At 44.2% G+C, this 288,358-nt stretch overlaps 3 protein-coding genes and 1 pseudogene across 10 annotated transcripts; 1 reads left to right on the forward strand and 3 right to left on the reverse strand.

The window, feature by feature from the left end:
- Nucleotides 1–33,315: 33,315 nt before the first annotated feature.
- LOC137371113 (transmembrane protein 164-like) lies at nucleotides 33,316–81,012 on the reverse strand. The gene is made up of 7 exons (XM_068033066.1): nucleotides 80,688–81,012; nucleotides 79,734–80,404; nucleotides 59,994–60,043; nucleotides 54,286–54,352; nucleotides 52,255–52,333; nucleotides 50,719–50,819; nucleotides 33,316–41,797 (listed from the first exon to the last, which is right to left on the reverse strand). The coding sequence occupies exons 2-7, from the start codon at nucleotides 80,094–80,096 to the stop codon at nucleotides 41,594–41,596; spliced, it is 864 nt and encodes a 287-aa protein (XP_067889167.1). The 5' UTR covers nucleotides 80,097–80,404; nucleotides 80,688–81,012; the 3' UTR covers nucleotides 33,316–41,593.
- A 9,383-nt stretch (nucleotides 81,013–90,395) lies between these two features.
- Nucleotides 90,396–120,768, reverse strand: aamdc (adipogenesis associated, Mth938 domain containing). Of its 5 annotated transcripts, XM_068033073.1 has the most exons (6): nucleotides 120,450–120,768; nucleotides 115,997–116,094; nucleotides 114,603–114,638; nucleotides 110,220–110,385; nucleotides 102,519–102,614; nucleotides 90,396–91,695 (listed from the first exon to the last, which is right to left on the reverse strand). In XM_068033073.1, the coding sequence occupies exons 4-6, from the start codon at nucleotides 110,349–110,351 to the stop codon at nucleotides 91,555–91,557; spliced, it is 369 nt and encodes a 122-aa protein (XP_067889174.1). In that variant the 5' UTR covers nucleotides 110,352–110,385; nucleotides 114,603–114,638; nucleotides 115,997–116,094; nucleotides 120,450–120,768; the 3' UTR covers nucleotides 90,396–91,554. The 5 variants fall into 5 exon arrangements, with proteins under 5 accessions (XP_067889174.1, XP_067889175.1, XP_067889173.1 ...); XM_068033074.1 differs by lacking the exon at nucleotides 114,603–114,638; XM_068033072.1 differs by lacking the exons at nucleotides 114,603–114,638; nucleotides 115,997–116,094 and having other exon boundaries at nucleotides 120,483–120,768.
- Nucleotides 120,566–232,911, forward strand: rsf1a (remodeling and spacing factor 1a). Of its 4 annotated transcripts, none has more exons than XM_068033067.1 (16): nucleotides 120,566–120,749; nucleotides 157,845–157,936; nucleotides 167,247–167,339; nucleotides 178,521–178,726; nucleotides 184,430–184,584; nucleotides 190,233–191,560; nucleotides 193,900–194,088; nucleotides 194,964–195,068; nucleotides 196,154–196,233; nucleotides 197,303–197,357; nucleotides 198,585–198,670; nucleotides 207,902–207,969; nucleotides 209,369–209,576; nucleotides 212,198–212,388; nucleotides 219,041–219,226; nucleotides 222,089–232,911. In XM_068033067.1, exons 1-16 carry the CDS (start codon nucleotides 120,620–120,622, stop codon nucleotides 222,574–222,576), a joined length of 3,660 nt encoding a protein of 1,219 aa, XP_067889168.1. In that variant the 5' UTR covers nucleotides 120,566–120,619; the 3' UTR covers nucleotides 222,577–232,911. The 4 variants fall into 4 exon arrangements, with proteins under 4 accessions (XP_067889168.1, XP_067889169.1, XP_067889171.1 ...); XM_068033068.1 differs by having other exon boundaries at nucleotides 212,201–212,388; XM_068033069.1 differs by lacking the exon at nucleotides 120,566–120,749 and adding an exon at nucleotides 130,585–130,682.
- A 6,299-nt stretch (nucleotides 232,912–239,210) lies between these two features.
- LOC137370910 (BTB/POZ domain-containing protein KCTD14-like) lies at nucleotides 239,211–239,903 on the reverse strand (annotated as a pseudogene).
- Between the last annotated feature and the right edge of the window lie 48,455 nt (nucleotides 239,904–288,358).

Consider the following 288,358-nt stretch of genomic DNA (forward strand, 5'->3'; position numbering starts at 1 on the left):
CACTTTTACATCTCACCATCATCAGTGCAGTCGGGTGTGCCACTTTTACATCTCACCTTCATCAGTACAGTCGGGTGCGCCACTTTTACATCTCATCTTCATCAGTGCAGTCGGGTGTGCCACTTTTACATCACATCTTCATCAGTGCAGTCGGGTGTGCCACTTTTACATCTCACCTTCATCAGTGCAGTCGGGTGTGCCACATTTACACCTCACCATCAGTGCAGTCGGGTGTGCTACTTTTACATCTCATCTTCATCACTGCAGTCGGGTGTGCCACTTTTACATCTCACCATCAGTGCAGTCGGGTGTGCTACTTTTACATCTCATCTTCATCACTGCAGTCGGGTGTGCCACTTTTACATCTCACCTTCATCAGGGGAATCGGGTGTGCCAGTTTTACATCTCATCTTCATCAGTGCAGTCGGGTGTGCCAATTTTACATCTCACCATCAGTTCAGTCGGGTGTGCCACTTTTACATCTCATCTTCATCAGTGCAGTCGGGTGTGCCACCTTTACATCTCATCTTCATCAGTGCAGTCGGGTGTGCCACTTTTACATCTCACAATCAGTGCAGTCGGGTGTGCCACTTTGCATCTCATCTTCATCAGTGCAGTCGGGTGTGCCACTTTTACATCTCATCTTCATCAGTGCAGTCGGGTGTGCCACTTTTACATCTCACCATCAGTGCAGTCGGGTGTGCCACTTTTACATCTCATCTTCATCAGTGCAGTCGGGTGTGACACTTTTACATCTCATCTTCATCAGTGCAGTAGGGTGTGCCACTTTTACATCTCACCATCAGTGCAGTCGGGTGTGCCACTTTTACATCTCATCTTCATCAGTGCAGTCGGGTGTGACACTTTTACATCTCATCTTCATCAGTGCAGTCGGGTGTGCCACTTTACATCTCATCTTCATCAGTGCAGTCGGGTGTGCCACTTTTACATCTCATCTTCATCAGTGCAGTCGGGTGTGCCACTTTTACATCTCATCTTCATCAGTGCAGTCGGGTGTGCCACTTTTACATCTCATCTTCATCAGTGCAGTCGGGTGTGCCACTTTTACATCTCATCTTCATCAGTGCAGTCGGGTGTGCCACTTTTACATCTCACTATCAGTGCAGTCCGGTGTGCCACTTTTACATCTCACCATCAGTGCAGTCGGGTGTGCCACTTTTACATCTCATCTTCATCAGTGCAGTCGGGTGTGCCACTTTTACATCTCATCTTCATCAGTGCAGTCGGGTGTGCCACTTTTACATCTCACCATCAGTGCAGTCGGGTGTGCCACTTTACATCTCACCATCAGTGCAGTCGGGTGTGCCACTTTTACATCTCACCATCAGTGCAGTCGGGTGTGCCACTTTACATCTCACCATCAGTGCAGTCGGGTGTGCCACGTTTACATCTCACCTTCATCGGTGCAGTCGGGTGTGCCGCTTTTACATCTCACCATCAGTGCAGTCGGGAGTGCCACTTTTACATCTCACCATCAGTGCAGTCGGGTGTGCCACTTTTACATCTCACCTTCATCAGTGCAGTCGGGTGTGCCGCTTTTACATCTCACCATCAGTGCAGTCGGGTGTGCCACTTTTACATCTCACCATCAGTGCAGTCGGGTGTGCCACTTTTACATCTCACCTTCATCAGTGCAGTCGGGTGTGCCGCTTTTACATCTCACCATCACTGCATTCGGGTGTGCCACTTTTACATCTCATCTTCATCAGTGCAGTCGGGTGTGCCACTTTTACATCTCACCATCAGTGCAGTCGGGTGTGCCACTTTTACATCTCATCTTCATCAGTGCAGTCGGGTGTGCCACTTTTATATCTCATCTTCATCAGTGCAGTCGGGTGTGCCACTTTTATATCTCATCTTCATCAGTGCAGTCGGGTGTGCCACTTTTACATCTCACCATCAGTGCAGTCGGGTGTGCCACCTTTACATCTCACCTTCATCAGTGCAGTCGGGTATGCCACTTTTAAATCTCACCATCAGTGCAGTCGGGTGTGCCACTTTTACATCTCACCAGTGCAGTCGGGTGTGCCACTTTTACATCTCATCTTCATCTGTGCAGTCGGCTGTGCCACCTTTACATCTCACCTTCGTCAGTGCAGTCGGGTATGCCACTTTTACATCTCACCATCAGTGCAGTCGGGTGTGCCACTTTTACATCTCACCAGTGCAGTCGGGTGTGCCACTTTTACATCTCATCTTCACCAGTGCAGTCGGGTGTGCCACCTTTACATCTCACCAGCAGTGCAGTCTGGTGTGCCACTTTTACATCTCACCATCAGTGCAGTCGGGTGTGCCACTTTTATATCTCATCTTCATCAGTGCAGTCGGGTGTGCCACTTTTACATCTCATCTTCATCAGTGCAGTCGGGTGTGCCACTTTTACATCTTACCATCAGTGCAGTCGGGTGTGCCACTTTTATATCTCATCTTCATCACTGCAGTCGGGTGTGCCACTTTTACATCTCACCTTCATCAGTGCAGTCGGGTGTGCCACATTGACACGTCACCATCAGTGCAGTCGGGTGTGCCACTTTTACGTCTCACCATCAGTGCAGTCGGGTGTGCCACTTTTACATTTCACTATCGGTGCAGTCGGGTGTGCCACTTTTACATCTCACCATCAGTGCAGTCGGGTGTGCCACTTTTACATCTCACTATCAGTGCAGTCGGGCGTGCCACTTTTACATCTCACCATCAGTGCATTCGGGTGTGCCACTTTTACATCTCACTATCAGTGCAGTCGGGCGTGCCACTTTTACATCTCACCATCAGTGCAGTCGGGTGTGCCACTTTTACATCTCATCTTCATCAGTGCAGTCGGGTGTGCCACTTTTATATCTCATCTTCATCAGTGCAGTCGGGTGTGCCACTTTTACACCTCACCATCAGTGCAGTCGGGTGTGCCACTTTTACATCTTACCATCAGTGCAGTCGTGTGTGCCACTTTTATATCTCATCTTCATCAGTGCAGTCGGGTGTGCCACTTTTACATCTCACCATCAGTGCAGTCGGGTGTGCCACTTTTATATCTCATCTTCATCAGTGCAGTCGGGTGTGCCACTTTTACATCTCACCTTCATCAGTGCAGTCGGGTGTGCCACATTTACACCTCACCATCAGTGCAGTCGGGTGTGCCACTTTTACATCTCACCATCAGTGCAGTCGGGTGTGCCACTTTTACATTTCTCTATCGGTGCAGTCGGGTGTGCCACTTTTACATCTCACCATCAGTGCAGTCGGGTGTGCCACTTTTACACCTTACCATCAGTGCAGTCGGGTGTGCCACTTTTATATCTCATCTTCATCAGTGCAGTCGGGTGTGCCACATTTACACCTCACCATCAGTGCAGTCGGGTGTGCCACTTTTACATCTCACCATCAGTGCAGTCGGGTGTGCCACTTTTACATTTCTCTATCGGTGCAGCTGGGTGTGCCACTTTTACATCTCACCATCAGTGCAGTCGGCTGTGCCACGTTTACATCTCATCTTCATCAGTGCAGTCGGGTGTGCCACTTTTACATCTCACCTTCATCAGTGCAGTCGGGTGTGCCACTTTTACACCTTACCATCAGTGCAGTCGGGTGTGCCACTTTTATATCTCATCTTCATCAGTGCAGTCGGGTGTGCCACTTTTACATCTCACCTTCATCAGTGCAGTCGGGTGTGCCACTTTTACACCTTACCATCAGTGCAGTCGGGTGTGCCACTTTTATATCTCATCTTCATCAGTGCAGTCGGGTGTGCCACATTTACACCTCACCATCAGTGCAGTCGGGTGTGCCACTTTTACATCTCACCATCAGTGCAGTCGGGTGTGCCACTTTTACATTTCACTATCGGTGCAGTCGGGTGTGCCACTTTTACATCTCACTATCAGTGCAGTCGGGCGTGCCACTTTTACATCTCACCATCAGTGCAGTCGGCTGTGCCACTTTTACATCTCATCTTCAACAGTACAGTCGGGTGTGCCATTTTACATCTCACCTTCATCAGTGCAGTCGGGTGTGCCAATTTTATTTCTAACCATCAGTGCAGTCGGGTGTGCCACTTTTACATCTCGTCTTCATCACAGCAGTCGGGTGTGCCACTTTTACATATCACCATCAGTGCAGTCGGGTGTGCCACTTTTACATCTCGTCTTCATCACAGCAGTCGGGTGTGCCACTTTTACATATCACCATCAGTGCAGTCGGGAGTGCCACTTTTACATCTCATCTTCATCAGTGCAGTCGGGTGTGCCACTTTTACATCTCACCTTCATCAGGGCAGTCGGGTGTGCCACTTTTACATCTCACCCTCATCAGGGCAGTCGGGTGTGCCACTTTTACATCTCACCATCAGTGCAGTCGGGAGTGCCACTTTTACATCTCGTCTTCATCACAGCAGTCGGGTGTGCCACTTTTACATCTCACCATCAGTGCAGTCGGGTGTGCCACTTTTACATCTCACCTTCATCAGGGCAGTCGGGTGTGCCACTTTTACATCTCACCTTCATCAGGGCAGTCGGGTGTGCCACTTTTACATCTCATCTTCATCAGTGCAGTCGGGCGTGCCACTTTTACATCTCACCATCAGTGCAGTTGGGTGTGCCACCTTTACATCTCACCTTCATCAGGGCAGTCGGGTGTGCCACTTTTACATCTCACCTTCATCAGGGCAGTCGGGTGTGCCACTTTTACATCTCATCTTCATCAGTGCAGTCGGGTGTGCCACTTTTACATCTCACCATCAGTGCAGTTGGGTGTGCCACCTTTACATCTCATCTTCATCAGTGCAGTCGGGTGTGCCACTTTTAAATCTCAACATCAGTGCAGTCGGGTGTGCCACTTTTACATCTCACCTTCATCAGGGCAGTCGGGTGTGCCACTTTTCAATCTCATCTTCATCAGTGCAGTCGGGTGTGCCACTTTTAAATCTCAACATCAGTGCAGTCGGGTGTGCCACTTTTACATCTCACCTTCATCAGGGCTGTCGGGTGTGCCACTTTTATATCTCACCTTCATCAGGGCAGTCGGGTGTGCCACTTTTACATCTCACCTTCATCAGGGCAGTCGGGTGTGCCACTTTTCAATCTCATCTTCATCAGTGCAGTCGGGTGTGCCACTTTTAAATCTCAACATCAGTGCAGTCGGGTGTGCCACTTTTACATCTCACCTTCATCAGGGCAGTCGGGTGTGCCACTTTTAAATCTCAACATCAGTGCAGTCGGGTGTGCCACTTTTACATCTCACCTTCATCAGTGCAGTCGGGTGTGCCACTTTTACATCTCACCTTCATCAGGGCAGTCGGGTGTGCCACTTTTCAATCTCATCTTCATCAGTGCAGTCAGGTGTGCCACTTTTAAATCTCAACATCAGTGCAGTCGGGTGAGCCACTTTTACATCTCACCATCAGTTCAGTCGGGTGAGCCACTTTTACATCTCATCTTCATCAGTGCAGTCGGGTGTGCCACTTTTACATCTCACCATCAGTTCAGTCGGGTGAGCCACTTTTACATCTCATCTTCATCAGTGCAGTCGGGTGTGCCACTTTTACATCTTACCATCGGTGCAGTCGGGTGTGCCACTTTTACATCTTACCATCGGTGCAGTCGGGTGTGCCACTTTTACAGCTCATCATCATCAGTGCAGTCGGGTGTGCCACTTTTACATCTCACCTTCATCAGTGCAGTCGGGTGTGCCACTTTTACATCTCATCATCAGTGCAGTAGGGTGTGCCACTTTTACATCTCACCATCAGTGCAGTAGGGTGTGCCACTTTTACATCTCACCATCAGTGCAGTTGGGTGTGCCACTTTTACATCTCACCATCAGTGCAGTCGGGTGTGCCACTTTTACATCTCACCTTCATCAGTGCAGTCGGGTGTGCCACTTTTACATCTCATCATCAGTGCAGTAGGGTGTGCCACTTTTACATCTCACCATCAGTGCAGTCGGGTGTGCCACTTTTACATCTCACCTTTATCAGTGCAGTCGGTTGTGCCACTTTTACATCTCACCATCAGTGCAGTCGGGTGTGCCACTTTTACATCTCAGCATCAGTGCAGTCGGGTGTGCCACTTTTACATCTCACCATCAGTGCAGTCGGTTGTGCCACTTTTACATCTCAGCATCAGTGCAGTCGGGTGTGCCACTTTTACATCTCACCATCAGTGCAGTCGGGTGTGCCACTTTTACAGCTCATCATCATCAGTGCAGTCGAGTGTGCCACTTTTACATCTCACCATCAGTGCAGTCGGGTGTGCCACTTTTACATCTTACCATCGGTGCAGTCGGGTGTGCCACTTTTACATCTCACCATCAGTGCAGTCGGGTGTGCCACTTTTACATCTCACCTTCATCAGTGCAGTCGGGTGTGCCACTTTTACATCTCACCATCAGTGCAGTCGGGTGTGCCACTTTTACATCTCACCATCATCAGTGCAGTCGGGTGTGCCACTTTTACATCTCACCTTCATCAGTGCAGTCGGGTGTGCCACTTTTACATCTCACCATCAGTGCAGTCGGGTGTGCCACTTTTACATCTCACCTTCATCAGTGCAGTCGGGTGTGCCACTTTTACATCTCCACATCAGTGCAGTCGGGTGTGCCACTTTTACATCTCACCTTCATCAGTACAGTCGGGTGCGCCACTTTTACATCTCATCTTCATCAGTGCAGTCGGGTGTGCCACTTTTACATCACATCTTCATCAGTGCAGTCGGGTGTGCCACTTTTACATCTCACCTTCATCAGTGCAGTCGGGTGTGCCACTTTTACATCTCACCATCAGTGCAATCGGGTGTGCCACTTTTACATCTCACCATCATCAGTGCAGTCGGGTGTGCCACTTTTACATCTCATCTTCATCAGTGCAGTCGGGTGTGCCACTTTTACATCACATCTTCATCAGTGCAGTCGGGTGTGCCACTTTTACATCTCACCATCATCAGTGCAGTCGGGTGTGCCACTTTTACATCTCACCTTCATCAGTGCAGTCGGGTGTGCCACTTTTACATCTCACCATCAGTGCAGTCGGGTGTGCCACTTTTACATCTCACCATCATCAGTGCAGTCGGGTGTGCCACTTTTACATCTCACCATCAGTGCAGTCGGGTGTGCCACTTTTACATCTCATCTTCATCAGTGCAGTCGGGTGTGCCACTTTTACATCTCAGCATCAGTGCAGTCGAGTGTGCCACTTTTACATCTCATCTTCATCAGTGCAGTCGGGTGTGCCACTTTTACATCTCACCATCAGTGCAGTCGGGTGTGCCACTTTTACATCTCATCTTCATCTGTGCAGTCGGGTGTGCCACTTTTACATCTTACCATCGGTGCAGTCGGGTGTGCCACTTTTACAGCTCATCATCATCAGTGCAGTCGGGTGTGCCACTTTTACATCTCACCATCAGTGCAGTCGGGTGTGCCACTTTTACATCTCACCTTCATCAGTGCAGTCGGGTGTGCCACTTTTACATCTCACCATCAGTGCAGTCGGGTGTGCCACTTTTACATCTCACCATCATCAGTGCAGTCGGGTGTGCCACTTTTACATCTCACCTTCATCAGTACAGTCGGGTGCGCCACTTTTACATCTCATCTTCATCAGTGCAGTCGGGTGTGCCACTTTTACATCACATCTTCATCAGTGCAGTCGGGTGTGCCACTTTTACATCTCACCTTCATCAGTGCAGTCGGGTGTGCCACTTTTGCATCTCACCATCAGTGCAGTCGGGTGTGCCACTTTTACATCTCACCATCATCAGTGCAGTCGGGTGTGCCACTTTTACATCTCATCTTCATCAGTGCAGTCGGGTGTGCCACTTTTACATCACATCTTCATCAGTGCAGTCGGGTGTGCCACTTTTACATCTCACCATCATCAGTGCAGTCGGGTGTGCCACTTTTACATCTCACCTTCATCAGTGCAGTCGGGTGTGCCACTTTTACATCTCACCATCAGTGCAGTCGGGTGTGCCACTTTTACATCTCACCATCATCAGTGCAGTCGGGTGTGCCACTTTTACATCTCACCTTCATCAGTGCAGTCGGGTGTGCCACTTTTACATCTCACCATCAGTGCAGTCGGGTGTGCCACTTTTACATCTCACCTTCATCAGTGCAGTCGGGTGTGCCACTTTTACATCTCACCTTCATCAGTGCAGTAGGGTGTGCCACTTTTACATCTCACCATCAGTGCAGTCGGGTGTGCCACTTTTACATCTCACCATCAGTGCAGTCGGGTGTGCCACTTTTACATCTCACCATCAGTGCAGTCGGGTGTGCCACTTTTACATCTCACCTTCATCAGTGCAGTCGGGTGTGCCACTTTTACATCTCACCTTCATCAGTGCATTCGCGTGTGCCACTTTTACATCTCACCTTCATCAGTGCAGTAGGGTGTGCCACATTTACATTTCTTCTGTGCAGTTGGGTGTGCCACTTTTTCATCTCACCATCAGTGCAGTCGGGTGTGCCACTTTTACATCTCACCATCAGTGCAGTCGGGTGTGCCACTTTTACATCTCACCTTCATCACTGCAGTCGGGTGTGCCACTTTTACATCTCATTAAACAAAATAAATTGGAAACAGTTTTCAGAGAAACTTTGTTTTTATACTCTTAGAGCCCAAAATTCCTGGAGATGGGTGGGTGGGCACAAACAGGGCTGATGGACCTCCTTAATTTGGGGTGGAGCCTAGTGTCACTGGATCTCTGCCCCTTTTTTCAGAGTGATATTGATACTGCTGTGTCAGCCAGTGAGTTGGAGAAAGGACGGAGCAAACAGGCTCCAAATTCATGTACGAAACTTCAGCAAAGTCTTCTGATAAAAGCAGGATTATTTCTCCCAACAAAATGCAGTGTGGAGGATAGCTACGTAATACAAATTACGTGCATAAAATCAATCTCAGCCACTTGCAGCAGTGCGGTCTCCTGGCGGGGGAATTACCCAATGACTTCCATTCATTGAATCATACAGCGTGAAGACGGCCATTCAACCTATTGAGCCTGTGCTGAATCTTTGGTAAAGGTATCCAATTAATACCATAGCCATTTCATAGGAGTGTGTCTTCTCTGTACCCGAGCCATCACTTTGCAGATCTCCATTGTTCAATTACTGTCTTGCCTACCAGTTTTTGGTTCCAGTCCACTGGGCTCAGATACCTTTTCAACTCACTCAAGTTAGGTCTCTTCCAGTTAATTATTTTTGCCAATGATTGTACTTTATCCTTTTCTATAACTATACTAATCTGATGACGTTCATTGTGGTGTGTCCATATCCAAATGTTTTCTAATGTTGCAAAATCCTTTGCACTTTACACATCCATGCTGCCAGTAGGTGGTGGTCATCACCAGAGAAGGTGGGATGGCTTCACCTGTCAGAAGACTTGTCACTTCTGCCTTGCTTTATCTGTCTTTTGGAGCTGAGACGTTCAACTGAGGCCCCGTCTGCTCTCTTGGGTGACCATAAATGCTCCCACAGCTACTATTTTGAAGAGCAGGGGAGTCACAAGAAAACAAGTAACAAGAGCAGGAGTAGACCGTATGGCCCATCGAGCCTGCTCCACCATTCAATACAATCATGGATGATCTTGGGCTTCAATTCCACTTTCCTGCCCACTACCCATAACCCTTGATTTCCTGCGAGACCAAAAATCTAGCTATCCCAGCCTTAAATGTATTCAACGATGGAGCATCTCCAGTCCTCTGGGATAGAGAATTCCAAAGATTCACAACCCTTTGCGTGTAGTAATTTCTCCTCATCTCAGTTCTGAATGATCGGCCCCTTATTCTGAGACTCTGCCCCCATGTTCTAGATTCCTCGACCAGCAGAAACAATCTCTCAGCTTCTACCCTATCAATCCCTTTCAGAATCTTGTATGTCTCACTTAGATCGCCTCTCATTCTTCTAAACTCCTCCCTGGTGTCCTGCCCAACATTTATTCCTCAGGCAACATCATTAAACAGATAATCTGGTCGTTATCACATTCCAGTTTTTGGGATCTTGCTCTGCTCAAATTGGCTGCCCCGTTTTCTGAAAAAACAAGCCAACTTTCACAACCTCGGGATATCCTAAAACACTTCGCAGCCAATGAAGTGCTTTTGAAGTGTAGTCACTGTTGCAGGAAACTCGGCAGCCAATTTGCACACAGCAAGCTCCCACAAACAGCAGTGTGATCATCTGTTTTTAGTGGTTGATTGAAGGACAACCGGGGAGAAACCTCCACCACCACACCCCCCCCCCCCCCCACCCAGTTCTTCAAAATAATGTCTTGGTATCTCTTATGCCCACCTGAAAGAGCAGACGGGGCCTCGGTTTACTTCTCTTCCGAGACGCGGCACCTCTGACAGTGTTGCACTCACTCAGCACTGCATTGGAGTGTCAGCCTAGATTTTTGTGCTCAAGTCTTTAGAGTGGGACTTGAATCCACATCGTCAAACACAGCGGTAACCGTACTACAACTGCCCAGGCTGATGTTGCTACATTATCACAAGGTTTGGCATCAATGATGACAGTAAAGCAACTAATATAGTTGACAGAAACTGAATCCAGAGTCTGTGTAATTAAGCTGCCTTCGCACAATTACAATCACTCGGCAATTGAACCAATCCGCAAATTCAATCCATTTTCATCAATCATTTCAAAAAAGATGATTCAGCTAGAAAATAACTGAAGCATGGATGGCAAATGACTCTGTAATAGTGTAATTTTAGGCTGACATGCTAAGGTGCTATCTGAATGAAGGTATGTCTATGTTGGTCAAGTTGCTATTGCCAGTCTAGTCAACCTCAGCAGCAGTGTACTTGCTAAGCTGCGTGCGTGCATGGCCAATCAGTAATCTGGACGGTCATGCCCTGGCTGTTCGCAAAGTTGATTCTTGTAAGATACCGTGCGTGCGCTGCCCTGCAAAATGTTTAAAGATACGGCACATCGAAATTGGAAAAAAGGAAATTTGAAAAGAATGCTGATCAGCACCACAACCAAACCTCATCCTGTTATCTATCAACATCTGCATATCCACATTAGCAAGTTGGGATCACTTGATTGCCTTCGATAGGAATTCTGGTCCATTACTATACAATACATGAATACACAATAAACGGGAGGATATTGAGAGGGGTAGAAGAAGTGTGAGACCTTGGAGTGCATGTCCACAGATCCCTGAAGGAGGCAGAACAGTTGGATAAAGTGGTGAATGCGGCATGTTTAGTTTAGTTTAGTTTAGAGCTACAGCACTGAAACAGGCCCTTCGGCCCACCGAGTCTGTGCCGACCATCAACCACCCATTTACACTAATCCTACACTAATCCCATATTCCTACCACATACCCACCTGTCCCTATATTTCCCTACCACCTACCTATACTAGGGGCAATTTATAATGGCCAATTTACCTACCAACCTGCAAGTCTTTTGGCTTGTGGGAGGAAACCGGAGCACCCGGAGAAAACCCACGCAGACACAGGGAGAACTTGCAAACTCCACACAGGCAGTACCCAGAATTGAACTCGGGTCGCTGGAGCTGTGAGGCTGTGGTGCTAACCACTGCGCCACTGTGCCGCCAGATGGCAGAAAAGTGGCAAATGGAATTCAAGGAGAAGTGTGAGGTGATGCACTTGGGGAGGTCAAACAGGGCAAAGGAATACACGATTAATGGGAAAATACTGAGAAGTGTAGAGGAAGTAAGGGACCTTGGAGTGAATGCCCACAGATCCCTGAAGGTAGCAGGACAGGTCGATAAGGTGATTAAGAAGGCATATAGAATTCTTTCCTTTATTAGACGAGGTATAGAATACAAGAGCAGGGAGGTTATGCTGGAACTGTATAACTCATTGATTAGGACACAACTTGAGTACCGTGTGCAGTTCTGGTTACCTCATTACAGAAAAGATATAATTGCACTAGAGAGGGTGCAGAGGAGATTTACGAGGATGTTGCCAGGACTGGAAAATGCAGCTATGAGGAAAGACTGGATAGGCTGGGGTTGTTCTCCTTGGAACAGAGAAGGCTGAGGGCAGATCTGATTGAAATGTACAAAATTTTGAGGGGCCTGGATAGGGTGGAGGTGAAGAGTCTATTCACCATTGAGGTCAGTGACGAGTGAGCATAGATTTAACGTAATTGGTAGAAAAATTAGAGGGGAGATAAGGGAAAACCTTTTCACCGAGAGGGTGGTGATGGCCTGGAACTCACTGCCTGAAAGGGTAGTTGTGGCAGAAACCCTCAACTCATTCAAAAGGAGTCTGGATATGCACCTCAAGTGTCGTAATCTGCAGGGCTACGGACCAAATACTGGAAGGTGGAATTAGAATAGGTGGATCGTTTTTGGTTGGCACAGACACGATGGGCCAAGTGGCCACTTTCTGTGCCTTAAACTTTCAATGATTCTATGATTCTAAGAAGGCAAAGCCTTTGCATGGCTCAGCAAAGCACTGAGAGAGGGTTCAGGATCGACCTGCCCACTACTAACTCTCCTGGAAAAAACATCACCTCAACAGGAACAAAACCCTAGACTGTCATGGTAATGGGCAAACTGAAGAAAAGCTTCCCCAAAGAACCACACGGCTACTGGATGCCAAAAAAAGGGAAGTTAAAGCAGCACTGGCACCCAAAAAAGACAACTTTAATAAGCTTTAAGACTGATGAATGAATGGAAATGAATGAGCGAAATATGGAATGCTTTCCTTTATTGGCCAAGGTATAGAACACAAAAGCAGGGATGTAATGCTGGAACTGTGTAAGATGCTGATTAAGCCACAGCTGGAGTATTGCGTACAGTTCTGGTCACCACATTACAAAAGGGACATAATAGCTCTGGAGAGAGTACAGAGGAGATTTACGAGAATGTTGCCAGGGCTTGAAAGTTGCAGCTATGAGAAAAGATTGGATCGGCTAGGGTTGTTTTCCTTATAACAGAGGCGGCTGAGGGGTGACTTAATTGAGGTGTATAAAATTATGAGGGGCCTAGATGGAATAGACAGGGAGGACCTGTTTCCCCTAGCGGAGAGGTCAATTACCGGGGGCACAGATTTAAGGTGATTGGTAAAAGAATTAGATGGGACATGAGGAAAAACCATTCCACCCAGCGGGTGATGGGTGTCTGGAATTCACTGCCAGGAACGATGGCGGAGGCAGAAACCCTCAATTCTTTTAAAAGGTAGCTGGAGCTGCACCTGAAGTGCTGTAACCGGCAAGGCTATGGACAAGGTGCTGGAAGGTGGGATTAGATTAGGCGGCTAGTTTTTTCAGCCAGCGCAGACATGATGGGCTGAATGGCCTCCTTCTGTGCCGTAACCTTTCTCCGGTTCTCTTACTGCTGACTCTCCTGCCCTTCAATGAACCTAACGCTTTGTAAGGACTGGAGGGAGGAGTGGGTGGAATGAAAGCACAAACCTATCCACATATCCTGTTGCGTGTCCTCCTCTTCACCCCCATCCATCCCCAGCCTAGTGATGCCCGCTCAATACCGCTTAGGAATTGACATTGAGACCTGCTGGCTGTGGCTCAGTACTACACCATCAAGAAGGCTGAATAACTCTCCCCTTCTATAGGAACCAGTGGATAATTAATTCACAGAGCAACTCCTCCAGGCTCCGCTATCAAACAACCACCTAAAACTTTTCTGTTTAGTATGAATTTTTTTTTTGCTTATAAGTTGTGGAATGTAAGCCTTCGGCACCCAGTATTAACAGAGCCATTCGAAGGGTAGCGATCCCTCTGTTTTGCTGGAACAATGGAGTGAAATCAGCCTTTGACGGTACCTGAAAATGAGTGACAGCTATTCGGAAGCCAACTGAAAGGAGAATAGAGTGGGCGTACAACAGGCTTGTGATCAGTCATCACATGTGGGGAAGCATGTGGCCATCCACTATAAGCCTAAGAAAGATTGATCAGGGCATTTCTACATGATGAGAAGCTAGGAGCTGTGAAGGAGCCGAGAGATTAGGGGTCCATGTACAGTATTCACCAACAGCTAGTGGAAAGGTACAAAAATAATTGATAAGGGCAGTGGAATGATGGCCTTTATCTCAAGGGGGTGGAAACTATGTTACAGTTGTATAAAACTGGTTAGACCCCCATCTGGAGCATTGCTTCAGTTCTGCGCACTGCCCCTCAGGAAGGAAGTATTGGCCTTGGAGAGGGTGAAGTACAGATTCATCAGAATGACAGTGGGGCAATAGGGTTAAATTGTGAGGACAGGCTGTATTCCCTTGTAATTATGGTTAATGTAATGTGATGTAATTGAGGTGTTTACAATGATTGGATAATGTAATAGAGTCATGGAGAGATACAGCACTGAAACAGGCCCTTAGGCCCACTGAGTCTGTGCCGACCATCAACCACCCATTTATACTAACCCTACATTAATCCCATATTCCCTACCACATCCCAACCTTCTCTCAATTCTCCTGCCGCCTACCTACACTAGGGGCAATTTACAATGACCAATTTACCTATCAACCTGCAAGTCTTTGGCTGTGGGAGGAAACCGGAGCACCCGGCGGAAACCCACACGGTCGCAGAACTTGCAAACTCCGCACAGGCAGTACTCAGAACTGAACCCGGGTTGCTGGCGCTGTGAGACTGCAGAGCTAACCACTGCGCCGCCCCCGAGGGGAAATAATTCCTCCGATGGGCAATTCCCAAAGAAGGGGATGTAACCTTAAAATTCGAGCCAGGCCATTCATGGGTGATGTCAGGAAGCTCTTATTCACACAAAGGGTAGTGGAAATCTGGAACTCTCTTCCCTTAAAAAACTGTTAGGGTTGGAAGTCAGTAGAAAATTTCAAAACTTGTTGGTGAAGGATTTTAGATTTTTCAGTACTAGTTTAAAAAAAACTAAATGATTGACTGGAAATCTGGATCAATTATCTGCTAAAGGTGCTGAGTTTAGCTAAAAGTTTGTATTAAACTCACTGAGGGCAGCATGCTGGGAAGGTTGACCGAATAACAGAGTCGTATTCAGTCTCTCTGAAAGGCTATGGATAAATAGGCCTTAAGTGACTGTGAGAAACGGTTATAAACACCAGGTGCTGCTGTTTTGGTAGCAACAGTCTGTGCAGATGTGGGAAAATGACAGCAGAAACATGTTTTCATATGTGAGAAATTTTGCTTTATCGTTTCCTTAAAATTCTGATCCATCTTTCCAAATTTCTGCATGGCCTCGACCCTCCCTATCTCTGTAATCTCCTCCAGCCCTACAACCTACCGAGATATCTGCGTTTCTCCAATTCTGGCCTCTTGATTTTAATTGCTGCACCATTGGTGACCGTGCCTCAACTGCCTGGGCCTTTGGCTCCGGAATTCCCTCCCTAAACCTCTCCGCCTCGCTTTCCTCCTTTAAGACGCTCCTTAAAACTTAGATCTTTGACCAAGTTTTTGGCTACCATTTGTGCTTGATCATTGCTCCTGCGAAGTGCCTTCGGACAATTTTACTACGTTAAAGGTGTTATATAAATGTGAGTTACTGTTGAGAATGATATAGGAGCGGTTATTCTAAAGTGAAAGATGAAAGGGAAACCGCCGAGACAGAGCAGAAGAACATCTCACAGGCTGTTGATGGGGAATTAACCTTCCCAATCTCTCAAAGCAGAAAAATTGGCCTTTCTGATTGTTGAGTTGCAACACTGACCTAAGAGTTATATGACTCTCGATCTGAAAAACTTCTTGTATTTTAATGCTAATTATACCAATTGTTAAGAAAGTTTAAAGCCATGGCTGATCTTACCTCTACCCTAAAGAGTTCAAAAACTCTACACTAAGAACCAGTTCAGGCCACGGGGGACATCGTTTCAAAATAAGGGGCCTCCCTTTTAAGATGATGAGGAGGAATTTCTTCTCTCAGAGGGCCGTTAATCTTTGGAATTCTCTTCCCCAGAGAGCAGTGGAGGCTGGGTCATTGAATATATTCAAGGCTGAGATAGACAGATTTTTGATCTACAACTGATTGGGATAAATCTTGGAATGAAAGTCGCCCCTGAATATTTGGGGCCATTTCGGAGGTAGGAATGGGCAGCTCCAGACCAATGAAACTCAGAGCCATCTGTCACTGCTCTGGGGGTCTGTATCAGCCCCTTGAGTCTGCTCTGCCATTCAATCAGATCGTAGCTGATCTGAAGTTAAACTCCATTTATTTGTCTTTGCTCCATACCTCTAGATACCCTTACCCAATAAATCTCAATTGATCTCCGTATTGAAAATTTCATTTGATCCTGCAGCACAGGATGGGGCGGCACAGTGGCGCAGTGGTTAGCACCACAGCCTCACAGCTCCAGGGACCCGGGTTCAATTCCGGGTACTGCCTGTGCGGAGTTTGCAAATTCTCCCTGTGTCTGCGTGGGTTTCCTCCGGGTGCTCCGGTTTCCTCCCACATGCCAAAGACTTGCAGGTTGATAGGTTAATTGGCCATTATAAATTGCCCCTAGTATAGGTAGGTGGTAGGGAAATATATAGGGACAGGTGGGGATGTGATAGGAATATGGGATTAGTGTAGGATTAGTATAAATGGGTGGTTGATGTTCGGCACAGACTCGGTGGGCTGAAGGGCCTGTTTCAGTGCTGTATCTCTAAACAAAACATCCACAGCCTGTTTGGAGGTGCGAGCTCCAGTTTTCTATAATCCTTTGAAATAAAGAGGAAGAAAGACAGTCTTGCATTTATATAGCGCCTTACACAACCTTAAGAAGTCCCATAGTGCTTCACAGCTAATGAATTACTTTTGTAGACGCTAATGTATGAAAATCACAACCGATTTGCACACAGTGAGCTTCTATGAACTGAAAAGTGATCATTACCCAATAGCCTTTTCCAGGTGTTAGTTGAAGGATAAATATTGGCTCAGGACACTGAAGTGAACTCTTATGCTCATCTTTGAAATAATAGCTGTGGGATCTTTTATGTACACCTGAGAGGGCAGATGAGGTCTCACCTTAACATCTTATCCAACAGATTGTATCTAGACAGTGCAGCACTCCCTCAGTGCTGGGACTGGGAGTGTCAGCCTTGAACTGGGCTCAAGTTTCTGGAGTGGGACTGTTTTTTTATTTGTTTGTGGGATGTGGGCGTTGCTGGCCAGGCCAGCATTTATTGCCCATCCCTAATTACCATTGAGAAGGTGATAGTGAGCTGCCTTCTTGAACCGCTGCTGTCCTTGGGGTGTAGGTACACCCACAGTGCTGTTAGGAAGAAAGTTCCAGGATTCTGATCCAGCGACAGTGAAGGAACGGTGATATAGTTCCAAGTCAGGATGTTGTGTGACTTTGAGGGGAATTTGCAGGTGGTGGTGTCCCCATGTATTTGCTGTCCTTGTCCTTCTATGTGGTAGAGGTCGCGGGTTTGGAAGGTGCTGTCAAAAGAGCCTTAGTGAGCTGCTGCAGTGCATCTTATCGATGGTACACACGGCTGCCACTGTGCGTTGGTGGTGGAGGGAATGAATGTTTGTGAATGGGCTGCCAGCCAAGCAGGCTGCTTTGGCCTGGATGGTGTAGAGCTTCTTGAGTGTTGTTGGAGCTGCACCCATCCAGGAAAGTGAAGAGTATTCCATCACACTCCTGACTTGTGCCTTGTAGATGGTGGACAGGCATTGGGGAGTCAGGAGGTGAGTTACTTGCCACAGAATTCCCAACCTCTGACCTGCGTTTTAGCCACAGCACTCATGTGGCTGGTTCAGTTCAGTTTCTGGTCAATGGTAACCCCCAGGATGTTGATAGTGGTAATGGCTGAATGGGGAGATGGTTAGATTCTCTCTTGTTGGAGATGGTCATTGACTGGCACTTGTGTGGCGCGAATGTTACTTGCCACTTATCAGCCCAAGCCTGGATATTGTTCAAGTCTTGCTGCATTTCTACACAGGCTGTTTCAGTATCTGAGGAGTCACGAATGGTGCTGAACATTGTGCAATCATCAGCGAACTTATGTTTGAAGGAAGGTCATTGATGAAGCTGCTGAAGGTGGTTGGGCCAAGGACACTACCCTGAGGAACTCCTGCAGTGATGTCTTGGAGCTGAGATGATTGACCTCCAACAACCACAACCATCTTCTTTTGCACTAGGTATGACTCCAAACAGGGGAGAGTTTTCCCCGATTCCCATTGACTTCAGTTTTGTTGGGCTCCTTGATGCTGTACTTGGTCAACTGCTGCTATGATGTCAAGGGCAGTGACTCTCACCTCACATCTTGAGTTCAGCTCTTTTGTCCATGTTTGGACCATGGCTGTAATGAGGTCAGGAGCTGAGTAGCCCTGGCGGAACCCAAACTGAGTGTCAGTGAGTAGGTTATTGCGAAGCAAGTGCCGCTTGATAGCACTGTCGACAACACCTTCCATCACCTTATTGATGATTGAGAGTGGACTGATGGGGCGATAATTAGCCAGGTTGGACTTGTCCTGCTTTTTGTGTACAGGACATACCTGGGCAATTTTCCACATTGCCAGGTAGATGTCAGTGTTGTAGCTGTACTGGAACAGCTAGGCTAGGGGCGCGGCAAGTTGTGGAGCTCAGATATTCAGCACTATTTCCGGAATGTTGTCAGGGCCCATAGCCCTTGCAGTATACAGTGCCTTCAGTCATTTCTTGATATCACGTGGAATGCATCGAAAAATTGGCTGAAGACTGGTATCTGTGATGCTGGGGAATTCAGGAGGAGGCTAAGCTGGATCATCAACTCGGTACTTCTGGCCGAATATTGTTTCAAATGCCTTATCTTTCACACTGATGTGCTGGGCTCCCCCATCATTGAGGATGGGGATATTTGTGGAGCTCCCTCCTCCAGTTAGTTGTTTAATTGTCCACCATCATTCTCGACTGGATGTGGCTGGACTGCAGAGCTTCAATCTGATCTGTTGGTTATGGGTTAACTTACCTCTGTCTATCGCATGCTGCTTACGCAGTTTGGCACGCAGATAGTCCTGTGTTGTAGCTTCACCAGGTTGACACCTCATTCTGAGGTATACCTGGTGCTGCTCCTAGCATGCCCTCCTGCACTCTTCATTGAACCAGGGTTGGCCTGGTGGTAATGGTAGAGTGGGGGATATGCCGGGCCATGAGGTTACAGATTGTGGTTGAGTACAATTCTGCTGCTGCTGATGGCCCACAGCACCTCATGGATGCCCAGTTTTGCATTGCTAGCTCTATTCGAAATCTATCCCATTTAGCATGGTGGTAGTGCCACACAATACGATGGACGGTACCCTCAATGTGAAGGCGGGACTTTGTCTCCACAAGGACTGTGCGGTGGTCACTCCTACCAATACTGTCATGGACAGATGCCTCTGCGGCAGGCAGATTGGTGAGAATGAGGTCAAGTATATTTTTCCTTCTTGTTGGTTCCTTCACCACTTGCCGCAGACCCAGTCCAGCAGATATGTCCTTTATAACTCGGTCAGTAGTGGTGCTACCGAGGCACTCTTGGTGATGGACATTGAAGTCCCGAACCCAGAGTACATTCTGCGCCCTTGTCACCCTCAGTGCTTCCTCCAAGTGCAATTCAGCATGGAGGAGTACTGATTCATCAGCTGAGGGAGGGTGGCAGGTGGTAATCAGCAGGAGGTTTCCTTGCCCATGTTTGGCCTGATGCCAAAAGACTTCATGGGGTCTGGAGTCAATATTGAGGACTCCCAAGGCAACTCCCTCCCTACTGTATACCATTGTCCTGCCAGTGGGACAGGAATTACCCAGGGATGGTGATGGCAGCGTCTAGGACATTGTCGGTAAGGTATGATTCTGTGAGTATGACTTATGTCAGGCTGTGGGGACAGCTCTCCCAACTTTGGCACAAGCCCCCAAATGTTAGTAAGGAAGAGGTCAGTCTGGCATCTGACCAGAGTTTTATATACAATATGGCAAAGCCAGTGCCCATTATGTGTAGGGAGCCACACAGACCTGAAGGTGCTGAGCTCCCATTCTGCGTTAACTTAACTGATCTGAACTATGGCTAGAAAAACAATTTGCATTTTATACTGCGTTATAACATAATAAACTGTCCCAAGTTGCATCACAGTACAGTCATCGACCAAAAATTGACACAGAGCCAAAGATGGAGACATTGGTCAAAAAGGTAGGGTTTAAGGAGGAAATTGCAGAGTTTAGGGTCTAGACAGCTGAAGGTACGGCCGCTAGCAGTGGGACAATGGAAGCGGGGGATGCACAAGAGGCCAGATTTGGAGAAAGGCCGAGATCGCAGAGGGTTTTCAGACCTGGAGGAGCTTTTCAGAGATAAGGAGGAGGCGAGGTCATGGAGAGATTTGAACACGAGGTTAAGAAGCTTAAAATTGAGGCATTGCCAGCTCGGGAGCCAATGTAGGTCAACAGGCACAGAGGGTGAGGGCTGAATGGGGTCTTGATGTGAGTTAGAATGCGGACTGCAGGAGTTATACAGTACCTTGGGCTGTTGGGAAAAGGAGTCAGGGTTGTCACTCCCTCTTGCTGCCTGCCGATATTTGGTGGTCATTGAATTGAGGTTTGTATATAGCTAATTTAATGAGAAAAGTAAACAACTTCACTCTTATGGCTGATTATCAGGATTGGACTGTTGACACTGGGATTGTGTTGGCAATGAAAGAGTTTTATAGGTCTGAGCCAACGGTCATTAATCAGTTCCTATCACCTGTGTTTGCACAAGGCTTGGATATTGCTGTCAGAAAGCAACTCTTAAAGCAATGCTGAAGAATGCACAATAGACTGGTAGATAAAAGCACTGCTTCATGTGTCACTGAGCCATTTAAAGCCAGGAAACCTCTGAAATGGTACAATTTTAAAGGGGGTGCAAGAAGTGAGAGACTTGGGGGTGTTTGTGCACAAATCTTTGAAGGTGGCAGGACAGGTTAACAAAGCTGTTCATAAAGCATATGGGATTGTGGACTTTATAAATAGAGGCAAAGAGTACAAATGCCAGGAAGTAATAATTGAGAGCTCAGTGGCACAGAAACTTAAATTTATTGCACTCATTAAGACATAATTTGCAATCAGAGAAATTGCACTGTTGGATCTGGAGCTTGCTCCCTTGTTGAGTCTCTTCACCTGAGGCCAGTTTGAACCTGCATGAATAGAAGGCAGTGTCGTCTTTTATTACTTATTCAGTGGATGTGAGCATTTCTGGCTAGGCCAGCATTTATTGCCCATCTCTAATTGCCATTCAGAAGGTGGTGGTGGTGAGCTGCCTTTTTGAACCGCTGCAGTCCATGTGGGGTAGGTGTACCCACAGTGCTGTTAGGAAGGGAGTTCCAGGATTTTGACCCAGTGACAGTGAAGGAACGGCGATATAGTTCCAAGTCAGGATGGTGTGTGACTTGGAGGGGAACTTGCAGGTGGTGGTGTTCCCATGCATCTGCTGCCCTTGTCCTGCTATGTGGTAGAGGTCGCAGGTTTGGAAGGTGCTGTCGAAGGAGCCTTGATGAGTTGCTACAGTGCATCTTGTAGGTGGTGCACACTGCTGCCACAGAGCGTCGGTGGCGGAGGGAGTGAATTTTTAAGGTACTGGACAGTGTGCCGCTTTGTGGACTGGATGGTGTTGAGCTTCTTGAGTGTTGTTGGACCTGCACTCATCCAGGCAAGTGTAGAGTATTCCATCACACTCCTGCCTTCTCACACAGGAACACATCTCCAACAGCAAACATTGCTCCAGGTGATAAGCCTCCACTTGTATCTTGTTCAGCAGCGACCCAAGTGTCGAATGAGCATTTTGAGATTGTGCCCCCTTGTTCTGGACTACCCACCCCCCCACCCCCCCCCCATCAAAATAGTTTCTCTCTATCCTATAATATCTTTGAATCATCTTAAACAGCTCAATAGGTCACCCACTTAATTTTCTATGCTCAAGGGGGATACAAGACGAAGCTTTTTGAACCCTTAACAATAATTAAACTCCTTTAACCCCCAGTATCTTTCATCCTGGTGAATCTACACTACACCCCTTCCAAGGCCAACATTTAATTCCTGAGATGTGGTACCCAGACTGAGCACACTGCTCTAGATGGGAGTCTAACCAGAGCTCTGCACAGCTGTAACGCAACTTCCAGCCCCCTTGAGATAAAGGTCAACATTCCATGAGCCTTTTTAACTATTATACGAGCTGCTTTGCAATATTTGACCAAGTGTGTGGGTTGACATATGGTAGCATGTCTTCCTTTTCCCGTTTTTCTATACAAAAGAATTTAATTCACATTTGTGGGGTGACAACGGAGAATTCTTTAGCTTTTTTATTCATTTCAGTTTGATTTGTTCTTGGAGGAAATGGGACAGTGGCTGAATTCAAAGATTTCAAGGAGTGACATCAGGTGTTTAGACCCTAAATTCTTGAATTAGAAAGACACAGCACCATTTTTAGCTTGATTAAAAAGTTTTTTTTTTGGAGAGTAAATCCCCAGTCCAGTGATTCTGGTACGTTGCATTTAAGCATCAGTTTGAGACAGTAAAAGCAACCATGAGTGAACAACTATATTAAGGGACTCTTGTAGTCACAAAAAACAGAAGCTACTAGGAATAGATTCACCTATTGTGTGATCATGTGATCACAGTTAGGAATATTAGATGAAAATTCTTGGAGTGCGATTACGCGAGTGTAATATTGGTAATGTACAGTCTTGCCATTATGCCCAGACTTCCAATCTACCCTCTGATAGACAAAGCAGGACTACAATATTGGAAAATTCCATTCCACCCCTCCACCATTGTCTGTTGGGAATGGGTCAATCCTCATGTTTGGAAGCATGGGAAAAATCAGATTTGAAAATCAAAGTTTCCATTAAAAGGGAGTCAGAGGTTGTTTGTGTAGAATGATAATTTTATTCTAGCACATCCATACATTTTCATTATGATATAATTCGTTACAAAAAGCAAACAGAATACTCAACACTAACAATTTTTTTAAAAAATCAACATTACTTTTTTTTGATAATTCCCCTGACCCCATTTACTTTAAATGAGTTAAGGCCTCTTAGGATAGGAGGGGAATTATGGAGGAGCACATTAAGTGCTTGTACTGTTGTGGACCAACATTTCCCATCCTCATTCAGAGTGAACCTGTTCCCCCAAAGTTGCTGTTTGCTCTGCTGTTTAATTATTAGCTCCTGTACCATGTCAGCGTTCAGTGTGTCTCAGTGGTAGGGTCAGAAATTCATGTGTTCAAACCACAGGACTTGAGAAAAGAATCTGGACTACAGCGTACACTGAAAATCTGAAATATCAACAGAAAACCCTGGAAAAACTCAGCAGGTCAGACAAGGTTATCACTTTACCTTGGTTAGAGCACACTTGCACTATTGTGTACAGTTCTGGTCACCATATTATAAAAAAGGTTATCGAGGCACTGGAGAGTGTGCAATAAAGATTTACAAGGATGATACCAGAAATGTGAGGTTATAAGTATCAGGAAAGGATGAAGAGGCTGGGTCTTTTTTCTCTTGAAAAGAGAAGGCTGAAGGGTGACCTAATAGAAATCAGAAAAGAAAACATTTGCAGGGCTACGAGGAAAAGGTGAGGGAGTGGGACTAGGCGCGTTGTTCTTGCAGAGAGCTGACACAGACATGACTGGCTGAATGGCCTCCTTCTGTACTATAACTATTCTATGAAATTGTGAAAGGTGTTGGTAGGGTTGACAGAATGTTTCCACTTGTGGGGAAGAGCAAAACTAGGGGCCATCAATATAAGATAGTCAACCAAGAAATCCAATTGGGAATTCAGAAGAAACTTCTTTATCCAGAGAGTGGTGAGAATGTGGAACTTACTAGCACAGGGATTGAATGAGGCGAATAGTGTAGATGCATTTAAGGGGTATCTAGGTAAGTACATGAGGGTGAAGGTTCGAGTGGGGCATAAAAGTCCCCATGGACAGGTTGGGCCGAGTGGCCCGTTTCCGTACTGTATATTCTATGTAAGTTTCTACCAGATTCTGAAATTTCAACCAAACACAAATGTTTCCTGAGGACATTCAAAAGCAAATAGCATCACTGAGAATGTTTAAGTTCCAAAATCACAGGAGCTTTTAGTTAACAATGAGCACATTTATTCTCAATTGAAACGGATGCCTCAAACAAACAAGGGAAATAAGTTTTTTCCTGTCGTTAGAGTCAAAGAATGATACAGGCACAGAAGCCATCCAGCCCATTTTGTTTGTTAGAATTGTGATTTTTTTTTTTTTTTTTTAACAATAATGATAGTATGTGATACAGTAGCATAGAGGTTACGTTACTGGCCAAGAGGCCTAATCATCCAGAAACAATAGTTCAAATCCCACCATGCCAGCTGGGGAATTTAGAGTCAATTAAAGGAAATCTGGAATAAAGAGCTACTGACAGTAATGGTGGCCATGTAACTACCAGATTGTTGTAAAAACTCATCTGATATTGGGGGAGGGAATCTGCCTATATGTGGCTCCAGATCCCACAGTAATGTGGTTGACTCTTAGCTGACATAGCGTAATGTGATGCAGCAGTGACTTCACCTTTAAGAGATCAGGCAATTGATGTCATTAGACATGTATAAAAGGAGGAGACACCATTTTGAGAGGCACACAGCTTTACAGAGAGCAGACACACACCAGCAAGGAAAAGACCTGTACCTGAAATCATGCAATGTAGATAAGAAAGGCAATAAATAGTGTGTTGAATTGAATATGAGGCCTATGCCTATCTTTAAATACTGAAGAGAATGCAGCACAACCCTACAATTTCTGGCGACGAGGAGAAAAAAAAAAGGGGAGGCATGGTTAATGAACGCAAGGAAAAAAAGTAGAGAGAAAATGTGGACTGGAAGGGGAAAAAAAGTTTTGCAGGTACACAGAAATAAGGAAAATAAATGTGATGCAGCTATACATTAATTATTAAAAGGGATGCAAACCTGAACACACTAGCCATTTCAAGGTGAAAAAGGGGGTTACGAGAAGGAAAACCACACAGACAACCTAGGGATATATAGAAGACTTGCATCGAGGATTCCAAATTTAAGCAAAAACAAATCACCATGCGTGTGCAACAACAGCCAGTCTTTCCAGCCTTTACAGAGGAGATGGCTCGCAACATTCAAACTTAATGGTGGCACTCTATTAATATAGCCCGAAGAAAGAGAGCGTTATTCCTACACTAGGCTGGACCAAATGTCAACAGTATCTTCGATACGCTCGCAGACACCAGAACTGATGATGATTATGATGCAACAAAGAATGCTCTACAAGATATTTTCAATCCAGGCCAAATCATCACTACGAAACTTAGGTCTTCAGGCAAGAAAAGCAAGATAATTGCGAAACCCTTGACCACTATGTGACGAGACTCAGAAATCTGAGCTAGAACTGCAACTTCACAGACATGGACAAAGAAATTATCTCACAGATCATTCAGACCTGCCAATCACCAAGACTAAGAAGGCAAGCTCTTAAAGAGGGCGAATCGTTAAACTTGCAAAGGTTACTCGATATTGGCAGAACGCTGGAAACCAGCGAAAGACAAGCTGAAGTCTTAGAAGGAAAGCAGGCAAATAACATTAAGATGAGATTCCCTTGAGGCCAGGTCAGGATCGTCTGAATTGGTGAATGCCACAAGAGGAAGGATTCACCACAGAAACACGCAAAACATAAGAACACAGAGGAAACCCAGAGAAAGGTCTGAGGCACGTCAAGGAAGACCAAAACAGGGATTACAATCACCTCACATTTGAACAATATGCAATCATTGCAATAGCGCATATCCTCACTACAAAACTTGTCCTGTGAGAGGAAAGAAGTGTAAAGCCCACAGAAAAATGTGACATTTCGCAAGATTATGCCAATTGAAACCTGCACAAGACATTAATGGAGTTAAATGCCAGAAGGAAGATTACATCTTCACAGCACAAGAGAAGATCTTTGTTTCTCACAACCACAAGTACTGACGCCTGCCCACGTGTGATCTGTTCATAGGCAATTCGACAATCTCTGATGGAATTGTCTCAGGAGCAACAGTCAACGTAATAGATGTCCCGACATTCGACAAGTTACAGCGAAAACAAACTGCAACTGAACAAGCCGGCATCCAAAATCTTCTCCTTCGAATCAAATTCTCCTGTAGGTCCAGATGTCAGACTGCGTTCCATGTTGTAGACTCAAGCAAAGGAAATCTGCTAAGTTTCGAAATTGCCAGTGAATTGAAGCTGATCATGATCAACAGCATCAGCGTCAGAACTCCTTGACGAAAGAAGACAACCTGAGGAAATTTCCACAATTATTTGAAGGCATCGGCAAAGTGAAAAACAAGAAAATCAAGCTCCATATAAATGAGTCAGTCCAACCCAAACAACAGAAACATAGGAGCATTCCATACCAGAAAAGATTGAAAGAATTGGACAGACTGGAAAAGTTGGACATCGTTGAAAAGACAGAAGGCCCAACACCATGGATCAGCCCAATCGTTGTCGTCCCCAAACCCATAGGACAAATAAAATTAGCACGGATATGAGCCAGGCCAAAGCAATAAAATGAGAAAGGCACCCAGTGAGATAATTGAAGATGTGAATGGGTCAATAATCTTCAATACCTTAGACTGACCACTGGATATCACCAATTTGAGTTAGACAAGTCCAGCTGATACACAACTAACTTTAGTGCCCATGTTGGATTAAGAAGTTAAAGCATTTAATGTCCGGGGTAAGCGCAGCCTCTGAAATTTTTTTTAAAATCGGCAGTAACAGAACTATTTACAGGCCCGAATGGAGAACAAGAATATCTCAGATGACATTATTGTCTTCGGGAGAACACAAGCAAAACATGACAAGCACTTACAAGCAGCGTTGGATCGACTCCAAGTGCACAACTTGCGATTAAATAAAGATAAATGTACTTTTTCAGCTACGGAAGTGAAGATCTACAGAGACATATTTAATGAAAAATGTCAGTCTCATCTCCAGATTCTAAAAAGGTGAAGGCAATCTTGAAAGCAGATCCTTCCACGAATGCAAAACAAGTCAAATCTCTCCTAGGATTAGCATCATACATCATGAGATTTATCCCAGAGCAAGTCTCCATCACAGCCCCACTTCAACAGCTCACTCGACAAGATGTCAATCGGAAGCGGGGTGAGACAGACTGCAGGTATTTCATAACTTAAAGAAAGCTCTGGCAAACACATAAACAATGCCTTAATTCAATCTCAGAAGACACACCGAGTTGATAATAGATTCTAGTCCAGTTGGTTTTGGAGCTATGCTCTGCCAAGACAGCAAACCAATATTGTATGCCAGCAGATCATTGACTGACAGACTTAGAAAGAGGAATGCTCACAGTTGTATGGGGAGAAGAACATTTCCTATACCTATACAGAGCAAGGTTTAATGGCGTGACAGATCACAAACCATTGCTGGGCGTTTTTACAAAACAGAAACCAACCAGTGTCTGCAAGGATCGAGAGACAGAGATCGAGACTGATGCTGTGGTGGCGCAGTGGTTAGCACCACAGCCTCACAGCTCCAGCGACCCGGGTTCAATTCTGGGTACTGCCTGCGTGGAGTTTGCAAGTTCTCCCTGTGTCTGCGTGGGTTTTCTCCGGGTGCTCCGGTTTCCTCCCACATGCCAAAGATTTGCAGGTTGATAGGTAAATTGGCCATTATAAATTGCTCCTAGTATAGGTAGGTGGTAGGGAAATATAGGGACAGGTGGGGATGTGGTAGGAATATGGTATTAGTGTAGGATTAGTATAAATGGGTGGTTGATGGTCGGCACAGACTCGGTGGGCCGAAGGGCCTGTTTCAGTGCTGTATCTCTAAATCAAAAAAAAAAATCAAATCTAAATCAAACTGTCAACTAATATACAAACCAGGCAAAGACGAAGAGAACTCTGCTGATTTTTTAAAAAGTCAAAATCCAATCAAAGAAAATCCTTCTGAGCCTGAACTAGACATTGACTACCTAAATTACATATGCAGTCACGCTGTGCCTCAGGCCATGATGATACAGAGAAGAAACAGGAAAAGATGAAACGCTACAACTTCTCATGAAAGCCTTACAAACATAGAAGCATGACGATTGATATACTTTTACATCAGGGTGTTTCCAATCATGCAAAGACGAGTTCACAGTACTTGGTGTGTCATACTTGTCCTCCCGACATCTTTAAAGAGAAAAGCAGTTGAGATTGCATATGCAACGCATCAATGACAAAAAGCCTCTACAAGAGAAGACTTGGTTCCCTAGAATTGACAACATGGTAGAAGAAGCAGTAAGAGAATGCACCATTTCAAGCAGCCACGGATGAAGGTACAGAGAAGCCCAAACCACTTAGGGTAACACCCTTGCCCGAGAGACCCTGGAAGGAAGTGACAGCTGATTTTTCTTTTAGGACCTTTTCCCTCTGATGAATAGATTTTAGTCATAATAGATGACTACAGCAGTTATCCAAAGGTAGAAATAGTGACATCGACATTTGCAAGAGCAACTCTACCTAAATTTGATGCCATCTTCGCAAGACCAGAGGTACCTGATACATTAAGAACGGGCAACTGAAATGGCTACTGATTTAGGATTCACCCACCAAAGAATCACACCCTTGTGGTCGAGAGCGAATGCAGAGGTAGAACATTTTAATCGCACCCTAGTGAAAACAGCTCACACTGAAAAGATGGAAACAGCAACTCTCTCGATTTCTAAGAGCCTACAGGGCAACCCCTCATTTCGACCACAAATATATCACCAAGCTTCGCTCTAAACAGAAGACAGACAAGTGCAAACTGCCACAATTCACACCTATGCGACCGTACATACAGACCGGAAAGCTTGAGGGACAGAGAAAAGAGTCAAAAACAGAGGATAAAGACACATGCAGACCGACTGATGCATGCAAAAGATACAGAGATAAAAGCAGGAGACAAAGTCCTGGTTCAGCAAGCAGAAACATGGAAAATTAGCTCACCATTTGACCCAAGAGTGCTTACGTTAATTCTGAGAGAAGGAAATGCAAAGAGAGGTATCTACGTTGTGAAGAGAAATGTAACTTTCTTCAAGTCAATGCTAAACCATTCCAGAAGAAAGTGACAGACAACTTTGATGAGTTCATGCCTCCAACAACTCAAGCAGCAGCTCAGCCAAATCAAGTACAGCAGAGATCAATACTGCAACATCCACAGAGAAGATTATCGAGACCTCATCGATTACCTACCCCATTTATACATCGATGATGAATGGAGCCAGGCGGGAAGAAAGTCTGGTATTGAGGGTGAATTGCCTGAAACCTCTCCCCTCTAAGTTTCAAATGTCAGTTCAACTGAGTTTTGTTCAATGTAATTTTGCAATTGCAAATCTTTTAAAGGGTAGGGTAATGTAATGTGGTGCACTGGTGACTTCACCTTTTAAGAAATCAGGCCACTGATGTCATCAGACATGTATAAAATGGAGACACACCCAACCCATGGCTTTGCAGAGAGCAGACACACACCACCAGGAAAAGACCTCTACCTGAAATCATGCCATGAAGTAAGACAATAAATATTGTTTGCATTGAATGCGAATATAAAGCCAGCGTCTATCTTTAATGAAGACTTAAGAGAATGCAGCACAACACTACACCTAGAAAGCCACTGAGTTGTGTTCAAGAAGGTGGCTCACCAACACCTTCTGAAGGACAATTAGTGATGGACAATAAATGCTGGCCTTGCCAGTGACAGCCCATCCCATGAATGAATTTAGAAAAAACAAATGTGATAAGTGATATCATTGCTGCAAGCCTTTTGAACACTTTAGAAAAAGAATGCCATTTGTACAAACTGCATTTCATCCTATGCTGCTCATCATGCGTCTGTTAACTGATTTGTCTTTTGCAAAATTATAAGCTGAAACTACTGAACAATAAAATAATTCAGGTGGGTTGCCAGTTTCCTGTACTTCAAAACTCAGCTTAAAAAAAGGCATGATCACTTGGAGCTTTGTAGAACGTCATACTCAAAGTGTACAAGATGTTCCCTTTGTTAAAAAGGAGGGAATTACTCAGTTCATTTTTCAACTTAGTAGAAAATGAGTGCACAAAAACCTGTGCATCATGTGCCAAGAAGTTAGAACATAGAACATAGAACATACAGCACAGAACAGGCCCTTCGGCCCACAATGTTGTGCCGATCCTTTGTCCTCTGTCAAGGACAATTTAATCTATACCCCATCATTCTCCTTTATCCATATACCTATCCAAAAGCCTTTTGAAAGTCCCTAAAGTTTCTGACTCAACAACTTCCCCGGGCAAGGCATTCCATGCCTCGACCACTCTCTGGGTAAAGAACCTTCCCCTGACATCCCCCTTATATCTCCCACCCTTCACCTTAAATTTATGACCCCTTGTAACGCTTTGCTCCACCCGGGGAAAAAGTTTCTGACTGTCTACCCTATCTATTCCCCTGATCATCTTATAAACCTCTATCATGTCACCCCTCATCCTTCTCCTTTCTAATGAGAAGAGGCCTAGAATGTTCAGCCTTTCCTCGTAAGACTTATTCTCCATTCCAGGCAACATCCTGGTAAATCTCCTCTGCACCCTCTCCAAGGCTTCCACATCCTTCCTAAAATGAGGCGACCAGAACTGCACACAGTACTCCAAATGAGGCCTTACCAAGGTCCTGTACAGCTGCATCATCACCTCACGGCTCTTAAATTCAATCCCTCTGCTAATGAACGCTAACACCCCATATGCCTTCTTCACAGCCCTATCCACTTGAGTTGCAACTTTCAATGATCTATGCACATAGACCCCAAGGTCTCTCTGCTCCTCCACATGCCCAAGAACCCTACCGTTAACCCAGTATTTTGCATTCATGTTTGTCCTTCCAAAATGGACGACCTCACACTTTTCAGGGTTAAACTCCATCTGCCACTTTTCAGCCCAGCACTGCAACCTATCCAAGTCCCTTTGCAGACGACAATAGCCCTCCTCGGTATCCACAACTCCACCAACCTTTGTATCATCTGCAAATTTACTGACCCACCCTTCGACTTCCTCATCCAAGTCGTTAATAAAAATCACAAACAGGAGAGGACCCAGAACTGATCCCTGTGGCACGCCACTGGTAACTGGGCTCCAGGCTGAGTATTTACCATCTAAGACCACTCTCTGCCTTCTATCAGTTAGCCAATTCTTAATCCAACTGGCCACATTCCCCACTATCCCATGCCTCCTGACTTTCTCCATAAGTCTACCATGGGGGACCTTATCAAATGCCTTACTAAAATCCATGTACACCACATCCACTGGTTTACCCTCATCCACTTGCTTGGTCACCTGCTCAAAGAATTCAATCAGGCTTGTGAGGCAAGACCTACCCCTCACAAAACCGTGCTGACTGTCCCGAATCAAGCAGTGTCTTTCCAGATGCTCAGAAATCCTATCCCTCAGCACCTTTTCCATCAACTTGCCTACCACCGAAGTAAGACTAACTGGCCTGTAATTCCCAGGGTTGTTCCTATTCCCTTTCTTGAACAGGGGCACAACATTTGCCACCCTCCAATCACCTGGTACCACCCCCGTCAGCAGAGAAGATGAAAAGATCATTGCCAGCGGCTCTGCAATTTCATCCCTTGCTTCCCATAACATCCTTGGATATACCCCGTCAGGCCCGGGAGACTTGTCTATCTTCAAGTTATTCAAAAACCCCAACACATCTTCCCTCCTAACGAGCACTTCCTCGAGCTTACCAGTCTGCTTCCCACCGTCCTCTTCAGTAATACACCCCTTCTCATTCGTAAATACCGAAGAGAAGTACTCATTCAAAACCTCACTTATCTCTTCCGGCTCAACACACAGTCTCCCGCTATTGTCCTTGACCGGACCTACGGTCCCCTTAGTCATCCTCATATTTCTGACATACGCGTAAAAGGCCTTGGGGTTTTCTTTTATCCTACCCGCCAAGCATTTTTCATGCCCTCTCTTAGCTCTCCTAATCCCTTTCTTCAGATCCTTCCTGGCCATCTTGTATCCCTCCAGAGCTATGCCTGTGCCCTTTTTCCTCAACTTTATATACGCATCCTTCTTCTTCCTAACAAGACTCTCAACCTCTCTTGTCAACCACGGTTCCCTCACATGACCATCCCTTCCCTGTCTGACAGGGACCTGCTTATCAATGGCCCCTACTATCTGCTCCTTGAAAAAGTTCCACATTTCGACCGTGCCCTTCCCTGCCAGCATATGCTCCCAACTTATGCTCCTCAGTTCCTGCCTGACAGCATCATATCTACCCTTCCCCCAATTGTAAACCTTGCCCTGTTGCACATACCTATCCCTCTCCATTACCACAGTGAATGCTACAGAATTGTGATCACTATCTCCAAAGTGCTCGCCCACCAACAGCTCTATCACTTGCCCTGGTTCATTACCTAGTACCAAATCCAATATTGCCTCCCCTCTGGTCGGGCAGTCTACATACTGAGTCAGAAAAGCTTCCTGGACATACTGCACAAACACTACCCCATCCAAACTATTCGATCTAAAGAGTTGCCAATCAATATTTGGGAAGTTGAAATCCCCCATAATTACTACCCTGTGACTTCTGCTCCTTTCCAAAATCTGTTTCCCAATCTGCTCTTCCACCTCCCTGCTGCTATTGGGGGGCCTATAGAAAACTCCCATCAAGGTGACTGCTCCTTTCCTGTTCCTGACCTCAACCCACAGTGCCTCAGTCGGCAGATCCTCCTCGAAAATTCTTTCAGCAGTTGTTACACTATTTCTAACTAACAATGCCACCCCCCCACCTCTTTTACCACCATTCCTAATCTTATGAAAACATCTATAACCAGGTACCTCCAAAAACCATTCCTCCCCCTCACCTATCCACGTTTCAGTGATGGCCACAACATCGTAGTCCCAAGTGCCCATCCACGCCTTCAATTCACTCACCTTATTCCTGATGCTTCTTGCGTTGAAGTATACGCACTTTAACCCTTCTCCGTGCCCATCTGTCCTCTGTGACAGTGCTACCTTCCCCAATACCTCACTACACTCTTTGTTTTTCTGAGTGGACCCACTGGTCCCTGGATTACAAGTCCGGTTCCCATCCCCCTCCCAAACTAGTTTAAACCCTCCCGAACAGTACTAGCAAACCTCCCTCCCAGGATATTGGTGCCCCTCTGGTTCAGATGCAGCCCGTCCTGTTTGAACAGGTCCCATCTTCCCCAGAATGCAGTCCAATTATCCAAGAACTGGAAGCCCTCCCTCCTACACCATTCCTGCAGCCACGTGTTCAGCTGTGCTCTCTCCCTATTCCTAGCCTCACTATCACGTGGCGCCGGCAACAAACCAGAGATAACAACTCTGTCCGTCCGAGCTTTCAGCTTCCAGCCTAACTCCCTAAACTCACTTCTAACATCTGTGCCACCCTTCCTTCCTACGTCGTTGGTGCCAATGTGCACCACGACCTCTGGCTGCTCCCCCTCCCCTTTAAGGATCCTGAAGACGCGATCACAAACATCACGGACCCTGGCACCAGGGAGGCAACAAACCATCCGTGCGTCTCGCCTGCGCCCACAGAACCGCCTGTCCGTACTCCTCACCATCGAGTCCCCGATGACTAGTGCTCTCCCATTCTCTCTCCTTCCCTTCTGAGCCACAGTGCAGGACCCCGTGCCAGAGGCCCGGTCACTGCAGCCTGCCCCCGATAGGCCGTCCCCCCCAACAGTATCTAAAACTGTATACTTGTTGATGAGGGGAACGACCACAGGAGATCCCTGCACTGACCTCTTCCCACCTCTAACTGTTACCCAGCTGCCTTTGATTTGTGGAGTAACGACCTCCGTGTAGCTTCTATCTATCAACCCCTCAGCTTCCCGAATGATCCTCAGTTCATCCAGCTCCAGCTCCAATTCCCTAACACGGTCTGATAGGAGCTGGAGACGGATGCACTTCCAGCAGGTGAAGTCGGCAGGGTCACCGGAGGTTTCCCCCACCTCGAACATTCTGCAGGAGGAGCAATACACTACACTGGCTGCCATTTCTTTTATTCAATTACCCCTTAGTTAAGTACAACTCTAGATATTAACAAAAACAGTAAATAGCTTACCTGCTCAGTCCTTTTTGGTTAGAGGAGGAGGGTAAAAAGGGTCTTATTATTAGGTTAGAGGAGGAGGATGGGTGGGAGACACTACATGTGTAGGGGCTCGGGTTTACTCAGCTCCGCACCTTTAAGGAAAATACCTACCCAGGAGTCCTAGCTGCCGACCAGCTTCCGGTTCCTCCGGCGCCAAAGACAAGGAAAACAGTAAGTAAAACAGTAAGTACTTACTTTTAAAACACAGCTCCTGATGCCTTCACTCACCCACCGAAGAGTCGCTACCTTCTCCTGCTGCTCCGCCGGGAAATGAGGCCGAGTCCACGGAGCTCCGCACCTTTAAGGAAAATACCTACCCAGGAGTCCTCGCTGCCGACCAGCTTCCGGTTCCTCCGGCGCCAAAGACAAGGAAAACAGTAAGTAAAACAGTAAGTACTTACTTTTAAAACACAGCTCCTGATGCCTTCACTCACCCACCGAAGAGTCGCTACCTTCTCCTGCTGCTCCGCCGGGAAATGAGGCCGAGTCCACGGAGCTCCGCACCTTTAAGGAAAATACCTACCCAGGAGTCCTCGCTGCCGACCAGCTTCCGGTTCCTCCGGCGCCAAAGACAAGGAAAACAGTAAGTAAAACAGTAAGTACTTACTTTTAAAACACAGCTCCTGATGCCTTCACTCACCCACCGAAGAGTCGCTACCTTCTCCTGCTGCTCCGCCGGGAAATGAGGCCGAGTCCACGGAGCTCCGCACCTTTAAGGAAAATACCTACCCAGGAGTCCTCGCTGCCGACCAGCTTCCGGTTCCTCCGGCGCCAAAGACAAGGAAAACAGTAAGTAAAACAGTAAGTACTTACTTTTAAAACACAGCTCCTGATGCCTTCACTCACCCACCGAAGAGTCGCTACCTTCTCCTGCTGCTCCGCCGGGAAATGAGGCCGAGTCCACGGAGCTCCGCACCTTTAAGGAAAATACCTACCCAGGAGTCCTCGCTGCCGACCAGCTTCCGGTTCCTCCGGCGCCAAAGACAAGGAAAACAGTAAGTAAAACAGTAAGTACTTACTTTTAAAACACAGCTCCTGATGCCTTCACTCACCCACCGAAGAGTCGCTACCTTCTCCTGCTGCTCCGCCGGGAAATGAGCTGTGCTTTCTACCTGTGGTAGAGCGAGTCCTGCAATGCTGGCCTCAAAGAAATATTTTGTTTCGGAGTGGGGTGGGGGGTGGGGGTCGTCACAAGAGAGTTTATGCAGTCATACAGGAAGCATTATTAAGAACACAAGAAATAGAAGCAGACCCCTTGAGCCTACTCTGCCATTCAACATCGTGGCTGATCTACTACCTCAACTCCACCTTCCTGCACTATCCCCATATCCCTTAATACACAAAAATCTATCGATCTGTCTTGAATATACTCAACAACGGCTCTCTGGGGTAGATAATTCCAAAGATTCACAACTCTAAAGAAATTTCTCCTCATCTCAGTCCTAAATAGCCGATCCTGAGTCTGTGATCCCAATTTCTCAACTCCCAGCCAGTGGGAAACAGCCTGCCAGATTCTACCCTAACAAGCCCCTTAAGAATTTTATACGTTTCAATATGATCATTCCTCTTTCTTCTGAAGTCTAGTGAATATAGGCCTAGTCTACTCAATTCAATGAGGATGTTTAGGAGTCTCATCCCTGTTATATTTACTTCCTGCATAACCGGATGAGAATATTGCATGAAGCATTCACAGGGCTAAGAATGCAGCAATGCCACTGGCACAGAACTACAGCCATGGAATGTTTGTTCTAAATTGCAGAGGAGGAAATTGGACAAGTTGTTTGGGCAATCAGCTCAGTCTATATTAGGCAATGCCTCTCGAGTGAAGAGAACATTTAATAAGGAAGTGAGATAACATTGTCAAGATGCATTGCATAACTTTATAATTGATATTCGTTTCCAGACATCTTTTCAAACCTCTCACTGGATGGTGCAATGAAATGGTCTGACATTGAGAAGCTGGCTGAAGGCTTTAGTGTTCAGATTAACTTTGACAAGCTATATGACTTCTGCATTTACAGCACACGGAGATATAATTCCAAAGGAGAAAAATAATTGGTCAAAAGTGATGGAAGCAGTTTTCCAATGAGCATCACAGCATGAAAGCAGCCAAAATTTATTTTACTCTCTCAATTCTAGTCTCAAATGCAGACAGCCAAAGGCTTTTCAGTTTAATGATTCAGCTTTTCAGAAAAGTGAAGAACCAGTTAAATGAAAATCTTGTGAAAGCAGAGTTCCAGGTGCAGCTGAACTGGAGTATATCTTTTATTTATTTAGAGATACAGCACTGAAACAGGCCCTTCGGCCCACCGACTCTGTGCCGACCATCAACCACCCATTTTTATACTAATCCTACATTAATCCCATTACCCTCTCACATCCCCACCTTCCCCCTACCACCTACCTATACTAGGGGTAATTTATAATGGCCAATTTACATATCAACCTGCAGGTCTTTGGCTGTGGGAGGAAACCGGTGCACCCGGTGAAAACCCACGCGGTCACAGGGAGAACTTGCAAACTCTGCACAGGCAGTACCCAGAATCTCACAAACATGCCAAACATATCTCCTGAATTGCTAAAAGCAGCAAGAAGTCAACTTAAGTATAAGTTTAAGAAACAAACTGTGAGAAAAAGCACTGAACTATTGGGGAATAAGGTGGGTGCAGTAACATTTGAAAACTTCAGCAATCGTGTCATGTGATCTCCAATTAGAACTGGCAATGTTAGGCCAAAAGGCTGCAAGGTGACTCTTCGAAAGATGAGGTACTGTTCCTCAAGCTTGCATTGAGCTTCACTGGAACAGCATAGGAGAGAGTTGGGAGTGGTGGTGGAATAACCCGGACTGACACTTCATTGCTGTACTGGGGGAAGTGCTGCTTTATCCAAGATGCTGTCTTTCAGATGAAACACTGTATTGAAGTCCTGATGCTTGTTCAGATGGGTGGGAGGATCCCACGACACTAATTAAGAGAGCTTTCCTAGATTACATTCATCCCTTAATCTAATCAGTGATGTTCAGTTTGTGGGAGCTTGCTGTGTGCAAATTGGCTGTTGTATTTCCTACATTTCAACAGTGACTACATTTCAAAAGTACTTAATTGGCTGTAAAGTGCTTTGGGAAATCCTGAGGTTGTGAAAGGCAATATGGGAGGTCAGAAAACTAATTGCAAGTCTGACACCTCAATTTTAAAATTCTCATCCTTGTGTTCAAATCCATCCACAACCTCCCTCCCTCATCTCTGTAACCTCCTCCAGGACTACATCCTTTCCAAGATCGCTATACTCCTCCAATTCTGGTCTCTCACACATCCCCGATTTCTACTGCTTCAGCATTGGAGACCAGGCCTTCAGTTGCTGAGCTCCTAAACCCTGAAATTCCTTCGCAAAACTTCTCTCTCTCCTGCTTTATGACTTTCCTTAAACCTGCCACTTTGACCAAGTTTTTGGTGACCTGCCATTATATCTGTAAGTGGCTTAATGTCAAATTTTATTTGATTAGGGTCCTATGAAGCTTTGTGGTGATGTTAACTACATTAAAGAAGCTGCATAAATAAAACATGTTGCTTTAATGGTGAGTGTTTCTCGAAGTTCAAATGGACACACTGCACTCTGAAATACAAGTGACAACACTGTGATGGAGTAGGAGCAGGAAGACTTTTGGAAGTTATGCATCAGCAGGTTCTCTTTGACTCAATTTTTTTTATTCCTATATCCTATATTTTAAAAAAAATTCACAGCTCACTACTGCACCTGCCTTTCAACATAGCAATTGAGCTTGTGAATTTTCCAAAAATTCACATTCCAAAGCAAACATTTTGAAAACCAAATGTCAGTCCCTTAGCAACAAACACAAAGGAACAAACAGGAGCGAAACTGCTTTGAAGATATGATACAGAAAGGAAGATCATACAAGCCCATTTCATTCTGTCCCCCCCCCCCCCCCCCCATTCTCATGGGAGGGTCACAAATCAATGGCCAAGTGGGTGAGGCAGCAGAGGTCAGCTGGTACCAATGGCCCAACGTGAGTTAGCATCTTCTGGCAGATGAGGTGGAGAGGGGAAAACATTGGGATAGATTAAACGAAATAGAAGATTTCAGACTCTCACTTTCTGAGGAATCACTTGTGAGCAGCAAAGATAGTGAGATCCCAGCAGATTAACACATAAAAGGGGTATAAATCCATCCAGAACAAGGGGGCACAACCTTAAAATTAGACCTAGGCCATCTGGGGTGATTCAGGAAGCATTTCTTCACAAAAAAGGTAGTGGAAACCTGAAGAACTCTCCCACAAAAGATGTTGAGACTAATTGAAAATTTCCAAACTGTGACTGATAGATTTTTGTCAGACAAGGATATTGAAGGATCTAGAAAACGGCGGGTAATAATTGTGACAGAAACCACACGTGCCATATGGAACACTATTTGAACTCGTACTGGACATTGAACATAACTTGTTTAAAAAGATCGCAGAGCAGTGGCTGAAAACATGGCTGTACATTTGCATTCTGAGAGACAGTTGCCTAGAGAGACAATGGAAGTGCTCCATGATTCAATTAGGGTTTTGTCAATAGTGATGATCAAAAGACATTAAGAGTCATTGTCTGTGTAAGAGCCAGCATTCCACCTCCACCCACGTCCCCATCCCCACTGAGTGTGTCTAGTAAGCTTTGAAGAATCAAAAATCCTCACAGGCGATGCTGTTTCAAACAAAGAGCTAGTCACATGACCAACCTGGTCAACCTGGGAATTGATTGAATTGTGCATCACAGAAATGTTTTGGGACAGACTGCAATGTGGAGACCAAAGTGAAGCAAAGTCTGTCTCTCTCTCATGCAAAGTTCCAGGGACCCACGGAAGTAACTTAAACCTCAAGACAGAAGACCCCTGCAGACTTCAGGTACCAGTGAAACAAGTTTGAAAGTGTGCACTGGGCCCCAACGAGAACGGCAAGATTTAATTTCAAAGACTTCACAGCAAAACCAAAAATCAGTAACTGAATTCCATCTACTACTTCAAACCTTCCCCCTTTAATTCTTTGTCCTCCTCTGTATCTATGTGTGTGTTTATCACGTATGCATGCTAACATGGTTGCGTCAGGTATTTTTAGTAATTTTAACTGAGGTAGAGTGTTAAGGTTAATAAACTTACACCTTTCTTGTTTAAACCTGAGAAAGCCTGTCTGAATGATTCCTTTACAATTACAATTCGAGAGCAGTGAGCAAGGACTCATTGAGGTGAAGCTAAACATACTGTGTTTTAAAGGTTAAACCCTGTTACAACCAAACCAAGAAAGGGGCAAGAGGGCAGCCTGAGACCCCTTCCTCACCTGGTCGTAACCCAGTTAGAATACAGATCAGCCATTTGAATGGCAGCACAGGTTTGAGGGGCTGAATGTGCTTTGTCTTGGGTGGTAATCAGGTGGAGTGTAAAGCAGACAGCCGATTCACTGCCACCCTAAACTAATTCATACCCAAAGGGTCAACGAGCCTTAGAGTGGGACAAGGCCAAAGATTGGCGAATTCGACTCCATGGCGGTGAGAGGGGCTGAAGAGAAAGGGGAAGAATAGGCCGTCCCTGTTCCATTCACATGTCCACTATACTGTTAGGGCAAGGGGGGATATGCAAGAGGGAGAGACAACAAATGAAGGAGATTCAAGCTTTTCAATCCATATTTTCCTGTAGGAAGGATTGTTACATACTGATGGTGGGATGTCTATCTGGAATAAAATGCCAGAGGAAGAGAAAAACATAAAAGGATTAGAAATAAACTAGGGATACAGATTCACAAATTGTTAAAACAACACAAGTTAACAAGGCCATAAAAATATAAACCAAGCACTACAAATTATTACATGGAACTAACAGCACAGAAACAGACCATTCAACCCAACTGGTCCATGCTGGTGTTCATGCTCCACATGAGCTTCCTCCTACCCCTCTTCATCTCACCCTGTCAACATATCCTTCTGTTCATTTCTCCCTCATGTGTTTAATCAGAGGTTCATTTCTAGAGGAATAGAACTGAAAAGCAATGAAGTTCTGTTAAACCTGAATGGAACTTTGTTTAGACCACACTTGGAAAGCTGCAAAAGTCTACAAATTGGAAAATATGAAAAGTCTGCTAAAGTTTTGCAAAAATACCCTAATGAAATTACACAGAACATACAACACAAATAGGCCATTTGACCCAACTGGTCTATTCTGGTGTTTATACTCGGTGCAAGTCTCCTCCCATTGGATCTCCCTCATCTCATCCTTTCAGTATATCTTTCTATTCCCTTAAGAAATAGTTTGCTAATTATGTACCAAAGAAATGGGTCTAGAACTTATTTTGTTTCTTTACTTGTCCCGTTACCATCCCCTTTGGCTCTGCACCATCATCCCTTTTGTCATTTAATCTCTCTTGCCTTGCACCCTATCACAGACCTCCACTTTCGTTCTTTCCTCCCATCCCCCTTTCCTTGCCTCTGTACTTGCTTAAAACCGGTTAGACCTATAACCTTTTCTAGTCCTGATGATAGGTCATTAACCTGAAACATTGACTCTCCACAGATGCTGCCTAAGCTGTTGAGTATGTCCAGCATTTTCTGATTTTATTAAAGCTCTCTCTAGTCTGTCTTTAAATCCGAATATCAGAACAGCCCCTATTACATGGTGCATTTCTCACACCAGCCATTCTGTGCGATTTCCAAATTAACATCAAATTTGGGACTTAAGCCCACAAGGAACCCTAATTGAAACCGGCCAATCACTATCCATGGAGACCTACACAGGGAGGAGAAACAGAAGACTTGCATCCAGTCAATCTGATGTCTGATCTAGATTGTGGCCTAATGATCATAATTCAGTTCAGATTGTACTGTCTGATTCAGTAATTCACTAAATCTCTTCCCGTGATAATATCTTAACTCCCTGGATAAACAAGACCAAGCCCAGAAAACCAAATGTAAAAAAAAAAGAAAGATATTCTTCGATCCACTTTTAGGAATGAAAAAGTTATTCAAGGCCTGGCCTTCTCTCCAAGCTCTGTCCGAACTTGTCCCTCTCTGAAAGCGAACAATCTGACACTTCAAGATTTTCAGTTACCCTTCTGTACATACAAGCACATCATTAAAACAAAAGTAGCTGTATATCCCCGAGACCATTTCAGTTCCACTGAATACAATGCTGATCGAGAGACGGTCACGTTGCTAAAGTTAGGTTTTCACTTCTGCATGAAACTTGGGATTCACAACCAGCACTGGTACTCCACCCTTGTATCCCTGTCATTCAAGTGTTTCTCAGTCCAAATGCTGAAAGGGCAGAATCTACAATCCAATTTTGCACATTGGATGTTTATTTTGGCCGATGGATGGAGGTCATGGCGTAAAAACTGCAGGCGCCCAACACGATGTTCTACCAAAGTCCAGGGTGACTGCACCGAATTCTCTTCCCGCATCTGCAGGAAGCCCTTTCCTTCATATTTATTGTTGTCCCACGGCAACCAATGATTCTTCCTTTTTCTCCGTGGCTTCATTCCTCTAATCTCCGCAAATCTGTACCAGCGAGCTAACTTTTCCTGTGGAGTACCACTCAGTCCAGTTTCTGTAAAGGTTGTGTAACCTTGGAGAGTTGATGGGTCAGCAGGGGTAGGGCGTAAGAGATGAGAATGATCAGCTTCCCATGTATCAGCAGCAACGCGGTTTGGTGAATAGATGCCCACATTCGATAGAAGGGTCCATGGAAGGGGTCGGAGACAGCAGGGCAGAGCATGCAATTCAAATTTACGGTGGTGAGCTGTAGAAATACATTTAAAAATAAGGTTCCTCGATTAGTGTGGTGATGCATTTTGGAAGAGGAATGTGGAGAGGCAAAATAAACTAGAGTCATCAAGTCATTTACGACACAGAAGGCGGCTATTCCCTAGTCAGTCCATATCGGCTTTCCATGGAGCAAGCGTGTCAGTCCCATACCCCTGTTCAATCCCCGTTCCCCTGTAAGTTTATTTCCGTCAAATGGCCATCCAATTTCCTTTTGAAATCATTGATCATCTGGGTCTGTATTCTCTAGAGTTTCGAAGAATGAGAGGTGATCTCACTGAAACTTACAAAATACTTAAAGGGATAGGCAGGGTAGATGCAGCTAAGGTGTTTCCTCTGGTTCGGGAGTCTAGAACCAGGGGACACAATTTCAAAATAAGGGGGAAGCCACTTAGGACAGAGATGAGGAGAAATTTCTTTACTCAGAGGGTTATGAATCTTTGGAATTCTCCTCCCCAGAGGGCTATGGAAGTTCAGTCATTGAGTATGTTTAAAGCAGAAATTGACAGATTTCTAAATACCAATAACATAAAGGGATAGGAGGATAGAGTGGGAAGGCATTGAAGCGGATGATCAGCCATGATCTTATTGAATGGCGGGGCAGGCTTGATGGGCTGAATGGCCTACTCCTGCTCCTATCTCCGCTTCCACCATCTTTGTGGCAGCGAGTTCCAGATTACCACCTGTTGCTTAAAAAATAGTTCTTCCTCACATTTCCCCCTGAATCTCTTGACCAAAACCTTCAATCTGTGTCCCCTAGTCCTTGTACCATCAGTTAATGGGAACAGTTCCTTGTCTAACTTACCTATGCCTGTCAGAATCTTGTACACTTCTATTAAATCTCCCCTCAATCTCCTTTGCTCCAGGGAGAAACAACCCCAGCTTTTCCAAACTAACCTTGTAACTAAAATCCTACATCCCTGGAACCATTCTGGTAAATCTCCTCTGCACCCTCTCAAGGACCCTCACATCCTTCCTAAAGTGTGATGACTGGAACTGGATGCAATACTGGAACTGGTTGGGGCCTAATGAGAGCTTTATAAAGGTTCAGCATAATTTCCCTGCTTTTGTACTCAATGCCTCTATTTATGAAGCTCAAAGCGCCAGATGCTTTACTAACCACTTTCAATATGTCCTACCACCTTCAAAGATTGATGCACATACACCCCCATGTCCCTCTGTTCCTTCACACTTTTTATAACTGCGTTATTATAAATATATATTGCCTCTCGCTATTCCTTCTATCAAAATGCATCACCTCACACTTGTCAGTATTAAATTTCATCTGCCACCTGTCTGCCCATTAGCCTATTAATGTCCTGTTTTAAACGGGTGCAGCAACAGAGACCTGGGGTTATATGTACACAACCTTTGAATCTTGGCAGGACGAGTTGAGAAGGCTGCTAAAAATAGCATGTGGTATCCTTTATAAATAGAGAAATAGAGTACAAAAAGCTAGGAAGTTTTGCTAAAACTTTATTAATCACTGGTTAGGCCTCAGCTTTAGAATTGTGCCCAATTCTGGGCTCCACACTACATACAGGAAGGATATCGAGGCTTTGGAGAGGGTGCAGAGAAGATTTACTAGGATGGGACCAGGGATGAAGAAGTTCAGTTAATGTGGAGACTGGAGAAGCTGGGATTGTTCTCCTTAGATCAGAGAAGGTTGAGAGGGAATATGAAGATGTTCAAAATGATAAATGGTTTTGACAGTAAATAAGAAGAAATCGTTTCTGCTGGCAGGAGAGTTGGTAACTTAAGGAGACAGAGTTAAGAGAATTGAGAAATAGACAGAGGGGATTGAGGTGATTTTTTTAAAAAACACTGAGTTATGATGTTGTGGAATTGGGTTATAACTTGAAAAGCAGGAAGTTGCAGGGCTATGGGGAAAGGCCAGGGGAAATGGAACTGATTGGATAGCTCTTTCAAAAAGCTGTCAGAGGTTTGATCAGTTCAATGGGCTCCTCTGTGCTGAACGATTCTAGTTGGTATCTCCCAAACATTTTGTATTCAGTACTTTAAAAAAAAAGTATGATGTCTTAGAAAGAAGAAATGTGAGCCAAGTCCTTCTCTTTGCATTACAGCAACCCACCTACTCATTTTGATTCCGTCTCTCCAGAAACAAATTAACTGTCGGCCATTTATACTGGCTGCTTCAGTAATCCTCTCCTGAGAGCTACTCCTTTAACCTTTGGCTGAAATGGTTCCATACATGGACTCAATGGGCCAAATGGCCTCCTTCCTGTTGTGATGATCTATGACAAATTCCCTTCTTAGTGATCTATGAAGCCGAGCAGGGTCCTGGACCCGACCTGTAAAGGAGGCAGCTGTGGCCCACTGGGTAGAACTCCCTGCCTCTCAGTCAGTGGTAGGTTCAAGTCCTAGCACAAAAATCTAGACCAACTTCCCCAGCGCAGTAGCATTGAAGGAGTGCTGCACTGTCGGAGGTGCCTTCTTTCATGTGAGACGTTAAACTGAGGCTCTGTCTACCCTCTCCACTGGGCACAAAAGGTCCCAAGGCACTGTTTCGAAGAGGAGTAGGGGAGTTCTCCCTGGTGCCCTGTATAATATTTACCCCTCAACCAGCATCACTAAAACCGAATATCTGGTCATCTCATATTTCTGTTTGTGGGAGCTTGCTGTGTGCAAATTGGCTGCCGTGTTTCCTACATTACAGTGACTACACTTCAAAAAGTACTTCATTGACTGTAAGTGCTTTGGGTCATCCTTAGGTTGTGAAAGGTTCTACAGAAGCTTGACACCATCCAGGACAAAGCAGCCCACTTGATTAGCCATCACCATCCACCACCTTCAACATTCACTCCCTCCACCATTGATGCACAGTGGCAGCAGTCTGTACCATCTACAAGATGCACTGCAGCAACTCACCAAGGCTCCTTCGACAGCACCTTCCAAACCCGCGACCTCTACCGCCTAGAAGAACAAGGGCAGCAGATGCATGGGAACACCACCACCAGCAAGTTCCCCTCCAATAGGCACACCATCCTGACTTGCAACTGTATCGCCTCGCCGTTCCTTCACGGTCACTGGGTCAAAATCCTGGAACTCCCTTCCTAACAACACTGTGGGTGTACCTACCTCACATGGACTGCAGCGGATCAAGAAGGCAGCTCACCACCACCTTCTCATGGGCAATTAGGGATGGGCAATAAATGCTGGCCTAGCCAGCGACGCCCACATTCCTATAAACTAATGAAACAGAAATGCAAGTCTTCTTTTTAATTTTCTGATGAGTTACAAAGGAAGATGTTTGGTTGTATAGCACCATATCATCTCTCTCAGAAACATCGGAGTTACTCTGAAGCATAGTGAATTGCTATGTCACAGAATGTAGCAACCAGTCTGTACACATCATATCCCAACAACAGCAGTAAAAAAAACTGCATTAATATAGTGCCTTTCATGACCACAGGACTGATCAAAGTGCTTTACAGCCAATGAAATTTTTTTTTTGAAATGTAGGGAACGTGGCAGCCAATTTACACACAGCAAGATCCTACAAAGAGCAATGTGATATGACCAGATATTCTGTTTTTGTGATGTTGATTGAAGGATATACATTGGGCAGGACACTAGGGATAACTCCCTTGATTTTCTCTGAAATAGGGCCATAGGATCTTTCACATTTGCCCGAGAGAGCCGATAGGGCCATGGTTTAACGTCTCATCCAAAAGATGGTATCTCCAACAGTGCAGCACTCCCTCAGTCTGGCATTGGAGCATCAGTCTTAATTTTCAGATTCAAGTCCTGGAGTGGGACTTGAACTCCAAACCTTGTGATTCAGATGCAAGAGTTCAACCCACTGAGCCCCAGCTGACAGTAAGATGCATGACCCGCCAGCTGAGGGAGGAATGTTGGCCAGGACACTGAGAAAACTCCCTAAGCAGTGCCAGGGGATCTTTAACATCTAACTGATGAGGTGAACGGGAGCTTGGTTTAAAATCTCATCAGAACAATAGCATCGTATTAGTACAGCACTCCCTCAGTCCTGCACTGGAGTGTCAGCCTAGATTGTACTCTGATGTGATTGAACCCATGACCTTTGGACCCAAACTGGAGCAAGCTGCCCCTGAATCCAGTCATCCTCAGGACTGCAGGAGAGCTATTACTATTAGATAGAACAGGAGGTGGCCATTCAGCCCCTCAAGCCTGTTCTGCCATTCAATTAAAATATGGCAGATCAGTATCTTAGCTCCATTTACCCACCATAGCCATCAGTATCCTTACCTAACAAAAATTAATCAATCTCAGTTCTTAAATTTAATTAACCCCACCCACAGTCTCAAGAGTTTTGGGGGAAGAGAGTTCCAGATTTCCACTACCTTTTGTGTGAAGAATTGCATCCTGACATCACCCCTGAACCTAGCTCTAATTTTAAGGTTGTGCCTCCTTGTTTCCCACTAGAGGAAATAGTTTCTATCCATCAACTCCTTTAATCATTTTAAACACTTGAATTGGATCACTCCATCATCTTCTCAGCTAAAGGGAACAAAAGCCTAGAGTATGCAACCTGCCCTCAATTTAACCCACTTAGTCCCAGTATAATTCTGGTGAATCTGCATCGCATCCCCTCCATGGTCAATATATCCTTCCTGATGTGGGTTTGGGTTTACCGTTTTCAGTCTGGGATGGCCGGCGGTAGGACAGTGTGGGAGGGGCAGGTGGAAATTAGACTCCTGAAACCTGACCCGTTAACCTATTCTTTCTTGGATGTTGATTGACATTCGGTGCATTGCTGGAACTTGCCATATCTAATCCCGATTGTCACCCTGTGATCCCTGCTGCAATCTAATCTTTCTGGTTCCGCAGGGGCCTATATCACAGTTTCTCATGTAATTATTCTTCTATTTTAAGAAACTTGTACTGAATTATATTCTGACTAACGAGTGATATTTTTAAACCTAGCAATTAACAAATCTCCACTGTTGAGGCACAGACTAACTACTAATCTTCTGCTGTTTGAAGAAAGGCAGATTTACTTTTGGTTTTAAATGTGTCTCTCCATATACACTGGAGCTTCAGCCTAGAAAAATGTAAAATCCAGGGTGTTAAACCATCAATGTTCTAACCCAGGGTGCTACTGTGAACGAAACCAAAGCACAATGGCCGAGAAATTCGATGGCAGTGTGCCTGGTTTGCAGGTGCAAAATGTGTGCCAAAGCATCCAATAGAGAGTCATTATGGCACTGGAGAAGGCCATTTGACCCAGAGTGTCTTGGGAGATTTGCTAGTGTTGTTGGGCAGGGTTTAAACTAAATTGTCGGGGATTGGGAACCTACGAGGGAGCTCAGATTGGAGGGAAGCAAAACTGCTAACAGGAATTAGAAAAGTAACGTGAAATTGGAAGGCAGACGAGACGGAGGCAAACATCAAATAGGATCGGAATGAGGAATAATGTTAAGACAAAGTTAAGGGCACTCTATCTGAATGCATGCAGCATTCGCAACAAGGTAGATGATTTGAAAGCACAAGTACAGCTATATGGGTATGATTTAATTACCACTATGGAGCCATGGTTACAGGTTGACTAGGAACACAGGAGTAGGCCATTCAGCATATCGAGCCTGCACTGCTATTCAATACAATTATGGCTGATCATCCACTTCAATGCCTTACAGGAACATAAGAATATTCAGGGACATTCGTCATTTAGGAGGATAGGCAGAGGGGAAAAGAAGGTGGGTAGCACTGTTAATAAGGGACAAGATCAGTACATTAGTGAGAAGGGATCTTAGATCGAAGGAGCAAGATTGCACAATCAGTTTGGGTGGAGCTAAAAAAAAAACAGCAAGAGGCAGCAAACATTGGTGGGAGTTGTTTCTAGACCACCAAACTGTAGTGGTAATGTTGGGCACGGTATAAATCAGGAAATTAGAGCTGCATGTAGCATGGGCAATACCGTCGTATTTAGATATAGATTGAGTAAAACTTAATTAGGTAATTGGGTAAACCTAATTAGCACTACTGCTCTGGAGGATGAATTTCTGGATTGTGTTTCAGGAGCACTATGTTTAAGAACCAACTAGGGATCGAGCTATTTTAGATTCAGTATTATGTAATGAGAAAGGGCTAATCAATAACCTTGCCGTAAAGGAACCATGAGGAAATAGTGACCACAATATGTGGTAGAATTCTACATCAAGTTTGAAAGAAATATCGTTCATTCTGAAACTAGGGTCTTAAATCTGAACAAAGGACACTATGAAGGTTTGTGGGGCAAGTTGGCCATGCTGGATTGGGAAAATACGTTAAAAGATTTGACAGTAGACAGGCTAGTATTTAAAGAAGTATTGCACATTTAACAACAAATATACATTCCTATAAGACACAAAAAAACCCAATAGGAAAGATGAACCAACTGTGGCTAACAACAGAAGTTAAAGATTGCATTAGGTCAAAGGAAGTAGCTTATAAGGCTGGCAGAAAAAGTGGTAAGCCCGAGCACTGGAAGCAATCTGGAGTCCAACAAAGGAGGACCAAGAAACTGATAAAGAAATGGGAAGGAGATTATGAATATAAGTTAGCTAGAAACATAAAGGTGGACTGTAAAAGGTTCTTTAGGTATGTGAAAAGTTAACAATTAGCAAGGACAAATGTGGGTCCATTGCAGGCGGAGACAGGAGAGTTTGTGGTGGAGAATGAGGAACTGCCAGAGACACCAAACAATTACTTTGTGTCTGTCTTCACAGAAGACAGAAAATCTCCCAGAAATACTCTGGAACCAAAGGAGTTGTAAAAATGAGGAACTGAAAGTAATTAGTATCAATAAAGAGGCAGTACTTGATAAATTAATTGGATTAAAAGTTGATAAATCCCTTGAACCAGATGAGCTACATCCCAGAGTATTGAAGGTTGTGGCTATACAGATAGTGGATGCATTGGTGGTTATCTTTCAAAATTCCATTGATTTTGGAAGGGTTCCTGCAGACTGAAAAGTAGCAAATGTAACCCCACTATTTAAGGAGGGAATGAGAGAGAAAACTGAGAACTACAGACCTGTTAGTTTAGTAGGGAAAATGTTAAAGTCTATTATAAAGGATGAGATAACTGGACACTTGGAAAATAATGATATGACTGGGCAGAGTCAACATGGATTTATGAAAGGGAAATCATGTTTGACAAACCTGTTGGAAGTTTTTTTTTGAGGATGTTACTTGTAGCATAAATAAAGGAGAACCAGTGGATGTGGTGTATTTGGATTTTCAGAAGGCTTTTGATAAAGACCCACACAGGTGGTTAGTAAATAAAATTGGAGCACATGGGATTGGGGGTAATATACAGCAATGGGTTGAGAATTGGTTAACAGGCAGAAAGCAGAGAATAGGAATAAACGGATCATTCTCAGGATGGCAGGCTGTTACTAGTGCAGTACAGCAAGAATCAGTGCCTGGGCCGCAAATGTTCACAATCTGTATAAATGATTCGGATATGGGGACCAATTGTAATATTTCCAAATTTGCTGATGACACCAAACTAGGTGGGAATGTAAGTTGTGAGGAGATGCAAGGAGGCTTCAAGGGGATTTGGACAGGCTAGGTGAATGGACAAGAACATGGCATCTGGAATATAATGTGAATGTGTTAAGTGATCCACTTTGGTTGACAAAAAACAAAGGCAGAGTATTTCATAAATGGTGAGAGGTTGGGAAGTGCTGATATCCAAAGAGACCTGGGTGTCCTTGTTCAGAGTCACTAAAAGCAATTAAGGTGGCAAATGGCCTTCATTGCAAAGGGATCTGAGTACAGGAGTGAAGAAGTCTTGCTGCAATTGTATAAAGCCTTGGTGAGACCGCACATGCAGTATTGTATACAATTTTGGTCTAAGGAAGCATAAAATTGCTATAGAGGGAGTGCAATGGAGGTTTACCAGATTAATCCCTGAGATGGCAGGATTGTCTTATGAGGAGAGATTGGAGAAACTGAGCATGTATTCTCTAGAGTTTCGAAGAATGAGGGGTGATGTCACAAACTTACAAAATTCTTACAGGGCATGACAGGGTAGATGTGGATAAGATGTTTCATCTGGCTAGTGAGTCGAGAACCAGGGTGCACAGTCTTATAATAAGGGGGAGGCCACTTAAGACTGAGATGAAAAGGAATTTCTTTGCACAGAGGGTGGTGAATCTGTGGAATTCTCTACCCCAGAGGGCTGTGGAAGCTCAATCAATCATTGAGCATGTTCAAGACAGAAATCGATAAATATCTGGACACTAATGACTTCAAGGGATATTGGGATAATGGGGGAAAAAAATGGCAGAGTTGGATGATCAGCTATGATCAGTTTGAATGGCAGAGCAGGCTCGATGGGCTGAATGACCTACTCCTGCTCCTATTTCCTATGATCCTAGGAGTTGATGCCAGCTCTCTGTAGGGCAGTCCAATCAGTCCCATTCACCCACTCTATCCCTGTAGCCCTGCAAGTTTATTTCCCTCAAGTGCCTATCTAAATTCCTTTTGAAACCATTGATTGTCTCTGCTTCCAACTCCCTCATATACAGCGAGTTGTAGGTCATTACCACTCACCGCATAAAGAAGTTCTTCCTCATGTTTCCCCCTGCGTCTCTCACCCATAGCCCCCCCCCAGTCAATCCCCTCTTGTTCAACTGCCACTGCGCCCCCTCCCCGCCCTTTACTCACCCCTTACCTACCATCCCCACAGCCTTCCTCTCCTTATGGCCCCCACCCCACCCATCTTGCTCGCCTCCCTCCCAGTCCCACCCTCTTGATCACCACCCTGCCCTTTCTCCCTTTTGTGTCACTCCCCCTCCTTGCAAGACTTACCTGAGGGCCATCACGCAATGCAAACCAATTTAGAGGACAATATATCTAAATTTGTCTCAAAGAAAATGTCTTATCGTAAATGAATACGTGTACTCACCAGTCCAAGGGCCTGAAGAACGGTGTAGTGATAGAGAAATAATACACCTATCGCCAGCAATGGCCACCAGAAGTTTCTCAAAGGCTCTGCTCTGTATATACCTGGAAGATGGACAGAAAGACATTTGTTTGATCTCATCCTTATGTTCAAATTTCTCCGTGGCCTCATCCACTCCCTAACTCTATAACCTCCTCCAAGTCTACAACCAAAGATCTCTACACTCCTCCAATTCTGGCCTCTTGCACATCCCCTACTTCCTACGCCTCACCATTGGCGGCTGTGCCTTCAGCCATCTAAGCCCCCAATCTGCCGAATTTCCTCCATAAAGCTCTCCACCTCTCCTCCTTAAACCTACCTCTTTGACCAAGCTTTGGGTAACATGTCCTAATATTGACTCCGTCAGTTTGATCAGATTACACCCCTGTGAAGCATCTTGAGATATTTTACTACACAAAAGGCGTTATGTTGTTGATCAATTTTTATTTTAAATGTTCTCTTCCATCCTTTTAGATGGAAATTCCAATGCGACACGTACTAGAATTCAGTTTGCGCTTGGGGCATGCGGGAGGTTTTCTCCAGATCCAATTGATCAACTGATTTATACAGGCTTGGGAAATTTTATGTGCCAGTGGTGTTTGATATCAGGATGGTTGGATTAAAATGGAACAGTTGAGAAGTACACCTGCATGTACTGGCATAAACAGGAGGAGGTCATGAGTTCAAGTCCCACTCCTGAGACTTGAGCCCATAATCTAGGCTGACACTCCAATGCAATACTGAGAGATTGCTGCACGGCGGAGGTGCATTTTCCGGACGAGACATTAAGCATTTTCCCTCTCAAGGGGATGGAGAAGATTCCACAGCACTATTTTGGAGATGAACAGGAGAGTTCGTCCCAGTATCTTGGCCAATATTTATCCTGTAACCAACATCACAAAAACAGATTATCTGGTCATCATCACATTGCTGTTTGAGAGAGCTTGCTGTGTAAAAACTGGTTACTGGTTTCCTACATTACAACAGCTACTAACTTCAAAAGAAAACTTAATTGTCTGTAAAGTCCTTTGGGATGCCCTGAGGTTGTGAAGAGATTAAGAAGGGATTTAATAGAGATGTTCAAAATGACGAGGGGTCTGGAGAGAGTAGATAGGGAGAAACTGTTCCCATTGGCTGAAGAATCCAGAACCAGAGGACACCAATAAAAGATGAATGGGAAAAGAAGCAACAGCGACACGAGGAAAAACTTTTTTATGCAGCAAGTGGTTGGGATCTGGAATGCACTGCCTGAGAGTGTGGTGGAGGAAGATCAATCGTGGCTTTCAAAAGAGAATTGGACAAATATCTGACGAGACAAAACTTTCAGGGCTAAGGGGTAAAGGTGGGGGAGTGGGATGAGGCGAATTACCCTTGCAGACAGCTGACATGGGCACGGCTGGCTGAATGGCCTCCTTTTGTGCTGTAACCATTCTCTGATTCTAGTCTTTCTCCTTAAATGCATCAGTAGGCTACCTAAAATAACTGGTCTGTTATACTTACCCCCTTTGTTGAGCAGGTACAGGGGAACGATATACATTAGGATATGCTGAATGTAATACACCTCAGTTTCAAATGGAAGCTGCAAGCAAACAAGGGCAACACAAGTAAGAGAAACATCACAAAATGGAGAGTGATGCATTTTAAAAATCTTAGAGATGATGTAGAGGAGAATTATTAGAATGGTACCAAAAAATGAGGGCTATCCGTTATGCAGAGAAACTGGAGAAGCTGGGGTTGTTGTCCTTTGAGCAAAGGTGGTCCAAAGGGTGATTTAATAAAAGTGTTCAAAATCACAAAAAAGGGTTTTTATAGCATAAAAAGGAGAAACTGTTTCCAGCAGTAGGTGGGCTAGTCATGAGGATGCAGATTTAAAAGATAATTAGCAAAAAGAGAGGGGAGATGAGAGAAATTATTTTGACACAGGGAGTTGATGATGATCTGGAATGCGCTGCCTGAAAGGATGGCAGAAGGAAATTCAATAGTAACTTGCAAAAAGGAAAATGGATATACAATTGAAGGGGAAAAAATTGCCGAGCTACAAGGAAAGAGCAGGGGAGTGGGACTAATTGGATAGCTCTTTCAAAGAGCTGGCACAGAGGCACAGACACGATGGACCAAAAGGCCTCCTTCAGTGGTGTATCATTATATGATTCAAAGTTCTGAGATATTAATAATAAAAAAGCTTTATGTTAGCTTGGCTTGATTGGTAACACTCTGGCTGCTGTGTCAAGAGTCTATGAGATCAAGCCCCCATACCAGGGTTTAGCTCATACTTTAGTCTGACAGAAGAGTAGCAGCTCCAAGAATAGAGGCTGCATTGTTGGGGATGCCATCTTACGCACCACATATTAAACATGGGGCCTGTCTGCCTGTTCACGTGATCTAGTTGCCACTGTTTGAAGGGAAGAGACTTCCCTTGGTCTCCTGAACAACATTCTTCCTATAACAAACATTGAGAAAAGGAATCTCACATATTAACTGGTCATTCAATTTATTGCCATTTTTGGCATCTTGTTCTGCACAACCTGGTTGCCACATTTCCCAAAATAGCAACACTTGCTTGTATCTCATTTTGAGATAGGAGTTATGACGCCATACAAGTCTTTGTGTTCGTGACAGTAGTGCCTCTGGAGTCACCGAGACTCCCCCCCCCACCCCACCCCCACCTTCTCCCCCCAGCAGTTCAACTCAAGGTTTCCAAGGGGCCTGCTAATGCAGAGTGCTGATGGATGCTCTCTTCTCCCCCGGTACAAGCCAATACATGGGTTTGTGGGGGAAAGGAAGGGCCTGATTGAGCAACTCTCTCTATGTGATCTTTCTCATGGAGTTATTTCACTATGGCTGAAGTTTTCTAGATCTGAACGTTATCATAGGATCGAAAGGGCCCTGTTGGCAGGGCAGTGAGAGGTGAGAGTTAAAGAGGACATTACTCCCCAAACCCACAAATTCATTTGGTGCTCATTCTGTCTCCTACTCCAGATCCTAGCATCATCCTTGGATACTTCCTGCCAACTCTTGCTTCCTGGGGAGTTTCAGATCATTAGCTGCCACTATCAGCATTGTAGCAATAGCCAATAAATTTTACTCCTCATCATTATCTGGAGTCTAAGCGGGGTTGTATCCTTAGCAAATGCCTGGTTGTCTGCCCCACCTTGAACATTTTTTTGTTTTAAAAACACACTTTTATATAGAGTTATGGGGCTATGCCTCATCCTACTCCCTCCGCCTAACTCCACAGTTCCGCCCATCTCCCCCCTCAATATGACATCCCTGCTAGAACCTAGCCATTTCCTAGGAATTTATTTCTCTCGTGGGGTAAGCTACATGCAGAGGTGCAACTTGCACCAGCAACTTGCCCTGTAGATGAGAACCAATTTCGAGACGGTCTCAGGACCTCTCTGACTTGGGGCTTGGGCCGTTGTCCAGTACACAAACAGCCTGGGCCCACAAACATGGCTCCCGACTTATTTCTACTCAGCAGAGACACGGTTAAGGCCAGATATGAGGACACAAGACCAAACAAACACTCACCAGCCTGGTGTTGACTACAGGGAAGAGCAGTGCCAGAAAGGGTCCGTTCAACATGTGCACATGCAACCTGAGGAATGAAACACCATGCAGAGTCTTACAAACGTAAACACAAGGTATTGCAGTGACTTAAATATAATTACAAAGACTTTCTGCTCCGTAGATAAGTCCCCAGGGCCTGATGGAATCTACCCTAGAATACTGAGGGAGACAAGGGAAGAAATTGCTGGGGACTTGACAGAAATCTTTGCATCCTCATTGGCTACAGGTGAGGTCCCAGAGGACTGGAGAATAGCCAATGTTGTTCCTTTGTTTAAGAAGGGTGGGAAGGATAATCCAGGAAATTATAGGCCGGTGAGCCTTACATCAGTGGTAGGGAAACTATTAGAGAGGATTCTTCGGGACAAGATTTACTCCCATTTGGAAACAAACAAGCTTATTAGCGAGAGACAGCATGGTTTTGTGAAGGGGAGGTCATGTCTTACTAATTTGATTGAGTTTTTTGAGGAAGTGACGAAGATGATTGATGAGGGAGGGGCGGTGGATGTTGTCTATATGGACTTTAGTAAAGCCTTTGACATGGTCTCGCATGGCAGACTGGTGCAAAAGGTGAAGTCACACGGGATCAGAGGTGAGCTGGCAAGATGGATACAGAACTGGCTCCGTCACAGAAGACAGAGGGCAACAGTGGATGGGTGTTTTTCTGAATGGAGGGATGTGACTAGTGGTGTTCCGCAGGGATCAGTGCTGGGACCTTTGCTCTTTGCAGTATATATAAATGATTTGGAGGAAAATGTAGTTGGTCTGATTAGTAAGTTTGCGAATGACACAAAGGTTGGTGGAGTTGCGGATAATGAAGAGGATTGTCAGAGGATACAGCAGGATATAGATCGGTTGGAGACTTGGGTGGAGAAATGGCAGATGGAGTTTAATCCATCTAGGACAAATGTGAGGTAATGCATTTTGGAAGGTCTAATGCAGGTGGGAGGTATACAGTAAATGGCAGAACCCTTAGGAGTATTGACAGGCAGAGAGATCTGGGCGTACAGGTCCACAGGTCACTGAAAGTAGCAACGCAGGTGGATAAGGTAGTCAAGAAGGCATACGGCATGCTTGCCTTCATCGGTCGGGGCATAGAGTATAAAAAGTGACAAGTCATGTTGCAGCTGTACAGAACCTTAGTTAGGCCACACTTAGAATATTGCGTGCAATTCTGGTCGCCACACTACCAGAAGGACGTGGAGGCTTTGGAGAGGGTACAGAGGAGGTTTACCAGGATGTTGCCTGGTCTGGAGGGCATTATCTATGAGGAGAGGTTGGAAAAACTCGGATTGTTTTCACTGGAACGAGGGAGGTGGAGGGGCGACATGATAGAGGTTTACAAAGTTATGAGCGACATGGACAGAGTGGATAGTCAGAAGCTTTTTCCCAGGGTGGAAGAGTCAGTTACTAGGGGACATAGGTTTAAGGTGCGAGGGGCAAAGTTTAGAGGGGATGTGCGAGGCAAGTTTTGTTTTTTACACAGAGGGTGGTGAGTGCCTGGAACTTGCTGCCAGGGGAGGTGGTGGAAGCAGATACGATAGTGACGTTTAAGAGACATCTTGACAAATATATGAATAGGAAGGGAATAGAGGGATATGGGCCCCGGAAGTGCAGAAGGTGTTAGTTTAGGCAGGCAGCAAGATCGGCGCAGGCTTGGAGGGCCGAATGGCCTGTTCCTGTGCTGTACTGTACTTTGTTCAAGTCTGTACCTCCATTAATTCTAAACTTCCTGTCAATATTTGGTCATGTAAGTATTTTGGATTGACTTTAGTTTAAGCTTTGTGTTTTAATAGTGAATCCATAGACATTGGAAAATGTGTATTAAAGTGTATGATAGGGTGAAATGAAGAGGCTAATGGAGCAAAAACACTGGTAAAGACCAGTTGGACTGAATGGCTGTGCTGTAAATACTCTGGAAAACCACCTTCCTTCAAGAGCACCTTTAAGCAGTGGAACGGAATCTACCAGCCAATATTCTGTTTTATTGTTTACCTCATTTTACACAACAGGGATGAATCAACATCCGGACAGCTGCCAGCAAGGGTGGAGGACTTGTGCAGGAAACAGCCGGAGATGGTAGAGCTGGTGGGTTGACTCATTTGGTAGTACTCACATATCCAGTCAAAAAATTGAGGGTCATGAACTTGAGTACATAATCTAGACAGACACCATCTCCAGTTATCCCCATGGCACACTGACACACAACTGAGGACCTCCCCCCCCCTCCCCCAGTCCACACTGGCACAAACCTGGGGAACCCCCCTACCCCAGTCCAAACTGACGCACGCCTGGGGACCCCCCTACCCCAGTCCACACTGACACACACCTGGGGACCCCCCCACCCCAGTACTCACTGACACACACCTGGGGAACCACCCCCCACCCGCCCACGTACACAGACACACACCTGGGGAATCCCACCCCAGTACACACACCTGGGGACCACCCCACCCCAGTACTCACTGAGGCACCTGGGGAACCCCCACCCCAGTACACACACATCTGGGGAACCCCCACCCCAGTACACACGGACACACACCTGGGGCTTGCAGTTTCCATCCCCGTTGCACCCCCCCCCCCCCCACCCCTTCACATCTGTACTTTGAGGACTGACATCGACAGTTTTTATTAGGTCACGGTATCAAGGGATACGGATCAAAGGCCGGTAAATGAAGTTGACTAACTGGCAGAACAGACTTCAATGGATTAGTGGCCTACTCCTGTTCCTATGTAATTAATTTGGGGTTTACTGATACCAATTGCTGAACTGAAATCGTGCATACTCGCACCATCCTGATAAACAGCAGAATGTACTTTTAAAGGTTCATCCCACACAAAACTCCTGGGAGATTGCGTCGGCAGGAACACACTGTCTGGAGACTTGCAGGGCTATTACTGCTCCTGGATTCTTTGGCACAAACAACTACTTTCTGATTCATTATATTGGTTGCCTTTGGTCACACAGTCCAGCTCAAAGGTTACTGTGCCGTAGAATTTGAACATGTGCAAAAATGCTTCTCCAAGGCTCAAATAAGGGAAACAGATAGAAAATAAAATGTCTTAAAACTGGCATGGTATAAACCTACCAGCAATGGCACAATCACACAGAGAATCTTGAATGCAATCAGTACAAGTACATCTCTCCAGCTGCAGAGTAGAGTGGTTATGTTACCGGACGAGTAAAACAAATGCCTGGACTAATGATCCAAATCCCAACACAGCAGCAGGGGAATTTAAATTCAATTACATAAATCTGGAATAAAAAGCTAGTATCAGTAATGGTGACCATGAAACTACTGGATTGTTGTATAGACCTACAGGTTCACTAACGTCCTTTAGGGAAGGAAATCTGCCATCTTCATCTGGTCTTGCCTAAATGTCACTCTGAACTCATGGCAACGTGGTTGACTCTTAATTGCCCTCTGAAATAACCTAGCAAGCCACTCAGTTGTATTCAAGAAGATGGCTCAGCACCACCTTCTCAGGAGCAACTGGGGATGGGCAATAAAGGCTGGCCTTGCCAGTGACACCTACATCCCACGAATGAATAAAAAAAAAATTCCAGAAACTACACTTTAGGAAGTACGTTAAGGCCTTAGAAGGGGTGCAAAGTAACTTTCAAAAGGGAATGGAAATATACACTTAAAAGGGAAATATTAGCAGGACTCTGGGGAAAGAGCAGGGGAGCAGGTCTTATTGCATAGCTCTTTCAAAGAGAAGGCAAACAAAATAGATTGAATGGCCTTCTTCTGTGCTGCACCATTCTATAACTCACCTCTTGTAAATAGTGCCACAGGATATTTTGCGTCCACCCAAGAGGGCAGATGGGGCCACGGTTTCATTACAATATAGTCACCTATAGCAGGAGCCTCTCCTGGTGCTGAGACCATGAAGCAGCAAGGTACATTTATAAAGGCTCTCCAGGATTTGAACTTGCTGGAACATTGCCTGGTGAAGCTAAATATTTCCCCCCTTAAGACTTCTTCAAAACATTGGCCCGTGTGCCACAAGTATTTGTTTAGCTTTTCCACATGGAAGGTCTTACAGACTGAAGAGTGAAGGAACATAGGAAGGGGAGGCCATTCAGCTCCTCCAGCCTGATACACCATTCAATTAGATCCTGGCTGATCTGTGACTAATCTCCATATACTCACTTTTGCCCCACATCCCTTAATAGGTTTGGTTGACAAAAATCCATCAATCTCAGATTTAAAATTGACCATCGATCAAGCATCACTTGCCATTTGTGGAAGACAGTTCCAAACTTCCACCACCCTTTGTGTGTAGAAGTGTTTCCTAATTTCACTCCTGAAAGGTCTGGCTCTAATTTTTAGACTATGCCCCCTAGTCCTAGATTCCCCAAAGGGCAAAAATAGCTCCTCTATATCTACCCTATGTTCCCCTTAATATCTTGAAAACTTGAATCAAATCATCCTTCTAAATTCCAGGGAATACAACGCTAGTTTATGTAAGGGAAGACTTCAAGCACATTGCCATCCTATACTGGGGAAATTCTGTACAATAGGTTTTTTTTAAACATAAAGAATATCACGCAGTGCTTCTGCAGCCTGCTCATTATCAAACTACGACAAAATCCATATTAGGTAGAGGAAGAGAGAACTTGCATTTATATGGCGCCTCTCATGACCTGAGGATATCCTAAAGAGCTTTATGGCCATTGAAGTATTTTTGAACTGTCGTCACTGTTGTAATGTAGGAAATGACACACAGCACCTCAATATGGATCTATTGGGCTTGAAGGGGGTGCAGAGCAGATTCACCTGAATGATACTGTGGCTAAAAGGGTTAAGTTATAAGGACAGGTCATATAGGCTAGGCTTGTATTCCCTGAATGTAGAAGATTAAGGGGTGCTCTAATTGATGATTACAGGAGTTGATTTATTTATTTAGAGATACAGCACTGAAACAGGCCCTTCGGCCCACAGAGTCTGTGCCAACCAAGAACCACCCATTTATACTAACCCTACAGTAATCCCATATTCCCTACCACCTACCTACACTAGGGGCAATTTACAATGGCCAATTTACCTATCACCTGCAAGTCTTTGGACGTGGGAGGAAACAGGAGCACCCGGCGAAAACCCACGCGGTCACAGGGAGAACTTGCAAACTCCGCACAGGTAGTACCCAGAATTGAACTCGGGTCCCTGGAGCTGTGAGGCTGCGGTGCTAACCACTGCGCCGCCCTCTCTATCTACACTCTTTCCTCTAATGGTGGGAGTCCAGCACAAGGAGGCAGAACCTTAAAATTAGAGCTAGGCATTCAGGAGTGGCAGCAGGAAGCACTTCTTCACACAAAGGGTAGTGGAAATCTGGAACTTCCTCCCCAAAAAGCTGCTGCGACTGGGGGGGGGGTCAACTGAAAATTTCAAAACTAAGATTGTAGATTTTTGTTAGGCAAGGTTATTAAGAGATTATGGAACCAAAGTGGGTAGATGGAGTTGAGGTGCAGATCAGCCAGCCATGATGTATTGAATGGTGAACAGGCTCGAACGGCTGAATGGCCTCCTTCTGTTCCTAGTGGGGTTGGGGAGAGGGTGAAAATAAGTAAAGCAAATCATTCCTTTTAAGGGGCTGATTACATTGGAAGATTTCTATCCTGCTCTTGCACAATAAGAACTCAAAAGTCTAAGTAAAGTAATGCTCACCTGAAAAGAATCAAGACAACAGGGCAAGGAGGGCAGGCAAGCAGGAATATCTGTAATAAAAGCACACATTGCTGGTGAGCCAAGTTATATTCCTCCATTATAAACTAAACACCAAGATATAAAGAAGAGCCACGCCCCAGACTCTGGTTTTATGGCAGCAAAGGAGATTTACTAGAATGGTACCAGGGTTGAGGAACTTCAGCTTTGTGGAAAGATTGGAAAAACTGAGATTGCTCTCCTTAGAGTAGAGAAGGTTAAAGGGAGATTTAATAGAGGTGTTCAAATTTATGAACAGTTTTGATAGATTAATTAAAGAGAAGCTGTTTCCACTGACAGAAGGGTCAGTAAGCAGAGATCTGAGATTTAAGGAATTTGACAAGAGAACCAAGGGAGAAAGATGAGGTGAATTTTTAACATGGTGAGTTACGATTTGGAATGTGTCACGCACACTGGAAGTGCGATGATACAACATTCACGGACTAACCCTGACGAGTTATGAAAAAACAGACTCTTTTAAAAAAAAAAAGATCCTTTATTTATTTTTTTTTTTATAAAGTGAACAATGGTCCAAAATGGCCACCAAAGAAAAATGGGGATCAAGCTTTCATGCATTCAAACCGTCTGACAAAAGGACAAATCTTCAAAGCTAAAAGGTGTTAATGAAACCCATCTTACACTGACCCAAAAATATTTCAGAATTGATTGGCTTCTTCTAAAACAAAGGTGTGAAGTTGCCATGACCTGGGCCATTGTGCGATTGCCATGGGGAAGAGACCAGAATATCTCCTAATAGGATGTGAGAAGTGACAGTTTTAACTTAAAAATAAAAGACAGCCAGAGAGAGAGGGCGAGACTGACACAGGTGAAGCAACTTGACACAACTGACATTCCAGTATGCCTAAAACCACATGCCCTGCTGAAAAATCCAACATCACATTATACAGCAGAGAGAGCTGGAATGACCCATCTTCACCAGAACCCTCAAGAGAAATCTACAATCATCTAAGGCCTGCAACTATATAGAATTTGAGTCTCAAGAGAACGCAACGGGTTGAATTTGCCCCCCACTAAAACCCACCTACTTCTTCCCCCTTCTCCCGTTTCTTCTTGTATGTGTGGGCGCGAGTGAATGCATGAGTGAATGAAGTTGCGACAATTTCGGAATAAGGCGTATGGATATTAAACAATTGATTTTGTTTTTTTTAAAAACCTACAAGAAAAACTGTCGCTGTCTATTTGAAAAAGAAAACCTGAGGGGGCTAAACTCTAAATACAAATATACTTGCTGCGGTCAGGTGAAAAATTAAACAGTGGGAACCACCCACGTCACATCATGTGGTCGTAACAAACGCTATGCCTGAAAGAGTAGTGGAAGCAGATTCAGTAGTAGCTTTCAAAGAGAATTGGATAAATGCTTAAAAGGGAGAAATTTGCGGGGCTACGTGGAAAGAACAGGGGAGTGGGCTTAATTGTACAGCTGGCACACAGTCATGAAGGGCTAAATGACCCCTTCTGTGCTTTAACATTCTATGATCCTCCTTCATCTGATCACAGCTTTGTTCTTGTAACTCAACAATCCGTGTTGATATATTGGCCCACATTTTGCAGTAGCAATAACAGTGAGTAAATCAATCAGACATCTGCATATGTGCAGTTAAACACAGAAATTCGAAATTGCTGTTCAGTTGTCCTGCCCCTCCACAAGCTTCACGAGAATGGTACTGTGCTGAGACACTTGACATTGAAACACGTGAAAGACATGGAGTTACAGTACTTATCCACTCATTACGGCAGAAAAAGTTAGGGCTTGTTTATTCAAGTGCAAGTGAACTTTTAACGTGTGGCAAATCTCAATTACTGCTAACCCTTTAAGGCACTGAATATTTAATTCTACAAGTGTGGATGGCCATTCCTTAATTTAATTATTATTGCCGATTTTTATAAATTTAAAAATTAAACATACTTTCACCGTTTTTGTCTCATCTCTTGCAATCCCATTTTTCTTTCCCTCTATTTCACTTTTTGTACACGATTTTCAATGAATTAAATAATTCTAATTTATACTTCCTGGTTTTTAACTGCACATCTCAGTGAGGATTCTTCAATCTGATCAGTCGAAGAGCTTCGCTATTGCTTGCTCTGTTCACACAGGTTCCAGATCCCCTGTAAAGGACACCACACTGGATCTAAATGACAGCAAGTTGCTGCTCAAAAGCCAAAGAACAGAAAGTGCCGTTTGTTCACCGCTGACAACCAAATCCAACCAGTGCCATTAATGTAAAAAAGTGGCCCGCGATGCATTGAGTGTAATTAAGGTGCTACGACTTTTTTTAAAATTATTTGTTCCTAGGATGAGGGCATTGCTGGCTAGGCCAGCATTTATCGTTCATCTCGAATTGCCCTCGAGGTGGTGGTGAGCTGCCTTGAACCGCTGCAGTCCATGTGGTGTAGGTACACCCATAGTGCTGTTAGGAAGGGAGTTCCAAGATTTTAACCCAGCGACAGTGAAGGAACAGCTATATAGTTCCAAGTCAGCAGGGGAACTTGCAGGTGGTTGTGTTCCCATGCTGCTAGATTTGATAAGAGATACAGCACTGAAACAGGCCCTTCGGCCCACCGAGTCTGTGCCGAACATCAACCACCCATTTATACTAATCCTACACTAATCCCATATTCCTACCAAACATCCCCACCTGTCCCTATATTTCCCTACCACCTACCTATACTAGTGACAATTTATAATGGCCAATTTACCTATCAACCTGCAAGTCTTTTGGCTTGTGGGAGGAAACCGGAGTACCCGGAGGAAACCCACGTAGACACAGGGAGAACTTGCAAACTCCACACAGGCAGTACCCGGAATCGAACCTGGGTCCCTGGAGCTGTGAGGCTGCGGTGCTAACCATTGCGCCGCTGTTGCCCTTGTCCTTCTAGGTGGTAGAGGTCGTGAATTTGGAACGTGCTGTCTAAGGAGCCTTGGTGCATTGCTGCAGTGCAGCTTGTAGATGGTACACACTGCTGCCACTGTGCATCGGTGGTGGAGGGAGTGCCAATCAAGCAGGTTGCTTTGTCCTGGATGGTGTCGAGCTTCTTGTGTTGTTGGAGCTGCACCCATCCAGGCAAGTGGAGAGTATTCCATCACACTTATGACTTATGCCTTGTAGATAGATAGTGGACAGGCTTTGGGGAGTCAAGTGCTGAGTTACTTGCCACTGGATTCCTAGCCTCTGACCTGCTCTTATAGCCACAGTATTTATATGGCTACTCCAGTTCAGTTTCTGGTCAACACCCCAGGGTGTTGTTAGTGGGGGATTCAGCAATCGTAATGATACTGAATGTTAAGGGGAGATAGTTAGATTCTCTCTTGTTGGAGATGGTCATTGCCTGGCCTCAATATTTTCCAGGTCTTGCTGCATTTTGACATGGACTGCTTCAGTATCTGAGTCGTCGCTAATGGCGCTGAACATTGCGCAATCAGCAGCAAACATCCCCAACTTCTGACTTTATGATGCAGGGAAGATCATTGATAAAGCAGCTGAAGATGGTTGGGCCTAGGGCACTACCGTGAAGAATTTCTGCAGTGATGTGCTGGGACTGAGATGTTTGACCTCCAACAACCACCTTCTTTTGCGCTAGGTATGACTCCAACCAGCAGAATTTTCCCTGATTCCCATTGACTCCAGTTTTGCTAGTGCTCCTTGATGCCATACTCGGTCAAATGCTGCCTTGATATCAAGGGCAGTCACTCTCACTAATCTACAGCCAACAAAAAATATTAACTGGTCATCTCAGTTACTGCTTGTGAAGCCTTGCTATGTGCATAATGGCTGCTGAATTTGGCTAGACAGTCACAGTGATGAAATGTCAGTAATTAATCGTACGTAAAGTGCTTTATGTCAGCTGTGTCTCAGTGGTAGCATTTCTATGCCCCGCCCACCCCCAAGTCAAAAAATGTGAGTCCAAGTCCTCCTCCAGAAACTTGAGCACAGAATCCAGGCTGGCACTCAGCGCAGCACTGAGGGAGTGCTGCACCATCAGTGGTGCCGTCTTTATGGTGAGGTGTTAAACTGAGGTCCCGTCTGCCCACTCAGGTAACATAAAAGAGCCCAAGACACTGCTTTGAAGAGTGGGAGTGTTTTCTCCCTGGCATCCTAGGTCAATATTCACCCATCAACCTGAACAGATTATCTGGTCATTATCACATTGCTGTTTATGGGTTCTTGGCAAATTGGCTGCCATGTTTCCTACAACATTGATTGCACTTCAAAAATACTTCTTTGGCTGCAAAATGCATGGGACGTCCTGAGGTTGAGAGAGGTGCAACAGAAATGCCAGTCTTTATTTTATATCTTTTGGAACTCTTGAACGACATGCTAAGGTGCTAAATTCCTTTCTTTACTACACTTCTTTTTTGGCCTCCTTATCTCGAAAGACAATGGATAAGCGCCTGGAGGTGGTCAGTGGTTTGTGAGGCAGCGCCTGGAGTGGCTATAAAGGCCAATTCTAGAGTGACAGGCTCTTCCACAGGCGCTGCAGAGAAATTTGTTTGTTGGGGCTGTTACACAGTTGGCTCTCCCCTTGCGCCTCTGTCTTTTCTCCTGCCAACTACTAAGTCTCTTCGACTCGCCACACTTTAGCCCCGTCTTTATGGCTGCCCGCCAGCTTTGGCGAACGCTGGCAACTGACTCCCACGACTTGTGATCAATGTCACAGGACTTCATGTCGCGTTTGCAGACGTCTTTAAAGCGGAGACATGGACGGCCGGTAGGTCTGATACCAATGGCGAGCTCGCTGTACAATGTGTCTTTGGGGATCCTGCCATCTTCCATGCGGCTCACAAGGCCAAACCATCTCAAGCGCCGCTGACTCAGTAGTGTGTATAAGCTGGGGATGTTGGCCGCCTCGAGGACTTCGGTGTTGGAGATACGGTCCTGCCATCTGATGCCAAGTATTCTCCGGAGGCAGCGAAGATGGAAGGAATTGAGACGTCGCTCTTGGCTGACATACGTTGTCCAGGCCTCGCTGCCATAGAGCAAGGTACTGAGGACACAGGCTTGATACACTCGGACTTTTGTGTTCCGTGTCAGTGTGCCATTTTCCCACACTCTCTTGGCCAGTCTGGACATAGCAGTGGAAGCCTTTCCCATGCGCTTGTTGATTTCTGCATCTACAGACAGGTTACTGGTGATAGTTGAGCCTAGGTAGGTGAACTCTTGAACCACTTCCAGAGCGTGGTCGCCAATATTGATGGATGGAGCATTTCTGACGTCCTGCCCCATGATGTTAGTTTTCTTGAGGCTGATGGTTAGGCCAAATTCATTGCAGGCAGCCGCAAACCTGTCGATGAGACTCTGCAGACACTCTTCAGTGTGAGATGTTAAAGCAGCATCGTCAGCAAAGAGGAGTTCCCTGATGAGGACTTTCTGTACTTTGGACTTCACTCTTAGACGGGCAAGGTTGAACAACCTGCCCCCTGATCTTGTGTGGAGGAAAATTCCTTCTTCAGAAGACTTGAACGCATGTGAGAGCAGCAGGGAGAAGAAAATCCCAAAAAGTGTGGGTGCGAGAACACAGCCCTGTTTCACGCCACTTAGGATCGGAAAGGGCTCTGATGAGGAGCCACCATGTTGAATTGTGCCTTTCATATTGTCATGGAATGAGGTGATGATACTTAGTAGCTTTGGTGGGCATCCGATCTTTTCTAGTAGTCTGAAGAGACCACGTCTGCTGACGAGGTCAAAGGCTTTGGTGAGATCAATGAAAGCAATGTAGAGGGGCATCTGTTGTTCACGGCATTTCTCCTGTATCTGACGAAGGGAGAACAGCATGTCAACGGTCGATCTCTCTGCACGAAAGCCACATTGTGCCTCAGGGTAGATGCGTTCGGCCAGCTTCTGGAGCCTGTTTAGAGCGACTCGAGCAAAGACTTTCCCCACTATGCTGAGCAGGGAGATTCCACGGTAGTTGTTGCAATCACCGCGGTCACCTTTGTTTTTATAGAGGGTGATGATATTGGCATCGCGCATGTCCTGGGGTACTGCTCCCTCGTCCCAGCACAGGCAAAGCAGTTCATGTAGTGCTGAGAGTATAGCAGGCTTGGCACTCTTGATTATTTCAGGGGTAATGCTGTCCTTCCCAGGGGCTTTTCCGCTGGCTAGAGAATCAATGGCATCACTGAGTTCCGATTTGGTTGGCTTAATGTCCAGCTCATCCATGACTGGTAGAGGCTGGGCTACATTGAGGGCAGTCTCAGTGACAACATTCTCCCTGGAAGCCAATGTCTCAAAAATAGGGGAAAGGAAGCCTTCATGGTTATGAAGGATTGTTCACAACCTTAAAAAGGTTGTTATCTTAACTACAGCACAATGCACCATTCGTGATTGTGCAGTGAAGAATGCTAGACACAGACCAAAGACTATTTTCAGTAACACTGCTTTGACTGTGCAGTGGTTATCTTGCATGAACTGATAACTCTCTCGAGCTGAGTCACTGCTCTATGCACAGCGATGACAAATTGCCAGCACGGATGCTGTGCATTACGTTGGCAGGTTATCACATTACTCAGTACTCAAGCCTTTATTTTACAAAAGCTGATCACTGCTTCCTCTGTGTCGATTAAAGCTTTTGTTTCGTGAAAGCAAATTCAGTTTGAAGGGAATGCTTTCCCATATTTTATCAGGTTACAGTGAAGCTTTCAGACGCCAAGATAACAGTCAAGGGTGTGAGAACAGCAAAAAGTCAGGCTCGAGAGCATGGTTCACTTTGTGAACTCAACCTCAACAAATTACTAATCGAAAGCGCTCCCATCTAAAGACACTTAGTTTACAAACAATTGACTTCAGTTCTGGTCTCTGTGGTCCTAAGGTGGAGGATCAGACTGCAAACAGGAGGCACCAGCTTTTAGAAAATGTATCTTACAGCTCTAAAACTTGCATTTAGATAGCACATTTAATGTAGTAAAATATCGCAAGGTGCTTCTCAGGATTAATTATCAAACAAAATTTGCCAGAAGATGTTAGGACAGTTGGTCAAAGAAATGGGTTTTAAGGAGTGTCTTAAAAGAAAGGGAGAGGTAGAAAGGCAGAGTGCTTAGGGCCCAGGCAGCTGAAGGCATGGCCGCCAATGGTGGAGCAATTAAAACTGGGGATGCATACAAGGCCCAGAGGTCCTGGAGGATTGGTGGAGGTTCGAGATAGGACGAGCCATGGAGGGATTTGAAAATAAGGGTGAGAATTGTAAAATCGATGTGTTGCTGGACTGGAAACCAATGCATGTCAGCGAGCACAGGGGTGGTGAAGGGTGAACAGTGACTTAGTGCAAGTTAAATTACGGGCGAAGTATTGGATGAGTTGATGTTTACGGAGGATGCATATTGGGAGGCCAACCGGGAGAACATTCGAACAGTTGAGTCTGGAGTAGAATAGGCGATATTTTTAAGTCTGTGGTTTATGAACATTTACACAAGCCAACAAAGGAAATCCCCATATGTCAGCTGCTCTCCTATGATATTGAAGCACCTTTACAAAAATTATTTTATTTGACTTAGGATCATTGTGAAGACAACTATCTTGGAAACCAAATCAGCAAAAAGGCCTACATATTACTACGGATAGGTCAACCCCTCCCCTGCTGTTCCCAAACTCCTAATACTCTCTTAAGGAGCTGGGGTAGTCCACCCAAGCAGTCATTCTGTTTAGCCAGAGAGCAGAGTCAAACATGGGCTGCATCACACAGATCTTCCTTCTTTGCTCAATTTTTGCAGAGGGACATGACCCAGAAGGCAGCAGTGCAGGAATCTCTCACTTGGCTATTCTCCTCCCGTGGTGTTGAGGCCAGCAGCAGCTCCCCTCCTCCTCATACGAGCCAAACCAACACAGATCAGAGGATGAACTTGCCAGGGACTTCTCTGGATGTGCCTTTAATTGTAGGTGCCTTAATTCAAATGTTGGCAGCTGCTGTTAGTTTATCATGATAAAGAGAGGTTGGGGGGGTGGGGGCAAGGGAAGAGGAGAAAAAAATGACAGCTAATGAAGTACTTCTGAAGTGTCGCCCTGGTTGTGATGCAGAAAGCACTGTCCCCGACGTGATGAAAGAGGTTTTTGGGTTTTGGAAAACAGGGATTGAGGTGGAGGGAACCACAGAGAATTCCAGCAACCGTGTTCCTACCTTGTGATGAATGACTACCGATGATGGGACTGGAGAAAGTGAAGGGCAAGATGATGTCCAATGCTAGATGAGCAGAGGGGCCTTGCAGGGATGCAAGGGAACAAGGGACAATCACAAGGTTGGATGTGGCAAGGCCACAGTGGGATTTGTTCAAAAAAAAAAGATCCAGAATTTTGAATTTGGTGTCGTGAGACGCACGTCTTTCAATAATGGGACATAAAAATTTAACCAGACATATAAACAGAGCAGAGAGCAGTGCCTCAGGAGCCCAAGTCACCTGGACCTCATAGATCAGATATCTAGGGTTTATAGTCACATACGGTTCGTGAGACACAGTTTAGACAGTTCTGTCATGAGCTACAAACCACAACTTACATTAACAGTGCAACACTAGAATAAAGAGCAAGATTATCTTCAGCTTATGCGAATTCATCTTACTCTCTCTACAAGTCCCACTCCAGGCTTGAGCACAAAAATCAAGGCTGATACTTCAGCACAGTACCAAGGGAGTGCTACACTGTTGGAGATGCCGGCTTTTGGATGAGAACACTAAACTGAGGCCTCATCTGCCCTCTCAGGTAGATGTAAAAAAAATCTCATGGCACTATTTTGAAGAGCAGGGGGGTTCTCTCCAGTGTCCTGGCCAATATTTATCCCTCAATCATCATCACAAAAACAGATTATCTGGCCATTATCGCATTACTGTTCGTGGGAGGTTTGCTGCGCGCAATTTGGTTGCTGCGCTTTCTATATTATAATAGTGACTACATTTCAAAGAATACTTCCTTGGCTATAAAGAACTTTGAAACATCCAGTGGTTGTGAAAGGCCCTACAGAAATGCAAGTCTTTCGTTCCCACTCGTCTAATTCTTCCAGCCTATCTTTAACTGTATTTTGAACGGCCATTAAATAATCCAAGTTTTATGGTCGTACATGATTAAAATACACTGGTTACTTATTGCCAACTTTCCATTGCTTTTCAAGAGTCAATTTCAAAGTCTTTTTTATATGGACTTTGGGAAAAGTACAGCGCTATTGTTAATGAGATCAGAATTGCAACATCCTACTGCACTTGGGTGAAAATGGATTGCCTTTTGTTAACCATTCAGGGCAGATTCCTATTATACACAATGTCCAATATTAGATCAGCTCAGTTGACATTGCTTGCACCTCACAGTCAGAGGGTTAGAAACCGAAAATTTACAGCACATGAGGAGCGTTTTGCCAGTGCTAGCTGCAACAGTGATCCAGCCGAATCCCACCTTCCAGCTCTTGGCCCTCTAGGTTACAGCTGCTCAAGTGCATATTCAAGTACTTTTTAAATGTTACGAGGGTTTCTGCCTCGACCATCCTTTCAGGCAGTGAGTTCACCCACTGGATGAAAAAACAACTTTTCAATTACTCTCGAATCCTTCCACCAATTATTTTAAACCTATGCAACCTGTTTATTGACCCAAGAGACATAGGACCTTCCAATCTACTCAATCTCAGCTCCCTCAATCTTATACACTTCAATTAAATCGCCCCTCAGCCTCCTGTGTTTCAAAGTAAACAACCCCAGCCTCTCCAATCTTTCCTCGCAGCTAAAATTATCAGCAACATCCTCATAAATCTTGAGAGTCGTGGATTCAATTCTCACTCCAAAGAGTTGAATGCAAAATCCAGGCTGGCACTCATTCTGAAATACTGAGGGAGTGCTGCACTGTCAAGAGGTTCATTCATGGGACGTGGGCGTCACTGGCAAGGCCAGAATTCATCACCCTTGAGAAGATGGTGGTGAGCCACCATCCTGAACTGCTGCAGAATCAGAAATTTACAATATGAAAGGAAGCTATTCGGCCCATCATATCTGTACTGGCCAACAAGTAGTCATCCAACCTAAACCCACTTTCCAGCTCTTGCTCTGTAGCCTTGTAGGTTATGGCACGTCATGTGTATATTCAAGTACTTTTTAAGTCCATCTGGTATTCCGATTGAAGAGAGCAGGACAGAAATTCTGAAGACAATAGTGATACCATAGTGATACTGCAAGCCACTTGCCCAATACAGTTAAAGTAACCGAGTGCTGTAGAATCCATCCATCTACTGTGCAGGAAATCCCCTGATGAACTGGCCTGACAGAAAAGATCAGCAAAATGAAAAAGTAAATGTACAGCGATGCCTTAATCTGGACTTTGCAGCCATTTGCAACCATTTTTTGTTGTGTGCTGTGGACACTGGCCATCGGTCAGCTGACCTCATTGACGCTGGCAGCCTTAGTAAATCCGGTAAGACTGCCTATGGTGCATCGCAGTCTGTGTGAAACCTGCATGTCAGGAGCTGGCAGCGTGTGCAAGCAGATTATAATAAGCTCCTTATATTTTTGACACAATCGCAGGCCATGTAATCACACCAGGCACCAGAAGGCACAATAAGAGCAGACGGTGCCAGACTTTATTACTAATTTAAAGTACAGAAACAGACCATTCAGCCCAATTGATCCATATCAGTCTTTATGACGAACCACCTCCCACCTGAAAAGCATATCCTTCTATTCCTTTCTCCCAGATGTACTCATCCAGACTCCCCTTAAAAGCATCTATGCTATTCACCACAACTAGTCATTGTAGTATGGAGTTCCACATTCTCACCATTCTCTGGGTAACGAATTCTCCTGAATTCTCTATTTGATTTATTAGTGACAATCATAGTTAAGGCCCCTAGTTTTGGACCATCTCCCCAAGTGCAAACACTCCCAGTGTCTACTCCATCAAACTCTTCATAGTTTTAAAGGCCTCTATCAGGTCACCCCTTAGCCTTCGCTTTTCCAGAGTAAGGAGCCGTAGCCTGTTCAATCTTTGTAGTGGAGTTCTTGGCCGGCATTTATCCCTCAATTATCACTATAACAGATTATATCTAATCACTATCACATTCCCATGTGGGAGTTTGCTGTGTGCAAATTGGCTGCTGTGTTTCCGACAACACTGACTACATCTCAAAATTACTGCTTTGAAATGTCCTGAGGTCGAGAAAGGCGCTATATAAATGCAAGTCTTTTAAAAGGTCGAACAGATTTGTGGTTTCCATGTAAACATAAAATTGTTCAAATTACTTGAATACCTCAGTGCAAAAATTCAGCAGCTGGGTCAAAATGGAGGATCACAGAGTCAAACAGTATATAACATCCCCGACTTAATTCAGAAAAATAAATTTCCAGCCATCGGAATGCAGACACGGCCAGCAACAGTCGATGCTGTGTGAAGACACAATGGTTCTCACACTGGGGTCCGCAGAAACTTTCTAGGCATCCTGCAAAATAATGCGAAAGTGTTTACCAAGTAGTATCGGCCTTATGGGTGAACGTCCACCCAAGTCACCATGGTTGGGGGCGGTGGTTCTGTCATCAAAAGTAAGCACATGAGCATGGCTGGATGGGTGGAGGTAATTGCTGCAAGCCAGGAGACGGGAGTGGAATGTAGCGTAGCAAATATTACACCAAGGATAGACAGTGTTTGGGATAGAAATGCAATACTGTACTAATTTGCCTCCTGGCTTGCCATAATCATGTGACCTCTACCATGAGGCACTCTGACTGGAGGCAGCCAGTTTCAATAAAGACAGAGTCCGCACCAGACTGGTGTCCTGTGAGCTCATAACATGGCGTCAGAGTGGAGCTAAGGTGAGTGTTGAAGAGCTGTTTAGAAGCACAGTTATGGAACAAAGTCCACAGGAATGGTCAGAACTGCTAAAAGCCACAGAAAACAAAGAAATAACCGAAAGCACAGGGTAAAACTGCAAATTTTCCTCTGCCTGTGCTGGTCAAAATGAAAGGCTGTATGAAACTAAACTGGCAGTTTTTCCACTCGCAATGGCAAAATTATGAAATTACAACAAATTTAATTAACAAACCAGAGCGGCTGCGATTAGCTATACTTTTATCATTGTTGGGGAGAGACTGTTACAAAGTGTATTCCACCCTAAATCGCTCTGAACAAAACAAAAGACAGTAGAAATTTTGAAAGCCTAGAAGGCACGCTTTGAACCCCAAGCGAACGTAACCTATGAACGGTATGTGTTCAATATTGGGGCCCAAATTGAAAAAAAAAAAAGAGTCCATTGGTCAATATGTGACTGCATTACTACAGCTCGCAGAAACCTGTGAATTTGCACAACTAAAAGATGATCTAATTAAAGACAGGATTGTATTTGGCATAAGAGATCCTGCAGTCAACGCACATCTACTGAGAGGGGAGAAACTGACTCTCAGGAAAGTGATCGGCGTGTGCAGAAGAAGCGCTGAGGTTGTAAATCAGCAGCTAGAGTATATTCATGACAGAACAGACCAGGCCTTGCATTATGCTGATGGACATTCCAGGCCAAAAAGGCAGAAAGATCACAAAGGGCAGGATGAAAATACTGCAGAGGACATCATGCACTGGAAAAAAAGGCATGTCCAGCGTGGGGAAAGCAGTGTTCTCACTGCAAGAAGCTGAATCATTTTGCACGCGTGTTTGGCTAGAAGGAAGCACAACAAGCAGGTACAAATAGCCACTGAAGAGATATCAGCCGAAGATTCTGACGAATCACTATACAGGTTGATTGGTGACAGTTTGTGACTGTTGGAATGATGACTGCAGAAGGAGATCTAGTCAACAAAGTGCCAGATAGATAGACACTGGTGCGTCAGGCAACATAACGACCTTCACAGACCTGCGCAAAGTGGCTCAATATGGCGATCCAAAAATGAAGCCCTTGAAAGTAAGGTTGAGGCTATAGGATGGCACCATACTAGTGTCAAGAGGACAAGGTACTCAGAGCCCACTGCAATGTCAAGAAGATCTAGAGTTCCAAATCATAGACGGCAAACAAAAGCCACTCATCTCAGCCGAACCAAGTCGAAAGCTTTGTCTGGTAAACCTCAACGTGTAAAAAGAGAAAAACCAGGAAATGGCCTACAGGAGCAGGCACTGGCGCTGCAGCGAGAATGCCTTTGCCAGTTGCAAGGTGACGCGAGTCATACAGGCGGTGAGGAAGGGAAAGACCTGGCAGTCGGCTGCTCAGGCGCCCAAGGTGGAGGCTGTGAGGAAGGAGCGCTCAGATTCCGCACAGCGGGCAGACAAAATCAAGGTGAAATGGCAGAAAGTCAAATTTCATTTTGACAAAACTGCCGGACCATTGCCAGAATTGAGCATTGGACAGCCAGTCAGGGTACAAACCTTCAAAGCGCTCAACAAGAGTCAGCCCAAGTGATAACTTGGGACCTGAATAGAGCAGTTGTATGTCGATCATATGCAGTAGAAGCGAAGGACCAGGGATACTGTCACATCCGCAGGCTCACACGCATAACTGGAGAAGCTGTTCCTTCATGGCAGGTGGCAAAGCAGGAAGACGGGAACTCACCAACTGCACAGACCACAAAACAACCATCAGCTCCAGCGGTCCACAGCACGCCAAAAATGGAAATGGAACAGCAGTTACTGCAGCAAGTGACAAGGGAACGACACTCACCGGAGAAGGAAAATCACCCAGATGAACAACCAACAACAGTGTGCACCGTGAAGAAACCTGCACAATTTAAGACTGTGTGTGCAATGCACGTGCAAAGACCGACAAGAATTACGAACTACGAATACATGAGAACAGTTGTGTGCATAGTGGGTAACTTGGGCAACTCACAGTGTCAATGATAATGCATGCAAACTTTTTTTTGTATAAAAAGGGGGATGTTTGGGATAGAAATGTAATACTGTACCAACGTGCCTCCTGGCTAGCTGTAATCATGTGACCTCTACCATGAGGCACTCTGACTGGGGGCAGCCATTACAAGCAGTTCCAATAAAGACAGAGTCCACACCAGACTGGTGTCCGTGAGCTTGTAACAAATGGACTCTGCAGCAAGCACACCCACCTCACTAATATCTGTAAGTAAATACCTGTTTTCTTAAAAGCATTATTAAAACACTCTTTACACACTGCCCTTTCAGATTATGATTATATAGTATAATTTAGATGAGGGATTTGTGTCTATTTGCAAAGAGGTCCTTCAACCAAAAATGTTTGGGAACCACTGCATTAACACACCCAGGAACAGTTCTTCCAGCACAAGGTACCACAAATCTCTCCAGTCTACCATGCAGAGCACTAATTAGAGCAGATTATCCACCACAGGGAGCAGATTTTATTGTTGGTTATAAAAATCTCTGCCCAGGGGACTGACTGAAAAATGAATTGCCCAACTCGGTTTTCACCTTTGAAACCTGATTTTGAACTCATCCAAAAAGTTTTCCAAAGCTGATCTCAAGATGTGGGCATCACTGGCAATTATTGTTTAACACTCAGTGGTTGGTGGTAATTGCTAATTGTATATTAATTGTGTTTAAATGTATGCAGGTGGAGGGGATTAAATGGGGGTTTCATTTGAGCAAATATAAAGAGACACATTGAAGGTGTAGTGTGATTGAACTTAGGAGGTGTATGCTTGTAATGGTTCACTCTATAACTAAATGTTAGACTCAGTAAAGATTGCCTCCAGTACCATCCTTCTCCAACTGACTTTCCAGAATAGAACAGCGGTCTTGAACCACTGTAGTTGCGGTTCGATACAACAGAGTGACTTGCTTGGCCACTTCAAAGAGCCGTTAAGAGTCAACCATGTTAGTGAAGGACTGGAGGTCACAGACTGGCAGGTTTCCTTCCTTAAGGGACCAGTTGAGTTCTTATGACAATCGGACAGCTTTATGATCACTTTTCATGAAACCAGCTTTTTATTTACAGAATTTAACAAAAAAAACTGAATTAAAATTCTCAGACTGCCAAGGTAGGATTTGACTCTCATTCTCTGGATTACCAGTCCAGTATAAATTTACAAATAAAAACAAGAAATGCTGGAAATACTCAGCAGGTCTTGCAGCATCTGTGGAAAGAGAAGCAGAGTTAACATTTCAGGTCAGTGACCCTTCCTCGGAACTGGCAAATATTAGAAATGTCAAAGATTATAAGCAAGTGAGGCGGGAGTGGGGCAAGAGATAACAAAGGAGGTGGTGTAGATTGGACAAGGCCACATAGCTGACCAGAAGGTCATGGAGCAAAGGCAAACAATATGTTAATGGTGTGTTGAAAGACAAAGCATTAGTACAGATAGGGTGTTAACGGACTAAAGATTGAACAGCAGCAAGTACAAACATGAAAAAACAAAATAAATTTACAAAGCTTTCCTGAAAGACCAAAGACAAAAGCGAGGACAGCAGGGACACTAGAAAGAGTAGAGAAGATGAAAAGGTACATTAAGAAGTGGTGGTGAGGTTGGATTTGAAAAGTTTAGGATGAAGGGGAAGACTTTGCTTCCACAATTTGGAGGTCCTGGGGAGGAATGGGTTAGTGTAGGGAGATTAACTGTCTTGATTTAAACATAATAGATTTTACATTGCATTTAGGGTTTTGCTAATCATTGAATCATACAGCACAGAAGAAGGCCATTCACCCCATCAAGGCTATGCTGGGTCCTTCAAAAAGCAATCCAGGTAGTCCCACTCCCTGCTCTTTGCCCATTTCCCTGCAATGTTTTCTCCTTCCCTTCTGAAGGTTACTACTGAATCTGTATCCCTATCATGCAGTGCATTCAAAATCCTAACCATTCACAGCATAAAAAAGTTTTCCTTCATGCCTGCTCTGGTTGTTTTGCCAATGCTGCTAAACATGGAAAATTTACTGCCCAGAGAAGGACAATCGGATCATCCTGCCTTTGCCAGCCACAAAAAAAAACAACCAGCCTAATCCCACCTTCCAACTCTTGGTCCGTAGCCATAGAACCACAGAAATGTTATGGCACGGAAAGAGGCCATTCAGCCTGTCTGCACCAGCTGAAAAAACCATCTGTTCGATCTAATCCCACCTTCCAGCACCTGGTCCGTAGCCTTTCAAGTTACAGCACTTCAAGTGCATGTCCAGGTACCTTTTAAATGAGTTGAGGGTTTCTGCCTCCACCTCTGATCTGGGCAGTGAATTCCAGACACCCACCACCCTCTGGATGAAAAAGTTTTTCCTCGTGTCCCCGCTAATCCTTCTACCAATCACCCTTAAATCTGTGCCCCTTGGTAATTGACCGCTCCGCCAGGGGAAACAGGTCCGTCCTGCCTACTCTATCTGGACCCCTCATGATTTTCTACAGCTCAATTAAGTTACCCCTCAGCCTCCTCTGTTCTAAGGAAAACAACCCTAGCCTATACAATCTTTCCTTATAGCTGCAACTTTCAAGCCCTGGCAACATTCCCTGTAAGTTATGGCACCTGAACTGAATTTAAATGAGATGAGGGTTTCTGCCTCAACTACCCTTTCAGGCAGTGAGTTCCAGAACCCCAACCTCTGGGTGAAAAAGTTACTTCAACTCCCCTCTAATCCCTTTCAATCTATTCCCCTGGTTGTTGACCCCTCTGCAAAAAAAATTATTTCAGAAACAGTAAAACATGAAAGACGGAAACGATGTTCTGTGCAACATATACTGAAGATAATTCTACAAAGATATATCTAATATAAACACTTCCAGAGGATTCAAATTTAAAGTGACTTACAAAAGAGCCAGAGAGATGAAGAGTTTTTTTTGTAATGTGATGATGATATGGAATGCTCTGCCTGAAAGGAGGGTGGAAGCAGATTCAATAGTAATTTTTGAAAGGAAATTGGATAAATACTTGGAGAAAGATTTGCAGGCTATGTGGGAAAGTGTGAAGGGAGTGAGACTAATTGGAGAATTCCCTCAAAGAACCAGCAAAAGGCACGATGGGCCGAATGGGAGGTGTAAACATAAAATAAATTGGTCTCCTGGGCTAGAGAGAGAAAATAATAATCAGATGGAATTTCCATTCCTGATTAGTTCCCTTTACAACAGGGGTAACAATTAGCCAAAGAAGGCAAGTTTAAAAATCACACCGTGGCAGTTTCAGAATTTCATTTTAATTTTTTTTTTAAATCTGAAAATTTAAAAAACGTTACCAATAAAAAGCTGTTAGATTGTTGTACAAACAAACTGGTTCACAGATGTCCCTGCTGTCCTCACCCAGTCTGGGCCTACATGCGACTCCAGTCTCTCACTAATGGGGCTGACTCCTAAATGACTTCCGAAGTTGTCCAACAAGCCAATCGGTCAGGGCAACTGGGGGCTGGCAATGCCCGCATCCCAAGAATTGATTAAAAAGACTAGATATAGATTTTTACACCTGTGCTTTGCATAAAGAATCACTCTGTAGTCAGCAAGTTTAGTATCAGCTATGTTAATAATCACCTCCCATCCCAGGAATAGCTAATAATACTAGATGCATGGCAATAGTTAATGGTACCCAGTTTTAAATGTGAAACATTTACTGGTCATTTAGCTCAAGCTCACCTCAATCTGTACAATAATTGTGATTTGTTTTAAATTGCTTTTAGAATCCCTCAAGGGCAATTAATTCTGGCCTTGCCCTCGATACTCACATCCCACTAATGTATAAATCAAAAGCAAATTGGAATGTGCAAAACAATCCCATCAATAGCTGAACTATTAACCACAGCACTGCCAATCATGAAGCTCTTTACAATTATTAAGCTAAAGTATAATTTCAATCCCATTATACTGGATTTTTCCAGTAATACATAATCAAAATTAGATTCAGCCATACAATGTCCAATGGCCCTGTTCAAACTCCATATTCCACTCGCAGAGAGAAAGACGTCTTCTCTTGCTGTCCCCAAGACAGGAATATCGGAACAGGAGCAGGTCACCTTAAGATTGTTCGGCCATTCAATAGAATCGTGGCTGATCTGTGACCTAACTCCATATACTACCCTTTACCCCATATCCCTTCATACATTTGGATAACAAAAATCCATTAATCTCAAATTTAAAATCAACAATTGTTCTAGCATCAATCGCCATTTCCTGAAGAGTTCTCCAAACTTCTACCATTTTTTAAGTGAAGAAGTGTTTCTTAATTTCACTTGGGGTATGGTTCAACAGGTGCAATTTATCTCCATTACCTCGACCCAAGTACAATGATAGAGAGTGACCATGGGGGTGTCATCAGAGCCAGGCCTGAGGGAGGGAGAGAGGGAGGGGCAAACTCAATTATTTAGCACGATGCAGGACCCCAGTACATCCTAAAGCACTAAAATAAAATCAAAATACTGCAGATGCTGGAAATCCGAAATAAAAACAAGAAATGCTGGCAGCATCTGCGGAGAGAGAAGCAGAGTTAACGTTTCAGGTCAGTGACCTGAAGGGTTCTGATGAAGGGTCACTGACCTGAAACGTTAACTCTGCTTCTCTCTCCACAGATGCTGCCAGACCGGCTGAGTATTTCCAGCACTTCTTGTTTTCACATCCTAAAGCACAGTGTTGTAATGTAGGATGTGTGGAAGCCAAACAGCACAGAGCTAGCACCCACCAAAAGCAGTGAGATAACTGATTATCTGATTTTTCTGATGTTGGTTGACAGTTGTGGCCAGGGCACCACAACTGGTTATTTTCTCCTCCTAGTCTGGGAGGTGTTGAAGCTAATCGTAGCACCCTTGGCGCAGACATGATGGGCCAAGTGGCCTCTTTCTGTGCCATAAACGTTCTATGATTCTATTCTATGATTATGATGCTGTTCATTAAGCTTATGTAATGACAAAGGGCTGAATTCTGAGGGGGAAAAAATTCCCGATTGAAACTTAGCCCATTCAGATTTGACAAGAGTTGACTGACAGGAAGCATACCTAGACAGAGAAACCTTTATTTTAATGGAGTACATTGCCAGTCCCCACTCAGGCTACAGTTGGCAGAGGCACCACACAATAAATCTGTGCATTTGCCAAACCTACCAGGTGGTAAGAATTGACAAGAGAAACATGGGTGTTTCACAGGAAGATAAGATTTTTTATTCTTTCATGGGATGTGGGCATCACTGGCAAGGCCAGCATTTGTTGCCCATCACCAATTGCCCTCGGGAAATGCTTGAAAGTAAAAGCATGAAGATAAAAACTGAGAGTTTGGAACTTAGCATGAAGACAAAATGGCAGAACAAGCTGGATGGGCCAAATGGCCTGCTCCTATTCTGAAAACACCTTAGAATAGTATACAGTGCCTTCAACATAGGAACTTTATTTCAAATGCAACCGTCACAGTAGGACAAGGGACCGCACGCTTAAATCAGAGAAAAGGAAAATGTCAGACTGGCACCAGGAAATTCTACACACAAAGTGATCAATGGTAGACTTTTGAGTGGGATAGAGAAGATAAAAACCCTGGACTTCTTCCAAGAATGGCTGGTGGCTATGATGGAGAGGGGTTGATAGATAAACAGGATGGCCGGACTTGCTCTTCTCAATGCAACTATTTTGTAACTCTCAACAATTGTGCAGAATAACATAGACTTAACACAGAGACAAGCCATTTGGCCCAACTGGTCTACTCCAAGTGTTTATGCTCCTCAGGAGTCATCTCCCACTACTTCACTTAACCCCACCATATCCTAATCCTTTCTTCTTTCTTGGGTCACCAAACCTTCCCTCAAAACGTTCCTCTGAAATACTACTTCCAAAGTAGATGATAGCTGTGGGGGGGAAAAACAAACAACATACCTGCAAGGCAGTAACAACATGGCAAGGATTCAGTAAATAGATCAGAGTTTTGGTCGCACACTTGAACCCAATCTCCAAGCCAAAGGTCAAGCACAGGGCAGCCTGAAGGAGGTTCTTCCCCAGGGTCTCCTCACACTCCTGTGGCGATGCTCCAAGTGTCCAGTTCCCCGGAAAGCCACCTCTGATTTTCCCGTAGGCCACCACAATTTGCAGCAAGGAAAGGGCGATCATGAGGATAGTCTCCAAGACCCGCTGCCTGACAGAGAGGAAAGCAGCACATTCCTGCCCACCGTTACCGCTGATGTTAGGGTCCACCCCACCGTACACAGTGTCCAATATATTGTCCAGGTCCAATGTGGCCATCCTGGGAACACCACAAACTGGGGCAGACAGAGAAAGCTTCACACTGACCAGGAATCTTCAACCCTCCACAATCCACAGCAGAACAAAAGGAAACCTGGCCCTTTTAAGTAAGCTAGGTTAGATCTCCCCTTATAAAGGTTCTTCACGATATCCTTTCCAGAGCTGACAGGGCTCACGGACTGGGTTTAATTATAAAAGGAAATCTTCTCCTTGCACAGCTCCTGGTCCTTTTGAAGCGTTTTGATTTTCAAAATTACTTGAAAAGTTGCAAAGTCAAACCAACCTCTCCTTCAGAAACAATGAGCTGCCTGCAGAAACGTGAAACAGGAAGACAGACATGTTACATTTTTAAAGAGATTTAAATAAAGATTTTCCTAAAAGAAAAGCAGAATTTAAATAAAGAATTGAAATGAAGGATTTTTTAAAAACAGGGGTTTTTTTTTTTAAAAAGGATTTTTTTTTTAAATCAAGATTTAAATAAAAGATTTTTAAAGTCAACAAATGACCCTGTTGGTTAGAATCCTGTGGAAATGATTTCGACTCGAACTTTAAGGTTCAAGTTGTTTTAAAAAGCTCTTAAATCCTTCTTACTTCTCATTAAATCCTTTCTCCAATGTTTAAAGCAAAATAAAAGCGTTGATGTTCTTTCTGTCGATGAAAATTCCGCTCTCCACACCGTTTATCTTTGGATTGTTGGAGGTTTCCACACAGCCAGGGGCAGCAGCTGGGGAGAGTTACTGGGATCGGCCTGTGCTCGGCCTGGGGCTTCCTCTACCCTGACCCCTGGAGAAGATCCTCGCAGCCGTTCCCATGGCGGTTTCCTCAGGGCCGCTCCAGCACCGAGCGCTTCTTGTTGCTCCGCCGGCAGCTGCTGATCCCGCCTGCTCGCAGCAAAGGACAACACCCGACTCACCTGGAGCCACACAGCCAATCACCGGGAGCCCGCCAATCACCTGGAGCCCAGAGCCCGCCAATCACCTGGTGCCCAGAGCCAGCCAATCACAGGGAGCCCAGAGCCCGCCAATCACCTGGTGCCCAGAGCCCGCCAATCACAGGGAGCGCAGAGCCCACCAATCACCTGGAGCCCAGAGCCCGCCAATCACCTGGTGCCCAGAGCCCGCCAATCACAGGGAGCGCAGAGCCAATCACCTGGTGCCCAGAGCCCACCAATCACCTGGTGCCCAGAGCCAGCCAATCACAGGGAGTGCAGAGCCAATCACCTGGAGCCCAGAGCCCGCCAATCACCTGGAGCCCAGAGCCACACAGCCAGCCAATCACCTGGAGCCACACAGCCAGCCAATCACCTGGAGCCACACAGCCAGCCAATCACCTGGCACCCAGAGCCCGCCAATCAGCTGGAGCCCAGAACCGGCCAATCACCTGGAGCCCAGAACCGGCCAATCACCTGGAGCCCAGAGCCCGCCAATTATCTGTCCAGAGCCAATCACCCGGTGCCGAGCCCGCCAATCACCTGGAGCCCAGAGCCCGCCAATTATCTGTCCAGATCCAATCACCCGGTGCCAAGAGCCCGCCAATCACCTGGTGCCCAGAGCAGAGAGCCCGCCAATCAGCTGGAGCCGAGAGCCCGCCAATTATCTGCCCAGAGCCAATCACCTGGCGCCCAGAGCCCGCCAATCTCCTGGAGCCCAGAGCCTGCCAATCTCCTGGAGCCCAGATCGCGCCAATCACCTGGCGCCCAGAGCCAGCCAATCACCTGGCGCCCAGAACCAGCCAATCACCTGGTGCCCAGAACCAGCCAATCACTTGGAGCCCAGAGCCCGCCAATCAGGGTAGGGTAGGCGGTGGTGTAGTGGTATTATCACTGGACTAGTAACCCAGAGACCCAGGGTATTACTCTGGGGACATGGGTTTGAATCCCACCACAGCAGAAGGTGGAATTTGAATTTAATTAATAAATCTGGAATTAAAAGCTAGTCTAATGATAGCCATGAAACCACTGTCGATTGTTGTAAAAACATCAAGGCAACATTTGACCGAGTATGGCATCAAGGAGCCCTAGCAAAACTGAGGTCAATGGGAATCAGGGGGAAAACCCTCCGCTGGCTGGAGTCATACCTAGCACAAATGAAGATGGTTGTGGTTGTTGGAGGTCAATCATCTGAACTCCAGGACATCACTGCAGGAGTTCCTCAGGGTAATGTCCTACGCCCAACCATCTTCAGCTGCTTCATCAATGACCTTCCTTCAATCATAAGGTCAGAAGTGGGGATGTTCGCTGATGATTGCACAATGTTCAGCACCATTCACAACTCCTCAGATACTGAAGCAGTCCATGTAGAAATGCAGCAAGACCTGGACAATATCCAGGCATGGGCTGATAAGTGGCAAGTAACATTCGCACCACAAAAGTGCCAGGCAATGACCATCTCCAACAAGAGAGAATCTAATCACCTCCCCTTGACATTCAATGGCATTACCATCGCTGAATCCTCCACGATTAGCATCCTTGGGGTTACCATTGACCAGAAACTGAACTGGAGTAGCCATATAAATACTGTGGCTACAAGAGCAGGTCAGAGGCTAGGAATCCTGAGGCGAGTAACTCACCTCCTGACTCCCCAAAGCCTGTCCACCATCTACAAGGCACAAGTCAGGAGTGTGATGGAATACTCTCCATTTGCCTGGATGGGTGCAGCTCCAACAACGCTCAAGAAGCTCGACACCATCCAGGACAAATCAGCCCGCTTGATTGGCACCCCATCCATAAACATTCACTCCCTCCACCACCGACGCACAGTGGCAGCAGTGTGTACCATCTACAAGATGCACTGCAGCAATGCACCAAGGCTCCTTAGACAGCACCTTCCAAACACGCGACCTCTACCAACTAGAAGGACAAGGGCGGCACAGTGGCGCAGTGGTTAGCACCGCAGCCTCACAGCTCCAGCAATCCCGGGTTCGATTCTGGGTACTGCCTGTGTGGAGTTTGCAAGTTCTCCCTGTGTCTGCGTGGGTTTCCGTCGGGTGCTCCGGTTTCCTCCCACCTCCAAAGACTTGCAGGTTGATAGGTAAATTGGCCATTGTAAATTGCCCCTGGTGTAGGTAGGTGGTAGAAGAATGGTGGGGATGTGGCAGAGAATATGGGGTTAATGTAGGATTAGTATAAATGGGTGGTTGTTGGTCGGCACAGACTCGGTGGGCCGAAGGGCCTGTTTCAGTGCTGTATCTCTAAATAAAAAAAAATAAAAAATACATGGGAACACCACCACCTGCAACTTCCCCTCCAAGGCACACACCATCCTGACTTAGAACTATATCGCCGTTCCTTCACTGTCGCTGGGTCAAAATCCTGGAACTCCCTTCCTAACAGCACTGTGGATATACCTACCCCAAACGGACTGCAGCGGTTCAAGAAGGTAGCTCACCACCATCTTCTCAAGGGCAATTAGGGATGGGCAATAAATGCTGGCCTAGCCAGTGACGCCCACATCCCATGAATGAATTTTTAAAAATCACCTGGAGCCCAAAGCCCGCCAATCACCTGGAGCCCAGTGCCAACTACTCACCTGTCTGAAGCCGTGACGTCACAATGCTCCCTTATGCCAAGTGAGCTGTAGCCTTTCACCTATCAAACACTCTCTGGCTTTTTCCTGCTTCAACAGATTGGCCCCCACCCCAAGTTCCCCTCATAAGATTAAAGATAAAAATAGAAAGCGCTGGAAATACTCAGCAGGTTTGGCAGCATTTGTGGAGAGAGAAACAGAGATAATGTTTCAGGTCTGTGACACTTCTTCAGAACTGGCAAAGGTTAGAAATGTAAAAGGGTTTCCCAAGTGAAAGGGCAGGGGGTAAGAAGAACAAAAGGGAAGGTGTGTGATCGGGCAGAGGGCAGGAGAGATTCAATGACAGAGATGTCAAGGAATAAAAGGCAAAGGGAGTGCTAATAGCTGTACTAAAAGACAAAGCATGAGTCAGAGAGTGTTAATAGCAGAATAGTGAACAGCCCTGTCTGTAAGCAAAAACTTGAAAAATAAGTTTAAGACTGGCAGATGTTTAAGAAAGCAATCAAAATGGCAATCATAGTAGAAGTTGCTGAACTCAATGTTGAGTCCAGAGGGCTGTAGAGTGCCTAATTGGAAGATGAGGTGCTGTTCCTTGAGATTTACTGTAACACTGCAGCAGGCAGAGGAATTAAATGGTGAGCAACCGGAAGTTCGGGGTCATGTTTGCAGACTGAGCGGAGGTGTTCCACAAAGTGGTCACCTAATCTGCATTTGGTCTCCCCAGTGTAGAGGAGACTGTATTGTAAGCAGCGAATACAGTTTACTAAACTGAAAGGAGTACAAGTAAATGGCTGCTTCACCTGAAAGGAGTGTTTGGGACTTTGGATGGTAAGGAGAAAGGAGGTAAAATCCTATGACTGCACAGGAAGGCGGCGTGGGAAGGGGACGAGGTATTGGGGTGATAGAGGATTGGCACAAAGGGAACAGTACTTCAGAATGCTGACGGGGAGGGGAGGGGAAGATGTGTTTGGAGGTGGCGGAAATGGCGGAGAATGATCCTTTGAGTTTGGAGGCTGGTGGGGTGAAAAGTGAAGACAAGGGGAACCCTGTCGCGGTTTTGGGAGGGAGGGGAAGGGGTGAGGGCCCTGCCAATCACAGTGGGGAGAATCCTTGGTTGAGGAAAAAGACATGTCAGAGGCGCTGTTGTGGAAGGTTACATCATCAGAACAAATGCGACGGAAACGGAGAAACTGGGAGAATGGAATGAGATCTTATGGGAGGCAGGGTGTGAGCAAGTGTAGTCGAGGCAGCTGTGGGAGTCGGTGGGTATATAATGAATATTAGTAGACAGCCTATCCCCAGAAATGGAGACAGAGAAGTCGAGGAAGGAAAGGGAAGGGAAGTGTCTGAGATGGACCATATGAAGGTGAAAGGTGGAAATTGGAAGCAAAGTTGATGACTTTTTCAGTTTGGTGCGAGAGCAGGAAACAGCAGGAAAAAGAGTTCAGGGAGGGGGACTGAGGAAGACTGGAACAAGGAACGTTTGACATATCCCACAAACACAGGTATAACAAGGACCCATGTGGGTACCCATAGCAACACCTTTTATTTGGAGGAAGTGAGTGGAGTTGAAGGAGATGTTGTTCAATGTGGGAACAAGTTCAGCCAGGCGGAGGAGGGTGGTGGTGGATGGGGACTGGTTGGGCCTCTGCTCAAGGAAGAAACGGAGAGCCCTCAAACCATCCTGGTGGGGGATGGAGGTGTAGAGAGACTGGGAGTCCAAAGCAAAGAGGAGGTTAGGGCCAGGAAACTGTTGCAATGACGTAGGGCATCAGAAGAATGACCTACTCCTGCTCCTATTTCCTATGTTCTGAAGTGTCACAGATGTCGGTGGGAAGGACTGGACAAGGGGAGAAAAAAAAAGTCAAGATAGGAAGAAATTAGTTCAGTGGGGCATTTGTTGCCCATCCCTAAATGCCCTTGAGAAACGGGTGGTGAGCCACCTTCTTGAACCACTGCTGCCCGTGCACTGGAGGTAAACCTACCCTGTTATTAGGGAGGGGTTTTCAGGATTTTGATCCAGCGATGCTGAAGGAACAACTGTATATTTCCAACAGACATGCTACCTCACCTCGTAATCCCACATGGTTTGACTCTCAATACCCTCAAAGCAACTATGGTTGGGCAATAAATTCTCTTTTGTTATCTCCGTCCCAACAACAAATATAAAAAAAATGGAATAAGTGTCTCAAAGCTAGGGCGGAAAGGAACAGAAGCTGAATGATTCAGGAAATTTAAGATAACTGACAAGATTTTGAAGACAGCAGTGGTTTTACGGAAGCTTTTGTAGTCGGGGAAGCAAAGGCAGCTGAAGGTTGAAATTTAAAATCCCCATCTTCATCTACAAATCTATTCAAGACTTCACCCCCACTTTGTAACCTCCTCCATCCACTCCCATAACCTTTGGCCCCGTGATTTTGATCTTCTATGCATTCCTGGGTGGACATGAGAGCACCCATAAAGGCAGAGGTAGAGTACAGCACAACAGATTTGAAGACAAAGATGAAGATTTAAAATTTGATAATCTGGGAGATTAGGGGTGCTGGACCAATGGGAACAGTACAAGTTTGATTCTATGAAGGGTGAATGTGGACTGATCGCAGTCAATCTCTATGACTAGTCAATAACTCCCATTATTGTTGTTTAAAAATTGCTTAAAAACAGGTACATCTAGGAACATAGGAGCAGGAGTCGGCCACTCAGCCTATCGAGCCTGCTCCGCCATTCAATACGATCATGGCTGATCATCCACTTCAATGCCTTTTTCCCCACACTATCCCCATATCCCTTTGTCATTGGTATTCAGAAATCTCTTAACCTTTTACAGTCTGACAAAAGGTTATAGGCCTGAAATGGCCTGGATAGTGACATGGATGGGTTTTGTAGGCAGGTGGGGCAGAGTTTTGGGTGAGAAATCCATTTTTTGTCTTTGGCAGGTCGCCCGCCTGGATATCGGATTAACAGGCTTGGAGTTCAATAGGGCGGAAAGGAATCCGGAGCATCCCGCGAGGGTCCAATTCCCGACCCCGGTTGGGAATCTGATTACTGTACCTGAGGGTCCTTGTATCGGACAGAGTCTGATAGGAGGCCAGTGAAGAGCTTAGGAAGCCGGGTGGGGGTGCGGGGAGCACTCCTGCCTCTCCTTGCCCATGACCAGTGCTGTTAAAGCTCTTACTTTTTCTCTGAGTCCATGGTTACATCTGGCAATCCAACAATTCTCACATTTAGCTACTACAATCTCCCACAATAGCCAAATGAACGGGTCGGGAATGACAAGACGAGGGGTGAGTCCTTGATTAAATCTAGCAAGCCATCAGACTCCCACAACAGCTAGACTGAAAAGAAAACAAACAAGATAAGGCAAGGTATAAAACAATACAAGATGTTCCCCCTGTTGAAGCAGGACCCCAAAGCCATGGGTCAAATGGGGGAGGGGTGGGGTCAGAGGTCCGCACTGTGTGGGCAACAGTCACTCGGCTGTGATTTTCCTCAAATTGGCCAATTATTGGCAAAAGGGTGGGTTGGCCGTCCAGGCAGGCTCTCGAAGCTGGAGGGCCAATAGGAGGCCCTGCAGCTTAAGACCTGCTACCTGACCCGAACCCGACAGGACCCGACGACATGTGGCGGGTCCAGATCGGGTCGGGTCACACCTCGGGTCGGGCCATTTCGAACACGCTCTTATCACCATTCAGGTAAGTGACCTTAATGTTAACTTACTTTTTGGACTTTAAAGGTGGTTTTGCAACAGTTATTTTAAGCTTGTGCAGGTAAGGCACAAAGTGAAAAACGGAAGGTAGGTTAACTGATGGCCAGGTCGGGCCGGGTCGGGTGCGGGAAAAAATGGAAGGACTCGGGCCAGGTCGGGCGGGGTTCTGTCGGGCTCGGGTCGGGTCTCATTTGCAGACCCCAGCAGGCCTTTAGTACGATGCTGTTTATGTTGAATAATATTGTGTCGACAGCACAGAAACAGGCCATTCCGTCCTAATGGTCTATGCAGCATTTATGGTCCTCATCCCCCGACATTTAACCCTATTAGCATGTCCTTCTATTCCTTTCTCCCACATTTACTTATGTGCCTTTTCTTTAAATGCTATTTGCCTCAACCACTCCATCTGGTAGCAAAATTCCACATTCTCACCATTCTCTGGGTAAAGAGGTTTCTCCTGAATTCCCTATTGGATTTATTAATGGTTTTATGAACCCTAGTTTTGGACTCCTTCACAAGTGGAAACATGTCGGGTCTAAAATTATTTTCTGTTGTAGTTGAGCGATCGGCACTTCTGACTTGCACCCAGAAAGTCTGTACTCTGTGCCATCCGCTTACCGATCAATGACATTACAGCACAGCTTTTACATCCGCCTGAGAGAGCAGAGGGGCATCAGCTTAACAACTCATCTGAAAGATAGCACCGACCAACAGTGCTGCACTCCCTCGCTACTGCACTGCAGTGTCAGCCTAGATTATGCGCTCATGTCTCCGGAGTAGGACTTGAACCCAAAACATTCTGACTGAGAGAACAGTCAACACTGCTGTGAGCAAACTCCGGGGGCAAAAATCTTAAAACGAAAAAAAAAATTGTGTTTTATTTCCCCCATTTTCTTTGAACACTTTCAGCTATTATTGACAAGGGGTGGGAGTGGGTGCGGGGGATAAAGGCTCTTTCACTAACGAGTCAAGGTTAATCCAATAGGAGTAACAAAGAGCATGTTCCCTTTCCAATTTGCTGCAGAATGACAAGAGCGCCTGAAGGATGGACCAATGGTGGGAAGTCATGTGATGAAACCTCCAGAAAAATGCTCAGAGTTGACAACCCTACTGTCACGTGACTACAAGTTTTGAAAAACAAAACAAGGAGGCTAAGTGAACACCTTGTGCTTTTTTTTTAAAAAGTCACGTGATAACTCGTAAGTACATTTGCACTTTCTCTCAATAACTTTCTCATAGCATGTTTTCTCACTGGCGTGGCAAGCAAACATCAATTCCCACGTTCCACCATTAATACAGGCTCAAAGCTTTGCATGCACCAGCTCTGATACCATGTTTAAAGTAGCAAATTAGTATTTCTAACTGTTCAAAGGTAAAACTAAACCTCATTAGACACAGTCATTACATGCAGAACAAAAAGGGCCTTTGACCTTGGGATGAACCTGCGGATTGAGAAAGGAAAGGTTATTCTGAAGAGGTAAGGGCTAATTACTAGGAATATTTTATACCATTTCCTTGGGATGTCCCAAAGCATTTTCGTTTAGAAGTGTAGTCACTCTATTGCAGGAAACATGGAAACCAATTTGTGCACAGAAAGCTCCCAGAAACAGCTATGCCATAAGTGTCCAGTTAATCTGTTATTTAGTGATGTTGGTTGAAGGATGTGTTGGCTTGGATATCAAGTGAACTCCCCTGCGCTTCTTTAAGGAATGCCGTGGGATCTTTTACATCCGCCGGGGCATCGGTTTTACATCTCATCGGAAAGACGGCACCTCTGAAAGTGCAGCACTCTCAGTAGTGCACTGGGAACACCAGCCTGGATTGAGCACTCAGAAATGTTGCTACTGGAGGTAATACTGTCACTAAGTACTTAACTCTACCCTACTTCCTTGTAATTCAGAAATTTCTCTTCCTCCTCCTGCAATATTATCTCTCTCCTCAAACCATGGACATGTGTTAGGATGCAGTTCTATCAGTGCCTGGCTTCCTCTAATATCTCACCAAGATAAAAGCCTGGTCTGTGAATTTCCTGATGATGATCAATCAAGAGGGCAACACTATATAGCCCAGTTCTAACATTATTATTGGTTATCCCTCGCAGGCGAGGATAATTGTCTTTTGTGAGTCCGAAGATGGCTGAAGAGCGGATTCGGAATCTACAGACTTTATGGCACGTAGGGCATTTGTTATCGTGTGGGATGTCTGGTCATGTATTAATAGTTTGGGTCATGGCTTGTTCTTTCTGCCGCGCTCGGTTTTCTTAATTTTGTCGTCGTTGGGTCACAAAATGCTGGGATCCTTCCCACGGACTCTGCCTCCATCTGGTTCGGTCCAGGGCGATGGTCTCCTAGGAGTTGATGTCAAGGTTGCATTTCTTCAGGTTGGCTTTCAGCACATCCTTGAAGTGCTTTTTCTGTCCTCCTCTGGTGCGTTTGCCCTGACTGAGCTGGGAGAAGACGACCTGCTTTGGGAGCCTGGTATCTGACATCTGAACTATATGACCAAACCCAACAAAGCTGATGGAGGATAATCATAGCCTCTGGCAAACAAGTGCTGAACGGTAGAACAGGCAGAGGAAGATGTGCTATCTGAGATATCTCAACGGCTGTTCTGGCGGACAAAAGCTGCAGCTGAACGAAACCCCTCAATCGTCTTGGTTTCCTTACCATTGGATCAAGGTGTCTTTCTGTCAAGATACGTGTGCAAGCTGGTGTGCAACGGTTTCTCCTGCTAAAAGATGTCACGCATAGGCGTCTTCCATTCTGAGTACATCCTCCAAGCCCTATCCTTACCTATTACAAGAATGACTTCCAGCAGGCGAGCACTGGATTGCAATCAGGCGAGGGGACCCGAACCAATTTCCTCCCTCATCATTAGCCCGGGGCTCCTGAAGCCAGGCGCAGTGCCCTGCGCTGCTGTCCCAAACAGCCAACTCCGGATAGAGCAGGGATTGAACCTGTGACTTTCGTGGCCTTTACAGTTGATTGCCTCCCCAGAAACTGTACTTGTCCTGTCCATCATCGGAGATCAAAGAAAACATTTTGCAAATCTTAATTTCTAGAACGTGCATTTATATAGCACCTCGAGACATCCCAAAGCACTTTACAATCAATGTCGACAATGTACGAAACATGGCAGCCAATTTACACCCAGCAAGATGCTGCAAAAAGCAACGTAATAATGGCCAGATAATTGGACAAGCAGGGGCGATGTAAACGAGGCAGAGTCGCTTTTTCAACCTGCTATCCCACACACCTGATAGAGTTCTACTGAAGTCAGTGGAACCAAATATTAGGCGGGGCGAATAACATGCAGGCAATGCGATACCACCTGTTCTGTGTCTCCCCTTCATGTCTAATTTCATCAATTGTTTCAGGTGTTGGCTGAGGGACAAACATTGGCCAGAAAGCGTAAGCTCCTACTTATTCCTGCCCAGCCGATTTAAAGATGGTCTGACTCAGCAGGCTGTAATTGCATGTTCGTGACCGCCTGCTGCCTGTTTGTATTTCACAGGCACACGGTGCAGCAGTCTTGGCTGATCGACAGCAAGGCAGGGCCGGCTAAATAACGGGTACAAGTTTTAGGAAATCAACAAAAATAAAACCAACTTGAGCAATTATTATTACAAAGATGAAAAGAAAATGGTACCATTTAAAATGGCACAGTGTGGGGTCAGGACATTGAGAATACACGCTCAGTGCAGCTGCAGAATAGACCCACTCAAGCATCGTCAAAACAAGCGTCCTGTCAATGGAAAATCAGCCCCATCACCCCCTACTCACAATGGGAAACCCGGTCTGCAAGCACACGCTTGAAATGGGATCTCTGTACTCAAGATTCCCTCATGTATACTCAATATGGGAAACCTAGTGTCTTACGAATGATCAAACTGGGGGACGAGGTCGCCCTATGCTCACTTTTAGCAGAAATGTATATTCTAAATACAGTAATTGAACAAAGGCACTCGTTATTGCTTTGAATGACCAAAATACCAGTGGCCGACGCTGAAACTGGGCAGTCCAGTTTGAAACAGGAAGTGCAATCGCCTAGAACACAGAATGCATCTTTTAAAATCTTTCCTCCTCCTCCTCCTGTTTAAGTAACTCAAGCTGCACACCACAAAGAAAATAATAGCAATGAGGCCAGGTTTCACTTTGCGAAAACAAAGGAAGCCACAGTGAGATTAAAGTGTTGTCATGGCATCTCTCGCTGTTTTTGGTTTGTTGTTTTAACAAGTGGAGTGGAAGAGTCCGCCTACTCGTGCACCACGACTGGCCAACAAGTTGTACTCTCGCACAGCCGCCTCTGTCTGAAGGACCTTCGGCTCAACCCCTTTGCTCTTAAGATACTCCAGCGTTCTGGAGGGAACCTGAAAAGCAGAAAAAAAAACAAGTGTGAGCGAGAGAATGTCAAGAATGAGAAACACCCCCTTGGCCACTGAACTTTGACCCTCTAGTATTGGTCAGCTCCCATCCTAACATGTGCACGGGAGCGTCTCCAATGACTGGGCCTTCAGTAATGTGTCTTTTTAGATAAAATGTTTCCTCCCGTACCTGTTCTGAACTTCAAAGTGAGAGGGGAAAAGTTTAGGGGGGATATGCGTGGAAAGTTCTTTACGCAGAGGGTGGTGGGTGCCTGGAACGCGTTGCCAGCGGAGGTGGTAGACGCGGGCACGATAGCGTCTTTTAAGATGTATCTAGACAGATACATGAATGGGCAGGAAGCAAAGAGATACAGACCCTTAGAAAATAGGCGACAGGTTTAGATAGAGGATCTGGATCGGCGCAGGCTTGGAGGGCCAAAGGGCCTGTTCCTGTGCTGTAATTTTCTTTGTTCTTTGTTCATTTTTAACTGGTTACCTTTATGGCTGCTAGCTCCATCATCCTACATTACTCTCAATATCAACAACAACTTAACATTTATATAGCGTCCTTAAAGTAGTAAAACGTCCCAAGGTGTTCACGGGAGTGTTATCAGACTAAACTTTACACCAAACTACATGAGGAGATATTAGGACAGATGGGTCAACGATACAGGTTTTAGGAGCGTCTTAAAAAGGAGAGAACATAAGAAATAGGAGCTGGTGTCGGCCATTTGGCCCCTCGAGCCTGCTCCGCCATTCTACAAAAATCGGGGCTGATCTTCTACCTCAACTCCATCTTCCCGCACTCTCCCCGTATCCCTTAATTCCCAAATATCTATCGACCTCTGTCTTGAACATACTCAACGATTGAGTATTGTGTGTCTCTGGGGTACAGAATTCCAAGGATTCATCTCAGTCCTAGATGGGCGACCCCTTATCCTGAGACTGTGACCCTGTGTTCTAGATTCCCCAGCCAAGTGAAACATTTTCTCAGCATCTACACTGTTAAGCCCCTGAAGAATTTTATATGTTTCATTTAGATCACCTCTCATTCTTCCAAACTCCAGGGAACGTCAACTCTGCTTCTCTCTCCACAGATACTGCAAGATCTGATGAGTATTTGCAGCACCTTCTGCTTTTATTTCAGATTTCCAGCATCCGCAGTATTTTGTTCCAGGGAATATGGGCCTAGTCTATTCAAACTCTGCTCATAGCAGAATCCGCTCATCCCAGGAACCAGTCTAGTGAATGTTCATTGCATTCCCTCTATCGCAAGTATGTCCTTCCTTGGGCGAGGAGACCAAATCTCCAAGTGTGGCCTCACCAATGACCTGTACAAATGTAGTGAGACTTTGAGAGAAAAAGGTGAGACAGGTGGAGAGGTTTAGGGAGGGAAGTCCAGAGCTTAGGGCCCAGGCAGCTGAAGGCACGGCCACCAATGGTGGAGCGATTAAAATGGGATCTCAAGAGGTCCGAATTTGAAGAGCGCAGAGATTTCAGAGGATTGTAGGAGGTGACAGAGATAGGATGGGGTGAAGCCATGGAGGGAATCGGACCATGAGGATAACTGGACTGGGAGCCAATGTAGGTCAGCGAGTACAGGCGTGATGGGCAAATGGGCAAGTTGTAAGCAATAGCTTTCCTCATCTAACATGTTTGTGTTCCTTTGTCCTTCAGAGAATTTGAATTTCAGACAAGTTGTTCCGATGCATTGTTTCTTGTATGAGCTCACCACAACACTGGCTCATGGATTGGTTCGGTAGAGGAAATTCAGTCAAACTTGTTTTGTCCTTGCAAAGTTTATCTGCACCTCTCCCTAAAGTATCATTCCAGGCTGGCATCTACCTGACGTTAGATTACACCAGTGGCCATTTCTTGTGAGCAAGTCCAGACACTTGGTGCTGATCAGCTATTTGGCTACAAAGGCATCACAGTCCAATCATGCCCTCATTCAAGGTGCATAAAACACACATGCACTTTCATTAAGGAGTTACTGGATGGACAGCTATCAGCAGAGGGAACCCTGCCTAATCTCCCCCGTCCTGTGCCTGGGGGTACTCAAGACCACTGAAGGCATCAGGAATCCATTCAATGGCCTTCCTGTGACAGAACCATGTCAGCTGTGGCTCAGTGGGTGGCAATCTCACCTCTGATTCAGAAGGTTGTGGGTTCAAACCCTGGTCCAGGGACTTGAGCACAGAATCACATTTGACACCTCGCAGTGCAGTACTGAGGGGAGTGCTGCACTGTTGGAGGTGCCAGCTTTTGGATGAGACATTAAACTAAGACCCCATCTGCCTTCATTGGCACTTTTTTTGACGAAAAGCAGGGGGGAGTTCTCTCCGGTGTCCTGGGCCAATCTTTATCCCCCAACCAACATCACTAAAACAAATAAAAGCAAAATACTGCGGATGCTGGAAATCTGAAATAAAAACAAGAAATGCTGGAATCACTCAGCAGGTCTGGCAGCATCAGATGCTGCCAGACCTGCTGAGTGATTCCAGCATTTCTTGTTACCACTAAAACAAATGATCATTATCACAATGGCTGTTAGTGGGAGCTTGCTGTGCACAAAATGTCTTCCATGTTTCCTGCATTACAACAGTGTCTACACTCCAAAAAGCACTTCATTGGCTGGAGAACTGTTGAGACGTCATGAAAGGTGCTATATAAATGCAAGTTCTTTTGTTCTTTCTTGCCCTGGCCTGTGTGCCTCACATACTCAATGAACATTGCACTTACCAGCTGAAGCTCCTAAGGTTGCTTCAGGGCACCCATATCTCAGTCTGACATTAGCACAATACACTGAAGGACCTACACTGTTTGCATATTACCCAGCTAGATTGCTTGCTATTGATGTAACACAGAAACAGATCCAGATAATCTGCCGATGAGATCCAATTATGAAGCTCGAATTTTTACTATTAACTCTGGATAAATGTCAATTCAGTCTCCATATTGTCTGTGCCATGTATTAAAGAGGACCAGCATCACTGTCAGTATCTCTTTTATAAATTGTACAGTAATGATCATCTGTCTACTTAATTTAAAGGGCCTGCAGGTCAAGTACTGGCTCAGTGCAGCAGCAAGCTGTGCAGATCGGCAAGTCCCAGGTTTGATTGCCTGGCTTGGCTGATCTCTTGGAGGGAGAGAAAAAAAATTAACTGCCCCCTCCGACAGCACAACACTCTAATAAAACTGATAAGCATGCCAGGCTCTGCACTCGAGTCTTGTGTTGGGGAGAGATTTGCTCTCACAGGTCATTGCAGGGGGAAAAAAACCTCAGGCTTTAAAAAAAAAAGGAAAACATCAACACATGAAAAAGGATTCCTTATGTCAGGTGGCTGCCACAGTTTCTATATAGGAGTGATCCAGAATCAGTTCTCTAGGTCCACAAAGAAAAACTGTGATAAATTAACCATCAGTAATGGGAACAGAGTGTCGGTCTTTCTCTAAAGATTTGCTGCGGCCTTTAAGGAGAAATGAATAGACATCATTTTTGGAGAACACAACTTCAGTCCTTTGGAACAGAGTGACACATTTCCAAAGAATTCTCTTCATATCTCGTCACACACTCCCTGGTCCTGTCTTTTTCCTTTGAAAATTTTTTTCTTATGCTGTTTAATAGGAACGAAATATTCATGCTTGGCAATGGAGCTTTCCCATTTACAGCACTCAGTGTCAACATCAAGGCTCAGCCAGACAGAGGGAAGCTGTTTAGTTGGAGAATCACAACTCTTTGGATGTCCAACAGCCAGATATGGCGGAGCGCTCGGGAGAGACAGGTCTTGAAGAGGTAGAGTTGGACATGGAAGCTGAAGCCAGTGTTTGTGTGGGTTAAGGGGTAGCATGTAGATGTATTAGAGGGAGAGACCAACGATAGTTCCTTGGGGAACACTAGAGGTAGGGCTGTGGGGACAGGAAGAAAAGTAACTGCTGAAAATGCTATGGCTATGACCCGACAGGTTAGAGTAGAACTAAACCAGGGCAGTCCCATTGAGCTGGAGAGGGTTTCGAGGCGTTGGTGGAAGATGGTGTCAAAGGCTGCAGAGAGGCTGAGGACGATGCAGAGGGGCAGTGCAGCATTGTCTCATTCACAGAGGACACAACTGATTAGGTTGCTCCAATGCTGTGGCAGGGGCAAAAACCTGATCAGAGAGATGCAAGCATGGAGTTTATTTAGAGATACAGTACTGAAACAGGCCCTTCGGCCCACAGAGTCTGTGCTGACCAACAAGCACCCATTTATACTAACCCTGCAGTAATGCCATAATCCCTACCACCTAGCTACACTGGGGGCAATTTACAACGGCCAATTTACCTATCAACCTGCAAGTCTTTGGCAGTGGGAGGAAACCGGAGCACCCGGCGAAAACCCACGCAGTCACAGGGAGAACTTGCAAACTCCGCGCAGGCAGTACCCAGAATCGAACCCGGGTCCCTGGAGTTGTGAGGCGGCGGTGCTAACCACTGCGCCACCCAACATGACATAAAAGGACTTGAGAGGAAAGGTGGCTCGAAGGTGAGGTGGTAGCTGGCAAGGACAGAGGGGTTGAGTTTGAGTTTTTATTTGGAAAGGTGGGTGTGATGATGGCAACTTTGAAAGTGTGGGACAGTATGGAGGAGAGGGAATTATTTACAACGTCAACTAGGATGAAGGCCAGGAAAAGAAAGACTTGCACTTATATAGCACCTTTCACAAACTCAGGCGGCCCCAAAGCACTTCACGGCCCATGAAGTTATTTTGAAGTGTGGTCACTGTTGTAATGTAGGATCTGCACACAGCAAGTTCCCACAAACTGCGAATGAGACAAATGACCAGATTTTTAAAGTGATGTTAGTTGAGGGATAAATATTGGCCAGGACACCGGGGAGAACCCCCCCGCCCCCCCCCCACCACCACCACCCCCCTCCCCGCTCTTCTTCGAATTCTTTTTCTTTCTTTCTTTCTTTCTTTCTTCTTTTGGGCCTCCTTATCTCGAGAGACAATGGATACGCGCCTGGAGGTGGTCAGTGGTTTGTGAAGCAGCGCCTGGAGTGGCTATAAAGGCCAATTCTGGAGTGACAGGCTCTTCCACAGGTGCTGCAGAGAAATTTGTTTGTTGGGGCTGTTGCACAGTTGGCTCTCCCCTTGCGCCTCTGTCTTTTTTCCTGCCAACTACTAAGTCTCTTCGACTCGCCACAATTTAGCCCTGTCTTTATGGCTGCCCGCCAGCTCTGGCGAATGCTGGCAACTGACTCCCACGACTTGTGATCAATGTCACACGATTTCATGTCGCGTTTGCAGACGTCTTTATAACGGAGACATGGACGGCCGGTGGGTCTGATACCAGTGGCGAGCTCGCTGTACAATGTGTCTTTGGGGATCCTGCCATCTTCCATGCGGCTCACATGGCCAAGCCATCTCAAGCGCCGCTGACTCAGTAGTGTGTATAAGCTGGGGGTGTTGGCCGCTTCAAGGACTTCTGTGTTGGAGATATAGTCCTGCCACCTGATGCCAAGTATTCTCCGAAGGCAGCGAAGATGGAATGAATTGAGACGTCGCTCTTGGCTGGCATACGTTGTCCAGGCCTCGCTGCCGTAGAGCAAGGTACTGAGGACACAGGCCTGATACACTCGGACTTTTGTGTTCCGTGTCAGTGCGCCATTTTCCCACACTCTCTTGGCCAGTCTGGACATAGCAGTGGAAGCCTTACCCATGCGCTTGTTGATTTCTGCATCTAGAGACAGGTTACTGGTGATAGTTGAGCCTAGGTAGGTGAACTTCGAATAGTGCTAAGGGATGTTAGATTCTGTTACAAAGCTTAGTGAAATCAGGAAAACCACTGTTCATGTGGCTCATTATTTACTCTGCATGAATGATTGGGTTAATGAGCAACAAATGATCACATTAATATTCAGATTCTGTGTCGACATTTTACTGACATCAGGTGGCTAATGCTGCCACCCGGTGGTTGGCTCTCACAACTGCAATTGCCATCATTGATGAGTCGCCATTTTTTTGGCTCCCACTTGATTGGGCAGCACACCACGGAAACACAGAATGCCAGAGAGCCGGGACTTGTTGGATGTTGAAACTGAAGTTGTAGACTAGGATGGCTCAGCTCGCTTGCTTTCAACTGATGTCTTACTGCAACCTTTTAATTACAAAACTTCTAATTTTATTAAACAATATGACTTTGACGCTTTAGCATTCCATACGGTACTCACAGCGTCCCAGAATTAAGGAGGGAAGTGACCTGTTTCAGCACCTCTGATATTTTCATCTGCAATCAGTGCAAAAGTGTGCCTCGACTACTCCTTTCTGAGATGCTTCCCTCCAAATCACAGTGGAGATTAGAATCCATTGGGAGTATCCTAATGGCTCGACTAATTGCAGGGTACGGAACTAAATCATACAGACCAGATGAAGGAAATATTAGTGCAAGTGTTTTTTGCTTTACATGTGGATGGGTTCAAGATGCAATGTTAAATATGTATACATGTAGATGGCAGCTGTGGCTCAGTGCGTAGCACTCTCGCCTGAGTCAAAAGGTCGTGGGTTGAAGTCCCACTCCAGAGCACGTAATCCAGGCTGACACTCCCAATGCAGTACTGAGGGAGTGCTGGGCTGTCTGAGGTGCCATCATTCGGATGAGATATTAAATCAAGGCCCCGTCTGCCCTCTCAGGTGGATGTAGAAGATCTGAAGGCACTATTTTGAAGACAAGCAGTGGGCTAATTTGCAGGGTTATGGGGAAAAAGCTGAGATGTGGGACTAAATTAGATAGCTCCTTCAAAAAGCCGGCAGCGGTTAAATGGCCCCCTTCTCCAGCACAGACACGATGGGTTGAAGGGCCGCATTGTTTATTAGTCCATGATATTATATCACTTTGTTGAATCCTCACTGAATAAATGCACCCTGCGATGACATATAAATGCAAGCTCCTTCAGCCGTTCTTTGAGAAGTTTGATGTTGCCTTCCAATCTCACCTGGGCAGCGATGAAGGCGAGATAACTGGATTCAGCATTTCAGATTTGTTGGGAGCAGGAGCAGGGGACTGATAGAGAATTTGGGTCAGGGTTCTTGCTGCCGAGGTTTATATCCCCTGATGGGAGTGCACGTCAGTGAATGACGGCTGATGACAGAATCAAGCTTGCAGTTCTTGGTTCCCACAACAGAACAGCTAGTGCATGCCTCCTTTATTGGAGAATTGTCACTTGGAAAGCTGCCAGCACTCCAGCACTAGTCACTGCCGTGAGGGTAAGGGAATCAAATCAAACATAAAAGTTGAAAGAAGAAAACAGCGGTCTAAATATTTATATAATTAAAACTTTTCCATCTAGAAAGGCAGACTTTGCATTTACATAGCACTTTATTATGTCCTCAGGACATCTCAAAGCACCTCAAAGCCCATTAATTATTCTTAATGACAGACAAATAGTGATATAGAGAGACAGAGTTAAAATACAAATTCACTACCTATTTCTTTTGCACTTTCAGAGTCGCAGCATGAACTTTATCTGAGACATCTGACAGGGGAAATATAACTATATACTAGCGGTTGTTTATTTCTGTGTTATAGCACGTTTTTTCAGAAAACTGTGCTGTGTGAAGGGAACATATTGATTTATCTGTCTGTGTGGAATAAGGAACACACTGCACACTGACTTACCCCCAGAAAAATCAATCAGAAAACATTGATTTTACTGTGAGAATATCTCACTCTTTTCAATCTTTTAAAGATGTTCCCCCGCCAGCACTCCCTGCATTGCAACCAAGAGCAGTGATGCGGGTGATGTTCTGGTATTACGAAGTGTATTCCAAGGAAGGAAACCAATTGGGAGTTGAGATCGACGGGGCTGTGAATTAGCAACAAGGGGACAGAAATGCAGCATTGGTAATGCAAATGTATGGGGTGAGCGAGAGGTTAGAAGTAATTTATATTTTTCACATGAAGGATTATATGGAATGTTCCACCACAACAATGGAGGGAGCCTTTGGCTCAGTGGTAGTGTGCCCACCTCGGAACCAGCAGATAGAAGGTTTGAACCCTGCTCCAGACAGCCCTGCTGAGTGGAGACCAGAACAACGTCAAGTGGGATTCACATGCCCAGTACTGGATGTGAACATCCCCATCCCATTGTATGAGTTGCAGAAGCCCATAAAACACTCCCTTCATATAGAACGAACCACCAACTGATATAAAGATGGTTACAGTGTTGACGGAACCTCACGTCACAGCCTGTCAGACTGTTAATCAGCCTATGAATCTTTCCACTGCACACTGCCCTCCAAGGGAAGAGCACAACACGATGAAAAAAAAACAATGACCACACTATGCTGTCAGACTGTTAATCAGCTGTGAATCCTTCCACCAATTGCCTTGAAAAATAGTGCCAAGGTGCTAAAACTAAAACTGCAACATTTAACAGTGAATTTGATAAACTCTTAAGAAGAAAAGTATTAGGGATGAGCATAGAGCACAAATGTAGAGTTTGATAACAGTCAAAGTGGCTGAAAGGTCTCCCTCTGTGCTGAAACCTCTATGATTCTCTGTTAATAACCCACTCAAGTTAGCAACAAACACCAGGCTATCTACATTGTGTGTGTCTACAGGGGAGGGAGTGGGACTTGCCAAAATTGCAGAGAGCTAGCATGGACTGAAGGGCCTCCTTCTGTGCTGTAACTGTTCTATTATTCTATTCTATGCTTCCTATGTTTCGCACTCTGTAGAGTTACAAGACGATTAAACTACAATGGGTGTGGATTAATGAGATACTTAATGAAATCAGGTGGTTCCATGGAGGGTATAACAATTGGCTGGAGGAATCTGGGATTAATTAGAACACTTAAGTTATATTTTTTCTGCTCTTGGTGCCCTTAATTATCTTTTGAAGACACTTCATGTGCAGAGTCACAATCCTGTACATCAGGAAGAGGAGAATCAGTGGCAACTACTCTTGCACTTGCTCAGCCCAATGGTCCTGACGCCTTGGTGCCATTGGGTAATGGAAGGTCTCACAGCGCAGATGTAGTAAGCAGTGCGATGTGGGTAGGCAGAAGAAAGGCTTGCATTTATATAGCGCATCTCACAACCTCAGAACATCCCAAAGTGCTGTACAGCCAGTGAAATACGTTTGAAGTCACTGCTGTAATGTAGGAAACATTACCAAAGCCTGTCCACCATCGACAAGGCACAAGTCAGGAGTGTGATGGAATACTCTCCACTTGCCTGGATGGGTGCAGCTCCAACAACACTCAAGAAACTCGACACCATCCAGGACAAAGCAGCCAGTTTGATTGGCACCCCATCCACCACCTTCAACATTCGTTCCTCCACCACTGACGCACAGTGGCAGCAGTGTGTACCATCTACAAGATGCACAGCAGCAACTCACCAAGGCTCCTTTGACAGCACCTTCCAAATCCGTGTTTTTGTATCTCGGCATGTTCCTTCACTGTCACTGGGTCGAAATCCTCGAACTCCCTTCCTAACAGCAATGTAGGTGTACCTACACCACAAGGACTATAGTGGTTCAAGAAGGCAGCTCACCACCACCTTCTCAAGAGCAATTAAGGATGGGCAATAAGTGCTGGCCTAGTCAGCGAATCCCATATCCCATGAATGAATAAAACAAAATGTGGCAGCCAATTTGTGTACAGCAAGATCCCACAAACAGCAATGAGCTAATGGCCAGATCATCTGTTTTACTGATGTTTGTTGAGGGATAAATGTTAGTCAAAAAAACAGGGAGAACTCCCCTGCTCTCTCTGGAATAGTGGCCGTGGGATCTGTTGTGTCACCCGAGAGGGCACACACGGCCTGGCTTATCCAAAAGACAGCACCTCCAACAGTGCAGCACTCCCTCAGTACTGCACTGGCGGCAGAACATAACTCATGAGGTAAAAATTGTTGGGGATGGGGTGGATAGGGAAAAGGAGCAAACAAATCTCTCACCACTGGCTGCACCTATATTGCTGTGAACATTTCTTGTCAGCTGTGGCTCAGTGAGTAGTGCTCGCCCCTCTGAGTCACAAGGTTCCAGGTTCAAGTCCCACTGCAGGACTCCAGAATGACAATCTCGGCTAACACTCCAGTGCAGTACTGAGAGAGTGCTGTACTGTTGGAGGTGCCGTCTTTCAGGTGAGATGTTGAACCAAGGTGTGGTCTTTGATCTCAGGTGGATGTAAAAGATCCCTTGGCACTCTTTCAAAGAGCAGGGAGATACTCCTGGAGGCCCGGCCAATGTTTATCTCTCAATCAACATCACAAAAAAAATCATCACATTGCTGTTTGTGGGAGCTTGCTGTGTGCAAATTGGCTGCTGCATTTCCTACATTACAACAGTGACTACACTTCAAACGTAATTTATTGGTTGGAAAATGCTTTGAGATGCCTGGAGTTTGTGAAAAGCGCTGTGTATAAATGCAAAAGTTTCTTTTTTTTTCATGCATTTCTTTACGTGAATGATTTGTCACTTCCCTTCCCCCACCTTCAAAACATCCTCACACATGGCTGAAAATAAACAATTGGTCAGCATGTGCTCCTCCCCTCAGACATCTACCCAACGATACCTTGTGTACACAATTTGGCAGCACCCCTCCCCCCATCAATTCAGACATCCTGGACCTTGAGTCACCTGCTCCAGTCTCAGAAATCCAGGACATCCTTATTTGCTAAGCCAAATTAAGCAATTCAACACTTTTTCTGCCGCAGAAATCCTGAGCCTCACCATATGTTGCACCATCCAGCCCCCTTTTCAAACAAAAAATGCTCAACTTCAACTCATTTTAACAAAAGCGGGAACAATCGGATCTTTGAGCCGCAGTCAAAAGTCAGACTAACCTGCAAAGCCTCGCTCATTCCACGACCAATAACCAGTGTCTGAATTCCTTTGTTAATGATTTCCTCCAGGTCAGCTGCTTGTACTCCAGGGTAATGCTAAAAGGGAAGAGAGTACAACTGTCAGGATAGACCTGGAACTTTTTGTTTAAAGCTTCCCATGCCAGCTCAGTGGGTAGCACTCTCTCAGCTCCAAGTCAGAAAGCTATGGGTTCAAGTCCCACTCCAGAGACTTAAGCACAAAAGTCTAGGCTGATACTTTCGCATCAGCGTAGAAATGAGGGAGTGCCGCACTGTTGGAGATGCTGTCCTTCGGATGAGACGTTAAGCCACTGTCTGCTCTTTGAGGAGGATGTAAAACAGCCCATGGCCCTATTTCGGAAAAGAGAAGGGGATTTCTCTCTTACATATTTATCTGCTCAAGCATCACTAAAAATAGAAGATCTACTCACACATTTGTGGGATCTTGCTGTGCACAAATTGGCTGCCCCATTTCCTACATTACAACAGTGACTACATTTCAAAAAGTACTTCATTGGTGTAAAGCACTGTTAAATTGGTAATAAATAAATAAATGCAAGTTTTTCTTTCTTTAAAACCTTGTATACAAACACAATCTTTCGCGATTTCAGGACCTCCCAAAGCGTTTTGTGACCGATGACAATGGGTCGGTCAAAAGTCATGCGTGACAACTGGGGGCCAGATTTGGGGTGGTAGGGGCCAGGGGAGCAGTGGCAGGCCCCAAGGAGGCGGCGAGAACGGAATCCACACACGTGCATGGCTGGGTGCGTTGCGAGGCTGGAAAATGCCTGAGGAAATGGCTGCAAAAAATTGACAAAGTGGATGTCGGGCGAGGGCAGTAATGGTGCATGAGAGACGGTGGCTGGGCAGCTGGCCAGTGGGGAGGACAGGCAGGCAGCAACTGCATGGGATAGTCAACCCTGAAGGCATCACAGCTCAGCCCACATCCCTGCAATTAACTGAAGTCCACAAGCATGCATTGTCAGCAGGATTCCCAGCAGGAACACTTGGCTGATTTCTTCCAATTCTATCCTGAAGACAAATAACAATTAAGTCAATTCCAGTGCCCCCAATGATTCAGCAGAAACTGGGAACTGAACCTGGGACGTCCCTGGACTCTCTGATGTGGATCTTGATTTGGTGCGATAATGTAAAATGTATGATAGCAAATCAGTCGCCTGCTTCATATCCCTCCTCATTTTTATTGCCATTGACTCAATCTACCCATACGGTTTAGTAGCTCGCAGTAACATTTACCCACATAGCTATCAGGGGAGCTCTCCTTGTATATTTTTCCTGCGGTAGAGGAGTTGCATCTTGCAGAGAGCTGGCACACGCATGACGGGCTGAATTCCATAGTTCTATGATTATTATGCTCAAGTAATGAAAAGTTCCCTAGTTAGAGCTCACGGGATTGGGATTAATACATTAACAGGATTGAGGACTGATTAACAGGCAGAAAAACAGACGGCAGGAATAAATGGGCCATTTTTGGGTTGGCAGGCTTTAACTGGTGGGACACTGTAAAAGATCAGCTCTTGGGCCTCAGCTATTTACAATCTTTATCAAATGACTTAGATGAGGGGATTGAGTGTAATGTTTGCTGACAATACAAAGTTAGGTGGGAAAGTAAGCTGTGAGGAGGGCACAAAAAGGCTGCAAAAGGATTTAATCAGGTTGGGGAAGAACATGGCAGATGGAATATAATGTGGAGGAATGTGAAGTTATCTACTTTGGTAGGAAAAATAGAAAAGTACAAATTTTTTTAAGATGGTGAAAAACTGGGATATGTTAGCAACCTTCATGCACACCCGAAGTCTCGCCCCCTCCGCACAGTGCCCCCGCGGTGGCTGTGGTGGGGAAGAGACGGTCGCCCACCTCCTGCTGGAATGTGTCTTTGCAAAGCAGGTGTGGAAAGAGATGCAGTGGTTTTTGTCGAGGTTCATCCCAAGCAGCTCTGTAACACAGGAGTCTGTGCTCTACGGGCTGTTCCCAGGGACGCACACCGAGACAAACATCAACTGCTGCTGGAGGACTGTCAATTCGGTGAAAGACGCCCTTTGGTCTGCCCGAAACTTGCTGGTCTTCCAGCGCAAAGAGTTGTCCACCACCGAATGTTGCAGACTGGCACATTCCAAGGTCCAGGACTACGTGCTGAGGGACGCACTAAAGCTTGGGGCAGCCGCAGCAAAGGCTCAATGGGGAAAGACCACAGTGTAAGGTCCCCCCACCAAGCTGAACTGAGAGGCTGGATCCATGGGAAACCCCTCGAACTGTATCGAGAAAATTTTCAATTGCTGTAAATGTAAAACTGTAATTGGCATGACAATTGTGAAATGGAAGGGTTGTGAAGAATCTCATGATAGTATAGAAGGAAACTGATCTCCCTTGCAATGTTTGTATTTTTTGGTGCTGTTTGAAACTGTTTGACAATGTAATTTTTACAGATTTTTATGAATAAAGTATATTTTGGAAATAAAAAAAAATGTTAGCAACCAGAAGGACCTGAGTATCCTAGTATATGAATCACAGAAAGTTAACATGCAGGTACAGCTAGCAATTAGGAAATAAAATAGTATGTTAGCCTTTATTACAAAGGGATTGGAGTATAGGAGCATAGAAGTCTTACTGCAATTGTATAGGGCCTTGGTGAGACCACACCTAACAGAAACATAACATTCTTAAAGGGCTTGACAGGTTGAAGCTGGGATGATGTTTCCCCTGGCTGGGGAATCTAGAACTGGGGGAGTCACAGTCTCAGCATAAGGAGTCGTCCATTTAGGACCGAGATGAGGAGAAATTTCTTCACTTAAAGGGCTGTGAATCTTCGGAATTCTCTGTGAAAGCCTTTGATAAGGTATTGCATTGTAGACTCATGATTAAGCTCAGCATAAGTAGAGTCAGAGGACATGTAGCAGAATGGATATTAAGCTGAATACAAAACTGGAAACAGAATAAGGGTTAAAGGTAGTTACTCAGATTGGCAGATGGCGGGAAGTGTTCCACAAGAATCAATGCTGGGATCACGTTTTTCACTATTTACATTAACAATTTGGATTCTGGAATGGAAAGTACAATTTCCAAATTTGCAGATTGGGAGGTGTGGTTAATGCAGAAGACGACGGACAAAATGCAGAAAGACATTGATAAACTTGCAGAATAAGCATGTACATTTTGGTAGGAAGAATAAGGAGGCTACATGCTCCTTGGAAAATAAGTGTCTAAATGTGGTAGAGGAACAGAGGGATCCAGGGATATCACAGATCACTAAAAGTAGCAACACATATTAATAAGGCTACAAAAAAAAGCAAGCAAATCACTTGGGGTTATTTTTAGAGGGATCAAATTGAAAAGCAGAAAAGTAACATTAAACTTGTATAGCACCTTTGTTAGGCCACACTTGGAGTACTGGGAACAGTTCTGGTCTCCATATTATAAAAATTATACAGAGTCATTGGAGAAGGTACAAATAAGATTTACTAGAATGATAACAGAATTGAAAGGTTATACCGATCAGCAAAGATTAAACAGGCTGGGGCTCTTTTCTCCAGAAAAGAGAAGACTTACGGTTGTCCTCATGGAGGTCTTCATGAAAGGGTTTGATAGGATAGACATAGAGAAGATATTTCCATTTGTGGTCAAAACCAGAACTAGGGGTCATAAATATAAGATAGCCAATAATACCTCCAAATGGCGAATCCAACGGATACTTCTTAACCCAGAGAGTGGTGAGAACATATGAACATACGAATTACGAGCAGGAGTAGGCCACTCGGCCCCTCGAGCCTGCTCCGCCATTCAATACGTTCATGGCTGAACTGATTACTCCACATTCCCACCTACCCCCGATAACCTTTCACCCCCTTGCTTATCAAGAATCTACTTCTACCTTAAAAATATTGAAAGACTGCTTCCATTGCCTTTTGAGGAAGAGAATTCCAAAGACTCACGACCCTCTGAGAAAAAGATTTATCCTCACCTCTGTCTTAAATGGGCGACCCCTTAGTTTTAAACAGTGACCCCTAGTTCTCAATTCTCCCACAAGGGGAAACATCTTTTCCACATCCACCCTGTCAAGACCCCTCAGGATCTTATCTGTTTCAATGAAGTCACCTCTTGCTCTTCTAAATTCCAGCTGATGCAAGCCTAGTCTGTCCAATCTTTCCTCGTAAGACAGCCTGCCCATTCCAGGTATTAGACTAGTAAACCTTCTCTGAACTGCCTCCAACACATTTACATCCTTCCTTAAATAAAGTGGCCAATGCTGTACACAGTACTCCAGAGAATGTGGAACTCGCTGCCACAAGGAGTAGTTGAGGCAAATAGCATAGGAGAAACTAGATAAGCACACGAGGGAGAAAGAAATAGAAGGAAATCTTGATAGAGTGAGATGAAGAGGAGTGGGAGGAGGCTTGTGTGGAGCCTAAATACTGGCATGGATTTGTTGGGCAGAATGGCCTGTTTCTGTGCTTTAAATAATTTGTAAAATAGTAATTTGTAACAGCTGTGGATGGTCAGTTGAGTACATTCAACTCAGAGATAGACAGATTTTTGGATACTAAGGGAATCAAGGAATATGGGAATTGTGTGGGGAGGTGTAGTCCCAATGGATCCATGATCTTATTGGATGGCAGAGCAGTCTTGATGGGCTGAATGGCCTACTCCTGCTTCTATTTCTTACATTCTTATGAAAAATGGGTTACTCCGCCCAGTTAATATGCCTTTACCCGCAATATTGAAAGAACATCCCATGGTGAAACACTTCCACTTCTCAGGTTGGCAGAACCTGCCTTGGTTCCATAACCATTAGCCAACAAAAATCTATCACAGTTTTTCCAATTGAAAATTTTAAAACTGAGATTGATATATTCTTGTTACACAAGGGCATTAAAGGTTACGGAACCAAGGCTGGTAAATGGAGTTTGAGATTCAGATCAGCCATGATATAAAATGAATGGTGGAGAAGAGGCTTGAGGGGCTGAAAGGTCTCCTCCTGTTCCTTATGGCCTCTGAATGATGTGTCTTTTTGAACAATAATTTGACTCAAATTAGCATTAATTTTGTGCAAAGTAACAGCAGATTAGTGAATCGGGAATTTTTTTCACTAATTAGACACTAGTGAGTATAAATTTAAAATGGTCACCAAAAGCATGAAGAGAGGGGTTAGGAGAAATTCTTTCAGTGCACAGAAGTTCTTAGAACATGAAAGGCCCATTCTGGATACGGCAGCAGAACCAAAAGCATAAAAAAATCCATTAAAGCAGGAAGCAGATAAATATTTGGGAAAAAACGGAAGTTTAAAAAGGGTATGGAGAGGAGATGAAGAGTAAGTGCATTGCTCTGCATGAGAGCCAGCACAGGAGCAATGGGCTGATGTCCTCCTCCATCTCGGCTGAAACAAAAATCTTCTAAGGACAGGAAAAGGATGTTCGTTTCATCATAATCGCCCCCATTTTCATACATCAACCAGCCTGCTCACTATATTCCCAATCACTTCTCCGCCGAATACCAAATTTAGTTAGAGTCATAGAGTTATACAGCACAGAAACAGGCCCTTCGGCCCAACGCTTCTGCGCCGACCATCAAGTACCATCCAATCTAATCCCATTTTCCCGCACTTGGCCCGTAGCCTTGTATGCTAGGGCATTTTAAGTGCTCATCTAAATACCTCTTAAATGTTGTGAGGGTTCCTGCCTCTACCACCCCTTCAGGCAGTGTGTTCCAGATTCCAACCACCCTCTGGGTGAAAAAATGTTTCCTCAACTCCCCTCTAAACCTCCTGCCCCTTAACTTAGTTGACTCCCGAACCCTATATACTGGACTTGCCTAGTAACTACTCCAAACTCTATTACCTCAATATAAAATCAATTGATCTGAGCGCCCTCATTTCTCCCAATTTTATAAAAATTAAAAATTTTTTAACAACCTGTATTTGTGTAGCCTGTGCAATGTCGTAAAACTGTCCCAAGGTGCTCCACAGGATTGTTATCAAGTGGTAAATGACACTGAGCCACATAAGGAGATATTAGTACAGTTGAGTCAGTTGCCAGCATTCGCCAGAGCTGGCGGGCAGCCATAAAGACAGGGCTAAATTGTGGCGAGTCGAAGAGACTTAGTAGTTGGCAGGAAAAAAGACAGAGGCGCAAGGGGAGAGCCAACTGTGCAACAGCCCCGACAAACAAATTTCTCTGCAGCACCTGTGGAAGAGCCTGTCACTCCAGAATTGGCCTTTATAGCCACTCCAGGCGCTGCTTCACAAACCACTGACCACCTCCAGGCGCGTATCCATTGTCTCTCGAGATAAGGAGGCCCAAAAGAAAAAAAGAAAAAAAAAGAAAGAAGTACAGGTGAGCAAAAGCTAACAAAGAGATAAGTTTTAAGGAGCATTGTAAAGGAGCAGAGAGAAGCAGAGATAGTTAGAGTGGAAATTCTGAAGCTTAGGGCCTCAGCAGCTGAAACCACGGCCACCAATGGTGGAGCGAAGGAAGTTGGGGGATGTGCAAGAGGCTGGAATTAACAATTATGAACTGATATTGCGACCCATTGCCACAGGGATCAATTTGCTTGTAGATCAATCAGTGATGTAGATCTACATCCATCAGATTATGCTGCCTAAACTCATTTCACTTCAGGACACCAACTTGTAGTCAACAGAGACAGGTTGGGGTTCTGGAGATTAGGCTGAGGGACTCACATTGGTTTCTGGTCCAGCAATGCCTCAATTTTAAAATTCTTATCCTTGTTTTCAAAACAGTCCATAGCCTCTTGCCTTCCCCATCTCTGAAATCGCCTCCTGCCCTACAAATCTCCGAGATCTCGGTGCTCCTCCAATTCTGGCCTCTTGCACGTCCCGATTTTCATCGCTCTCCCACTGGCAGCCGTGGCTTCAGCTGCCTGGGCCCTAAGCTCCGGAATTACCTCCTTAAACCTCTAGCCTTCCCTTTTCTCCTTTAATACGGTCCTAAAAATCTGCCACTTTGCCCAAGCTTTTAGCCATCTTCCCCAATATCTCCTTATGTGGCTCAGTGCCAAATTCTGATTGCTAATTGCTCCTCTGAACCACCTTGGGACATATTATGTTAAAGATGCTATATAAATGTAAGTTTATATTGGCTGGTGTTTGGGGATTGGGTGCAACAGTGTGTTATTATGATATATGCAGAAGTGTTACATCCAGATCTATAAATAAATATAAAATAGAAGCAGAAAATGCTGGAAATACTCAGCGGGTCTGGCAGCGCCTATGGAGAGAGAAACAGAGTTAGCGTTTCATGTCAATGGCCTTTCATCAGAACTAAGTATAAGATAGTCACTAATAAATCCAATCGAGAATTCAGGAGAAACTTCTTTACCTGGAGAGTGGTTAGAATGTGGATCTCACTACCACAGGTAGTGGTTGAGATGAATAGCACAGATGCATTTAAGGGGAAACTAGATAAACACGCAAGACGGAAAGGAATAGAGAGATATGGTGGTGGGTTAGCTGAAGATGAGTTGGTGGAGACCTGTGTGGAGTATGCATGGATCTGTAACACTGAATGGCCTGTTTCTGTACCACTTATATAATTTCATCTCACTTTTCTATGTTGGATTCAAACTCTTGGATGAAATGGTTGAAAAAGAAATGCATTGACCCACTGTGCCCCTTCACTGCCTCATTCAGTGCACATGGTTCTGACTCACATCAGTCCCCGTTTCTCTCCAGTCCCAGGTGCGACTTCCTCCTGGCCACACCTTGCAGTCCTTATAAGCAGTGGCACAGTCTTGGACCTTCATGCGACCCCAAGAGATTGAAGCTATTTGTGGAGATGACATAGTGGCAAAGGGGCAATCAGTGCCGCCTAGAAACCTGGAAAGGATCAACCACCAGATTTTAAAAAAGGTACACAGTGAAAAAACACAAAAGTGCAATTTCATTACACAAAGCAATGTACACGAACAGTTCATATACTCTGCAGTGCTGAAGTAATTCTACTGTGATGCATAGGAACAGGAGTAGTCCATTTAGCCCCTCAAGCCTGTTTTGCCATTCAATGAGGTCATAGCGGATATCTGACCCAACTTCACATACCCGCCTTTGTCCTATATCCCTTCATACCATTGATTAACAAAAACCTATCATAGTTTTAAAATTAACAATTGACCTAGCATCAATTGCTGCTTGCAGAAGCAAGTTCCAAACTTCCACCAGTTTGCGTGAAGAAGTATTTTCTAATTTGATTCCAGAACGATCTGGCTCCATTTTATTGGCTATGTTCTCTCATTCTAGACCTTCCCAACCAGCATAAATAGTTGCTCTTCATTTATGCTAACAATTCCCTTCAACATCTTGAACATTTCGACACAACACTTTTATCAGTAAGTTTATACACTGGCCTTTATTTGACTTGCTTCCTCACCTGGAAAACAAAGAAAGGCTTGCATTTGTATCGTACCTTTCACGACCACTGGATGTCTCAAAGTGCTTCACAGCCAATGAAGTACTTTTGATGTGTATTCACTGTTATAATGTAGGAAACACGCAGCCAATTTGCACATAGCAAGCTCCCACAAACAGCAATGTGAACAATGATCAGATAAACTGTTTAGAAATGACTGAGGGATAAATATTGGTCAGAAAACCAGGGAAACTCTCCGGCTCTTCTTTGAAATAGCACCATAGGATCTTTTACGTCCACCTGAGAGGGAAAACAGTTTTACATCTCATCCGAAAGAAGGCACCTCCAATAGTGCAGCACTCCCTCAGTACTGCACTGGAGCGTCAGTCTCGATTTTTGTGCTCAAGTTCTAGAGTGGGATATGACTTTCTGACTCAGTTGGCTACCAACTGAGCCACGGCTGACACACTGAAGGCACTTACACTTACATGTCCCAGACAACCCTCCCTCTCTTCACCCAAGTAACCATTCTTGGTTAATGAGCCCATATAACATGATAGTGAAAGACATCAAAGCCAAGCCCAATACTCTCCTCACCTAATGTGCACATGCACAAGGGCTTGCTGCAATTGTATAGGTCAGCCACCTTTTTTACCTGCGGAGCTTTTTAAAAAAAAAAAATTGCTGAAAATAAAAACTATTAGGGGCTACAAGATGAAATGTTGACATTTCTAAACCAAATACTTGTCAAATTGCCAAGTGTCTCTGGTAGAATGCATCATTTGCATTTATAATAAATAATTATAATAAAATACATGCATTGAATTTATGTACCAATACAGAAAAAAAATTGCAATTAAATAGACCCAACTCTGAATTATTGCTTTTTTGACATTTTAAATTTAATTTGGTCAGTAAAATCAGCTTTAAAACAAACCATAACTTTAGATGTACAGGATTATAGCAACTTTTTCAGCTATTGATTCTTGTGATAAAAAAGAAATTCTAATCATACAGTCACATTAATTTATCATCTCAGCTATATTAGAAACAATAACGATTGCAGCCTTAAACCTGTTCCTCGAACCAAAGGCATTATCTATAACTATGATGTAGCTATACCACTCAAACAGGTTTACTTAGAGTACAATGATGTTTTTAATTAAAATAATCATTTGAAACTGCAAAGTGCAGCATAATTATTAGCTTTTTATTCCCACAATAAAATTGCAACTCTCATTTTTCTTAATTTTTTTTTAAGGCTTTTTTCATGTTCATGTGATCGAACTGGAAAAGGATGGGAGCCACAAATGAGATGTTAAAGCATGCAGCTGTGGAGCTGCAGGTTACAGACCCCTGCCATAAGGGCTCTGATTAGACCACACTTGGAATACGGTGTAGTTTTGGTCTCCATACCCAATAAAGGATATACTTCGAGAGGGTGCAACCTAGGTTCGTAAATTGATTCCTAGGATTAGAGAGCTGTCCTATAAGCAGAGATTGAGTAGAATGGGCCTATATTCTGTGGAGATTAGCAGAATGAGAGGTGATCTCACTGAAACATGTAAGATTCTGAGAGGGCTTGACAGGGTAAATGTTGACAGGGTGTTTCCCCTGGCTGGAGAGTGTAGGGCACAAACTGAGGATAAGGAAACAGCCATTTATGTCTGAGATGAGAAGTTTCTTCACTCAAAGGGATGTGAACCTTTGGAATTCCCTGACTTTTTCCTCCATCTAAAATCATCAGGTTTTTAAAACCCAAACTTGGCAACATCTCATCTACAATTTAACTTGGCTTCTCCGTTATTCTTCTCAGTGTCTTGTACGAGGGACATTGTCTCCCTACCTTGGTGTCTCAATTTAAAAGTAAAAATCAAGTTATATTTTCATGTCATAATTCGTCAATACATTAACAAAGCTCACTGTCACCATTTTTGAACTTCAGGCAATGGAAAACTAGAAAGCAGTGGTGTTTCCCAGTAATCCATTTGAGATTAAATTCTAGCAAACTTTCTATAACTCCAGGGCAATCTTGTAAAGGGATCGTCATACACCAGCTGAATGCAGTGTCCTGACCATCAATACATTGGATAAGGGTGGGGATCGTCACATTGGCTTCATGGTGTAATTCTTTTTAATTTTTAACCATACTCTTTCTTACACTATCTAGAACATTGTCACTCTACCCCTCCCCCCTCATTTTAAAAAAATTCTTGAGCTCTTGGCTCTATGTGCCCCATTTAGAGGGGTTGAATATTTCCAACACCGGTCCTAGTAGCATAGACTCCTGGACCTCCCAAGCTCCATATAAGATGTCGTAGACAGTCTCTGTGACTTGATTGAAATCAAGACTCTTTATACAGATTCCTCTTTAATGCATCCCAGCCCAGAGCCTCAGAAGTGTGGTACCCCTATCATTATCTTCACTCTTCCTACAAATTGACAGTTTACAAGACCCAAGATAGGCTTCAGCTGCTCACTACTTTTTGGTTTACCTCCTCGTCTCTCCTGATATGGTAACAGCCTTGCCAACAACTACTGAAGAAGCCTTTTCCATTACAACAGCAAGGCAGAGTTGAGTTTTTTTATTAATGAAAAGGGAGGTGTGATCATAATGAAAATTACATTTCATTCAGCAAATGTGCACTGCTTAGCCTACAGTCTCATGCTCTACAATGCCATTCAAATACTTTCACGCCATTGTCTTGCGATCCTGCTTCCTACATTATAATGCTCCTTTGAATAACATATGACCAGCATTCACCTTCATTTAGTTAAATCAATCCCAATATTAAGCTAAAATAAAAACAGAAAATGCTGGAAATACTCAGGAGGTCTGGCAGCATCTGTGGAGAGAGAAACAGAGTGAACATTTCAGGTCGATGACCTTTCATCAGAACTGGGAAAAGATAGAAATGTAATATGTTTTAAACAAGTGAAACGGGTGGAGGGTGGGAAAAAGAACAAAAGGGAAGTTCTGCAACAGGGTGGAAGACAGGAGAGATTAAATGACAAAATAGTTGATGGTGCAAGGCCAAGGGGAGTGGTAATGGGACAAGTAAAGCAACAAAAAAAAAGTATCTAGAGGAGAAGTGAATGGCAGAATGATGAACAGCTGCCGTCTAAAAGCAAAAGCAAGAGAAAAACGAGAGTGAAACCAAACCCTGCAAAGATAAAGCACTGAGGGAGTGCTGCACTGTTGGAGTTGCCATATTTTGGATGACATGCTAAACTAAGGGCCTGTCTATCCTCTCAGGTGGATAGAAAAGATCCCACACCACTATTCGAAGAGGAGCAGGGGAATTCTCCCTGTTGTCCTGGGCAACATTTATCCCTCAACCAATCACTATCACAAGAACAGACTATTTGGTCATTTATCACATTGCTGTTTGTGGAATCTTGCTGACTGCAATGGGCTGCCACGATTCCTACATTACAAGTGACTATGCTTCAAAAGTATTTTATTGGCTGCAACCCTATTTGGAATGTCCTGAGGTTATGAAAGGTGCTATATAAATGCAAGTTCTTTCTTTCTTTCACTGGAGTTTGTTGAAATGATGTCCAGTGGCGACAGTTCCAAGGAATGACAATGTAGTGTCAAACTACAAACGGTCCTTCCAACATCTTAAACGAGTTTTATGTATTTTCAGATATAAAAGCAGCTAAAATTTAGCAGAGATTTATTTACCTGTTCAGAATCTGAGTTGTCTGCTTTTCTCAAATCCTGCAGCACACAAAGAAGAGTTTTGTATTTTGTAAATTGGTAGACACAGTCCTCATTTCTAAACGCCAGTTCTGGAATGATCTTTCTATTTGAAGATCATGAAACCTAACTCGGTTGTGGCTGGGTTTCAGCTATGTCTGCCAGTTGGCTATAACTGGAATACAATTCACTGTTAAAGAGACACTTCGCTATTTTCAAAATCACTTATTTATCTTATAAACTTCTTAATTCCATTGCATCAGAATTGAATTTAAATGAGTCGTGAAGTCTTGAGCGGAGAGGGGAAGATATTTTCTCCCCTTCATCCAGCCCCCATCTCTTCCCCATTTATTTGAAAGTTGTTTGCATATCTACAGAAACCTAAACCCCTCCAGTGCCTCTTCCAAGTTGCTCTCTTGTGACGGTGAAGCTCAGTCGAGTCCAATGCCATGCTCACTCAATATTCACATCAGTGCAAATTTTTAGCTGAAGTCAATGCAATCAGGAGGATGGTAATGTCAGCTGTGGCTCAGTGGGTATCATTCTTGCCTCAGAGTCAGAAGATTGTGTATTTGAGTCCAACTCCAGAGACTTGATCACAGAATCCAGGCTGACTCCAGCACCAATACTGAAGGAGTGCTGTACTGTTGGAAATATCGTCTTTCAGATGGGCTGTTAAATCCAGGTCCCACCTTCCTTCTCCGGTAAGAGATTGCAGGGCACTATTTCGAAGAAGAATGGGGGGAGGGGGTTCTCCCTGGTGTCCTGGAATATTTAATCCGTCAACCAACATCACTAAAAAGATTATCTGGTCATTATGACATTGCTGTCTGTGGGAGCTGGCTGTGTGCAAATTGGCTGCCTCATTTTCTACATTATAACAGGGATGACACTTTGAAACTATTTCATTGTCTGTAAAGTGCTTTGGCAGATCTTGAAGTCATGAAAAGAGGTACAGAAATGAAAGTTTCTTTTTATTTTACAGGGTGAGTTTTTTCCACCTTCCCTAGTACAGTTCTGCTGCGTCCAACTATAACAGCCTAAACAGACAACTGACTGACCTAGCTCAGAAATGCACTATGAAAATTACATGCTAATCTACACACTACTAGAAATGGCGAGTGGCCACAGCAGTGTGCAGGTACTGCAATGTTAAAAGACCCAATTAACATAGGCCCAACTAATGTTACGTGACAGGCCCAATAAAATCACTCTCAACTTCCTATCTCTCTTCGTTCCCATCCCCCACCCCCCACCATTGCATTTGATAGATTTTGCATTCAGTAGTCCAATCGAGGTCCCAGATTTATCTGTGTCTCCCTTACGGCATGTAGCATAGCGAAACATGAAGCTCGGTATCAGCTGATAACATAGCTAACCTTGAAACAATGTGGAGGAGGGTGGAGAAAACCGGCTGAGTTAGGTCTATGTTACTATAACTGATTCAAGTATTTTTTTTTTTTTTAATTCTTGTATTCTGAGGAGAAAAGAGAATATTAAACTATCACAAGTCAGTTTATTTAGCGTAGATCCTAATACAATGCCTAATCTATACTAAGATAGCCAATCTTAGCTGTGGTGACAACAGCAACATTCACAATTGGCCTTAATACCCCAGTGCAAGGGAACAGTAAATAGACCAGAACTCCCATTCTTGTCAGCTGTGGCTCAGTGGATAGCACTCCCGCCTTAAGTCAGAAGGTGATGGGTTCAAGATCCACTCAAGACTGGAGCACAAAATCTAGTTTAATACTCCAGCACAGTACTGAAGGAGTGCTACACTGGCCCTGTCAGGCCTCTCAGAAGAAATATTTCAGAGAAGACCAGGGAGTTCTTCATGTTGACATGTATCATATCTATCCCTCAACCAACATCACCAAAACAGGTAATCTGGCCATCATCAAATTGCTGTTTGCAGATTGGCTGCTGTATTTGCTACATTATAACAGTGACTAAACTTCAAAAGTACTTCATTGGCTGCAAAGCACTTTGGGATGTCCTGAGGTTATGAAAGATGCTGTATAAATGCAAGGCTTTCTTCTTCTAAACAAATCAAATACTTTAATTCATGCCGCAATATGTTTCTCTCCCTTTTATTCATATCTGGGTAACTATTTAGTTTCAGTTCTGACAAAAACTTACTTCTCTTCCCATCCCTCACTATCACGTGGATTCTCCCACAACCTATTCTTGAATCCCACCTCTTCTTGGTCTACATTCAATTGCTTGGCGACATCATCCAAAGACATGGGGTCAGTTTCAACGTTCGTGCTAATGTCAACCAGCTTTACCTCTCCACCACTCTCAAGTCCCTAGTTTCCTCAATATCCAACCCAGTCTTGGATTGAGCCACAATTTCCTCCAGTAGACAGTGGGAAGACTGTTCTTCCCCACCATAAACCCTGCTCCTTTGCCCAATTCCATCATACGAACATACGAATTAGGAGCAGAAGTAGGCCGTTCGGCCCCTCTAACCTGCTCTGCCATTCAATAAGATCATGGCTGATCTGTTTGTGTCTCGAATTCCACACTCCCATCTACCCCCGATAACCCTTGATTCCCTTGCCTAACAAGAATCTATCTACCTCTAACTTAAAAATATTCAACGACCCCGCCTCCACCACCTTCGAGGCAGAGAGTTCCAGTGCCTCGCCCTCCCCATCTCTGTAACCCCCTCCAACCCCACAACCCTTCCCAGGACAGGTACAGCACAGGGTTAGATACAGAGTAAAGCTCCCTCACACTGTCCCCATCAAACACTCCCCAGGACAGGTACTGTACGGGGTTAGATACAGAGTAAAGCTCCCTCACACTGTCCCCATCAAACACTCCCAGGGCAGGTACTGTACGGGGTTAGATACAGAGTAAAGCTCCCTCACACTGTCCCCATCAAACACTCCCAGGACAGGGACAGCACGGGGTTAGATACAGAGTAAAGCTCCCACAACCCTTCAAGAGCTTTGTGCTCCTCCAATTCTGGCCTCTTATACATCCCTGATTTTAATTACTCCACCACTGGGGGCTATGCTTTCAGCTATCTACGGCCTATACTTGAATTTCCACCCTAAATCTAACTGCCTCCCTTTTTTTCCCCATTCTTTCATGGGATATGGGTGTCGCTGGCTAGGCCAGCATTTATTACCCATCCCTAATTGCCCTTGAGAAGGTGGTGGTGAGCTGCCTTCTTGAACCGCCGCAGTCCTTGTGCAGTAGGTACACCCACAGTGCTGTTAGGAAGGGAGTTCCAGAATTTTGACCCAGCAACAGTGAAGGAACGGCAATATAGTTCCCAGTCAGGGTGGTGTGTGGCTTGAAGGGAAACTTGCACACACTTAAAATCATTCTTAACAGCCACCTTTAACAAAGCTTTTCAGTTGCCTCATCTAATTTCTCTTTTGACTCAACATCTACTTTTGACTGACTCTGCTTTTACGAAACACCTTGGGAACCATGTTTCTATATTAAAAATGCTATAGAAATACAAGTCATCATGTCTTAGGATTTTTTGACCATTTTTCTACAGTAAGTGTATTTACAGAAGTACAAAAGACCAAGACGCCGTGTGATGAAAATGCTAATGATTTAGTTTTTAAAGTTGTTTTCCCAAAGACCGCAAACAGAATCAAATTAATTAATCTGTCCCAGTGTCCACCTCTCCACCCAATCACATTCCTTTCCTTTTGATCTCCCCACACCGCCCCCCACAATCCCAGCCACCTTCGTGCCATAGCACTTGCTTAAAACCTGTTACATTGCTAACTGTTTCTAGTTCTGATAAAAGGTCATCAGTTTGAAGCTTTAACTCAGGTTCTCTCACTACAGATGATGCCTGATCTGCTGAATATTTCCAGAATTTTCTGTTTTTATTTCAGATTTCCAGCATATGCAATATTTTGATTTTGTATTGATAAACCTGCGCACTAGGTCAAATGGCAAGCTCTACAATCTGTGAAGGTTGAAAGTGAAGACAAAAACATAATGCGTCCTGATCAGAGAACTCCTCTACGCTAGTCGCTAACACGGAAACTGAGCTACAAAGACTCATGGATTGTTTCTCCCATGCCTGTAACCTGTTCTGTGGTTCCTTGACTATAAGCGTCAAGAAAACCGTGGTCATGGGACAAGGTGTTGCATCTCCGCCCCTCATCACACTAAATAACACCCCATTGGAAGTGGTTACCAAATTCTGCAACCTTGGGTTCACGGTGACAGACAACCCGTCCCTTGATGCCAAGCTCGACACATGCACAGGGAAAGCAGCTACCACCTTTGGCCGACTTGCAAAACGCACATGGGATAACATAAAGAAATGATGCTTTGATTTGAATTAATTATGGCTGAACGCAACTGTTGTTCTGTACGTTTAGTTGTGGTCCATGAAATAAAACTGCTTAATGATGCATATCTGGTCTCCTCTCAATAAATGATTTCTCAGCCTGCCTTCAAATGTTAATGAAAAAGCAGGCAAGGCCATGCATGAATGGCACAATATCCAGTTCATGTGTCAAATGGAAAATGTACTGTTACATACCCTGGGCTAACCACCATAGAAATTGATACTGGACAACTAGTCATTACAGTGTATGCAAGAAAAGGGTTTTGCTTACATGGGCAGATGAACCTGATCCACTGCAGCCCAACATTTCTAACAAGTGGCAATGATTGTAAAAGTTACCCAGGGAGGGCTGTAGTGGGAAATATTGTTCCTTTCACAACACACAACCTCTAGTGATACCATCTGTCTGGAAACATTCCAAATCAGACGTGGCTTAGTGGCTAACACTCTTGCCTTCAAGTCAAAAGGTTGTGGGTTCCACTCCAAGGCTTGTGCACAAAAATCAAAGCTGACACTCCAGTGCAGTATTGAGGGAGCACTGCACTGTTGTGGGTGCCATCTTTCAGATGAGATGTTAAACCGAGGCCATGTCTGCGGACATAGAAGATCCCACAATGCTATTTCAAATTTGCTTAACTTTTAACAGGAAGTCTCAAGTGTATGCACAGTATGATATGTGTTTGATATGTGTTTCATTTGAAATATCTTTAAAAACTAGTTTATAATTAGTTTGTTGGTGATGAAATGGTCAAAAACAAGAGATTAGGCTAGTTTTGATTCTATAATCCATGCATGGTTACCACGCATAATAGACATGGATGGATGTTGGGGAAACAGCAAAGGAGTTGGCTCTGGTGCCCAGTCCAAGATTTACCCCTCAGCCAACATCACAACAGATGATCTGGTCATTATCCCATTGCTGCTTGTGGGAGCTTGAAGTGTGCAAATTGGCTGTGCATTTCCTACATTACAACAGTGACTAGACTTCAAAAGTTCGTTGGGGTGTCCTGTGGTCATGAAAGGTGCTATATAAATGCAAGTCTTTCTTTTTCAAATGTATGTAGACCACACACTATTTTTAGATCACTCTCTTGTAAATGGGGAGACATGAAATTATTCAGTGTTTTCAATAAATTATCTCCAAGCAGCAAAAAATAATCAAAGCACAAAACTCAAGTTCTAACCCAACCCCACCCCATGGCCTACAGCTCAAACAGGTAGGCCTCATCCTTGTCAAATCTGTTCACTTGCTAATTACACTCATCCTTTTATCCAGTTTGCTAAAATAAAATATAATACACAAAATAAAAGTAAAGTACTGCAGATGCTGGAAATTTGATATAATATTATACTGTTGGTTTCTTTAAGTTTCATTCTCCCACCCCAAAAGAAAGAAAATAAACATTTAAGTAACTTTTTTGGCTAACTTTAACCATTATTACGCCCTCAACTGTTGCTAACCAACGGTTGCCTAGGCAACGGCCGCTCTTGCTCACTCAGATCGATTCCTTTGCTTCTGCCTGGCTTACAGCGTGATGCAGGACGGGATACTGGCAGATTCTTCCTGCCCGCCTCACCGCTCCATTCCCCCATTTGTTTACTTCGAGTGAGGGGAGCGTTGCACGTTGGGATAGCGGAGGAGCTGGCCGAGTCCTCCGACACTAAGATGGCGGCGGTCGCCTCTAAGCCCAATTTCGCCGTTGTCTGTTCTTTCCTGGAGCGCTATGGCGCCTCGCTGGAACTGCCCGATTTTACCTTCCCCGAGCTGGAAGAAGCGCTGGAAAACAAAAAATCCGGTAAGGAAAAAAAATCCTATGGAAAAATATCGTATCGGATGGTTACTGTGAGGTAAAATGTTGTTAATAAAGCACAGTCGGAATTCTCCAGCATCCCCCATGTCTATTATGCGTGGTAACCATGCATGGATATAGAATCAAAACTAGCCTAATCTATCGTTTTTGACCATTTCATCGCCAACAAAATAATTATAAACTACTTTTTAAAGATATTTCAAATGAAACGAAAATCAACAATCAATCACCAAATATCAAACACCTTTTAATACCGCGCATGCGCATGCATCACTTGAGACTTCCTGTTAAAAGTAACGAGAGAAAAAAAATTCTCAGCTTTAGTTTCTCCACCGTTTCGAAGCCTTATTCTTGCTCACCTTGTTTTTAATTCCTCTTCCCTCCCCCCCCCCCCATTTCTGTTTTCTAGATTTTTTTCTTTTCCAGCATTTATTCCTTGTTTCTTTTATTGTTTACCCTTATTTGAAAAATGCATTTCCACATTGGTGATTTTGTTTTTCTTGTGTAAGCTGGTATAACTTTTTAAAATACACAAGCATCCCAGTTGTGGCCTAACCAATAATTTATACAGTTACTCTTATATTCTATACCTTGGCTAATAAAGGAAAGGATTCCTTTTGCCACCTTATCGACCGGTCCTGCTACCTTCAGGGATCTGTGGACGCTCACTCCAATGTCGCTCACTTCCTCTACACTTCTCAGTATTTTCCCATTAATCGTGTATTCCTTTGCCTTGTTTGACCTCCTCAAATGCATCACCTCACACTTCTCCAGGTTGAATTCCATTTGCCATTTTTCTGCCCATCTGACCAGACCATCAATATCTTCCTGCAGCATTTAGCTATCCTCCTCGCTATTTATCACATGGCCAATCTTTGTGTCGTCTGCAAACTTATTGATCATGCCCCCCTACATTTACGCCCAAATCGTTAATATATACCACAAAAAGCATGGGACCCAGTACTGAGCCCTGCGGAATCTTGCTGGAAACAGCCCTCCAGTTGCAAAAACATCCATCAACAATTATCCTTTGTTTCCTGCCACAGAGCCAATTTTGTATCCACCTTGCTGTATTTGCATGGATCCCATGGGATTTTATTTTTTTAACCAGTCTGCCATGTGGGAGCTTGTCAAAAGCCTTGCGAAATCCATATAGACCACATCAACTGCACTACCCTCATCTATCTTCCTTGTTACTACTTCAAAAAATTCGATCAACTTGGTCAGACAAGATCTTCCCTTAACAAATTCATGCTGACTATCCTTGATTAATGTGTGCCTTTCTAATTGACAGTTTATCTTGTCTCTCAGAATAGATTCCAATAACTTGTCCACTACTGAGGTTAGACTGACTGCCCTGTAATTATTCGGTCTATCCTTCGCTCCCTTTTTTAAACAACGTTAGCTGTCTTCCGGCACCGCACCTGCATCCAGTGAGGACTGGAAATGATGGTCAGACCTTACGCTATTTCCTCTCTCGATTCTTTTAACAGCCTGGGGTATATTTCATCTGGCCCTGGTGATTTATCAACTTTCAAGGATGCTAATCCCATTAATACATCCTCTCTCCCTATGTTGATCACATCCAATACTTCACACCCCTCTTCCTTAACTACAATATCTGCATCGTCCCCCTCTTTTGTGAAGACAGATGCAAAGTATTCATTCAGAACAATTCCAACATCTTCTGCCCCTACACATAGGTTACCTTTTTGGTCTTTTATGGGCCCTCCTTAGTTATCCTTTTACTTTCAATGTATTGATAAAACATCTTTGGGTTCACCTTGATGTTGCTTGCCAATATTCTTTCATGCCCTCTCTTTGCTTTCGTAATTTTCTTTTTGATTTCACCCTGTAAGTATGCAACTGGTAAGCAAAATACTTACTCCTACTTTCTGTTTTGAGAAGTGCTATTCATAATAGACAAGATCTTCTGGTTTAATCATAGCAGCATTGAAATATCCACAGCTTTACTGCAGTTGCCAAAAACAGAAAATGCTGGAAATAGTCAGCAGGTCAGGCAAGATCTGTGGAGAGAGAAACTGAGTTAACGTTGTGGTGGATGACTTTTCGTCAGAGTAATTCAGTCTGTATCTGTAAAGAGAAGATAGATTCTGATTCTGTTTTCTGGTTGCAGATGCTGACTGACTTGCTGGGTATTTGCAGCATTTCTGTTACTATTAACAAGTGATGCACACGTGGTATTAGGTATTTGAAATTTGGCAATTGGTTGGTTTTCCTTTCATTTAAAAATACTGTTCTAACAATTGTTTTTTTTATTCGTTCATGGGATGAAGGCGTTGCTGGCTAAACCTGCATTTATTGCCCATCCCTAATTGCCCTTGAGAAGGTGGTGGTGAGCTGCCTTCTTGAACGGCTGCAGTCCTTGGGGTGTAAGCACACCCACAGTGCTGTTAGGAAGGAAGTTCCAGGATTCTGACCCAGTGACAGTGAAGTAACGGCGATATAGTTCCAAGTCAGGATGGTGTGCGACTTGGAGGTGAAATTGCAGCTGGTGATGTTCCCACGTGTCTGCTACCTTTGTTCTATGTGGGTAGAGTTTGTGGTTTTGGAAGGTGCTGTCGAAGGAGCCTTGGTGAGTTGTTGCAGTGCATCTTGTATTTGGTACACATTGCTGCCATTGTGCATCGGTGGAGAGAGTGAATGTTTGTGGATGGTGTGCCAGTCAAGCAGGCTTTGTCCTGGATGGTGTCAAGCTTTTTGAGTATTGCTGGAGCTGCACCCATCCATGCAAGTGGAGAATATTCCATCACACCTAATTTGTGCCTTGTAGATGGTTGTCAGGCATTGGGGAGACAGGAGGAGAGTTACTTGCCGCTGAGTTCCCAGCCTCTGACCTGCTTTTGTAGCTACAGCATTTATGTGGCTGGTCCAGTTCAGTTTCTGGTCAATGGTGACCCCCAGGATGTTGATAGTGGGGGATTCAGCAGTGGTAATGCCATTGAATGTCAAGGGGAGACGGTTATATTCTCTCTCGTTTGCGTTGGTCATTGTCTGGCACTTGTGTAGCATGAATGTTACTTGCCACTTAGCAGCCCAAGCCTGGATATTGTCCAAGTCTTGTTGCATATGGACATGGGCTGCTTCAGTATCTGAGGAGTCGTGAATGGTGCTGAACATTGTTCAGTAGTCAGCGAACATCCCCACTTCTGACCTTATGATGGAGGGAAGGTCATTGATGAAGCAGCTAATGATGGTTGGACCCAGGACACTACCCTGAGGAACTCTTGCAGTGATGTCCTGGGGCTGAGATGATTGCCCTTAAACAACCACAACCATCTTCCTTTATGCTAGGTACAATCGAACCAGCGGAGAGTTTTCTCCCGATTCCCATCCAGTTTTGCCAGGGCTCTTTGATGTCATACTCGGTCAAATGCTGCCTTGATGTTAAGGGAGGTAGAGGAGCAGATATGTAGACAGATTTTGGAAAGATATAAGGGTAACAGGGTTGTGGTGGTGGGTGATTTTAACTTACCCTATATTGACTGGGACTCACTTAGTGCTAGGGGCTTGGATGGGGCAGAATTTGTGAGGAGCATCCAGGAGGGCTTCTTGAAACAGTATGTAGATAGTCCAACTGGGGATGGGGCCATTCTGGACCTGGTATTGGGGAATGAGCCCGGCCAGGTAGTCGAAGTTTCAGTGGGGGATCATTTCGGGAACAGTGACCATAATTCCATAAGTTTTAAGGTACTTGTGGATAAGGATAAGAGTAGTCCTCGGGTGAAGGTACTAAATTGGGGGAAGGCTAATTATAACAATATTAGGCAGGAACTGAAGAATTTAGATTGGGGGCGGCTGTTTGAGGGTAAATCAACATCTGACATGTGGGAGTCTTTCAAACGTCAGTTGATTAGAATCCAGGACCAGCATGTTCCTGGGAGGAAGAAGGACAAGTTTGGCAAGTTTCGGGAAGCTTGGATAACGCGGGATATTGTGAGCCTAGTCAAAAAGGAAAAGGAAGCATTTGTAAGGGCTGGAAGGCTAGGAACAGACGAAGCACTTGAGGAATATAAAGACCGTAGGAAGGAACTTAAGCAAGGAGTTAGGAGGGCTAAAAGGGGTCATGAAAAGTCATTGGCAAACAGGATTAAGGAAAATCCCAAGGCTTTTTATACGTATATAAAGAGCAAGAGGGTAACCAGGGAAAGGGTTGGCCCACTCAAGGACAGAGATGGGAATCTATGTGTGGAGCCAGAGGAAATAGGCGAGGTGCTAAATGAGTACTTTGCATCAGTATTCACCGAAGAGAAGGACTTGGTGGATGATGAGCCGAGGGAAGGTAGTGCAGATAGTCTCAGTCATCTCATTATCAAAAAGGAGGAGGTGTTGGGTGTCTTGCAAAACATTGGTAGATAAGTCCCCAGGGCCTGATGGGATCTACCCTAGAATACTGAGGGAGGCAAGGGAAGAAATTGCTGGGGCCTTGACAGAAATCTTTGCATCCTCATTGGCCACAGGTGAGGTCCCAGAGCCTTACGTCAGTGGTAGGGAAACTATTAGAGAGGATTCTTCGGGACAGGATTTACTCCCATTTGGAAACAAACAAAGCGAGAGACAGCATGGTTTTGTGAAGGGGAGGTCGTGTCTTACTAATTTGATTGAGTTTTTTGAGGAAGTGACGAAGATGATTGATGAAGGAAGGGCAGTGGATGTTATCTATATGGACATCAGTTAAGCCTTTGACAAGGTCCCTCATTACAGACTGGTACAAAAGGTGAAGTCAGACGGGATCAGAGGTGAGCTGGCAAGATGGATACAGAACTGGCTCAGTCATAGAAGACAGAGGGTATCAGTGGAAGGGTGTTTTTCTGAATGGAGGGATGTGACGAGTGGTGTTCCGCAAGGATCAGTGCTGGGACCTTTGCTGTTTGTAGTATATATAAATGATTTGGAGGAAAATGTAGCTGGTCTGATTAGTAAGTTTGTGGACGACACAAAGGTTGGTGGAGTTGCGGACAGTGATGAGGATTGTCAGGATACAGCAGGATATAGATCGGTTGGAGACTTGGGCGGAGAAATGGCAGCTGGAGTTTAATCCGGACAAATGTGAGGTAATGCATTTTGGAAGCTCTAATGCAGGTGGGAGGTATACAGTAAATGGCAGAACCCTTCGGAGTATTGACAGGCAGAGAGATCTGGGCGTACAGGTCCACAGGTCACAAAGCAGCAACGCAGGTGGATAAGTTAGTCAAAAAGGCATACGGTATGCTTGCCTTCATCGGTCGGGGCATAGAGTATAAAAATTGGCAAGTCATGTTGCAGCTGTACAGAACCTTAGTTAGGCCACACTTAGAATATTGCCTGCAATTCTGGTCGCCACACTACCAGAAGGACGTGGAGGCTTTGGAGAGGGTACAGAAGAGGTTTACCAGGATGTTGCCTGGTCTGGAGGGCATTAGTTATGAGGAGAGGTTGGAAAAACTCGGATTGTTTCCACTGGAACGACGGAGGTGGAGGGGCGACATGATAGAGGTTTACAAAGTTATGAGCGGCATGGACAGAGTGGATAGTCAGAAGCTTTTTCCCAGGGTGGAAGAGTCAGTTACTAGGGGACATAGGTTTAAGGTGCGAGGGGCAAAGTTTAGAGGGGATGTGCGAGGCAAGTTCTTTACACAGAGGGTGGTGAGTGCCTGGAACTTGCTGCCGGGGGAGGTGGTGGAAGCAGGTACCATAGAGACGTTTAAGAGGCATCTTGACAAATACATGAATAGGAAGGGAATAGAGGGATATGCGCCCCGGAAGTGCAGAAGGTTTTAGTTTAGGCAGGCATCAAGATCGACGCAGGCTTGGAGGGCCGAATGGCCTGTTCCTGTGCTGTACTGTTCTTTGTTCTTCTTGTTCTTGTCCCTCTCACCTCACCTCTGGAATTCAGCTCTTTTGTCCATGGCTGCAATGAGGTCAGGAGTTGAGTGGTCTTGATGGTACCCAAACTGAGTGTTAGTGAGCAGATTATTGCTAAGCAAGTGCCGCTTGATAGCAATTGTTGACGGCCCCTTCCATCACTCTGACGTTTGGGAGTAGATTGATCGGGTAGTAATTGACTGGGTTGGATTTGTCCTGCTTTTTGTGTACAGGACATACCAGGGCAACTTTCCACATTGCCCGGTAGATGCCAGTGTTGTAGCTGTACTGGAACAGCTTAGTAGGGGCACGCGGTTAGTTCTGGAGCACAAGTCTTCAGTACTATTGCCGGAATGGTCTCACGGCCCATAGCCTTTGCAGTATCCAGTGCCTTCAGTCGTTTCTTTATATCACGTAGTTTGAATCGGATTGAGTGAAGACTGGCATCTGTGATGCTGGGGACCTCGGGAGGAGGCTGAGATGTATCATCAACTCGGCATTTATGGCTGAAAATGGATACAAATGCCTCAGCCTTACCTTTTGCACTGATGTGCTGGGCTCTTCCATCATTGAGGATGGGGATATTTGTGGAGCCTCCTCCTCCTGTCATTTGTTTAATTGTCCACCAGCATTCGCAACTGGATGGATATTGCAGGACTGCAGAGCTTGCATCTGATCCCGTGGATGTGGGATCACTTAGCCCTGTCTATTGCAAGCTGCTTCCGCTGTTTGGCATGCAAGTAGTCCTATGTTGTGGCTTCACTAGGTTAACACCTCAGTTTTAGGTCTGCCTGGTGCTGCTCCTGACATGCCCTCCTACACGCTTTATGGAAGCAGTGTGTTGGTCCCCCGGCTTGATGGATGCCCAGTTTTGAGTTGTAAGATCTGTTCGAAATCTATCCCATTTAGCACGGTAGTTTTTTTTATTCATTCAGGGGATGTGGGCGTCGTTGGCTATGCCAGCATTTATTGCCCATCTCTAATTTCCTTGGGAAGGTAGTGCCTCACAACACAATGGTGGGTACCCACAATGTGAAGATGGGTCGTTGTCTGGGACAATGTCACTCCTACCAGTACTGTCATGGACAGATGCATTTGTGACCGGCAGATTGGTGAGGATGAGGTCATGTAGGTTTTTCCCTCTTGTTGGTTCCCTCACCACCTGGCGGGGGTGGTAGATGGTAGTCAGCAGGAGGTTTCCTTGCCCATGTCTGACCTGATGCCATGAGACTTCATGGGGTCTGGAGTCAATGTTGAGGACTCCCAGGGCAACTCCTTCCTGACTGTATACCACTGTGCTGCCACCTCTGGTGGGTCTGTCCTACTGGTGGGACAGGACATGCCCAGGGATGGTGATGGTGGTGTCTGGGATATTGTCTGCAAGGTATGATTCCGTGAGTATGACTGTCAGTCTGTTGCTTGGCTAGCCTGTAGGACAGCTGTCCCAATTTTGGTACAAGCCCCCAGATGTTGGTAAGGAGGACTTTGCATGGTTGACAGGGCTGGGTTTGCCATTGTCGTTTCTGGTGCCTAGGTCGACACCGGGTGGTCCGTCTGGTTTTATTCCTTTACTTAGACTTTATAGTGTTTTGATACAACTGAATGGCTTACTAGGCCATTTCAGAGGGCAGTTAAGAATCAACCACATTGCTGTGGGTCTGGAGGACACGTAGGCCAGACCGAGTAAGATGGCAGATTTTCTTCCTTAAAAGGCATTAGTGAACCAGATGGGTTTCTACAACAATTGGCAATGGTTTCATGGTCATCACTGGACTAGCTTTTAAGTCCAGATTTATCAATTGAATTCAAATTCCACCAGCTGGCTTGGTGGGATTCGAGCCCATGTCCCCAGAGCATAAGCCTGGGGCACTGGGTTACTAGTCTTGTGACATTACCACTACACCACCGCCTCCCCTGTCATCGACCTGAAATGTTAACTTTGTTTCTCCCTCTGGAGATGCTGCCTGACCTGCTGAGTATTTCCAGCATTTTCTGATTATATTTCAGAATTCTAGTATCTGCAGTATTTTGCTTTTGTGACAATTGTAACCTGTGACTGTTTCATCCACTTTTAGGGTGATGATGACTCTGCTTCTGTATGTTAGCAGTTCCACTTGAATCTTTTGTGGAATGTGTTAAGTAACTTGTGCTTGGAGTGGGAGATGCTTGTGTTTATTATGATTATTGCACAGTGAATATTTTACATTGAGCTCCATGGTGTGATATTGAGTCAAACAGGTTAGTGAATCTAAGTTTGGCTCCTGGTCTTTATTGTTAGCTGATCTTGGCTTCTGCACTAGGCTAGGAAGGTGGTGGGGGGAGAAATAGCCAGTGTTCCTGCTCTTCTTTTGAAGCCCAACTGTCTGCTGGAAAGCATGCTTGAGGGCTGTGCAATGATGCAATGAAATAGCTTGTCGTGCTCTACACAGATAAATAGCTTGTCAATGGCTTAGCTCACATAGAAAGATGGCAGCGTGGATGAGATACTAGAAATTTCTGAAATTTGTAGCATTTTATTTCATGAACACAAGTCTGAGACATACAGATGTAAGATTGGTAGATGGAAATATATTAAAAGTGGGAAAGCACGTTGATCGTGAGGCACAGATGAACAGAGTGGTTAAGGATTTTAGTTATGTCTCATGAAAAGCTATCTTGTAGTTGCAAAAAACCATCAGATTCTATGGGATGATGGGATTCATAACAGAGGGTTAGAATATGAAAGCAGGGAAGTACTGCTGCAATTTTGCAGAGCACTTATCAAACCTCACTTAAAATGAAAGCAGAAAATGCTGGAAATACCCAGCGTGTCAGTCAGTATCTGTTACCTGAAAAGGCAGGTTATGATGTTTCTGGTGTACTTTTCATCAGAAACATCACAATCTGTCTCTCCTCTTCATGGGTGCAAGCTGATTTTTGGAGCATTTTTGTTGACTAGCAGTTTTCCTTTTTTTTTCGATTCTTGTATTGTGTTCAGTTTTGACAGCCCACTGTAGGAATTGTCTTTGAAGAAAGCTAGAAACAATTTCACCAGGATGACCCCGGGCATAAAGGGACTAAATAATAAAAAACTGGGTAAACAGGTGTCACTCCCTACAGGTAAGATTGAGGGTTGGTTTGTTTGTTTTAAACATTTCAATGAAGGGAATTGATCAGGTAAATAAGGAGCTATTTCCCACTAGTAGGGGGAAATCAGGAACAAGGAGACATAATTATGGAATTCAAGATTAATCAGTTAAAAGCAATTGCAGAAAAATATTTTTCATTTCAAGGATTCTGAGAAAGTGAAATGAAGTGACTCAGGACCTTTGATTTTTAAATCTATCAACAGGTTTAAGAGGGCTTGGGAATCAAGGGGAGTAAGGGATGTGGAGAAAGAACAGAAAATGGGAATTAAAAGCAGTTTCCATCGCTTTCAAAAATGCCAAAGTGATTTTGTGTCTCAACAAGAGTCTGCCTCAAATAACAGCATAGTAAAATATCCTAAGGTGCTTAAAGAAAGAATGAAGAAATGTTTGTTATTTGGAACCAACACATGGCACAATTTTATTGTGTGTTTGTGCAGCCTACTTATAAGAGAACTGCTTCATCTGCAACCTCTCATTCCTGCTGCATTGTTTCTGAAGCTCTAAAATGTTATTGTAGACTGTTTCTTCTATAGTTGCATCAAAGATAGTTGCAACCAGACAGATTTAATTATGCAAAAAAGGTGATCAAGTCAATCTTATACTATAACACAAGGCTTCGTGGGAATGACAAATGCTGGAGTTGTACTGCTTTTAGCTTCATTCTGATCTGAGCATAGGTTGTCTAAAGGGGATTTATGCTAATACATTTTTTAAAACATTGAATTTATTTGTGCTCATCAATGGGGATGGCTTATACTTTTTTAAAAACCTAAAATTTGCAATTATTGCATGTTTTTTAACACAACCTTTCTCATCCTGCTCCAGATAAGTTGAAGTACTGATCAACCATGATCTAATACAATGATGGAACAGGCTTGAGGGGCTGAATGGTCTATAACTATTTGTTTGTGCAAAGGAAATGATGGTGAGCTTTGTTTGCATCTCTCCCCATCTTCTATGCAGTTTTTGCCACTTCTGTGTGTCTTGAGTCATGCTGGTGTAAGGTTCTGAGGGTACCTCTAATTTGCAATTGATTCTCTGGGGTGGAGAAGGGCAGATGTCACAGCTCAATCATCTCCCCATGTGACACCCACATAGATGCACCTTCCGGAGCTGAATAGTAAGAAGTAGGAAGAACTTTCATTTATCCTTTCTTTTAGGTATTGTCATTAATTGTAAAGGCCTTAATGTTGCTGCAATTGAGATCAACTTACACAGGACAGTCTGGGGAACAGTTCTGATCTGCATCGTTCAGTTACACCCAGCTTTACCAACTGAGCATTTGGGAAGCTCTGATGTTGAGCTTTGCCATATATGTCATGGTCCTTTGTAAGAATGAATGTGAAGTTTTGGTCTGCTCATGTCATACTTTATCGCTGTGCAGTTAGATTGCAACTGTGCTGAAAATTAATGATAATGATTTGAAAGAATATCGGGATTGTAGGCGCAATCTGAAACGAGGAATTAAGAGGGCTAAAAGGGGTCATGAAATATCTTTAGCAAACAGGGTTAAGGAAAATCCCAAAGCCTTTTATTCATATATAAGGAGCAAGAGGATAATTAGAGAAAGGATTGGCCCACTCAAGGACAAAGGAGGAAAGTTATGCATGGAGTCAGAGAAAATGGGTGAGATTCTAAACGAGTACTTTGCATCGGTATTCACCGAGGAGAGGGACATGACGGATGTTGAGGTTAGGGACAGATGTTTGATTACTCCAGGTCAAGTCGGCATAAGGAGGGAGGAAGTGTTGGGTATTCTAAAAGGCATTAAGGTGGACAAGTCCCCAGGTCCGGATGGGATCTATCCCAGGTTACTGTGGGAAGCGAGAGAGGAAATAGCTGGGGCCTTAACGGATATCTTTGCAACATCCTTAAACATGGGTGAGGTCCCGGAGGACTGAAGAATTGCTAATGTTGTCCCCTTGTTTAAGAAGGGTAGCAGGGAAAATCCAGGTAATTATAGACCGGTGAGCCTGACGACAGTGGTAGGGAAGCTGCTGGAGAAGATACTGAGGGATAGGATCTATTCCCATCTGGAAGAAAATGGGCTTATCAGTGATAGGCAACATGGTTTTGTGCAGGGAAGGTCATGTCTTACCAACTTAATAGAATTCTTTGAGGAAGTGACAAAGTTGATTGATGAGGGAAGGGCTGTAGATGTCATATACATGGACTTCAGTAAGGCGTTTGATAAGGTTCCCCATGGCAGGCTGATGGAGAAAGTGAAGGCGCATGGGGTCCAAGGTGTACTAGCTAGATGGATAAAGAACTGGCTGGGCAACAGGAGACAGAGAGTAGCAGTGGAAGGGAGTTTCTCAAAATGGAGACGTGTGACCAGTGGTCCACAGGGATCCGTGCTGGGCCCACTGTTGTTTGTGATATACATTAATGATTTGGAGGAAAGTATAGGTGGTCTGATTAGCAAGTTTGCAGACGACACTAAGATTGGTGGAGTAGCAGATACTGAAGGGGACTGTCAGAGAATACAGCAGAATATAGATAGACTGGAGAGTTGGGCAGAGAAATGGCAGATGGAGTTCAATCAGGGCAAATGCGAGGTGGTGCATTTTGGAAGATCCAATTCAAGAGTGAACTATACAGTAAATGGAAAAGTCCTGGGGAAAATTTATGTACAGAGAGATTTGGGTGTTCAGGTCCATTGTTCCCTGAAGGTGGCAACGCAGGTCAATAGAGTGGTCAAGAAGGCATACGGCATGCTTTCCTTCATCGGACGGGGTATTGAGTACAAGAGTTGGCAGGTCATGTTACAGTTGTATAGGACTTTGGTTCGGCCACATTTGGAATACTGCGTGCAGTTCTGGTCGCCACATTACCAAAAGGATGTGGATGCTTTGGAGAGAGTGCAGAGGAGGTTCACCAGGATGTTGCCTGGTATGGAGGGCGCTAGCTATGAAGAGAGGTTGAGTAGATTAGGATTATTTTCATTAGAAAGACGGAGGTTGAGGGGGGACCTGATTGAGGTGTACAAAATCATGAGAGTTTTAGACAGGGTGGATAGCAAGGAGCTTTTTCCCAGAGTGGGGGATTCAATTACAAGGGGACACGAGTTCAAAGTGAGAGGGGAAAAGTTTAGGGGGGATATGCGTGGAAATTTCTTTACGCAGAGGGTGGTGGGTGCATGGAACGCATTACCAGCGGAGGTGGTAGACGCGGGCACGATAGCTTCTTTTAAGATGTATCTAGACAGATACATGAATGGGCAAGAAGTAAAGAGATACAGACCCTTAGAAAATAGGCGACAGGTTTAGATAGAGGATTTGGATCGGCGTAGGCTTGGAGGGCCGAAGGGCCTGTTCCTGTGCTGTAATTTTCTTTGTTCTTTGTTCTAAAACCCTTTAGGGATTGAATATTTTAAATTAGCTGTTTGGTCATAGAATTCAAATATTTTGCTGCTATTTACCTTGAGCGGTACCATATATAAAGTCTGATGTGGTCAATGAACTCAGTGAAATATTTGGGACTCAATCTAAAATTCATTTGTCATTTGTACCCATTTGATTGGGAATTTTTTGCCAATTGTTTGGGAATCCAAGATGCTTTGACGACAGTAGCTTGGATTTACATAGCACCTTTTTAACACAGTAAAATGTCCCAAGACACTTCACAGTGTGTTATCAAGCATAATTTGATACTGGGACAGTAGCCAAAGGTTTGGTCAAAGAGGTAAGTTTTAAGGAGCATCTTGGAGGAAGAGCCAGAATGTGAAAAGGTTTAGGAAGGGAATTCCAGTACTTGGGGCCTCGCCAGCTGAAGGCACTGCCACAATGGGGATGAGAAGGAAATTGAGGATGCACAAAGCCAGAATTGGAGGAATGTAGAGTTCTCTGGGGAGGTGTAGGGCCGGAGAATGTCAGAGATAGGGAACGGCTAAGCCATGGAGGGTTTTAAACACAAGCTTGAGAATTTTAAAATCGAGGCTTTGCTGGACTGGGAGATAACTTAGGTCAGCTGAAGAAGTAGCATAGTGGGTGTGGTGCCACTAAATCGATATGATGCACTTTAAAGTGGAAGTTTGAGCTTTTTCAGTAACTGTATTGATGCTGAAGCCAAGATTGCTGAGGCGATGGGGGTGAAAAGGGAGGTAAAACTACTTTATAAAAGAAATTGTCTACATGATGAGATTTATTTCTTTTTACTGAGGACTCATATGCCGGTACAAATATTCACTGCTCCTTTTCCCAGTAACATGTTCTCATTAAAATGAATGGAATAGCATGTCCCAGTGAATTCCTATCACAATAACCCTGTAATGCCTAAATAAACACCCTAAATAATCCATTGCTGCGTGTTAGGGCAATGGGCACAAAAATCAGAGAAGATGCAGTGCAATGTAGTGAAAGTTGATCAAAAGATGAGTGCTTTGTCATTTTTTTACGAAAGCTGTGTGATTGTATACAGGCTGTACTAATATATACTGATTTAGTTCTTAGCTGAGCTCTACTTAAATATGAAAGAGTTTAACTTACTGCAGGAATTCCTATGCCTCTGTAGCTCGGGTGAGCAGGAGCTCTGGTATTGATTAAAGTATTACAGGTATCTTGTAGGGGGTACTTCACTCATTTTGGTATTTTCTATATCACTGAAATAAATCAAATGCCAAGGAACCTTATTGCAGTGACTTGTGAATTTGATTTGATCTAAAATGAGCTTAGTTGCATGCTTGTGTTGATTTTATTCATTCCTATTTGACATTTACAAAATACAAGATAGCAGACTCCCACCATCCAAAATTAAACCAGTGTTTGGAGATATTTATCTTCTCTTTACTGCTCTTACGATGGCAGCAAATGGTTACCATTTCATTGGCCTATTAAAATTCCATGTTATCTTGAGCCAAGTCAAACGTTGGACCGAAGATCTGATGAATTGCCTGATCGTGTGTAGTACAGAGTGAGTGGGGATCTAGAAACGTTGCAAGTGCTCCATAGTTTTTAGTGAGTGTTTAAATTTCAAACAAAGCTCCCCCACCCCCACCCCCCTTTCTCTCTTGGAGACAGTGATTAATGTTGTCATTCTGCTGGAGCATAACTTTGAGCTATGTCATTCTTGGGTCCTTGTTTATATAAGGATGCTGTTTGAAGATGTGAGAAATTCCTTCAGGTCAAATTTCACCTAAAGAGGAGTCGCCTGTGGCCTTTCAAGACTATCTTTTGCAAACAATGTGTCAACTGACCACAAAAGTGTGCATTTCTGTTGTCTGCTGAATTCAGTAATCTAGCACTGAAGACTTTGAGACCTGCCTTCATTGGAAATATAAATTGTTCTTTTGTTTACATTGTACGGTACTTATAATATTTGTATTATACTTCTATCCGTCTGAAAGTTTTATCTTTTTGGGATCCATAAGGAGGCGCACTGTATTGTCAAAGTGCAGAGTTCAAAGCTGAGAAATGATGCTCACTGTCTTGGCTAGCATACGAAGAATGAGATACTGGAAAAAGTGATGGCAAATGTAGAACAAAATTTCAGCATGAGGCAAAAAGTTTAATCCTCCCTGAGAGTGGGGATGGAGGTTAGAATAGGAGTTGTTAAAGTGTGTAATGCTTTGCCACAGGGAGTAGTTGAAGCGCAGACTGTTGCTGCTTCTATGGTAAGAGTGGACAAGTGTTTAAAGCAGAGGACCATACTTGGAGTACTATGTACAGTTCTGGTTACTGGTTATAAAAAAGATATAGAAGCGCTGGAGATGATGCAAAAAAGACTTACACGATGATATTAGAACTGCAAGGTTCTATCCATCAGGAAAGGATGAAAAGGGAAGGCTGAAGTGTGACCTAATACTCTTATTTAAGATTATGAAAAGTGTTGATCAAGCAGGTACAGAGTATAAGAAAGTCACCAAGAAATCCAATAGGAAATTCAGAAGAAACAACTTTAACCGAAGAGTGGTGAGAATGTGGAACTCGCTACTGCAAGAACTGATTGAGGTGAATAGTATAGATGCATTTAAGGGGTGGCGAGAAGAAGGGAATAAAGGGTTAGATGAGGTAGAATGGGAGGAGGCTCAAGTGGAGCATAAACACCATGTGGCTGGTTTCTGTGCTGCATATTTTGTGTAAGATACAGGGATTGGAGAATGGCTAGACAGATCAGTTTTGGCTTACTGTATTAAAATGCCAAGAAAGACATGATAGGCCAAATGGCCACCTCCTGTGCAGCAATCCTTTTAGGATTATGTGGTTTCTAAGGTATTTATTTCTGTAATTTCCAGAATATTGTATCAGTGAAAATTATCCTTGGGAGTTATTGCTGCTTAGCAGTATATATTGGTGAGTATGTTTCTAGTTAGCACCATTTTCTTGTTTCTGTAATCTACTGTATGAGTGCAAAAAATTGTTATGGGGACCAAATAGGTGAGTTTAAAAAAAAAAAAATGTCCATGCTCTAGAATTGTAGAAATTACAGTGCACAATGAGGCCACTTAAGTGCTCACTCTTCAACTGTAACAATCCATTCTAATTTCTCGCGATGGACGGACTGGCGCCCTTCTGTGTTATGACACTGACTCCTTTTCTTTGCTCGTGTATTCTTTATGTGCTTCCTTTTTCAAGTAGTTAGCTACTTCCCTTTTCACTGATGTCATGGTCTCTGTCTCAGTAGCTACTTGTTGTAATAACCATCTGTGAGAAATTGCAAGTCTCAGCTTGGCTCAGTGGGTAGCTCTTGCCTCTAAGTCAGAAAGGGCCACGGCCCCATTTCAGGACTGAGTGCACAATCGAGGTAGACACTGTAGTTCAGTACTGTAATGAACTTTATCAGAAGGCTGAGACCTTACAATTTCACTCGAAATGAGCTCTGGATTTCAATTGTGCTACTCTTAGCAATTCTCAAATGGAGGTCATTCATTTTCACTTCGGCTGGGAGAAAGTGGAGTGAAATTGCGGGACTGGGAGTTTGATTTAACAGCATGCTATCAGTTGCTGTATAGAAGCTGGGATAACCTTCCTCCTATTTACATTTTCTTGCCAAAAAAATAGCAAGGATGAAAAAGAGGGAACGCCACTGAACCTCACCTTGATTAATGAGCCACATGTGGGCAGGTCATGAATGAAAGCCCAGAGGCACTTGAAGCAGCAAATCTGCCAAGTGCCACAGGTGAAAGGGAAATAAACTGTGCGATGTCACTGAATTATACTGCTTCAGCTGAACGTGGTAACCTTGTTTTGCTGTGTGTGCTGATGGTGCCAGTTAGTATAGATGTTGGTTGTTTTGTTCGCTGTCGAATCTTGCTGCACAATAAGTCGTATGGGAAGATTAGTAATTTTATCACTGTGACTGCAAGTTTATAGAGAAAATCTTGATTTCCAGTAAATTACATATCTGGTCTATATTTTAGGTTGCTAAGTGCAACACAGTATCATGATTCAAAGCTGAATTTCTTATGCTGTCAGAATGTGTGCTTATTAATTTTAATGCTGCTGTCCTGTGTACTGTCTGTCACTCTAGAATTGGCCTTGATAGCCACTCCAGGCGCTGCTCCACAAACCACTGACCACCTCTTGGTGCTTACTCATTGTCTCTCGAGACGAGGAGGCCAAAGAAGAAGAAGAAGTCTGTGTGAAGCTTTTTAATCATAGATTCATAGAATGCTTTTAGCACAGAAGGAGGCCATTCGGCTTGTGGCCGTGCCGGCTGTCCGCCAGAACGACTCGACTCATCCCACTCCCTCGCCTTTGCCCTGTAGCCCTGCAGAATTTTTTCTCTTCAGATAAATATCCAATTCCCTTTTGAAAGCCACAATTGAAACTGCTTACACCATACTCAGGTAGTGCATTCCAGATCTAACCAGTTTTTATCCTGATCGCTGTCTAGTGAATTCACTTCCGTCACTGTGCACATAGGATCAGGATGCTTAGGAAGTGTTTCATAGTTGAATAATTTGGGCACTTGACCTTGTAAGCTTGCATGTGATGAATGGCCACTGGAAAGTTATTGGCACATGTGGAACATTAGCCTGATGACTCATCATTTTTGGGGGCTGTGAGGTTGGAAAAATCAGTCTTAAAAGACTTTTAGGTTCTGAGTGAGAAGAACATAGATTCAAACCTCAATCCAGGATCTGAACGTGTGATTTTGTCTGACATCTCAGCACCGGAATTGCTGCATAGTTGGAAGGATTGCGATTTTGGATGAGACATTAAAGGGCGGCGCAGTGGTTAGCACCGCAGCCTCACAGCTCCAGCGACCCGGGTTCAATTCTGGGTACTGCCTGTGTGGAGTTTGCAAGTTCTCCCTGTGTCTGCGTGGGTTTCCTCCGGGTGCTCCAGTTTCCTTCCACATGCCAAAGACTTGCAGGTTGATAGGTAAATTGGCCATTAGCAATTGCCCCTAGTATAGGTAGGTGGTAGGGAAATATAGGGACAGGTGGGGATGTGGTAGGAATATGGAATTAGTGTATTATTAGTATAAAATGGGTGGTTGATGGTCGGCACAGACTCGGTGGGCTGAAGGGCCTGTTTCAGTGCTGTATCTCTAAACTAAACCAAACTAGGTTCCTGCTCAGGTACATGTGAAAGATTCCACGTCACTACTTAAGGAAAAGCAAGGAAGTCTTGACCAACATTTCTCCTTCAACCAGCATCACCAAAAGATTAAAATTAGTTAATTTCTCATCAGTGGATGTCTGGGCATGCAAAAAAAAAAGCAAAATGTAAAAAAAAAAATAATGTTTAAGTAGAATGTTTGCAAATTATAAATAAGGAAAAATATAGACAGCTACAGAAGGCAAATCACTTCACAGTCTATACATTAACCCTTCTAACGGATGGAAGAATCTGAGAACCAAATCTGGATGGTCGAAACCTCCAGCTCAAGTGGACACAGCCTGGTCATTTTGAGGATGGGTGGTGCAGCACACCAACTCTTAAGTTGAGAAATCGAGGTGAAGGACTTGGTAGTGCAAAATACTAGCATGATTGACGAGAAGACAATAGCCTGGATTTTTGCAGTGGTAATGACAGCGAAATTGTCAGCGTTTGCTGTCATTACTCCTCTGAAACTGAGGGCAACTTCTGGAGTCTGCGTGTTTGCATTTAACCTTGGAAATCCAGAAATTGCTAACGGTGATTCTGCACTTCTCCAACAGTGTTGAAGCCCCTGCAGACTGGAAGTTGCTGATGAGCACTTCCACTTTTACGCAATTAGGAAAGTATCGCATAGGCCTTGTTCCATGTTAATTACCACACATCGAAAAACTGGCTGCACACAACAATGACATTTTAAAGGAAACATTGGTACTAAACTCATAATTACTGCTGAACAACCTCTCTGGCCTGAAAGAATTTTATATTTATGGAATGTCAAATTTCTCCATTATGGCCACATTTTAAAATTTTCAAATTTTTTTTTGATATTTTAGCTTCTATGTTAATCCCATGTGTATGTCTCCATTTGTTTTGTTTTCTTTAAAATATTAAAAAGTGAAGGATAATCAGCGCTTTTAACATTCTGCTATGTGAGAATATTTCACTCTGGCTGCCTACTCTGCTTGGTGGCATCACTGTAGCTGGACACCTCAATATCCCCTTGACTTGGTGCCACATTCAAATTAACATTGCAGAAGGTGAAATTCATGCTTCTGAGAATGCTAGATCATTGCTGACCTCGAAGAAAGAAGCCTACAGTGAGCACTGTCGCTTCACCTCTGGCCACAAAATCCAGGCCACTGTAAGTCAGGAATTGGCCACTGGGTGAGACTGGTAGTTGAGTTTCAAAGGCCTGCTGATTGTCGGAGGGAGGTAAAGGGTTCTATTGCTTTGAAACCCTGAGAAAGATCAGCTTAGTGTATAAGAAAAACCTAACAAAACCCAGAAGGAGGATTAGAGAAATACGGTCAGTGTTGCTGTTTTATTTTACCATATACATTTATACAGAATTTAGTTATGTTAGAGAATTTTTTTAATCATCCAATATTTTTTACGCTTAACTGCAGTGTAATACAATCCAAAATCCACACGGCTCTGTAGTTGATTGTATAGTTGATTTGTCGAAACATTAGGTAACGCAGGAGGTGACTGTAAATAGTTTGGTCTGTAAATCAGATGAAAGTGTGATCTGAGCATAAAACGATTTCTAGGAATTTACAATAATTATTTGCTTATTAAATTTTTTTTAAAGAGAGCATTCTGGAAATCTTAAAGTGGTTTATATCCAAATACTTCTGAAGTGTAGTCACTGTTGTAAATGTAGAAAATTTTTAGTATACTGAAAATGTTTTATGTAAACCCCATTTAGGATGGCTTAGTGATATTGAAAATATTTGCATTTGATATTGGTGCTGTCTAAACTATACAAAGTTGTACAGTTGAAGCAGATAGCTATTGTTTTATTTCGGATTTCCAGCATCCACAATATTTTGCTTTTATATCTTTGTTTTTCTTTCTCTTCCCCCCCCCCCCCCCCCACCCCTCCCCTGCCCCCAAAGAATGTGTAATTCTTAAAAATTAATGTGCTAGGAGTTCTTTCAAGCATGCCATCATCTTCTGTGCAAGGACTGTTAGATTTGTTCAAGTGCTAATTTTACCGGTGTCAATTAGCACCGATGTTAGCCTATAAGTTGGAGGTATGGCAGGACTTGCAGCAAACGGAGTCTACTTACTCAGAATCTGCTTAAACAGAACAACAAATAGTGTAGAGTCCCTATTTAAAAAGAGTCTGTATGAAATGCAGCCAATAGAACTCACATCAGGGTGAGTTCTCCAGCAAATGCAGTGAGTGGAGGACAGTTATACAATACAAATGATGTGCGTAAAATCAATTCCAGTCACTTACAGCAGTCTCCAGGCCTGATTGATGGGGAATTACCCAATCATTTCCATTCTGGCCAGGAATAGTAGTGGCACTCTATATAGCCATAATTTTATTTTTTATCGAAGAAAAATATTCAGCATCTTGATAGCAAAAAAAATTGAGACATAAGCTAATTTTCTTCCCACCTTTCCTGAAGGTATTAACTGCTGCTGATGCCAATCGCCCTCCGGTATTTCACACAAGCATCTGGCACAGATGCAATGGGCTGAATGGCCTCCTTCTGTGCCATAAATTTCCTATGCTTTATGTTTCTTTATGTGAGTGCAAGTACTGAGCGCAAACTTGCTATTAAATCTGTTTACTATCACAGCCAAAACTGATCCAGTCCTTGCCTGACTTCAGTAGTTTTTTTGTAGTACTCAGAGTGATGATAATGCGGCATTTGCTACCATGTGGAGTGTTTAAGGGGAAGGAATAAAAGGATATGTCGATGGGTGAGATGAAGTATGGTGGGAGGACGCTCATAGGGAGCTTAAATGTTGGCATAGATCTGTTGGGCTAATAGCCTATTTTTCTGCTGTTAAATTCTTGGTAGAGAGTGTTGGCAAGTAATCAGCAGTGGGGACCTTAGTTGATGAGCCCCTCTTACTTCAGTGCATTGTGCCCAATTGTATGACCTCGTCAACCTGGCTGAGATCTTCTAACTTAGTACTGACTTGGGCTGAAGCCTATGTCTTTCTTGATTTGTGTGGCGCAGTGACACTCTGTCTGCCAAGTAAGTCATTGTGGGAACCTAAAATTATGAAACCGAACCTTAACCTGTACTATCGGTATACTAAGTTGTAGAGGCCAGGAAGGTCCCAGCTTTGCTTCCTGTCTGGTTACAGCCGGGCAACAGTAAGGTTGCGCCAATGCACCTCAAACTCTTGGGTTAAAGAATGGAAAACTCAGTCAGAATTATTTTTCCTTTTATCACGATTCAATGTTTGTTGCTAGAAATGGCTGTGTGCAGATGTCTGATGAGCACAGCAATAGACCCTTGGAAAGTCAGTTTCGTTCCCCAGTGGAACCATACCTAGTATGGTATACCATACCTCATGCAATCGGCATCACTAACCTCCAGGCACAATTTTCAGCATCAGATTTAGTGTGAAAACCCCAGAGAATCGACCGTGAGGAATTTCACATTAATAAGGTCAGAATCAGGAGAGGTTCTCTTACCAGAAAAAAATCTGGTAATTTATGGTAGAAATCAGACTTTTGAGGATACAGTGGGTAGCAATATTCTGTGAATTGTTTAGACCTAGATTGTAACGGCTAGACTCCCTCCTACCCAGAAATGTTCCTTTTACACGTGGTGCAGGGTCTTTAATTTAAAACTTTATAATGCTGGAACTCTGATGCTAGCAACTTGGGATTTTTCACGTGGTGAATTTGTAACCCACCCCCACAACACAGCTGGAATCAGAGTGGTTCTTTGCAGGCAGTCAGTGGAAAATGAGTAGCTGTAAGTAGGTTGGTTACAGAGGTCTGTACATTGGCAAACTGCCTGACCTTTTGACTGGGGCGTGATATGGGGGGAGGGGAAGGGAGTGAAAAGAAAATCACAAGGAACTAACTAAACCAGTAGAGCAATGCTCCATAGTATGTTGGGTGAGTCCAGTCTTGTCAATCTCCAGTCTATTCCCTGTTCTTCAAAATTGCCAACGTTAGAATTCACTGGACATTTCTCCCCCAATTTCCACTTGCTTAGAACAATCGTAGGCTGTTAAGCCCCTCGAGCCTGTTCCACCATTCAGTCAGATCATGGCTGATCTGTATCTCAATTCCTCCTACTGTCTACCAGTGAACAAAGAACATTTATCTCTGTAGCTCTGTTTTTATAAAGCCAGATTAAAACATATTAGTTGCATATTTGTTGTTGGATTTTGTACAGGAAAAGTATTAACTCTACAGTTGTATTTTGTATTACTGTGTGCATTGCTACTATGTTGTAAAGTAGTTGAATGTGGTAAATTTACAGCAGTGTTTGGGAAGTGGGGGGAATAAGGGAGAAGTAGTACAATTTAGATACTGATCTCAATTAGGGCTATGGTAGTATTACTGTTTTTGGCCTCAGTGCCTTGAGCCAGGGAGTGAAGAAATCTGTTGATTATTATTTCCAGCTTATGCTGGAAAGTATTCCTAGATAAAAGGTGAAACCTGCATCAGGCTTGACTTTAATTCTTTCCATAATCAAATAAACTGTCAACACTTTGTGGAAAAAGGTACCAGAGAGTTTCTGATGCTGGTCTGCCTGCATCCAGCAAAGATCAGACCTTTCAGGAGAGGAGGCAGAAAGTTTTAAATGTTGATCATGAAGTCTGTGCATGTGACACAGCCCCTCCTCATCTCACTACTACCACTTGTGAAGGAGACCTCTATACACTTATTTCTATGTCAGCAGGTTGTGGGTTGAATCCCCTCTTACAGACATCCCCTCGTACATAATCTAGGCTGACAGTTGATTGCAGTACTGAGGGAGTGTTCTATATTCAGGGGTACTGTGTTATTGGGTTAGACTATGAACCTGTTCGGATAAAAGATCCATGGCATTATTGGGAGAGGAATGAAGAGTTTTCCTGCTGCGTTGGCCAACATTTTTGCCTTCCTCAAATACCAATAACAAACTTATTGCTTGTAAATCTTGGGAATGTCCTGAGAACATAAAGCACTATATGAATGAAGGTTGGTTCTTATCAAGATTCTGAAATGGAAATTTAGAGGAATGTAAAGTGTTGAGGGATTCCACAAACGTTAAACATTTATTTAAAGATATTTTCCTCAATGTCATTTCCCATTGCTTCCTTTCTTGAAGGTGTTGGCTTCTTGCTCGAGTCAGTCTGAAAGTGGAGTTCCTGTTCAGCTTTTTTTTTAAACCTAATCAATAAGAGGACTGAAAATTACCCCAGCTGTCCAATTAGTTTGACTCCCTGCCCCCCTCCATGGCCTTGCAAATTTTTCCTTTCAAATATATTTCCAAATCCCTTTTGAATGCACCCCATATGGCACTGTATGGGCTACTGGGGTTGCCTTGATCCTTTCAAAGGGCTGCTTTCACTGCTTTGAAATCTCAGAGGGCAATTGCATCGATGTGCCTGTGGTGCCCAAGGTACTACTCTGTGATCACTTAGTTTGGAGTTTATGGCTGCCCGCTATAAAGAACGCTTTTCCCCCAATGTGGCTTTTAAACAAAATTGTAAAACGTTTATTACTGTTGCAAAGTCTTTATTACATCGCATATTTTCGTGATGAAATGCTTTTATTAACAGGTCGTAGGTGCTTTCTTTTAGAACAGCTGGTTAACTTGGTCCGTTTATGACATTGCGAGTTTCCTCTGGATGTTTCTTTTCTAACTCATTAAAAATCGAATTGATCGACTCACGCGAGTTCAAATGAACAAACCTGCTGAGTCTTTTTGTTGTTGGCATCTGCTTAATTTTGAAAAATCTGTCGATTTCAGGTTGGGTTTGGTGCTGTTTGGGAGCCTGCCTCTCAGATCAGCAGTTAGATGGTTTTTCTGTTGGCCCCCGTTTTATGTTCGATGTATGTATGATTGATGTTTTTAATGTGGGGTTAATTGCTTTCTCAGGCTGTCTCATTTGGAGGGAGAGATGTGTGCTTTGGCGCAAGTACAGTTCTTCGGCGCTGTGTGCATTTTCTTTACAGCGGACTGAGGGAAAGTGGCTCTTTTTAAAAACTGATTGTGGTGCAAACTTCAGAATTCTCTTTTACTACACTGTTAATATAGACAGCCCTTTCAAACAGCCTGTCCTCTCCATTTTGTGTTGGCATTTAAGAAAAAAATCTCCTTTCGTTCTGCACTTTGGTAGACTCAGAATTATCAGTCGTGGACTTAAGCAACTTTTCGCAGCTTTTATTTGTCCCCGTTAATCTGAATCTAATCCGGATACGTCGATACGAATTTGCTAAATGGTTTCGGCTGAATAACTTGGTATTCTCTGTAATCTTTTAAAAATCATAGGAGCAGCGAGATGTATGGTGTGACCGCCTTTCACATCCTGTGCTTCTACGTATCAATTTTAAATCTGGCGCAAAGGTATCTAAACTATTGCAGATGCTGCAAATCTGAAATAAATATTATATATGGTATCTAAACTATTTCTGTTTTGCTTATTTAATTTTTTGTCCGCGTTTAATTCCGGCAATAATGCAAAAGGCAGTGTTTATTTTGCTCAATTTAAGGCGTCAGCTTGGCTTGGTGCCAAGAAAGGCTTCATTCATTATTTAAATTACATTATGCGCGAAGCATATTGTTACTACAATGTTTACAATTGAAGCCACGTGGGCGACGCGACTTAACAGCCCGCCAGTGAATTTCAGGGACATGTAATCGATGGGTGTTTTCGAGGATGTTTAGGCAAATGATTTAGAAAGCAGATGGTTGATAAACAAATTATTGTACTAATAGTTTAAGAATAAATGTTGAGATTGTGGCTCAACTGCGACGTTAACAGATCTAATAGCTAAAGGAAATGCAAGAAGGATCAGTGCAAGTGATACATTGCAATAGATATAGAAATCTTTGAGGTAGGACTGCTGCTGTTAGTGCAAATACTGTGGGCATCCAGTTTTGAAAACCAACTTAATACGGGGAATTTTTGACAGTCTTTAACCGAAGATTTTTTTTTGCTGCAATTTCCAATCAAAAAACAAAAATTGCAAGAGTTGGGGGAAGGAAGAGAGAATATTTATTGCATCTGTAAACCCTGTTCACAAACCTTCAAAGAACAAAGATAATTACAGCACAGGAACAGGCCCTTCGGCCCTCCAAGCCTGCGCCGATCCAGATCCTCTCTCTAAACATGTCGCCTATTTTCTTAGGTTCTGTATCTCTTTTCTTCCTGCCCATTCATGTATCTGTCTAGATACATCTTAAAAGACTCCATCGTGCCCGCGTCTACCACCTCCGCTGGCAACGCGTTCCAGGTGCCCACCACCCTCTGCGTAAAGAACTTTCCACGCATATCCCCCCTAAACATTTCCCCTTTCACTTTGAACTCGTGTCCTCTTGTAATTGAAACCCCTACTCTGGGAAAAAGCCTCTTGCTGTCCACCCTGTCTATACCTCTCATGATTTTGTACACCTCTATCAGGTCCCCCCTCAACCTCCGTCTTTCTAATGAAAATAATCCTAATCTACTCAACCTCTCTTCATAGCTAGCGCCCTCCATACCAGGCAACATCCTGGTGAACCTCCTCTGCACCCTCTCCAAAGCATCCACATCCTTTTGATAATGTGGCGACCAGAACTGTACGCAGTATTCCAAATGTGGCCGAACCAAAGTCCTATACAACTGTAACATGACCTGCCAACTCTTGTACTCAATGCCCCGTCCGATGAAGGAAAGCATGCCGTATGCCTTCTTGACCACTCTATTTACCTGCGTTGCCACCTTCAGGGAACAGTGGACCTGAACACCCAAATCTCTCTGGACATCAATTTTCCCCAGGACTTTTCCATTTACTGTATAGTTCACTCTTGAATTGGATCTTCCAAAATGCATCACCTCGCATTTGCCCTGATTGAACTCCATCTGCCATTTCTCTGCCCAACTCTCTAATATATCTATATTCTGCTGTATTCTCTGACAGTCCCCTTCACTATCTGCTACTCCACCAATCTTAGTGTCGTCTGCAAACTTGCTAATCAGTCCACCTATACTTTCCTCCAAATCATTAATGTATATCACAAACAACAGTGGTCCCAGCACGGATCCCTGTGGAACACCACTGGTCACACGTCTCCATTTTGAGAAACTCCCTTCTACTGCTACTCTCTGTCTCCTGTTGCCCAGCCAGTTCTTTATCCATCTAGCTAGTACACCTTGGACCCCAAGCGCCTTCACTTTCTCCATCAGCCTGCCATGGGGAACCTTATCAAACGCCTTACTGAAGTCCATGTATATGACATCGACAGCCCTTCCCTCATCAATCAACTTTGTCACTTAGAACATAGAACATAGAAAAATACAGCACAGAACAGGCCCTTCGGCCCACGATGTTGTGCCGATCCTTTGTCCTCTGTCAAGGACAATTTAATCTATACCCCATCATTCTCCTTTATCCATATACCTATCTAAAAGCCGTTTGAAAGTCCCTAAAGTTTCTGACTCAACAACTTCCCCAGGCAAGGCATTCCATGCCCCGACCACTCTCTGGGTAAAGAACCTTCCCCTGACATCCCCCTTATATCTCCCACCCTTCACTTTAAATTTATGACCCCTTGTAACGCTTTGCTCCACCCGGGGAAAAAGTTTCTGACTGTCTACCCTATCTATTCCCCTGATCATCTTATAAACCTCTATCATGTCACCCCTCATCCTTCTCCGTTCTAATGAGAAGAGGCCTAGAATGTTCAGCCTTTCCTCGTAAGACTTATTCTCCATTCCAGGCAACATCCTGGTAAATCTCCTCTGCACCCTCTCCAAGGCTTCCACATCCTTCCTAAAATGAGGCGACCAGAACTGCACACAGTACTCCAAATGAGGCCTTACCAAGGTCCTGTACAGCTGCATCATCACCTCACGGCTCTTAAATTCAATCCCTCTGCTAATGAACGCTAACACCCCATATGCCTTCTTCACAGCCCTATCCACTTGAGTTGCAACTTTCAACGATCTATGCACATAGACCCCAAGGTCTCTCTGCTCCTCCACATGCCCAAGAACCCTACCGTTAACCCAGTATTTTGCATTCGTGTTTGTCCTTCCAAAATGGACGACCTCACACTTTTCAGGGTTAAACTCCATCTGCCACTTTTCAGCCCAGCACTGCAACCTATCCAAGTCCCTTTGCAGACGACAGTAGCCCTCCTCGGTATCCACAACTCCACCAACCTTTGTATCATCTGCAAATTTACTGACCCACCCTTCGACTTCCTCATCCAAGTCGTTAATAAAAATCACAAACAGGAGAGGACCCAGAACTGATCCCTGTGGCACGCCACTGGTAACTGGGCTCCAGGCTGAGTATTTACCATCTAAGACCACTCTCTGCCTTCTATCAGTTAGCCAATTCTTAATCCAACTGGCCACATTCCCCACTATCCCATGCCTCCTGACTTTCTCCATAAGTCTACCATGGGGGACCTTATCAAATGCCTTACTAAAATCCATGTACACCACATCCACTGGTTTACCCTCATCCACTTGCTTGGTCACCTGCTCAAAGAATTCAATCAGGCTTGTGAGGCAAGACCTACCCCTCACAAAACCGTGCTGACTGTCCCGAATCAAGCAGTGTCTTTCCAGATGCTCAGAAATCCTATCCCTCAGCACCTTTTCCATCAACTTGCCTACCACCGAAGTAAGACTAACTGGCCTGTAATTCCCAGGGTTGTTCCTATTCCCTTTCTTGAACAGGGGCACAACATTTGCCACCCTCCAATCACCTGGTACCACCCCCGTCAACAGAGAAGATGAAAAGATCATTGCCAGCGGCTCTGCAATTTCATCCCTTGCTTCCCATAACATCCTTGGATATACCCCGTCAGGCCCGGGAGACTTGTCTATCTTCAAGTTATTCAAAAACCCCAACACATCTTCCCTCCTAACGAGCACTTCCTCGAGCTTACCAGTCTGTTTCACACCGTCCTCTTCAGTAATACACCCCTTCTCATTCGTAAATACCGAAGAGAAGTACTCATTCAAAACCTCACTTATCTCTTCCGGCTCAACACACAGTCTCCCGCTATTGTCCTTGACCGGACCTATGGTCCCCCTAGTCATCCTCATATTTCTGACATACGCGTAAAAGGCCTTGGGGTTTTCTTTTATCCTACCCGCCAAGCATTTTTCATGCCCTCTCTTAGCTCTCCTAATCCCTTTCTTCAGATCCTTCCTGGCCATCTTGTATCCCTCCAGAGCTATGCCTGTGCCCTTTTTCCTCAACCTTATATACGCATCCTTCTTCTTCCTAACAAGACTCTCAACCTCTCTTGTCAACCACGGTTCCCTCACATGACCATCCCTTCCCTGTCTGACAGGGACATGCTTATCAATGGCCCCTACTATCTGCTCCTTGAAAAAGTTCCACATTTCGACCGTGCCCTTCCCTGCCAGCATATGCTCCCAACTTATGCTCCTCAGTTCCTGCCTGACAGCATCATATCTACCCTTCCCCCAATTGTAAACCTTGCCCTGTTGCACATACCTATCCCTCTCCATTACCACAGTGAATGCTACAGAATTGTGATCACTATCTCCAAAGTGCTCGCCCACCAACAGCTCTATCACTTGCCCTGGTTCATTACCTAGTACCAAATCCAATATTGCCTCCCCTCTGGTCGGGCAGTCTACATACTGAGTCAGAAAAGCTTCCTGGACATACTGCACAAACACTACCCCATCCAAACTATTCGATCTAAAGAGTTGCCAATCAATATTTGGGAAGTTGATGATGACCCGTTGGTGATGCTTTCTGTCCACTGTTGTTGCAAATTGCTGTGTCAGTATTTCCCATGCATTTTGTGTAGTTGCAGGCTCTGGCCATTAAGTGGCTCAGTGGAGTGATTTTGTTAAAGTTTCCAAACTGCCATCATTTTGTACATTTAAAAAAATTTCAACTGGCCATAAGTAACTCACAAGTATCTTATTGAAATGTTTTATGAGCTTCAGTAGAGCACATATCCTATGTAAACATTTCAAAATAGGTGAACAGAAAGTGCCGGAAATACTCAGCAGATCTGGCAGCATTTGTGGAGAGAGAGTTAATGTTTCAGGTCTGTGACCCTTCATCAGAACTTGCAAAAGTTAGAAATGTAACTGTCTTTGAGCTAATGAGAGGTGGAGGGGGGAAGTAGAACAAGAAGGAAGGACTGTGATAGGACAGGGGTGGGAGGGGGGGGGAAGAGATTAAATGACACATATCATGGAACAGAATGCAATGGAGTGCTAAATAGTTGTAATGAAAGACAAAGCGTGAGTCCAGAGAGAGTGCTAATGGCAGAATAATGAGCATGTCTGTACAAAATCAAAAACATGAAAAATAAGTTAAAGTCTAGCACATGGTTAAAAATAAATCAAATTAAAAAATAAATATATAAAAATAATAAATGAACAAAAAATAATGGGCTTATGGTCTGAAATTATTGAACTCAATATTGAGTCCAGAAGGTGCAGAGTGCCTAAAGTTAGAAATACAACAGTCTTTGAGCAAGTGAGGGGGGTGGGGGGAAGTAGAACAAGGAAGGACAGACACTCATGTTTTGTCTTTCACTACAACTATTAATTCCGAGTCTATCAGGCCTGTGTCCTCAGTACCTTGCTCTATGGCAGCGAGGCCTGGACAACGTATGTCAGCCAAGAGCGACGTCTCAATTCATTCCATCTTCGCTGCCTCCGGAGAATACTTGGCATCAGGTGGCAGGACCGTATCTCCAACACAGAAGTCCTCGAGGCAGCCAACATCCCCAGCTTATACACACTACTGAGTCAGCGCCGCTTGAGATGGCTTGGCCATGTGAGCCGCATGGAAGATGGCAGGATCCCCAAAGACACATTGTACAGCGAGCTCGCCACTGGTATCAGACCCACCGGCCGTCCATGTCTCCACTTTAAAGACGTCTGCAAATGCGACATGAAATCCTGTGACATTGATCACAAGTCATGGGAGTCAGTTGCCAGCGTTCGCCAGAGCTGGCGGGCAGCCATAAAGACAGGGCTAAAGTGTGGCGAGTTGAAGAGACTTAGTAGTTGGCAGGAAAAAAGACAGAGGCGCAAGGGGAGAGCCAACTGTGTAACAGCCCCGACAAACGAATTTCTCTGCAGCACCTGTGGAAGAGTCTGTCACTCTAGAATGGACCTTTATAGCCGCTCCAGGCGCTGCTTCACAAACCACTGACCACCTCCAGGTGCGTATCCATTGTCTCTCGAGATAAGGAGGCCAAAGAAAGAAAAATAAATAACAACTATTTAGTACTCCAGTTGTGCTCTGTTCCATGATATCTGTCATTTGATCTCTCTTTTCCCCCCTCCCCCCGTCCTATCACAACCTTCTGGACTCAATATTGAACTCAATAATTTCAGATCTTGAGCCCATTTTTAAAAAAAATTTTAATCTATTTTTAAATTTTATTTTTTTTAACCATGTGCTAGTCTTTAACTTATTTTTCATGTTTTTACTTTTGTACAGACCTGTTCATTATTCTGCCATTAGCACTCTCTGCACTCATGCTGTGACTTTCGCTACAACTATTTAGCACTCCATTTGTGTTCTGTTCCATGATATCTGTCATTTAACTGCTCTCTTCCCCACACCCCCCAGTCCTATCACAGTCCGTCCTTCCTTGTTGTACTTCCTTCCCCCCCACCCCTCACCCCTCACTTGCTCAAAGACTGTTGCATTTCTAACTTTTGCCAATTCTGATGAAGGGTCGCAGACCTGAAACATTAACTCTGTTTCTTTGTCCACAGATGCTGCCAGACCTGCTGAGTATTTCCGGCACTTTCTGTTCTCATGTCAGAGTTCCAGCATCCGTAGTATTTTTTGTCATTTCAAAATAGGTGTTCCTTTGTTAAAATGAAGCGACAGTACAGTTAATGTTGAACAGTGAAAGCAGCGTGCTATATTACACAGTATTTACAGACACAGGCCATTCGCCCCAATACGTCCATGTGAGTGTTTATGCTCCGCGTGAGCCTCCTCCCTACCCTTTTCATTTAACCCCATCAGCATAACTTCTATTCCTTTCTCCCTCACATGCGTATCCCTCTTCTCCTTCAATGCATCTATGCTATTTGCCTCAACTCCTTGTAGTAGTGAGTTCTACATTCTCATCACTATCTGGCTAAAGAAGCTTCTCCTTTAAATTCCCAATAGACAGAGGTAATCAATGCCAGAACCAATGGATCAGGTCAAAAATCTGCAACTCTGCCACATCCAGCTGTGAGCAGTGGTGGGCAGTTAAACAGCTAATGGGAGGAGGAGCGTTAACTCTGCTTCTCTTTCCACAGATGCTGCCAGACCTGCTGAGTGGTTCCAGCATTTCTTGTTTTTATTTCAGATTTCCAGCATCCGCAGTATTTTGCTTTTATTTTAATAGGAGGAGGAGGCTCCATTAGCAGCGTCATCCCCAATGATGGCAGAGTCCAACCACATGAGTGCAAAAGACATGGTTTGAAGTGTTTGCAGTTATATTCAGCCAGATCCTTGGCCTTTTCCTCAGAACTCCAACTGAATGCCAGTCACGTGATATCAAAAAAAGGTTGAGGGCACTGGACACAGCAAAGGCTACAAGTCCTGATAACATTCCGGCTGTAGTGCTGAAGACTCATGTTCCAGAACAAGTTGCAGCTTTACCTAAGCTGTTCTAGTGCAGCTATAACTGGCATCTACCTCACATTGTGAATAATTGCCCAGTTATCTCCTATCCAAAAAGGACATCCAAGCTGGCCAATTACCACACTATCAGCTGACTCCCAATCATAAACAAAGTGATGGCAGGTGTTGTCAGCAGTGCTATCAGCTGGACTTATTCAGTAATAACTTGCTCAGTCTGGGTTCCACCAGAACCACTTTGGATCCAGTCGTCATTATGGCCTTGGTCCCAACATGGACCTGAGCTGAATTCCAGAGGTGAGGTGGGAGTGTCTGTCTTTCATCTGGACGCCATTTAACTAAGTGTAGCAACAAGGAGCCCTAAAAAATTGGAAGTCAATGAGGAAAGGAGGGAAAACTCAAACTCTTTAGGGGTAAACTCATATCTGGCACAAAGGATATTGCTGGAGGCCGACCTTAGTCGGAGAAGTTTGTTGCTAGAATTCCTCAGGGATGTGCCATCAGCCCAAATATTTTCAGCTGCTTCATAAATGAGCATCTCTCCATTTATAAGGTTAGAAGTGCGGCTGTTCACTGTTGATTGCAGTGTTCAGCTCAATTGACAATTCCTCATAACTAAGTAGTTTTGCCTGCATGTAGCAACATCCAGGAGTTGGCTGATGAGTTGCAGGTAACATTTCGTAGAATCAGATAGCCGCCTTCTATACTATTTGACCCACTGTGCTGTGACTGATCAATTGGAAAGTGGCTTTTGGTATTTTATTGACTGAGAAGAATCAGTGAAGTTGTTGAGAAATTTGGTCAGAAATACAGAAGTAATCTGCTTTTGCAACTGTAGCAATACTGTGATTGTATTATGTAGCCTCTGGACCTCTTGTCAGCATTTCTAACCTTATCTATATTAAGATACTGTACAACTGCAGTATAGAAGCACCAGGTTTATCAAAAGTGCTGAGGTCTGTGAAAATTAAACCCCTGATGCAAGAAATTAAACCCCTGATCTGTATATTTTCTGGCATTTCTGAAATGGGTTCCTGTGGACTACAACTCATCTGTTGTTGAAACCCTCATCCCTGGCTTTTTTCTTTATTCCTAGCTGTGACTATCTCAAAACACACCTGGCTGGCCTCCCACATTCTACCCTCCGTAAACTTGAGGTCATCCAGAACTCTGCTGCCCAAGTCCTTATTCACACCCATCACCTCTCTGCTCGCTGATTTGCATTGACTCCTGGTTAAGCAATGCTTTGATTTTTAAAAAAATTAATGTTTTCAAATCCTTTCATGTCCTCGCTCCTCCCTATTAGCCCCACAAGACTCATATTTGTACTACTGCAATTCTGGCCTCTTTTGCATGGCCATTTTTACCATTCCACCATGGCTGTGCTTTCAGCTGTCTAGGCCCTACACTCTGTAATTCCCTTCCTAAAACACTCCATCTCCTTTTAAGATGCTTCTTGGAACCTACCTCTTTAGCCAAGCTTTTGGCCATTTGCCCTAATATCCTCTTGTGTGATTTGGTGTCAGATTTTGCTTTAGAAATGCATTGGGATGTTTCATGATAAAGCCAACAAGTCATTGTTGTCTCTGTATACAATCCTAGATTATAAAATGATATTGGTTCATTTCATCTGGACCTGTAAAATTAAGTTCTGCAAGTTTTGTTGAGCACTGCTTCTGACTTTAAGACTATTGTGAGTTTTAAGCAATACAGTGAGTGTCCCAATAGTCTTTAAAAGAGCAAACTATAAATACATAGCAAGGTATAAGTTCAAGTGATAGAAAACAGCCAAAGAATTTTTGCATGGCATTTTTGTTCTATCATTTCCTTGGAGTAATTGTGCATTATGAGGGTCTGTTTCTTATTAAGTCAGTGAAATACTTGTAACCGAGATGGAATGGGTGGGCAGTCTGCTCCCAGGCTTTGACCAATATAGTTGTAAATCAAAGGCTGTGACATCTGAGGATCTGTGAAGCCAGTTGAATATGATGGCAATGCTTACTTGTCTGGTCAAGTTTAATCTTGATATTTGCCTGACTGAAAAAACTGTCTGACAAGTGAACCTTTAATTGTTAGCCTCCAGCCGCTCTGTCTTTCTTGTTTCTCCTTTTTCATATCACGTACCCTTTAAATATGTACCATTGTAGCTTGTATTGTTTCCCTTACTAAAATATATCAGTTCACACTTTGTGTTGAATTTCGTCTGCCATGCATCCGGCTGTTCTACCAGCCTATTTATACCCATAATATATTTAAAATCTTGTTCCTGCGCATTTCCTGTCTATACTATTTAACTCCCTTTTTTGTCAACCTTTATAAGAGTGGACCGCAAGAATTTAGAATAGTGGGTTTTGCTTTTGTAAACTTGTCGGATAGTAATTATGCAATTTTGGTACCAGGTGGTGAAATACAGTCTTTGAACCGTTGAGATTAAATATATTAAAAACTTCCATCCACCATCTTGTATTTCAGCCTGCAGCTAAGCATCCTTCCAGGCAGTTCCTTTTTTATAGTTTATTTAGGCTTTCAAGTAGTTTTTTTGGTTTGGTCACGGTCTTGTTTTTTTTCTCTCTTCGGGAAAATTGTGTTTGTCTCACTTCTGTAAAAGATCAGTGCACCTTTAAGAACTCTCCGCAGGTTCGGTGAGCCAAAGTGCATGCAGGTTGCCACGCAACAGCCAGAGAGAGAGAGAGGACAGAGATTCAATGTTGCAGTTTGACTTTTGAAAACTGGCTGTCAAAAACTGGTTTGAGCAGAGATATACTGTTCCAGCAGTTGAAGGGAGGAGAGCTCTCTGAGATAGTTTAAACTGAAAGGAAAAGAGCTGTATTATTACTCTTTCGAAGATTCTACAAAGACAAGCCGAATTAATTCCCTAAGAAGAATAAGAAAAGCTATTTTTTCTTAACAAAGGATCAGTATTGCAGTGTTTATCACTGAAGGGACAGTTTATGCTACAACTACCGAACTGAACTGCTCAATTCCTATCTTTGGAAGGAACCTTTTTTTTATTGGACCTTGGAAGACTGCAAGTGAACTTTGACCGTGTTGTATTAGAAGACCATTCGTCAGGAATGTAACTTACGACGACTTGTTTATTTGTTTTATTTCTGAGAATAAGCTACTTATGAAGTATACATTCTTTTAAAACTCGAACCACTGTTTAATTTTAGTATATGTATGCAAATGCGGGAGTTAGATTTTTAAATAAGAATTTATAAGATCTTTAGATATTGGTTCATCTTAGTGTTTAAGATTGTAGTTTTTTAATCAATAGTTAATTTGTTGATATCTAAAGATTTGGTTTGGTTTGCTTCATTCGGGGGTTACTAGATTGTTCAATTTGGCTGTTTTTCTTTTTCCAATTTGGAAAGCTTAAAGAAATATGATGCAACCTGTGGAGTGAAGGGACTGAATTGACAGTGCGTGGCTCCCACTACGATCAGAATCATATATTTTGGTTGGGGGCTTTATCCTGAGTGATCGTAACAATATGTACATTTTTGAAACTTTCAATTCAAACAAAACTGTCTTCACTTTGAATTTCTCTGTTTTGCTGGCCTCATGCCACTTGGCTGTCTTTTCCTCAAGGCCTTCAGGTTAAGGTTTTGTTTAATCCTTTGTTGCTAGATGTGTAATTTTTCAGTCCTCGTGCTGCCCTCCTCTTTCTCCCCTCGGCTCTTCTTTAGTTTCCCAGTATAATTGTTTTTTAGATGTTAATTTCTCAGCACTCTGCTTCTGATGGGATCTGGTCATCACTTGTCTCTAGGATCTGATTCCTGCTCCCAACCCCACGTTTTGGCCTAACCGCAGGAACCCGAGTCATTTTTGACGAGGAAGAGATATACAGATGACAAAAGACCTCAGTGCAAAAGAGAGGGCCACACATTTGGAGGTGAAGGGATAGAGAGGGGAGGTTGTGGGAACAGATCTTGGTCTGAAGTCACCTCCAACCCTGGTTCTAGCTCGCACCTCTCCAAAAACAAACTCCTGTTACAATTCGACCTCAAGTCCTGAACAAAGTACAGTACAGCACAGGAACAGGCCATTCGGCCCTCCAAGCCTGCGCCGATCTTGATGCCTGTCTAAACTAAAATCTTTTGCACATCCGGGGACCGTATCCCTCTATTCCCATCCTAGTCATGTATTTGTCAAGATGCCTCTTAAACGTCGCTATCGTACCTGCTTCCACCACCTCCCCCGGCAGCAAGTTCCAGGCACTCGCCACCCTCTGTGTAAAGAACTTGCCTCGCACATTCCCTCTAAACTTTGCCCCTCACACCTTAAACCTATGCCCCCTAGTAACTGACTCTTCCACCCTGGGAAAAAGCTTCTGACTATCCACTCTGTCCATGCCACTCATAACTTTGTAAACCTCTATCATGTCGCCCCTCCACTTCCGTCGTTCCAGTGAAAACAATCCGAGTTTATGCAACCTCTCCTCATAGCTAATGCCCTCCAGACCAGGCAACATCCTGGTAAACCTCTTCTGTACCCTCTCCAAAGCCTCCACGTCCTTCTGGTAATGTGGCGACCAGAATATTCTAAGTGTGGCCTAACTAAGGTTCTGTACAGCTGCAGCATGACTTGTCAATTTTTATACTCTATGCCCCGACCGATGAAGGCAAGCATGCAGTATGCCTTCTTGACTACCTTATCCACCTGCGTTGCCACTTTCAGTGACCTGTGGACCTGTATGCCCAGATCTCACTGCCTGTCAATACTCCTAAGGGTTCTGCCATTTACTGTATACTTTCCACCTGTATTAGATCTTCCAAAATACATTACCTTACATTTGTCCAGATTAAACTCCATCTGCCATTTCTCCGCCCAAGTCTCCAACTGATCTATATCCTGCTGTATCCTCTGACAATTCTCACCACTATCCGCAGCTCCACCAACCTTTGTGTCCTGCTCGCTCCGTTTACAGCTTCCTGGACAAACCTACAAACTATAACTGTTCCACACATGAATTTATGAAAGGTATGCTCTGCTCCTCAAGGAATTTATTCATTGGCTGGTGAGCGCAGAGCCATTGATTGATTAATTTTCTGCTCCCTGCTGCTAGATTTATTTATTTGTTGCTTCCAGCTACTCTTGTCAACTTAATTTACTGATTTCCACTTCTGCTACCTGCTGCTCTTTTGAATTTATTCATTCAGTGGTGATTGCTGCTCTCTTAAAAGTATTAATTGACTGGTGCCTCGTTAGTTATGCATCAATGGTCACTGGTAAGTCTACATTGTCGTGAGCTATTCACATTATCTGGTTTGTATTGGTTTACCTTGACTTTTCCTGCTGTGATTATATGGTGTCAAACAAAACCTATAATGCATTTTTTTTACTGCTCCAGCTTATTTCATTTATTTTGTCCCATTATAGTGTCAGCTTCTGTTATCTGTTTAGGGATGTATTGTCATCACATTGTTTTGGAACTGTTCCAGACTATACAGCTGTTGAGTCTCTGTGTGCAACAGCATGGGAGATTTGACTGGTGATCTGTTGAAGATCTATTGAAAATCTTGTGTCTGCACTTGCTGTTTTTTTCACTAAAAATTCCTTTGTCAGCATTTATGCTTAGAGGTAGTTTCAATTGAGCTGTAATTACAGTCCTGTCAGTGGAGATCCTGCAGTGCCACCATTGGCAGGAGGATGTAATTAACAGTGTGACAAGTATTCTCGCAAATTTCCATATAAATATGGTTATGGGAGCTTATAGTGGAAATATGAAGGTATGATTTCGAAATGGCCACTGTATTCCATCTGCCCACTGCAGTCCAATTATCCCCAGCCATCTAAATCCTTCTTTGCAAGAAGCTTAAACTAGTTTTGACTCTCCGTGTGCAGAACCACAGGAAACTGGTAGGATGTCAGGCTTGATTTCTGCGGGACACCACTATTCTTTTTGTAAAAATTGTAATAAAATTTCTTTCATGCAAAGTAAATCCTTAATCCAGCACCTTCTTATTTCCTACAGTTCCCCAGCCATTGGTGGACCTTCACTTGAAGCTGATGAGGAAGATTGGGAAGTCTGTGAGCTTTGATCGATGGGAAAAGTACCTTCTCAGGGTAAACTACATTGTTCCTGCTATAATATTGAAACACTGTAATGTCATTCGCAGTTTGTCATACAAGAGCATACTTAACTAATATTACCCAGCTCATTTGAGATGGTATCGTAGATGAGAGCAGTTTTTAAAAAAAATAAAAGCTGTGTGTGCGCACAAAATGCAGTATGAGATGACCCCGCTCACCTGTCAATGCAAGATTTCATTCCATAATGCAGCTGCTGAAAACCAGACTTTTACTGAGCTGTTTGTAATCCCTACAATCAGTGGGCGACCACTTCAGAACAGGCGTGGGGCCATCCTATTAACAATAATCATACTGCTTTTCCTGAAAGCTACCTTTTGGGTTATCGAGTTAAAATTGCTACTGAGTGGTCACTGGGTCAAAATCCTGGAGCATCCTATCGAACAGTATTGCTGGAGCATCTTCACCACGTGATTGCAGCAGTTCAAGAAGGTAGCTCACCACTACTTTCTTGGTCAACTAGTAATGGGAAATAAATATCCCAAGTATTAATTTAAAATAAAATTCTAGGACCTGGTAGCTTATTGTCAAATCAGAATCATGTCTTTGTTAAAACTCAGTACAAGGTCCAGCATGAATATCAGGATAGTGGCTTTCCACTAACCTCTCAACATATAGTTCAAGTATCAGCTATTTTAAGGCTTATATGCTCTAAAGACATTTTTAAAAAATAAACTTCCTCCCTGAACCATGGGCATGCTCTTGACAGACATGTGCTGCTCCCATGGTTATACCATTGCTGCTAGAATGTGCACAGGTAATTTGTCTTTTCCTCGGAATTTCCCACAAATTCCAAACATTGAGTCCTCCCATCATGCATGAAAGTTCAAAACTTGCTGCATGTACAGCCACTGACATAAATCCCCATTTCCACTCCTTCTGTGGTTTAGTATGTTCGCATCAAGATTGGCCACTTTAAGTCCTAGAGTTAACTATAATGGAAAGTAAAACCACATAATTCAAAACATATTACCATAGAATCATAGGAGTGAACATAACGAATGAGGTCAATATGCTGGTACTAATAACTTAGCTGGGCCTGTTCAGTGTAATCCCTTTCTCCATATAAATTCACCATTTCATGTGCTTAACCAGTTCCCATTTATATGATATAGTACGTGTGCAAATAGCGATTTGTGGTAAAGCATTCCATGCTGTAATACCCTTATGTGAAAACATTTTAACTTTCCTTTTGATTCTGCTAGTGACAATGCTCAGTCTATTCTTGCTTCCTTCCGTCCTTGTGTACTACCGATGGACTGAATTGCCTCCTCCTATGCTGTTATGACTCTGACTCCTGATTTCCATTTGTGATAAACCAGTAACAATTTTTTTGCATTTATCTTTTATATTCATTTATATGGAGAAAGGGGCGGCACAGTGGCGCAGTGGTTAGCACTGCAGCCTCACAGCTCCAGGGACCCGGGTTCGATTCTGGGTACTGCCTGTGTGGAGTTTGCAAGTTCTCCCTGTGTCTGCGTGGGTTTTCTCCGGGTGCTCCGGTTTCCTCCCACAAGCCAAAAGACTTGCAGGTTGGTAGGTAAATTGGCCATTATAAATTGTCACTAGTATAGGTAGGTGGTGGGGAAATATAGGGACAGGTGGGGATGTTTGGTAGGAATATGGGATTAGTGTAGGATTAGTATAAATGGGTGGCTGATGGTCGGCACAGACTCGGTGGGCCGAAGGGCCTGTTTCAGTGCTGTATCTCTAATCTAATCTAATCTAATCTTGTCAAAATATTTCATAATTTTGAAAACTTTGATTTAGATGCTTGAACAGAAGGAATGGGACATCGTCAGCAAGCCTGTGGAACTGCAGCCTAGCATGAGCCAAATGTTAGAGAGAAGGGAGGAGAAAAGTGTAAAGTAAACTTATGTGCCCTGCAAGCAGGCAGCTACAGAACACTTCTTAAAATATCCCCTCCTCTCCTCAATAGTGCAGAGGTGTAGCAGCCCTAATCACTCTTCCAAATGGCCATTATTCTTGAGAGCCTAGAAAGCGAATGTCGGTCAAATCTGATGATCAGCCATGGTCTAATTGAATGGCAGAGAGAGTCGAGGGGCTGAATGACCTCCTCCTGTTCTAATTATGTCCTTGACCGATCCCCACACATTTTCCAGCAGAATTCACTGGAGTGTAATTGGGGGACAAGAACTCCAACTAATTTTTTCTCCCCCCCTCCTCTACTATCCAATCCATTATAACACCTTGCTGTGACCCTGGCTGAAAACCTGGCACCAATGAGAGATGAACAATATGAGTATCTGGTTCCTATGTTAAGTTACAGGACTTTTTATAATGCATTCATGGGATGTGGGCATTGCTGGAAAGGTTGACATTTATTCCCCATTCCTAATTGCCCTTGAGAAAGTGGTGATGTGCCATCTTCTTGAACTACTGCAGTCCATGATGCAGGTGCTGTTATAAGAGGGAGTTCCAAGATTTTGCCCCAGCGACGATGAAGGAACAGTGATTATGTATTGTAACTTGGAGGCGAACTTGCAGGTTGTGGTGTTTCCATGTGTCTGCTGCCTTTGTTCATCTCGGTGGTAGAGGTTGCGATTTTGGGAGGTGCTGCAAATAAGTCTTGGCGCGTTGCTGCAGTGCATCTTGTAGGCGGTACACACTGCAGCCACGGTTCACCGGTGGTAGAGTGAGTAAAGGTTTAAGGTCAGGTACTGACTTAGTGCAATAATATAAAAGCAAAATACTGCGGATGCTGGAAATCTGAAATAAAAACAAGGAATGCTGGAAATAGCAGGTCTGGCAGCATCTGTGGAGAGAGAAGCAGAGTTAACGTTTCAGGTCAGTGACTCTTCTTCAAAACTAGCAAATACTAGAAATGTAAAAGGTTATAAGCAAGTAAAGCGGGGGTGGGGCAAGAGATAACAAAGGAGAAGGTGTAAATAGGACAAGGTCACAGAATAGCTGACCAGAAGGTTGTGGAGCAAAGGCAAACAATATGTTAATGGTGTGTTGAAAGACAAAGCATTGGTACAGATAGGGTGTTAACGGACTGAAAATTGAACAGTCGCAAGTACAAACGTGAAAAAAACAGTGGATAAGCAAACTGAACAAACTAAGATAACACAGAAAAAAATTTTTTTTAAAGGAAAGTGAAAAAAATAACAAAAAATAAAAGTAAAATGCGGGGCCCGTCATGCTCTGAAATTATTGAACTCAATATTCAGTCCAGCAGGCTGTAGTGTGCCTAATCGGTAAATGAGATGCTGTTTCTCGAGGTTGCGTTGATGTTCACTGGAACACTGCAGCAATCCCAGAACAGAGATGTGAGCATGAGAGCAGGGGGGAGTGCTGAAATGGTGAGCAACTGGAAACTCGGGGTCCTGCTTGCGGACTGAGCGGAGGTGTTCCGCCATGCGGTCACCCAGTCTGCATTTGGTCTCCCCAATATAGAGGAAACCACATTGTATGCAGCGAATACAGTATACTGCATTGAAAGAAGTACAAGTAAATCGCTGCCTCACCTGAAAGGAGTGTTTGGGGCCTGGGATAGTGAGGAGAGAGTAGGTAAATGGGCAAGTATTACACCTCCTGCGATTGCAGGGGAAGGTGCCATGGGAAGGGGACGAAGTGGTGCGGATAGTGGAGGAGTGGGCCAGGGTGTCACGGAGGGAACGATCCCTTCGAAATGCTGACAGGGGAAGGGAGGGGAAGATGCGGTTAGTAGTGGCATCGCACTTGAGGTGGCAGAAATGGCGGAGGCTCATCCTTTGGATATGGAGGATGATGGAGTGGAAATTGAGAAGCCAGAGGAACCCTGTTGCAGTTCTGGGAGAGAGGGGAAGGGGTGAGGATGGAGGTGTGGGAAATGGTCCGGGCACTGTTGAAGGCCCTGTCAACCACAGTGGGGGGGAATCCTCGGTTGAGGAAAAAGGAAGACATCTCAGAAGCGCTGTCATGGAAGGTAGTATCGTCAGAGCAGATGCGGCGAAGACGGAGAAACTGGGAGAATGGAATGGAGTCCTTACAGAAGGCAGGGTGTGAAGAAGTGTAGTTGAGGTAGCTGTGGGAGTCAGTGGGCTTATAATGAATATTAGTAGACGGCCTATCACCAGAGATGGAGACAGAGAAGTCGAGGAAGAGAAGGGAAGTGTCGGAGATGGACCATGTAAAGGTGAGAGAAGGGTGGAAATTAGAAGCAAAGTTGATAAAGTTTTCCAGTTCGGGGCAGGAGCAGGAAACAGTACCGATGCAGTCATCAATGTACCGGAAAAAGAGTTGGGGGAGGGGGCCTGAGTAGGACTGGAACAAGGAATGTTCGACATATCCCACAAAAAGATAGGCATAACTAGGACCCATGCGGGTACCCATTGCAACACCTTTTACTTGAAGGAAGTGAGTGGAGTTGGAGGAGAAGTTGTTCAATGTGAGAACAAGTTCAGTCAGGCGGAGGAGGGTGGTGCTGGATGGGGACTGGTTGGGCCTCTGTTCAAGGAAGAAGCGGAGAGCCCTCAAACCGTCCTGGTGGGGGATGGAAGTGCAGAGAGATTGGACGTCCATAGTGAAGAGGAGGCGGTTGGGACCAAGAAACTGGAAATTGTCAAAATGACGTAGGGCGTCAGAGAGTCACGGATGTAGGTGGGAAGAGACTGGACCAGTGGAGAAAAGATAGTCAAGCTACTGATTTAGTGCGTTGCTTTGTTTTGGATAACGTCGAGCTTCTTGAGTGTTGTTGGAGTTGCACTCATCCAGGCAGGTGGAGAGTATTCCAACGCACTCCTGACTTGTACCTTGCAGATGGTGGACAGGCTTTAGGGAGTTGGGAGGTGAGTCACTCACTGCAGAATACCCAGTCTCTATCTGCTGTTGTCGTCGTCTTCTTGGCATTTCTTCATGGGCTAAGATTTTGGGAAGATTGTCCTCATCAGTTGTAGGCCCACTGGTGGCTAGTCAGTCCTATCCACAGATTCTTCCACAGTGAGTACAAGTGAAGGTGTCGTCACTGCTGGGGGCAATTGTATCTATCCTTCTCCTTTTCTCTTTCATGCTGGTTCTTCGCTCAGTCTCAAAGGTGTCTGTAGCCCTCCTGATGTAGCACCTCCAGGCATCACTATCTATGGCCTGCGCTTCCCACTGGCGATGGTTGATGTGGCACTCAGGGAGGGACTTCTTCAGGGAGTCCATGAAACATTTGCATGGGGCCCTCTGTTCCTTTTACCAGTGGTCAGCTCTCCATACAACACGATCTTGGGCAGGCGACTGTTGTCCATCTGGGCAGCGTGACCCACCCAGCGCAGTTGACTTTGCAGGAGGATGGCCTTGATGCTGTTGATGTTGGCTGTTTCCAGTTTATAGAAAACTGAAGTCCTGCATCAGCCTGCACCCCAAGAAGAATATAGACCACCAGGCATTGTCATCGAAGGAACTGAGCTGAGTGCCGTAAAGCAATTTACTTATTTGGGGAGCGTCATCTCGTTTGATGCCACCATAGACAAGGAAGTGGACAATAGGCTCTCGAAAGCAAACAGGACATTCGGCAGACTCTACAAACGAGTGTGAGCAACCACAGCTTTAGAGCACAGACCAAACTCTCAAAGTGTACAAAGCCGTAGTCCTCACCATCCTTCTGTATGCTGCCAAGTCATGGGTCCTATACCACCGTCGTGTACGTCTTCTAGAGCGGTTCCATCAGCGATGCCTCCGCAGCATCCTCAAGATCTGCTGGCAGGACCGCATCACAAACATTGAAGTCCTGCTCTTGCAGCCACAGTACTAATGTGGCTGGTCCAGTTATGTTTCTGGTCAAGAAATGTGCAGTACATTTACCTACTAGGCCACTGGCTAAGCACGTTCGTGTGAAATTAAAGATAATTACTGTGATTGTATGCTGAGCGGGCACAGATGTATTCATTGTATATCTGTTTAGTAATTGCTGACATGCGTTATGGTGGATTGTCTAAACTTGTGTCTCTGTCTGCTGTGAGGCCACTGCCAATGTCTCTTTTTGCATGTCACTAGGATACTAGTCCAGACAGGTCTTCACAGTCCAATTTCCCTCCACTTATGGGGAGATGCTGCAGACTGTACCCTGTAACTTCCTTCCTGGTGCGACTCAAGGAACTAAGCAAAGCGGATGGCTCATGATGCATGTGCATTGGTGCTCTGTCTGCAGTGCCACGACTCATTCTGGTTTTCTTTTGTGAATCGGTCCTTGACATCCCTGAATATATTAAAATAAATCACCCCCTACCCAAATTTGTCCCCTGCTCTGTCAAAGGAATTGCCTCATGTTACTATACTAGCCCATCAACTCTGGGTACTGTCAAGTAACGAAGTCGATGGGCGATCCTTCGTACACAAGCCAGTTAGAGTGTTAAACTGTTTCCCCTGGGTGGTGAGTCCAGAACTGGGATCATAGTCTCAGATTAAGGGGTTGGTCATTAGGACTGAAATAAGGTGAAATTACTTCACCCTTCACTTGTGAATCTTTGGAATTTTCTACCCCCTCAGAGGGCTTTGGATGTTGATTACAATCAAGACTGAGCTTGATAGATTTTTGGGCACGAGGGAAATCAACTGATATGGGGATAGGGAGAGAAAGTTGATGTCGGAGTTTAGGCATGATATTGAATGGCAGAGCAGGATTGAGGGGCCATGTGGGCTACTCCTATTTCTTGTGTTCTAACTGCTCAACTGTAGTGTGCATCATACCAATGCTCAGTCATGGGAACATAGGAGCAGGAGTAGGCCATTAAGCCCATTGACCGTGCCCCACCATTCAATATGATCATGGCTGATCATTCACTTCAATTACTTTTTCCCACACTACTCTCATATAGCCCCTTATGTCATTTGTATTTAGAAATCTGTCAATCTCTGCTTTAAACATTCTCAATGACTGAGCTTCCACAGCCCTCTGGGGTAGAGAATTCCAAAGATTCACAACCCTCTGAGTAAAGAAATTTCTCCTCATCTCTGTCCCAAGAGGCTTCCCTCATTTTGAAATTGTGCCCTGGTTCTAGACTCCGCAACCAGGGGAAACATCTTAGCTGCATCTACCCTGTCTATCCCTTTTAAGTATTTTGCAGGTTTCAATGAGATCACCTCTCATTCTTCGAAACTCTAGAGAGTACAGGCCCAGTTTCCCCAATCTCTCTTCATAGGACAGTCCCGCCATCCCAGGAACAAGTCTGGTGAACCTTCATTGCACTCCCTCTATGGTGGTAATATCCTTCCTAAGGTAAGGGGGGGGCAAAACTGCACCCAGTACTCCAAGTACGGCCTAACTAAGGTTCGATGCAGTTGAAGCAAGACTTCACTGCTCCTGTACTCAAATCCTCTTGTGATAAAAGCTAACAAACCATTAGCCTTCCTAATTGCTTGCTGCACCTGCATGTTGGCTTTCAGTGACTTATTGACAAGGACACCCAGGTCCCTTTGTACATCTACACTTTCTAATCTTTTACCATTTAAGAAATACTCTGTACATATGTTCATCCTACCGAAGTGAACAACCTCACATTTTTCCACATTATATTCCATCTGCCACGTTCTTGCCCATTCACTAAGTCTGTCCAAATCCCCATGAAGGCACTTTTCATCTTCCTCACAATGCACATTTCCACCTAGATTTGTGTCATCCGCGAACTTGGAAATGCTACATTTGGTCCCCACATCCAAATCGTTGATATATATTGTGAACAGCTGGGTCCCAAGCACTGATCCCTGTGGTACCCCACTAGTCACAGCCTGCCAACGTTTATTCCTACTCTCTGCCTGTTAACCAATCCTTAATTCATGCCAGTATATTACCTCCTATCCCATGTGCTTTAATTTTGCTAACCAACCTCCTGTGGGGGACTTTATCAAAAGCCTTCTGAAAATCCAAGTACACCACATCCACCTACTCCCCTTTATCAATTCTGTTAGTAACATCCTCAAAAAACTCCCAACAGGTTCGTCAGACATGATTTCCCATTCATAAATCCATGTTGACTAAGCCCAATCAGGTCATTATTATCCAAGTGTCTTTTCTTTCTTAGAGATACAGCACTGAAACAGGCCCTTCGGCCCACCGAGTCTGTGCCGACCATCAACCCATTTATACTAATCCTACATTAATCCCATATTCCTACCACATCCCCACCTTCCCTCAATTCCCCTACCATCTACCTATACTAGGGGCAATTTATAATGGCCAATTTACCTATCAACCTGCAAGTCTTTGGCTGTGGGAGGAAACCGGAGCACCCGGCGAAAACCCACGCGGTCACAGGAAGAACTTGCAAACTCCGCACAGGCAGTACCCAGAATCGGGTCGCTGGAGCTGTGAGGCTGCGGTGCTAACCACTGCGCCACTGTGCCGTCCATTTATCACATCCTTTAGAATAGATTGTGGCATTTTCCCAACAACTGATGTAAAGCTAACCGGTCTGTAATTCCCTGTTTTCTCTCTCCCTCCCTTCTGAAATAGTGGGACAACATCTGCGACCTTCCAATCTATAGAATTTTGGAAGATGACCAATGCATGCACTATCTCCATAGCTACCCCTTTCAACATTCTGGAATGTGGAATATCAAGTCCTTGGGACTTATCAACCTTCAGCCCCATTAATTTCTCCATACAACCTTCTTACTAATACTAATTTGCCCCCCTAATCTCTTGGATCTCTAATTCTGGGAGATTTCTTGTATCTTCCTCAGTGAAGACAGACACAAAGTAATCATTTAGCTTCTGTGCCATTTCTCTATTCCCCACTATAAATTCTCCTGACTGCCTGTAATAGGCCCACATTTGTCTTAGTGTAACATTTCCTTTTTTACCTACCTGTAGAAGCTTTTATGGTCCGTTTCTATAATTTCTGCGAGCTTGCATTCATGTTTTATTCTCCCTTTCTTTATTAGTTTCTTCGTCCTCCTTTGCTGAATTCTAAAATCCTCCCAATCCTCAGGTTTACTACTATTTCTGGCAACTTTATAGTCTTCCCCAATATGCATATTTAAGCATTAGGTCAGTGGCACACAATTGGGATCTGACCCAGCCTGGTTATCTCAGATGTGACTTATTTGGCGGAGATAGCTCTGATGCCTCCTACTGTCTCCCTGCATGATGGCGCAGGTTGAAATTTGATTTCATTACCTGTTTTGTATGGCTTGGTTGCAACTTTTCTTTACCAAAAAGTCATCGTGGGGAAGCTTTTAAAGTCAAACTTTTAATTGCTCTGTGTTGATGTTTTTTTTTTCTATTCTATTTTCAAAAATTTTTAAACTTCTGATTAATATGTAAACAGCACATTGTAAAATGATTTTTTTTAAATAGATTTGCCTGGAGTACAACAATACTTGGGCCTGGGAGATGGAAAAAATTGGATACACTGAGATGGACGCCGAATGCAAACTTGGCCTCTTAAAGGTAATTTCTTAACATAGAGTCGCAGAGTCACTTACAGCATAGAAGGAGGCCATTTGGCCCATCGAGTCCATGCTGCCTCTCCATGGAGCAATTCAATCCCATTCCCTTGCTTGATTCCCGTAACCCTGCAAGTTTATTTCTTTCAAGTGCTCATCCAATTTCCTTTTGAAATCATTGATTGTCTCCGCTTCCACTACCCTTGTGGGTAGCAAGATCCAGGTCATTACTACCTGTTGCATAAAAAAGTTCCTCCTCACTTTCCCCCTGCATCTTTAGCCCAAAACCTTCAATCAAGTGTCCCCTAGTCCTTATATCAGTTAATGGTAACAGTTTTTTCTTATCTAACTTATCTAAACCTGTCATAGAGAGAAACCCACCAAGTCCGTGCCGACCATCAATAATCTTGTACACCTCTATCAAATCTCCCATCTGTCACCTTTGCTCCAAGGAGAACAACGCCAGCTTTTCCAACCTTGTAACTAAAATTCCCCATCCCTGGAACCATTCTGGTAAATCTCCTCTGCACTCTTTCGAGCAACTTCACATCCTTCCTAAAGTGTGTGACTAGAACTGGACGCAGTACTTTAGTTGGAGACTAACCAGACCTGTATAAATTTTCAGCATAACTTCCCTGCTTTGGCAATCACACTCTCATTATGTCTCGCCACCTTCAAAGATCTAGTGCACACGCACCCCCAGGTCCCTCTATCCTGCACATGCTATAACTGTGCCATTAAGGCTATATTGCACCATTCTATTCCTTCTGCCAAAATGCATCACCTCACACTTGTCAGTATTAAATTCTATCTGCCTCTTGTCTGCCCATTCTGCTAGCCTATCTATGTCCTTTTGCAGGCAGTTCGTATCATCCTCACTGTTTGTCACTCCTCCAAGGTTAGTATCATCAGCAAATTTTGAAATTCTTCTTTGTATTCCAAGATCCAAGTCGTTATATATAGCAAAAGAGCATTGATCCTAGGACTGACCCTTGAGGAACGCCACTGTCCACCATCCTCCGATCTGAAAAACAACCATTTACCACAACTTGCTGTTTTCTGTCCTTAAGCCAATTTTTATCCTTTTGGACACTGACCCTCCTAATCCCTGAGCCTCAGTTTTGTTAAGTAGCCTTTAATGTGGTACTTTATCAAACGCTTTCTTAAAACAATATCCGCCGTATTCTCTTCGTTAACCTTCTCTGTTACTTCATCAAAAAATTCGATTAGTTTAGTCAAGCATGATCTGCCTTCCACAAATCCTTACTGCCTATCCTTAATCAACTTGAACCTCTCCAAGTGCCTGTTGATTTTTTTCCCCCCATTATTATTGTTTCTAAAACCTGACCCACCACTGAAACTAACTGACCTATAGTTGCTAGGACTGTCCTTGCACCCTTTCTTCAAAAAGGGTGTGACCGTTGCCACTCTCCAATCCTCTGGCACCTCCCCCATATAAGAACATAACATAAGAAATAGGAGCAGGAGTAGGCCATTCGGCCCCTCAAGCCTGCTCCACTATTCAATAAGATCATGGCTGATCTGCCCCAGACCTCAACTCCTCTTTCGTGCCACCTCCTTATAGCCCTCAACTCCCCAACATTTCAAAAATCTATCTACCTCCTGTTCAAATACTTTCAGTGATCTAAACTCCACAACACTCTGGGGTAGAGAATTCCAGGCATTCACTACCCTCTGAGAGAAGAAATTCCTTCGCATCTCTGTTTTAAATGAGTGTCCCCTTATTCTGTAACTATGTCCCCTAGTTCGAGATTCCCCACTAGTGGAAACATCTTCTCAACATTTACTCTGTCAAGCCCCCTCAGAATCTTGTATGTTTCAATAAGATCACCCCTCATTCTTCTAAACTCCAATGAATAAAGGCCTAACCTGTTTAGCCATTCTTGATAAGTCAACCCCTTCATCCCAGGAATCAGCCTAGTGAATCTCTTTTGAACTGCCTCCAATGCCAGTATATCCTTTCTAAAATACAGGGACCAGAACTGTACACAGTGCTCCAGGTGCGGCCTCACCAACACCCTGTACAGTTGTAACAAGACTTCCCTATTTTTAAACTCCAACTCCTTAGCAATAATGGCCATAATTCCATTTGCCTTCTTAATTACTTGCTGCACCTGCATGCTAACGTTTTGTGTTTTATGCACAAGAACACCCAGATCCCTCTGTGCTGCACTTTTTGAAGTCTCTCCCCATTTAAATAATAGTCTGCCTTTTGATTCTTCCTACCAAAGTGCGTGACCTCACACTTTCCTACATTAAACTCCATCTGACAAGTTTTTGCCCACTCACTCAACCTACTTATATCCCCTTGCAGATTCCATGCGCCCTCATCACAACATGCCCTCTCACCTATTTTTGTATTGTCAGCAAATTTGGATATATTACACTCTGCCCCTTCAAGTCATTAATTTAGATAGTAAATAATTGAGGCCCTAGGACCGATCCTTGTGGCACTCCAACCTGAAAAAGACCCATTAATCCGATTCTCTGTTTTCTGTGAGTTAACCAATCTTCAATCCATGCTAATACATTACCCCCAATGCCGTGAGCTCCTATCTTGTGCAATAATCTTTTATGTGGCACCTTATTGAATGCCTTCTGGAAATCCAAATACACTACATCTATCGGTTCCCCTTTATCAACTCTGCTTGTTATATCCTCACAAAACTCTAGCAAATTTGTCAAATGATTTCCCTTTTACAAAACCATGTTGATTCTGTTTGATTACATTAAGTTTTTCTAAATGTCCTGCTATTTCTTCCTTAATAATGGACTATAGCATTTTCCCAGTGACCAATGTTAGGATGACTGGCCTACAGTTTCCTGCTTTTTGTCTCCCTCCATTCTGGAACAGGGGCGTCACATTAGCGGTTTTCCAATCCGCTGGGACCCTCCCGGAATCCAGTGCATTCTGGAATATTTCGACCAATGCCTCCACTATCTCTGCAGCCACTTCCTTTAAAACCCTTGGATGTAGGCCATCAGGTCCTGGCGACTTGTCTGCCTTTAGTTCCATTAGTTTGACGAATACTTTGTCCCTCGTGATAGAGACTGTAACAAGTTCTTTCCTCCCATTAGCTCCTTTCTTATCTGATGTCTGTGGGATGTTTATAGTGTCCTCCACTGTGAAGACCGATGCAAAATATTGGTTTAAATTATCTCCCATATAGGGAAGATTGGCAGATTATGCAAGCCCTTCTGCAATCTGGGATGCAAGGTGTCTGGACCAGCTGACCTATCTACCTTGAGCATAGCCGGCCTTTCCAGTACCTGCTCCCTCTCAATTTTTACCCTATCCATTGCCTGTAGTCTCTCCTCTTCTACTGATAATTGTCAGAGTCCTCTTGCTTAGTAAACACTGATGCAAAGTACTCATTAAGTATTTGAGCCTTGCTCCGTACCTTTAAGCATATATTACCCTCTTTGTCCCTAAAAGGCCCCACTACTCGCTTCCTATTTACATGCCAGTAGATGATTTTGGGTTCTCTTTTATGTTGACTGCCATTCTATTCTCATATTTTCTCTCTGCCAGTCTTATTTTTCTCTTCACCTTCCCTCTCAGTTTATTGTATTTGGCCTGGTTCTCACTTAAAGAATTCACCTGACATGCATCATACACCTTTTTTTTGTTTCATCATAATCTCTATCTCCCTCATCATCCTAGGAGCCCTGTTTTTGGTTCCCCTACCTTTCGCCCTTGTTGGAATGCACCTAGCCTTTACCTGAAACATTTCTTCCTTAAAGATAACCATTATTCCATTAAAGTTTTTCCTGTCAGTCTTTGTTCTATTTTATCCTGGCTAGATCCCTTCTCACTGCATTAAAATTAGCCCTCTTCCAACCTAACTGTTCTACTTTATCTTGATCCGAGCTTCTCTTTATTACAAGCCTAAACCTTATGATGATCGCTGTTTCCCAAGTGCTTCCCCATTGACGCTTGGTCCACCTCATTTCCAGCACCAGATCCAGCAGTGCCTCTTTTCTAATTGGGCTGAGAACATCCTGATCAAGGAAGTTCTCGAACACATTTCAGAAATTCCTCTCCCTCCACTCTTAAAATTATTCCAGTTGGTATTTGAGTAATTAAAAGTTCCCCAATATCACCACTCTATAGTTCTTGCACATCTGTCTCTGTGATTTCCCTGCAGATTTGCTCCTCTAATACACCCTCACTATTTGGAGCCCTATAGAATACCCCTACTAGCTGATCATACTCGAGCATTTATTCCATAAGCATTGTATGCATAAACATTCTGATAACACAAGATACAGTGTATGGGTGATCCCAATGCAGGGAAAGTGAGTGTATTAGCACCTGCAGTTAACATTAAATACTTGGGTGTAGATTAATGTCCCTGTAAAGTGCCAGAATTCCATATAATAAAAACAAAGTGATGGAAAACTCAGGTCTGGCCTGAAACATTAACTCTGCTTCTCTCTTCACAGATGCTGCTAGACGTTTTGAGAATTTCCAGCAGTTTGTTTTTATTGCAGATTTCCAGCATCCACAGTATTTTGCTTTTGATTTAATATTTAGAGTCATAGAGTTATACAGCACAGAAACAGGACCTTCGGCCCATTGTCTCCATGCTGGCCATCAAGCACCTAACTATTCTAGTCCCATTTTCCAGCACTTGGCCCGTAGCCTTGTATGCTTGAGGTTTCAAGTGCTCATCTAAATGCTACTTAAATGTTGCGAGGGTTCCTGCCTCTACCACCTCTTCAGGCAGTGTGTTCCAGATTCCAACCACCATCTGGATGAAATTTCTTTTCCTCAAATCCCCTCTAAACCTCCTGCCCCTTACCTTAAATCTATGCGACCTGGTTATTGACCCCTCCGCTAAGGGAAAAAGTTTTTTCCTATCTAACCTATCAATGCCCCTCATAATTTTGTATACCTCAATCATGTCCCCCCCTCAGCTTTCTCTGTTCTAAGGAAAACAACCCGAGCCTTTTCAGTCTTTCTTCATTGCTGAAATGCTGCAGCCCAGGCAACATCCTGGTGAAACTCCTCTGCACCCTCTCCATTGCAATCACATCCTTCCTATAGTGTGGTGCCTACAACTGTACACAGTACTCCAGCTGTGGCCTAACTAGCATTTTATACAGCTCCATCATAACCTCCCTGCTCTTATATTCTATGCCTCGGCTAATAAAGGCAAGTATCCCATATGCCTTCCTAACCACCTTATCTACTGTGCTGCTGCCTTCAGTGATCTGTGGACAAGTACACCAAGGTCCCTCTGACCTTCTGTACTTCATAGAGTCCTACCGTCCATTGTATACTCCCTTGCCTTGTTAGTCCTCCCAAAATGCATCACCTCACACTTCTCAGGATTAAATTCCATTTGCCACTGCTCCGCCCATCTTACCAGCCCATCTATATCGTCCTGTAATCTAAGGCTTTCCTCCTCACTATTTACGACACCAACAATTTTCGTGTCATCTGAAAACTTATGCCTCCTATATTCACGTCTAAATCATTAATGTACACTGCAAACAGCAAGGGTCCCATCACCGATCCCTGCGGTACACCACTGGTCACAGGCTTTCACTCGCAGAAACAACCCTCGACCATCACCCTCTGCCTCCTGCCGCTAAGCCAATTTTGGATCCAGTTTGCCAAATTGCCCTGGATCCCATGGGTTCTTACCTTCTTAACCAATCTCCCATGCGGTACCTTATCAAAAGCCTTACTGAAGTCCATGTAGACTACATCAGCTGCTTTACTGTCAAGTACACATCTAGGCACCGCCTCAAAAAATTCAATCAAGTTAGTTAGACACGATCTCCCCCTGACAAAACCATGCTGACTATCCCTGCCTCTCCAAGTGCAGATTAATCCGGTCCCTCAGAAATTTTTCCAATATTTTCCCAACCACTGATGTTAGGCTCACCGGCCTGTAATTACCTGATTTATCCCTGATACCCTTCTTGAATAATGGCACCACATTCGCAGTACCTCCCCTGTGGCCAGAGAGGATTTGAAAATTTGTGTTAGTTCCTGCTATCTCCTCCCTTGCCTCACATAACAGCCTGTGATACTTCTCATCTGGGCCTGGGGATTTATCCAATTTTAAGCCTGCTAAAACAGCTAATACTTCCTCCCTTTCAATGCTTATATGTTCAAGTATATCACAATCCCCAAAATGCTCCCCCACTGACACTTCTACCACTTGTCCAGCTTCATTCCCTAGGATTAGGTCCAATACTGCCCCTTCTCTTATCGGGCTTTCTACATGCTGGCTCAAAAAGCTCTCCTGTATGCATTTTAAGAATTCTGCCCCCTTTAAGCTTTTTACACTAAGACTATCCCAGTTGATATTGGGTAAGTTGAAATCCCCTATTATTATTACCTTATTATTTTTCCGCCTCTCTGAGATTTGCCTACATATTTGCTCCTCTATCTCCCCTTGACTGTTTGGAGGCCTGTAGTACTCCCAGCCTTTTTGTTTTTAAGTTTTACCCAAATGGCCTCATTTGAAGAACCGTCTAAGATATCATCCCTCCTTACTGCAGTAATTGACTCCTTGATCAACAGTGCAGTGCCACCTTCTCTTTTATCTCCCATGTCACGCCTGAAGATTCTATCCTCAGGAATATTGAGTTGCCAGTCCTGCCCCTCCCTCAACCATGTCTCTGTGATAGCAACAATATCATAATCCCGTGTGCTAATCTATGCCCCCAATTCGTCTGTGTTACGAGTGAGACTCCTTGCATTAAAATAGATGCAATCCAGCCTTGCATTTTCCACTTGTCCCTTAACAGGTCTATATTTGCTCTGCCTTCTAGACTGACTCTGTTTCTCTTCTATATTTGACTGAGCATCACCCCCTACTGTACCTCCACTCTATCCCATTCCCCTGATAAATTAGTTTAAACCAGCCCCCCCCCCCCCCACCCCACCCTCCACCAACAGCACTAGCAAACTTCCCAGCAAGGATGTCCAACTTGTACAGGTCCCACCTTTGCCAGAAACAGACCCAGTGATCCGGAAACTAAAGCCCTCCCTCCTGCACCATCTCGTCATCTGTTCTATCCTCCTATTCCTATACTCACTCGCACGTGGCACTGGATGTAATCCAGAGAATGCAACCTTTGAGGTCCTGCTTTTTAATCTGCTACCTAGCTCCCTAAATTTTTGTTTCAGGACCTCATCCCTCTTTTTACCTATGTCGTTGGTACCAATGTATACCACAGCCTCTGACTGTTCACATCCCTTCAGAATGTCCTGCAGCTGTTCTGTGACATCCTTGACCCTAGCACCAGGGAGGCAATATTTCTCACCCTTGCCATCTTTTGAAGCAAAGCTTTTACTCATTGAATTATATATTTCCAGCTGCCAGGTATTCTTTCTTTCTTTCCTCTTCTACCCGCCCCCAAAACTTTCTCCTCATTCTTTTCCTTTACTGAAGACTTTCCTCTGAGGGTATAATTAACAGTTTCATGCAGGTCCCCACCTGCCAAGCATGAGGCATGTTAATTTCGCTACGTGCACATTAAATTTCAAACTGTTATTGAAGTGAAGAAAGGATTTGCTTTGAAAAAAAATTGCCAGATCTTGACTGGAAATACATTTGCATATTAGCAGACAATGTTTGGAAGGACAAAGCAGCCATTCCCTGACACATTCAACCTGCAATGGATCTTTGGCTGGAAAGACATTTGCATATTAACAGACAGTGCTTGGAAAGGACAAAGGACTATTCCTTGACACATTCAACTCACGATGGACTTTTGATCGTCAGACGTTGAAGGTGGGGGAGCTAGCATTCCAGGTTGACTGCTAAGATGGTCAAATACACAAACGGACATGGTCAAACCAGCTAGTCAAATGACTAAACTGCTGGGCAACCTGAGTTTTTTGAATTTGTACAAACAGTTTTGGGATAAAGCAGAATGCTCCTGGACTGAGAAGATCTCTCCTAGCTGGCTCGCCACAGCCTCTCCTGTCTGCCTGCTCCCATCTGTTTCTCACTGAAGACACATGAACCCCAAGAGAGAAAAGTCTCTCACAGTGAACGATGCTTGAGAAGAATACTGGGCTCCAACGAAAAGCAAGATCTACCTACAATCAAGGACTCTACAGTGAGCTTGAAGAACCGTAACAAAAACTCTTCAGATATTGCCTCAAACTTTTCCACTTTATTTTTCATCTCTTTTCAGTCTCTATTTGCATGTGTGTATCGCGTATGCATGCTAGTGTGGGCGCGTTGTGTTTCCATAGGTGTTAGCCGAATTAGAGTTTAAGTTTAATAAATTTCAGCTTTTCTTCTTTAAACCTAAGAAAGCCTGTTTGTGCTGGTTTTCTTGCCTTATAATTGGAGAGCGGTGAACAAGGATTCACCAAGGAGGAGCTAAAAACACGGTGTTTAAAATTAAATCCTGTTACAGTAAGACCAGGTGAAGGCTGAGACAGCTTTCTCACCTGGTCGTGACAACAGTATCTGGTCATTATTCCTGTCTGAATTAAACCATGAGTTGCTTTAGGCTATTCCCCAGTGGCTAGCTTCACAGCTAAGTCTAATGTTACTTTCACCAAATATCTACATACGTATACCAACTGTCCAGCAAAACTTGCTCGGGAATGGACCCTAAGACGATTGAGCTTTCCTCCCTATCCACTGTTGTGGTTTGGGTACTTGTAACCCTTCCAACTCAGCACAGATTGCCACTCAATCACATGGCCTGTTGGTCTCCTCAGGTTTAGTATTGCCTCTGCATGTCCTTCCTCACTGGGCCCTCGGAGGGAGCCAGAAGCTCGGTGTGTGTGTGTGTAAAACTGCACTTTTTATTGGCATATTGCTCTGAAGTTCAGTCAGTGATGGAGTATAAAATGGGCAAAAATTATTTCATGTAATAATCATGACTTTTGAATATCTGCAGGAAGGCACTGCTTTGTAATTTCTGTCTCAGTTGCTATCAGTTTAAATTGCTTTGTAATTCAAACACTTTCAAATGTTACGGTTTGGGACTAGGATAGTTTGTCTCAATGCATCACCGCTGCAATTTAGCCTAATGGTTAAGTGAAGATTAAAAATTGTGGAGAACTTGAATTTCTTTTTGTCCCCTGGGAGTCATCTCAAACACAGCCAGTTGCTGTCTCATCTGATATCCGTTTACACACAGTTGATGGTGACCAGAGGCAGCTGTGATGAAGCGCCTCTTTGTGTTCTCAATATCAATTCAACTTTAGTCAACTAAAGGCAGTTCAGCACTCCTCTGCACACTTCTATTAAGTTCACAAAGACAAACACTTATCACAGTCCTCTGTCTCTCCTCTCAAGATCTGCCTCTGATCTGAAACATTGGATTGAGAACCCTCTTGCTTGTTTTACTTAATCACGAGCACCTGTGATAACTGGGAGCCTAACTTCTACCACCATCCACACCACTCGTCCCCTGCCACCACCTCCATAATCCTAATGCCCTAAAATTACACGAGTGGATGTACACTTCATTGTACAAGAACCCCAAGTTTATTCTCCTCCTTATCTCTGTCCCTAACAATCCAGTGAAGTCCAAGCCAGTTAATGGTGTCTCAACTGCTGGTATCAGACTAACCCAACAGTGATTGGGGATGACACCTTGTCTATCTCCATTCTACATGAGACAGTGATGTTACCAACTGAACTACAGAAGTATATTAAGGGTATCTATTTCTTCCTGTTGCCAATTTCCTCCTTTGTCTGAAGTTTTGACACTTTCCCTGCAGTACAGTTCCATGGGTACTGATCAACTTGCTCAAGGAGCCGTCTTGATAACCTTGAAGTTGTGTAACCATTGGGCAGAGGTGCATAACCGCTGAACCCTCTTTTGTCCTTTCCCGACACCATGCATACTTGCCAGCTAGGGCTTACTAGATCAAAAACAGTGATTTGATTCCTTCCTGCTCTGGGTACTAAGGGAATTTGCAATGTCATAGCTACAGCCCTGGCTGAGATTAGCTATCTTGGCACAGACCAGGTATTTGAAACTAATACCTTTTCTGGCCTGCATGCTTCACTAGGTAGTGGACTGAGCCATCGAGAGAGCTTCTCTAGAACACCTTTTACACATTGTTCTTCTATCACTACACAGTCGGAGGGGAGCTCTCACTCTTTACCCTCTCCTGAATAAGGGTATGACAGTGTAGAGGTTATGTTATTGGACAATCCAGAGAACATGAGTTCATGCTTTGAGAATTTGACTTTTTTTTTAAAAAAGTGGCATCTGTAGAACTGACCATGAAGATACTGGATTGTCGTAAAAACTCCACTGGTTCACTGATATCCCTTTAGGTAACCATCCTTTTCAGGTCTGGCCTAAATGTGACTCCAGACCCATTGCCCTCCCAAGAGGCCTAGCAAGCCACTCCGTTGTGGCAACTAGGGAAAGGGTTCTTTCCAGCGAGACACTAATCCTGAGAATAAACAATTTTTTAAAAATGCCTCGGACTGGGAGGGGATAATTGAATGGACACCATCAGCCCTTCTACGTCATCTTATAATGACACACATTGTGTGTGTGCTTAAGTAAATATTGACAGGCTACTTGAGATTTGAGGGGAGAGGCTCCATTGTAGCCTGCCCAGACTCTGTCCTTCACGCTGGCACATGCGCACTGAGTTTCCCCCGCTACCCCTTTCTGTTTCTCTGCCTCATGCAGCTGCTGCAGCCATTTTATACGAACATATGAATTGGGACAGGAGTAGGCCACTTGGCCCTTCGAGCCTGCTCTGCCATTCAATAAGATCATGGCTGAACTGATTACTCCACATTTCCACCTACCCCTAATAACCTTCCATCCCCTTGCTTATCAAGAATCTATCTACCTCTGCTGTAAAATATTCAAAGACTGTTTACTCTGCCTTTTGAGGAAGAGAATTCCAAAGACTCAAGACTTTCAGAGAAACAATTTCTCCTCATCTCTGTCTTAAATGGGAGACCCCTTATTTTTAAACAGTGACCCCTAGTTCTAGATTCTTCCACAAGGGGAAACGCCCTTTCCACATCCACCATGTCAAGACCTTTCAGGATCTTATATGTTTCAAACAAGTCCCCTCTTACTCTTCTAAATTCCAGCGGATTACTGGTGCTCCAATTGGATTTTGGTTAACGCCTCAAAGACCTGGAACCTTCTGTTTCCTGGGGATACAGTACTAACAAGGTGCTTTCTGTTTCAGTATCTCTGTGAATGCCAGTTTGATGACAACTTGAAATTCAAGAATGTGCTGAATGAAGAGGAGCCAGATGCTATGCGCATCCATCCAATTGGACGTGATAAGGATGGCCTAATGTACTGGTACCAACTGGACCAAGAGTTCAACGTCCGATTATACACAGAAGAACAAGATGATCAAGACGGCACTTCATGGAGCCTTATTGTAAGGTACAGTGCGGGTGGGGGAGTGAATTTACTGCTGTGAGTTTCTTGTTAATTTATGCTTTTAAAGGAAATCTGGAATTCCTCAGTATTAAAAGGGGATGGGCAAATGGCAACCCCTCCTTAGAAAGTAGTGTTTTCAATAGTGCAGGTAAAAATAAAAGCTAAATAGAAACTGCTAGAGTTGTATACAATGTGGTTCAGACTGCTGAAGAAAAAGACCGGGCAACAGAAATTAAAAAATTAATTCTCTGGATGTGCTCAGAAGGGAAGGGGGAAGAGGAGCAGAGCATTAGTCATTGGGGACTCCATAGTTAGGGGAACAGATAGGAGGTTCTGTGGGAACGAGAGAGACTCACGGTTGGTATGTTGCCTCCCAGGTGCCAGGGTTCGTGATGTCTTGGATCGTGTTTTTGGGATCCTTAAGGGGGAGGGGGAGCAGCCCCAAGTCGTGGTCCACATAGGCACCAACGACATAGGTAGGAAGAGAGATGGGGATTTAAGACAGAAATTCAGGGAGCTAGGGTGGAAGCTTGGAGAGAACAAACAGAGTTGTTATCTCTGGGTTGTTTGCCCGTGCCACGTGATAGCGAAGCGAGGAATAGGGAGAGAGAGGAGTTGAACACGTGGCTGCAGGGATGGTGCAGGAGGGAAGGTTTTGGTTTCCTGGATAATTGGGGCTCTTTCTGGGGTAGGTGGGACCTCTACAAACAGGATGGTCTTCACCTGAACCAGAGGGGTACCAATATCCTGGGGGGGAGATTTGCTAGTGCTCTTCGGGGGGGTTTAAACTAATTCAGCAGGGGAATGGGAACCTAAATTGTAGTGCCAGTGTACAGGATGTTGAGAGTAGTGAGGTCAGGGATAAGGTTACAAGGACGCAAGAGGGCACTGGCAAACAAGAACCTGGTTTAAAGTGTGTCTACTTCAACGCCAGGAGCATCCGGAATAAGGTGGGTGAGCTTGCAGCATGGGTTGGTACCTGGGATCTCGATGTAGTGGCCATTTCGGAGACATGGGTAGAGCAGGGGCAGAAATGGATGTTGCAGGTTCCGGGATTTAGATGTTTCAGTAAGAACAGAGAAGATGGTAAAAGAGGGGGGGGGGTGTGGCATTGTTAATCAAGGAGAGTATTACAGCGACAGAAAGGACATTTGAGGACTCGTCTACTGAGGTAGTATGGGCCGAGGTTAGAAACAGGAGAGGTGAGGTCACCCTGTTGGGAGTCTTTTATAGACCTCCAAATAGTTCCAGAGATGTAGAGGAAAGGATAGCGAAGATGATTCTCGACAGGGGCGAGAGTAACAGGGTAGTTGTTATGGGGGACTTTAACTTTCCAAATATTGACTGGAAATACTATAGTTCGAGTACTTTAGATGGGTCAGTTTTTGTCCAGTGTGTGCAGGAGGGTTTTCTGACACAGTATGTAGACAGGCCAACCAGGGGCGATGCCACATTGGATTTGGTACTAGGTAATGAACCCGGCCAGGTGTTAGATTTAGATGTAGGTGAGCACTTTTGTGATAGTGACCACAATTCGGTTAGGTTTACCTTAGCGATGGGCAGGGACAGGTATATACCGCAGGGCAAAAATTATAGCTGGGGGAAAGGAAATTATGATGCGATTAGGCAAGATTTAGGATGCGTAGGATGGGGAAGGAAACTGCAGGGGATGGGAACAATCGAAATGTGGAGCTTATTCAAGGAGCAGCTACTGCGTGTCCTTGATAAGTATGTACCTGTGAGGCAGGGAGGAAGTTGTCGAGCGAGGGAGCCGTGGTTTACTAAAGAAGTTGAAGCGCTTGTCAAGAGGAAGAAGAAGGCTTATGTTAGGATGAGATGTGAAGGCTCAGTTAGGGCGCTTGAGAGTTACAAGCTAGCCAGGAAGGATCTAAAGGGAGAGCTAAGAAGAGCAAGGAGAGGACACGAGAAGTCGTTGGCGGATAGGATCAGGGAAAACCCTAAGGCTTTCTATAGGTATATCAGGAATAAAAGAATGACTAGAGTTAGATTAGGGCCAATCAAGGATAGTAGTGGGAAGTTGTGTGTGGAATCAGAGGAGGTGGGGGAAGCGTTAAATGAATATTTTGCGTCAGTATTTACAGTAGAGAAAGAAAATGTTGTTGAGGAGAATACTGAGATTCAGGCGACTAGGCTAGATGGGATTGAGGTTCACAAGGAGGAGGTGTTATCAATTTTGGAAAGTGTGAAAATAGATAAGTCCCCTGGGCCAGATGGGATTTATCCTAGGATTCTCTGGGAAGCCAGGGAGGAGATTGCAGAGCCTTTGTCCTTGATCTTTATGTCGTCATTGTCGACAGGAATAGTGCCGGAAGACTGGAGGATAGCAAATGTTGTCCCCTTGTTCAAGAAGGGGAGTAGAGACAGCCCTGGTAATTATAGACCTGTGAGCCTTACTTCGGTTGTGGGTAAAATGTTGGAAAAGGTTATAAGAGACAGGATTTATAATCATCTTGAAAAGAATAAGTTCATTAGCGATAGTCAGCACGGTTTTATGACGGGTAGGTCGTGCCTCACAAACCTTATTGAGTTTTTCGAGAAGGTGACCAAACAGGTGGATGAGGGTAAAGCAGTGGATGTGGTGTATATGGATTTCAGTAAGGCGTTTGATAAGGTTCCCCATGGTAGGCTATTGCAGAAAATACGGAAGTATGGGGTTGAAGGTGATTTAAAGCTTTGGATCAGAAATTGGCTAGCTGAAAGAAGACAGAGGGTGGTGGTTGATGGCAAATGTTCATCCTGGAGTTTAGTTACTAGTGGTGTACCGCAAGGATATGTTTTGGGGCCACTGCTGTTTGTCATTTTTATAAATGATCTGGAAGAGGGTGTAGAAGGGTGGGTTAGTAAATTTGCGGATGACACTAAGGTCGGTGGAGTTTTGGATAATGCCGAAGGATGTTGTAGGGTACAGAGGGACATAGATAGGCTGCAGAGCTGGGCTGAGAGATGGCAAATGGAGTTTAATGCGGAAAAGTGCGAGGTGATTCACTTTGGAAGGAGTAACAGGAATGCAGAGTACTGGGCTAATGGGAAGATTCTTGGTAGTGTAGATGAACAGAGAGATCTTGGTGTCCAGGTGCATAAATCCCTGAAGGTTGCTACCCAGGTTAATAGGGCTGTTAAGAAGGCATATGGTGTGTTAGCTTTTATTAGTAGGGGGATCGAGTTTCGGAGCCACGAGGTCATGCTGCAGCTGTACAAAACTCTGGTGAGACCGCACCTGGAGTATTACGTGCCGTTCTGGTCACCGCATTATAGGAAGGATGTGGAAGCTATGGAAAGGGTGCAGAGGAGATTTACTAGGATGTTGCCTGGTATGGAGGGACGGTCTTACGAGGAAAGGCTGAGGGACTTGAGGTTGTTTTCGTTGGAGAGAAGGAGGAGGAGAGGTGACTTAATAGAGACATATAAGATAATCAGAGGGTTAGATAGGGTGGATAGTGAGAGTCTTTTTCCTCGGATGGTGATGGCAAACACGAGGGGACATAGCTTTAAGTTGAGGGGTGATAGATATAGGACAGATGTGAGAGGTAGTTTCTTTACTCAGAGAGTAGTAGGGGCGTGGAATGCCCTGCCTGCAACAGTAGTAGACTCGCCAACTTTAACGGCACTTAAGTGGTCATTGGATAGACATATGGATGAAAATGGAATAGTGTAGGTCAGATGGTTTCACAGGTCGGAGCAACATCGAGGGCCGAAGGGCCTGTACTGCGCTGTAATGTTCTAATTCTTAAAAAAAAAAAATTCTGGCAAGACTGGTATTTATTGCCCCTCCATAGTTGTCCTCAACAGTGATGGTGTTCCCATGCACCTGCTGCCCTTACAGAAGGAGGTCGAAACTTTCTCTTTTTTTCTTCTATAGGCAAGGTGCAGGCTACTGTGAATACTCTTGCTAAATTTGCCAATCAAAATTGTTCATGGAGGCTCTTCCTTCCCCCACAACCCCACAAAGAAATATAGGAACGTAGGACAGGAGGAGGCCATTGAGCCTTTTCTGTCATTCAATGAGATCATGGCTGTTCTGTGACCTAACTGTATATACCTGCTTTTGCCCTATATCTCTCTGATACATTTTGAATATCAAAAATCTATCTCCAATTTTAAAATTTGCAATTGATTTAACCCACCCCCCAGTTCATGAAAACACTTTTTTTTCTCTTCCCAGTTCATCTAATCATTGTCCCTCCTCCCTCACCCCATTTCATTCTTAAGTTCTTTGTTCTCTCCACCCCCCCCCCCCCCCCCCCAAGTTTATGGTGATGCACACCATCACAGTCATTCCTGGTTTCTAGCTGCTACATGATGCTACTGCTTTGCCTATTGGAGGTAAAACCGTCCTGCAGACGAGAGGCAGGAACTCCCGATCGTGTAAAGCTGCTGCAAGGTCAGGAATTCCAAGCTGCAGCAGAGCTCTGTTCTTGGCTAGAGCAGCATGTGGTGGGGAACAGCATAATGATTGTTGCACAAATGTTATATTCTGCAGTGTGAACTATGCACAGGGAGGTAAGCACTACTAGCTGTGAGGTTTCAAAAATCACAATGTTTTAAAGCAGTTTTCCTTGTCATCCTCTCCTTGCCTGACCAGTTGCACAGGCACCAGCAGTTCTGTGGTACCTTGGAACAGTGGCCATTTCTTTTGTGATCCTAGACTTGGAGTGTGCCGATGCTACTTGAGAGTAGTGAGCACCACAGCAAAACTCCTTCAACATTAATTTCCTGATAGATTCAGGAATGCGCTGCCTGAAAGGGTGGTGGAAGCAGATTCAATAGTAATTTTGAAAAGGAAAAATTTGCAGGGCTACGGGTTGGGGGCATGGGTAAAAGCAGGAGCTTTTACGTGAGACAGGAGCATTTTTAAAGCAAAATTTGACACTGAGCTACATGAGGTATTAGGGCAGGTGATCAAAAGCTTGGTCATAGAGGTAGGTTTTAAGCATCTTAAAGGAGGAGAGAGAAGTGAACAGGATTAGGGAGGGAATTCCTAGTCCTTTGGCAGCTTGAAGGCATGGCCAGCAAAAGCATAGTGATTAAAACGGGAATGTGCGGTAGCACAAAGATATATTAGGGCTGGAGGAGGTTACAGAGAAGGGGAAGGGAAAAGCCATGGTTTAATTTGAGAACAGACATGAAAATCTTAAAATTGAGGTGGGAGCCAATGTAGGTCCGTGAGCATGGGTAATGAGTGAAGGAGTTCGGATTCAGGCAGCAGAGCAGAGTTCAAGTTATGGAAGGTGGAAAACTGGAGGTCGTGCCAGGAGATCTTTGGAAAAGTGAAGACTGGAGGTAGCAAAGGTGAGAATGACCCCAAGCCTGGATGTTGTCCTGGTCTTGCTGCCTGCAAGCATGGGCTGCTTCATTATCTGAGGAATTGTTAACGGAGCAGAACATTGAAATCATCAGTGAACAGCCACAATCCTAACCTGATGTTGGAATTCATGCATACATTTGACTGGAGGGATTATTAGAGAAAGATCAAGAGTGGGAATTGTAGCTCTTTTTTTTCTTTTTGTGTCTCCTCCTAGTTTGTGATTGTTGCAGGCATGCAAGTTTTATGCTTTATGGAGCACACTAATTATCTATTCTTCCACTGGCCTGTTTTTCCAAGAACATTTGTGAATGCTTATCAGAGTGCTGAACTCATAGAAATATGGTCATGGCATGTATCTGTGAATCTTTTTTTTTCACCAGGAACCGCAATGAATTGGCTGAAACACTGCAACTGCTGAAAGCCCAGATAGATCCAGCGTTATTGAGCAAGTTTATCCAGGAAGATGGTTCCTCTCATACTAGCCCTACACCAGAAGACGAAGAGAATGCAAAAGAACTTGAAGAGCATCTAGAAGGTAACTTTTCTCTACTACAACAACTAATAATTTATATAGCACCTTTAACATAACGAAACGTCCCAAGGTGCTTCATAGGAGCATTTTAAAACAAAATAAGACACCAAGCTAGATATTAGATGAGATGACCTTGATCAAAGAGGTAGGTTCTAAGGAGCCTCTGAAAAGAGGAGCGGAGAAGTGCAGGGATGGATTTTTAAAAATTTGTTCTTGGGATGTGAGTCTCGCTGTCAAGGCCAGCATTTATTGCAATATAGTTTCAAGTCAGTTGGGATGTGACTTGGAGGGGACCTTGCAGATAGTGGTGTTCCCATGCGTCTGCTGCCCTTGTCCTTCTAGGCGGTAGAGGTCACGGGTTTGGCAGGTGCTGTTGAAAGAGCCTTGGTGGGTTGCTGTGGTGTATCTTGTAGATGGTATACACTGCTGCCCCTGTGCACTGGTGATGGAGGGAGTGAATATTTAAGGTGGTGGATGGGGTACTGGTCAAGCGGGCAGCTTTGTCTTGAGTGGTGTCGAGCTTCTTGAAAGTTGTTGGAGCTGCACTCGTCCAGGCAAGTGGACAGTATTTCATCACACTTCTGACTTGTGCATTACAGATGGTGGACAGGCTTTAGGTAGTCAGGAGGTGAGTTATTTGCTGCAGAATTCCCAGCCTCTGGCCTGCTCTGGTCAACTGTGTCTGGTCCAGTTAAGTTTCTGATCAATGGTAACCCCCAGGATGTTGATGGTGTGTGAGTCAGCAATGATAATGCTGTTGATGGTCAAGGGGAGATGTTAGATACTCTCTTGTTGGAGGTGGTCATTGCCTGGCACTTGTGCGGCCAAATGTTACTTGCCGCTTATCAGTCCAAGCCTGAATGTTATTCAGTTCTTGCTGCACGTGGACACAGACTCCTTCAGTATCCGAGGAATTGCAAATGTTACTGAATATTGTGAAATCATCAAACATTCCCACGTCTGACCTTATGATGGAGGGAAGGTTATTGAAGGAGCAGCTGAAGATGTTTGGGCCTAGGACTTTACCCTGATGAACTCCTGCAGTGATGTCCTGGGGCTGAGATAATTGGTCTCCAACAACTGCAACCATTTTCCTTTGTGCTAGATATGACTCCAGAGCTTTGGGCCTAGGCAACTGAAGGTGCGGCCACCAATGGTGGAGCAATTAAAATCGGGGGTACTCAAGGCCAGAATTAATGGAGCGCAAATATCTGAGGTTTGTGAGGCTGTAGGAGATTAGAGATAGGGAGGGGCGTTGGAGGGATTTGAAAACAAGGATGAGAATTTTAAAATCAAGATATTTAGACTGGGTTCCTGTGTAGGTCGGCTTAAGGGTGATGGGTGAATGGAACTTGGTGCGAGTTAAGACACAGGCAAGAGTTTTGGATGACAAGTTTACGGAGAGTAGAATATGGGAGTGCATTGGAGTAGTCATGTCTAGAGGTAACAATGGCATGAATGAGGGTTTCAGCAGCAGGTGAGCGGAGACAGGGTTACACAGGTGGGAATTAGCAGTCTTATTGATGGCACAAATATGTGGTCGGAAGCCCATCTCAAGGTCAAATAAAACACTTTGCGAACAAACTGGTTTAATATCAGACTGTTGTCAGTGAGAGGGATGGTGTAGGTGGCTAGGGAACTAAGTTTAGAGTGGGGAGCAAAAAGAATGGCTTCAATCTTAACAGTGTTTAATTAGAGGAAGATTTTGCTCATGCAGTATTGGCTGTTGGATAATTTAGCAACTGTGGAGGAGCCAAGAGATGTGGTAGTGAGGTAGAGCTGGGTGTCGTCAGCATTTGGGTGAGAAATAGGAGCCAGCCAAGGATGAATCCTTGGGGGACACCAAACGTAACCTTGCGGGGAGCAAGAAGAGAAGCCATTGCAAGTTATTTTCTGACTGCAATTCGATAAGAATGGAACCAGGTGAGAGCAGTCCCACCCAGCTGGATGACAGTGGAGAAGGGTGGTGTGGTCAACTGTGTCAAAGGCTGCATACAGGTCAAAAAGAATGAGGAGGGTAAGTTTACCTTTACCACAGTCATATAGGATGTCATTTGTGACTTTGATGAGTGTGTTTTGGCACTGTGGGAGGGCGAAACCTAATTGGACGGACTAAAACATCAAGTTCCAGGAAAGATGACTGTGGATTTGGGAGGCGGCAACATTTTCAAGGACTTTGGAGAGGAAAGGGAGGTTGGCGATGGGGCGATAATTTGCACGATTAGTGGGGTCAAGGGTTGGTTTTTTGAGGAGGGGGTGATGACGGCAGATTTAAAGGAGCGAAGGACAGCACCTGAAAAGAGAACTGCTAACAATATCTGCTAACCAGGAGGGGGAAGTTGAGTGGGCTTGAGATGTATATCATTATCTCTGTATGCTCAGATACTTACTATCAGTATCTGTGGGAGGGCTAGTGTTGAACCTGATCTTCCTCTTACCTTACATCCCATGCACAAACTTTCCAATAGGGATCATTAGAAACCAATTAGGAGCAGGAACCTTCGCTTGTATTTTCTCTGTACTCCACGGATGTTGAGGTTTGTTCTGGCATTCCTTTCCCTGGCTTGGCTGAGATCCGCTAACTCAGCAAAGTCTGGGTGGGGGGACTGAACCTGGACTTTTTTCATCTGCACAGCTCCAAAGGAGTGAACGCTAATTATTTTTTATTTTGAGCGTAAACTTTTTGCTCAGGTGCTGAAGAAGACCACATACCTGTCTTGCACATCTGAATAGATAATAAATACACTTCCAAGTTTCTTTTTATTCATTCATGGGATGTGGGCGTTGCTGGGCATTCCAGCATTTATTGTCCAACCCTGATTGCCCTTGAGAAGGTGGTGGTGAGCTGCCTTCTTGAACCGCTGCAGTCCGTGTGGTGTAGGTATACCCACAGTGCTGTTAGGAAGGGAGTTCCAGGATTTTGACCCAGCGACAGTGAAGGAACGGCGATATAGTTCCAAGTCAGGATGGTATGTGACTTGGAGGGGAACTTGCAGGTGGTGGTGTTCCCATGCATTTGCTACCCTTGTCCTTCTAGTTGGTAGAGGTCGTGGGTTTGGAAGGTGCTGTCGAAGGAGCCTTGGTGCGTTGCTGCAGTGCATCTTTTAGATGATACACACTGCTGTCACTGTGCGTCGGTGGTGGAGGGAGTGAATGTTTGTGGATGGGGTGCCAATCAAGCGGGCTGCATTGTCCTAGATGTTGTTGAGCTTCTTGAATGTTGTTAGAGCTGCACCCATTCAGGCAAGTGGAGAGTATTCCATCACACTGTTGACTTGTGCCTTGAGGATGGTGGACAGCTTTGGGGAGTCAGGAGGCGAGTTGCTCGCCGCAGGATTTCTAGCCTCTGACCTGCTTTTGTAGCTACTGTATTTATATGGCTACTCCAGTTCAGTTTCTGGTCAATGGTAGCCCCTAGGCTGTTGATAGTGGAGGATTCAGCGATGGTAATGCCATTGAATGACAAGGGGAGAGGGTTAGATTCTCTCTTGTTGGAGATGGTCATTGCCTGGCACTTGTGTGGCCCGAATGTTACTTGCCACTTATCATCCAAAGCCTGGACATTGTCCAAGTCTTGTTGCATTTTTACACAGCCTGCTTCAGTATCTGAGGAGTTGTGAATGGTGCTGAACATTGTGCAATCATCAGCAAACATTTCCACTATAATTGAAGGAAGGACATTATAATTGAAGGAAGGTCATTGATGAAGCAGCTGAAGATGGTTGGGCCAATGACACTACCCTGAGGAACTCCTGCAGTGATGTCCTGGAGCTCAAATGATTGACTTCCGACAACCACAACCATCTTCCTTTGCGCTAGGTATGACTCCAACCACTGGAGAGTTTTTCCCCCTGATTCCTATTGACTCCAGTTTTGCTAGGGCTCCTTGATGCCATACTCTGTCAAATGCTGTCTTGATGTCAAGGGCAGTCACTCTCACCTCACCTCTGGAGTTCAGCTCTTTTGTCCATGTTTGAACCAAGGCTGTAATGAAGTCAGGAGCTGAGTGGCCCTGGCGGAACCCAAACTGAGCGTCACTGAGCAGGTTATTGCTAAGCAAGTGCCGTTTGATGGCACTGTTGATGACACCTTCCATCACTTTATTGATGATTGAGAGTGGGCTGATGGGGCAGTAATTGGCCGGGTTGGACTTGTCCTGCTTTTTGTGTACAGGACATACCTGGGCAATTTTCCACATTGCTGGGTAGACGCCAGTATTGTAGCTGTACTGGAACAGCTTGGCTAGGGGTGTGGCAAGTTCTGGAGCACAGGTCTTCAGTACTATTGCCGGAATGTTGTCAGGGCCCATAGCCTTTGCAGTATCCAGTGCCTTCAGTCGTTTCTTGACATTACGCAGAGTGAATCGAATTGGCTGAAATCTGGCATCTGTGATGCTGGGGACTTCAGGAGGAGGCCAAGATGGATCATCAACTCAGCACTTCTAGATGAAGATTGTTGCAAATGCTTCAGCCTAGTCTTTCTCACTGATGTGCTGAGCTCCCCCATCATTGAGGATGGGGATATTTGTGGAGCCAACTCCTCCAGTTAGTTGTTTAATTGTCCACCACCATTCATGGCTGGATGTGGCAGGACTGCAGAGCTTGGATCTGATCTGTTAGTTATGGGATCGCTTAGCTCTGTCTATCGCATGCTGCTTATGCAGTTTGGCACGCAGATAGTCTTGTGCTGTAGCCAGGTTGACACCTCATTTTGAGGTATGCCTGGTGCTGCTCCTGGCATGCCCTCCTGCACTCTTCATTGAACCAGGGTTGGTCTCCTGGCTTGATGGTAATGGTATCGTGGGGGATATGCCGGGCCATGAGGTTACAGATTGTGGCTCTTCCCAATTAACTTCCCAGGCTTCCATTTTCGCCCTTCTCTGCAGAAATATCTTGGGGCTATGATGTACACAAGCATTTGGCAAAGGATGGGAGGCATCGGTTTAAATCCTGGAGTTTAGTTCACTGGGAACAAAAGAACCTAATTTTTTTTTCTCCATCCCACCTGATCTCTCTTTTTGAGATTAAAAACAAGAAGTGCTGGAAATACTCAGCAGGTCTGGCAGCATCTGCGGAGAGCGAAGCAGAGTTGACGTTTCATCAGAACCTCTTTTTGAGGATTTGACTCTTTCTCACCACCGCCCCACCCCATCTCCCCCAAAACCAATTGCTTCTGGCATCCAGTGTGTCTTGAGTCTCATTTCCCTTCCTTTTTGCTGCAAACTATGTGTGTTTGTGTGTATATTAGGTCCATGATTGGAAGGCAGAGGATCTAGGTTAGCATTTTGGTGCAGTGCAGAGGGAGTGCTCATTGTTGGAGATGCGGTCTTTCAGTTAAACCAAATCCTCATCTAGTTCAAATGGCTGCTAAACATCCTGTGGCACTATTTGAAGAAGAGCATGCTGATCTGAATGTGTCATGGTCAATATTCCTCCTCAACCAACATCATCATAAATGAGATTAGCTCGTCCTTTATCTCACTGCTGTTTCTGAGACTTTGTTTCTATGTTTGACCACAGCATTTCAAAAGTATTTTGTTGTATGTTTAGCACTTTTGAGACATTTCTGAAAGATGCGTTGAAGAGTCGTATAGCTGCAAGCTTTCTTTCTTTGATTAACATCTGGTATATTTTTCAAAAATTTTTGAACAGATGAAATAAAAATGGACGAGACAATAGCAGGGCAGCAGGAGGAACCTGAAAGGGCCACGGAGTCAAATCCAGCATCTCCACCCACATCTACCTCTCCAGAACACGAGGAAAAAGTACAGACAGCCAAGAAAGAGCAGCACGTCGATGGCTCAAAGGCAGAACAGACTGTTAAGATAGAGCAGCCTGTGTCCAAAAACAGTGATGGGAAAAGTGAAGATACCAAAGAGAACAACCTCGAGAAAATTAGTAAACTAACTGAAGGACCTGGCAAAGTAGAAGCGATGAGTCTGAAAGGCTCGGGTGATGCCAAAGGTGACACTGATAAGTTGACATCTGTAAACCGTGAGAAACTGGAAATTAACATCAAGGTGGAACCTCTTGACGAGGTTAAAGAGAAATCCTCGGAAGAGCTTGAACGGGCCCTGAAAAATGTCAAGCAGGCGAAACTTCCCGTGAAAAAGCGTGAAATTAAATTGACTGAGGATTACGACAGCTCAGTAAAGGGGCCCCTGAGCAAATTCATGACCCCTGTCAAAGAGCCATTAAAAGAAGGAATGAAAGCGGAAGTCGAGGCAGTAAAACAAGCCTCTGAGGAAAAGGTAGAAGGAAAGCAGCTGGTGAACGGTGAGATAGCTGCTCGGCCCCAGATGAACAACCACAAAACTGAAGAGGGAAAAATGGAGGCTTCTGCTGCAGAGAAGGCGGAACAGAAGAACCAGGACCCTGAAGCCACGCACTCAACTAAAGAGGAGGAAAACGGCATCAACGGATCAAATAAGCAGGACTCTGATTTGCCACTGAACCTTAATCGGGAGAATCACGCAATTACAAATAAAGTTGAGGTAAACCAGGACTGCACAACGAAAGAGAAAGCTGCAGACCAGGATCTCCCAGAGCTTGAAAAATCTACTGAGGAAGCCAGGCCAAAACGTGAGGAGGAAGATTCTTCAAAGGGTTCCATAGGCACCAACTTCTCTGACAAGGGAGCCATGGACACAAAACAGTCAAGTTTCACCAAAGGCGTGGAAGAGGACTGCACCAATAAGGTACCAGTGAGGAGAACACGATCCTCCATGAGGCAGCAGATGCTGGGGAAGACTTTGGAGGAAGAAACACCCCAGAAAGTTGAGCAGGCGGAAGAGAAACAGGAGACCGAGCCCAATGAAACAAGGTGCTTAAGGAGGTCTCTGAGAATATCCAAACCCACTGTGAAAGTGACAGAAAATCAGGAGAAGAAAGCGAGCAAGAGGCAAGAAGAATTAGCAGCTCCAAGTCCAGATAGGGTTGAGAACCAGAGAAAGGTGGAGAAAGATTCAAAAGGAGCAAAGGTAAAGTGATGTGATTTAAAAAAAAAATCAAAAATATTGTTCTGTCTCTTTTTACTTCATTCATATAACGTGGTAAGGACAGCATTTATTGCCCTTCCTGAATTGCCCTTGAGAAGGTGGTGAGCCACCCACTTGAATACAACTGAATGGCTTGCTTGGCCATTTGAGGGCAGTTAAGAGTCAGCCACATTGCTGTGGGTCTGGAGTCTCATATAGGCTACACTGGTTAAGGATGACAGATTTCCCTCCCTAAAGGAAATTAGTGAACTAGATGAGTTTTTACAACATTTGATAGTTCCATGGCATCATTACCGGCACAGTGGCGCAGTGGTTAGCACCGCAGCCTCGCAGCTCCAGCGACCCGGGTTCAATTCTGGGTACTGCCTGTGTGGAGTTTGCAAGTTCTCCCTGTGTCTGTGTGGGTTTTCTCCGGGTGCTCCGGTTTCCTCCCACAAGCCAAAAGACTTGCAGGTTAGTAGGCAAATTGGCCATTATAAATTGCCCCTAGTATAGGCAGGTGGTAGGGAAATATAGGGACAGGTGGGGATGTGGTAGGAATATGGGATTAGTGTATATGGGTGGTTGATGGTCGGCACAGACTCGATGGGCCGAAGGGCCTGTTTCAGTGCTGTATCTCTAAACTAAACTAAACTAGCTTTCAATTCCAGATTTTTATTAATTAAATTTAAATTCCACCAGCTGCTATTATGGGATTTGAGCCCATGTCCCCAGTACATTAACCTGGACCTCTTGATTACTAGTCCAGTGACATTATCACAACACCACTGTCTCCCTATAACATAACTGCTATCTACTGTGCTCACTGTGTGTTTAGGTAATAGAAGTGAACAAAGAGTAAACACGCGTTCCAAAATGCAAGTCCTGTGAAACAGAACTTGTAATGAGGTGTATAGTATTGCCAAGCTAGAGAGAATTGCATTTCAGTCTAGTTTGCTTCCAAAAGAGTGATTTTAAGTGACAGCTGGGTTACAGGAGTCAGCAGAGATTTGAAAAGCCCATAGAAGCTTACAGCACAGAAAAGTGCCATTCAGCCTATCGTGTCTGTGCCAGCTCTGTGGTAGTACTGTTCAAATGCAGTCATAGTGCCCTGCCTCATCCCCATAGCTATATATCTTCGCCGTTCATTATTCCCTTAATGTGCAGTAGTCTGTGTCTCCAGTATTGCCTCTGTCAAAACATTCCATGCTTTGAAGAATTCTCTGTGTAAGGTAGATCTTGCTGGCTTACTGGGTGAATGGACTATGTAGGATGGGCACTAGAAGGTCTCAGGGTTGATCTTTGTTGAATTCACTGATCTCCACCGTGGTGGTAGTTAAGCTATATTTGGGGCCTGGTGCTCCTGAACTTGGGAAGGGGGTGGGAGTAATCAATCAGAGTTCCCCTGCTCATTCCTTTTGTGATATTTTCTGGAAAAGGGTGGGCAGGATTAAGCTTGATGCATTTTCATTGAATTGTCTGCTGGCACTCAGGCTCCAGACTGATGCATGAAAAGCTTGGAAAGAATTGTGAACTGATAACCAAATATCTCTCAGTGAAAAGACATGGGAAAAACACATATTGGGAGTGGAAGGGGGAATAAAGTGGAAAGCAGATTGAAGCTAGTTAGTTACAGTTGAAGTTGCTAACGACATTGTTCTGACTCCTCGAGGCAGCAATGGCTGAACATAAAATTAACACTGCTGGCTGTCCTTTCTGATGGGTGCGGGTACAAGCAAATAAGCTTAGCAACCGCCCCCCCAATGCAGACCAGCAGCATGAGTCACAGAAGGGCTGTATGTTGCAATGGTAAAGAACCTATTAATACATTTTTAGAATGTATTCTGTGGATGCAAGTATTGCCAGCATTTATTACAGAGCCCTAGTCGTCTTTGAGAAGGTGATTGGCCACCTTCATGAACTGATGCAAGCCGTGTGGTGAAGGCGCACCCAAAGCACTGTTATTTAGGGAGTACTAGGATTTTAACCCAGCGACGATGAAGGAACAGTCAATTATATGTCCAGATCAGGGGAGTGCGAGGGAACTTAGACTGATGGCATACCCATGCACCTGCCTCCCTTGTGGTGGAGATTGCAGGTTTAGACCTAATGTAATGCTTCCCTTTTTGCATGTGATGTGCACTGTTTTCAACTGGTAGATGAGTGTTTTGTGCAAGGAAAAAAGAATTGCTGTATTTCCAGGTGTGTAAAGATTGCTTTAAATTCTTCACGTTTCTGTTGGACTGCCACTGTGCTGATCCACATGGTGATATGTGACTCAGCAGATTGTGAACAGATTTAGTTTAAGGCTTGCTTCTGACCATCTCATGTTGACATTACAGCGCAAGTGTAAATCCAGCAGGAGAGCAAGATGGACCAAATCGAGGGGCAGACGCAGACCCCAGGAGTCGAGTGAAGAGAGCGAGAGCACCCAGGAAGATGATGAAGGTGGTGAGGAGGAAGAGGAAGGAGGGCCACCAGAAGATGATGAGCCCTGTAAAAAATGTGGCTTATCTAATCACCCTGAATTGGTAGGTCTCACTGGTTAGGGACTGAGTTGATTGCTTGTTTTTCATTGCCCCTATTTATTTTTTGCTTGTTTAAGAAGACAATGACATGCTGGACTGCATTTTCAAGGGCATGTTCCCAACACTACATATAAAAGACTGGTAATTCAGTGAAGGGGTAGTATAGCCAGCATTGTAGACATAATTTCTTTGTTCAAACTTGTCAACTTAATCGTCGTGGATTATGAAAGCTGAAATATATTACAAATGTCTTGCATATTTGTTTTTGAATTGTGAATGGATTAATGAATTTTCTGCCATGTTATGTCTGCTGATGCATTTGTAACCTGCTTAAATCTGCAGCTGCACCATGCGTTCTTTAGCCCTAGTGTGAAGCAAGGACAGTCTATGCTGGGTTCTACCCAGAACTGGAAAGAGACCAATCTAGTTCCCAATCCAATTGACAAATATTTATGATACTATTTTGTTGGGCAGAGGATGTGATGCAGTTGCAGCATTGGGCTAAGAAAAGGGAAAATGGGCTCCTGCTCCTGACTGCTGATCAGTTGACCTCAGCTACAAACCTATGCTTAGAGGTATCAGGTGAGATCAAGTCGAATAGCCTTAAAGCCATTGCTGTCTAGACTCACATGCGTTATAGTGACTTGGGTGAAGTACAGTTGTCTGTGGAATCTTGTCCCAGCATCTGTGGAGAGAGAAACAGAGTTAACATTTCAGGTGAATCACCTTTCATCAGCACTGGAAAAAGTTAGAAATGTAACCGGTTTTATGCAAGTACCTTGTCCCATTACCATCTCCTTTTGCCCTTGAAATAGAGAAGGGTAAATGTCAATGAGGCAGAGTTGCTGCTCAATAATTGTGTAAATCGTTTTCCCTAGATTCTGTTGTGTGACTCTTGTGACAGTGGTTATCATACGGCTTGTCTACGACCTCCATTGATGACGATCCCTGATGGAGAATGGTTCTGCCCACCCTGCCAACATGTAAGTAACTACTTTCATGCGGGGCATTGCTACAGTGAGATTTAAAACTGGGCAATGACTTGCTTTCAGTCTTTTTTTTTCATTTGTTCCAAGAAATGAGGTGATTCTAGCAAGACTGCTTTATCACCCATCCTCTAGTTTCCTTGAGAAGATGATTGATGTCTGAGTAATTATTTGAGAACTTGACAGAGTAGAAGCTTAAGAGGCTGCTTCCCCTGACTGGAGAGTCTAGAACTAAGGGGTCATAGTCTCAGGATAAGGGATCAGCCAATTAGGGCTGAGATGAGAAATTTCTTCACTGAGGGTTGTGAATCTTTACAATCTGTACCTCAGAGAGCTGTGAATGCTCGGTTGATGTATTTCTGGGCAGCATGGGAATCGAGGGATATGGGGTTAAGGTGGGAAAGTGAATTTGATGTAGAAGACACGATCTTATTGAAAAACAGAGCAGGCTCAAGCGACCATATGGCCTACTCCTGCTCCTATTCATTGTGCTCTTATTCTTAGCCAGACTGGCCTATATGTGACTCCAGTCGTAAAACTAATCCCTAATGTCAAGAGGGCAAATTACAATAACAAAGAAAGGGAAAGGCTTGAACTCTTCAAACCTTGAAAAGTGACAGCAAAGAGAAGATCTGTAGAGAGGTGAGAGTAAATTCTGACACAACTTCAGATTGAAGCACAAGAGTAGGAAAACCCGGCACAAGTGGCAAAAGGCAAAATTAGCATGAATGCCCAGAAGCTGCTTATTCTGAGTGATGTACAATGGAATAGAAATTTGAGAAGATAATCAGTTTAGAAATCAGCTGATGTATTTTAAAAGTGGCCACCTTAGGCTTAGGAATGGCTGAGCCAGGATGGGTTGAATGGTTTTTGCCCCCATATGTAATTATCTTGTGATTCCCTTGTTGAAAACTACAGTAATATTGGTGTGCACATGAAGGGAAAGGCTATTTGTCAAAAGATGTGCTGTTATATTGTTATGTTACTGCCACACAAAATATGTTTCTTAGTATGGTTATTTACTTCTGTATGTGGGAAATGTGCGACTGTACAAAAAGTTGTCCCCTTTTTATTGTTTGCAGAAACTTCTGTGTGAAAAACTAGAAGAACAATTGCAAAATATAGATGTGATGATAAAAAAGAAGGAAAGAGCAGAGAGAAGGTAAAAAAAAAAAAAATTCTGGACTGCATTAACCAGTTATAGAGACTTGGAATTCTAGTTGTGAAATCAATGAAATGGAAAATCGAGCAGGCAGAACCTCAAGCAACTGATCCACTGCTACTTGTTATGTGCTCCTGCTCAAGTTGAGTTTTGCTGCCCATGTGTTGCTACACCTCCAGTCTGCAATCCTGTCTCCTTATTTTGTCCAAGCCTCTATTTTATATCTAATTTTATTCAAACTACTTCAGACATTGTTTCGAATTTTCCTTTCTTTGTTCCTCTTCAAGCTGCAACTAAGCCTTTCCACAACCTACCCCGCCTCCTCCCTATGTTCAGAAGGGAGATTCAGCTTTTCTAGTATCCATTTTTTCTCAGGATCTCAAAATAGTGGGACGCCTATTTCCCCTCCCCCGCCCTCCCCCCTTCCACCACTCCCATCCCCGGTCCTGCCTTTCCACCTGCAAGCAACATGTTTGACATCCAAATAAAGTTTCTAATTCTCCTGCCACAATAAGAAACTGAAAGGATGGTGGAAGCAGATCCATTAGTAAACTTCAAAAGGGAATTGGATAAATACTTGAAGGATAAAAATTTGCAGAGCCGAGGGAAAAGAGTACAGGGTGAATTTGAACTAATCAGATAGTTCTTTCAAAAAGCCGGCACAGCCATAATGGGCCGAATAGCCACCTGTGCTGCACTGCAGCATTCAGTGATTCTAATTCAATTACCCCTTAATCTTGTATACTCAAGGGAATACAATCCTAGTTTATGCAACTTTCAAAAGATATAGGGAGCAAATAAAAGTGGGAGTAACCTCAGGGGCTTGTGGAGTAAAATACTGACACTGTTTCTGTGATTCTTTAGGTCTTATCAAACGTAAGCTTCACATCACTGAATCGTCTATTGCTGGTTTTATCTCATCCTTTTTGCTCCTTCCAACCTCGGTGATGTCTTTCAGTAATTCCTCAGTCTTGGTTTAAAACATGTGCTAGGTGAATCATTTATTGAAGTGTAGGTTTTCTGATTTGAAAAGACGTTGGTAAAAAATGGTGCACTCCTCCTTTTGCAGGAAAGAGAGGCTGGCCTTTGTGGGAATTAATGTGGAAAATATCATTACCCCAAAAGTAAGTATGTTTTAAATACGGTAAGGGTTTAAAAAAAGCAAAGATTGGACTTCATGGGGCTATTTTAAAAAATTAAGAAATTAATGCATATGTAGAGGTTGAAGATTTATGCTGTCACGTTTAAATTCAGAGTCAAAAGCTTGAGGTTTCAAAATTAAAAAAAAAAGGCTCATCTGAAGTAGAACCTTAAAAAGTGCTGGAAATACACAATAGGTCAGTCAGTATCTGAAAGAGAAAAGACAAGGTTGTTTAAAGTGGGGTCTATGTCTGAACAATTCTGAAGGTACATCTCACCTGAACATTAGTTTAATTTTTTTTGCTTTCTGATGCTGACTTATTTGTCTCTGCTTTTTCTGGGTTTATTCCAAAATCTTTAGCTCATTATTACAGGGCTGAATCACTGCGTTTTTCTTTTAAATTAGTATCTGCTCCCAGAGGGGCACGCCAATAGATGTGTCTCCTGCCAGAAATTGTGTGAAGGTCTGGTGAGGGCAAGTTCAAGCTCGTTGTGATGCTAATTAGCTCACCGATTCTCACTGTCTAGACTGACACGAGGGGAGGGCAGAGCAATGGATTGGCTGGGGAGGAAAGATGAGACAAAAGACCAAGAATTGCGACTGACTTACTGTCCTATTGTGTTCCACTGAGAGAGATGTGGGGTAGGGAAATGGTGAAGCAGCACCCTCCAGGTATAAGATGTGGAAAGAGGTACGTATCTTGTGAGCTGATGTACAAAAGCAAAATATTGCGGATGCTGGAAATCTGAAATAAAAATAGAAGAGGCTGGAAATACTCAGATAAGGCAGCATCTGTCTGTGAATGACCTTTCATCAGAACTGGAAAAAGTTAAAAATGTAACAGGTTTTATGCAAGTACCTGTCCCATTACCATCTCCTTTTGGCTTTCCCCATCATTCCTTCTATCATTTAATCTCTCCTGCCCTTCACCCGATCACAGACCTTTCCTTTTTTGTTCTTTCCTCCCCCCACCTTTCCCTACCTCTGTACTTGCATAAAAGCTGTTGCATGTTTTTTTTTCTCCAGTTCTGATGAAAGGTCATTGCCTTGGAATATTAACTCTGTTTCTCTCCCCACAGATGCTGCCAGACCTGCTGAGTATTTCCAGCATTTTCTGTTATTTGTGAATTGATGTAATGGATTTCCATACTAGTTGCACTTTGTATTACAAACCTATAACTCACCACTATTTAATACTTTTTTTTCTCAGGATTTAGTACCCGAAGAACCAGAAATAAAAGATTTCAAATCTTTGGAAAGGCGTTCAGGCAGGACACGGAGATCTATTAATTACAGGTAAGGCTTTGTTTGCTTGTGCTAAGTGTCATTTACTGTGTAGTGTTCAAAAGAGAAAATGCAATTGTGCATTTATCTCTCCCTCTCACCTAGTAGATAAATGCACACTCGGCTATGGTTCTGGGCCATAGAGATCAGGGTGATCCTAGACCCTGTTCCTAGTTCTCCATTCTATGTGAATGAGCCAGCTTTTTCTTCTGTTGAACATTGGCAAAAATTGCCTTAGTCAGCTCCTGCCTGACACTTCATCCCCTTGCCCCCAACTCCATGTCTCTGCTTTGCTGCCCACTCAGTTTGTACCAGAGATATGCAACCTTTATGCCTGGTTTGGCCCACAGCTGAGAATGAAACCCCCCCCCCCCCGACTCTTTTTTCTTCCCCTGCTTACTCCAACTCATCCCCACTTGAACAGCCTCTTCAAAACCCATATCTTGGACCATGTTATCAATCAACTAATTTTACAGCTGGCTAGGTTCATTTTGCTCCTTGTGATATTGTATCATATCAAAGTGCAGTGCAAGTGCGCTACCCGGAAGTGAAACATACTATTACAGTTTTGATCATAGATTTGCAATTGAAAAGTTCCTCTTTTGTCAGGCTGAAAAGTTCTAATCAAAGATATATCCTTTTTGGTTGAGGGAGCGAAGAGCTATCTGCATTTAAAGTAATTGGAAAATGTTCAAATAATGTGGGGTTAAACATCATTTGCTGATTTCAAGGTTTGTGGAAAGCATTTAATTAAAAATAAAGAACATTTATATAGCGCCAATAAATTAGTTTTGAAGTGTAGTCACTGTTATGTAAGCAAAGAAGGTAGTTAGTTTGAGCACAGCAAGATCCCACAAACAGTATTTGAGATAAATGACCAGCTAATGTGTTTTGGTAGCATTAGTCAATGGATTGGTTAGTGAGCATTAAGGATTTTTCCCCTTCTAAAATTGGGCAATGGTTTAAAGTAGAACCGGGAAACTATAAAGTACTATAGATACAGGTAGCTCAGGAGTCCCAGAAGTGCATCTTGCTCTCAAACTCTTATTCAGTTCTGAATACTGGTGAGAGAGATGGTTTCTCTGGGGAGTGCAGCCAGAGCCAAGTCCACAGCAGCACAGCTGGTTCAGCTGTACAGGGGGGACCAGAGGAAGATAGGGAAAGCAATAGTGATAGGGGATTCAATAGTTGGGTTAGATAGGCGTTTCTACAGCTGCAGATGTGAATCCAGGATGCTATGTTTCCTCCTTGATGCCAGGGTCCAGGATGTCACTCAGTGGCTGCAGAGCACTCTGAGGGGGGTTGGGGTGAAGGTGAGCAGCCAGCAGTTGTAGTCCATATTGATACCAATGACATAGGTAGAAAGAGGGGTGAGGAACTGCGGCAGAGTTTAGGGCATGAGGCAAGAAACTAGCAAACAGGACCTTAAAGGTAGTAGTCTACGGATTACTCCCAGTGCCACATGCTAATGAGTATAGAAGTGGGAGGATAGAGCAGATGAATGTGTGGCTGGAGAGATAGTGCAGGAGGGGAGGGCTTTAGATTCCTGGGATATTGAGACCGGTTCTGGGGGAGATGGGACCTGAACAGAGCTGGGACAAATGTCCTTGTGGGGCAATTTGCTAGTGCTAACTTTTAAACTAGCTTGGCAGGGGAATGGGGAACACGAGGAAAAACAAGGTGCAAAAATAATTGGGAGAGATGGATAGCAGAAGAGTAAGAAATAGTAAGTTATTAGGTGGGGTCAGATTAAGAGGGAATGCAATAAGGCCTAAATTAGGTTTACTGTGCATGTATGTTAAGGCATGAGCTGCAGGCGTAGGTAGCCATGTGGGATTATGATGTTATGGTGATAACCGAGACCTGGCTCAAAAAAGAGCAGGAGTGAGCACTAAATATTCTTGATAACAGGGTGTTCAGGAAAAATAGGGAAGGAAAGAAAGGAGGAGAGATGGGATTTTTCAATAAGGGGAATATATTGCATTGCTGCAGAGAGAGGATGTCCCAAAGGGGTCAAGGACAGAATCTATTCGGTTAGAGCTAAGAAACAATAAAGGTACCATTACACTACTGGGTGTCTTCTAGAGGCCACCGACTAGTGGGAAAGATATAGAGGAATAAAACTGTAAGGAAATTAATGAGGTCCAAAAACTATACAGTTGTTATATAATTTTATAGATCAGTATGTTTCCGGTCTAGCGAGAAAGGAGGCATTGCTGGTTCTGGAGAATGAGGTGGGTCAAGTGGATCACTTGTCAGCAGGAGAACATTTCAGGGATAGTGATCATATCCAAACTAAACCCTATGAAACTATGGAAAGGGACAAGGAGCAAACCAGAGTAAAAATAATTAATTGATGGGGGGAGAACAGATCTAACCCAGGTAAATTAGACTCAGATTGAAGGCAAAGCTATTATGGAACAGTGGAGTGCCTTTAAAGAGATATTCGGGACAGTTGAGGTACATTCCCACAATGGGGGGGAAAGTAAGAAATGCGATGCCAGAGCTCCCTGGATGACAAAAGGGCTAGAGAGTAAGATGAGGCAGAAAAAGGGTGCATATGACAGGTATCAAAAGACAAGTAAGAGCCAGGCTGAATATAGAAAGTTCAAGGGGAAGTTAAAAAAACGAGAAACAAAGAGAGAGTATGAGAGGAGACTGACGGCTAATGAATAAGGGAATTCAAAAGTCGTCTTTAGGCATATAAATAGTGAAAGGTAAAAGAAGGAGTGGGGCAGATTAGGGATCAAAAAGGGGATTTACGCATGGAGGCAGAGGCTGAGGTAATAAGTGAGTACTTTGCATCAATCTTTACCATTGAGGAAGATGCTGCCAAAGTCATAGTAAAAGAGGTGGTAGTTGAGACGATGGGATTAAAATATGATAAAGAGGAGGTATTAGAAAGTCTAGCTGTACTTAAATTTGTTGATAAATTCCAAAGAACGGATGAGGTGCATCCAAGGATACTGAGGGAAATACGTGTGGAAATTGCGGAGGCACTGGCTATAATATTTCAATCCTCTGGGTGGTGGCAGAGGACTGAAGAATTGCAAATGTTGCACCCTTGTTCAAAAAAGATAGCCAGTCAGTTTAAACTCAGTAACAAGAAATGCTGGAATCACTCAGCAGGTCTGGCAGCATCTGTGGAAAGAGAAGCAGAGTTAACGTTTCGGGTCAGCGACCCTTCTTCGGAAGGTTCCGAAGAAGGGTCGCTGACCCGAAACGTTAACTCTGCTTCTCTTTCCACAGATGTTGCCAGACCTGCTGAGTGATTCCAGCATTTCTTGTTTTTGTTTCAGATTTCCAGCATCCGCAGTATTTTGCTTTTAGTTTAAACTCAGTGATGGGAAAGCTTTTAGAAACAGTAATCGTGGGCAAAATTAACAGTCACTTGGACAATTGTGGATTAATTAAGGAAAGCCAGCACGAATTTGCTAAGGGCAAATTGTGTTTAAATAATTTGATTGAGTTTTTTGATGAGGTTAATGCGATTAATGTGGTGTACATGGACTTCCAAAAAGCACTGCATAACAGGGTTGTCAATGAAGTTGAAGCCCATGGAAAAATGGGGACAGTGGCAGCATGGATATGAAATTGGCTGAGTGACAAGAAACAGAGAGTAGTGGTGAGCAGTTGTTTCTCGGAGGCAGGTATATAGCGGGGTCACACAGGGCTCAGTATTAGGACTATTGCTTTTCTCGATATATATCAATGACCTAAACTTGGGTGTGCAGGGCATAATGTCAAAATTTGCAGATGAGACAAAACTTGGAAGTATTGTTAATAGTGAGAAGGATAGTGATAAACTTCAAGAGGACATAGACTAGAGAAATGGGTGGACATGTGGCAGATGAAACTGAGTGCAGAGAAGTGTGAAGTGAACTGGGGCAAATTGATGTACAGACAGATTTGGGTGTTCAGGTCCATTGTTCCCTGAAGGTGGCAACGCAGGTCAATAGAGTGGTCAAGAAGGCATACGGCATGCTTTCCTTCATCGGACGGGGTATTGAGTACAAGAGTTGGCAGGTCATGTTACAGTTGTATAGGACTTTGGTTCGGCCACATTTGGAATACTGCATGCAGTTCTGGTCGCCACATTACCAAAAGGATGTGGATGCTTTGGAGAGGGTGCAGAGGAGGTTCACCAGGATGTTGCCTGGTATGGAGGGCGCTAGCTATGAAGAGAGGTTGAGTAGATTAGGATTATTTTCATTATAAAGACGGAGGTTGAGGGGGGACCTGATTGAGGTGTACAAAATCATGAGAGGTATAGACAGGGTGGATAGCAAGAAGCTTTTTCCCAGAGTGGGGGATTCAATTACAAGGGGACACGAGTTCAAAGTGAAAGGGGAAAAGTTTAAGGGGGATATGCGTGGAAAGTTCTTTACGCAGAGGGTGGTGGGTGCCTGGAACGCATTACCAGCGGAGGTGGTAGACGCGGGCACGATAGCGTCTTTTAAGATGTATCTAGACAGATACATGAATGGGCTGGAAGTAAAGAGATACAGACCCTTAGAAAATAGGCGACAGGTTTAGATAGAGGATCTGGATCGGCGTCGGCTTGGAGGGCCGGAGGGCCTGTTCCTGTGCTGTAATTTTCTTTGTTCTTTGATACATTTTGGTAGGAAGAACGAGGAGAATTAATATGAAAATAAAGGATACAATTCTAAAAGGGGTGCATTAACAGAGGGACCTGGGGTGTATGTGAACAAATCGTTGAAGGTAGCAGGGCAGGTTGAGAAAGCAGTTAATAAGCATTCAGGATCCTGGGCTTTATAAATAAAGATATAGAGTACAAATGCAAGGAAGTTATGGTGAACCTTTATTAAGCACTGGTTCAGCTTCAACTGAAGTATTGTGTCCAATTCTGGGCACCGTGCTTTAGGAAGGATGTGAAGGCGTTATTGAGGTTGCAGAAAAGATTTACAAGAATGGTTCCAGCGACGAGGGACTTTAGTAACATGGATAGATTGGAGAAGTTGGTGCTGTTCTCCTTGGAGAAGAGAAGGTCGAGAGAAATTTTGATAGATGTGTTCAAAATTATGAGTGCCTGAACAGAGTAGTTAGAGAGAAACCTTTCCCATTGGTAGAAGGGTCGAGAACCAGAGGACACTGCATGAGGGAAAATGTTTTTACGTAGCAAGTGGTTAGGATCTGGAATGTGCTGTCTGAGATTGTGTTGGAGGCAGATTCAATCATGGTATTTAAAGGGGAATTGGATAATTATCTGAGGAGAGAAAATTTGTAGGGCTGTGGGGAAAAGGTGGTAGGGGGTAGGTTTAGCTGAGTTGCTCTTGCAGAGAGCTGGCAGAGGCAAGACAGGCCGAATGACCACATCCTGTGTTGCAACCATTCAATGGTTATACTTTCTTACCTTCGTCAGGATGCTAAGAAAACTCTGTGTGCGTCCTTGAATATTTTGCCTCCATATTCAAGTTCCATTACAGCACTTGAGCACATTCTTATTTAGAGATACAACACTGAAACAGGCCCTTCGACCCACCAAGTCTGTGCCGACCAACAACCACCCATTTATACTAACCCGACAGTAATCCCATATTCCCTACCACCTACCTACACTAGGGGCAATTTACAATGGCCAATTTACCCATAAACCTGCAAGTCTTTGGCTGTGGGAGGAAACTGGCGCACCCGGCGAAAACCCACGCGGTCACAGGGAGAACTTGCAAACTCCGCACAGGCAGTACACAGAATCGAACCCGGGTCCCTGGAGCTATGAGGCTGCGGTGCTAACCACTGTGCCACCCACTGTGCATTACTGAACGAGTACTGCACTGTTGGAAGTGCTGTCTTTCAGATGAGTCATTATACCGATGCCCCGTCTGCCCCCTCAGGTGAATGTAAAAGATTTCACGGCCACTATTCCAAAGAAGAGCAGGGGGAGTTCTCCCCGGTGTCCTGGCCAATATTTATCCCTCAATCAACATCTCAAAAACAGATTATCTGGTCATTATTACATTGCTGTTTGTGGGTGTCGGTTATGTGAGCATTGGCTGCTGTGTTTACTACATTAGAAGAGTGACTACACTGCAAAAGTACTTCATTGGCTGTAAAGCACCTTGAGGTCTCCTGTGTTCATGAAAGGTGCCGTATAAATGCAAGATAAATGACACCTTCATCCATGCAGCACTCTCTCCAGTACTGTATTGGATCATCAACCTTGACCACATTTTCAAGTCTGGAGTAGGCTTTGAATCTGAGGTGGAAATGCTTTTACTGAGCCATGCAGGTACAGTGGGAGTATTACTGGCTTTCCCAAGGGGGCCTCAGGTTTCCTTGATGGTCACATTCAGAAATGTTCTGCCATGCCCCACCACAATGTGACGGGAAGGGTTTGTGAACAGCACGCTTGTTGCTTTAGTGAGGTATTGCTCTGGAGGCTGGTTATTGCCCTATATTACATTCCACATTGTCTTGCTGGATGGAAAAATGGAGAAAAGGGGAAAGGCCACTAAATCTCATTTCAGTCAAGTGGGCTGTGAAGAGGCTGTGAAGATTCCTTGGGGACATGAGTCTTCTGAGGGACAACAGTGAGAGAGGACAGGCAAGTGGCCTACCTGACCATATTACTGGGCTATGAGAAATGTTTTGCTCCTGTTGCTACATCCTAGCTTATCCATACTGCTGTCACAATGGTCAAATTCGTGGAGTGCCTATCCTTTAGCTGGCACCATTAAATACTTGGTGCTGAGTGGTTTGCTCCGTGTAGCCATTGTTGATGGATTAAGCTAGTTAAGAGCATAAATGGTGGTATAACAAAAGGATCATTTCACTGATCAAGGCTGCTGTGTCCACAGTCCGTGAACACTGTGGCTTGATGCGTTGAACATACAAATGCTTTGTCTTGTGATGTGACTTGGTGTCTTTTTAAAGGTCCTTTTTTAACTCTTGCAGGGAGCTGGTGGCTCTTAGTTTCCCTGTTCTACAAACGTTGACCGCAGTTTTACCTGCCGTCTGGACATGGGTTGCGAGACGGGAGGGAAGTCCAACATCTTCCCACTGCCACGGTGTATTCCCAGAAGCAGGAACAGCAGTGGCATGGTTGCCCGCCAACTAGAAGTGGGCAGCCAGTTAATTCAGTTGATTGGCCAATTAATTAACAGCCATGTCTGCCCCCGCTGGCATTTTACCGCTCAGTTGCTGCATGGGGAGACCGCCAGGTATATGGTCATCACTAGGGAAAAAGTACTGAGCAAACTATTGGGATTGAAGGCAGACAAGTCCCCAGGGCCTGATGGCCTACATCCTAGGATCTTAAAGGAAGTGGCAGCGAAGATAGTGGATCCATTGGTTACAATATTCCAAAATTCGCTGGATGCAGGAAAGGTTCCAGTGGATTGGAAAAAAGCTAATCTAATGCCCTTATTAAAAAGGGAGGGAGGCAGAAAGTAGGAAACTATATACCAGTTAGTTTAACATCTGTCGTTGGGAAATTGTTAGAATCCATTATTAAGGAAGTAATAGGACATTTAGAAAGTCAAAACGCAATCCATCAGAGTCAGCATGGTTTTATGAAGGGTAAATCGTGTTTGACTAATTTGCGAGAGTTCTTCGAAGCTGTAACAAGCAAAGTGGATAATGGGGATCCTGTAGATGTAATATATCTTGACTTCCAGAAGGCATTTGATAAGGTGCCGCACAAAAGATTAATACACAAGGTAAGATCACATGGGGTTAGGGGCAATTTATTAGCTTGGATAGAGGATTGGCTAACCACCAGAAAACAAGAGAGTCGGGATAAATGGGTCTTTTTATGGCTGACAAGATGTAACTAGTGGGGTGCCACAGGGTTTGGTCCTCGGGCCCCAAGTATTTACAATCTATATTAATGACTTAGATGCAGGGATACTGTCGCCAATTTTGCCGATGACACTAAAATTGAGGGGATAGTAAGTTGCAATAAAGAAATAAGAAATTTGCAAATGGATATGGATAGCTTAGGTGAATGGGCCAAAATTTGGCAGATGGAGTTTAACGTGGATAAGTGTGAGGTTATCCATTTTGGTCGGAAGAATAGAAAGACAAATTATTATCTCAATGGAGAGAAACTTCAGAGTGCTTTGGTGCAGAGGGATCTGGGTGTCCTCGTGCATGAATCGCAGAAAACTAGTATGCAGGTCCAGCAAGTAATAAGGAAGGCAAATGGAATTTTGGCATTTATTACTAAAGGAATAGAGTATAAAAGTAGGGATGTGTTGCTGCAACTGTACAAGGCATTAGTGAGACCGCACCTGGAGTATTGCGTACAGTTTTGTTCGCCTTACTTGAGGGATGTAGTTGCATTGGAGGCAGTTCAGAGGAGGTTCACTAGATTGATTCCAGAAATGAGGGGTTTGTCTTATGAAGAGAGATTGAACAGTTTAGGCCTCTCCTCTCTGGAGTTTAGAAGAATGAGAGGAGATCTAGTTGAGTATATAAGATGATTAAGGGGATTGACAAAGTAGACATAGAGAGGATGTTTCCTCTGGTGGGGCAATCTAGAACGAGAGGTCATAGTATTAGTATAAGGGGTAGTAGATTTAAAACAGAGATGAGAAGAAATTACTTCTCTCAAAGGGTCGTGAGTCTGTGGAATTCGCTATCCCAGAGTGCGGTGGATGCAGGGATATTGGGTAAATTTAAGGAGGAGATAGATTTTTAGTTAGTAATGGGTTGAAGGGTTATGGAGAATGGGCAGGAAAGTGGAGTTGAGGCTGAGATGAGATCAGCCATGATCGTATTGAATGGCGGAGCAGGCTCGAGGGGCTGAATTACCTACTCCTGCTCCTAGTTCTTATGTTGTTATATTCTTATATTGAGGCAGCCTCCCAGTGGGTTCCCGGGAAGGGGTTTCCTTTATGACCGCTCCATAGCCCACAGATGGGCCCCCTCTCCCCGTTGGCAATGACCGCCCCTGCAACTCAACGCCACCACTCGAGAGTTCATCCCTCAGTTGCTGGGGTCTGCATACTTGGCCCCGGCACATTTTAAGAACTTACCTGCCCTTCAACATGGAGGCACCCTCTCCTCCTCCCTGCCACCTCAGCAGCAGCCGCCTCTAATTGGCCCTCAGTCTCCCACCATGCGCGGGCTCGGGACCTGTTTTTGGCCCCAGCAGCAGGACCTTTTTTGTTAAATCCAGCCCATTGTTTCTCAACCTGAAGCTTTTCTCTGTGTAGCAATAGATTTATGAATAGTCCGAATATCAGACTTCAGTGCAATTCTTTTTTTTTTATCTTGCAGGTTCGATGACTTTGATGATGCAATTGATGAAGCAATACATGAAGACATACAGGAGGCAGAGGGCAAAGGTCATTGTCACACGTCGGTTTTTTCACCTCTTCCCTCTCCTTTCCCAGTACCTCCATTCTGTCTAGTGTGTCTGACTTTTTCTTCCTTCACATGTGACTAATCGGTTTCTTTTTGTACCAGATATTACCTGTTATACACAGTGCAGGTTGTTAAGAATGGAGTGCCAGGCACACCTTCATTTAGCAAGTTATGACGACATGAATTTGGCCACATTATGCCCAATTTCAGAGGTGCTCCTACAGTATGAGCAGGACAGTTGAGAACTGGAATCCAATGAGAAAAGAATATTTGAGGAGTCTCATCCTTCTTCATGCATCCTAATTGTGTTAAAAGGAAAGCTAATCATTAGATTCTGACAGGATGTTCTCCTGGCTGGGGAGTCTAGAACTAGGGGTCTCAGTCTCAAAATAAGGGGTTGACCATTTAGGCCTGAGATGAGGAGCAGTTTTAGATTAGATTAGAGATACAGCACTGAAACAGGCCCTTCGGCCCACCGAGTCTGTGCCGAACATCAACCACCCATTTATACTAACCCTACGCTAATCCCATATTCCTACCAAACATCCCCACCTGTCCCAATATTTCCCTACCACCTACCTACACTAGTGACAATTTATAATGGCCAATTTACCTATCAACCTGCAAGTCTTTTGGCTTGTGGGAGGAAACCGGAGCACCCGGAGAAAACCCACGCAGACACAGGGAGAACTTGCAAACTCCACACAGGCAGTACCCGGAATCGAACCCGGGTCCCTGGAGCTGTGAGGCTGCGGTGCTAACCACTGCGCCACTGTGCCGCCCTAGTTTCTTCTCTCAGGGCTGTGATTCTTTGGAATTCTCTACTCAGAGGGTTGTGAATGCTCAGACATTGAATATATTCAAGACTGAGATGGATTTTGGACACTAAGGGAATCAAGGGACATCGGGATAGAGTGGGAAAGTGGAGTTGAGGATGAAGATCAGCAATGATCCTATTGAATGGAAGAGCTGTAGAGCCTATTTCGGCTCTTATATTCTTACATTCATCATCTCCTTCTGTAACTTATATTTCTCCAAGACTGCAAAACTGTAATATCCTTTGCCTCCCTCAGTCTTCCGTTCCTCATTACTATCTTCAAACCCCAGCTTAGCATTACCTAACTGAATATTTGACATCTGATATCCCCAGCTGCACTTTTCAACCTCAGTGGGACTGCCTTTCGGGCTAGAGCATTTCCATTTTGAACAAATGAAAGTCACTTTATTTCATTTTCCTTAATGGTGATTTGAATTTTATTCCTGTGATTTGTTGGAACAAAATCTGTTGAAGTCATGTAGGAAAGGAAAGTCAGCTTCTTTACTCTGAGCCAAGTTACATTTGACATTATATGCTTTTTGTTATGCGTACTATTCTAATAGGTGCTGGAAGAGGCAAAGACATGGCAAATATCACTGGACAATCCCTGGGGAAAGATATCTCCACTATACTCGCAGGGTCTAAAGAGAGCAAGCGACCACCACGTGAAGCTGCCTGTAGACGCAAGAAAAGGCGAAGACTGAATGACCTTGACAGTGATAGCACACTTGAAGATGAAGAGAGTGAGGAGGAGTTCAAGATAAGTGAAAGGTGAAGTTTATTTCCTTCTCTTTCTACCCTCTCCACCCTCATTCAGAGAGTGTTTAAGGTGTGAGGCGAATAGCATAGATGCTTTCAGAGGGAAACTAGACGAGTATGAGAGAAAAGGGAATAGAAAGATACACTGAAAGGCTGAGCGAGTTAGATGGAATTGGAGCAAGTGCATGTGGAGTATAAATGCTATCATTGACTAGTTGCAGTGAATGGCCTTTTTCTGTGCTGTTGTTCCATGTAATCTCCCACTCTGCAGCTTTCAGTCCCCCCTCCTCCTTTGAAGGCAGCTCAATAAGCCCCTGATGCATACTCCAAGTGACTCCTCTTCAGGCGCCTAGCACCATCTCCAAAGTGCTTTGCAGCAGTTACAAGGGGAAGGCTCACCCTTTTTAGTCTCAGCAATTTGGGATGTGCAGCAAATACAGCCTTGCCAGTGTCGTTCACATTCCCAGAATAAAAAGATCGATCTAGTGATCTCCTTCGATCACGGGGGTTAAGGGGAGATTCAATATTGGTATTCAAAATGATAAGGGGCTTTGACAGAATAAATAAAGAGAAGCTGGTTCTGCTGGCAAGAGGGACGACAGCCAGAGGACACAGATTTAAGATAATCGGCGAAAGAACAATGGAAGATGAGACTTTTTTTTAATGCCATCTTACGATCTGGAATGCACTGTCTGAAAGGGTGGAGGAAGAAGTTTAGAATAGCTTTCAAAAGTGATTTGGATAAATACTTGAAAGGAAAAATTTGAAGGGCTATGGGGAAAGAGCAGGCGAGTGGGACTAATTGGATAGCTCTTTCAAAGAGCTGGCAAATTCACGATGGGCCATATGGCTGCTTTCTTTGCCCTGATACTATGAACATACAAAAGTGGTGAGCAGGAAAAGACTGCTGATAGCCAGAGAATCATGACTAAAACTTTCCCCAACATCATTCTCCCCAAACCCACCATCCACAGCCATGTAATATCCTGGGAGGGCCAAAAAAAAGAGAAAACCCAGGGCTGATAGAGAAAAATAATCTGGAAAATTTCTCGAACCCTCCTTAGACCAACAAAACCAGCCCAGAAGATATGTGAACCATGTTTCATCTTTTTTAAAAACAAAAGCCTGCCTTCTCTACGATGTAATCTCTGCCCTGGTCAAGAACCAGTCCATCTCCTTGAAGGAGCAAGATATAACTGTGTAACTCCGTATAGCCAGGTTTAACTGGGTATTAATCTGGAACTGTATTCGCATAGTCTGCATTGCAGATTTCACAATTTTGATCATCAGACTGCAATAGCGTCAGCGAATATGCTACTAACGAAGGGTAAATGTATATCCCTTTTAGGTTGAAAAAGAAAAGATTAAAGCACAATGCTGACTAGAAACTGCCAAATATAATTTAAGGAGCATAAGAAATAGGAGTGGACGTATGGTCCTGTCATTCAGTAAGATCGTCGTTGAACCTCTACATAATTCGCTTCATGCCCAAAGACCTATTGATCTCAGACTTGAAAATACTCAACAACTGAGTATCCACAGCCTTCGAGTAGAAAATTCCAAAGAGCCCTCTGAGTGAAGATATTTCTCCTCATCTCAGACTTAAATAGCTGCCCCTTATCCTGAGACCATGTCCCCTAGTTGTAGACTCTGCAGCCAGGGGAAACAGTCTCTCAGCATCTACCCCGTTCTGTGCCCATCAGGTCAGGTGTATTACTGTTAGGGAATGGAATTTACTATTCTCTGCATGAAGCATACTTGAATTAGATAAGACATGATTCAAGAGAGTAATACTCCACTTTACCTAAACAATGTGCTTCAATCCCTACCTCAAGAAAGGTTCACTAGTCTTTGCATTTTCCACACCAACATCATGAGGTCTTGCAGAGATGATTCTCTTGAGAATGGCAGTTTGAGGGTGATCTGAATTATTTAAAATATTAAAAGAATTCGATGAGGTAGATACAAAGAAAGTATTTCCTCTGATAGCGGGGGATCAAGAGTAAGGGGGCATATTTGTAAAATTAGAGGCCATTTAGAAGGGAAATCAGGAAGCACTTTTTCCACACACACCAGTAGAAATCTTGAATTCTGTTCCCCAATTTTCCAACAGTTGGTGTTTTCAGCACTGAGATTTTTTTTTTTTGTTGAGTAAGGGTATCCAGGAATATGTAGCTAAGATGGGTAAATGGAACTGAGGTACAGATCAGCCGTGATCTAATTGACTGGCAGAGCAGGTTTAAGGGGCTGAATGGTCTCTCCTGCTCTTGTTACATTGCCTATTTTGGGTTTAGGGCCCACAAATTCATTTCAGATGGGATCTTAAGAGGCCTTTCATCCCATTTATCTGGGTTTTAACCCAAGTTGTAGACATGAATGGCCAGTATCATTACTTAATGCACCATCCAGTCTTCAAGCAAGTATTATGCTTGAAAAATAAACAGTAATAGCAAAAATACCAAAGCTTTATGTCCACATGCCAATCTAACTTCCATATAATCTCACTTCTTGAAACTTTTTCTGGTTTTGTGGCTAATGTCTTTCAAAGGAAATTGTGTACCATAGCGTTCCAGTGATGAACCATAGTTAATGAAGCAGTGGCTCTTTTTAAAAACAAATGTTTCTCCATTTAGCAGTGAAGAAGAGTTTGAGATCTCTGACCGGGATAGCGAGGCAGACCAGGCCTCAAATGATGAGGGTTTTGGAGTACGCCGGCGAGGAAGACACCGAAAACATGTGGAACCAATGAGGCGGAGTTGGCGGTTGAGAGGAAGAAAAGTTAAGAGATATTCGGATGACGATGAGGATGAAGGAGAACATGCAGGTACAAAGTGTTTCATTGCCTCTAGATATTTTTTCTCCCCTGCCTCCCCCCGCCACCCCCCCACAGATTTCCTCCTCTGCTCTGCTAAAGTTGCTGACTCTTGCTGAGTCTGTGTTCCACAGTTACCAGCATGTGTGAGGCTAGATTTTAAAAAGAAGAGTTGCTTTTCTATAGCATCTTTCACAACCACAGGACATCCCAAAGCACTTTACAGCCAACAAAGTATTTTTTGAAGTGCAGCCACTTTTTTTTTAAAGGGCATCCTAGCCAGTCCACTAAGTGCAGTATCCAGTCGGTTGATTAGGAATCCTATTTGATTTCTGCTTTCATTCCCTAGCTCAGAAGTTCGAAGGCCATCTCTGGCGCTTCTACTTCTACCCCAGCTGAGATCGGCCAACTACTTACAGATTGGGGGCTTCTGCTGTCTTGAGGCTTAGTATTCAACTCTGTAACCATTGTTAAGGCCAGGTGAGGAGAGGATCTCAAGCTCCCCTCTTGTCCCTTTCTCTTATTTAACTGCAACAGGGTTTATTCCTTTTAAACAGTGGTTGTGCTTACCACCTCTGAGTGTTTTACCTTGTTCCTTTACTGTGATTGTAAAATAACCAATCGGACAGGTTTTCTTGAGTTTAAACAAGAAAGAGGTAAGTTTATTATACTTAACACTCTAACCCAATTTAAAAATACACATGAGAATCTCTCACATGCAAGTAGATTACAGGAGGGAAAATAGATTTGGTGGTTAGATTAAAGTCCAGAATAAATGGAATTTAAATACATTCTGTAAAGTGAGTGATCCAGTAGTCCTCGGCCGCAGCTGTATTCTTGAAGTCCTCGCTGGTCAAAGTGTATTTTGGCTGGCTTGCTTTGCTCAGGGTTTTCCTGAAGGCAGAGTTTGTAGTTGGCTCTCTTCCCCTGGTTGCTGGCTGTAGCGGTGTGTAGACTTGGAGGATCTCCCAGTCACAGATGGTTTTCACTTGATGGTTTCTTGGGAGAGAGAGAGAGAAGAGAGAGAAAGACCGGGGATCAGCAACCTTCTGTGCTGTTATGCACTCTTACCGCCTGTTTGCTTGTCTGTGTAACAAAGCTTGTTTCTTCAGAGATGAATAGGCGGTCACATGGTTCTCAATTTCCTTTGTTTCTAATGTGGTTTTTCTGGAATCTTCTAATAAAATTCAAGGTTCTACATGCCCCAGGGTGTCCATTCATACTTGGAGGGGGTTGTCTCTTATAAAGTCGGTGGGAGGGGATGGCCTTGACTGTTGTGCTAATGAAGCCATTTGAGGTAATTTAATCACTCAGAGCAAGCCATTGTCCTGGCTGGCTTGTTAGACTTTTTGTCTCCAGTTCAACCTCCTGGTACTTCAGATGTAAATGGCAGTGGCCATCTTGGCTGCTAGTTTTTTCTTTAAAGTTACTTGTAAGGTTTTTTTCATTAAAAGTCTACGGTAAGTTTCCAACCGATGAAATTAATATATCCCATTTGGTATATAGGGTTTTCCTGACACCATTTCCACTTCTAGTTGTAGATTGTGAAAAATTTTAGTTGCAAGTTAAGTTTTTACACTTAATTTGAGTTTTATTTTTCATTTTAAGCAATAGTACTGGAAAATTGAGTCCTAGCACCTTAACATTGAAGTGCTTGTTTCATTACTCCAAGGGACACTGACTTTGAAGCAAGTGATGGAAGGTATCGTTGATAGTGCTATCAAGTCGTACTTACACAGCAATAACCTGCTCATTGATGCTGAGTTTAGGTTCTGCCACGGCCTCTGTGCTCCAGAATTCATTACAGCCTTGGTCCAAACATGGACAAAAGAGCTGAATTCAAGAGTTGAGGTGAGGGTGACTGCCCTTGACATCAAGGCAGCATTTGACTGAGTGTGGCATCAAGAAACTCAAGCAAAATTGGTCAGTGGAAATCTGGGGGCAACTCTCTACTGGTTGGAGTCATACCTAGTGCAATGGAAGAACCCAAACAACTAAGCCCCAGGACACTGTTGCAGGAGTTCTTCAGTGAAGTGTCCTAAGCCCAACCATCTTCAGCTGCTTCGTCAATGACTTCCCCTCCATCATAAGGTCAGAAGTGGGGATGTTCGCTGATGCAGTGTTCAGTACCATTTGGGACTCCTCAGATAGCAGACTGTATCCACGTGCAGCAAGACCTGGACAACATTCAGGCTTAGGCTGATAAGTGGCAAGTAACATCCATGCCACAGAAATGCCAGGCAAGAACCATCTCCAACAAGAGAGAATCTAACTAGCTGACATTCATTTGCATTACCATCGCTGAATCCTCCACCAACATCCCTGGTTACATTGTCCAGAAACTTAACTTGACTAGCCCTATAAATACTGTGACTACAAGAGCAGGTCAGAGGCTGGGAATTCTGCGGTGAATAACTCACCTGACTCCCCAGAGCCTGTCCACCATCTACAAGGCACAATCAGGAGTGTGGTGGAATACTTTCCACTTGACTGGATGAGTGCAACTCCCAACACCACTCGAAGCTCAACATCATCCAGGACAAAGCAGCCTGCTTGATTGCACCCCCATCCACCACGTTAAACATTAACTCCCTCCACCACCAGTGGCAGCAGTGTGTACCATACACAAAATGCACTGCAGCAGCTTGCCAAACCTCCTTCGACAGCACCTTCCAACCAGCAGCTACTACAACCTAGAAGGATGCATGCAGCAGACGGATGGGAACACCACCACTTCCATGTTCCCCTCCAAGCCACAAACCATCCTGACTTGGAAATTTATCGCTGTTCCTCACTATCCTTAGTCAAAAAACCTGGAACTCCCTCCCTAACAGCACTGTCGGTGTACGTACATGACATGGACTGCAGCAGTTCAAGAAGACAGCTCACCACCACTTTTTCAAGGGCAACTAGAGTTTGGGCAACAAATGCTAGCCTTGCTGGCGATTCTCATATTCCATGTAAAAAAAAAAGTCTTGGCTGTCGCTTCCTTGAACCGTGACAGACTTGTGTTTCTGATAGCAGACAGTCTGAGGGACAAAGCATGAAGTAGTGTTAGCATGGCTGAGACTCTTTAATGTTTTCAGTTTAAGTTCCCTCTCCTGACCTAAATGACAGGTTTTTATCCAGTCTTCTAAGGGGGGGATTAATGAATTCACAATAATTTGCATTTATGTAACGCTTTTGGCATTGTAAAACGTCCTGAAGCACTGAAATAAAAACAAAAAGTGCTGGAAATACTCAACAGGTCTGGCAGTTTCTGTGGAGAGAGCAGCAGAGTTAATGTTTCAGGTCTGTGACCTTTCATCAGAGCTGGCAAAGGTTAGAAAAGAATTAGGTTTTAAGCAAGTGAAGGGGGTGGGGGAGTAGTGGAGAATAGAACAAAAGGGAAGGTGTCTGATAGGGCAGAGGGCAGGAGAGATTAAACAACAAAGCTGTCATTGGACAAAGGCAAAGGGTGTGTTAATACTTGTGGTGAAAGCAAAAGCATTAGTCCAGAGAGAGTGGAATAATGAATAGGTCGGTCTACTTGAAAAACAGGCACCTGGTTAAAAGATAAAATAAAAACATAAAAAAGGCCAATCATGCTCTGAAGTTATTGAACTCAATGGTCAGACCACAAGGCTGTAGAGTGCTTAATCGAAAGATCAGGTGCTGCTTCTCGAGCTTTCATTGATGTTCATTGGAACACTGAAGTAGGCCAAAGACAGAAATGTTAGCATAAGGGTGGGGGGTGGGGTTTGGTATTGAAATGGCAAGCGACTGGAAGTCCGGGGGTTATGCTTTTGGACTGAGCGGAAGTGTTCCGCAAAGCAATCACCCAATCTGCGTTTGGTCTCCCCAATATGGAGGCAACTGCATTGTGAGCAGCGAATACAGTATTCTAAATTGAAGGCAGTTCAGTAAATTGCTGCTTCACCTGGGAGGAGTGTTTGGGGCCTTGGATGGTAAGGAGAGCGGAGGTAAAAGGGCAGGTATTACACCTTCTGCAATTGCGTGGGAATGGGACGAGGTGTCGGGGGTGATGGAGGAGTGGACCAGGGTGGCGCGGAGCGAATGATCCCTTCCTCCGTCAACATTCTGAAGGGAAGATGTGCTTGGTGATGACATCGGGCTGGAGATGGCGGAGGATGATCCTCCGGATGTGAAGGCTGGTGGGGTGGAAAGTGAGGAGAAGGGGAACCCTGTCGCGGTTCTGGGAGGGAGGAGAAGGGGTGAGGGCAGAAGTGCGGAAAATGGGTCGGACACAGTCCTCAGTGGGGGAGGAATCCTTGTTTGAGGAAAAAGGAAGACATGTCAGAAGAGCTGTTGTGGAAGGTTGCATCATCAGAACAGATGAGACGGAGAAACCTGGAGAACGGGATGGAGTCCTTACAGGAAACGGGGTGTGAGGAAGTGTAATCAAGGTAGCTGTGGGAGCTGGTGGGCTTATAATGAATATTAGTGGACAACCTATCCCCAGAGATGGTGACAGAGAAGTCGAGAAAGGGGAAGGGAAGTGTCAGAAATAGACCATGTAAAGGTGAACGAAGGGTGGAAATTGGAAGCAAAGTTGGTGAAGTTTTCCAGTTCGGGCCAAGAGCAGGAAGCGGCACCGATACAATTATCCATGTACCGGAAAAAGAGTTGGGGGAGGGGGCCTGAGTCGGACTGGAACAAAATCTGTTTTTATTTCTGATTTCCAGCATCTGCAGTATTTTTACTTTTATTTTAGTGTGCCAAAGCACTTCACAGGAGCATTATTAAACAAAATTTGACACTGAACTACATAAGCATATAGTAGGACTGATGACCAAAAACTTGGTCAAAGGGGTAGCTTTGGCAGCAAGTAATTCCCATGTAAAATCTAAGGAGATTAGATTAGATTAGAGATACAGCACTGAAACAGGCCCTTCGGCCCACCGAGTCTGTGCCGAACATCAACCACCCATTTATACTAATCCTACACTAATCCCATATTCCCAACAAACATCCCCACCTGTCCCTATATTTCCCTACCACCTACCTATACTGGTGACAATTTATAATGGCCAATTTACCTATCAACCTGCAAGTCTTTTGGCTTGTGGGAGGAAACCGGAGCACCCGGAGGAAACCCACGCAGACACAGGGAGAACTTGCAAACTCACTCCACACAGGCAGTACCCGGAATCGAACCCGGGTCCCTGGAGCTGTGAGGCTGCGGTGCTAACCACTGCGCCACTGTGCCGCCCCAATTCAGATGTGGGGGAAGAGGTGGTCAGGCAAAGTTTGTCTGGTTCAAAAGTGTCAGTGGTTAGCACTTTTGCATCTGAGGTTGTGAGACCCACAAAATCTAGACTGACTCCAGAGGGCCTGCTGCACTGTTGGAGGCATAGCCTTTCAGATGAAATGTTAAACAGAGGGTCCATCTGTACTCTCAGGTGGATGTAAAAAAGATACCTGGGGCCACTATATTTTGAAGCAGTGTTCTGGACAATAATTATCCCTCAATCAAAATCACTATAAACGATTATCTGGTCATTATTTCATTGCTATTTGTGACAGCTTGCTATGTGCAAATAGGCTGCCATATTTTCTACATTGCAACGATTACTACACTTCAAAGGTACCTCATTAGCCCTAAAGTGCTAAAGAGATTGTGAAAGGTGCTATATAAATGTTGTTCATTGTTTTATCTGATCAAGCTCCCAAATGCACTTGAGTAGTTTACACGACTTGGAACTACAGTGGGCATTGTCCAAAACTAGTCTGAATTGGAACCAAGTTTTAAAAACTCATTGCACTGTCTGATGGTACTTTTAAGACTTTTTAATGCATATAACTTTTAGAACAGAAACATGGAATCTTTCCCAACATTAAAATTTTACCTTCTGACAAATGACACTCATGCACAGGTCTACATTTTTATTTATTCTTTCATGGGATGTGAGGGTTGCTGGCTAGGCCAGCATTTATTGCCCATCCCTAATTGCCATTGAGAAGGTGGTGATGAGCCACCTTCTTGAAACACTGCAGTCCATGTGATATAGGTAGACTTTTCTCTAGAGGTTTGGTACAACTGAGTGGCTTTCTGGGCCATTTAAGAGTCAGTCACATCGCTGTGGGTCTGGAGTCGCATGTAGGCCAGACTGGATAAGGATGGCAGATTTCCCTCCCTAAAGGACATTAGTGAACCAGATAGACTTTTACAACAATCGACAATGGTTTCATGGTCACCACTACTGAGACTAGCTTTTTAATTTCAGATTTATTAATTGAGTTTAAATTCCACCAGCTGCCATGGTGGGATTTGAATGTGTACCCAGAGCATTAGCTTGGGCCTCTGGATTTCTAGTCCAGTGACGTTAGCACTACATCACCGCATGGTATCTGTATGGTGTAACTGGGAGTATGACTTTGGTCTCATGACTGAATCGCAGTGCTCTACACAAGCTGAGGCACACAGTGTATAACAGCACTGTAAATTCTGCATCAGAAACCTTCTTTTCCTATGATCGAAATTAGTAAATAATGGTTCAAAAAGAACAGGGCTTGGAACTAGAGACAGCTGCAGTAAGATTTTGTTTTAAGGCTGCTAGCTTACTAGTTATTTCCTTTAATGTAAAAAGTCTTCTGCCTCATGTGTGAGGTTCTTGTGGTTGTTGAGTGCTTGGTTTGCTAACGGTCCTCTCCCGTTCTGCAGAGAGTGAAGGGTCAAGTTGTTACAGTGACGTGCTGGACATGAGGAGGAGGCGATCAAAGCGGAATCAGGCTAAAAAAGTGAACTACAGAGAAGATTCTGAATCTGAGAAATCTATGAAAAGTGGTGCGAGTAGAAAGGAAAGACTTAGGGGACACAAACGTAGACTATACATTACAATGAGCGATGGTAAGAAAATCAGTCTCCCTCTGTTGGTTCTTTAGCTCATTTATCCATGGGCTGCGATTGTGATTCAAACGCACAGTACTGGACAAGACATTTTCCATTTCAGAAAATCCCATGTGTTGTTCCAGGTGTGTCCAACCTGTGCCCACCACCACCCCAGCCCCCCCCACCCCACCCAGCTCCAGGCATAGTTAATCAGCCATTAAAGCAGCTTACTTCTAACTTGCACTTGTGTTGTATTAATCTGCTGGTCTGTCCTGTTAGAATATTGTGGGCTTGGAAGTCTTCGTTTTTAATACTGATATCTGTTTACTGATATCTTCAATCCAAATGCCCAGATCTGTTGGGTAGCCACAGATTGAGATATACAAAATCATTGTGGACGTGGCTGAAGATTTTATGTGTCATCCACGGCTCCATGCATTGCTTTACTTCAAAATCCTCCTTAGTTGCCTTACCTGCTGAATAACTGCAGCTTCCCTGAGATTATCTGTTTCCACTGCCTCCCTGGGCAGTTTGCTGCATAGTGTTAACTACACTCAAAAAAGTTAACACATAACTTTAAATAAAAACACAAATTCCTGAAAATGTCAACCTGTCTTTTCAGGTGCTGTGCAGTTCCAGCCTCCCTCTCTTTTGGGTTCCCTGGCATTTGCTGCTGGTCCTGCAGAACAGGCTCGAGGGGCTGAATGGCCTACTCTTGTTCCTTCTTCCTATGTAGCACACTTGCCTGTTGAATCATAAGCTGCATCTTACATCATTTGAGCTCATTACTTGCTAATGGCCAACTGCTTCTGATGGGTAATTCTATGCTATAGTCTTTGAATTTGAGCTGAGTTGGTTGAAAGAAAATCAAGGAAACAATTCTTCACATCTGGGGTTGTGAGGATGTGGAACACACTGGCCCAAAATAGTTATAATTAGAGAATCAATAGCAGTGTTTATAAAAGAGACTTGGCTTGCAGTAAGGGAATTAAAGCATATAGAGAAACGGCAGAGATTTGGGATTAAAAAGATTGTACTTCTGTGGTTAGCACAATGCTCAATAGGCCAGATAACCAATTCCTGCTTCTAGATAGTTCATTTTGTCAACTGAGAGATTTTCTGGAGACCGAGAGCATTGTAAACAGCTAGTAAACCATCTGATAAGTGTTGTGGGTTGATAGTTAGTTAGTTTAGTGGTATGTTTTAAACACTTCTGTTTTTACTCTCTAAGGAATTGTTATGCCATCTCTCCCTCACTGTTGGCTGTAGAGCGCAATGTTGCAGTCTTTGGAGTGATTTCTCATTCAATTAGCAGGAAAGCCAATTTCAGGAACCTAAAAAGAGCAGCAGATTTGCCCTCTTCTTTCCCCTCCCCTCTTAAAGCCACTGGCTTCTGGCAGCATGCAGCCAACCTTCAAACCAGAGCACAATAAGCGAGTGTCAACAGGTTGCTTATCACTGTGAGGCATCACAATCGAGACCACTTGTTCTCTCAGCTAACACTTGTGCCTTTGCTTTCTAACACGGACACTGGGTTGGAAGTAGGAATCCTGGGTGAATTTTAATAACCCCCCTGCTCCCCCCATTCTCCAAGCCTGTGGACACGGAATTACATAGAATTTTACAGCACAAAAACAAGCCATTCGACCCAATTGGTCTACACCAGTGTTTTTGTGCTGCACATGAACCTCCTCCACCTAACTTCATCTCATCCTATCGACGAGTCGTGTTGCTACTACCTTGGCTGAGATCCAGTAATTCAAGGATCGGGTCTAAAACACTACTGAGAGTGAAGTAAATCTATGTTTTTTTTATTATTCCATGAACTTTTTTTAGTTGCCTGTAATTTGCACACCAATTGCAGCAGTTGTGATTTCCTCTCCCCCGCCCGCCCCCACCCCCCCACTTCTGTGACGACTTCTACAATGACAGGAAAGCAACCTGTGAAAGGCTTCACTAATCTCCCTGGGCACAAAATTGCTTTTTAATTACACTGTCCAGTGTCCAAATACTATCAAGCAGACTGGACATGTCACATGTCTAGTCTTGGACTTTGGACCCTGCAATGTCTAATATCCACTAGTAAGTGAGGCACAATGATCTGGAATGCACTGCCTGAAAGGGTGGTAATCTTCTAATGGGAGTTGGATAAATACTTGAAGAGGAGAAAATTTCAGGGCTATGAAAAAAGCACGGATTGCGGGGGGGAGGCAGTGCGGAGGGGAGGGGAAGCAGTAGGACAAATTGGATACCTCTTCCAATGAGCCAGCACAGGTCTGATGGGCTGAATGATCTTTTGTACTGTAAGATTATATAACTCACTTATGCTTGCCAAGTGATAAATGAAGACCGTAGCATTGTCTGCAATCTGAAAATAACATGTGGATTGGGATGGAATTGGTTACTTGTAAGGGACCATAGAATCATACAACACAGAAAGAGGCCATTCAGCCCATTGTGTCTGTGCTGGCTCTTTGGAAGAGCTATCCAATTAGTCCCACTCCCCTCTTCATGTAGCTGGGAAGAAGCATGAATTGGACATATCCAGAGTGGGAGAGGTTGTGGCTGCCATAAGAGCCTATATGAAAGCAGTACTGGTAGTTGCAGTCTGCCTCCTTGTAGGCATGGAGACACAGCACAAAGTTTCTCCTAATTCAGGAATTTCACTCAAAAGAAGCCACAAAATGATTGGTGCAGGCACTGAAAAATACCACAATAGGTTCTTTTGGATTTGGCAGGGGAAGAGCAGAAGAAGCCTGACCCAGGAGTTCCTCATAAACTAACATCCCTCATCTTAACGAGCAAAAAAAATCTTATTTTACAGAAAAAAAATCATTTTCTTCAAATTAATGCAAAGCAACATGAATTTTATTTTTCCAGAGAGTTCCGGGAGCAGAAGTTCAGACGAAGAGCGGGCGAAGGAACGGCCACAACGGAAGCGCCTGAACAGGATTGAGGACGAGGAGGAGGAGGATGATGAAGATGAAGACGAGCCTGCACTGACGAGCAGACTCCGCTCCAAGCCCACCCGGGATTACAGCAAGAAGTACCGGCTGATGAGTGACGAGGAGGAGGAGCTGGAAGAAGCAGAGAAGGAGGCCAGCTCTTTGGACTGCGGCCTGGTGGAACTGCCCTCCACCAATGGACAGAGTCCGGAGCAGGCATCGGAAAATGTAATCAGCAGAACCAGTGAGAAGAACCAAATGGCCAAGGACACTAACTCCACTCCCAGCCCGGCGCTGAATGGAGCCTGTGAAGGGATGGCCCCAGAGGCGGGAGCAGGAGGCGAAGGAGGGGAGGAGGATGAAGATGATCTCTTGGGAGTAACTGACCTTGTAGAATATGTTTGTAATAATGAACAAGTATAAGAACTCTTTTTACACTAGTTTAAATAATTTATTCCATAGTAGCTGTACATCAGGCCAGTTATTGTGTTTTTTTTGTTTGATTGTTTTGCTCCCCCCTCACTACTCCAGAGAGCAAGATTCTCCTGCACCCACTTACTTTCTTCCCCTCACTCTGGCCTATATCTCCCTGCTGTCCCCACCTCCCCCTTCCCCCCCCCCCCCCATAAAATGACCAATTTTAAGTTAATTAACACAGTAGGTTCCTTCTTGTTTTTATTTCACTGTAATTACATTTCTTTTTGGTCCTGAATAATTTCAGCTGAGAAAAGATCCAATGTGCTTTTTTTTTTAAGGAAGAAAAATGTTGACCCTTAATTCAGGGCCCAGAATTTTCCCAAACAGGTAGGTGGTGGGGGTGGGTGGAAGAAAAATGAAATTCTTCCTCATTCCAGAAAGATTGTTTTGACCCTCTAATGTCTTTGTCTTTTTTAAAATATATATATATATATATCTATACGGAAAAAATACTTTTTAAGTATGTTGTGTAGTGTCCTGACACCACTTGGTACGCCATGTACCTGGATCCAAAATATTTCCAAAAGAACACCAAATTTTTGCTGTAGATGACGTTTAGTGCTTTGAGTTAAGAGCGATTGTAGTAGCATGTGCAGGGAACTTCCAGTAGATGGTGGCCATTTCGAAAACTTTCTATTTCCAAGCAACTCTACTGTGATGTTCAATAGATCTCTCTAGTACGCATCAGTACTTTAATTGATTGCTACGGTGTGATGACACTAATTGGTTGTCACGGTGCTGCAACATCCCTGATGTGCTCAGATCATCGCTTTTTAGATTTAAAATTTTTCTTAGATAGATCATTCTTCCTAGGTGCCTCTGTATGAACTTCAGGCTTAAGACTGATGCATCTGACTGGAGATTTTGAAGTTGGATTGTAGTCCACTTTGAAGATTAATTTAACCTACCTGACATGAGGGTACTTCGAGCTGTCTTGAAAAAGCAATGGAAAGGCAGTGAGGGAAGGGTTGGGTGGGCTCTGACTACTGAGAAAGTATGAACATGGCTTGGGGATCATCAAACAGAGCTTTAATTCAACACTCCTCTGCCTTTTACCAAAACTTCACTGATATATTTCTCACCGCCCACCCCCAGTCCCAACCCAGACAGTGTGTGGTGAGTGTCGACAGGCTATTCGAACGTGGACGCCATCATGGCCAAATCTGACCCTAAGTGGGTGAAGCAGAAGAATTATTTCTTTAAAGTTTTGCTTGCTTGAAATATACCCATTATCTGAATGAAATAATATATATAATATATATTGTTATATATTATATATGTGTAAAGTATCATTTTCAGATAGTGTCAAACTCACTGATACAAATCATCGTTACACACAAACCTGTTCAAAGTAGTTTTGTTTGTCCCAGTACCTCACCTCGATGTGCATCGAGAAAACATTTGTCAAATCTGAGGTACTGAACAAAAGAATGAATGTTGATTATACATGTTGTTCACAGTTGACTTTTTTAGTACAGTGGTAGTAAATCCGTTGTCCTGTGTACAGGCTACTTTATCCATCTTTGTATTCTTTAATGAAATTATTATATCCCTACTTTTAAGAAAAAGTGCACATTGATTTTTGGTGTCAGAACATGGAAGTTGCTTTTCCTGTAACTTGCTTTTCCTGTAACTTGAGTGTCCCCTGTCCATTTGCCTGTTAGCTGTAGCAATACCTGACTACTTTGCTCCTTGCTGGTTGTCTCATGTCCTTTAGACAATACTGACTCTCTAGCAGCAGATGCATCTGTGGACAATTTTAAGGAAATGCATTCCAGATCTTGCAGTGTAAACCGGTCAATTGGTATTTCAAGCAGGCTCTCTTATAGAAACCTAGGAACAGGAGTAGGCCATTCAGCCCCCTCAAGTCCATTCTGATCATCCTCTCCCGATTTCTCGCTCTCAGCTACAAGCAGGGACCCAGGTGCAGCAACAAGAAAATCTGTTCCAGTACTTCAATAGGGGAGGGGGGCGGGGACAACATTCCACCTTAAGCTGCGATCGAGCATTACAAACTTTGGGCAAGTATCTGAGGATAATTCAGAAGGCCTGAAAGTGGAAACTAGATGAGCACATGAGGGAGAAGGGAACAAAAGGAAATTCTGGTTAACAGTGAAGAGAGAAGCATAAACACTGACATAGACCAATTGGGCCAAGTGGCCTATTTTGGAGCTGTAAATTCGATGAAATACCTTTCCTGTTCCCTAAGGCAAATGAGCAAGACTTGGCTCTCTATGATCATCAATGAAGCATTTTTAGATAAACTTAATTACTAACTCGCACTGCTAATAAACCTCAAAGTCGTCCTCCCTCGGGGATGCAGCGCAGTGCCCCCTGATTTCAAACTGTTACAACCATTTTGAAATGGGGATGGAAAGAAAATTACTGCCGATGCTTTTACATATGAATGGTGGATTGGTAGTGGAAGAATTACCGCTATTCCTGAACACACTCCTTGCCACTTAAAGGAACACTGTGCCTTCTTGAGTGTTAACACTGAAGGCAGAATGCAATGAAGTCATACAGTCCAGAAGGTACCAGATTTGATTCCTTGTCTATCCTGGCTTAGCTGATCTCAACTGAGGTTTTGATAAAGTTGCTGTACGATTAGCCTCCCTGTGTTTGGTTGGGGTCGGGGTGGGGGGGGGGGGAGCGGTGGCTCGTAATCAGACTGGTTTTCCACTTCCAATCACTATCCAGCCACCTAGTCGCATCCAGTAGTACAGCAAAGAAGGAGGCCATTCAGCCCATCGAGTCTGCACCGGTTCTTTTGAAGAGCGATCCAGTTAGTCTCATTCTCTTGCGCTTTCCCCATATCCCTGCAATTTTTATCTCCTTCCCAGTAATTATTCAATTCCACTTTGAAGGCTACTATTGAATTTGTATCCACCACCCGACAGGCAGTGCTTTCCAAATCATAACCATTTATTGTGCCCTCTGGTTGTCGATCCTTCAGCCAATGGAAAGTTCCTGTGTCTGCCTTCCTGAATGAAACATGAGTTTGTGCTCAGCTGTGATGCCTTTCACAACAGGGAAGCTGTCCAGGGTTGCAGATGAAGACTGGCCACTTTGCCTCCGTAACAGAAGGGCTGACTGGCAACTGCAAAACTTGTATCCCAACAGGAGTCAGCACCTTTGGGAGGGGAGGAAAATAGTGGAGTATTTTATAAGGGGCAGGTTCTCATACTTCACTGACTTCTCTCTGGTTGTTACTTGTAGGGAGTAGGCAGTTTAGAAGTTCACCCTGATGGTAGTGATGCTTTCCTGCATGATGCTTACAAGCTCAAGGTAGTGCCTGAACGATTTGTAAATTGTAATTTGACCTCTGTTGAACACTTTCAGATATTGAATCTCAGCCATTTATACCCTCCTACTGAAGTAAGCCTCCACAACTGATGTAGCCAGTATTAAACCAGAATCCTTTTGGTCAGTGAAAATACTTGCAGCATAAAGTGTTTGAGCTTCTGTACTGCCTTTCCCTCTCTTATCAGTGTACATATGGCTGTCGAATCACAAGACCCCATGACAAAACACTGCTGGACACATTGAATCAGTTGTGACAGCCAATAAAGTGCGTTGTCGCTGGGACTTTGTGAAGTATGTTACAGTATTTCATCTGCCCAGCAGTGCCATTATATAGATCTTGTAAGTTATAGAAATCTGGTTTGCGTCTGGAGCTGTACCACTGAGTGAAGTACAGGTGATTGCAGGTCTGGTGAGTTGCGCATATCATACAAAATGTGTATTGGTTTAGGTGTGATTTTTTTTTTCCTCTCGCTCCCATAACATACAGGTACTGTTTGCTAAATAAACCTGTTGACAATGCTGTAAAAAGAACCATATTTGAGTATTAACTGTGATCAATGTGCTGCATAGTTTGGCTGTTGCACACATCCAAGACTGCCTTTTCTTGCTGGTAAGTGCTGGTAGTATATGAGGGGACCCCAATGTGTGGTTTACAATTACATGTGGGTACTGCAACAAATATTGAGCCCTGCTGGAACCTTGCTTCAGCCCATCCCAATCCAAATATATTTTTTTCTCTCTCTCTCCCTTCTTTCCCCCCCCCCCCCCCACTCTCTTTCTCCCTTCGCAGCCCCTCGCTTTCTTTTCCTCCCTCTCTTTTCACCTCTCGTCTCCTCTTGCTTTCTCTTTTCTCTCTCGCTGTCTCCAACTCTTGCTTTCTCTCTCACCCTTCCTCGCTTTTTCTCGCGCCCCCCACTTTCACTCTCACCCCCTTGCTTTCTCACTCTCTCTCCCCCTTTCCCCCTCGCTTTCTCTCTCTCCCCCTTTCCCCCTCGCTTTCTCTCTCTCCCCCTTTCCCCCTCGCTTTCTCTCTCTCCCCCTTTCCCCCTCGCTTTCTCTCTCTCCCCCTTTCCCCCTCGCTTTCTCTCTCTCCCCCTTTCCCCCTCGCTTTCTCTCTCTCCCTCCTTCCCCCACACCCCCCCGGCTTTCTCTTTCCCTCCCCCCTCGCTTTCTCTCTCCCCCTCTCGTTGCAATCTCTCATGCTGGTGTTGTCTTCAGTTACTTTTATACTAAACAATAAGGAGTGCCCTCTTTAACCGTTTGAGCACCTGTTTATTTTCTTTTTCAGCACAAATTTCCAAAATAAATTCTCTTGCGCTTGAAAGATAATTTGGGGCATTTCTGAAAATTACAAACTTCTTTATAAAGGAGCACAATGAAATATTGTGCATCTGCAAAGCAATGGTGTTTAAAATATTAACTAAACAGAAATTGAAAAATATGAGGTTGTGGCAGCATCTTATCTATATAAAATCTTCCCTGCCATTGTACTTTTGGTTTTATTCACACACGTCCACCGCAAATTTTAAATTTACTGTACTTAAACTAGCTGTGCGGAGCCTGCATTCTATGGAATCTCTATTTAGCTGTGTCTTTTTATAAACATTTTTAACTACCCCTGTACAGTATTCTGTAGGAATGTGTGAACTTGGTTAGTTACTATACAGGGGGTGACTATAACTTGGCTTGCTCTTATGGTGCTGTATTAGTTGCCAAATGTTAGACTCTGACATCTGTGTTTTTGTTATTGCTTACGTAATGGATCAAATGTCTTGGGCCAAATTAAGTACTGACAACCTCTGGTTGTGTTAATGTCCTTCAATTTACAGCGTCGTGAAGACCTCTTGTTTGCTGCTTGGGATCCTGGGATGTACTGGGCATAAGCTTCATGGTTATGAGCTGACATTATTCTCTGAAGCTGCTGACTTGTGCTGGGTTACTGTGCTAGGAAAATACAGCCCTGCTATGTCTTTGATTGAACTCTTGTCATCATATGTCAAAGCATGTACTGCAACAACTTGAATTTAGATAGCACCTTCAAAGTCGGAGGGTGCCCCATGGCCCTTCGCACATCAGGCTTGGGTGAGGCCCCAGTTCGAATAACATTACCCACTCTGAGGATTGCAGTGTCGACTCGCCACTTGTTGGACTTCCTGTTAAGGAATGGCTGTTCTTCACAAGCACATGTTCCAGTGCTGCCATTGACTGCCTACTCTTGGGCCTCAGCTGGTCTTAGCAATCTAATTGAACTGGAGTCTCACCTAAGTCTGGCCTGCCATTGCCCTTGTCTGCACGCGTGCACTTTCCAGTGTGGGAATGAAAGCCTCAACTGTTTTCATCTTTTACCATCCACTTTGGTGTACTCACCTGACCAAGGACAGTAGGTCAGTTATGATGCCTTGACTGCTGCCCTGGCTGCAATTAACTGACTCAACTCTGACCAATTGTTAAACCTTCTGATGTGTATGGCTCACTTCCATATGGGCAATGCCTTTACACAAGATGACTAGTGCCTATAAGTCATAGAAGGGATAAGCACCTTGGGACATTTATTATGTTAAAGTTGCTAAATGGAAATTGTACATTCCTGGGAAAGTGCACCAAGTTAAGAATGAGTGGGGAATGCACAGATATGTAGACTTGGCAAAATCATTCTGTTGAACTGGCTCACATATACGCTATGAAGAGATCTTTCTGTACTATATAACCATTGTATCTTAACCTCTAATACCATACGGGACATTTTGCAGCTTAACCTGCCAGTGACCTTGGATGCAGTGTAACTTACTTGGAGGGTGGTTTCATTGCATGCCTCAATTGGCCAAAGTTACCACTGCTATTCTGCCATTTTGCTTCAGCCTGCTGGTGAGATACACTTGTGGTCGTCCGAGACAGTTCAGCCAGCAATGTGCTTTTGCCAACATACAGAGTGCCATCAGCGGAGAGAATTAAGATTGGGCCCAGTACAGTTTCAGTCAGCTGCACAATTTTCTGCAAAACCAGCAAATCAAACAATTTTTTCATAGTGGCTTGAGAGTTCTTTCACTGTTACTGAGTTCCTTCGATGACAAAGTACCAGTTGAAACAAACAGCTCTGTCTGTTATTAAATCAGAGCTTCAATTAAGCAGTGCTAAGCATCATCTGATGAGTAAGCCAACAGTAGACGTGCCCTGTTGTGTTAAAAGACAGGCACCTGCATTGCTGCTGTACCACAAGATTTAATACGTCTATGATACGTGGGATTTATTTATCAGAGAATGGGGATATTGATATAGCCTGGAGACTGCCTATAGATATGTTCTCATTAAGAAAAGTGCCTTTTCAGTTTAGACCCTCTCAGCAAACAGTATTTTTGCTGCCCCTGGGACTTTCATGTGCAAAATACTGATGTTTCAGCAGCAAATTCTGCTATGCTTGACAAGTGCAGAAATCTGCAGGATTGATTGTGGCAAATCACGCTCCCAAAGATGGTTGTTATCAGTAAGTTTCAATATACTCTCATGAGTTTTTTTTTATGCTAACTCTCTTTAAGGCCTTTGTGCTTCTGGTTAAAAGGTTCATATTCAAGTTCTAATTTCTTTCTGTATTGAGTTGTTTAACTTAGAATTGTCGATGGCATGCAAGAGTTGCTAGTAAGTTGAGTGGGCAACTTAATAAGGTCTGAAAACTGCTGTCCTTGCATCATGTTAGCAAGGTGAGAGAACAAGGGCAGATATGACCGTGATCTCTGGCTACTGTCTCCAGGGGCCTTCCCAACCATCAGGCGACAGAAAGAAGGTTGTGAGTTACTGTCGAATAATTGTCTTGGCCTGCTGTGGAACCCACCTCCCCAATACAAACAGGGCAGTTTCCCCAGAGTTTGAGCAAAAATAGGTAGAACAGCCCCTATCTCTTAAATTCCAAAGATGCTCTGACCGCAATTCCAGCCTTAAAGTCTACTTTTAAGATTCCCTGTCATCTCGGAATAACAGCACCATTTTGGGAAGGATGCACAGAAGCTTTGTGCAAGAAAAGCTTTATTCACAGTGCTGATATTTCAGCATTTGATTTTAATATTCAAATGTGCCTTTCATGAATAGTAATTTTTCTTTATGGAAAAGTAACTCACCAGTTAATTTTTTTAATTAAAAGATAGAAAATGCAGCAGCACCTTTAACTCAGTCACTGTTGACTGTGCATTTAAAAAAAATTAACTGTCTTTGAGTGAGCAATATAGCTTTCTTTTTGGTGCAGGTGAGAAGACGCTTTGCCTGCTAGTTTTAGTAAAGAAGGAAGGTCCTCCATTTGTGCTTGCCAGTCATGTGTTGTGACCTGTCGCACAGGGAAACCACAGTTGGTTGTTTATCTTCCCTTACTTCAGTGTTTCTAGGCCAAGTATTTGCTATTCCCTGCTGGGAAGGACAGCTAAGTGACCTGCACCAAGCTTAAGTGCTTACTGCGTCTTATTTTTAAGGTGGTGCTGGGTGAGGTTTAATAAAATGATGCATTCTTGTTCCTATTCTGAATTCTCTTCCCTATCTCTTCCTCATGAACAACATGGTACTTCGTCAATGGTCTGGCTGAGGAGGCAAAATGAGTTCTGCCACAGTGCTGCATGACACAAGATGCGCTGTGTCATTCTTTCCCTCATCCCTCCCCAGTTCCCCAAACAATTCACTCCTCTTAAAGCAATTACAGGGTACAGTAGCATAGTGATTGTTATTGGTTAGTACTCCACAGGTCTGAACTAATTACTGATACAAGTTCAAATCCTACCATGGCAGCTGGAGAATTTAAATTCAATTAATTAAATAAAATCTGGAATAAAAAGCTAGTGACCATGAAACTACCGGATTGTCGTAAAAACTCATCTGGTTCAGTAATGTCCTTTAGGGAGGGAAACCTGACGTCTGGCCGACATGTGACTCCAGACCTATAGCGATGTGGTTGACTCTTAACTGCCCTCTGAAATAGCCTAGCAAGCCACTCCTGAAGGACAACTACGGATGGGCAATAAATGATGGCCTTGCCAGTGATGCCTGCATCATGTGAGTGAATAATAAAGATAATTTATGATAAGGGAAGTAATAGCTAATTTCAAGGAATTTAATTATTCCTTGAACACAAGATGCTGGAACCTTGAAGCTGAGATATGATGAAATATGACAATCTTGTATTGAGTTAAGGCAGGAAAACAACTTGCATTTACTGAACACCTTTAACATGGTAAACATCCCAAGTCACCACGCGAGTGCTATCAAGCAAAATTTGACATGGGGCCACGTGAGATTTTAGCCAGGTGGTCAAAGGTAGATTGTAAGGAGAGTCTTAAAGGAAGAGAGAGAGATGCAGATGTTTAGGGAAGGAATTCTAAAAGGTAGGACCCAAGCAGCTGAAGGCACAGCCACCAATGTAGGGCAATGAAAATAGTGCTATTTGAGCACAGCTCAGTGAGGTCCAAGCCCTGTTTTCTCAGAAGTTGCTTGTTGTTGCTGCAGTGCAGTACTGGTTCAGATGTTGATACCAGTTTCTAACTGGGCCATGATGGCCCCCAGATCTGGCGAGTTAGCTCTGTTGGCTGTGGAGAACCTCTATCTTCAGAAGGCTGGGTCACCCAGCACGGCACTAAATGTCTGAAGCTGATAAAAGGGAAGGCCACATTTTCTGTTGCCCCTCTACTGTTTTCCGCAGTCTTTCTTGGTATCCATGCACTGTGCTCCTGGGCACCATTGGAGACATAGCAACAGCACCAATTACATTAACGGTCAGTTGGTAGAGGGACTATACCAACAATTCTGTCTCCTCGGTTCTTGGGCACCACTACTAAGGCAGTACAGTTTGTGCAGTTCATAGTGCTAACTGAGATTCAAAGAGACTGTTCCCCTCTGATCAGTTCATTCCTGTTCTTCGTGTTCTTATCCACGTAACAAACACATTACACACGAAACCATAAGATACAAGTGAAATTACCTTCCAATTAGATCTAAAATCTGCATGTAAATGTGATTTCTTAAAAAAAAACATCTTTTAAAACTTACATTCATATCAAGGCCCTAACCAGTGGCCTTCAAGCTTCTCACTTCCAATGGTCTACTTTGAAGTGCAGTGTCTTTTCTTGCCAGTAAATGCAGTGGCACAATCCAGACACCATACAAAGCAATTAGACAAATGACCAATTTATTGTATTTGTAAATTTTCTAAAGATGTTTCTTACATTTTAAAAGTTCCTAGAAAATGCAGTTCAGCTTCTGGTACCCCCTTGTAAATTGTTTTTTCCTGTCTTTTTTTTTATTAAAAAGGGGCCTTCAGTTTATTTTTCTTTCCCCAAAAACTAGCAACAGTGCTCAAGAGTGTTAACTCCACCTTGCTATATTGAGAAATCTTATTGGTATTAAATAGCTGAAGACATTCTTTGTATATGAAGTTTTTTTAAAACCAAAATGCTGAAAATGGTGCCAATTTCATTTTTTTGGGTCAATGTTTTGTGATCTCACTGAAGTCTGGTCTGATTCTGTTGTGTATAAGCTAGGCCTCATGCCCCTTAAGTTTTGTCTGCAACAATTATTTTTATTTGTTTTGTTACCTGCCGTATTATTTTTCTTATGTCATATAAACACAGCTGTAAATTTGTCGCCAAAGTGCTGAACATAATGCTTTCATTTTAGCAAAAGAATTCTTATTGTCGTAAAAGTCCTTTTGGAAATGGAGACCGAATTGAGTTGGTTTTTGTATGGGTGTTTATTCCTCACGTAGCAGATGAAAATATACTTTTAAAATGAAAAGTAATTTTCTTTTAATATAAAGAGGTATGTCAGACAAGCGATTTAATTGTAAGTTTTTTTGAGACCAGCTAGTGTATCAAATAGTTAAGGGGAAGCTAGATAAGTACATGAGGGTGAAAAGAATAAAAGGTTATGCTGATAGTTAGATGAAGTAGGGTAGGAGGAAGCTTCAGTAGAGCATAAACATCACAGACCTGTTGTGTGCTTTAATTTCTATGTAAACTTTTAAATAAAGTGGAAGTAATCATAGGTTCTGGTATAACGTTGGAGCTAACCAATTCCTTTCCTTATATTTAGTATCTCTCCAAGTGTTCAGTTTCCTCTTAAATATCATAATTGACTGGGTTTAAATAACCATTTATGGTTAACCATTCCCTTATCACTTCAGGTCAGCCAAAAAACATTTCTTCTAACCTCCTGTTTATGTCCTTTTAACTCGATTCACCAAACGGAGGAATCTTCAAAATTGAGACTGTTTCTGGTCTTATTGATAATTCCGATCAATTTCCTTTTCAATGTGTAATTATTGGAAAGGAAGTGTGTGTATTACTATTAATTGATCGAACACTGAGATGCAGCAAAAATAAAGAATAGAGCAGAAGAAGCTGTACAGGCCATAGATTTTCCAAGACTTCTCTGGACAGAATAGATGCAGAGCTATTTCCACTTACAGGTGAGGCTAACCCAGAGTTCTTAAATAAAACACAGTCACTAATAAATCCAATAGGGAATTCAGGAGGAACTTCTTCCCCTAGTGAAGAGGATAGCTGTAGTGTCCAGAATGATATCAATGGTTTGGTTGCGTGGGCGGAAAGGTAGCAGATGGTATTCAGTCCGGAAGAGTGAGAATTTAGGGAGTTAGGAAAGAGATTAGCAAGCAGGACCACAAGGGTAGTAGTTTTTTTTTTAGTTTTTAGAGATACAGCACTGAAACAGGCCCTTCGGCCCACCGAGTCTGTGCCGACCATCAACCACCCATCCATACTAATCCTACACTAATTCCATATTCCTACCAGATCCCTATATTTCCCTACCACCTACCTATACTAGGGACAATTTATAACAGCCGATTAACCTATCAACCTGCAAGTCTTTTGGCATGTGGGAGGAAACCGGAGCACCCGGAGGAAACCCACGCAGACACAGGGAGAACTTGCAAACTCCACACAGGCAGTACCCAGAATTGAACCCGGGTCGCTGGAGCTGTGAGGCTGCGGTGCTAACCACTGTGCCGCCCCTCCAGTAATCTCCAGATTAGTCCCAAGGCCATGTGCTAGTGAGTTTAGTAATAGGAAAGTACACCAGATGAATGTGTGGCTGGAGAGATGGTGCAGAAGGGAGGGCTTCAGATTTCTGGAGCATTGGGTCTGGTTCTGGGGAAGGTGGGATCTGTACAAGCCGAAAAGTCTGCACCTGACCAGGATTGGGACAAATATCCTGCAGGAAGGTTTGCTAGTGCTGTTGGGGATGGTTTAAACTAGATTGGCAGAGGGATGGGACCCTGAGCTCAGTCTTAGGACAATTTTAGGGCAGGGAACAGGAGGCAGAACATTGGCAAAATTAGCGAGTGACACAAAGTGGACTGGATACAGCTACTTGAAGGAAAATCAGTGGCAAACCAATGGGAGGCTTTCAAGAGCAAAATACTATGGACACAGTAGGCATGTCCCCACAAAGATTAAGGGTGGTACTGCCAAATGTAGAGCCCCTGGTTATCTAAAAGCTTACAGGGTAAGTTAAAGCAAAATAAAAGCTTATCACAATCACAAATATAATACTTTAGGAAGCCGAGAGGAGTATAGAAAGTGCAGGAGTGAAGTAAAAAAGGAAATTTAGAAAAGCAAAGAGGACATGAAAAATTATTGGCAGGTAAAATCAAGGAAAACCTGAAGATGTTTTATCAGTACATTATGTGCAAGAGGATAAGGAAAGGGTAAGACTTATCAGAGATGTACAGGGGAACTTATACGTTGATGGAGAAGATGTGGGCAGGGCTCTTAATGAGTTTTTTGTCTCTGTCTTCACAAGAGAGTTGATGCAGACATTGTAGTCAAAGAGGAGGAGTGTGAAACATTGGATACAATAAGCACAATGAGAGAGGAAGTGCTTGAGGGTCTGACATCCCTGAAAGTGGATAAATTGCCAGGACCGGATGGATTGCATCCCAGGTTGTTAAAGGAAGCCAGGGAGGAAATAGCGAATGCACTGAGGATCATCTTTAAATTCTCACTAGATACAGACGCGGTACCAGATGATTGGAGGTCTGCGAACGTTATACCATTGTTTAAAAAGGGTGCAAGGGATAAGCCACATAATTATAGGCTAGTCAGTCTGACCTCAGTGGTGGGTAAATTGTTAGAATCTATTCTGAGGGATAGGATAAACTGTCACTTAGAAAGGCACGGATTAATCAGGGATAACATGGATTTGTTAGGGGAGGTCATGTTTTACTAAATTACTTGAGTATTTTTAGGAAGTAACAAGGAGGATTGATGAGGGTAGTGCAGTGGATATGGTTTACATGGATTTTAGTAAGGCATTTGACAAGGTCCCGCATAGCAGACTGGTAGGTAAAATAAAAGCCCATGGGATACAGGGGAATGTGGCAGGTTGGATCCAGAATTGGCTCAGGGACAGGAAGCAAAGGGTAGTAGTCGACGGATGTTTTTGCGAATGGAAAGCTGTTTCCAGTGGCATTCCACAGGGCTCGGTATTGGGTCCCTTGCTGTTTGTGGTATATATTAATGATTTGGACTTAAATGTGGGAGGCATGGTTGGGAAATTTGCTGATCACACAAAAATTGGCCATGTAGTTAATCGTGAAGAGGAAAGCCGAGGACTCCAGAAAGATATCAATGGTTTGGTTGAGTGTGCAGAAAAGTGGCAGATGGAATTTAATCCAGAGAAGTGTGAGGTATTGCATTTAGCGAGGGCAAACAAAGCGAGGGAATACACAATAAACGAGAGGATATTGAGAGGGGTAGAAGAAGTGAGAGACCTTGGAGTGTATGTCCACAGGCCCCTGATGGTTGCAGGACAGGTGGTGAAGAAGGCATATGGATTGCTTTCCTTTATTGGCTGAGGTATCGAGTACAAAAGCAGGAATGTTATGCTGGAACTGTATAAAACACTGGTGAGGCCAGAGCTGGAGTATTGCATACAGTTCTGGTCACCTCAAATGCTCTGGAGAGAGTACAGAGGAGATTTACAAGAATGTTGCCAGGGCATGAAGGTTGCAGATATGAAGAAAGATTGGATAGGCTAGGGTTGTTTTCCCTGGAACAGAGGAGGCTGAGGGGTGACTTGATTGAGGTGTAGAAAATTATGAGGGGCCTAGAGAGAGTGGACAGGAAGGAACTGTTTCCCCTGGCACGGAGGTCAGTTACCAGGGGACACAGATTTAATGTGAGTGGTAGAAGGATTAGAGAAGAAACTTTTTCACCCAGAGGGTGGTGGGTGTCTGGAATTCGCTGTCAGGAATGGTGGTGGAGGCAGAGTCCCTCAATTCTTTTAAAAGGTATCTGGACATGCACCTGAAGTGCTGTAACCTGCAAGGCTATGGACCAGGTGCTGGAAGGTGGGGTTAGTTTGGGCGGCTAGTTTATTAGGTTGGTGCGGAACATGATGGGTTGAATGGCGTCCTTCTGTGCTGTACTTTTTCTATGATTCCAATGCATTTAGGGAGGGCAAACAAAACAAGGGAATACACAATAAATGGGAAGATATTGAGAGGGGTAGAAGAAGTGAGACCTTGGAGTGCATGTCCACAGGTCCCTGAAGGTGGCAGGATAGGTAGATAAAGTGGTAAAGAAGGCATATGGAATGATTTCCTTTATTGACTGAGGTATAGAATACAAAAGCGGGGATGTAATGCTGGAACTGTATAAAATGCTGGGTAAGCCACAGCTAGTGTATTGCTTACAGTTCTGGTCACCACATTACAGGAAGGACATAATTGCTCTGGAGAGAGTACAGAGGAGATTTACAAGAATGTTGCCAGGGCTTGAAAATAGCAGCTGTGAGGAAAGATTGGATTGGCTAGGTTTCTTTTCCTTAGAACAGAGGAGGCTGAGGCATTACTTAATTGAGGTGTATAAAATTATCAGGGGCCTACATAGAGTAGACAGTAAGGACCTGTTTCCCCTAGCGGAGAGGTCAATTACCAGGGGACACAGATTTAAGGTGATCGGTAGAAAGGTTAGAGGGACATGAGGAAAAACTCCTTTACCCAGAGGGTGGTGGGTGCCTGGAATTGGCTGCCCAGATCAGTGGTGGAGGCAGAAACCTTCAACTCATTTAAAAGGTACCTGGCCTTGCACCTGAAATGCTGAACCTGCAAGGTTATGTACCAGATGATGGAAGGTGGGATTAGATGGGGAGCTAGTTTTTTTCAGCCGGTGCAGACATGATGGGCTGAGTGGTCTCTTTCTGTGCCGTAACTTTTCTATGGTTCTGTGGCGAATGATTAGAATGTGGAGCTATCTACCACAGGGACTGGTTGAGGTGACCAGCATAGATGCATTTAAGGGGAAGCTAGTTAAACACATGAGGGAGAAAGCAATAGAAGGATATGGTTGGAGGAGGATCATGTTGTACATACACACCAGCATGGTTTCTGTGCTGTAAATACTGTCATTCTCTGGATGTAGCAGTGTAGCTGCAGGCACAAGGATGTCATGGATTGTCATTTTTTTTCATGCTGCAGCCAATCTGGGCTCTGCTCTGACTGATGCAGGTCAGCAGAGTTTTTTTTTTTAAAAAAACATTGCAGGCCTAAAGACATTATTCAACAGAGCTTTTGTGATTGGATTTTCATTGCCACTGATTCACAAAAAGGGTAAAGGAAAACTTGCATTTATTTAGTGCTTTTCCACACTTGCATCCCAAAGTGTGTTACGATCAGTTAGACACTTTTTTTTGGAAGTGTGTTCACTGGTTTAATGTAGGAAATATGTAGAATAGTAGGAGTCTGGAATTCTCATTTTCTTCTGAAAGGCTTGAATGCCAGGGCGATTGGAATATTCAAGTCTGAAGTTGATAGATTTTTGGTAGGGAAAGGGATATGGAGCTAAGGTGGACAAATAGATTTAAGGTGCAAATCAGCCACAATCTAATTAAAGGGCAGAGCAGGCACAAGGGACTGAATGGCCTCCTCCTGTCCCTGCAATGCAAATAGGATGAATGGCACAGAATGCACTGAACATATACCTCATTCCCAACCATCCAGCAATTCATTTATGGCAAGGGAAGTAATAGCAAATTCTAGTAGCTCTAATTATTTCTTTAACACAAGGTGCTGGAACTTTTGAAGCTGAGATGTGGAAAAAATGCCATCGTTCAACTGAGATTTTGCAAATGGATTTCTTATTTGTCACTGATTCACGCAAAGAGTAAGGAAGACTCTAATTTATATCGTGCCTGTCTTTATACCCTCCCCAAAGCTTTCACGTCCTTCCTAGAATTGGGCACACTATTCCAGCGGGGGCCAAATGTTTTACTAATGTTATCAAAACTAAGATTTAGCATGACTACCTGGAGTTTGTACTCTACGCCTCTTTATGAAGCCCAGGATTCCATGTGCTTTATTAACTGCTTTGTTTATTTGTCGTGTCCCCCCACAAAGATTTGTGCACAAGCAGCCCCAGTTCTTTCTGCTCATGCACCCCCTTCAAAATTGTACCATTTAGCTTGTATTGTCTCTCCTCGTTCTTCCGACCAAAATGTGTCACCATGTACTTTTCTGTGTTGAATTTCATCTGCAGTGTGTCCGGCCATTCCACCAGCCTATTTGTCCTCTTGAATCCTATTAGTATCTTCATCACTGTTAAGTACACCTCCAAATTTTGTGTCATCTGCAGATTTTAGGCATTCTAGCTGCACAGTTGAGGATCAGGATGAATTAAATTTTAATCCATTAGCAGAGACAAGCTATTCTATTACATTGAGTAAGAGACATCAGCTTCTTGGGCACTTAGCTGGTCCCATGAGATTTCCATCCTCCCAGCCACTCTATATTTTTATAATATGGAGACTAGACACGCTGGAGATGGTGCAAAACTTGACTTGCCAGATTGATACCAAAACTAAGAGGGTATATCTATCAGGAAAGATTGACCAGGCTGGGTTTCTTTTCTGCAGAAAAGAGAAAACTGAGATAGAGGTCTTTAAGATTATGAAAAGGTTTGATAGTGTAGACGTAGAGAATATGTTTCCACTTGCAGATAAGACCTGAACTAAGGGCCATAAATATAAGGTTGTTACTAATAAATCCAATAGAGAATTCAAGAGAAACCCCTTTATCCAGAGAGTGGTGTGAATGTGGAACTCACTACCACAGGAGTAGTTGAGGTGAATAGTATAGATACGTTCAAGGTGAAGCTGGATAAACACGAGGTAGAAAGGAATAGAAGGATATGTTGATGGGGTGGAGGAGGCTGGTGTGGAGCATAAACACCAGTATGGATCTGTTGTGCCAAATTATTTTCTTGTGTTGTAAATACTATGGTAATACATCACCACCAAGTGAATATAAACTCATACAGCAGAGTGCAAGACTTGGAAAGCAGCCCTTTTCCTGTCTCGTAGGGTTGGTAACAAACTTTATAATCCCTTTTCTCTGTGTCCAGTTTGATGCAGTACAGTAAGTCAGAGACTGTTGGAGATGGCTTCCAGGGGCCGAATTTCACGATAGTACCCCTGTCATTGCCAAGATCATTGATGGCCTCCAGATACTTCGCCTCATCCTCTTTGCTTTTGATGATGCAAACCATCACCGTGGATTGGCGGGACGCCACACTAGCTGCCCTGGCTAGATGAATAACCACTTCTACATTCTCCCTGTAATTCGGCACCTCTGCTAGAAACTGCTGCCTTCCGACAAGCTCACCGTACATTTCGGGCGAGTCCTTCAGCAGCTGCACCAGGGATTCTATGTTGTAGAACAGCGCCTCGTGGTAAATTTCCTCTATGAACTGGGTTGGTGGCCGTTCGCTCTGAAGAAATTCCAGAATGTATTTAAAGTAGGTCCCTTCTCTGTCGATGAAGATTCTCCCATTGGAGTCTAAGGTAACTTTAGCACGACCACTGCACATTTCGGTCAGTCTGGACCTCGGATATCTCCTCAGGGTGCTCAGTGTTGTGGTGTAGATCTCACCCCCGACATTAAGATTAATCACTGCTGAGGCCTATTGTAGGGACGAAGAGAGAGAGGTGTAATTTTATTAAAATTTGCCTCCAGTTGCTGTGTTCCATTTGAAGCTACAGATTATGGCTTCAGAGCAAGGGTCACACATAGAATCATAAGTACAACACGGAAGGAGGTCATTCAGCGTATCAAGGCTGTGCCAGCTCTTTCAAAGAACAATCCAGTTTATCTGACTCTCCCGCTCTTTCCACGTATCCTTGCAATTTTTTTCTTCAAGACCGTGGAAGTTATAAAACTGAAGCAGGGCATTCAGCCCATGTCAGGTTTACTCTGCAAATAATCAAATAGTTTAGGAGCATAACATAAGAAAAGCAGGAGTATATGCCCCCTCGAGCTGCTCTGCCCTTTCAAATACAATCATAGCTGATCTCCTGCCTCAATTCCACTTTCCCACCTACTCTTCATGTTAAAGCCTGGCTCGGGCATAAAATTTAAACCCGACCTGACCACAGCCAACCCGGGCCCGAATCCTTTAATTTTTTTTCGTGCCCGACCCGACCTGAATATCCTTCATCCGTTCCAGCAGCAGGCTATTCATGTAGATGGAGTTGTGGGGAATCATGAGTAAGCCTGATCCCGTGACTTCCGGGAAGCAGCAGTGTCCAGCCCAACCCGAGCCAGAATGCTGGACTCGAAATATAGACCCGACCCGAACCCGACCCATGTAGTCGGGTAGCCAGGCTTTACCCCATGTCCCTTGACTCTGACCAAAAATCTGTCTATCTCAACCTTTAGACTATGCTCAACAATTGAGCAGCCAGAGCCCTCTGGGGTAGAGTAAAGCCTCACAACCCTCAGTGAAGAAATTTCTCCTCATCGTCTTAAGTGATTGACTCCTTATCCTGAGACTGTTCCTTCCATGCCGTAGATGACACTCTGATCTGTTTTACATTCTTCAGCTAGATGAAACTTCTCAGTGTCTACCTTGTCAAATCCCTTCAGTATCTTTTATATTTCAATACTTCTCATTCTTTTAAAATACAAGGTGTATGGGGCCAAATTACTCAGCCTTTCGTAGGACAACTCTCTGATCCCAATATCTTTCCTTAAATATGGAGACCAAAACTGTGCACAGTACCCCAGGTGTGGTATCACCAAAGCCCTATACACCTAAAATAAAAGCAAAATACTGCGAATGCTGGAAAACTGAAATAAAAACAAGAAATGCTGGAAATACTCAGCGGGTCTGGCAGCATCTGTGGAGAGAGAAGCAGAGTTAACATTTCAGGTCAGTGACCCTTCTTCAGAAGTAGCAGATATTAGAAATGTGAAAGGTATAGCGAATACACGGCAAGGGGTCTGATCAGAAGGGGTGGGGTCAGAGGGAAGTGAAGGGGAAGAAGGATCTGGAGGGGCGTTAGTCCCCATCAGCTGCTGGAGCTTGCGTTTCTTGTCCCTTCATTCGCCTATCCATTCTAATAGTTTCTACCCCAACCACCAACTCTGGAGGGGATTCCCACAGCCTGGCCACCCCCACACACAATGATACGGCATTGAAGGAGGCCATTTGGCCAATCATGCCTATGCCGGCTCTTTGAAAGAGCTATCCAATTAGCCTCACTCCCCGCCTCTTTCCCCCACAGCCCTGCAAATTCTTTCACTTCATGTATTTATCAAATTCTTCACACCTTGCTGCAAACACTGTGAAATTCTTTCTCCTGCCCTCTGTTCCAAATGTCTTGCATTTAATCTTTAATCCATGGCATCTCATTCTTGATCCCTCAACTACTAGAAAAAGTCTGTATCCATCTACACTGTCATAACCTTTTGTTATTTTAAATGCTTCTATCACACCACACTGTAATCTGAGTTGTTCTAATGAAAAGACCCAGTTTGTCATGTCTTTTGTATTAAGTCATGGGTTGGTGAATATGTGGACCCTTCCTAAAGGCTCAATATCCTTCATATAGCATGGAAGCCTAGTCTTGTAAAGATTTTATATTGGCTCATCATTAGCTGTTGATGTCTATATTCTATACTCCTTGATGAAACTTAGCATTCCATTAGCTTTCCGTACAGCATTATAAACCTGTGGTAACGTCTTTAATTTGCTGTGAACTTGGATAATTATTGCTGCTGTATTTTTTTTTTACCAAAATACATCACCTTGTAATTACAAACATTGAACTCAACCTGTCACTTTTTGCCCTATTTCCGCAGCTTATCGATCAAAAAGTTAAGAAATGAGGGGTTGAAAGTGGATTTGGTAGGTGGTTGTTAAACAGGCAAATGTCCAGTCACCAAAATGAGGAAGTTGATGACTGTCTCTGATCCACAACTGTTTTAATGGCAGTTCATAGTCCTGTCCAAATATCCACTCTTTCCTTCTGCACTAACTCTCTGTCCAGAGGCAACTCCCCACTGGGCAAAAACCCAGCCCTTGAACACAAAACTATAATGAGCATCACCTGCTCTCTATTAACACTAAAATGGGTTCTGTTTAATTAAAGGGACCAGCATTTTCAATATTGTCAGTGGTGAGGGATACAAAAAAAAGTGTTTGGAAGAGATGGAAAATCACGAGGGTAGCTGTGAATATGGGCAGAGGAGTAAATACGGAAGAAGAGGTTCAGGGAAATTGAATTCATTGCCCTCTCAGAGGAGAGAGGTCAAGGGGAGTTGAGATGAAGATTGAAATCACTGAGGATGAGGACTTGCTTTGTACCACAGGGGCTGAGAACACATTGGAACCAGAGGAGGCCATTCAGCCCCTCAAGCCTGTTCCACCACTCATTTAGATTATGGTTGATCTGTATCTTAACTCCATCCACCTACTTTGGTTCCATATCCTTTTATATCCTTGTCTATCGATGAGAGGGAGGATAATTCTGAGAAACACAGGGTGGGGATTTGGGTTGGTAGACATCAGGGGTTTTAAAGGAACAATGAAGGATGGAACAAGGCTAAGTGTCAAAGAAAAACAGGTGCCAAAGGAATAGAGAGGGGGAGCAAGGTGTGCCTTGGTGATGAGGCCACACCAACACTGCAGCAGTTTTAGCACAGACCGATAGTGGAAAGTATAGTCAGGTGGGAGAAGTGGCAAGCTGTCACTACCCATGTGCCTAGCTGCCAGCAAAGCTAGGATGTCAATGCAGTATGACACTGGCAACAACAACTTGCATTTATATAGTGCTTTTAATATGGTTAAATAAAAGGTTCCAAGGCATTTAACAGGAGAGTTTATCGAAACAAGATTTGACAGCGAGCCACAGGAGAAGAGATTAGGACAGGTGACCAACAGCTTGTTCCAGTTCATGTTTCTACAAAGCCCTTGATTTCAAAATTGTCATTCTGATTTTCAAATCGCTCCATGGCCTTGCACCCCCCCACCCACCCCCCCGCCCAAAATCTCCAGCCCTACATCCCTCCGAGATCTCTGCACTCCTCCAATTCTGGCCTCTTGAGCTTCCCCAATTTTAATCGCTCCACCATTGGCGGCCACGTCTTCAGCTGCCTGAGCCCTGAACTTTGGAATTCCCTCCCTAAATCTCTCCACCATTCTCTCCTCCTTTAAGAGGTTCTTTAAAACGTACCTCTTTGACCAAGCTTTTGGTCACCTCTCCTAACATCTCTTTATGTAGCTCGCTGTGAAATCTTCTTTAGTAACGCCCCCGTGAAACACCTTGGTTTTTTTTTAAAAATACGTTAAAGGGGCTATATAAATGCAAGTTGTTGTTTCCACTATGGCCTGTGTACAAGCCATACTGCCTTTTGCTTCTTTGCTGTGCTACGAGCCTCACCGTCAGTAATCCTTCCCTCTTGTAAAGTGTCATAAGTGCTCCTTTACCAGGTTAGATTGCTGCACCTGTATGGCAGGATATTCCAATTCTATGTAAATGATATGTAAGTGATATGTAAATGGCAGCAGGTGATCTCAGTTGAAATAAACAGAGAAAATTCTCTCAACGTACAGCAGCTTAATTAGCATCTGGGACAAATGTCTTGGGTATTTCCAACATTTTCTGTTTCTTTACTCCCTAGCAAGTTGCATGAATATCAAGTAGATTTATTTCTTTCCTCTGGCACTCGTTGATTAAAGTTATTTGTGTGCACTCGCTAGATCCCTGAACCTCTTCCTGCGTATTTACTGCTCTGCCCATATTTGCAGCCACCCTCGCGAATTAGCCTGTGGATCCCCCTCCATTCTCTTGCCCTGGCCCTAACCCCTAACCCCACTCACTCGAGGTGTCAGCTTGGGTCATTGGTTGTCATCTACCTAATTAAGCCAAAAGGGTCATGGGTTCAAGCCCACTCTGAGATGACAATCTAGAATGACACTTAAGGGACTGCTGTCCTATTGGAGGTGTCGACTTTTGAATGAATTGTTAAACCATTGCCCTGTCTGACTTTCCGGTGGATACAAAAGGTCCCGTGGTGCAGTTCACAGAAGCTCGGCTCAGAGTAAGTATCTCTTAACCTACACCACTAAGAGCGAGCAACTGGTGGTGCCTGGGACCTTGCTGTGCATATATTGACTGTCATGTTGCATTCAGCCCCTCGAGCCTGTTCTGCCAATCGATGAGATCATAGCTGATCTGTATCCTAACTCCATCTAGGATTCATATCCCTTAATACCCTGACCTGGAAATTTTCAATTGTCCCAACCCCTACGCAGTCTTGACAGCTTTTTGAGGGAGAGAGTTCCAGATTTGCACTACCCTTTGTGTGAAGAAGTGAATCAACTCTCAATGACTTATCTTGATTTTAAGGTTATGCCCCTTTGTTCTGATGCATTTCCCCCACTTAACAGCATTGACCACACTTCAAAAGTAATTTGTTAACTGTAAAACACTTGGGGACCTCTTGAGGATGTGTAAAGTTGCTCTATAATTGCAAGGTTTTTGTCCATTTCTTAACGGACAGGAAAATCACGGACAATTGGGTGCACAATAGCAGAGGTTTGGTACCGTGTTTACATGTATAATGTCACCTTCACCTGATGGGATTTCCTCAGGTGGTGAGTGTGCTGGGGAAGATGGTCATGTGGACAGCTGGGCATAGGTGGCCACATGAGGAATAGCCTGCTCAGTAGGGGATTTGGTAGGATGCTACTCAGACTAAAGATACACCATACTGGTGGCTCATTGTGTAACACTTTCACCTCCTCAGTTGTCAGAAACTTGTGGGTTCAAGTCAGTACCAGGGACTTGAGCACAAAATCCAGGTTGACACTTCCAATGCAGCACTGAGGGAGTGCCACACTGTTGGAGGTGCCATCTTTCTGATGAGATGTTAAACCAAGGCCCCATCTGCCCCCTCGGGTAGACATAAAGGATCGCAGCCACTATTAGGAGAAGCGTAAGGAATGCTGGTCAGTAGTGAAAGGCTCTATATTTCTTTTCATTCAATCACGGGATGCGGATGTCCCTGGCATTTATTGCCCATCCATAATTGCCCTTGAGTGGTGAGCTGCCTTCTTGACAACTGAGTGATTTGCTAGGCCATTTCAGTGGGCAGTTAAGGGTCAACCACATTGCTGTGGGTCTGGAGTCACATATAACCACACCAGGTAAGGATGGCAGATTATATAACTGCATCTTTGGGCGGCACAGTGGCGCAGTGGTTAGCACCGCAGCCTCACAGCTCCAGCGACCCGTGTTCAATTCCGGGTACTGCCTGTGTGGAGTTTGCAAGTTCTCCCTGTGTCTGCGTGGGTTTCCTCCGGGTGCTCCGGTTTCCTCCCACAGCCAAAAGACTTGCAGGTTGATAGGTAAATTGGCCATTATAAATTGCCCCCAGTATAGGTAGGTGGTAGGGGAATATAGGGACAGGTGAGGATGTGGTTGGAATGTGGGATTAGTGTAGGATTAGTATGGATGGGTGGTTGATGGTCGGCACGGACTCGGTGGGCCGAAGGGCCTGTTTCAGTGCTGTATCTCTAAATCTAAAAAAAAAAATCTAAAATCTTTCTTTTATGTTACGTCTGCTTTCCGGGTTCGCAACGCGGGCCCACTGAGCTTTCAGCTTATCTCGTTTAGGCCCAGCTTTTTGCCGCTGTTGCTCTATACGACCTTGTTCTAGTGCCACGTTGGAGAGGGGAAACCGGTTAATCCTTATTCTCAAATCTCTCTACAACCTCGCTCCGCTCTACCTCTGCAACTGCCTCCAGCTTTCTGACAGCTCGCTGGGTGCTCTGTCTCTGGTCTCCCATGCGTTATGTTTTTCTCTTCCACCACCAAAGTTTTCAGCTGCCTTGCTCTACTCTCTGGAACATTCTCCCTCTGGACCCCACCCGTGGGGTTGTACCCATTTCTTTATTCCTGTTATCTATTTTTCATCCTCTCTATCAAGTATATTTACCTAGGGATGGGTACATTTTATTTGGTTAGAGTCAAATCTTTAAAGACGGGAGCACGAGGGGTTTAACTTTATATTTTGTGAACCAGTTTTCCAGTGAGGCTTGCTCTAAGATCTGGCCATGTTGAAGGGTAAATAATCAAAATCACAATCTTTCCGTCTGCTGTCACTCTCTCGAGTGCTGCCTTTTGTTTGATTGATTTAACATTTGCCATCTTCGTACAAATTCACAAAACAAAATGCTAATTTTTGACAGGAGGCCTGTCTGTCCGCCCAGTGACCACCTGTTGCTCAGTGACCACCCGTGGCCCAGTAGCTGCCTGCAGCCAATAACCACTCGAATCCTGCTGGCGATTAAAGGCCACATCTGGCCAGTTGCTGCTGGTGGGCCAGCGACTCTCCACTGCTCAATGGTCACCTGTGGTACTGACCACTCATGGTGCTGCTACCCGTGGGCCAGTGATTGCCAGCTGTCCATTGGCCACCTGCTGTCAGAGTTACCTACTAAACATCCCATACACAGCTTGAACAATGACAGTAGCATCATGCCATATGGCGTCTTCCTGGAGCCCAAGGGTTACCAATTTTTAAGCACCAGAAGAGCGCACATTTGACTCACGTCCTCTATTAAACCCCCCAGGAGGTGAACACTCACCTTTGGTGAGAAGCTAATGGTGTGTCTGATGTATGGGAGTCTCCGACTTCTGAAACTCATGTTGCTTTCCTTGCCTTCTGTGCAGAGAGAGTTCAGCCAGTTGGCGAAGGAGTGGGCTCCTGTTAGACGGGATCCTGTGCTTATAGTCAGATTGAACACTTTGTCACAGGCATGTGAACTGCAAACACGGAAACTGCACCCTGCTCTTGAGATGGCACTGTTCAACATGCAAAACCACTTGCCAATCCTGTTCTTTAAACAAATGCATAAACAAATACTGTAAAAGAACTTTGGGTGGGAGGAGATGATGGTATTTCTTTTTAGAGTCATAGAGTCAATTACAGCACAGAAGGAGGCCTTTCAGCCCATCGAGTCCATGCTGGCTCTCCATGGAGGCATGCAGTCAGTCTTACTCACTGGCTCAATCCCCGTAGCCCTGCAAGTCTATTTCTCTCAAGTGGCCATCTAACTTCCTCTCGAAGTTAGTGATTGTCTCCGCTTCCACCACGCTTGTGGGCAGCGAGTTCCAGGTCATTACCACCCGCTGGACAGGAAAGAATAGTCTTGGGATCTTTTATATTCAGCTGAGAAGGCCTTCAGTTTTAGAACCAGGGCACACAGTCTTAGCACAAGGGGAAGGTCATTTAGGACTGAGTATATTCAAGACAGAGGTGATGGATTCCTAGATATTAAAGATATCAACGGATATGGAGATAATGTGGGAAATGGCGTTGAGGTAGAACATCAGCAATGATCTAGTTGAATGGCGGAGCAGGCTCGAGGGGCCGAATGGCCTACTCCTGCTCATATTTCCTATATTCCTAATGTCTCATTCAACAGTGCAACAAATTGGCTGCTGCGTTTTCTACATTACTGTAGTGACTACGCATCAAAAGTACTTCATTGTCTGTAAAGTGCTTTGGGCCATCCTGTGTTCGGGAAAGACACTATATAAATGCAGGTCTGTCTTTTGATATCCTGGAAACTTGCTACTAAAAGCTCAGCTGCAGTTCCATTGATGTATCTGCAGATGGAGCACTTCCTCTACATTGATGGAACGGTAAAACGAGTAGTACATCAGTACCTTGCTCTACGGCAGCGAGGCCTGGACAACGTATGTCAGCCAAGAGCGACGTCTCAATTCATTCCATCTTCACTGCCTCAGGAGAATCCTTGGCCTCAAGTGGCAGGACCGTATCTCCAACGCAGAAGTCCTCGAGGCGGCCAACATCCCCAGCATATACACCCTACTGAGCCAGCGGCGCTTGAGATGGCTTGGCCATGTGAGCCGCATGGAAGATGGCAGGATCCCCAAGGACGCATTGTACAGCAAGCTTGTCACTGGTATCAGACCTACCGGCTGTCCATGTCTCCGCTTTAAAGACATCTGCAAACGCGACATGAAGTCCTGTGACATTGACCGCAAGTCGTGGGAGTCAGTTGCCAGTGATCGCCAGAGCTGGCGGACAGCCATAAAGGCGGGGCTAAAGTGTGGCGAGTCGAAGAGACTTAGCAGTTGGCAGGAAAAAAGACAGAAGCGCAAGGGGAGAGCCAACTGTGTAACAGCCCCGGCGACCAATTTTATCTGCAGCGCCTGTGGAAGAGTCTGTCACTCTAGAATTGTCTTTTATAGCAACTTCAGGTGCTGTTTCACAAACCACTGACCACCTCTAGGCGCTTACCCATTGTCTCCCGAGACAAGGAGGCCAAAGAGAGAGAGAAAGAGACAACGAGTAGAGTAATCGTCAAGTTACTGACTAGATTGTAGTCAAGTGGTTCCTGTGGTTTTATATACAATGACAAATAATTGAGTGTGAGTTACAGGCTAAATTACTGTCAAGGAGTTGGGGCAATTTGTACCAGAGTGATACAAGGGATGAAGGAGTTTAGTTATGTGGAGAGACTGGAGAAGCTGGAATTGTTTTTATTAGAGCAGAGAAGACTAATAGGAGATTTACTAGAGGTGTACAAAATAATCGGAGAAGTCAATGAGGAGAGATGGTGTCCAGTGGCAGAAGGGTGGATAACCAGAGGTTAACCAGAGATAACTGGCAAAAAGAACCAGAGGGGGAGATGAGCAATTTTTATCAACACTAAGTTGTTATCTGCAATGTGCTGCCTGAAAGGGTATTGTAAGTAGATTCGGTAACTTTCATAAGCGAATTGGATAAATACTTAAACAATAGATTTGTAGGGCTGAAGGTGCTGGGGATATGCTTTGGGAGGGGCGGGACGTGCGCCAAAACCTGGAAGGAGCAAGTAGCCAGGGTACACCATAAACTGAGCATGTGGGAGCAGCGATCTCTCTCCATTGTGGATAAGAACCTGGTCATCAGGTATGAGGTGCTCACGTCGTTGCTGTACGTGGCGCAGGTCTGGCCCATACCCCACTCCTGCCCCGTGGCGGTCACCCGAGCCATTTTCCACTTTATCTGAAGATCCAATATGGATCGGGTCTGGAGGGACACGATGTTCAAACCTCTGGATAAGGGTGGGAAAAATGTACCCAACGTCGCCCTCATCCTGATGACCACCTTCATGTGCGGCTGCATCAAGCTGTGCGTAGATCCCCAGTACGCAAACACCGAGTATCACTACGTGCTGAGGTTCTATCCGTCCCCAGTGTTGCGAAGGATGGATTTGGCCACGTTACTGTGAAATGCTCCATCGAGTTGGACCATGCCGTGCCACTTATCCTTCATGGGAAAGTTTTTGCGGGAAAACACCTTTGATCACCAATTCATCAGGCAGTGGTCTGCACGGAATGTCCTCAAGGTCCTACAGGAAAAGGAGATGGTGGATCCTGTCGGATGGTTCCCCAAGCAGACCGTCAAAGTCATTTGGCAGAATGCCTCAGCACCAGAACTTTCAAACAAGCACCAAGATGTAGCTTGGCTGGTGGTGAGAAGGGCCCTCCCTGTCAGATCCTTCCTGCACACCCGGAGTCTCACCCCCTCCACAAGCTGCCCTCGAGGTGGCTGTGGTGGGGAAGAGACAGTTGCCCACTTCCTTCTGGAATGTGTCTTTGCAAAGCAGGTGTGGAAAGAGATGCAGTGGTTTTTTGTCGAGGTTCATCCCAAGCAGCTCTGTAACACAGGAGTCTGTGCTCTACGGGCTGTTCCCAGGGACACACACCGAGATAAACATCAACTGCTGCTGGAGGACTATCAAATTGGTGAAAGACACTCTTTGGTCTGCCCGAAACCTGCTGGTCTTCCAGCACAAAGAGTTGTCCACGACCGAGTGTTGCAGACTGGCACATTCCAAGGTCCAGGACTACGTGCTGAGGGATGCACTGAAGCTTGGGGCAGCCACAGCAAAGGTTCAATGGGGAAAGACCACTGTGTAAGGTCCTCCCACCATAGTGAACTGAGGGGCTGGATCCATGGGAAACCCCTCGGGCTGTATACACCAGATGTGGGTTTGCTGTAAAATGTACATGGCCTGTAAAATGGAATGGAAGGGTTGTGAGGCAACTCACTCCTGTATTGAAGAAATACACTTTTGTACTTTTTGGAATGTCAACTTGGTGCTGTTTTAAACTGTTTTGTAATTCATTTTTATGAATAAAGTATATTTTTGGGGGGGGGGAAATAAATTTGCAGGGCTATGGGAAGGGGGTGGGACTAATTGGATAGCCTTTTCAAAGCGACTGTATGCTAAGTTGCATCAAGTCAGGTTCACCCATCATCTCTGTATTCGCTGACCAATGTTGACTCCTGGTCCAGCAAAGCCTCTTTTAAAATTCTCATCTCTCCATAGCCTCTCGCCCTCTGTAATCTCCTCCAGCCCTATAACCCTCCAAGATCTCAACACTCTTCCAATTCTGACCAACCTGTCCTTAAAGCTCCTTATGTGGCTTTGTGTCGAATTTGTTTTGCTGTGTTAAGGATGTTACTTAAATGCAAGTTGTTGTTGCTTGGATGTGAAAGGCGCTATAGAAATCTTTCTTTACTTCATGGTGGCAAATAGCAGGATGCCAGCTATGGAAATTATGCACAATATCATGAGAATAAATAAAATTTATTAACAGCGTAATTGCGCAGTGGTGATTGGAACAACTTGACATGGGATATTGTTGCTAAGCAGGCTGTGATATAGGGGAGGCATGAGGAATTCTCTCTGATCCATTGTGACTCAGCTGTTCCTGTTGGCAAAGAGAGGGGGCCACAAAGGTTAAAGTCAGTGAATGGCAGGGCCCTGGGGAGTGTTGCTGAGCAGAGAGACCTTGGGGTGCAAGTATATAGTTCCCTGAAAGTGGCAACACAGGTAGACAGGGTGGTGAAGAAGGCGTATGGCATGCTTGCCTTCATCGACCGAGGCATTGAGTACAAGAGTTGGGACGTCATGTTACAGTTGTACAAGACGTTGGTTAGGCTGCACTTGGAGTACTGTGTGCAGTTCTGGTCGCCACACTACAGGAAGGATGTGATTAAGCGAGAGAGGGTGCAGAAAAGATTCACAAGGATGTTGCCTGGTTTGGAGAGCTTGAGTTATAAAGAGAGATTGGATAGGCTGGGTCTGTTTTCCCTGGAGCGAAGGAGGCTGAGAGGGGACATGATGGAGGTATATAAAATTATGAGAGGCATAGATAGGGTAGATAGCCAGAGTCTGTCTCCCATGGTAGAGGACACATGATGTTTAAAGTTTCACGAGGTTTTTATTTTTGTTTGCTGTTGGCATAAAGTGTGATGTTTTCCCCTCTGTTGTGTAAAGATACTCAAAGGACGAAAGATTCCCTCGGGATAGCGACTGAGAGCCCAGTGGAGTGCACGATGGTTACTCTTGACGCTACTGCAGTTGTCTTCCCCACCCTCCTGCACCTTGTGGAGTTGTTGAACTTGGGCCTACTGCAGCGGTTAGTTGAGGTCAGCTTCCTCCTGACAAGGGCAACTCGTCATAGGAGCATAAGAAATAGGAGTGGGTGTAGGCCATTCGGCCCTTCGAGTCTGTTCCACCATTCAACTCGATCATGGCCAATCTTCCACCTGAACGGCATTTTCTCACACTATCCCCATATCCCTTGATATCTTTAATATCTAGAAATCTATCATTTTCTGTCTTGAACATAATGACTGAACCTCCACAGCCCTCTGAGGTGGAGAATTCCAAAGATTCACCACCCTCTGAGTGAAGAAATTCCTCCTCATCTCAGTCCTTAATGGCCTGCCCCTTATTCTGAGACTGTGTTCCTTGGTTCTAGATGCACCAGCCAGGGGAAACATCCTTCCTGCATTAACCCTAATTGTCCTTGACAACTAGGTAGTTTGCTAGGCCATTTCAGAGGGCAGTTAAGAGTCAACCACATTGCTGTGGGCCCGCAGTCACATGTAGGCCAGACTCCATTCCATTCTCCATTTCTCCGTCTCCCTCGCATCTGTTCTGATGATGTAACCTTCCACAACAGCGCTTCAGAAATGTCTTCCTTTTTCCTCAACTGACGATTCTCTCCGCCCCCCACCAGCTGAGGTTGACACGGCCCTCAACCGTGTCTGACCTATTTCCTGCGCTTCTGCCCGCATCCCTTTCCCTCCTTCCCAGAACCGTGACAGGGTTCCCCTTGTCTTCACTTTCCACCCCACCAGCCTTCACAACCAAAGGATCATCCTCCGTCATTTCCGCCAGTGTGATGCAACCACGAAGCACATCTTCCCCTCTCCTCCCGTCAGCATTCTGAAGGGACCGTTCCCTCCGTGACATCCTGGTCCACTCCTCCGTCACTCCCAACACCTCGCCCCCTTCCCACAGCACCTTCCCCTGCAATCGCAGGAGGTGTAATACTTGCCCTTTTACCTCCACTCTCCTCACTATCCAAGGCCCCAGTTACTCCTTCCAGGTGAAGCAGTGATTTACTTGTACGTCTTTCAATTTAGTATACTGTATTCGCTGCTCACAATGCAGTCTCCTTTACACTGGGGTGACCAAACGCAGATTGGGTGACCGCTTTGCAGAGCACCCCCGCTCAGTCCGCAAGCATGACTCTGAGCTTCCAGTTGCTTGCCATTTTAACTCACCACCCTGCTCTCACGCCCACATTTCTGTCCTTGGCCTGCTACAGTGTTCCAATGAACCTCAATGCAAGCTTGAGGAACATCACCTCATCTGCTGATGAGCCACTCTACAGCCTTCTGGCCTCAAAATTGAGTTCAGGAATTTCAGAGCATGACTGCCATTTTAAAATATTTTGTTTTAACCATGTGCCGGTCTTAAACAGTTTTCATGTTTTTGTTTTCGAACGAAGCTGTCCATTATTCTGCCATTAACACTTACTCTGGGCACATGCATTGTCTTTTATTGCTACTGTTAGCACTCCCTTTGTCTTTTCTTCCATGAGATCTGTCATTTAACATCTCCTATCACATACCTTCCCTTTTGTTCTTCTCCCTCCTCCGTTTCACTTGCTTAAAACCTATTACATTTCTAACCTTTGCCAGTTCTGATGAAGGGTCACTTCCCTGGAACATTAACTCTGCTTCTCTCTCCACAGATGCTGCCGGACCTGCTGAGTATTTCCTGCACTTCCTGTTTTTATTTCAGATTTCCAGCATCTGCAGCATTTTGCTTTGATATTAAGGGTGGCAGATTTCCTTTCCCAGTGAGCCAGATGGGTTTTTACAAAAAATAAATGATAGTCTCAGTAATGGTGCCATGAAACTAAATTTTAATTCCAGATTTTTATTTATTAATTGAATTTTAAATTCTACCACCTGCTGTGATGGTATTTGAATCCATGGCCGCAGGGCATTAGCCTGGGCTGCTGGAGTACTAGTTCAGTGACATTGACACTACACCACCATCTTCCCGGAACAAAAATCTATTATTTATTGACTGTGAAACTACTGGATTGTTAAATAGAATAGAATAGAATCATAGCAAGTTTAAGGTACAGGAAGAGGCCACTTGGCCCATCGTGTCTGCGCTGGCTGAAAAATGATCCACCTATTCTAATTCCACCTTCCAGCATTTGGCCCGTAGCCCTGCAGATTATGGTACCTGAGGTGCATATCCAGACTCCTTTTGAATGAGTTCAGGGTTTTTGCCTCAACTACCCTTTCAGGCAGTGAGTTCCAGACCCCCACCACCCTCTGGGTGAAAAAACTTCTCCTCATCTCTCCTCTAATATTTCTACCAATCACTTTAAATCAATGCCCTTTAGTCACCGACCTCTCTGCTAAGGTGAATAGGCCCTTCGCCCTTATCCAGGCTCCTCAAAATTTTGTACATTTCAATCAGAACACCTCCTCGGCCTTCTCTGTTCCAAGGAGAACAACCCCAGCCTATCCGGTCTTTCCTCAAAGCTGCATTTTTCCAGTCCTGGCAACGTCCTCGTAAATCTCCTCTGTATCCTCTCAATTACATCCTTTCTGTAATGAGGTGACCAGAACTGCACACAGTACTCAAGTGGTGGCTTAACCAATGAGTTATACAGTCCCAGCATAACCTCCCTGTTCTTGTATTCTATACCTCGGCTAATAAAGGAAAGGATTCCATATGCCTTTTTAACCACCTTATCGACCTGTCCTGCTACCTTCAGGGATCTGTAGATATGCACTCCAAAGTCCCTCACTTCCTCTACACTTTTCAGTATTTTCCCATTAATCATGTATTCCTTTGCCTTGTTTGACCTCCCCAAATGTTGTTAAAAACTCATCTGGTTCACTGATCTTATCTGGTTCAGGAAATCTGCCGTCCTTACCTGGTCTGGCCTACATGTGACTCCAAACCCACAGCAATGTGGTTGACTCTTAACTGCCCTCTGAAATGGCCTAGCGAACCACTCTTAAATTCATCACCACCACTTCAAGGGCATTTAGGGACAGGCAATAAATGCTGCCTTTGTCAGCGACAGCCCCATCCCATGAAAGAATAATTAAGAAATATTGACTGGGGGGAGCTTTCCTACTCTTTGAAATAGTGGATTGGAATCTTTTTTGGGACCCATTTAGAAAATGCTCAGTTTATCTTTCACTATTCCAAAGTGGGTGAGCTTACAGTGAACTCCATTTGCCACAGTTTTGTCTGCTCCATGTTACTTTGTCACTGCCTGCTCCCAGCTCCACAACTTACTGTGCCTCCTAGCACAGTCAGCAAACTTGGATGTACAGCTCTCTATTCCTGCCTCCAAGTCATTGATAGATCTGGTGAAAAGTTGAGGCCCCAGAACAAATCCCTGAGGAACACCACTTGCCACATCCCGCCAGTCAGAGAACAAAAACTTGATTGCTACTCGAGCACTTGAGTCTTGATTTTCCTTGAACGCAAAGTCAAGCATGTATTAACTAAAAACTTTAAAGTGAATACTGAGCTGTGTGCTCAGAAAATCCAGCACTGTTGAGTTGAGGAATGTGAAACTGACTGACAAGAATTGACAAGTTGGGAATGTTTGGTTGTATCATTTCGAACCAAGCTTGGTCTCGAGGAGCTTTTAATAGATATAGTGGTAACATGGTCAATAGAAACGACATTCCAGCAAGTCCAACACGTGTTGATAATAGAGAACAGAAAGTAATTACGTTAGCAACTGCCGCTTTTCTCAAATTTACCAAGTGCAAAACAATTCAGGAAATAAATGCTTCCCTTTTTCTGAAATCAAGGCTACTGCCAGAAGACAGTCTAATCTCTTCCACTCCCTCAGAAAATAATCATGTAATTTCCCCCCAGAGAGAATGAGGACGGATTATTACTTCTGTTAACAGAATGAGTGACTAGGGTGTCTCAACTTTAAGGACTGAAGGTTAGGAAATTCCTCAGCACAGACTTTTTGCTGCACAGAGTGCTTTATTACAGGAATTGGTTGATGCAGAGACCATTGCATCGCTGAAGAGGAAGAAATGAATAGATAGTTGAAATGGAGTGAGTTGCAGGGCTATGAGGAGGAGAATGCGGGACAATGGGATTAGTTTTGGATTGATCTAGCAAGCACAGACTCTATAGGCTGAATGGCCTCTTTATGCGCTATAAACTTCTATAGTTTTAATTTTGATTTGGGATGAATTGGGGGGGGTGTGGGGGGAAACACAGAGCTGTATGGCGACAAGTAGCTGGCCAATGTCAGAAATCTATCGATCTCCATCTTGAACATACTGAATGATTGACTGAGTCTCCACTGCCCTCTGGGGTAGAGAATTCCAAATTTCTCCTCATCTCAGTCCTAAATGGCCTGCCCCTTATGCTGACACTGTAACCCCATATTCTAGATTCCCTAGCCAGGGGAAACATTTTCTTAGCATCTACCCTGTTAAGCCCCTTAAAAATTTTGTTTCAATTTGATCACCTCTCATTGTTTTAATCTCCAGAGAATATAGGCATAGTCTAATCAATCTTTCATCATAGGACAATCCATGCAACTAGGCTAGTGAACCTTCCTTGCACTCAGTCTAGGGCAAGTATATCTATCCTTCCGTCAGCTAATTCCACTTTGAGTGGAAAATTAAACAGCTTTATCTCAACAACCTGTGATTGGCAATCATTTGCAGCTCCCAGCTTTCCAGTTGGATTGTATTAATATGAAAAGGCCAAAAAGAAATTGACAAATCAAAGAACTAGGTGACACAATTTTCCTTAATCAGTTCACTCATCAAAAATTTAGTTTCTACGCTGTCGGGTTTCAAAAGTGGTATTGTACTTGAATAATGTTACAAATGGTTTTATTTTTGTACTAAAAATCTTAGACCTCTGTGTGTTTTTAAAAACTGAAAAAAGGATTTTCAGTGGACCTGGACGCTTGCAAATAGCTGGAATTTTTGGATGTTGACTTTGTATACAAGGGAGCCAGCCAGGGGTTTTGACCTCCTCAGAACAAGACTTTGAATGACAGGGGAGACACTGTGTCTGGTCATGTGATCGGTTCAGGATGGTTTACTTCTTTTTGGACCCTTTCAAAAACCAGTGAGTTGGACAAAGAGCAGGCATTTGAAACTTCGACCTGACCTGCCTGGAAACTAGAGAAAAAGACCTCTCTCTGTAAAGGAGACTTGCATCTCTTGAAAAGAAATCCTGCCTTTGAGAGATGGCACATTCCTATTGCCTCCTGTCTCTGAAGAATTCCTGCATCCAGTGTGGTTCCTGTTGCCTCCTGTGTTTTTTGGGAAATCCTGGAACCTGCAGAAAGCTTCAATTGCTGTGAGTCCTAAGCAGGCCCAGTTGCTGCACCCCTGCTGAAAGATTTGTGTGATGCCCACTGTAGTCGAATTGCCTTGAATGTCTTCCCATCAAAGACTGTTCCTAAATCTCGCCTGGAGAAATTTCCAGTGGGATCTGACTATTTGACTCTGGGACACCTCACTGTACAGAAAACATCCTACCAGAACATGACAAATTGGTTTATTTTTTATTATTCCTTCTATTCCTAAGAAACAGCTATGCACCAAAATCCTTTTTCCCCAGTTGACTTTTTTTTTTTGAATGTATGTGTGCATGCAGGAGGGCTAAGGAACTAAGGAGCTTTTCATATCGAGATTTATCTCATTAGTAGTTAAGACTTATTTTTTTTCTAATAAATAGTTAATGTTGTTTAAAGAAAACTGGTTTGATGTGCTTTATTCTGGGGGACAAATAAAGTGTCTAATTTGGCTATTCTCCGGTAGCTGGGAAACTTTATTGATATGCTGTGACCTGTGGAGTAGTGGGACTGAATTAACAGGGCATTTCTCCTGCCTTGGTCATATCAATAGCCTTAATAATCCCACAATACAAAAAAAAGCGTATTTTAATGTGCATTTAGCTCTGATTTTTGAAAAAGTTTATCGAAAAAATGTTTGGTTACAAAAAGATTTGCAGGGAAAAAAGGATCATATTTTTAAAAAAAATGAATTCAGTCACAGAAAGCAAAAGGGTTGAATGACATTGAAACAGAGAATCATCAAAGATAAAAATAGTGACTTTAGCTTAGAGATGACTAGATTTTCTACCAAGCCAAACAGGACTCGTGTATGTCTGATATGGGATGAAATATTTCATGTTTGAAAATGAAATTGAATTCCGCATGGCAATTGTTAGCAAAGCTCAAAACCTTTGCTGAAAAATACTCACGTAGAAGTGAAAGAAAATGTGCCATTAAGATTATTCAGAAAAAAGTAGATAAAACTGAAGGCAAATTTAAGATTTGGGTAGCATCAAGATTCAATGTTGAAAATGAAAATCATGTTTTTTTACCTGATCCTTGGATGGGGGAACGTTTGCTTTCTGTGATTGAATTGGATTTTTACCTGACCTATATACAAGATTGAAATTACATGAAATTCAGTAGTAACCGTGACCATTGTTATAAGTGCCAGAAATTAAAGCAAATTACTTTTTTTTTACAGCATCAAATAAGTGCGTAATGTTCCTTAGATTCCAAATAAACAATTTTTTCCTCTTAAGATATGCTTATGCTTTTACTCCATTCTTTAGTCTTTTTCGTCTTGCGGCTCCCATTGCTCTTTATTTTAGGCAAATGTTTTAAAACCGGGCTCTTCAGGTAAAGAAGGATGCTGCACCCTGACGTCAACAAACCATGAGCCTAGAATGTTAACTTATTGGCACAGCACAGTAGCTACTTGTGCAGGAAAAATATCCCTGAGGAAACAAAAACACACATCCTCAATCTGTCACGACCTTTCCTATCTCTCCAGTTTATCAATCCCAATAGGACCACTGATAAAGGGAAAAAACTTGCATTTATATAGCACCTTTCAAGATCTCAGGATGTCACAAAGTGCCTTACAGCCAACTAATTACCTTTGGAAGTACAGTTACTGTTGTAGTGCAGGATACAGGGCAGCCGATTTGTGTACAGCAAGCTTCCACAAAACAGGCATGAGATAACTGACCAATTAAACTGTTTCAATGATATTAGTTGACAGATAAACATTGCCAAGATACCAGGAGAATAGCCTCATGGGACTTTTTTACATCTGTCATCCGAAACGCAACAGTGCAGCACTCCCTCAGCTGAGGATAAAGTGTTAGCCTGCATTCTGTGTGCACGTCTTGGAGGTGGGTTTGAACCTTTGACCTTCTGAGTCTGAGGTAAGTGGGCTCTCACTGAGCCGAGCTGACACCTGGAGTGACCATAACCTCTTCCGGCTGCATGTTTACCCCTTCTTCTTCCTCTCCCGTTACACATATTAATCTCACCTCAGTCGGACTTTTCAGATGCTATCTGATATTCAAGCCCCCTTCAACAGACTTGAATGCATTATTCAGGCTGATGCTCCCGGTGCAGTACTGAGGGAGCGCTGAACTGTTGGAGGTGCTGTCTTTCAGATGGGATAGAAGCATAGCAAATAGGAGCAGGAGTAGGCCATTCGGCCCTTCGAGCCTGCTCCATCATTCATTATGATCATGGCTGATCATCCAACTCAGTAAACTGTTCCTGCTTTCCCCCATATCCTTTGATCCCTTTCGACCCAAGAGCTATATCTAAATCCTTCTTGAAAACATACAATGTTTTGGCCTCAACTGCTTTCTGTGGTAGCGAATTCCACAGGCTCACCACTCTCTGGGTGAAGTAATTTCTCCTCATCTCAGTCCTGAAAGGTTTACCCCGGTATCCTTAGACTATGACCCCTGGTTCTGGACTCCCCCACCATCGGGAATATCCTTCCTGCATCTACCCTGTCAAGACCTGTTAGAATTTTATAGGTTTCTATGAGATTCCTCCCTCACTCTACTGAACTCCAGCGAATATAATCCTAACTGACTCAATCTCTCCTCATACGTCAGTCCCGCCATCCCAGGAATCAGTCTGGTAAACCTTCACTGCACTCCCTCTTTAGCAAGAACATCCTTCCTCAGATAAGGAGACCAAAACTGCACACAATATTCCAGGTGTGTAATTGCAGCAAGATATCCCTGCTCCTGTACTCAAATCCTCTTGTTATGAAGGCCAACATACCATTTGCCTTTTTTACCGCCTGTTGCACCTGCATGCTTACCTTCAGCAACTTGGGTACGAGCACACCCAGGTCTCGTTGCATATTCCTCTCTCTCAGTTTATAGCTGTTCAGATAATATGCCTTCCAGTTTTTTCTACCAAAGTGGATAATCTCACACTTCTCCACATTATACTGCATCTGCCATGCAATAGCCCACTCACTCAACTTGTACAAATCACCCTGAAGCCTCTCTGCATCCTCCTCACAACTCACCCTCCCACCCAGTTTTGAGTCATCTGCAAATTTGGTGATATTACAAAGAGCATTACAGCACAGGAACAGGCCATTCGGCCCTCCAAGCCTGCGCCGATCTTGATGCCTGCCTAAACTAAAACATTCTGCATTTCCGGGGACCGTATCCCTCTATTCCCATCCTATTCATGTATTTGTCAAGATGCTTCTTAAACGTCATTATCGTACTGCTTCCACCACCTACCCCGGCAGCAAGTTCCAGGCACTCACCACCCTCTGTGTAAAGAACTTGCCTCACACATCCCCTCTAAACTTTGCCCCTCTCACCTTAAACCTATGTCCCCTAATAACTGACTCTTCCACCCTGGGAAAAAGCTTCTGACTATCCACTCTGTCCATGCTGCTCATAACTTTGTAAACCTCTATCATGTCGCCCCTCCACTTCTGTCGTTCCAGTGAAAACAATCTGAGTTTCTCCAACCTCTCCTCATAGCTAATATCCTCCAGACCAGGCAACATCCTGGTAAACCTCTTCTGTACCCTCTCCAAAGCCTCCACGTCCTTCTGGTAGTGTGGAGACCAGAATTGCATGCAATATTCTAAGTGTGGTTAACTAAAGTTCTGTACAGCTGCAGCATGACTTGCCAATTTTTATACTCTATGCCCCGACCAATGAGGGCAAGCATGCCGTATGCCTTCTTGACTACCTTATCCACCTGCGTTGCCACTTTCAGTGACCTCTGGACCTGTACGCCCAGATCTCTCTGCCTGTCAATACTCCGAAGTGTTCTGCCATTTACTGTATACCTCCCACCTGTATTAGACCTTCCAAAATGCATTACCTCACATTTGTCTGAATTAAGCTCCATCTGCCATTTCTCTGCCCAAGTCTCCAACTGATCTATATCCTGCTGTATCCTCTGACAATCCTCATCACTATCCGCAACTCCACCAACCTTTGTGTCGTCCGCAAACTTACTAATCAGACCTGCTACATTTTCCTCCAAATCATTTATATATACTACAAACAGCAAAGGTCCCAGCACTGATCCCTGCAGAACACCACTAGTCACATCCCTCCATTCAGAAAAACACCCATCCACTGATACCCTCTGTCTTCTATGACAGAGCCAGTTCTGTATCCATCTTGCCAGCTCACCTCTGATCTCGTGTGACTTCACTTTTTATACCAGTCTGCCATGAGGGACCTTGTCAAATGCTTTACTGGTCCATATAGATAACATCCACTGCCCTTCCTTCATCAATCATCTTTGTCACTTCCTCAAAAAACTCAATCAAATTAGTGAGACACAACGTCCCCTTCACAAAACCATGCTGCCTGTCGCTAATAAGTTTGTTTGTTTACAAATGGGAGTAAATCCTGTCCCGAAGAATCCTCTCTAATAATTTACCTACCACTGATGTAAGGGTCACAGGCCTATAATTTCCTGGATTATCCTTGCTACCCTTCTTAAACAAAGGAACAACATTGGCTATTCTCCAGTCCTCTGGGACCTCACATATAGCCAATGAGGATGCAAAGATTTCTGTTAAGGCCCCAGCAATTTCTTCCCTTGCCTCCCTTAGTATTCTGGGGTAGATCCCATCAGGCCCTAGGGACTTATCTACCTTAATGCTTTGCAAGACACCCAACACCACCTCCTTTTTGATAATGAGATGACTGAGACTATCTACACTCCCTTCCCTCGGCTCATCATCCACCAAGTCCTTCTCTTTGGTGAATACTGATGCAAAGTACTCAATTAGTACCTCGCCATTTCCTCTGGCTCCACACATAGATTCCCTACTCTATCCTTGAGTGGGCCAACCCTTTCCCTGGTTACCCTCTTGCTCTTTATATATGTATAAAAAGCCTTGGGATTATCCTTAATCCTGTTTGCCAATGACTTTTCATGACCCCTTTTAGCACTCCTGACTCCTTGCTTAAGTTCCTTTCTACTGTCTTTATATTCCTCAAGGGATTCGTCTGTTCCTAGCCTTCCAGCCCTTACGAATGCTTCCTTTTTCTTTTTGACGAGGCTCACAATATCCCGCATTTTCCAAGGTTCCCGAAACTTGCCAAACTTGTCTTTCTTCCTCACAGGAACATGCTGGTCCTGGATCCTAATCAACTGACATTTGAAAGACTCCCACATGTCAGATGTTGATTTACCCTCAAACAGCCGCTCCCAATCTAAATTCTTCAGTTCCTGCCTAATATTATTATAATTAGCCTTCCCCCAATTTAGCACCTTCACCCGAGGACTACTCTTATCCTTATCCACAAGTACCTTAAAACTTCTATAATTATGGTCACTGTTCCCGAAATGATCCCCTACTGAAAGTTCGACCACCTGGCCAGGCTCATTCCCCAATGCCAGGTCCAGTACGGCCCCATCCCTAGTTGGATTCTCTACATATTATTTCAGGAAGCCCTCCTGGATGCTCCTTACAAATTCTGCCCCATCTAAGCACTAAGTGAGTCCCAGTCAATATTGGGGAAGTTAAAATCACCCACCACTACAACCCTTTACATCTTTTCAAGATCTGTCTACATATCTGCTCCTCTACCTCCCGCTGGCTGTTGGGAGGCCTGTAGAAAACCCCCAACATCATGACTGCACCCTTCCTATTCCTGAGCTCCACCCATATTGCCTCGCTGCACGACCCCTCCGAGGTGTCCTCCCGCAGTACAGCTGTGATATTCTCCTTAACAAGTAATGCAACTCCCCCACCCCTTTTACATCCCCCCTCTATCCCGCCTGAAGCTTCTAAATCCTGGAACATTTAGCTGCCAATCCTGTCCTTCCCTCAAACAAGTCTCTGTAATAGCAACAACATTTAGTTCCCTCATCTAAATCATTAATATATATTGTGAATAGCTGGGGTCCTGGCACCGATCCCTGCAGTACCCCACTAGTCACTGCCTGCCAGTCGGAAAAAGACCCATTTATTCCTACTCTTTGTTTCCTGTCTGCCTACCAATTTTCTATCCATCGCAATACACTACCCCCAATCCTATGCGCTTTAATTTTACATGCTAATCTCTTATGTGGGACTTTGTCGAAAGCCTTCTGAAAGTACAAATAAACCACATCCACTGGCTCCCCCTCATCAACTCTACTAGTTACATCCTCGAAGAATTCGGGTAGATTTGTCAAGCATGATTTCCCTTTCGTCAATCCATGCTGACTCTGTCCGATTCTACCACTGTTCTCCAAGTGATCTGCTATAAAATCTTTGATAATAGGCTCAAGAATTTTCCCCACTACTGATGTCAGGCTGACTGGTCTATAATTCCCTGTTTTCTCTCTACTTCCCTTTTTAAAATAGTGGGGTTACATTAGCTATCCTCCAATCTGTAGGAACTGTTCCAGAGGCTATAGAATCTTGGAAGATGACCACCAATGCATCCACTATTTCTAGGGCCACTTCCTTAAGTACTCTGGGATGTAGATTATCAGGCCCTGGGGATTTATCAGCATTCAATCCCATCAATTTCCCCAACACCATTTCTCTACTAATACTGATTTCCTTCAGTTCCTCCCTCTCACTAAACCTTGTGTTCCCCAACATTTCTGGTATGATATTTGTGTCCTCCTTTGTGAAGACAGAACCAAAGTATGCATTTAGTTGGTCAGTCATTTCTTTATTCCCCATAATAAATTGCCCTGTTTCTGACTGTAAGGGACCTACATTTGTCTTCACCAATCTTTTTCTCTTCACATACCTGTAGAAACTTTTACAGTCAGTTTTTATGTTCCCCGCAAGCTTACTCTCGTACTCTATTTTCTCCTTCTTATTCAATTCCTTGGTCCCCCTTTGCTGAATTCTAAACTGCTCCCAATCCTCAGGTCTGTTGTTTTTTCTGACAAATTTGTATGCCTCTTCCTTGGATCTAATGCTATCTCTAATTTCTCTTGTAAGCCATGGTTTGGCTACCTTTCCCGTTTTACTTTTGTGCCAGATAGGAATAAACAATTGTTGCAGTTCATCCATGCGCTCTTTAAATGTTTGCCATTGCCTATCCACCATCATCCCTTTAAGTAACGTTTCCCAATCCATCATAGCCAACTCGTGCCTCATACCTTCGTAGTTTCCTTTATTAAGATTCAGGACCCTAGTCTCAGAATCAACTACATCGCTCTCCATCATGATGAAGAATTCTATCATATTATGGTCACTCATCCACAAAGGGTCTCGCACAACTAGATTGTTAAACTGAGGCCCCAACTGCCTTCTCAGGTGGGTGTAAGAGATCCCACGACACTATTTCGAAGAACAGCATGGATTCCTCTCCAGTGTCCTGACCAATATTTATCCCTCAACCAAAATTGAAAAAATAGATTGTCCAGTCATGATCATTTTGCTGTTTGTGGGAGCTTGCTGTGTGCAAATTGTCTGCTGCGTTTCATACATTGCAACAGTGATTACACTTCATTGGTTGCAAAATGCTTTGAGGTCGAGAAAGGCGCTATAGAAATGCAAGTTCTTGCTTTCTTACCTCACGTTGTCAGACGAAGATAGCAGAAGGGCAATACTGCACGAAGACTGTGTTGTACTGAGGTCCTGGAATGTTTACACTGTGTTGCAACCAGTTTCCTGTGTTGCATTAACATCCAGCAAGATTACTGCACAATCATATAAAACGTAACAATTTCAATCCATCAGCATTGATTATTTAATACTGCTGAGGCAATCCCATTAAGGCTGAGTAATGCTCTGCACTAAAACCTAAGAGCTTCGTAAAACTCTTGGAAGGAGCCTGACCAACACGCAGGTTGGAACTGATTGATATTGTAGAGCTGGGGCACGTACTGCTGCAGTGACTGCCTCGTTATGAAGGGTTTTGATCAAGGACTCTGAGAAACTGTTGCCACTGGCAGGAGGGTCGGTAACCAAAGGATGCTGATTTAAGGTAATTGGCAAAAGAACCAGAGGGGGAGTTGAGGACATATTTTTTCATGCATTGAGTTGTTGTGATCTGGAATGTGCTGCCTGAAAGGGCGGCTGAAGCAGATTCAATCGTAACTTTCAAAAGAGTATTGGATGATTACTTGAAAAGGAGAAACATTTGCAGGGCTAGAGGGAAACAGCAGGGGAGTGGAACTAATTGCATAGTTCTTTCAAAGAGTTGGCACAGGCATGATGGGTCGAATGGCCCCCTTCTGTGCTGTATGAGCATATCCCTCATACATCTGATAAGGAAACTTCAAGATGCAGGAAGGCAGAATCTTTGTTAGCTGGAGACTGAGTGTGAGAACCTGCACTCACGTCAAGGGTTCGGTGCCTACGAATATTGATTTGCAAAGTGACAAACAAATGCTGTTTAAGCTTTACACTTTCAACTGATTGAACTGCATTGTGTCGGGGTAATGTGCTTGCACATTTTGTTGTGAATTGTGCTGCTCTTAACAAACTCTTTGTACTTGCTGCTCAATTTGTGATAGCTCAAAATTACGCTCGTCAGTGGCCTAATGATCAACTAGTGACTGTCTTCTTTAGAAGGGTCAAAGAGTTGTAGATCTTTGGAATTTTCAACCCAGAGATCTGCAAATGCTCAGTTGTTGAGTATATTCAAAACAGTGATTGATATATTTTTGGTTACTTCTGGTATTCAGGGATAAGGGGATAGTGCACAATAGTGGAGTTGAGGTAGAAGATCAGCCATGATCTTAATGAACGATAGCGCAGGCTCGAAAAGCTGAATGACCAACTCCAGCTTCTATTTCTTACGTCCTTATGTAAGTGGGATCTGTTTGTGGTTCCCAGATGATGAAAGAAAGAAAAACTTGCATTTCTATAGCAACTTTCACGGCCTCTGGACATCACCAAGCATTTTGCTGCCAATGAAGTACATTTTTTTTTCATTCATGGGATGTGGGCGTCGCTGGCCAGGCCAGCCTTTATTGCCCATCCCTAATTGCCCTTGAGAAGGTGGTGGTGAGCTGCCTTCTTGAACTGCTGCTGTCCATGTGGGATAGGTATACCCACAGTGCTGTTAGGAAGGGAGTTCCAGGATTTTGACCCAGCCACTGTGAATGAACGGCGATATAGTTCCAAGTCAGGATGGTGTGTGACTTCGAGGGGAACTTGCAGGTGGTGATGTTCCCATGCATCTGCTGCCCTTGTCCTTCTAGTTGGTAGAGGTCGCGGGTTTGGAAGGTGCTGTCTAAGGAGCCTTGGTGTGTTGCTGCAGTGCATCTTGTAGATGGTATACACTGCTGCTACTGTGCGTCGGTGGTGAAGGGAGTGAATGTTTATGGATGGGGTGCCAATCAAGCGGGCTGATTTGTCCTGGATGGTGTCGAGCTTCTTGAGCGTTGTTGGAGCTGCACCCATCCAGGCAAATGGAGAGTATTCCATCACACTCCTGACTTGTGCCTTGTGGACAGGCTTTGGGGAGTCCGGAAGTGAGTTACTCGCCTCAGGATTCCTAGCCTCTGACCTGCTCTTATAGCCACGGTATTTATATGACTACTCCAATTCAGTTTCTGGTCAATGGTAGCCCCTAGGATGTTGATAGTGGGGGATTCAGCAATGGTAATGCCATTGTATGTCAAGGGGAGATGGTTAGATTCTCTCTTGTTGGAGATGGCCATTGCCTGGCACTTGTGTGGCGCGAATGTTACTTGCCACTTATCAGCCCAAGCCTGGATATTGTCCAAGTCTTGCTGCATTTCTACACGGACTGTTTCAGTATCTGAGGAGTCACAAATGGTGCTGAACATTGTGCAATCATCTGCGAACATCCCCACTTCTGACCTTATGATTGAAGGAAGGTCATTGATGAAGCAGCTGAAGATGATTGGGCCGAGGACACTACCCTGAGGAACTCCTGTAGTGATGTCCTGGAGCTCAGATGATTGACCTCCAACAACCACAGCCATCTTCCTTTGTGCTAGGTATGACTCCAACCAGCAGAGAGCTTTCCCCCTGATTCCCATTGACTCCAGTTTTGCTAGGGCTCCTTGATGCCATACTTGGTCAAATGCTGCCTTGATGTCAAGAGCAGTCACTCTCACCTCACCTTTTGATTTCAGCTCTTTTGTCCATGTTTGAACCAAGGTTGTAATGAGGTCAGGAGCTGAGTGGCCCTGGCGGAACCCAAACTGAGTGTCACTGAGCAGGTTATTAGATTAATTAGATTAGAGATACAGCACTGAAACAGGCCCTTCGGCCCACCGAGTCTGTGCCGAACATCAACCACCCATTTATACTAATCCTACGTTAGTCCCATATTCCTACCAAACATCCTCACCTGTCCCTATATTTCCCTACCACCTACCTATACTAGTGACAATTTATAATGGCCAATTTACCTATCAACCTGCAAGTCTTTAGGCTTGTGGGAGGAAACCGGAGCACCCGGAGAAAACCCACGCAGACACAGGGAGAACTTGCAAACTCCACACAGGCAGTACCCGGAATCGAACCCGGGTCCCTGGAGCTGTGAGACTGCGGTGCTAACCACTGCGCCACTGTGCCACATTGCTAAGTAAGTGCTGCTTGATGGCACTGTTGATGACACCTTCCATCACTTTACTGATGATTGAGAGTAAACTGATGGGGCAGTAATTGGCCGGGTTGGACTTGTCCTGCTTTTTGTGTACAGGACATACCTGGGCAATTTTCCACATTGCAGGGTAGATGCCAGTGTTGTAGCTACTGGAACAGCTTGGCTAGGGGTGTGGCAAGTTCTGGAGCACAGGTCTTCAGTACTATTGCCAGAATATTGTCAAGTGTAGTCACTGTTGTAATGTAGGCAACGCAGCAACTAATTTGCACACAGCAAGATCCCACAAGCAGCAATGTGATAATGATCAGATAATTTGTTTTAGTGATGCTGTTTCAGGGATAAATATTGAACAGGACACCGGGGAGAACTCCCTTCCTCCTCTTCAATATGGTTTGATGGGATTATTTACATTTTCCTGAGAGGAGAGTTGAGGCCTCATTTGTCTCATCCAGAAGTCAGTGCATTTATATTGCACCTTTCACAACATTTCAAAGTGCTTTTACAATCAATGAAGTTCAGTCACTGTTCTAATGTAGAAAACATGGCAGCTAATTTTATTTACTGTTCTATGTTCTATGGCAGCTAATTTGTGCACAGCAAGCTCCCACACACAGCAATGTGATAATGACCAGGTAATCTGTTTTTTTAGTAATCATGCTTGAGGGTAAATTTTGGCCAGAACTGCAGTGATAGTGCCGCTGTTCTTAAAGTGTGTACAGGCTCTTTTACATACACATGCGAGAGCAGGTACGGCCTTGGTTTAACATCTTATCCAAAGGACAGCACCTCTGACAGTGCAGCACTCCCTCAGTACTGCACTGCCTTGGTTTAACATCTCATCCAAAAGACAGCACCTCTGACAGTGCAGCACTCCCTCAGTACTGCACTGCCTTGGTTTAACATCTCATCCAAAAGACAGCACCTCTGACAGTGCAGCACTCACTCAGTACTGCACTGCCTTGGTTTAACATCTTATCCAAAGGACAGCATCTCTGACAGTGCAGCACTCCCTTAGTACTGCACTGCCTTGGTTTAACATCTCATCCAAAAGACAGCACCTCTGACAGTGCAGCACTCCCTCAGTATTGCACTGCCTTGGTTTAACATCTCATCCAAAAGACAGCACCTCTGACAGTGCAGCACTCACTCAGTACTGCACTGCCTTGGTTTAACATCTTATCCAAAGGACAGCATCTCTGACAGTGCAGCACTCCCTCAGTACTGCGCTGATGTGTTAGCCTAGATTATATTTCTCGAGCAGGAGTTTTAATGGTAGAATAATGATATTTAATATAATTTTTAATTTATTTTATTTTATTTTATATTTTAACCATATGCCTGTTTTTCATGTGGACAGAGCTGCTCATTATTCTGTCATTAACACTCTCTCTGGGCTAATGCTTTGTCTTTCACCACAAGCATTAACACACTCTTTGTCTTTGTCCCAGGACAGCTTTGTTATTTAATCTCTTCTTCCCTCTGCCCTATCACACACCTTCCCTTTTGTTCTCTTCCCAACCAACAACAGCACACCCCCCACCCCCTGCCCCTTCACTTGCTTAAAACCTATTTCTTTTCTAACCTTTGCCAGTTCTGATGAAAGGTCACTGACCTGAAACGTTAACTCTGCTTCTCTCTCCACAGATGCTGCCAGACCTGCTGAGTATTTCCAGCACTTTCTGTTTTTATAAGTTTTTCCTTTTCTGACTTATCTAAGCCTGTCAAAATCTTGTACACCTCTATCAAATCTCTCCTCAATCTCCTTTGCTTCAGGGAGAACAATCCCAGCTTTTCCAAACTAACATTGTAACTAAAATCACCCATCCCTGGAACCATTCTGGTAAATCTCATCTGCACTCTCGAAGATCCTCAGATCCTTCCTGATGTGTGGTGACTGGAACTGGATGCAATACTCCAGTTGGGGCCCAACCAGAGTTTTATAAAGTTCAGCATAACTTTCCTTGTACTTTATGCCTCTATTTATGAAGCCTGTGGTCCCACATGCTTTACTAACCATTCTCTCAATATGTCCTGCCACCTTCAAAGATCGATGCACATGCAAACCCAGGTCCGTCTTTTCCTGCACACTCTTTAGAACTGTACCATTAAGTATATATTGCCTCACCCTATCCCTTCTGCCAAAAATGCATCACCTCACACTTGTCTATGTTAAGTCTCCATCTGCCACTTGACTGCCCATCTGCTGGCCTATCTATATCCTGTTGCAGTCAACTGGTATCATCCTCACTGTTTGTTACACCTCCAAGTTTGGTATCATTGACAAATTTTGAAATTCTTCTCTATATTCCAAGATCCAAGTAATTTAAATATAACAATAAAAAGCAATGGTCCTAGCACTAACCCTTGGGGAACACCACTACCTACTATCCTCCAGTCTGAAAAACAACCATTTGAACCAGAGGGCACAGTCTCAGAATAAGAGGGAGGCCATTTAGGACTGAGATGAGGAGGAATTTCTTTACTCAGAGGGTGGTGAATCAGTGGAATTCTCTACCCCAGAGGGCAGTGGAGTCTCAGCCGTTGAGGATGTTTAAGACAGAAATCGATAGCTTTCTAGATATTGAAAGCATCAAGGGACATGGAGCTAGTGCGGGAAAATCACATTGAGGTAGATCAGCCATGATCTTGTTGAATGGCGGAGCAGGCTTGAGGGGCCTGCTCCTATTCATTGAATTAATTGTTTTTATCCAACTCGAGATGATCCCTCAGGAAGTCACTTCCAGTGACCACCTCCCGTTTGGGATAATTTTTTTTTATTGTGTTCTTATATTGAGTGGAAACTTCCATGATTGAGACGGTACAGCATTAAACTGGTTATTCCAAAACTTGAATGTTATGTCATACTTGGCAAGGCCCTTGTTTGCTTGTTGAATCTGTTTGCTGGGTAAACACAACAGGAAGAGGGGGGTTGGTTATATCAGTTGGCTAGACGGATAGCATGCGATGCTAAAAGATGCTAACAATGTGGATTAAATCCCTGTACCGGCTGTGGTAGTTCAAGGAAGCCTGTCTCCTCACCTTGCTCCATGTTGGAGGAGTGATGACCCTCAAATCATACATCACCAATCTCTCTAATGGAGAGAGATGCCTGTGCTCCTTTGGGACTATGGCTAGAACAACTACATGGAATCTCATGCTGTCGGTTGTATTGAGATTTTCTCTCCCAGTTCTTCAGCTGGTTTGTGCTCCCTTCTGATTTCCGAGAAGATGCATTCCAGAAGTGGTCGGAATGAGATTACTGAACGAGCGAATAATAACCTTGACTGGAGTTTCTCCTCCCTCATGACCTCCTCTTCCCCCATAAAAACCTAAGCTATGTATGTTTTAATATATTGTTTATAATAATAAAAAAATAACTTTCAGTTGGGCCAGTGAGAGCATTAGGCTGACAAACTTTTCTTTTTCTTCAAGGTGAGTGATATTAGAGCCAGGAAGTCAAAGAAAAATTTAATTTTTACTGCACCTACCACAACCCCAGGACATCCCAAAGTGCTTCACAACCAATACTTTTGGAGTATAGGCACTGTTGTAATATAGGGAAAAGCGGCAGCCAATCTGTGCACAGCGAGATCCCACAAACAGAAATGTGATAATGATCAGATAATCTGATTCTTAGCAATGTTGGTTGAGGGACAGGACACTGGGGTGATGTCCCCGGGTCGTCTTCGAAATAGTGCAGTGAGATCTTTTACATCTAGATGAGAGGGCAGACACGGTCTCGGTTTAATGTCTCATCGAAAAGCTGGCATCTCTGACAGTGCAGCACTCCCTCACAGTGCTCAGTCGCTAACGCTCTCACCTCTGAGTCAGAGGTCCAGGGGTTCAAGCCCTCCTCCAGGGACAAAAGCACATAATCCAGGCTGACACTCCCAGTGCCGTGCTGGTTTTTTAGAATTAGAATTAGAACATTACAGCGCAGTACAGGCCCTTCGGCCCTCGATGTTGCGCTGACCCGTGAAACCATCTGACCTACACTATTCCATTTTCATCCATATGTCTATCCAATGACCACTTAAATGCCCTTAAAGTTGGCGAATCTACTACTGCTGCAGGCAGGGCGTTCCACGCCCTTACTACTCTCTGAGTAAAGAAACTACCTCTCACATCTGTCCTATATCTATCACCCCTCAACTTAAAGCTATGTCCCCTCGTGTTTGCCATCACCATCCGAGGAAAAAGGCTCTCACTATCCACCCTGTCCAACCCTCTGATTATCTTATATGTCTCTATTAAGCCACCTCTTCTCCTCCTTCTCTCTAACGAAAACAACCTCAAGTCCCTCAGCCTTTCCTCGTAAGACCTTCCCTCCATACCAGGCAACATCCTAGTAAATCTCCTCTGCACCCTTCCCATAGCTTCCACATCCTTCCTATAATGCGGTGACCAGAACTGCACGCAATACTCCAGATGCGGTCTCACCAGAGTTTTGTACAGCTGCAGCATGACCTCGTGGCTCCGAAACTCGATCCCCCTACTAATAAAAGCTAACACACCATATGCCTTCTTAACAGCCCTATTAACCTGGGTAGCAACCTTCAGGGATTTATGCACCTGGACACCAAGATCTCTCTGTTCATCTACACTACCAAGAATCTTCCCATTAGCCCAGTACTCTGTTACTCCTTCCAAAGTGAATCACCTCGCACTTTTCCGCATTAAACTCCATTTGCCATCTCTCAGCCCAGCTCTGCAGCCTATCTATGTCCCTCTGTACCCTACAACATCCTTCGGCACTATCCACAACTCCACCGACCTTAGTGTCATCTGCAAATTTACTAACCCACCCTTCTACACCCTCTTCCAGGTCATTTATAAAAATGACAAACAGCAGTGGCCCCAAAACAGATCCTTGTGGTACACCACTAGTAACTAAACTCCAGGATGAACATTTGCCATCAACCACCACCCTCTGTCTTCTTTCAGCTAGCCAATTTCTGATCCAAAGCTCTAAATCACCTTCAACCCCATACTTCCGTATTTTCTGCAATAGCCTACCGTGGGGAACCTTATCAAACGCCTTAAAAGGTTGTAAAAGGTCCGGTGGCACTATTCAAAGAGCAGGGGAGTTCTCCCCAGTGCTCCGCCCAGTATTTATCCCTCAATCAATATTACAAAACAGTCATCGTCACATTGCTGTTTGTGGGATCTGCTGTGTACCAGCTTCATACATTACAGCCGTGACACCACGTCCAATGTACTTCATTGGCTGAAAAGCACCTTGAGATGTCCTGAGGTTGTGAAAAGTGAGATAGAAATGCAAGTCTGTCTTTGGCATTGAAATTTCATCTTTGATTATGTGCCCTTGCATCTAGAGCGCAACTTTTAGTCCACAATCTTTTGACTTAGCACTAAGAGTGCTACTCATTGAGCCACAGTTAAATAAATAAGTCACAGCAGTTTTTACAGAGGAATGTGGAAGTGGGAGTACAGAAGTACCTCAGGAGGATGTTGAAGAGACGTCTAATATTCAAAAAGAAACTGTTCTGAAGTTAATGAGGCCTTCCGAAAGTCTCAAATGGACTCATGTCAGTGCTGAACATTAATTAAATTCTCCTAAGGTGTTTCAAGGTCTTCGAGGGGGGATTTCCTGAGGTAATCCAGGACCATCCCTTATGTGTCCCAAGTTCAATACTAGCTTGAGTTATGCTCAGGAGTGGGCAATATCAAAGGATCACCACCTTGCATTTCTATAGCGCCTTTCACGATCACAGGACGTTCCCAAAGCGCTTTACAGCCAATTAAGTACTTTTGAAATGTAGCCACTGCTGTAATGTAAGAAACATGGCTGCCAATTTGTGCACAACAAGATCCCACTAGCAGCAATGTGTTAAAGACCAGATTATTGATTTTAGCAATGCTAATTAAAGGATAAATATTGGCCCCAGGGAGAACTGCCCTCCTCTTCTATGAATAATGGCCATGAGATCTTTTACACCAGGGTTGGCCAACATACAGCCCGCAGGCCAGATTCCGGCCTGCCAAAGGTTTCCATCCGGCCTGTGGATGTATTTCAGAGATGAGGAATTTCCCATTGGTTACTTCCAGAACGACATTTTAAAAAAAATCGCGTTGACAGATGCTGACATTGGGAAAGGCAGTTTCTGAACTTGGGACAGATTGGGATTTTCTGGTGGGTTCCTACTTTTTTTTCTAAAAAGCTTGCCGGAAAACCCTGAATCTGTCCGAAGTTGGGAAACCGCCGTTCCTGATCTCAGCACCTGTCAGCTGTGAAACAGCGCGATTTTTGTTTTCACAAAAACTGACCAACCACAAAGCTGCTGAGCTGAGCATTCCCACTCCCTGCAATTGTCAGGGAGAGAGGGGAGCAGAGTGTGTCCAGGGTGGACTACAACAACAACTTCTATTTATAAAGTGCCATTAATGTAATAAAACGTCCCAAGGTGCTTTACAAGAGCATTATAAAACAAAACAAAGTGTGAGCCATAAAAAGAAATATTAGGTCAGATAACCAAATGCTTGGCCGAGGTGGCCTAGGCCCAACAAACTTCAGCTGCTTCATCAATGACCTTCCCTCCATCATAAGGTCAGAAGTGGGGATGTTTGCTGATGATTGCACAATGTTCAGCACCATTCACGACTCCTCAGATACTGAAGCAGCTTGTGTCCAGATGCAGCAAGACCTGGACAACATCCAGGCTGGGGCTGATAAGTGGCATGTAACATTCATGCTACACACGTGTCAGGGAATGACCATTTTATTTTTATTTAGAGATACAGCACTGAAACAGGCCCTTCGGCCCACCGAGTCTGTGCCGACCGACATTTATACTAATCCTACATTAACCCCATATTCTCTACCACATCTCCACCATTCTCCTACCACCTATCTACACTAGGGGCAATTTACAATGGCCAATTTACCTATCAACCTGCAAGTCTTTGGCTGTGGGAGGAAACCGGAGCACCCGGCGGAAACCCACGCAGACACAGGGAGAACTTGCAAACTCCACACAGGCAGTACCCAGAACTGAACCCGGGTCGCTGGAGCTGTGAGGCTGCGGTGCTAACCACTGCGCCACTGTGCCACCCATCTCAAACAAGAGAGAATCTAAGCAGCTCCCCTTGACGTTCAATGGCATTACCATTGCTGAATCCTCCACTATCAACATCATGGGGCTCACCATGTGTGAAGGAATACTCTCCACTTGCCTGGATGGGTGCACCTCCAACAACACTCAAGAAGCTCAACACCATCCAGGACAAAGCCACTTGATTGGCACCCCATCCACCACCCTCAACATTCACTCCCTCCACCACCAATGCACAGTGGCAGCAGTGTGTACCATCTACAAGATGCACTGCAGCAACTCACCAAGGCTCCTTCGACAGCACCTTCTAAGCCCATGACCTCTACCACCTAGAAGGACAAGGGCAGCAGATACATGGGAACATCACCACCTGCAAGTTCCCCTCCAAGCCACACACCATCCTGACTTGGAACTATATCGCCGTTCCTTCACTGTGGCTGGGTCAAAATCCTGGAACTCCCTTCCTAACAGCACTGTGGGTGTACCTATTCCACAGCTGTTCAAGAAGGCAGCTCACCACCACCTTCTCATGGGCAATTAGGGATGGGCAATAAATGCTGGCCTAGCCAGCGATGCCCACATCATCCCAATGATTAAAAAAAGATAAGTTTTAAGGAGTGTCCTAAAGGAGGATTGTGTGGTGGAGAGGCAGAGAGGTGTAAGGAGGGCATTTCAGAGCTTGGGGCCTTGGAAACTGAAGGCGCAGCCACTAATTGTGGAGTGATTAAAATCAGGGATGCATAAGAGGCCAGAATTAGAGGAGTGCAGATATCTGGGAGGGTAGTGGGGCTGGAGGAGATTACAGAGAAAGGGAGGGACAAGAAGCTTTAAGGGGCTTGCAAAGCTAACTTTTTTTAAAGGCTCAGTAAAAGAAAAAAACAAGGAAAATCCAATCTCTGTCTGAGGCTGATCGATTGTTTTCAAAAGCTTCCCCAGACTGATCACGGTGGTGCCATTGCAGGAGGCCGACAGCAAAAAGCACAGGAATCCTCCATTCACGCAACTCACAGCTAAAGCTTTTAAAAACACATTAAATCACACAAGAGTGAAGAGCTTTCATTTAACTAACTTGCTGGAGTTTTTTGAGGAGGTAACAGAGAGGGTTGATGAGGGCAATGCTGTTGATGTGGTGTACATGGACTTTCAAAGGGCATTTGATACAGTACCACACAACGGACTTGTGAGCAAACTTGTAGCTCATGGAATAAAAGGGACAGTAGCAACATGGATACGAAATTGGCTGAGTGACAGGAAACAAAGTGGTTAATGGATGTTTTTCGGGCTGGAGGAAGGTTTGCAGTGCAGTTCCCCAGGGATCAGTGTTGGGATCCTTGCTTTTCCTGATCTATATTAATGACCTAGACCTTGGTGTACATGGCACAATTTCAAAGTTTGCAGATGATATGAAACTTGGAAGCATTGTGAACTGTGAGGAAGATAGTGTACTTAAGAACATAAGAACTAGGAGCAGGAGTAGGCAATTCAGCCCCTCAAGCCTGCTCCGCCATTTAATACGATCATGGCTGATCTCATCTTGGCCTCAACTCCACTTTCCTGCCTGTTCTCCATAACCCTTCAACCCATTACTAATTAAAAATCTGTCTATCTCCTCCTTAAATTTACCCAATGTCCCGGCATCCACCGCACTCTGGGGTAGTGAATTCCACAGATTCACGACCCTTTGAGAGAAGTAATTTCTCCTCATCTCTGTTTTAAATTTGCTACCCCTTATCCTAAAACTATGACCTCTCCGTTCTAGATTGCCCCACAAGAGGAAGCATCCTTTCTATGTCTACTTTGTCAATCCCCTTAATCATCTTATATACCTTAATTAGATCTCCTCTCATTCTTCTAAACTCCAGAGAGTAGAGGCCTAAACTGCTCAATCTCTCTTCATAAGACAAGCCCCCCATCTCTGGAATCAATCTAGTGAACCTCCTCTGAACTGCCTCCAATGCAACTACATCTGTCCTCAAGTAAGAGGACCAAAACTGTATGCAATACTCCAGATGCGGTCTCACCAATGCCTTATACAGTTGCAGCAACACTCCCTATTTTTATACTCTATTCCTTTAGCAATAAATGCCAAAATTCCATTTGCCTTTGTTATCACCTGCTGTACCTGCAAATTAGTTTTCAGCAAATCATGCATTAGGACACCCAGATCCCTCTGCACTGAAGCACTCTGAAGTTTCTCTCCATTTAGATAATAATTTGCCTTCCTATTCTTCAGACCAAAATGGATAACCTCACACTTATCCATATTAAAATCCGTCTGCCAAATTTTGGCCCATTTATCTAACCTATCCATATCCATTTGTAAATTTCTTATTTCTTTATTGCAACTTACTATCCCACCTATTTTAGTGTCATCTGCAAATTTGGCGATAGTACCTTCTATCCCTGCATTCAAATTATTTATATAGATTGTAAATAATTGGGGCCCGAGGACCGAACCCTGTGGCACCCCAGTAGTTACATCTTGCCAACCATAAAAAGACCCATTTATCCCGACTGTCTGTTTTCTGTTGGTTAACCAATCCTCTATCCAAGTGAATAAATTGCCCCCAACCGCATGTGATCTTACCTTGCGTATTAACCTTTTGTGCGGCACCTTATCAAATGCCTTCTGGAAGTCTAGATATACTACATCTACAGGATCCCCATTATCCATTTTGCTTGTTACAGCTTTGAAGAACTCGAGCAAATTACTCAAACACGATTTATCCTTCATAAAACCATGCTGACTCTGATGGATTGCGTTTTGACTTTCTAAATGTCCTGTTATTACTTCCTTAATAATGAATTCTAACAATTTCCCAATGACAGATGTTAAACTAACTGGTATATAGTTTCCTACTTTCTGCCTCCCTCCCTTTTTGAATAAGGGCGTTATATTAGCTTTTTTCCAACCCACTGGAACCTTTCCCATATCCGGAGAATTTTGGAATATTATAACCAATGGATCCACTATCTCCACTGCCACTTCCTTTAAGACCCTAGGATGTAGGCCATCAGGCCCTGGGGACTTGTCTGCCTTCAATCCCAATAGTTTACTCAGTACTTTTTTCCTAGTGATGATGATTGTTCTAAGTTCCTCCCTTTCTATAATTTCTGCATTACCTGTTACTATTGGGATGGTACTAGTGTCCTCCACTGTGAAAACTGAAGCAAAATACTAATTTAGTGTCTCTGCCATTTCTGTGTTCCCTTCTATTAACTCCCCAGTCTCATCCTCCAATGGACCAACATTCACTTTAAATACTCTCTTCCCTTTTCTATACTTATAGAAGCTTTTGCTATCCGTTTTTATATTTTTTATGCGAGTTTTCTTTCATAATTTATCTGTGCTCTTTTTATTACTTTTTTAGTAACCTTTGTTGATCTTTAAAAGTTTCCCAATCTTCCAGCCTGCCACTGGCTTGTGCAATATGGTATGCCTTAGTTTTTGTCTTTATGTTATCCTCAACTTCCTTGCTTAGCCATGGATGTTTTTTCCTCCTCCTAGAATCTTTCTTCCTGTCTGGAATATATTTTAGTTGGGGATAAGTTGAATATCTCCTTAAATATCTGCCACTGCTCATCAACTGTCCTACCTTGTAGTCATCCTGCCCAGTCCACTAGGGCCAAACCTGTCCTCATGCCGATATAATTACCTTTGTTTAACTCCAGAATGTTCGTGTGGGACTCCAGCTTCTCGCCCTCAAACTGAATTTGAAATTCTAAGTGTAGAACTTCAAAAGGACAGAGACAAGTTGGTGGAATGGGCAGACAGGTGGCAGATGAAGTTCAATGCAGAGAAATATGAAGTGATTCATTTTGGTAGGAAGAACATGGAGAGACAATATAAAGGACACAATTCTAAAGGGGGTGCAGGAGCAGAGGGACCTAGGTGTATATGTGCATAAGTCATTAAAGATGGCAGGACAGTTTGAGAGAGCAGTTAATAAAGTATACAGTATCCTGAGCTTTATTAATAGGGGCAGAGAGTACAAGAGCAAGGAAGTTATGTTTAACTTGTATAAGACACTAGTTTGGCCTCAGCTGGAGTATTGTGTCTAATTCTGGGTGCCATACTTGAGGAAAGATGTGAGAACATTGGAGAGAGTACAGAAGAGATTCACGGGAATGGTTCCAGGGATGAGGAATTTCAGATATGAAGATAGATTGGAGAAGTTAGGACTGTTTTCCTTGGAGAAGAGAAGGCTGAGAGGTGATTTGATAGAGGTATTCAAAATCATGAGGGGTCTGGACAGAGTAGATAGAGAGAAACTGTTCCCCCTCATGAAAGGATCGAGAATGAGAGGGCACAGATTTAAAGTATTTGGTAAGAGAAATGAAGTGACATGAGGAAACACTTTTTCACGCAGCGAGTGTTTAAGTTCTGGAATGCACTACCTGAGAAAGTGGTGGAGGCAGGTTCAATTGAAGCATTCAAAAGGGAATTAGACAGTTATATGAAAAGGAAGAATGTGCAGGGTTATAGGGAGAAGGCAGGGGAATGGGACTGAGAGAATTGCTCTTTCAGAGAGCCAGTGTGGACACGGTGGGCCGAATAGCCTCCTAGTAAATAAGGCCAGTAGGACTAAGAGGAACAGCAGGCAGGGAGATGCTGCTGAGCACAGCGGGACTGGTGGTTTGCAATGCGAGAAGTATAACAGGTAAGGCAGATGAACTTAGAGATTGGATTAGTACTTGGAAATATGATGTTGTTGCTATTACAGAAACTTGGTTGAGGGAAGGGCAGGATTGGCAGCTAAATGTTCCAGACTTTAGAAGCTTCAGGCAGGATAGAGGGGGATGTAAAAGGGGTGGGGGAGTTGCATTACTGGTTAAGGAGAATATCACAGCTGTACTGCGGGAGGACACCTCATAGGGGTCATGCAGCGAGGCAATATGGGTGGAGCTCAGGAATAGGAAGGGTGCAGTCACGATGTTGGGGGTTTACTACAGGCCTCCCAACAGCCAGCGGGAGGTAGAGGAGCAGATATGTAGACAGATTTTGGAAAGATGTAAAGGTAACAGGGTTGTGATGGTGGGTGATTTTAACTTCCCCAATATTGACTGGGACTCACTTAGTGCTGGGGGCTTGGATGGGGCAGAATTTGTGAGGAGCATCCAGGAGGGCTTCTTGAAACAGTATGTAGATAGTCCAACGAGGGATGGGGCCGTACTGGACCTGGTATTGGGGAATGAGCCCGGCCAGGTGGTCGAACTTTCAGTGGGGGAGCATTTCGGGAGCAGTGACCATAATTCCAGAAGTTTTAAGGTACTTGTGGATAAGGATAAGAGTAGTCCTCGGGTGAAGATGCTAAATTAGGGGAAGGCTAATTATAACAATATTAAGCAGGAACTGAAGAATTTAGATTGGGGGCGGCTGTTTGAGGGTAAATCAACAACTGACATGTGGGAGTCTTTCAAACGTCAGCTGATTAGAATCCAGGACCAGCATGTTCCTGTGAGGAAGAAAGACAAGTTTGGCAAGTTTCGGGAAGATTGGATAACACGGGATATTGTGAGCCTAGTCAAAAAGAAAAAGGAAGCAATTGTAAGGGCTGAAAGGCTAGGAACAGATGAAGCACTTGAGGAATATAAAGACAGTAGGAAGGAACTTAAGCAAGGAATTAGCAGGGCTAAAAGGGGTCATGAAAAGTCATTGGCAAACAGGATTAAGGAAAATCCCAAGGCTTTTTATACGTATATAAAGAGCAAGAGGGTAACCAGGGAAAGGGTTGGCCCGCTCAAGGACAGAGATGGGAATCTATGTGTGGAGCCAGAGGAAATAGGCGAGGTGCTAAATGAGTACTTTGCATCAGTATTCACCAAAGAGAAGGACATGGTGGATGATGAGCCGAGGGAAGGGAGTGCAGATAGTCTCAGTCATCTCATTATCAAAAAGGAGGAGGTGTTGGGTGTCTTGCAAAGCATTAAGGTAGATAAGTCCCCAGGCCCTGATGGGATCTACCCTAGAGTACTGAGGGAGGCAAGGGAAGAAATTGGTGAGGCCTTGACAGAAATCTTTGCATCCTCATTGGCTACAGGTGAGGTCCCAGAGGACTGGATGGAGGGATGTGACTAGTGGTGTTCCGCAGGGATCAGTGCTGGGACCTTTGCTGTTTGTAGTATATATAAATGATTTGGAGGAAAATGTAGTTGGTCAGATTAGTAAGTTTGCGGACGACACAAAGGTTGGTGGAGTTGCGGATAATGATGAGGATTGTCAGAGGATACAGCAGGATATAGATTGGTTGGAGACTTGGGCGGAGAAATGGCAGTTTAATACGGACAAATGTGAGGTAATGCATTTTGAAAGTCTAATGCAGGTGGGAGGTATACAGTAAATGTCAGAACCCTTCGGAGTATTGACAGGCAGAGAGATCTGGGCGTACAGGTCCAGAGGTCACTGAAAGTGGCAACGCAGGTGGATAAGGTAGTCAAGAAGGCATACGGCATGCTTGCCTTCATCGGTCGGGGCATAGAGTATAAAAATTGGCAAGTCATGTTGCAGCTGTACAGAACCTTAGTTAGGCCACACTTAGAATATTGCGTGCAATTCTGGTCGCCACATTACCAGAAGGACATGGAGGCTTTGGAGGGGGTACAGAGGAGGTTTACCAGGATGTTGCCTGGTCTGGAGGGCATTAGCTATGAGGAGAGTTTGGATAAACTCGGATTGTTTTCACTGGAACGACGGAGGTGGAGGGGCGACATGATAGAGGTTTACAAAGTTATGAGCGGCATGGACAGAGTGGATAGTCAGAAGCTTTTTCCCAGGGTGGAAGAGTCAGTTACTAGGGGACATAGGTTTAAGGTGCGAGGGGCAATGTTTAGAGGGGATGTGCGAGGCAAGTTTTTACACAGAGGGTGGTGAGTGCCTGGAGCTTGCTCCCAGGGGAGGTGGTGGAAGCAGGTACGATAGTGACGTTTAAGAGACATCTTGACAAATCTATGAATAGGAAGGGAATAGAGGGATATGGGCCCCGGAAGTGCAAAAGGTGTTAGTTTAGGCAGGCATCAAGATCGGCGCAGGCTTGGAGGGCCGAATGGCCTGTTCCTGTGCTGTACTGTTCTTTGTTCTTTGTACTTTGAAGGCAGCGGCGAGACCGGGGGTGAGCAGACGGGCGCGGGAAGCAGCGCTGGGGAAGCGAGGTGGGATATTGTTGGGAGTGGAGTGGGATCGCCGCTATTGAATTTAATTTGTTTTTTGTGTTGAATTGATCAGCGCCATCTTTAATCCTGGCAGCTGCCTAAAACGTCGCAGACGATGACGTTTCAGTGCATGAGGCTGCCTTTGTGCATGTGCAAGTACTGCACCACCTAGTGGTTGCATTGTCAGCAAACGCAGCCTTGCTCTAAACAGACAGTGTGGCCCTAGTTGAATGCACATGTGGCCATCTTTTGCAGCATTGACCATTGTTTAAAATGGAAAGTCAATTTTTATAACTCTTCAGTTTGAGTCTTTTTTTTGTTATCATCTTAATGCTCGTAAGCGTGACAGAAGGAAAACTTCCGTGATTACCCGATCTGGCCTACATGTGACTCCAGACCCACAGCAATGTGGTTGACTCTTAATTCCCCTCTGAAATGGCCTATCCAGCCACTCAGTTGTGGCAGTTAGGGATGGGCAGTAAATACCGATCTTCCCAGTGATGCTCACATCCTGTGAATGAATAAACAATAAAAAGAAATGTCAGTTGAGGGATAAATATTGGCCAGGACAATGGGGAGAGCACCCCTGCAGTTCTTCCAATAGCGCTGTGGGATCTTTTACAGCCACCTGAGAGGGCAGGCGGGTCCTCAGTTTAACATCTCATCTGAAAGACAGCACCTCCGACAGTGCAGCACTCCCTCAGTAAAAGGCGAGATTTTGAAATGGCCTATCTAACGTTCACCAGACTATGAAGGGAATTGATAAAATTGATCCAGGGAAATCAAACTGTTAGGGATTCAAATACCAGGGGAGAAGGGTAGAGTAGTGTAATGCTTATTTTACTGGTCTAATAATACTGTAGGCCTGGAACAATAATCTGCACAACGTGAGCTCAAATCTCCACATGGCAGTTCGTGAATTTAAATTCTGTTTCTAAAATCTGGAAATAAAGAAATGGTGTCAGTAAAAGGGAAGCTGTTGAATTGTTGTTGAATCTTCGTTGCACTCCCTCTATGGCAATAATATCCTTCCTAAGGTAAGGGAACCAAAACTGCACACAGTACTCCAGGTGCAGTCTAACCAAGGTTCTATACAATTGAAGCAAGACTTCACTACTACTGTACTCAAATCCTCTTGCGATAAAGGGTAACATACCATTAGCCTTCTTAATTGCTTGCTGCTCCTGCATGTTAGCTTTCAGTGACTTATTGACAAGGACACCCAGGTCCCTTTGTACATCTGCACTTTCTAATCTCTTGCCATTTAAGAAATACTCTGCACATCTATTCCTCCTACCAAAGTGGATAACCTCAGATTTTTCCACATTATATTCCATCTGTCACATTCTTGCCCACTCACTAAGTCTCTCCAAATCCCCTTGAAGCTGCTTTTCACCTTCCTCACAACACACATTCCCACCTAGTTTTGTGTCATCCGTGAACTTGGAAATACTACATTTGGTCCCCACATCCAAATCATTGATGCATTTTGTGAACAACTGGGGCCCAAGCGCTGATCCCTGTGGTACCCCACTGGTCACAGCCTGCCAATACGAGAATGACCCGTTTATCCATACCAGTATATTATCTCCTATCCCATGTGCTTTAATTTTGCTAACCAACCTCCTGTGGGGGATTTATCAAAGGCCTTTTGAAAATCCAAGTATACCACATCCACCAACTCCCCTTTATCAATTTTATTCGTAACATCCTCAAAAACTGCCACAGGTTTGTCAACATGATTTCCCATTCATAAATCCATGTTGACTATGCCCAATCAGATCATTATTATCCAAGTGTCCATTTATCACATCTTTTAGAATAGATTCTAGCATTTTCTGAATGACTGATGTAAGGCTAACAGGTCTGCAGTTCCCTGTTTTCTCTCTTCCTCCCTTCTTAAATAGTAAGGCGACATTTGCGACCTTCCAATCTGCAGGAACTGCTCCAGAATCTAGAATTTTGGAAGATGATCACCAATACATCCACTATCGCCATAGCTACCTCTTCCAACACTCTGGGATGTAGAATATCAGGTCCTGGGGACTTGTCAATCTTCAGCCCCATTAATTTCTCCAATACAACCTTCTTACTAATACTAATTTCCTTCAATTCCTCATTCCCCCTAATCCCTTGGATCTCTAATTCAGTGTCGTGACCTTTGATGTGGCACCTTATCAAATGCCTTTTGGAAATCCAAATACACCACATCTCCAGGTTCACCTTTATCCACGATGCTTGTTACTTCCTCAAAGAACTCTAATAAATTAGTTAAACATGATTTTCCTTTCACAAAACCATGTTGACTCTGCCTGATTGCATTAAGAGTTTCTAAGTGCCCTGCTATAACCTCCTTAATAAGAGATTCTAGCAACTTCCCTGTGGAAGATGTTAGGTTAGCTGGCCTGTATTTTCCTGCTTTCTGTCTCCCTCCTTTCTGGAATAGAGGAGTTACATTCGCTATTTGCCAATTTGATGGGATCTTTCCAGAATCTAGGGAATTTTGAAAAATTACAACCAATGAATCTACTATCAGCAGCTACTTGTTCGAAGACTCCAGTATGCAGGTCCTGGGGACGTGGCAGACTTTAGTTCTAATATTTTTCTCAGTATCCATTCCCTGGTGATTGTAATTGTTTTAAGTTCCTTCCTCTCTTCCACCTCTTGATTTACAAGTATTTCTGGGACATTATTTGTGTCTTCCACCATTTCCTTATTTCGCATTATTGATTCCCCAGATTCACTCTTTAGAGGAACAACTTTAGTTACACTTTTCCTTTTTAAATACTTGTAAAAACTCTTACTATCAGTTTTTATATTTCTAGCTAGCTTTCTCTCATACTCTAATTACTTCCTCTTTATTTTTTTTCGTTTTTAAGTTCTGTCCAATCTTCTGACTTACCACTAATTTTCGCCGAATTATATGCTTTTTCTTTCCATTTGACACTATCCTTAACTTCCTTAGTTAGCCACGGATGGTGCGCCCTTCTCGTAGAGTGGAATTTTATGCTTTCCCTGCGGCAGATTCGGAGGCGGGGAGAGCATAAAATCGGATGGGATGGTGGCGCGTGGGGGTCACCATCCTGCCTCCACCAAAATTTAGTCTGGGGCGGGAAAGCCTGTGAATAGCCTTCCCACCTTACTGCCATTAACTGGGTAACTAACCCCTAATTAAGGGCCTCTTCCTGCCGCAGCCGCAATTACCCGTGCGGCGGGCGGCTCTGTCGCTGCACAGGAATCACGGCATGGAAAACCATGCAGGCTGCTTCCCGGCTCCACTGCGGGGGGGGCGGGGGGGGACTGTCCCTCGTTTAAAGACATAGTGCCTGAACGAGGGACCAGGCATCGGGAAGGGGTGGGGTGGGGGGGGGGGGTGTCCTTGCTGCCGACCCCCAACCTGCGATATCCCTCCCATCCTGACCTACCTGAGGCCTGGGTCCATCGACGATCCTCAGCCTTCTGGATGGTCATCTCTTTAAATGTCTGCCACTGCATCTCTGCTGTCCTACCGTTTTAAACCTAATTTTCCAGTTCAGTTTAGCCAGCACTGCCTTCATACCCTTGTAATTGCCTTTATTTAAGTTTCAAACACTAGTCTCAGACCCGCAATTCTCACTTTCAAACTGAATGTAAAATTCAGTCATGTTATGATCACTGCTACCTTGAAGCTCCTTTACAATGAGGTCATTAATTAATCCTGTTATTAAGGAAGTAGTAGCAGGATATTTAGAAAATCATAATACAATCAGGCAGAGTCAATAAGGTTTTATGAAAGGAAAATCGTGTTTGACAAATTTATTAGGGCTCTTTGAGGATGTAACAAGCAGGGTGGACCAGTAGATGTAGTGTATTTGGATTTCCATAAGGCATTCGATAAGGTGCCACATAAAAGGTTACTACACAAAATAAGAGCTCATGGTGTTGGGGGGTAATATATTAGCATGGATAGAGGATTGGCTAACTAACAGGGAACAGAGAGTCAGGATAAATGGGGCTTTTTCAGGTTGGCAAACTGTAACTAGTGGAGTGTCACAGGGATCAGTGCTGGGACCGCAACTATTTTCAATCTATAATTAATAACTTGGATGAAGGGACCGAGTTATGTTGAAGGGAAGTTAAATAAACTTGAGTGAGAAGGAAATAGAAGGATATGCTGATAGGGTTAGATGAAGTAGGGGTGGGAGGAGGCTCGAGTGGAGCATAAAAACTAGCATAGATCTGTTGGGCCAAATGGCCTGTTTCTGTGCATGTTCTGTGTAATTCTATGCAATTCGATTTGTTTCTGCAGATGGAAGGTACTGATCTATATATAAACGAGGTTGAGACCAACTTCAATAAAAAAAAGAGGAAGGTGAAATTATGTGGATGTTAGGCTGCTCAGCCATCATAACTTCAGCAGGAGACATAAGAAATAGGAGCTGGAGTCAACCATTTCTTCCTTCGAGCCTGCTCCGCCATTCAACAAGATCATGGCTGATCTTCTACCTCAACACCACCTTCCCGAACTCTTGCCATATCTCTTAATTCCCTTGGTACTCTAACAATCTATCGATCTCTGCCTTGAATATACTCAATGTGAGTATCCACAGCTCTCTAGGGTAGAGAATTCCAAAGATTCATGACCCCTTGAGTGGAAATTCCTTCTCATCTCAGTCTTAAATGGCCAACCCCAAACCATGGAAAAATAGGGAGAAGCAGCCTAAACATTTTGCTGGGGTTTCCAGGACTGTTCTGCATTGAAGTCAATGGAAACGGGGAGAGATAGATACTGTGCAGCTCACCTGATATTGCTCGGTTTCTACCATCAACCATATGCACAATGACCCCTCAGGCAGAGCCAATAGTTTTAATAGACATCTTTCGCTAGTGCTATGAACTCTGGGATAACTCTGCCTCCATAACACTCCCCTGTTTTCTCATACTCTCCAGACAAAGAGAGAAAGCAAGACAAGTGTTGTGCATTAGTAGCACAGAACATAGAGGTAAGCATGATCCCAAGTGAGCAGGATGTGAGACTGCAACCTACCTGCTGCTAAAGGCAAGAAACTTGTTAACCCTACGTGGGAGGACAAACTATAGTCATTGTTACGGCATAGATAAAGGAAAACAGGCTGTAAGAGATTAACTATTACACCCATATATGGAATAAAAATTGCACTGTGAAGGCCCTCGGGTAAATACTGGAGCTGCTATTCAATCAGTCTCAAGGGGGTTGGAATACCAAGGGGAGGAAGTTATGCTGCAGTTGTACAGAGCCTTGGTCAGACCACGTCTGGAGTCATTGTGCTCAGTTCTGCACCTCAGGAAGGATATATTGGGGGAGCAAAGCAGAATGATACCGGGACTAAAAGGGTTATATCATGAAGATAGGTTGCATAAACTAGAATTGTATTCTCTTTAATATGGATTAAGGGGTGAATTGATTGAGATATTTAAAATGTTAAAAGGATTCGATTGCGTAGATACAGTAAAACTATTTCCTCTGGTGGGGGATTAGGAATTGAGGAATTAACCTCAAAATTACAGCTAGCCACTTAGAAAGGAAATCAGAAAGCACTTCTTCCCTGAAAGGCTGTGTATGCTGGGGATCAACTGGAGCTTTCAAGACTGAGATTAATAGATTTTTGTTGGTTAAGGGGTATCAAGGGACATGGAGCAAAGTCAGGTAAATGAAATTGACGTTCAATTTCAGCCATGATCTAATTGAATGCTGGAATAGGCTCGAGGGGCTGAATGGCCTCCTCGTCTTCCAGCTCCCAGTCTAGCAAAGTCTTGATCTTAAATTTCTTATCCTTGTTTTCAAATCCCTCCATGGCCTCACCGCTTCCTACTTCCTCCAGCTCCACAACCCTCTGAGATCTCTGCGCTCCTCTAATTCTGGCCTCTTGAGCATCCCCAATTTTAATCACTCCACCATTGGCAGCCGTGGCCTTCAGTTGCCTCGGTCCTAAGCTCTGGAATACCCTCCCTAAACCTCCCTCCATCTCTGCTTTTCTCTCCTCCTTTAAGACACTCCTGCAAATCTATCCCCTTTAACCAAGAAAAATAAAAAGAGAAGGTGATGGAAATACTCAGCAGGTCTGGCAGCATCTGTGGAGAGAGAAGCAGAGTTAACCTTTCAGGTCGATGACCTATTATCACGTCTTTTAGATAAGACGTTAAACTGAGGCCCCATCTGCCTGTTTGGGTGGATGTAAAAGATCCCATCGCACTATTGTGAAGAAGAGCTGCTATTTACCCCTCAATCGACATCACAAAAATAGATGATCTGGTCATTATCACATTGCTGTAGTGGGAGCTTGCTGTGCGCAAATTGGCTGCTGTATTTCCTACATTAAAACATTGACTACACTTCAAAGATACTTCATTGGCTGTAAAGCATTTTGAGACGTCCTGTGTTCATGAAAAGTGCTCCATATTTACAAGTCTATCTTTCTTTAATGGCGCCATATAAATATATGTTGTTGTTTAAATGTTCCTTATATCTTTGGCCATGTGAGCCGCATGGAAGATGGTAGGATTCCCAGAGACATATTGTACAGCGAGCTCGCTACTGGTATCAGACCCACCGGCCGTCCATGTCTCCGCTTTAAAGACGTCTGCAAACGCGACATGAAGTCCTGTGACATTGATGACAAGTCGTGGGAGTCAGTT

Source organism: Heterodontus francisci, chromosome 6 (genome assembly GCF_036365525.1).
Source record: "Heterodontus francisci isolate sHetFra1 chromosome 6, sHetFra1.hap1, whole genome shotgun sequence".
Classification (NCBI taxonomy): Eukaryota; Metazoa; Chordata; class Chondrichthyes; order Heterodontiformes; family Heterodontidae; genus Heterodontus; species Heterodontus francisci.

Coding starts and splice junctions, on each gene's coding strand:
- LOC137371113 (XM_068033066.1), bottom strand. CDS start 80,096: ATGGCCACATTGGACCTGGACAATATATTGGACACTGTGTACGGTGGG. Junction 54,353..59,993: donor GTTGTCTTGATTCTTTTCAG/GTGAGCATTACT, acceptor TTCATTCCTCAG/GTTGCATGTGCACATGTTGA. Junction 41,798..50,718: donor TTCTTCAGGCCCTTGGACTG/GTGAGTACACGT, acceptor GTATTTCTACAG/CTCACCACCGTAAATTTGAA.
- aamdc (XM_068033071.1), bottom strand. Junction 102,615..110,219: donor GGAGAGAAACGGGGACTGAT/GTGAGTCAGAAC, acceptor CTTCCCTTTTAG/CATTACCCTGGAGTACAAGC. Junction 91,696..102,518: donor GAATGAGCGAGGCTTTGCAG/GTTAGTCTGACT, acceptor TCTGCTTTTCAG/GTTCCCTCCAGAACGCTGGA.
- rsf1a (XM_068033067.1), top strand. CDS start 120,620: ATGGCGGCGGTCGCCTCTAAGCCCAATTTCGCCGTTGTCTGTTCTTTC. Junction 196,234..197,302: donor AAGGAAAGAGCAGAGAGAAG/GTAAAAAAAAAA, acceptor CTCCTTTTGCAG/GAAAGAGAGGCTGGCCTTTG. Junction 209,577..212,197: donor GAGTTCAAGATAAGTGAAAG/GTGAAGTTTATT, acceptor TTCTCCATTTAG/CAGTGAAGAAGAGTTTGAGA.